This window comes from Tachysurus vachellii, chromosome 19 (genome assembly GCF_030014155.1).
Source record: "Tachysurus vachellii isolate PV-2020 chromosome 19, HZAU_Pvac_v1, whole genome shotgun sequence".
Lineage (NCBI taxonomy): Eukaryota > Metazoa > Chordata > Actinopteri > Siluriformes > Bagridae > Tachysurus > Tachysurus vachellii.
The window spans coordinates 14,235,149-14,489,553 of NC_083478.1; the positions used below are offsets into that span (position 1 = coordinate 14,235,149).

Consider the following 254,405-nt stretch of genomic DNA (forward strand, 5'->3'; position numbering starts at 1 on the left):
GGCGATTCGCTATTTGTTGATAGCTCTTGTTCAAAGCCATATGATGGTCACTTTCTGTGTGGGTATTCTGTGTGTGCTCTGCCTGATGTTGTTGTTGAAGCTTACTCTTTACCTTTTATGTCAGCTGAACTTTTTGCTCTAACTCGTGCGTGTATTCTTTCTGAGGGTAAGGATAATACAATTTACATTGTTTCACGTTATGCTTTCGGCGTCGCCCATGATTTCGGACGAATTTGGCAAACACGTGGCTTTTGCTCTGCAGAGGGGAAACTTATTTCCCACTCTTCACTGGTGCAGGTCGTGCGCGAGTTTCATGGTGTTACACATCACGCCTGAAGAGGGGTATAGGAAGATATGAGCAAACTCTTTTGTGTAGCTAATTTAAAAGGTACAGTAGACTCAATCTTATCTAGATGTCTGACCTGTGCTCAAAATAATCCCCTGTGGTGGCCTTTCAAATATCTCCTGGTGATGGTAGATAAGTTCTCAAGGTGGGTAGAGGCTTTCCCCTGTCAGCAAGAAAATTCTAAGGTTGTTACACGTATTTTGGCCAAAGAAATCTTGCCGAGGTATGGAGTCCCACACACTATTGACTCAGATAAAGGAACGCCATTTACTTCTAAAATAACACAAGATCTGTGTAGGTACCTGTCTCTGTCATAGCGCTTTCATATTCAGTATCATACCCAATCCTCAGGGATAGTGGAAAGAACTAATCGATCAATTAAGGATAAGTTGACTAAAGCTATGCAGGCGACGGGTAGCAAAAATTGGGTTGATTTTTTTACCCGCTGTTCTAGCAGAAATGAGAATGACACTGCGAAAAGACATCCATTTATCACCACACGAAATTATTTTTGGTTGTCCATTTCCCACACCCTGGAAGAAGGGTAAGCCAGCTATAGGTACAACTAATCTTGATGTGCATATCGCTGAATATTCCACTGCCCTGATTGACACTTTATCAAAACACTATGAACAAATTATAGCAACTATACCTGTCATTTCTAGGGCGCTGACACATCCCTTTCAAGTGGGAGACATGGTCCTAATTAAATCATTAAAACCTTAACCATTGGGCGAAAGTAAATATGATGGGCCAGCAGAAATAGTCGTGACCACGCGCACAGGTGTACTAACTGATCTTTTTCCACAGTGGATCCATGCTACCAGGGTGAAGAGATGTCCTCCAGCGGTCGACTCTGCTGTGAATGTATAAAAGTATTCTCTGTGTGACACCATTTTCTTTATGTTACAGAGATACAGCCTTTTAACCCTTCCATGAGTTTTCTAGAAGGTGCTTTCAATCTCTTGGCTTCTCCCACCATCTCTCCACGACGCTCAGCAGTGACCCCACGGACCCTTCTGTGCCGGCTCTTCAGACATCATTAAAACTGCAGGAGGTGACAGGAAAGGCTGCAGAGAAAACCGAACGACCACCTCTAGTTGAGTACAGGACACACAACAAGTGACCAGTATGGTTGTCATCCTCCTCATCTTGATCATCTCCCTGCTGAAAAATCCAGCATAAACCAGCATGAATTCCATGCTAGTCCAGGCTGGTTTTTACTGGTTCATGCTGGTATAGTGCTGGTATAATGCTGGTCAGTGCTGGTATAGCTGGGTGGCCAGCATAGTTATGGTGTTATCAAGGAAAACGGGGCTGGTGTAGCTGGTTAACAAGTATAATCTTTCTGGAATGAGCTTTATGGAACAACCTTCATTTTTGCTTGTGTATGTTTCTATGTAACACATTAATATAAGATTAAAACACAATATATTGGAATATATTTAATTATAAGTGTGTTATTTCTTTTGCTCCCTCTTTTGAATAAAGAACTGAAATAACAAAGCTCAAAAAGCTTTGAATAACAAAGAATAAAAACATTTAAAAATCGTTCGTTAGGGATTAAAGTGTCTCCACAAATTAGATATCATAATACCAACAAATGATGACTTCCCGGGCTCCATGAGGGAAGCAGCATATAAATCATACAGAATGATGGTTTTTGAAAGATATATATATAAGAGGCACTGGTATCAGTATCGGTACCGTTAAAAGTGTATAAACCGTATCTTTGCAAAAAAGTGGTATTGCTCATCCCTAATAGATCGATCTCCAATAAAATCCAACAGGAGTTTGGAGTCAAACAATGCTAAAATCCATTTGTCTCAATTAAGAAGTAGTTAAGTTATTTGTTTTTTTTAGTAAAGCGGTAATGTGAAGAGATATTACCCAGCATCAGTGTTGCTATGCAAACTTTAAAGCAACTATGTTCACGAAGGTAAATGTAAATAAAAAGCTACTCGACGAATCTGCTGATCACTGGGAATCAAAATGTTTGCATACGTGAGGTACCTGGATGACGGCTGCACGGCAGTTGTTTCAACTAGCGAAATTAAGGACTTTAACTATGACATATTTGACCAAACTCAGGCTTATTGGGTACGATGGAAGCAAGACTTCTTCAGGGCACAAATACTAATGCTTAAAGGTATGTAACTTAAGCAGTAGCTGTTTTATTGTAACTCGTTCACTGCACAATATAAACAAATGAGTGATATATAGTTTTGTTTCTTATTTTGTTTCTATAATTTTTCAGAGAATAAAGAAGACATAAAGCAGGAGTTGTCTAAAGGCAAACGACTCCGGGTAGCACCTCTTAAAAAAACATGGTCATCGCCCCCACATACTACTTGTTCCTCGCTAAAAGAGAGAGCAGAAACTAAGACCAAAAATGTGTGTTGTAAAGGTTATATTGTGTAACGTTATTTGTGCATGTGTGTATATTACAGTGTGATGGAAAATGTCCAATAAATATTTTAAACAAACTTTTACATATATATATCTAGAAAATTGTCTTGGTCTTTATTTAACTATGAATATGCACTAAGAAATGTGATATGTAACAAATGGGTTTTGTTGTGGTCTTGCTGGTATTATACTAGCATTCAAAAGACAACATATGTTGACCAGCACACCAGCATCCCAGGCTGGTCGGCCAGCACACCAGCTTCCCAGGCTGTTCGGCTCGCACACCAGCATCCCAGGCTGGTCGGCCCGCACACCAGCATCCCAGGCTGGTCGGCCCGCACACCAGCATCCCAGGCTGGTCGGCCAGCACACCAGCATCCAAGGCTGGTCGGCCAGCACACCAGCAACCAGCACCTAATGCTGGACCAGCATACCACAATCCCAAGCTGGTCCCAGCATGCAAAACATACCTTATGCTGGACCAGCAATGCTGTTTTTTTAGCAGGGCTGCCTTGGGACAGGGTTACCCGTCCAAGTGCATCCTTATGACAACAAATTCTGAGAAGTGACTGAGGGTCTGGCCCAGGCCAGGCAACATACTAATAGTGATTACTCGTTTCTCGCACATTGTTCTTTCTCTCTCACACACACACTCTCCCCCAAACCCACACATAAACATTCCTTCTCTATCTTACACATACATGCAGATGCCTTGACCTTAGTTTAACCCCCTCCCCACCATATTGGGACCCCCTGCTTTTCACGTATCGCACTTGCAACACCGAAAGCAGTTGTAAGAAACATGATACTTTGGCTGGGAGGTTCCTACATTGAGATAATGGCCAAGGCTGCACACACACATTACGCCATCCTTCTTCTTGTACGACTATATACTCCTGTTTTACTTAATAAACTTCGGAACTTCTCTTTGAAAGACTGACGCGTGTGTGTTTCATTGAGATTTCCCCAAGCGCTTGTGGAGAACGGAAATCGAGCAGAGGTCCGAGAGGCTGAATTTAAGGTTATCCTGCACCAAGAGCAGATGGAATGGTTACCCTGTCCAGGTGATAGATGAGAATTCCTTACAGTGTGTTTGTGGATTTTATCGCCTAAGTTCTCATGGATTATGTTCTTCACGTTTTCTCACTTTGACTCCGCTCAATAAGGTGAGCTTCTCTTTATTTATTTTTCTGATTCTACTCTGCCTTAATCTATGAATGCTTGCTATTGTTCAGTGCCTTAGATAAAATTTCACATGATTATACTCTTAGTGCCTGCAGTCATCTGTGTCACACATAATTTTTGTCACTGTCATGTCTTATTCATACATTAGACTGATCCAAGCCTTGCTCAATTTGATACTCTCTTATCTGCTCTCTTTGTCTGTGTTTACATCCCATGACTTCAAAACACACCAGGCCTTGCCCAGGTAGAATGGCATTGCCTTCCAGGCCTTGTCCTTGCCCAGGTAGAATGACGTATCCCGCCAGACCACATCCTGGCATTATATTGACTCAACCTGCTCACAATAGCCGTCTCCACCAATATAGGAGTTTTCAACTCTCTGCCATGGCTGTGGAACTATCTATTTACTTAGATCGCCTTTACATTATGAATTTTGTTATTATGAATAATGTACATTTTATAGTCATATACAGTCCAACAACTGTGTGTTGATTAGGAGGTTATTGTTCATAATATTAACTAGCACTATATAATACGGTGGTGGTGTTGATGAGGAATCCTCATGAAATGGAATCCAGCTGGAGCTGGATCTCTAGATGCCTCAGTATCCTCAAATGTTTGGCCTTTTCACACTTTCACACTTTTCACACTTCTGGATATTCCTATCATTTACATGGTTTTCTATATACTGTATATGGGCATTTCTTCAACTAGGGGCACTTTTAGCCTTGTGAAGTTGAACAAAAAACTTAATCAAAAAAAAAAAAAAAAACTTGATCAAAAGTTAGGTAACACATTCTCATACGTTGAAATAATTTCTCTAGTTTTAAGGTCTGTTAGAGGACAAACTTAGATTACAAGAGAAACTGTTAATATTTTAATTTTTTTGCAATGAACAAATGTCATTTCCACCACATCTCAATATACAGCTGTTATTAAAAAATAGAATAACTTATGCCACTCAAGAATTGTCTAAGATCATTTTTGTAACTAGTTTTACCAGTTTTTCCAAAATGTACATTAATTATATATTTGTTAATGAGATAAATTAACTGCCCTAAGGACCAAATGCTGAACTGTACCCCTGTCACACTCTGAAATTTAATATTAGTTTGGGTAAGAGTTTATTTGAAAATAAATAACTTGAATATTTATACTAAGTAGAGCACAATATCATAAATTGTGGATAAATATTTAATGTGTGATGAGAACTTTTTAAATATTTTTAAAAAATGTGTGTGGTGATGTAAATGACAGGGTGGTGGTGGAAATGACAGGGTGTGGTGGAAATGACAATGAATGTAACGTGAATGTAGAGAAACAGTAGATATTTTTATTAGAAAAATACTTAAACTCATAACACTCATTAAACTCAATTAACAGAGTCATTAAACAAACTCAGCACTACACTAAAACAGGTGTGGTTGATGTACTGTATAAAACTGATTTGTCTCACAGATGAACGGTTACAGTGCATACTGTAAAGAACTGACACAACTGATGGCCAGGGAAAATACAAGCAATAAAAGATGCATAGAAAAATTAAACAAAGTGAGATAATTATGAGGTTAATGTTCTGAAATGTTCTTATTGGTCTCTTAAATGAACACGCATCTTCTGTAAAGAGTAACTGTAAAGAACACCTGAAACTGTAACATTTAAACAGAGATGTGGAATCTGGAAAATTTTGAGCATCTTGAATGTGTGAATGTATGTATGTTTGCATGTGTGTGTGAGAGAGGGAGCGTTTGCTCATGTGCGCATGTGTGTGTATGTGTGCATATGTGTGTGATGTGATTCGAAGCCACATCTAATTAAGTGTTTCACATATTTCTTCCCAAACAGACACAACAATTTCCTTGTGACGTTTGGTCACTGGTACAGGCTCAGGGATTAGGCCTATGATATTCTTGGTTTGGTACCAGATTATGTCATCCCTTAGAGGCCAAAAAAAACGATTGAGACCAACACGGCTCATGGTTTTAACCAGAGCACCACTGTAGACATCAGTATCCTGTATGATGCCAGGATAAATATCTCCATCATACTTCACAGCACACCACTGACCAACGTGTCCCTCGTTCAAGTCCACAATGTGCCGCAGACCTATTTGAGGTGTGTCAGGATGCGATGTACTGGTTGAGGGAGAAGCTTCGTCCCAATGCTGGAACATGACTGTTTCTGGATTGAAACATTTGCAGTCATGAGGTGCAGAGCAAAAGCAACTGAGGATTCTCCATGACATTTGGCTTGGGCTAGCAGAGGTTATCTGAAAGGAGAGGAAAAACTGTTAAGGCATGAACTTAGCTCATGTAAAATTATTTGTTTGAGACGACTGTGGACTGTCAACCATTACCTGATGAATCTTCATTGTGCCACAGATTGTTTGTAGCTCGGATGGCACATGAATGTCCATACACTCAATTTCTTCTGGCTCAACATAGAAGAGCTCTGTGGCAGACTTTTGCTGTTGAAGCTCCTCAAAGAGCACCAGAGCATTTGGTATGTCCTTCCCTCTAGCTATGATGTCATCAGCTCTTCTTTTCACTGCTGCTCCTATCCCATCAGCAGGGCCTTTTCCATGGCCAGCCTCCAGAAAGTTCCAAGTGAGTTTCTTCCAGCCCATCTGATATGGAATGTTGGTGAAGAAGTAGAAATTCTTTTTGGAGCGGTATTGGGTGGTCGGCCCATCACTGACCACATGTAGCACTGAAGCAGTGGGGTATTGATCCTTCAGGAAAGTGAGGACCTTTGATAGAAGTGCCCAAATAGCACAGGGGTCATGACGAAAAGAGGAGCTGATTGAGCAGACTGAAATCACACTGTTTTTGGTGTAGGCCACACCAGTGTGAAGTGAGGGCTGTTTATGCGAATCACCAAAATGTACAGCTTGGATTTTGCTGCTGTACTTGCAGAGAAAATTCTCTGCAAAGTCAATATGGAGGACAACCTCATCTTCACTCAGATTCTCTTTTAAACCACGAAGAGCAGCATATTGGTGTCTGATGTTATAGACATGTGTTTCTTTTAGTCCTAAGCGAAAGTCCTCAAGCAAAGTATGCAGAGTACTTGTAACCTTCTCTTTAACTGTTAAATGGATTGTGATTTTTTTCTTCACTACCATCTTTCTTTTTCTTCAGTCTCTCCTCAGCTTTTCCCTTCCACTCATACCAAAATGTTTGGGTCCCACGGTCAAAGGATGAGATTTCCAATTCTTTGGCTTCACAAACGGTACATTTCCTGTTCATACATTGCTTGGTATAGTTTGGCGAACAGCACAGGGATACAATCAGATCTTCAATGTTGCTGCTTTTAATGACTTTATGATAAAGCAGCTTGTCTGCCGTACTCTGCAGATAGGCATGTCTTGCAGAGGCATGTGTCTCTATCCTTAACTGTGGGCTTTACAATCCAAAACAGATGTCTCTTACAGAACTCACTGTTAGAAATTCTGATGTCAGGATACTCAGAATCTACTCTCACAATCCATATCAATTGTACTTTTTAACCATAAATGTCATTTCCACCACATGCTGTCTTTTCCACCACAGAGGGCAGTGTGGTGGAAATGACTGTGGTGGAAATTACATTTCTGTAGTTTTTTGTGAAAAAATGGAAGATAGCTTCACTGATTAGCTTTGAATTAATACTTAGGATGTGATGTATGCAAAATACTCTTATTTAACTTAAAATTTTTAGCTTTTTAAAAACACCCTTGAAGTTACAGCATGTTTGGAAATGACATAGAATAAATATATTAACTGATCTAACTGCTCTGATGTCCCTGAACGATTCCATAGAAACCACCTAAACAATCTTTCACACAAACTTTTTAAAGGGACATTACAGCATTGTGGTGGAAATTACACCAATACTGTGTGACAGCTATATTTTGTATAAAAAGTAATATTGATAGTAGTCTCACATTAATTACTATAATGTATTTTAATTATTTTACTAGTATTTAATTCCGGTACATTAATAGTTACCAGATAAGTAATATTTTTAAACTGTATTTTCATTGTTGAAGTTTAAAAGTCTGGGTGTGCGACAAGGGGAAAACAGTGATTTTGGCACCTATAAGGAGGTTGGAAAGTATGAAAAAATCATAATAGAAAGGTAGTAAATTTTTTTAAAGGTGTTTTTATTGATAGTTTGACAAAGAAAAAAGAATTTGTCAAAAATGTATTTTTTAAAATATGATCAAAGAACATAAAAGTGCTCATAGACTAAGAATCACCCATACACACACACACACACACACTCACATTATATATATATATATATATATATATATATATATATATATATATATATATATATATATATATATATATATTGTAGGGCTCTTCGAGAGATGGGACACGGAAAAAGGGGCACAGAGACGGTGTGAGAGATAACAAAAGAGAGGTATTTATTTCCTCACTCACTTAAAGCAAAAACAGAAATTAAGAAGGCAGCAAAAGTGAGTTCTTCCTGTAGGGGCGGTTGGGCAGAGGACCAGGCTCCAAAACCTGGCAGCAAGAGGAGGACAGCAGGAGAATAATACAGCAGCCCTCCCCAGGAGATTAGCAAGGCTCAGCCAGCAATGTGGAGTCCCGGGTCAGCTGGATGTCTCTTAAAAACAAGAGGAGAAAATGAAGGCTCCCGGCTCTGTGTATGACCTGGAACGAGAAATCTTGTAAAGATAAGAACCACCTCGTTACCCTGGCCTTGGTGTCCTTCGCCTTGGCCATCCAGAGTAGAGGGGCATGGTCTGTCACCAGGGTGAAGTGTCGCCCTGCCAGGTAGTACCGGAGGTCCTCCACAGCCCACTTGATGGCCAGGGCTTCTCGTTCCACTGCGGCATAGTTTCTCTCAGCGGGGGTCAACTTCCGGGAGATAAAGAGGACCGGGTGTTCTTCTCCCTCGAACTATAATAGCCCGCTAATCCTAAAAAGGCCCGTACCTGTTTCTTTGACGTGGGTCGAGGGTACTCTCTCACGGCCTGGACCTTTTTCTCCTGGGGCTTTAGCAGTCCCCGGCCGATGCAGTATCCCAGGTACTGGGCCTCGGACAGGCCCAGGTGGCACTTGTGGGGGTTTGCCGTAAGACCAGCTGTTCAGAGGGCCCCCAGAACCTCCCCCAGGTGGAATAGGTGATCGGACCAGGTGGAGGAATGGATTACTACATCGTCCAGGTAGGCGGCAGCGAAGGCGCGGAGGGGTCGGAGGACGATGTCCATGAGGCGCTGGAAAGTGGCCGGGGCCCCATGTAGGCCGAACGGAAGGACCCGGTACTGCCAGTGGCCATGTGCGGTGCTGAAGGCGGTCTTTGGCTTCGCCTCTGGCGCCAGGGCGACTTGCCAATAGCCCTTTGTCAGGTCAAGGGTGGAAATAAGCCGCTCCACCAGATCATCAACTCGAGGGAGGGGATAGCTGTCGAAGTCTGAAATCTGGTTGAGCCTCCGGAAGTCGTTGCACAGGCGGATGGACCCATCTGGTTTAGGCACCAGCATGATGGGGCTGGACCAGGGGCTGGCAGATTCCTCGATAATCCCCTCTTTCAGCATGCGTTCTACTTCCTCTTCAATAGCCTGGTGTCGAGCTTCTGGGACCCTATATGGTCGTAGTCGAACCACCATCCCAGGAGGGGTCCTGATCTCGTGATGTACCAGTGCCGTGCATCCTGGCCGGGATGAGAAGACATCCGCAAACCGGTCCAGGAGCTCTGTGAGGTCGTGCTGCTGGGCTAGTGTGAGATCCTCTCCCCTCCGTATTAGGGCCCATTCTTGGGGACCTGTGTGAAGGGAGGCAAACACAGACACCACAGCCGGCGGGGGAATCCATTTTTTTAAAAGGTTGATGTGATATAGTTTGGTGTCTGCACGCTTACCTGGATGTTGCAGCCGATAGTTCACCGGTCCCACCTTTTCGAGGACAGTGTATGGGCCCTGCCACTTTGCCAGGAACTTACAGGCTGCACTGGGAATGAGGAGCATTACTTGGTCCCCAGGGCGAAGTTCCCTCGCCTGGGCGGGCCGATTGTACGTCCTCTGTTGTGCTCGCTGGGCCTCCTCAAGGTGCTCCTTCACGATGGGCCCAACACGCTCGATGCGGGTCTGCATGTCCTGGACGAATTCAATGACGGAGCGGAAAGGGGAGGGTTGCTCCTCCCAGGCCTCGTGGGCAACGTCCAGCATGCCCCGCGGCCGCCGCCCAAACAGGAGCTCGAAAGGGGTGAAGCCTGTGGACGCCTGGGGTGTTTCCCGGATTGCAAAGAGCATGTATGGAAGATGGAGGTCCCAATTCCATCCTTCCTGGTCTACCACCTTCCGTAGCATACGTTTCAGGGTCTGGTTAAAACGTTCCACCAAGCCATCTGTCTGGGGGTGGTAGACGGCAAAAGCCCAGGACCTCGGCGTTCATGCCCGGCCATGTGAATCGGTCCCGCAGTTTCTCTAGTGTGTTCTTGGGTCCCAGATGGCCCCCCAAGGGGTGAGTGTGGGCTAGGTGGAGCAGAGGCGGGGTACGTTGGCGTGGCACCACCAGTAGGTCGCAAGGTTCTCCTCTTGTTTTTCAGAGACATCCAGCTGACCCGGGACTCCACATTGCTGGCTGAGCCTTGCTAATCTCCTGGGGAGGGCTGCTGTATTATTCTCCTGCCGTCCTCCTCTTGCTGCCGGGTTTTGGAGCCTGGTCCTCTGCCCAACCACCCCCTACAGGAAGGACTCACTTTTGCTGCCTTCCTAATTTCTGTTTTTGCTTTAAGTGAGTGAGGAAATAAATACCTCCCTTTTGTTATCTCTCACACCGTCTCTGTGCCCCTTTTTCCAAAACCTCTCTCCTGGGTGGCCTGTTGAAAGAGTGAAGAAATAGGGTTAACCTGCGGCGGGGGTTCACCTGGAGAGGAGTCGCTGGCGTCTCTGTCCCCCCGAGCCATGCACGCCCAGCGGTCCCGGCCCTTCTGCTTCTGTTCCGGCCCACACTTGGTAGTGGCCTTCATGGCGGCAGCAAACCCCGGCCAGTCGTGTCCCAGTAGGAGGGGGACCGGGAGATCTGGGATAAATCCGATGAGGAGCGGCCACTCTCCTGCTTTGCTACGGATCTTGACCTGTGCGGTAGGGACCGAATGGGCATCGCCATGGACGCACGAGACCGCGAGAGTCCCCACCGACTTTATGGGGGCGGGGAGTATGGTGGGGCGGGCCAGCGTGACCGTACTCCCCGAATCCAGGAGCGCCGACACCGGGCGGCCATTTACCTCCACAGTAAGGCGGGCCCCCTTTGGAATGGTGGGGGTTTGTAGGCCACAACTCGCGAGCCATTGTTTGGGGGCCTGAGTTGGGGCTCTGAGGTCCGGTTCGGTGGGCATGGGCTCATCAACCGGTCCCAGGGTGGGGCGGCTATCCAGAGGTCTCCTCTCCCAGATCCGTTCGGACACTGGCTGTTGTCGGGGCTGGGGGTGGCGGGTGCTGGCCTGGAAGTCTCTTCGAGCATCCCGACCCATTTCTAGGGTGGCCTTGGCATGTTCCAGGGTGTTCAGAAGGTCCTTTGTGTCCTCTGGGCCCTTCAGCCCAACAGCCTTCCGTTCTTCGGCCGGCAGCGCTCGTAGGAACCGGTCCTTGGCCACTCTTTCTGTGACCTCTTTGGCCGTTAGTCGATCACTCTGCAACCAGCGCCGGGTGATACGCAGAAGTTCATCCATCTGGGGACGAGGATTGCTAGTTGGATCATACCGCCACCTATGGAAATCTCCGGCTGCCATGACATGGGATCGACCACAGCGGACGAGAATTTCCTCTTTCACCGTTTCATAGTCTCGAGCGTTTTCTGGATCCAACGCGTAATACGCCAATTGGGCATCTCCACTGAGCAACGGGGATAAGGCATCGGCCCAGTCCCGCTTAGGCCAACCCTCCCGGTCTGCGGTGCGCTCGAAGGTATCAGGCCGGGATCAGAAAGGGGAATTGATGCGGCGGGGGCCCCCCGCCGAAGTTCCAGTAGCTCCTCTGTGGCCTTCTTGACGCTCTTGGCCAGCTCCTGGGTGACTTCGTGCTGATGGAGACTGGCCTGCATGAGATGTTGCAGCACCCCACAGAGGGCTCCGGTGCTGCTTCCGTGTCCGCATTCTCCACCAGTGTAGGGCTCTTCGAGAGATGGGACACGGAAAAAGGGGCACAGAGACGGTGTGAGAGATAACAAAAGGGAGGTATTTATTTCCTCACTCACTTAAAGCAAAAACAGAAATTAGGAAGGCAGCAAAAGTGAGTCCTTCCTGTAGGGGGCGGTTGGGCAGAGGACCAGGCTCCAAAACCCGGCAGCAAGAGGAGGACGGCAGGAGAATAATACAGCAGCCCTCCCCAGGAGATTAGCAAGGCTCAGCCAGCAATGTGGAGTCCCGGGTCCGCTGGATGTCTCTGAAAAACAAGAGGAGAAAGATAACAAACATTAGTCCCGTTTCGCACGCCCCCCTTTCCTTTCTTCAGCCGCTGAGCCTTACTTCCTGCTGTGCTTTCCTCCTGGAGGGTGAATGCTCCAGCGGCGCTCCTGATTGGTCAGGGATTTTCGGTGGGAGTTTCGGCCACTCCGCCCCTCTCTCACTTGCCGCGGTGCTGACCATGGTGCTGGAGATTGGGGGCTCGCTGTTAGTGCCGCTGGCCAGGGTGCTGACCCACCGCCTGTTCCACTCTCCCGCTTCCGGGTTGCCGATGCCGTGGGCGAAGAGCGGTTTTTCCTCCGTGTGTTTGCGGTGGTGCACGTGCCGCCGTCACAATATATATATATATATATATATATATATATATATATATATATATATATATATATATATATATATATATATGTGTGTGTGTAAAAGTTTGTTTAAAATATTTATTGGACGATGACATTTGCCATCACTCTGTAATATACACACGTGCACAAATAACGTTACACAATATAACCTTTACAACACACATTTTCGGTCTTAGCTTCCGCTCTCTCTTTTAGGGAGTAACAAGTAGTATGTGGTAGCAATGACCATGTTTTTTTAAGAGGTGCTACCCGGAGTCGTTTGCCTTTAGACAACTCCGGCTTTATGTCTTCTTTATTCTCTGAAAAAATTATAGAAACAAAATAAGAAACAAAACTATATATCACTCGTTTGTTTATATTGTGCAGTGAACGAGTTACAATAAAACAGCTACTGCTTAAGTTACAAACCTTTAAGCATCAGTATTTGTGCCATGAAGAAGTCTTGCTTCCATCGTACTCAATAAACCTGAGTTTGGTCAAACATGTAGTTAAAGTCCTTAATTTCGCTAGTTGAAACAACTGCCGTGCAGCCGTCATCCAGGTACCTCACGTATGCCAACATTCTGAGTCCCAGTGATCAGCAGATTCGTCGTGGAGAACCGGAAGCTTTTTATTTACCCCAAAACAAAATCCTAATTACGGTGGCAAAAACATGGTGATCTGGAACACGTGCACTTCTTCTAATTTCGATAAACACTGTAAGTTATATAATGTATTCGAAAACATTGCGAGATTTATTTTTGGAAAGTGCAGGAACTACATTTACCTTCGTGAACACTCACTCTCATTTTCTCATTTTCTACCGCTTATCCGAACTACCTCGGGTCACGGGCCTCGGGTCATCTCAGGCGTCATCGGGCATCAAGGCGGGATACACCCTGGACGGAGTGCCAACCCATCGCAGGGCACACACACTCTCTCATTCACTCACACACTCACATACTATGGACAATTTTCCAGAGATGCCAATCAACCTACCATGCATGTCTTTGGACCGGGGGAGGAAACCGGAGTACCCGGAGGAAACCCCCGAGGCACGGGGAGAACATGCAAACTCCACACACACAAGGCAGAGGTTGGAATCGAACCCTCAACCCTGGAGGTGTGAGGCGAACGTGCTAACCACTACGCCACCGTGCCCCCCACCTTCGTGAACATAGTTGCTTTAAAGGTTGCATAGCAACGCTGATGCTGGGTAATATCTGATCACTGATTACCGCTTTACTAATAAAACAAACAAACAACTTCTTCTTCAACTTCAACTACTTCTTAATTGAGACAAATGGATTATATATCTTTCAAAAACCATCATTCTGTATGATTTATATGCTGTTTCCCTCATGGAGCCCGGGAAGTCGACATTTGTTGGTATTACTATATTTAATTTGTGGAGACACTTTAATCCCTAACGAACGATTTTTAAATGTTTTTATTCTTTGTTATTCAAAGCTTTTTGAACTTTGTTATTTCAGTTCTTTATTCAAAAGAGGGAGCAAAAGAAATAACACACTTATAATTAAATATATTCCAATATATTGTTTTAATCTTATATTAATGTGTTACATAGAAACATACACAAGCAAAAATAAAGGTTGTTCCCATAAAGCTCATTCCAGAAAGATCATACTTGTTAACCAGCTACACCAGCCCCGTTTTGCTTGATAACACCATGACTATTGCTGGCCACCCATCTAAACCAGCACTATACCAGCACTGACCAGCATTATACCAGCACTATACCAGCATGAACCAGTAAAAACCAGCCTGGACTAGCATAGAATTCATGCTGGTTTATGCTGGATTTTTCAGCAGGGAGTGGCTCTGTCATATCTAATGATGACCATCTTGTATAAATAGATCAGTATCTATGTAAATAACTAACTAACTAACTAACTAAAAAAAAAATATATATATATATATATATATATACATACACAGTGACAGAACACCTCGAGGGGGGTACTGTTATGCTTCAGCCCGGACTTTTGGCCATGTGCTTCTGTTTACGTTCCATGTCACGTGTCTGCCCCGCCCTTGTTTACTCCTCCCCGTCTCTGCACACCTGTTCCCTATTTGTTCATTGTCTTGTCTATTTAACTGTGACAAATCAATATCAGTGTACCCTCGTCCTTTGTCCTGTTTAGTTTTCGTCTTTGTTCCTGTTTTGTATTTATTATTTATTAAACCCTAAATAAACCCTAAAAAAAAAAAAAATTAAAAATCTGGGTCTGCCTTCCTCCTCCCAGTTGTGACAAAATGATTCCACCCAAACTCGGACCCAACAGGATAGCTTCCAGCCTGGACCGGCTTATCAGGAGCATATATTTTTTCCTCCTCTTGGACTGTTTTTCCAGTCTTCCTGGACTTTTTGGGGACAATGCGCCGCATTTTATACAATGAGGGACGCCACTCCACTTCCGGTTCTCTGAGGAGGACGTTGCCTCACTTCTGTTCCGCGGAGGTTGTCACCATCCTGGTTTTGCCCTTTTTTTTGGTGCCCTGTGGCATCGCCCCGCACCTATTCCAGTGGGGGACGTAGCTCCACTTCCGGTTCTCCAAGGAGGACGTCACCTCAATTCTGTTCCATGGGGAGTGTTGCAGGCCTGTGGCGAAGGATCTTTCCCGCCCTCCCTCCCGCCTATTCTGGTTTTCAAGACGTGGTCTGGCCGCGATGTGTCAGGGGTTGTGCTCGGCCCTTCAGCTCGGCTGTGGACGACGTCGCTTCGTCCTTCAGCTCAGCTTTGGACTTCTCTCGGCCCTTCAGTTAGGCTGTGGACATCGCTCGGCAATTCAGCTCGGCTGTGGACTCGCTCTGCCCTTCAGCTCAGCTGTGGATTTCGCTCGGCCCTTCAGCTCAGCTGTGGACGTCGCTCAGTTCTACAGCTTGGCTGTGGACGTGGCTTGGCCCTCTCTGGCTGCGCCGCCATGTGCCTTTCTCCCCCATCTGCCTCGGCGTGTGCCTTGCTCCCCCCATCTGCCTCGCCGTGTGCCTTGCTCCCCCATCTGCCTCACCGTGTGCCTTGCTCCCCCTATCTGCCTCACCGTGTGCTCTGCTCCCCCCATCTACCTCGCCATGTGCCTCGCTCCCACCTCCTGGGCCTCGTCGGGATTGTAATTAAGATGGGATTGGCACTTTGGGAGCCACGCCTCGAGGGGGGGTACTGTCAGAACTCAGCCCGGACTTTTGGCCATGTGCTTCTGTTTATGTTCTGTGTCACGTGTCTGCCCTGCCTTTGTTTACTCCTCCCCGTCTCTACACATCTGTTCCTCATGTGTTCATTGTCATATCTATTTAACTGTGCCGCATTGCCAATGGCAGTGCAGAATCACCGCCAGTGTAACGTCAGTGTATCGTCAGTGTACCCTCATCCTTTGTCCTGTTTAGTTTTCGTCTTTGTTACTGTTTTATGTATTTATGTTATTAAAACCGTTTATTTGAAGCTATCCTGTATCTGGGTCTGTCTTCCTACTCCTGGTGTGACAACAAGCTGTACACTCACTACTTTACATTGTAGCAAAGAGTCATTTTCTTTGAAAAACACAGAACAACACTGGAATACAGTAAATTTTATTCTCATACCTCGAAGGTATATCAGAACAGGGATTATTCTTCAAGAGAAATGACACAGAGAATCTAGGTCTAAAAGTGTATAGTGATGCTGACTGGGCATCAGATACAACAGACAAACATAGTACTTCAGGATACTGTGTCAGTTTATGCAAAGGTAGCTCTTTGATTTCATAAAAAAAACGAAAACAACCAGAAGCATCATCTACTTGTCAAGCAGTGTACATGATCTTGTGAGCATGAGCCATACAGGAATTTATCAACATAGAGTACATACACTCAAGGGTATGGATACATAGCAATATGCACAAATAAAAGTGTATGAAGGCAGCCAAGGTACCATAGGAATAGATAGAATCCCAGTTTATAGTCAAAGGTGCAAGCATATTGTTTTCTTTTGTAAGCAAGAAGACGACTATGCACTTGAAATTAACACACCTCTATTTATAAAGTCCTAATAGCTTGCCTTCAGTTTCCTGTAAAAAAGTGCCTGCAGATGGCCTTATTTTAACTATAATCAGAAATAAATCAAAACAGTTAATACAAGCATATGCTATAGAAAATTAAAAATTCTATTGCAGACTCTGTAGACCAATCTACAATGTACAGTAATGTTTCTCTTTCTATGATCATCTAGAATATCCTGAAAGAATTTTTAAAACATTGCCGTTTATTTGGAAAAGACTGATAATGAAAAATATTTTTTACCTATTTAAGGATTGTGGTGGGGGGCACGGTGGCTTAGTGGTTAGCACGTTTGCCTCACACCTCCAGGGTTGGGGGTTCGATTCCCGCCTCCGCCTTGTGTGTGTGGAGTTTGCATGTTCTCCCCGTGCCTCAGGGGTTTCCTCCGGGTACTCCGGTTTCCTCCCCGGTCCAAAGACATGCATGGTAGGTTGATTGGCATCTCTGGAAAATTGTCCGTAGTGTGTGATTGTGTGAGTGAATGAGAGTGTGTGTGCCCTGCGATGAGTTGGCACTCCGTCCAGGGTGATGCCCGATGATGCCTGAGCACAGGCTCCCCGTGACCCGAGGTAGTTCGGATAAGCAGTAGAAAATGAATGAATGAATGAATAAGGATTGTGGTCAAATGAAGTCATTAATTATTACATAGATGTTTGACTGAAATCACCTAAACATCCATGATCAAAAGTTTACATATCCTTGAACATTTGACCATATTATAAACACACAGGTCGACACAGAGCTTTAAATGACTATTAAAGGGACATTTCCACACCTGTGTCTCATGGTAATTGTAACTAGTGTATGTGCATAAATAGAGAGTTTCTCAGCTCGTGAGAAAGTTTTGGAGGAAAGTTGTTGAACTTTATTATGCAGGAAAAGAGTATAAAAAGATGTCACACTTGAAAATGGCAGCCAATACTGTTCAAACTTTGATACAGAAGTGGAAAATAAGAGGTTCTGTTGATACTAAGCCATGGTCAGGTAGACCAAGAAAGATTTCACCCACTACTGACTGAAGAATTGCTCGGGATGCAAAGAAAAACCCACAAACAACCAGAAAAAAGGGGTGTTGTTGTTTCAAGGAGCAGAAAAAGATGGTACTTGGACACAAATGACCTGCATGGTCGAGTTGCCATGGGAAATCTGTTACGGCACCCATGCCACAAAAAGAGGCCTGCCTTCAGGACCCCAGACAGCACCTAGACTGTCATTTGCAGTGATGAGACCAAAATTGAACTTTATATTCACAACCATAAACACTATGTTTGGAGAGGAGTCAACAAGGCCTATGGTGAAAAGTACAACATCCTCACTGTAAAGCATGGTGATGGATGTCTAATGATTTGGGGCTGTGTGAACTCCAGTGGCACAGGGAAGTTAGTAAAAATTGATGGCAAGATATGTTATCAGAGAATACTTGCAGATTTGCATTCTTTCAGCATGAAAGCATGGGACGCTCTTGACAACAATCCAAAGCACAAGGCAAGGTTGACCCTCCACTGGCTAAAGCAAAAAAATGAAGGTTCTGATGTGGCTAACACAGTCTCCTGACCTCAATACTATTGGGCCACTTTGGGGAGATAAACGTGCAGTTTATGCAAGACAACCAAAACATTTTCAGAAAGTGGAGGCATTTTGCCAAGAAGAATGGGCAGCTATACTACCTGAGAGAATTAAGGACCTCATGCACAATTATTACAAAAGTCTGCATGCCATCATTGATGCTAAAGGGGCAATACATGATATTAAGAACTAAAGTTATGCAACAGAACAGGAATTACTTCTTTATTTTCTTTTTTGCTTTGTTTTGTTTGATGATTGTGCCTTACATATTAACTTGAATCCTATAGGGGGAAAAATGTTTTTTGCCTTCTCACTCATGTTTTCTTTAAAAAAAGGTACACATCTTGCAAATTCTTGGTTAAATGAGTCTCTGAATGAACATGCTCCTGTATCCATTCGGGACATCATGAAGAGGGTGGAAAATTTTGTATAAGATGGCCAGTAGCTTAGACAACATCCTTCTTTTTGACACTGCAGTTAGAGAGTCCAGTTCCACCCCATAACATCACTAGCCTTATGGAGTGTTTTGTAACAATGAGCTGTAGATGATTCCGCTCACACTATATGACAAAGTTATCCACTGTAGTCCTGTAACTATTGCTGATTCATCAGATACAGAGTCCACCAGGACACGAGTAAAGCATCCACCTGCATCACTGTCTGTGTATCACCAAATATTGCTAAAGGCACTGGAGTAGTCAAAGTTCCTGACTCTTACAGTGCTTGCTGCCCTGTCCATTTGAGTGTAGGTTTAGGTTCAGCAGGTATATGATGGCATCATTAACTTCCATGTGGGGCTGGTAGGTGAACTGAAAAGGGACTGTGAATGGCCTAAACATGGGCCTGAGCTCCTCTAGCACTAGTCTCTCTAAGATCTTAATAACATAGAAAAGGTCATGCACATAAAACAAGACAATGAAACATAGAATAGCTTGGTATTCAGGTGAACTGATAATATTTTGCGAAGATGGAAGCTGACTTTTCACTTCTGGTGTTCCTGTGTTTGAAGTGTTTCCACATTACCAATGATTTTTGCCTGTGTTGGTGTTTAAATTATACCATTTAATTTTCTCTTTTTCCACAATATTTTGTGCTGTCACTTTCATTTGTTAATTTTTTTCATTCCCTACTGCAGTTTTCTTTCTGTTTTTAAACAAGAAGTGGTAGAAACCCACTTCGTATCATTGTAATATCCATCTCATATACAGTCAAAGATATTTAATCATTAATTATGGCAAACATTCAGCTAGAACAATGTGTGAGCTGAAGGATGTATAGTAATACTTCCTTAATTATTAGCGTAATTTTTTGCTACCTGAAAGAAAATATTTTTGCTTTAGAGCTGTGCATTCAGCTACTAGAGAGGATTGTCGATAGTGAGAGGATCCCTCTGATGGGGGGATGAATGATCCATAGAGAGCTGTTAAAGTTTTCCCCCTCTAGGAACACCTACTGGGGTTCTTTTTGGGTTATCCCCTGGGAAAGAGAACTGGTTGATCAGGATGATAACAGTGAAAGTCTCATTAGCAGGGGATCCATGATGTCTTTTTTTTAGCTAGCCATGATTTCTCATCTGGTCTGTATTCCTCCTAGTCCATTAGGAAATGCATCTGGTTATGCATCACCTCTCCTTACTGTGCTTAGGATCTCTTTCAATCCCATTTCAAGGGGTCCCATCAATTTCCAGCATTGGAGGAGGTAATGAGTGTGACTGTTAGTGCCAGATGCCATGTGGACTCTAATCAGTATGTGACAGGGTTTATTTGTTTACTGACTGAAGGGACTGAGCCATAAACTCAAATACCTTTTGAACAACCAGACCATATAAACAGACTGATTATTAGGGTGCCGATGTCTCCATCTGTCCACTTAAATCTGTTGTTGCCTAATAGACCTGTAGTTGGACATGCATGCTGTCCCACGACATTTTTACTTATCCTGATCCAGACATAGACTGCTAGAAGGTCAGATAGTTCTCCAGACAAGGGGAACAGTGGTAGTTTATATCCCAGGATCGGTGATGGTGTGAGTCAGGACGTTTTGGCCATATTCAGTCTATGGAAGATGTAAATCTCCACCTGTGTTGTTCTCAACTGCAGCATAAGTGAAGGTAGTGTCCAATATTTTGATTGAGTCTCTCAACCTGACCCTTAGTTTCATGATGGTATCCAGACAAAAAACTGATATTGAGTTGGCTACAGAACGTCTGCCACACTCTGAACATTAACTGGGTTCCTCTGACTTCTGAGAGACAGTGAAACTATGTTTCAACTGCTTCCATTGTTTTCCTTTTGGGGTATCAGTTGACATGACTTGGAAAAACGATTGATTATCAAAATGATGGTTCTGGAGCATTTAGAACTTAAGAAGGTCAGTGATCTATGGCCAGAAGAGACCATGGGATTGTGAGATTGGTAGAGGTTTTAGTAATCCATCAGGCAGCTGCATGGGGGTTTTAGACTAGATGCAGTTGTGGCATGATTGAACATATTCCATTACATCCGAATAAGTTTCACACCAGAGCAGTAGATATGTGAATGCTTGGGTCACTCTAATTCAGGGAGGTATTTAAGCACTATATTGTTCTTAGATCCTGTGTGTAACCCCCTTTAGGTGATTCAGACGGAATGTTTACCTTACAGATAAAATGATAACTCATTAGAATTCAATGATTATTACAGAACACTGTTAACCAAATTGAATCCAATCAGAAGACTCAAGGCACACACACAAATATGATTTAAATGCACTTGTTTATATGGAACAAGATTATTTTCAGTGCTCAAAAGTAAATAGTCAATATTTAAAACCTTCAATGATCCAATGAAATGTGTTGTTAGAGGCAATGTAATATGGGATACCCCCGAAGACAAAAAAAAGTGTCTCTCGTTGTTTTATGGTTGGCTCACCATCTTAGCATGGTGCACAATAGCAGTGTTCTTGTCAATGCAGTCCATGAATTTCTCTGAACGACGCAGAAACCGTTTGGAATTCAACGCAACGACGATCGACACCGATCACAGGATAAAGTTCAGTTTCCTCCAAAACTACTCAATTTTGCCTTTCAACAAAATCTCTGCAATATAACTTGCAGTTTATTCCTCACAAAGGTATTTCTAATTTAAATTTAGTAAATTGAGTTTTCACGCAGCTTCTAGCTCGTGCTTTTTCTAGCTCATGTGCAGCTCGTGCAAGTAGTACACCCAAGTTGATGCTCACTTGCGCAGCACAGAGCTTTAATGTAAGTTACTGTCTAGTGTTTTTAATTATTTACTGTCTATTAGTGTAAGTAACCCACATTTCATGTAAAATTATTTTACATTTCATTAATTACCTTATTACTCCCTTTAGTTATTCAACCTAACTGTGTTCCTAAACTGACTCAGACAAATGGTTTTGAGTCTGGGTTACATGTGGTCTCATATTCTGTGGGACATATTGTTTGTATGCTGGGCATTCAGGGTGTAAAGCATAATCCTGTTGAGCCTGTTGGATCTCTTCCATGAGAAGTTGATCACTGGAGTATTCAAAGTCAGTGTTCAAGCATAAATAAGAAAAAGAGAATTCAACTTTTGCTTTTTATTTTACCTTACGTATTGTTCTTATTTATATACATATTCATTTAGGTCACATCATCTGTTTAATCCAAATAAGGTATTTGTTCCAGTTACATCCCTAATGGCAATAATGCTACTAAAGCATCCATTTGATTATTCTTAGTTGTGACATATACAATTATGGAAAAAAGAATGTACCCTCTCCTTAAATTACATGTTTTTATCAGAGCCTAAACAACAATTGTATGGTCCTCTACCTCTTATACCAACTTGTATAAAAAAAGTGCCCTCTGCCCCAATAAATAAATATTCAGAAACTAGATGGTAAAAATACATATATTCTTCTTACGTCAACAACAATAATTAGCAGTCTGGTGTAGCTAAAAAAATGCACATGATTAATTAATCCAGAAAGAAAGAACATCAGCCAAGATCTCAGAGAAGCAAGTGTTGCTCTTTATTGATTTGGGAAGGGTTATAAGGCTATATCCAAACAAGATACTAGTCAACTATGCACATAAAGTATGTGGATGCAGATGCATTCCAGTGTATTTCAGCTGCTGTGTCAAAAGGATTTACATCATTGTTTTTCATAAAATGTCTAAACATCCATGGCTGTACAGAGGTATTAACCAGTATGAAATTTTTATTATTTTCAACTCCAGTCACATGCAAAAAATGCATCGTAATAGACATGTCCCCATCAGTAGTGTTTTAATGAAAACCTTCACATTCTCATGGACAATGGCCCCTCTTGTGGTGATCTGTAAAACTATTGTCCTAAATTGTTCACAGATACTGTACACAGTACATAAGACTTTACTGCAGTTTTATTAACTAATAACTTTAAATATATTAATTGTAATCTCCCTGCCCAGAAATAGTACAATCGTGTTACAATCGTGTAATAGTACAAACTGGGGAAGAGCAGATAGGTGCTTGAAACCTCTGAATTAGGACAAATAAACTGATAATTTCTTTTTCCATCAAGTCCTGAAATAAAATTTACCCTCATTTTGTCAACTTTTTTCACCACACAGAATCATGGTACTAGCAATTTAATATTACATTTTCTGTGCTCTGTGACAAAAAAAAACTAATTATGAGAACAGGAGTCAAGGATGCTGAGCTCTAGCACCTTTCACTTATGTCAGTAGCAGCGGAGCTGAAACCTTTCACTTTAATTTCATTGAAATGTAAATCTCAATCTCATTGCATTGCATAATGGTGATAAATAATGATAGTTATTTTCATATATATTTTATATTCATATATATTATAGTAAGTTATAGAGAACTTTTTTATTTAGAATGTAAAAAAGAAAAGCAACTGTTCAGAGTTACGGCTGTTATTTTTCTAAATGAGAATTCAAATAAACAACCTCCACACCCCAACAAACAGAAAAACATTAATAATATATACTGTATAATGATTTCATGGTGTAAATTGTTTCATACCTTTGCATTACATTAAGGAAACATACATTTTTGTATCGATAACTTCCAATATACATGGGCTACTCAAACCTAAAGACTTCTGACTATTAATGGGTTTACTATGCTGTTTTCTAAACCAAAATTTGAGAAAAATTTAAATATGGAAAGAATTACCAAGGATCCATTTTTTTTAAATACTTAATGTTAAGAAGATTTAAAATAGTTGTAAACTCCACAAACGCCAATTGATCTGTTCTATAAAATTAATTAAATAATTTAAAAAAACCATGAAAAATAATTATTTATTTTGGCAGTTTAAAACCTATCCCCAGATTATCATAACCATAATGGGCATGAGCATTTTAAACAACTTGGTAAACCAAATTTGTAATTTGCAGTGAGTCTTTAAACATTCACTGTTAGTAAATAGTGATTGTCACAAAAGAAACCATGCACATTAATCATAAAAAGCAGGATCTACATAAGCAAAAATAATAATATACAAATAACAGTAGCTTTAATTTTCATGAAATCTATATCAAAATGCAATGTATGTTAAAAAGTTTAAATAAACAGATGATGTTTATACGAAACATTACTGATCATACTAGGATTAGGCGAAGACAGCTTTTCATGGGCTGACGAACCTGAGATTGACCCAAAACCTCAACATTCTCAGGATTGACAGTCCTTGAAAGTGCTGCCCAGACACACTGAGGTACCGAAGCAACTCCCAATTTCCAAAGCAAACCCGTAAGCTTTGACACAACTGAGCAAAGAGATCCACACCCTTTCATCTGTGAGAAAACAGTAAAACAAATATGAAAACAAAGCTGCTATTCTTATATTTGCAACACTATATACAATGGAGGACAATTTTTTAACAATTTTTTTTTTAATTTTTGTTTTTGGCAGGAAAGGTGTAACAAATTATAAGATTATAAATTTCCTTACAAATACATTTGCATTTTTCTTTTCATTTCTTGAAATTAATGAAAAAATATATTATTTTGAATTATTTAAATTATGCTATTTTCTTGTCATTGTGTTTCCTATACATTTCATTCTTGAGGACAATACGCACAGTAATTGACACACTTGAGCACAGTAATTCTAAATTAATTATTGCTTTTTAACAATAACATACTCTACTCTTGTATAACCATCACTTAATCACTTACTGGCCTCTTGGTAACACTGAATGAAAAATTCAAAAAGCAGTGAAACTTATGTATGACTTGTTTCATTTACAAAAAAAAAATCTGGGTTGGCAGTAGACTATTCTTTAAATGTTTGACTTCCTCATGGGCTAACCGTATCTACTGTACCTTTTTATTTAGATAATGTTCATGAAATCCTCTACTTATGAATGAACACACCTCACAAGAATTATACGTAATGACTAAAATGATGTAAAATTCAGCTTAATTCAAGCATACTCAGTGTATATCTTGGTTGACAAAATCTGAACACATATTCAACCTGAACCTGAACATTCAAAGTATATAGGATAATAAATCTTCAGGAAAAAAAACAGCAAAATATATACAACTTCATTTTGTTTTATGGATGGTTATAAGACACTTACCTGTTGTTTATAGAGAACAATGAATCATGCAGGCCATGCAGAAAAATGACAGAATTAAGAACATACCTGTGGCCTGTTCGGCCTGAGACTGCTATTGGAGATGTGAGCACTGCCACATACAAACAGCCTCCTTCCTGTTTGTCACTATGAGCTAGCTTGTGGTAAAGTTTCCATGACATCTTAATATTGATGTCCTTGAGAAAAAATATATTCAGCAGTTTTTACAATTTAAAAGTGTGCTTTATAACACCAGTTTTTATTTTTATATACAAATTTTATCTGTAACCAAAAGAAAAGAACATCAAACCTTAAATCCAATATAAAACTTCATTGTTCTCCACTATGCAATGGACCATACATTACTAGATTTTTTTTCATGCACTGCTGAAAAGCTCTAATAGATACAGGTTTTCACACATTTTATCCAATATCTCCCCAAACAGCACTTTTCATTAAAGGTTCATTTCAATGACATAATCAGTTCTTCATTTATAGTTGTTTAGAAAGAGCTTAATTATGGAAACTGTTGAAAGATAGCTAGGTTAGTTTCCATTTACAGAGGACAACCACAGTATCCTTCCTGTGCCTTTGAAACATTAATGTCTTGTCTTACTATCCACTGCCTGTATGTTTAAAATAAAGATCTATGGTATAACTGTGTGTAAAAGGTCATATGCCATGACTAAAATAGATGTACATTTCAGCAACAACTTCAAAGCTGTTTGGTCATAATCATGCATGGAAAAAAAACAAATTACAAAATTCAAGATACAGTTTAAAATGTAAAGCTGTTTAATTTCCCATATATTAAAGACCAATTCATTATAAACCTGATAAAGAAAAAAATATACTTTTTTATTCACTTGGGGAAAAAACAAACAACATATCTTTTATATTCTGTAACATACTGTATTAAATCTAAATTTATTAAGCATTAAGAAGTCATTCATACATAACCATTTAACAGCTATGTTTTGATATTCTAGAGGAAAAAAGATCTAATACTTTTGATACAGTACAGTTTCTTCCTTCTGTATCTACAAAAAGTCAGGTAATTAAAATATTATTAATAGTTAATTATTATTAATTAATATTAATAGTTATTGCTTATATGAATAGAGAATTTAAAAATAAATAAAACAAAAAGGTGCATTTACATAAACATTTAGTTACTGTATATGACCATAGAGAAAAGCACTCAATTTATTTAAATAAAATAATTCTTTTTAATAATTAAAAGAAAAATTCGATCAAATGAAACAATATGTGCACTACAGTGGCATGTGAGTTGCATCTGAGTGGTTGATTCCAAGCTGCAAATGTAAAATATAAGCCTGTTGACATGCAAATGCTTTTGAAGAAAATTTGAATCACAATCATGAATATGTACACCATACAAGGGTTGTATAGTCATCACACATCATTATGTAAAACATACTGACAAGCAAATTTTGTCTCAATGATAATACACACACAATTTTACTTCTAGAGTTACGATACAATAACTTGACTTAATCAAGATTAATAATACAATATAATTCTCACCTCATGGTATTGAAAGTCCATGTATTCTCTGGCATGCGTGTCTGGTTTACCCATACCAATAAATAATTAGCAATGTAAGTCTGCAGAATTATAATCTAAGATATATTTTGACATATAAAACTCGCGACACATTTCATGTGACCTTATGAAAGTAAAAAAGCATCTTTGATACTTTGCTTTGATACAAGTGCCACATTCAATTCTTGAACTTGCATAAGAAAGTGTTTACAGAGATGTACCTGACTAATCGTGCTCAAGATAAATACAATCAGTTTATCCTTGTTTGGAAAAAAACAAAATATGTTTGTAGGCAACAAACTCAGTTCATTGTTCTAAAAAGATCAAGCCAAACATTGACAAACTTGCATGGTTTGGTCAGCAGGTTTTTTTTGCCGGTAGAGGGGAAACCAAGTTAAAGAAACAACTCCTACACACATTTTCCAATAGTGGTCTTAAAAAAACTCACTGGTGGCAAGGCAAGGCTGTAAAGTAATTCTGTTTTTCAACGTGTTTATAGAAAGCTGTAAATTTAAAAACTAAGTTCTTGACAATAAACAGTATTGTAAAATTGTCACAGAATACCAGTTATTTTTATATACATGTTAACAGTTCATTAAATAAATATGCTCGTTTCAAAAAAACAATATGCTATATTTTCAGACAAAAAAAAAAGAAGAGGAAAACTATATATACACGTATATATATAAATCTCTGCACGTACGTGTATATATAGTTTTCCTCTTCTTATTTTTTTTCTGAAAATATAGCATATTGTTTTTTTGAAACGAGCATATATACGTATATATATATATATATATTTAAGTCAGACCAAAGGGTCGCTAGTGCAAAGACTACAGGCCTGTCGACATGGCTCAGGCTCAGTTTAGCTAACAGCTGGGTTCATCCATGTCTTCATCACTCCAATCAGGTGGTGCATCAGTGCCAAAGTACCGATCCCCAAAGTTCCCTTCAGATAAATGACACAGACACAAATTCAGCGGCTTAATACAGCTTTGTATTTTTACTTTACTTTTCAATATTCAGGAAATGTTAGGCCTGCAGAATGTGTTAAATAAAGATTTCTGAAATACAAAAGTAACAGAAGTACCTTAGATGGAAAAAGTAAGTAAATGTTAAACTTCAATGGCACAGAAGCATTACAACAATGTATGACTACATACAGTAGATACTTTTTCTGAGCAGCTAACAAGATGTTTACAATATAGAATGCCCATTTGCAATATTCTGATTAATAAACTAGTGTTGAAATTAAGTTCATTAAGTTTAAATTAAGTTTTAAGAGCACTTTACACAGGTTAATAATAAAATGCGTACAAAATATGTACCACAATCTCTATTTCCAAAGATATTTTGACTATCGCTCCCATATGTCCTTTATATTCCCAGATCTGCTGTATCAATGTACCCACAGCTGCTTACCTATGCCAGGGATAATGTGGAAAAGGTCGTTGACTTTTTTGTCAACAGCAGTGGTAATAATTTTGACCTGAGGAAAGGCGTAGGCTACTGAGTGGACCCCCATCTCAGCCATCAGCAGAGAGACTAACAAAATTTTATCTTCCTGGACATCATGGTCCTATGCAAACAAACATACCTCAGACTGAATAGTGAGAAAGGAATTTTTTATTTTTTATCTATACAGAATCAAAATTCAATCTAAATTGGGATAAAAAAAATAAAATCTTTTTTATTTAATAAATTTATTTAACGAAAACCAAACAAACAAACAAAAAAACATAGCATCATAGTTTGATGTAAGGAGACATTTATTTAAAATGTATTAGGTATTAGTGTCTTCTGAGACTTAGGTTTTCCATCAGGTGACAGCCTTCAGGCTGGCTGTGATTTTATCTTATCACTAAAAAAAAAAAAAAAAAAAAAAATATCTGGAGAGGTACTGTTTTATTCATATGTAATAATAATTCCTAATATATTGGAGGATTTTTCATTGTATCAAGTAGGGACATATAGACAGGTAAATAAAACAATTAAAAATGCTACAGAATCAATGTTAAATTAAGAAATGTGTTTAGGTGTGTGTATGGCTACATGCTCGTCCTTACCAGTAGGACTCGTACTGCCATCATGGCCGCAGCACCAGTGGACACAGTACAGTCCATAAGGATCACATGGTCCTCACTTATATCTTTGGGTAGACGCAAGTAATGCAACTACAAACATATATTTTTGTAGTAGAAATGGCATTAGAAATAGCACTGTTCAGCTGCAGCTTAAAATATTATTCAAACAGTGATGGCATTTTGTTATACTTAAGCCTTAAATATCTGCTGATAAAGCATATTTATGGGACCAGATTCAAATTTAAATGCTACTTGTGCTATTTCCTAATATGGAATGGTACAGTAGTAATTGGAACAGTACCTCAGGTTCTCCTGTGTCCTGATTGGTCTGTATTAGAATCTTTCCAATACGGACATCTTTGCAGACAGCTCTGAGTGCAGGTTCCATGGTTTCTCCCGCTCTGAGGATGGATACCCCTGTGACCTGCTCAACCAGAAATACAAAAAATATTACCTACTGGAATGTGCTTAAGTCATTACTACAAACACACTATCTGGATTTTGACAATCTGACCCCAAACAAGGAAAATGTGACTCATCTTTGAGCTCTGACATATTTCCTACTAACCCTCTTCCCTTGAAAAGTCCTTCCTTCATAGTCCTGGCCTTGTGGAGTATGAACAAAACGAACCTGGTGACAAGATAACACCTACAATTTACCATACTGAATTTGAAAGTGTCAAATTGTATAAACACAATTTGTTTCAAGAAAATTATTTTTAAGTTCCTGTTGTATTGTAACAATGAATAACCAACATGAAAAAGAATAAACTGACTGTACAACAACAAAAAATCTGCTTTATATACAACACAGTGTTAAAGACTTTTGTAGAGATGCCTAACTGTAAAGGTTCTCTTGTGACACTGTGTGGTTGAGCGTTATGAAGGTATATGCTGCCACTGTGTGCCTTAGGCTACTTTTGTTTTTTCCACTGCGGTGGGCCTTAGTTTCCATACACAAGACACAACCTCAAAAACAAAAGCTCTCTATTACAGATTTTCTGACCTGAGACGGAAGAAAGGAGAGTGCTCTCTCAATGAGGAGTCTCATAAGCCTTTTAGAGTAGAAGATGAATTCATCTCTGCTTGTCTCTTTATTCCTAAAACACATTATAACCACAACATGTTTGCAAAAACCCAATCTTGTGAGGATGTTCTATGTGAATTTGGCAGGTAGTGCTTTTCTCCCACTGTATTCATCACCCTGTGATATACAGTAGCATAGCTTGGTGAAAGTGAAAGGGGAGAAATGACATGGAATTAATTGCTATACTGAGAGGAAAAGAAGCTTATTTATTTTTCAAAATCTTTTAAATATTTGATATGTATACAGATATTCATTACATTATCCATTCATTATTTTATACTGCGGCAAAGTATACATAGTGCTACATTAGAACAATTTTGAAAGTACAATTTTATCTACAGTATACCATATCTATACCACATTTTCCTCATACAATTGTTATAAAACTATAAAGTTATTGTATTTTTAGTTGCCTAACACAATATATTAGAATGAATATGGGCTCATTTTGCAGAATTTTAGCTTTAATTTAAGGATATCTACATCCAAAATCAGGTGAACAATCTACAAATGAGCCTTTTATGGGCCAAAATTGGAGAAACTATTTGTAGACTATATGAAGTCTGGAAACCACAGATACAGTACACTGGGATTTATCCCTAGTTATGCTTTGCCACTGTGGCTGTTTTCTGTTCCCATTTGATCACACTTTCATTGTTAAATGTGATCTATTAATTGCAAACAATCACAAATGTTATCTGAATTGTTTGGGATAATATTTACAGAAATGTAAAAATTCCAGATATAAAAGTTACACTTATCTTAATGTTATGTTAGTTATGTTTATCTAATTAGAAAGCTTTTGTTGACAGTGAGAAGGAAAACTTGTATTAAGGCCTACAATTTCTACTAATCATCTATTAAAACCCTCTGTATTTACCTTGGTGAAATCTTCTCTTCATTGTTAATTTTTACTTCAATGTTGGATTTAATATCCCTACTGACTAAAGGATGTTCTTTATCTAACCAACTTTTGTGAAGGGTTTGTTCAGCATAAGGGGAAAAAAAAAATCTGTCATTCACCACAGCTGATTTCTGTCATCTTCAGGGCCTTTTGTCATTCTTGATCTTGCCAGTGCATTTTTGCTTTTTGAGATTTTTAAGAATTTTTTGGATTTTTAAGAATGTAACCAAGTAGTTGATTTGGCCATGCCTAATGTTGTTATCTTTCTGATGAGTGTCTACTTGATATTTCAGTTCAATAACGGCATTCTTGCATTTCTGAGATTAAACACACTTGGCCATGGAACTGAGCAGCCAATTATCCAAATACTGTAAATTTGGTCCCTGCTATGATTCCTGAAATGTTCACCTGTTCAATGGATTTTGATGTAAATATCTACAAATGAAAACAATATCCGCACTTAATCATATTTTCTCAAATTGAAACATAATATCTAAGTGTGGGTCACAACTGCTATTAATAAGCCTGAAGGTTTGTTTGGCTGTGTCTTACCTGATTATAGTGTGCATACCGCGGACCTGCGGTGTGCTCTCTAAAACACAGAGTGTTTGAGGTAGGGGCTGAGCTTGATGGGCAGAAGCCAGTGCCGCCCTGTTACCATGGCCACCAAGAGAGACAGGAAGTGGTCAGTGGAACGTCACACTCAAAATGGGCCACCAAGACATGTATGTCTACACATCTCTCTCTCACCCACACACAAACACACACATCATGTTAAGAAAAATCATTTACATCATTACTGGGCACAGTTAGTTGCTTGTAGGGAAATGTAGGGAAAAGGTGCAAATGAAGCAGCAAATAAACTCAGTTAATAAAAGTCACTAACATTGGCACTCAGAATAAGGGCTCTTATAACAAAAGAACTGACTATTGAAATGTCCTGCCATCAGTTATTTATTATCAGTGTTTTTATATATATATATATATATATATATATATATATATATATATATATATATATATATATATATATATATATATATATATATATAAAAAGTGGTGCTCAAATGTTTGCATACCTGGGGAGAATAATGTACCATTTTTAAAAGAAACATGAGTGAGAAGGCACAACAAAGTTATTTTATTTCTTATGAGACTCAGGTTAATATGTAAGGCATAAATTAATGGCACAATCATCAAACAAAACATAACAAAAAAGAAAATCAGGTTCTTATTATTTCAGTTCTTAATATTGTGTATTGCCCCCTTTAGCATCAATGATGGCATGTACTATAGTCTTTTAATAACTGTAATAATTGTGCAAAAGGTCCTTAATTCTATCAGGTGTTATATCTGCCCATTCTTCTTGGCAAAATATTTCTGTAAATCTTTTGACTGTCTTGAAAAAACTGCATGTTTGAGATCTCCCCAAAGTGACTCAATAATCTTGAGGTCAGGAGACTGTGATGGTCACTCCAAAACCTTTACCTTTTTTCTGCTGTAGCCATTGGATGGTCAACCTTGCCTTGCACTTTGGATCATTATCATGTTGGAACATCCAAGAGTGTCCCATGCACAGCTTTCATGCTGCAGAATGCAAATTGTCTGCAAGTATTTTCTGATAACATGCATTTATCTTTCCAATAATCTTTCTGACTTCCCTGTGCCACTGGAGCTCACACAGCCCCAAAACATAAGAGATACACCACTATGCTTTACAGTGGGGATGGTGTACTTTTCACCATAGGCATTATTGTCTCCTCACCAAACATAGTGTTTATAGTTGTGACTATAAAGTTACATTTTGGTCTCATCACTTTAAATGACTCTTCTCCAGAAGCTGTGAGGCTTGTCTAGGTACTGTCTGGGGTACTAAAGGCGGGTCTTTTTGTGGCATGGGCACAGTAACGGCTTTCCCCTGGAAACTCCACCATGCAGGCAATTTGTGTTTAAGTATGTCCTTATTGTGCTCCATAAAACAACACTATTTTTCCAGAGCAACCAGTATTTATCTTGAAGTTGTTTGTGGGTTTTTCTTCATGTCCCAAACAATTCTTCTGGCAGTAACGGGTAAAATCTATCTTGGTCTACCTGACCGTGGCTTGGTATCAACAGAACCTCTTATTTTCCACTTCTTTATCAGAGTTTGTACAGTACTGACTGCCATTTTCAACTGATAAGATAGCTTTTTATATCATTTTCCTGCTTTTCAAAGTTTAACAACCTTATTAACTATGCAGGTCCATTGGTAGTTCTTTTGTCTTCCCCATGTTGCAGTATCCAGTATCTGCCAGGACTCTGCTTGGACATTCTCTGCCAGAACGTTCCGCCAGCGTGTTGTGCCACATATGTGTCTGGATTTAACTGTTCCCAATGGACTGTTAATCATGTCTATTTATTTCCTATGCATTCCATTTAGCTTCATCTTTTCTTTCTTGGTTTATGTTTGTTTAGCCATGTCTGCTTTTCTGATAGAAAAAGCAGCCCTTTTCTCTGGTTTTTGTTCTTCTGTCATTTGTTTTTTGTTTTAATTCAGTGCCTGTGACCACGCCTGGCTTCCATTTCCTGGTTTTTGTAGGGGGTGCTGACTTGCTTCTTGTCCATAGGGGAGGTCACAGATCGGATTGGTTTGTTTATCTCTTTTTCCTCCAGCTTGTTATGGTATTTTCTGTGGAGACGCAGCCTGGTGTGGGCATTTTCAAGAGATGCTATCAAGTCAGTGCATCACCTCATGAGCTGAGAAACTTACTGACTATTTATGCATGGAGACTAATTTCAATGAGTCACAGGAAACTTGTGGAAACTTCCCTTTAATAGCCATTTAAACCTCTGTGTTAGCCTGTGCGCAAACATTCAAGAATATGTAAATGTTTGATCAGGGTTGTTTAGGTGATTTCAGTGATCATTAAATTTTAAAAAGGAGTCAAACAACTATGTGATAATTAATGACTTCACATGACCACTGTAATTAAATAAGAAAAAAATATTTTGCATCAGTCATATTTTCCAAATGAATGGCAATGTTTAATAATTTCTTCTAGGGTATGCAAACTTTTGAGCACTAAGTGAAGTTAAGCAAAGTGAGAAAACAAAACATTAAAAAGCTTATAGAAATCACACATATTTTGGGTGACTTTTGGGTGAATTCAGGTACATTGGGACAGCAAGTAAATGAGAACAGTATTTATTTTCTAGCCTGATAAGTGAAGGTCAAAACCTACATTGTTTGTCCAAACGAATGTGAATTTATTACCATCAGAAAGTGTTTCCTGAATATCACATTCCAAAACCATGATAAGTCATATGGAGATAGCCCCCTCTTTGTTACTATAACAGCCTCCACTTTTCAGGGAAGGCTTTCTACTAGATTCTGTAATGCATCCGTTGGAATATAAACTGGACCCAATTTTAGCTCAGTACGACTTATGGATCCTGGCTTGAAATGGTTTCCTTAATATACCCACCAACGTTTAGGCAAATAGCTGCAACCAATCATGAGTTCAATCTTGCATAAATTAGGCCCCACCATAGAAGAATTGACGAGCATATGATGGACATACTGTTTAGAAATGTCAACTTTTAAATAATTATTAACTTCTATAATCTGAAGACAGGACAGGCAAAGTAAATTTTACATAATGTCATAAACTGCAAGGTCAAAAATTACTCCATAAGTTAATCTTTGAAGGCATTGGTGATAGACAGACAGACAGACACTTTATTGATCCTGGAGGAACTTCAAGCAGTTACTGAACAGGCTGCCACTTGCGTCAATGCCGAAAGTCTATATTGGCGAGAAATTTGAGTGCTTTTAGCAACATAATCAGCATAATTAAGAAGATTTATTGAACACCAAATTTTACAAGAGAGATAATTCTTTAAATGTGCAAACATTAAAAGAATTAAACATATTTCATGCAGAAAAAAAGGGATTTGTGATTTCATTTAAATTCTGGGAGGCTTCATACGAGATGGTGTATAAGTGTAAGTATATCAATATGATGGGTTGTAACTCTGTAGACCTAGGAATTGCAATCGCAGTTTGAATTTTTATTTGAAAATTGGCAAAAATTGTATGTTTGTGTAAACAAAAATAAAAATAGTAGTGTGTAATTTGCATTTTCTGAATTAATATTCAATATATTCAGTAATTGGTGATGCTGTTATTGAAACGATTGTAGCGATTGACTACAGATCACACATTATACAAACAATGCATTTGTTTATCCACAGACTGTTCATGACTCATGCTTAGTCAACTGTGATCACATACATTCATATCAATCAGCTGCTTGAAGATTGCAGAGAACTGCCGGACAAGACCAAGTTTGTGTTATCAACAATAAACAACATTACAGTTTATTGTACTGAGGAAAACATATACGTTTAGATTTAAAAAGTCAAAATTTTGCAATTATTTTATTTTAAAATGACTGCTCAACTGACAGAGAACTGATTGGTACACCTTGCAAAGGAATCACTGCGGGGCAAAAGGGCTCCCATCAGCACATGTGGAACATGGACATGGTGAAATGTTCGCCAACATAAACTTGCCAAAGAGAGTGCAGTGTCTTGGACTGTACACACAGATATAGCTGCACCTAACACCAGCTTGACTCTAAATGTTCTTTCTGGCCTGGGAGAAAGATGCAGCACTCAAAAGAAGGCTATAAGTTCAAAATATGTGGTCAGTCAAAGAACAAACTTACAGGCCATAGTCAGTGTAGGAAAATGGAACCGTCCAGCATCTGGGAACAGTTTTAAATTGAACAGTTTCTATGCTTCTGTAAAGCTGCTTTGAAATGTTACTAAACAGTTGAAAGACTCTCTGTAATTAAATCAGTGTTAAACATTTACATTTTTTTTCTAGCTTTTGTTGTAATTCTTTTAATTTTTATAAAAGTGTGTTTAGAGAAAAGTGCTAACTGACAGTAAATATAACAGTAATCATAATTTAAATAGTAATAAGAGTTATTTTTGTTGTTATTAATACTCAACTTGTTATTAAGTAAAAATGTATATTGTTTAAAGGGCATGATTGTTAAAAATGTATTAGGGCATAAAGTGTGTTTGAAGTAAGGCTGGGCGAAATGGCCAACAACTGTATCACGATATCGATAATTATTGAACTTTTTTATGGCCCATTTAAAATAAGGACCAGGAGAAAAATATATTACAATTAAACATTTTCATTTTAAACTTAACCTTCCTCTTATCGTAATCCCTTCAGTTATTAAGACAGAAATGTCAAAAACCAGGAAACCTCAAATAATTAAAATGTAAACATAAGTCTAAAGTCACAAGGAATACTTAATTATCTCTTAACATTTAAGGTGCAAAATGAAAGAAAATGTAAGAAATGCTTAATAAAGTGTAATAAAATAGTGCAAAGTGTTAAATATAAACATAGAGAAACCTGAGAATTTAGTGATAAAAACCTGAGAATTCACTGATAAAAAAGAACCTGAGAAACCTGAGAAGTTTAGTATTAGGAAGTTAAAGTGTTTTCTAAACATAAATAAAACTGAGGTAGACTGAGATACATCTGTAATATAAAAAACAAACCTGATACAGTACAGTAACATTGTTTGAAATATAAAACCTTTTTTAACTTGAAAAAGTAACAAGTTATTCTTACTGTAATCATACTTGAAGTTTAACTATTCAAGTATATTTTCGTAGACTTATAATTAGGGCTGTAGCTATTGAATATTTTAGTAATCGAGTATTCTACCAAAAATTTCATCGATTAATCGAGTAATCTGATAAAATGTATTTTTGTTTAATTAAAGAGCAATATTAAATATACAAGACAAAATAAGACGGGTCTCTTAAAATGAACAACTAATTGGTTTCCTTTTTTAGAAAAATGAACTTTTATTTTTTAAATGTATAGTATGCAATGCATACAACAATATTTTCTATCAAAAATAAACATTTAGTTAGATATTACCCATTGTTTCTCTGTCTGTACTTGTACTGTGAACAATGACAAAAAGTTGACTGCTTTAAGTTAAGTGCTATACATTCTGGGTTTTAAAACCTGAGATGCAAAAACAAAAAAATAAATTATTTTCAAATTACTTTTTTAAAGTATCAAAACTAAGGCATACATTAAAATAAATAGTAATAATAATAATAATACAAAAATACTGCCTTTAAGTCATGCAACTTAACTTTCAGAACTAAAAGATTCTAAATCTACAGTTCAGGCATAATATAAGACTTTACTGTCTAATTTGGAATGCTTTGTGGTATTTAAGAGGTTTTAAATACCTTGAATAATTTTTGTAATCGAGTTACTTGAGGAATCGTTTCAGCCCTAGTTATAATATCCAAAAAACTGCCGTCCTGGCAAGCTGACTTTTCCTCTTTTATTTACAATTTTCTCATTTTCTGCTTATCAGTTGCCGGTTACTGAAGGGGAATCCAGCACGAGACAACGATATGGCGCAACCAGACATGATACTGTTACATGATTGGCTGTTAGAGTGTCACTCCCCAAGTTGCTAGGTTACCAGAGAGTGGGTGTCTTTGTTAATGCAACCAAACTTGCTTCGCAACCTCTGTTTTCTTCCGATGAAGAATAAAAATATCGAACGTTTTATCGAGCACATTATGTATCGCTATCGAACATGTGTCTATCGCGATACATATCGTTATTGTTTTATCGCCCAGCCCTAGTTTGAAGTGAGAAGTAAGTATCATGTGTGTTAATCTTTCAGTGTAATGAAAGTGTACAAATAATTTAATATTAAGTGACAAGATATTCTTGTTGAAAAAAAACAGAATATTAGGATTTTGGAATATTATTGGTATGGTATTTAGAAAATAGGGTGAAATAGATCAGAGTGTTTTTGGTTAACTAATTGGTTTTAGTAAAAACAATTCGAAACTTGCAGAAACCATTCCCTTCGTCTTTCCCTTCCTGGTTTAGATTGGTTCTTCTGCACCAATCTAAGCATGCTATTTCTTAATTGACCTTGCATTGTGCACAAGGCCATGCTGAAACAGGTTTGGGCCAAGCCCCTTAGTTCCAGTGAAATACTAATGGGAAAGTCATTTTCGACAATTGTATGTTTCCAACATCCAGCAAGACCCATAAATTGATGTGATGTTCAGATATCCGCATACATCATGTAGTGTACATTACTTAGAACTTGCCGTGAAAGAACCTAATTGAAATAATATTAATTATATGATATCGTATAATCAGGTCTTGGTAAGCAAACAAAAGTTGATCCCAAAAAAAGGCCTTTTTTCCATTAGGTTTTTGTGATTAATAATTTACTTCAATATTCATGATACATATGTACTACAGTAATAACATAAGAATATTATTTATGTAAATAATGTGCTAAACCATTGACTGAAATTATATTTTAAATTAATGCTGTTTGATGATTTGCTATAGCATTATGATTATGATTCAATGACAGTCATTAAAATATGTATTTTATTTATTACTAGTATAAAATATACTAGTCATTCTTGAGAAAAGCATAAGCCAGGCTTCATCAGATCATGAGAAACATTTTATCTTCACATGTATATATTCATTAGATTGTTGATTTTAGAGATTCGTCATAATGTGTATTTCTCGATACTCTACACATTTTACATGAGTACATTTTTCATTACATCGTAGTCTAAGCTCTATTCAAGTGTCAATGCCTAGCAGACTTCTTGAGCTCTACCGAAGAGTTTGCATTGCAGCAACAGTAGCCAAACATTCCGTGGCCATTTCAAAGTAGCAGCAATCCGCTCAAACACAGTGAAATAAGTATCTACTTCACTTTAACGAAACAATGGTACCAGTGAAATTTGTCGGCTCACATCAAAATCAGACTGGCCTACCTGTAGATTCCGTCGAGATGCAGGAATAGGGCTCGGGGTGAAAGCATTTATGGGAGTTTAGTTGTAGAGTTTACTACACGATACTCATTAATAAAACAATGTGAAAACTCAATGTGTCCCAGTATATCTGAATTCATCCTACTTTTTGTCATATGAAACTGTTTAAGAAAGCAGACACCCAGTTATATACAACTTGCAGCATTTGACTTGACCATATCGAAATCACATTTCTGGCTGCAGATATGCTCTCACTATAGTAATTAAAAGCGATGATAAATAAAAATAACATGCAAATCTCACATATCCCAGCGGAGTTTCCTCTATTGATGGAGAACAAACAAACAAAACAAAAACAGAAATGACAACAAGTAGAGAGGAAAAAGAAAATATAAGCATCACACACACTTCAAAAGATGATAAAGGGATGAAAGAAATTTAGGAGAGGAGGAGTCAGAAGTGTGACTTGAAATTGATCAATATGCTCTGGCAGGCACTGATTAGGCATGATCAACACCGTTTGTATGTTTTTGTTATAAGCTCTGTGCTGGATGTGTCTGTGAAAAACTGTACAGTGTTTCTGGTACTGTCACTCTATAACTCTGAATGTCACTGGCAACAGAGTGCAGCAATTCAAATGTCTGATACATCCTGTGACATATAAAATACAAGCTGTACTTCCTCTCTAACTCTCTTTATGCTTGCCCAATGGAAAAACTCAAATCTTTGTAGTAGGTAATGAAAAAAAAATTGTGGGCAAGCTCTTCAATTATGTGTAAAGACAAACTAGATTAAAATAAAGCGAGAGACAGCGACAGTAGACAAAAAGGTTGGGAGGGGACAAGCGCAAGAAGACGAGTGCCTCTTTCAAAACAGTAATGCAGAAAGAGACTAATGTCTCCACTGAACTTGCTTCTGAATGCTGTACACATTGACCATAACAATGAAAATTCAGTTTGGGAGCGGTTATATTCTCGTGTATTTTGACTGATTGTATTTTGAGTGATTTATACTAGTAAAGTTGGCAGGGATGTATTAATCTACATGTTAAAATAATTTATATAAACAAACAGCACCCTCTCTTGGTTCAACGGTATGGGTGCAGCATACTCAGAAGTAAGTGAGCAGATACAAATTGCTAATAAATGTGAACAGAGGTTTTCCCCTTGCTGCTGGTCTGAAGCCAGTATTGTTAATGGTTAATTAAAATTTCATGATTAAACTTTATATTCATTCAACTTCTTTCAAAGAAATCTCATCTGTATATCTTATACATATGAAACTCTAACCAAATCTTAATTACACTGCTTGCAACCTAAAAATAGCAGATATAAACTAAACAGACAAAATAGACAGCCGCACAAGGCAATTACCTGCATTGAAATACCAATACATGATCCTTATTCTGACTAAGAATTACTGAAATCAGAACAATGGATCCGTTAAGACATACCCTCATGTTACAGTAAAAGGTTTTGCTTCAATTTTTTTTAGAATAATACTGAACATAAATGGCTTTTGTAAAGCATGCATAACAATTGCTTTTACTGCCGTTTTTGAATGGATGAGCTGATTTCAGAACAGCAATACTGGGGAACCTTAGGCTGCTAAGGCAATTGCTCTGAGAATGAAGTTTGGTGCTACTCTACCTGACACTGAGCTCACGCTGCATCCCCGATGAGGGGAAGAGGCATAGACAGAGGGATAGAGATATAAAGGAGGAGATCAGTGGGAGAGAGAGAAAGAAAACATGTCGGGTGCAGTGAACAGGCAAAGCCAACAAAGTGTCAAACAAAAACAAAAATCCCACCAAACATCCTAATAATCAGGCAGTGATACAACAACCAGAAATAAGTTCATCTACATTTATTTTAAAGGTAGATGAACTTATTTCTGGTTGTTGTATCACTGCCTGACAAAAGCTTTATCTGTATTGTCAGCTTCACCAACAATGTGTAAATTAAATGCAGTACAATGAGTATAACTGCTAACTGTACTTACATTCCCATGTGGTAGTATTAAAGTATTAGGAAAAGCAAGGCTAACCAGAATTTCTGCTTTGATTTACTGATATTTACTTCTCAATATGTTAAATAATTTACATCAAACCAGCTTTTGTTTGAAACCCCTTTAGCAGGACTACTGACAGGTGTTTCTTTTAGCCTGTGTAAGCAATTAATAGCTCAGAATACCTACTATTTTATAGAGGCCTGGGATTCTCCTGCAAAGACTGCATTTTTTGTTAAAAATGATAAGCCAACACCAGAGAACTGTCTATTGTGAAAATCAATAATGTAGCTAATGTAGTAGATATACAGTATAGAGGGCATATCACAAGATGCTAACCGCTAATAAGCATTAATAATCGGAAGACCTTAATTTAATTGAACATGCATTCCACCTCCTGAAGAGGAGACTAAATTGAGAAACCCTCCAGAAACTACAACTGAAAGGTAGATGTGGTATTAGCCTTTTAAAGTATCACAATAAAGAAATGCAACATAATTTATGTTAGACTTAATAGTTAATACTATCTATTCCAATACTATTTCCTTACATAAAAATGAGGTGATCTGCTACAAGAGACAACATAGTTATTTAAAATATCTAGATGTGAATATCTGAAAATGAAAGCTGCATATTCATCTTTTGATTCCAAACCCAAATGTCTTCAGAATACTGCAAAATATCAATCACTACTGACTATTGTGGGTTTTGGTGTCAGCAGATCTCAACCCAAATAAACACCAATGGAAAGATTCAAAAATGACAATTCAAATTTTAAAAATGATTCAAGAATGGTTTGAAGAGCACAACAATGAGTTTCAGGTGTTGACATCCTCCAAATTCCCCAAAACTCAATCCAATTAAGTATTTGTGGGATTTGCTGAACAAACAAGTACGATCCATGGTGGCCCCAAAGTGCACTTACAGGACTTAAAGGATCTGCTGCTAACATATGCTAACATAACATGTAGTTCCAGATACCAGAGCACACTGTCATGAGTCTAGTAAAGACCATGCCTCAACAGGTAATTTATTTATATTTATTGTGGGAAGACTGTTTGTGTGCCAAGCATACAAATAAAGCTATTCTCTCTGTCTAGATGCAAATATATGTTAATTTTAAATAAAATGAGACATTGTCTTTTAGAAACAAGGTGTTTTATTCCTACTGTACAAGGTGGCAGACACCTTACTGAGAAACATTCTTGTTTTCCAACAATAAAGGGCACAGAGTGAAAATTTAATTGAAAAATTAAAGATGTTAAAAACATCAGGAAAGGAGATTTTTTTTTATGTATATATTTTTTTATGTTTTTTTTACATAAACTTTTATACAAAACTATTATTTTATAAAAATGAATACCGTTAAACAAAATACAGTACTATTAGGCAGAAAAATACTGCAGTGGGCAGCATCACAGACCCAAGACTCCCAGTTCAATCATAAGTTTCAGTTACTCTCTGAGAAAGGGTTCCATTTTATAACCCTTACCAGTTTCTAAAGTGATTTTGGAAGATGAATTAAAAATACTGCACATGTAATACCATTTGGTGCAATTTTAATCCAGCCACAGAACTTTGTGTATTTTTAATTCTAGTGAACTTGTTGGGGGAAAAGGCTGTCTAGATTACTACAGTGGTTGACATGGTGGCATTTACAGTAATCTTACCTCTTCCAGCTGACTGTGGACATGCTGAACAATCAGATCAATAGCCACCATGTTCCCACCCCCTAAGAAGAGAAAATATACATAATCAGTGTGTATGTGATTTAGTGGTATGTTTACATTTTTTTGTTTAAAGGGATATATATATATATATATATATATATATATATATATATATATATATATATATATATATATATATATATATATACATACTGTATATCACTGATTCTTGAGATAAGGGACAAAACATGTCCCCCATCAAAATGTTACAATTTGCCTTAAAAAACAATAAATTGTTTCATTTAAAAAGGCTTTAAAAGTTGAATATGTAATACTTGTATTACTGTATGTTTAGACCCTTAGTTTTGTATATATTTATGCTATTTCATAGTAATTTTATAAAATACCGGCACTGTACTATGAAAGCCCATGCAAACGAACTCGTCCTCTGTAGAGGTCACAGTATCAAACTGCAAAAAAAAGTGTTTTAAATTGCCCAAAATGCACAAATATGAATATGAGGTTAATTGCATGGCTTAATAAAATATCACAAAATACTTAAAGTGAACATTACATTATTGTATACATTAACAACAGCCTTTCAAAATCTGTCATCAATTCATGTCAACTCCGTCAGATATTTTTCAAATTCGAAATAAATCAGGCATATTTTGGTCAGCTTTAACCCTGAGGACCCCCTTTGAATTTTGTCTGTTGATGGATGCAGCAGTTCAACACATGGCCTCGTAAGTTTTACATTTTTTTAAATATTCAGCAAACAAGTTGAAATCCCTGTGGTCAAAGCTTTTATGTGTCAACACTGTCTTCAAAGTAGGGATGATTTTAATCAAGAATTTTGTTAGAATTATTTAGTTTAGTGGCAGCTGACCACTGAGGAAAATCAAAATGGCTACCATTTATTAGACATGATTAAGTTGAAAAAACATGTTGTTTTGTCAACTCCGTTATAGATATTTTATAGACAGATATTTTGTCTGACGGTGTTGACATGTAAGCTGACGGAGTGGAAAAGTGCTCCCAAATACTTATTAAGGAAATGCTTGAAATTACTTTTGTAGACAAAAATATACCTGTGCCAAACAGATTAATTTCTGTTATTAGAAAACTAAGATTTTATTTTAAAATATTATTTTTGAAATAGATGACTTACACTTAATATTGAAGAAAAAACAGCCAATAAGAGCCCAGATTAAATATGAACTCCTTCTATACACTTTAAAATTCATCCTAAATTGAAAATTTAAGAAGCTTCTTGAAAAAATGACACACGCATGGTTTTGAAATTTCTAGGTAAAGGGTGACTGCACTTCAGATGATAAAATATAACAGAGTTTATTTTGGATGCTTTTAGTCACCAATATAATTCTCACAGTTACATTTGTTTTATGCCGTAGTTTGGACGAGTTTATTATTTATCTGTAATATGGAAAAAATATAAATAAAGAACAAGTGAGTGACCCTAAACTTTTGAATGGTAGTGTATAACAACTACATAACATGATATTATGATCTAAGTATACATGTTGATTGACTTAAAATATCTTAAAATATTTCAAATATCTTAATATATTTTATCTCTACTGTAGGCAGACATGGCTAGACCAAAACTGTCAGTGGAGGAGCAAAGAAAAAGAAACAGAGAGTACCAGACAAAAAGGAGAGAAAGAATTAACAGTGACCCAGAAAGCAGAAGAGACCAGTTAGAAAAGGAGAGACAAAGATGTAAGGACAGGGTCCAAAACAAAAAAGTAAAACAAGTGGGAGAATTAGGACCAAGAATCCCTGTGTTAAAGTATAGATGGAATTACAACAGACATTTCAACCAATTTAGATTTACAGAAACACTGACATTATGAGTCTGATTGTTCACTTTTCATTTTTTCAGTGAGTCTTTGGAAGTAGTCAGGAAATGCATGGGGAGAATTCTGGATCCTGTTACACTTCAACATTTGTAGACTATTAACACTATTACATTACTATTACTTTTCTTAGTTAGATCTCAGCTTATTGTGTCCTCTTTCAAATCAGTTGTTAGATTTACAGTTTAGTTTGAATATAGATGAGCAACAGAGGAGCTCCAGATACATTTGCTTTTTTCTTTTGATACCAGGAACATTTTGACATTTTCATGTGTGCCTTAAAGATCCTGTCACCAGGTACTCTTTGTTTGAAGTTTGATACCCTTTCCTTTGATACGCTCTCTCTTTTCTATGTTAAAACTAGGTAAATATCTTTAAACGGTTTAATTCTCGATTAGTTTGTCAACACCATCAATTGTGTGTCAACACCGTTAGTTGTGTGTCAACACCGTTAGTTGTGTGTCAACACCGTAAGATGAAGATTTTTTATTTTTATAAAAAAATATGTTTCTTTTGTTCAATTGAGTGTGTTCATACATTAAAACACCAACTTATCTACATACATCAGTGTCTTGTGTGCAGAAAACCATTGATTGTATATATTAAAAATGAAAAAAATCAGTAAACTAAATGAAGGTAATTTAAAATGGCTAATTCCAAAACAATGTAAAATAATATTAAAAGTGTATACAATACAATTTATCACTTAACCTTGCTAAGGCACACCATTTCTACACACTTAAAGACTTTACAGTGTTGTTGAATTGATCAAACACACAAAAAACATATTTTCATGTGTCAGACGGAGTTGACAAATGTCAACTTACTAAGCGAGTAAATGTACATTTTTATAAAAAGTGGTTGAATAAAAAACCTGTTCCTTTCCATGGTATGATAGATGAGACCCGTGTTTATGAAGATATCCAGTTCAAATTAATGTAGGATCGATTTTTTGTTTGTCACTTTTCAAAAGTACTTTTGTCCCTTATCTCAAGAATCAGTGATATATATGTGTGTGTGTGTGTGTGTGTGTGTGTGTGTGTGTGTGTGTGTGTATATATATATATATATATATATAAACACACATATATATGTATATATATATACGTATATATATATATATACGTATATATATATATATATATATATATATATATATATATATATATATATATATATATATATATATATATATATGTATGTATATATATATATATATGTATGTATATATATATATATATATATATATATATATATATGTATATATATATATATATATATATACATACATATATATATATATATATATATATATATACACACATATATATATATATATATACATATATATATATATATACATATATATATATATATATATATATACATATATATACATATATATACATATATATATATATACATACATATATATATATACATACATATATATATATATACACACACACACATACTGATACATACATACACACACATACACGTGTATATATGTGTGTGTATATATACGTATATATATATCAGTGATTCTTGAGATCAGGGACAAAACAGGTTTTGATTTTCAGAAAAAAAAAATTTCATTATTTTAAAAACCACTGTATACATATTTGTTAAATGAGGGTTTGGAACCATGTTTGGGACAACCTCCTATTTATATACATGTATAAAACAATATATATAAAAAAATTAGGAGGTTTGCGGGATCATTACTGGATTTTTGTCAACGCCATCAGACACATAGAAATGTCTATAAAATTATTTTTAATTAAATTATCACAAATATTTTGACTCTTAGCAGTTTTTAATTGTCTTAATCACTAAAAATGTTTTTAAAATAATCATATCACCTTTTAAAAGTTAGATTAGTCAATGTTTAATGATTGTGGTTTAGGCTGTATGGATTAATCAATTTACCATTTAATTTCCATAGTGAACAGTGATACTTAGAAGCATACAAATTACACAATAACTTTGAAAATGCAACCATTTTATTAACAAATATTCTTGAGGAAACAAAACAGCTCATCTTTATAAAAAAAACAACAATATATCATTCTGACGGAGTTGACAAGGCATCATCAGTGTTGACACAAAACTGAAGGTGGTGACAAACTTGTAAGAAACAGAAAAATATTTCATTCAATAGGAACATTGACCTCTCACAAATATCATAACATTGCAAGATATGAAGAAAACACATTATATAACCAATTTTTCATCTAATGGGAGTAGATGGACTTTACAGGCAATAGAAAAAGAAATAAACCCCCATTGTAAAGTCCACAACAGCTTCAAATATATGCTCCTTATAAAGTATATAAACTAATTCAAATCAACCATAGTCAAAATGACAACTAAACCTTTAAAATATTGCTAAACGGTTATAAAAACGTAACATTTGACTTCTCAAGGCAGTCGATGGAGTTTAAACACCAGGCAACAGACGATTCAAGTGTTGCTCTTCTATGAAATCCATGACCTCTGCTGATATGTTATATATGTCCCTGGTGCTGCTTGTACGGACGGGTGATGATGGCTCATTCAGCTTGACTAGAATATCTGTAAACGGCACAAAGCAGACATCCGCCGTCCTTGTTTTTTCCTGAAAACAAACATTTGGCCCATGAGGGTGAAAAAATTCAACTTGAACATCTTGATGCTCTGGGTCAATTGTTAAGGCTTTAGCCAGCCACCAATTCTGTTCATACAGTACATGACAACAAGCCAGTCTCCACTCTGAGTATCACCGGGGCCTATCCCAGTTGTTGTGCCCTCAGGTTCTCTGCTAGGCTCTTTCTCCATGGCCTCCATCAGCATTGCCAGAGGACTCTGTCTGGGTCCTTCATCTGGGTCTTGAGGGATGCCATCCAAAGTGTGAGTAACAGGACTGAAACACTGGCAAATCTGTGGCTCATTGCAAGAACACGAAATGTTTCTACAATGGATGATGTTCCCTTTAGCTACAACTTGATGAATCTTCCTTGTTCCAGGAATGGTTTTCAGGGGTGGCATGAGGAGTGTCATAGGACTGAAAATCATCACTGGTAACGTATTGTAGCTTGACACCACTTAGGCTGCTGGATACCATCTCATAAAATGCTCTGCCATCCACAATGTCCTGACCTCTCAGCACAATACTGTCTGCACACCTCTTAACTGTTGCCCCAATGCCATCTGGGGCACCCTTGCCATGTGAAGTAGGAATGAAATTCCACGTTGCATTCTTGAATCCCTTTTGGGGAGGGACAGCACAGAGGAGATGAAAGTTCTTTTTATTTTTATAATGTTTGCTTCGACCATCTGACCAAAAGTGAACAGTGTTAATCTTTGGAAATCTTGCATGAATGCCTGTCAGGATTTAATCCATATAGGTCCAGATGGCTGCAGCATCCTGGCGCTTGGACTCTGAGACCGTGCAGAATCCTACCTTTTCATGTTTGGTGTAGAACATGCCTGTATGAATTGTGAGCTGCGGAAGGTTTTGCCCATAGTGACAGGATTGTACTTCTGAACTGTATTTACATTTCCAGGCCTCAGAGAAGTCAACATGAACAATAACAGTGGTTTCATCACAATTTGTTATCATGTTCCTGTAATCCTTGGTTTGATTATGAACTGAGTGGACATGGGTGGTTGTCACATTTCTTAGTTTGTCTTGGTAGAGAATCATAAGCTCTGAAAGAGTGCCAGTGTGTTTCACAAGTTTGGTGTGAAAGTGCGCCCCATCTTCTGTTCCCTCCTCAATACGCTTCCACTGCTTCCACTCCACTTGTGTTTTCCCTTGCTCTGGAGAAAGAACTGAAAATTTGTTCAGACATCGGGTGCAGGTACGTAAAAGACAAGATTCGTTTGCTGGAGAACAACATACAGTACAAGTTGGAAACTCTCTTCAAGTTTGCTGGTTGTTAAAGCATGGAATGACTTCAGGACCTCAAGCATCAGTGTTGCATTCTCATGGTACAGACACTGACGTGTTTCGGTCTGAGGCTCTTGGAGGTGTAATGTGAAATGGACGCAATGCACAGAAGGACGAGTAACTAAGTCTAATGTTTGGGTTTTGCTGGACAAATGCAATGTGAAGGTTTTGCAATGTGTCGTTTAGAATAATCCTTTGACATTTTACTTTTTTCCTGGTAATGGTGTCTTGCTTGTCTGTTGTCATCCTTGCATTGTTTTCCAAAAAACTGTGAACACTTAGGGATATGGTCTGGAGGAACCTAGGCTTCCTTTGTTTTGGTATTTTTTCTGTCAGTGTTTTGTAAGTCAGGCCAAACTCATGAACCCTATGGATAAGGCGATACTTCTTGAGAATTTGGCCAGACAAAGACAGTTTTGGATGCTGGGATGCAAGTTTGCCTCTTCGGTGGGTGCGTGGAGCATTTCTTCTCAGCTCTGCAGTCATTGCACGGTGGAAGAGCAGTGATATTTTGATTAAAGGATTTCTGAGTTGGCTCCCTTGAACCATCATGTCTGTTTTGGTTCGAGGGGAGTACTGTGTCTTCTCATTTTGAATACGTTTTTCACGTTCAAGATGGTTTCTCAGCTTGTCCCTCTCTATTTTTAACTTGTCGAGTGTCTTTTTCTAGTTTTGCGTCTTTCCCTTTCACCAGCAACTAGCTGCCTACTACTCCTTGGATCCTCAAAACTGATGTCCAAAGGACTCTGTGGTGGGGTGTCTAGATGCTTGCCTTCCTGTGCTTTGTTCTTGCGTTCTCTTGACTCTTTCTGTGCTTATTTCCAAAACCTTCTCTTATACCTCTTGGCTCTTTCTTCCAAATCAATGATGTTTTTTATTTTGCCCTCCTTCACCCTATTTCTCCATCTTTCCCTCTCCTTTCTCAGAAACTCTTCTTTCAGCTCAGGATGGCTATAAATTTTTTCTCGCCTTCTTTTTTGATATTCCCTATTCCTTCTCTTTCGTTCCTCCACTGATAGCTTCTCCCTAGCCATTCTAGCCTGAAATGCATACCATTCCATCAGTATGCTGATGGAAAAGAATAAGCTTCAAATTATGTGTAATCATAAGCAACACCTTGAACATATCAAGTACTTGAGAGGCTATGAAAATGAGATTCAATTCAAAACAAAGCTATATAGCAATTGGTTGCAATTCAACATAAAACTGAGAAACAGTAATATAAAATGTTTTGTAAGTAATATAATTGTAAGTAAATTGAAAGTAAACTACACTAAAATGAGGAATAATGCACATACTGGCATTTGTCAACACTGTCTTAGAAAGAGTCAACACCATCAGACACAAATCCTGATGGTGTTGACATGTGACGGAGTTGACAAAATACCATGTTTCCTCTCATAACACATGTGCTTCTCACAAGAGCCATCTTGTTTATCATTCGTTTCTTGTTACCTTTATACTTGACTTAAATTAAGCATTTATAACAGAAAATATCATACAAATCTTATATTACATTGTTTATGGTGTTGACACACTATGGTTGTGACATGCAAAGTATTAACAAGTAGGTATAAATTTAAAAGAATATTAAAAACGTACCAGAGCTAAAGTGGTCTAATAGCATTTGAAAGAACAAAGTCGTCATAAAAAAGGTCCTCACGAGTTTTGGCGGCCCTCAATAATTCCTGATTTTTTTATTTAAAAAAAAAAAAGGTCTGACGGTGTTGACAAAAACCCAGGACACAAGTTAAATCGTCTTAAAACTACATTAAAATCAGTTTTCAGTTGTAACTTTTGATGCTCATTAAATTAATTACTGAACTACTTACACATAGTAAATATAACATTTAATTTAAAATTACTTTTAATTGTTTTTATGCTATTGTAATGTAATGACACCTGCTTCCGGACAAGGGTTTTTACAGACACTGGTCACATATCATATCATTTAGAATTAAAAACATTTATAAAACGACATGAAATAATATTTAGTTGTGCTTTCAATATCTTTTTTAGTCTTCTAGTTAAGTGTATGTGTAATATTAAGTAATTTTTTTACCCACAAACTGTTTTATCTGGTGGACATGTTTTGTCCCTTATCTCAAGAATCACTGATACATATATATACATACATATATATATATATATAAAATACAAGTTATATAGCAAGTTATAAATGTTATGAAAGTTTTGAAAATGTGCATAATGCCAGCTAGGTTTCCCTGATATAACTTCTTACAATTTCAATCAAATGAGATCCAAATTCACATTTTAACTTGAATTTTAATGTAATTTCTACAAATCTGAAAGGTGATAAACCTTGAGCACTCACCTCGAGGCACAACAATATCTGCTAGTCTCATGGTTGGTTCTATATATTGTTCAAAGGCAGGCTTTACAAATTTGTTGTACTGTTTTATAACTCCTTCAATTTCTCTGCCTCTCTCTGAGATGTCCCTCCTAAGCCTCCGTACTAGCCGTATGTCAGAATCGGTATCCACAAATATTTTCATGTCCAACAACTGGAACATAAAAATGCATAGTACAATAAGGCACTTACAAAAATATATATTTATTTGCTTTTGGTCAACGTATTAAGCAGACGATGCACTGGATTTACACTATATGGGCAAAAATATGTGACAACCCGACCAAACACAGCCATAAGTGCTGGTTGAAGCTTCCAAACATTTTGGTTATAATAATTTCCACACTTTTAGGATTCTACTAGATTTTCTAAACAAATTATGCCCATTCAGTTACAAAAGCTATAATTTAGGAAATGATGTTGGGCAAGGAGGTATGACCTATATTTATTTTATGCAGTCATACGAGAAAAAGAAAGTACAAATCTTTTTCTGATCATGCTCTCATTAACAAAAAGTTTATGTGCTAAGAGGCCTAAATGTCACATGGTATAACTCTTGGGGTTTTCTTTATATTGCTGAGCATTTAACAGATTGACCTTTGTGCAGACCCCCAATCCAGGGAAAATTGGCAACTATCCTGTTGGCTCTTCATTTATATTGAATACTTGTAGAATTTCTAATTGTTTGGAAACCTTTCTCAGATTGATAAAAAGCAACAATTGGTTCTCTGAGGCCTTTCTTCTTGTCATGATGTAGACACATGAAGACACTTCAAAACACCAAACTGCCAAAGGTTCTGCTTTGTTAAAGGTAGTCACACCACACTTCTGTATTGCACTGTACTGTATTCTTTGGTTGAATGTGCTGTTTTATTCTATGTGCAACATAGATCATTCACAAATAAAATCATTCTGTGACATACCTTCAACAACTCCTTATCTGCAAAGGACATGATCCCTTCAAATATAATAACACTGGCACCATACACAGTTTTCTAGAAGAAGACAAAAAATTACAGCACAGTGAATAGTGTCAGTGTGTTAGAAAATTCATTTTAGTTACATGAAATATTAATCAGATCAGAAAAAAATAAAAATACAGGTAAGCTCTGAGACATGGTTTAGGATAGCATGCTATTTACAGAAATAAACAGAAAAATCTCCAGAATATGCAGCATGTTTTGTGTTTGTGAAAGAGACGTGTTGACTTAGAAATGTGGGTATGATGTACTTACCCACTCTTTCTGACGGCCATGTGTGGTGAAGTCATACACTGGGATCTTCACACTCTTGCCCCGTTTAAGTTTCTGGAGTGTGTAGACAAGCAGGTCAAAGTCAAATGCATCTGGGTGGTCAAAGTTATAGTCATTGCTTGCAGCCAGCAACTGCTCTTCATCTGAAAGTACCTAATCAGATCACAAAACAATACGATCAGGACATAGAAGAAATTAATCAAATAACAATTGAATTCATGGTTAATGACAACTACAGTCAGTGTGTCAGTAATTATAAACTTTAAATAAGATTATATAAAGAAGAAACACATATAAGTGAGTTAACACATCTAACTGGTTAAGGCCTATATTTTCCTATACACACTCACTCATCACATTATTAGAACAACATAATAGTTACCCCTTAAAACAAAGGGCTCAAATTAAAAAGCATTCTAGAGACATGGTGCAGCTGCACTACTGTAGCCGATTGGCAAGCAAACTTCTGTTAGCTAAACGAAATTTGTAATCAAAACTTTACATTTTTCATCAGTCTAGAGCACATGCTGGCATTGTTTTCTATCTCAGTTTTTGTGCTGTCTTCCATGAAAACCCCTTCTCATAAGACATTGGATGTAGCAAGACCCCTGTATGTCAGGTCAGGCCACATCTGCTCAGCCACCATCACCCTTAACACAGGTGTATGCAAGGGCGTCGATTTGGGTAGGGACGGTAGGGACATGTCCCTACCAATATCCAGGGAACACACGCAATTGTCCCTAGCAATAATTCGACCAAGCCTATAATATATATATATATATATATATATATATATATATATATATATATATATACACATATACACACACACATATATATATATATATATACATATACATATATATACATATACATATATACATATACATATATATATATACATATACATATATATATATATATATATATATGTGTATATAATATATACATATATATATATATATATATATATATATATATATATATATATATATATATATACATATACATACATATACATATACATACACACACACACATATAACCACTGATGTCCGTCTGTGTCTTGTGCTTTTTTACTTATTTTCATTTATCCAGGAATCATTAAATAAGATGAAAAATATTTTACAACGGAGTTGTGTAAAAAAAAATGGCGCAACTTGTGGAACACAAATGGTTAACAGATCTACCCCCTGCAATGAATCCCGCCTCTTTAACTCACCTCTCTAAAAGGATTGGCCTTTGCCTTATTTGAATCCTGCCTCTCTAACCCACGTCGCTGTTTGATTGGCTTTGTCTTTCTCGCTAATGTGTTGAGGTAGGCTGCGGCTATATTCCGTTGTATGAAGCAATATGCAACGTGATTATGCAGGCTACCGGTATGTGAGTAAGAAAGTATTCTTATAACAACAGTTTTATGCACAAAATACGGGGACTGTTGTCCCCACCAATGTCAAATAAATTATGTCCCCACCAATGTCAAAATCAAACTTACGCCATTGGGTGTACCACAGGGCTGTGTACTGAGCCCATTCCTCGATTCCCTCTTCACTCACAACTGCAGGCCTATTCATGGATCTAATTCCATAATCAGCATCTGGCCACATCGTGTGCCGACAAAAACCTGCTCCTTAACACCAGCAAAACAAAGGAGCTCATCATGGACTTTAGGCGGAAGAGAAGAGGCACACATGCCCCTTCCACATCAACGAGCTGCCAGTTGAACATGTCTCCAGCTTTAAGTTCCCGGGTACCCACATATCAGGCCACAAACACATCCAGTCTGGTCAAGAAAGTTCACCAGCACCTTTTCTTACTTAGGACACTGAAGAAACCTCACCTGTATTCAGCTATCCTTTTATTGCTGTGTGACTGAGAGCCTCCTGACCAACTGTGACACAGTCTGGTACGGGAACTGCACAGCCACAGACTGCAAGGCACTGCAACACTTCGAGAAAACTGCCCAGCACATCACAGGAACTCTACCTCCAGCTATTGAAAACATCCAAAGAAAACGCTGTCTGCGTTGAACTCACAGCATTCTTTAAGACTCCTCTCCTCCTTCCCAAAGATTGATTGTCCCCCTTCTCTCCGGGAGGTGCTTAAGGAGCCTCCAGACAAAAACCAGTAGACGTTTTTTCCATAGAGCTGTCACTTTTCTGAACTCTGCCTCCCGGTGACCACCCACTCCTGTATATCATGTATCAAAGCACCCAACCTTTATATCTTGTATATCCATAGCTATATATCCATAGCATATTAATCTGTATATTATCCTGTTCATACTATAAATACTGTAATCATACTGTATATACTGCACATCCTGCACTTGCTGCTTATTGCACTTTTGGTTATATGCCAAACTGCATTTTGTTGCCTTGTACATGTACAAGTGTAATGATAAAGTATAATCTAATTTCCCAGGACTGTAGCTAGGTGTAACAGGGGCTCACAAGAGTCTGACAGGTCTGAGCTGATGGCAGCAAATGACACCTTTCATCTTCTCTTACAAGGGAATATTAGCGTGCTGCATCTTTCATCTGCTCCATTAGGTTTCCTTGGCCAAGCAGTGTGTGTATGGTCCTCAACACCTGTTTGTTTGTGACTCTGAAGAACAGCTTGGACAACATATCTGCAAACACATGGTTAACTTGAAATGTCTGCATTTGAGAGACCATGTTAATGCAGGAATTGAACCTTGTTGCTGTGCTCAGACTTGTTATTGTGTAAATTTATTTTTTTTTTTAAAGTAAACAGTCTTTGACAACCTCACCATGTTAGTAGACCATGGCTGTTCCTCACCCAGTTTTATTCTGCCTACACAGTTGTTTGTTTCCCAGCAGACTATTGTCCAAAGCATCAGAATACTTCTGTTAAAACACAGTACATCAGAGCGCCCATGTTGTCCATAGCCGAAAGCACCTAACTTAGGCATGTGAGCGTCATAAATGAACAATGGACCAGTTGAGGACGGTGTCTAGTCTGATGAATTGCATGTTCTTTTATATCATGTAGATGGCCTGGTGCATGCCTATTTCTTGCCAGGGGAAAAGATGGCAGCAAGATGCGTTATGGAAAGAAGACAAGCTGGCAGAGGCAGTCATGTGCATGTTCATGTGGATGTTATTTTGCCATGTACCACGCCTCCAGGCTCTAGCGATGTACATTTACCTACTTTTCTCAGTTTGTGATTGCTGTGCAGCAGCTACCGAATGCTCATAATCTGACACATTAATCTTTATTGTTAATTCGACTCTTGTTACAATTTGATGTGTTGTGTGATGTATTTTTTTAACCTTATAAAGCAATCCTAGAGCTGCCTGTTTCTCTGATGCTAGCACATCAGAGGCTATGGCTAATTCCAGTTTTCCCTCTACAAGCACTGCACCTCCCCAGTGCTCAACAAGTACCCCAAAGCAGACCCATCTATCAGTTGTTTCAGCCTTAAGTTCACATGTTTAATGATTTGAATAACAACCCATCCCAGCCAATATTAGCTAATTACCCAAAGCATGCTTTCCGTAATATATTGCGCTCATTTAATCCTTCCTGGTATCACACATGACCAAGGATGAATTACTTTGTTATGCGGGATGCATGCTTCTCTTTGCCTGGGACATACTGTATGACACTACAAATAAGAAGGATGTTGTCTTTTCCTCACATGGTTTTAACATGTAAGGTCTGGCATACATCATTCCAGAAGAATTTACTATGCATCTAGCTTTTAGCAATAGACTTTTGGACATATAGAGTAAACAGGTAGATAGACAGACAGACTAATTCTATAGATATATTAAAATGATCCCTGAGGCAAAATTTGGGTGCAAGAGCAGCAAAAAGACACTTAAAAATAATAAGTAGTGTTAGACATTTACTGTAACACATTATCAAAACACAGTGCAAAAGGTATTAAAAGGTGCAGAAAAAAAACATTCACATCTGTCAATTGGCCTGGTGAACATGGGATCATATGCATATGATGGTATGCATATTAATTTAATCTTGTCTCATTATTCTTTTATTATTGGAGTTTGGAGACCTGTTTTGTTCAGAAGAGGCACTTTGGAGTCTAATAGCAGTTGGAAGGAAAACATTTCTTGAAGCATACCCGCAGAATTAGCCAAGAACTAAAGGTGCTTCTGGAAAAGGACAAAATTGGACAGGGTAATGCTTCTGTACTCCTCTCTTTAACTGTTTCCAAAAAGTCAGTCCTGAAATGGAACTGGCTTTTGTGATTAGCTCTGCCACTAAGCATACGACAGCACAGAAAAGAACTCTGGCAACAAAAAAACTGATAGAATAAACCTGCTGCACACTTTTACAGACTCAAGAGTATAGAAGGAAAAGCCTGCTCTGCCCCGAAGTCATCCAGAGTTGGAGCAATTTCTATACTATTAGGAAAAGAGCTGTAGCATGCAATGCAACTGACTGGTACAGAGCTTCAGCAGACTGGGTCTGATTAAGTGGGTCAATTATTAATGGACCTCTGGATTGGCATCTTTGAGTCAAACAGAAAAAAACGGCTTGCTAGTACTCTACGAAATACTCTCCTCATTCCACCCCACACTTCCTTCACATTGTTATGCTGCAGCTTGTTTCTATAAACTTTCTTTTTAAGGATAATGAGCTTTAACTGAAGAAGACTGTTGGAGTTTGTATGCACCCAGATTCCACTTCTAAGTTACACATCAGAAAGAACTCATTCCTAAAAAGGCTTAAGAATCATAATACAGTACATTTAGAACTCTAAATGAATAAACTTGATTAAATTAAAAAGGGTATACGTGGCCGCGATTACCATTTAAATTGATAATTTGCGTGATAAGGAAGCGTGGGGAGAAGTCGTGGCCTAATGGTTAGAAAGTCTGACTCCTGACCCTAAGGTTGTGGGTTCGAGTCTCGGGCTGGCCATAACTGAGGTGCCCTTGAGCAAGGCATCGAACCTATCCCAACTGCTCCCCGGGCGCCGCAGCATTAATGGCTGCCCACTGCTCCGGGTGTGTGTTCACGGTGTGTGTGTTCACGGCTGTGTGTGTGCACTTTGGATGTGTTAACGGCAGAGAACAAATTATGAGTATGGGTCACCATACTTAGCCGTATGTCAGAAAAAAAAAAAATAACGTAAAAAAAGTAACGTAAAAAAATAAATAAAAAAAAAAGTAACAATATCAAGCCAAGGTGTACGTGACCATGACCATGACCCAGCCATTTGGGAGACACTCATTTTTACGCTCAATACACATTCAAAGAAAAACATCATTTAAACTACAAAGAGGAAAAACAGTATAAAATGCTTGAGCAGGATTTGTCCTGGATTCTTCTTGACTCCGATGAACCCAAAGTTCTTAATGTATTTTGTCACTGCTACGTTGGAATAAACAACTTCATTAAGATCTTCACCATCATCCTATTATTTTCTTACAAATCCCACTATTGTCAGCCAAGAACAGACATCTAAGGCTACAGTGAGTACAGGCTCACAGAATCTGGATAGATAAAGGCAGGAAAAATCTGCCTCTTCTTTTTCTAATATTCAAATTTTATATTTAGATGCATGTGTGTATAGTTATTGACATAAAAAGGGGTGCAAAATAAACAGAATTAAACTTTGTTGGTATCTTGATATAATAAGTCTTAATAAAATAAGCTTAAGACAGCAAATATTAGCAATTTCTTACTTGTGTTTCTGTTTTCAACCAATTCAAACATTAAACATTACACAAGTACCATAACGATAACCTAGATTATTAGAAAATGAAAAACAGCATTCTTAGAATATGCATGTTTTTAGAGGAGAGTGCACGCTTGATTAAATTTAAATGTGTATTTACATTTTATGATATATTTAAGCAGTACTTTATGATGAATTGCTTTAATATATCGTCCTTTGAACATATCGTATGATGTGCAGTCCTGATTCAAGAGCCTTTTCCTGGGTGTTACAAATCCCTGTCCTATTCCACATATACATCAAAGTATGTATTTACAGATATACACATGTATGTAGCTGCGGATGTTTATAGTTATAGGTGTATATTTCTAAACAATTGTAGTCAAGATTAACTATTAGCCAATAATACATGCTACAATATTTTTATATGAAACAATAGATTCTTATGGCAATAGAGAATTAACACCACAATATCTCACTTTGTAAAAGGAATCCATTGACAGGAGCACAACCCATGGAACATCCAAAGCTTCAATTATCTTCCGGGCTACTGTTGTTTTACCAGAAGCACTTCCTCCGCAAAGACCTGTGGGCAGATCCAGGTGAAAGTTCAACAAATTTTCAAACAACTCTGAGGAAAAAAATTCTGAATGAGTTAAATAAGTTTATTCTTAACATTCTTAATTTAAATCACAAGACAAGGATACTAAGAACTAAGATACTAAGATATTGGAATTTTAGAGTAACTGTACATGTTGAAGAGAGAGACTGATTGAGAATGTATTAGATCTTAAGCATATCTTATTTATTAATTTTACACTTTCATTTCTACATCTGATTCAGACAAATCTAGTACACAAACACAGTCTTAAAACTACTCACCAATAACAAATGCTTCTTTGGACTGTGTGCCATGTTCATTGTACCAGGGTGGACGACCAGCTGTGTAGATGGTTCGTTTGCTTGTGCGAAGCAGCGGGGGTTCTGATTTGCACTGACTGGTGGTACGTTTGCGTGGTGAAAGTGCTGTGTTGACAGATGGGAGAAGCCTGTCCAGAGAGCCTTCACCTCCCCCACTATGAAGCCAAAGATAAACAGACAAACTTGTTACAACCAGTTCCTATTTCTTTCTCTTAATAAACTTTTGTCAAACAGTTGTCATTCAAATTAAAGTAATTTAAGGGACGGTTGTGTGAGAGGTGCAGCAGGATTTTGAACAGCGTTCTGAATCATGACAGATGCCGAATGATGCCGCCAGTGTACATACACCCAATTTTAAAGATGTGGTGCTTTGCAACCCCCTTGTTACCGCCGCTAAAATGTACCCTACTGCATCACAGGGATGATTTTTGATGTGGCCTCCTGCCATGGCAAAATGAATGTAGTGGCAAAACTGTCCCTATGAGATTGCCCTACAGGCACGGCGGAGATACATTTTGGTAGACCGGAAGACACAATAGCTCCAGGAAGTTGGGTCATCGCTAGTATTTCATCCTTTTCAACAAGTGCCTGTAGGAGGGGTGACCATGAGAGCCAAGAAGTGACATATGTTTATACCACTCCTAAACTGTCTCTTATATACAGTACACTGGAAAAGGGCCTGACCAGGTGAGCTGGGGCTGGCTTTTGTTAATATTATGTGGATGGCCAGGTGTGTGTGAAGAGATGGCACCAGATTCCAATATGGAAAGGTGGCATGCCAGCAGATGCTGTGATGTTCTAGACAATGTTCTGCTCGAAACCATGTATCTTGGCATTCATATGGATATTACTTTGAAATGTAACACCTATATAAACATATATGGGCCACACTGCAGTACATGGTGTATACTGAAAATATTCCACACTTCCTCTTTGTGCAGGAAGATGACCAATGTATCACCGTGACCAGTAAATATGGAAAATCACTCATTATTTAGACACAATCACTAATCAGGAAAGAACAAAACACCATACAATCCCAATAGGGTGGTAACTGACTCACTTCACAAGACAGACATGTTTGCCACATGTCATACAGATAAGTGAACATGGATACCCCAAAATAACAACAAAATGTCACGTGGGCAATAAAGCCTCCCTAGTGCACTTTGGCATGCACAGAAAAATCTGAATAATGTGCATTGTTTATCATGTGGCCTTTTTGTCCATGAAGAGGGGTGCCAGTTTAATGGTTTTTACACTACACTGAACTTGCTTTGTAACAACACTGCTGGTTGAAAAAGCAAGTTAAATGTCCCTAAACATATTCTATGAAAAACAAAAAAGTTTACCCAGAAGCTGTCCAATCCGGACCCGGACCTACAGCCAAAACAAAAGGTTATGATATAAAACTTGACAGAGTGCTTCTATTTTAACCGGCGCAGCTTTTGCAGTCTTCACGGTAAAGGTAGTGGAAACGCACAGACCAATCATATCTGTGCATTCCTGAAGTAAACACTGCGACTCAACAGTGCAAGACAGATGAGAGAGAATTAGAGTAAAGTTACACATGAAAGAAATATAGCGATACATGTAGAAAACAAAGGGAGAGAAACAGACGAGTTCGACGGAGAAAAGGAGAGAAACAGACGAGTGAGACGGAGAAAGGGAGAGAAACAGATGAGTGAGACGGAGAAAGAGAGAAAAACAGACGAGTGAGACGGAGAAAGGGAGAGAAACAGACGAGTGAGACGGAGAAAGAGAGAAAAACAGACGAGTGAGACGGAGAAAGGGAGAGAAACAGACGAGTAAGACGGAGAAAGGGAGAAAAACAGACGAGTGAGACGGAGAAAGGGAGAAAAACAGACGAGTGAGACGGAGAAAGGGAGAAAAACAGACGAGTGAGACGGAGAAAGGGAGAAAAACAGACGAGTGAGATGGAGACTGATTTCTGTTCACACTTCACACTAAACCAGTGTGTCTCATATTAAAAGTGGCAATGTGAAATGCCATTATGAGACAAAACAAAGGTTTTGAACAAACATATCCACTCAAATCTGAAGACAACGTCCCTGAGGCAGGGAGAACTGCGAGGCAGCTTTCTCTACAATGAACATAATCAAAACTAAATATCGTTCCAGGGTCACTAATGAGCACCTCCACATGTGTATGAGAATGACCTTGACTCCATTCAAGCCCAGGTTTAACATCCTGCCAAGCCAAGCTAGAGCTCAGTTCTCTCACTGAGATATAAAAGGGAAAGTTAAGCACTTTATTTAAACATACACAATTTTCACATTTTATTTATTTTCTCTTATTTTGAAATTCTCTTTTCTCTAATTTTTGAAAAAAAATAATTCTCTTATTTTTATTTATTTAATGAGAGAATGTTATAGATATCTACAATCATACATATGTTCAGTTCTATGTTACGTGACAATAAATATTGTCAAAAAGTTTTTGACTTGTACTGAATTTATTTGATTTGACAGTCAGGTATTGATTGCTTGCTACTAGGCTACGTAAATATATACCACACTAACTAGTTAGACATTATGATCTTCCGGACCTTTGTTTCAAGAAATTTTCTCTTACTGGACCTCTTTAAATTTTAGTTGAATACCTCTGGCCTAGAGGATCAAAGGAAAAATACTAACTCTGTAGTCTTCTCACTCTGGGCAAGCAGACAGACAAAAGTTTCAAATCTCACACACCTGTTGCAATACCTCTCTGAAGACCCTGATAATAATTTTGTTTTCACTAATCTATCAGAACATAACACATCAGAACTATTAGAAAACTAAATATGAATGATTTTAGATTATGTGTTTTGTGACAGATTTATGTATGGCTTTTGTGTATGAGCAAGGCTACAAAAAATGCCTATTAACTAAGACAATGTTTCAGAGAGTGGTGGAAATAGCAGTCTCGATGGAGACAGCAGCTCATGAAGGACACCAACTCAACAGATAAATGATGGTAAAAGTGCTGACTGTAAAGTCCAAGGGTGTAAACAAAGGCAGATGATAAGGAAAGACAAAATCATAATGATAATTACTGTTGGTACAAAGACAACAATTGTAACATGTGGGATAAAAATCCAGAACAATTATGTTTGTAAAGAGCAGTTTGCCTTACCAAATTTCATTCATTCATTCATTAATTTTCTACTGCTTATACGAACTATCTCAGGCATCATCGGGCATCAAGGCAGGATACACTCTGGACGGAGTGCCAACCCATCACAGGGCACATACACATGCACACACACACACACACACTCATTCACTCACGCAATCACACACTACGGACAATTTTTCCAGAGATGCCAATCAACCTACCATGCATGTCTTTGGACCGGGGGAGGAAAAAGGAGTATGCGGAGGAAACCCCAGCGGCAAGGGGAGAACATGCAAACTCCACACACACAAGGCTGAGGTGGGAATCGAACCCCCAACCCTGGAGGTGTGAGGCGAACGTGCTAACCACTAAGCCACCGTGCTCCCCCTTACCAAATTTTTCAAGCAAAATTTTTACAAGCAATCGTCAACCCAATAACACCATCAAGTGTCACACTGCCAAGATTGTTTCTATGACAAACAATTATGGGAGATTTACACCCGATCATAGTGGATTCCCTGAACACCTTGCTTTATAAAACACTGGCATTGATCTTCTCAGTTTGACATGCCATTCAAAAAATGTGTCTGGCAAGTGACGCATCACCTTATGGTAATGGTGTGATCATTTACCATACCCAGGGGTGACAAGAAGGCATTAGCCATCGTGTTGCACATGCTTAGCAAGGCTGAACAGAATAATGGTTAGAGTGAGCATGAGGTTTTGACAACAATGTCGAAAGTCAGGAAAATAAATCAACATCTCTATGGGCAAAAATTTTACGTTTTATTATCTTTGGTGCCCAGAAAGGGATTCTATACATAGCAGCACTGTAAATGCAAAAGTGTAATAAAAATATTAAAACCAGAATGTGTCAGTGTTGTCAAAATATATAGAAAATGATATTCCAAGCACCCCTTCATCCATGGGAGTAACCAAAGTAAACTGTGGGAGCATACATGTTTGCTGGGACATGTGAGGGCCAAGTGTATCTCGCCATGGTTCTCAAATATTCAAAGTAGCCAGACAACAGCAGGAAAGTTCACTGAAATCCTGCAGAAACCCTTTAGTCATTACTGTATGGAGTGCCTGAAGTCCTTTTTAGTGATGAGGGACCACAGCAGGTGTAGTGATGGCTCAAAGTGGGAGAGTATCTTACACTCAGAACTTTGGAGCTTCTGAGGAATGGAGCTACCATGCCAACCAACTCTTAGGCGGTTGAGTTTCAGCTTATCTGGAATGGCTAACACCACCATTTTGCTTGCCACTGTACAGACCTCTGTGTCACTTCTCCCACACAATCACAAAAGTTACAACATAGTAGTGTTTATAGTGACACACCACTAGAGTTGCAGTCCACTCACTTTAGCTGCAGTCTACACTTGGAGAAAACTCAGCATTAAGCTAAAACAGAAAACAGACATTAAGCTATTAACTATTTAAACAATTAAATAAGGTGCACCTGGGTGCAAAGAAAAAGGTGTAATTTTCTAGGATATTTAACACATCTTCTACATCCACAGGGCAACCGTGAAAGTATCATAATCCACCCACTGAAGATGACTCAGTCAGGATAAATATAGAGGCCATACCATAAGAAGCACCACAATCAGTAAGAATCAGAGGGCCAGATTGGTATTGGCACAGAAATATTACGAATGAGATTAATCTTAGGTAATGGAAAAGTATAAATGAGGAGAAAGAAAATGAACTGCTCATAATGTTAAAACATATAAACTCCTCAGACAAGCATAGCTGAGTCATTGCTTGAACTTGCATAAATCTTTATTGATGACAATTATGATGTTAGCAGCAGAATCAATTCAGAAGTCTACCAAACCATTCAGCATGTCATTATGCATGAAATGATGACCTAAAACACACTTCCAATACAGAAAAGGAGTAAAGAAAAAAAAAATAAGATTATCTGAACAAATCAGGTAATTTATCAGAACAACTGAGCATGCATTCACCTTCTAAGGAGGTGAGAAACCCCTGAAAACCAAAAAACTGAAACAAGCTGCAGTACAAGCTAGGAAAAGACCACATAAAAAACTGCAACAATTGGGATTGTTAGGGAAACCCTAGATTACTGTAGTTTTTTGCAAGGCATCAAATAATATGTTATTATATGTATGAGGTTGATCTATTATTACATAGGTACTAATTTGTGGATCAGCATGGAAATGGCTTGCTTCCTACCTGGATGGTCGCTTATATTGGGTAACTTATATTGGGTCCTCTTTGTTTCACCTTATATATTCATATGGGTTCATTTACAACTGCTATACTGATGACACTCAGATTATTTTCTCCTTCCGACGTCAGATACCACAGCTTCTGCTCGGATGTCACCATGTCTGGCAGACAATTCGTGAATGAAGGCTCAACAATCACTTCAATCACACAATCACTCACTTAATACCAGCAAAACTGAGCTACTGGTCATCCCAGGTGAATCATCTCCAGGTCAGGATCTTGGAATATCACTACACAGCAATTTTATCTCCCCTTCGACCACAGCTCGCAACCTTGGGGTAACCATGGATAATCAACTGTCCTTTACCTTGCATGTAGATAATGTGACACACTCATGTTGGTTTCTTCTTTAAAACATCAGAAGATTCAACCTTTTCTATCCACACAGGATGATCAAGGGCCATTCAGTCTCTTGTCTTTTCTAGATTGGACTACTCCACCCCACTGCTGAACTCCCTCCATTAGCCTGTTAGCTGCACGCATCAGATTCAAAACACTGATGCTTGCCTACAAATCAAAAAAATGAACCAGCACCCTCTTAGATCAAAGCTCTCAACACTCCTTGCACTGCACCACGCTCACTCAGCTCTTCTAGTTCTGCTCAACTGGTCCCACCAGCTCTCAATGTAAATATTCATCAAGACTCTTCTCTGTTTTGGCATTCAAGTGGTGGAATGACCTTGATGTCTGAACAGATTTGAGTCACTAAAGCCCTATTCGGACGGGATTAGTTTTATGTGGGGACGTGGGGGTAAAGTAATTATTACCAGAGTAAAGATTACGGCGACTTTTACCTTCTGTAAAAAGGTCCGGAAAAATCACCTCAGGTAATACTAATCCCGTCCGAATAGACCCGCTGTAAATATGTACAGTAAAATTCTGTCATTTCCTGTTTAAAAGTAGTTTTTGGCACGTTTTGCAAGCATGGAGGCGCCATGTTTTCTGTTTCCGCACGTGATAACAGGCAGCAACGTCATACGCACATGACGACAAGGAGGTTACTGTGGTGCGTAAAGCTAGTTAACCCTCCCACTTCCTGCTAGTTTTACTGAGATGTCTTGTCCCGTGCGAATTGGCCAATTTATATTACAGACGTCCTGAGGTAAAATTGCATTACTCCACGTCCCCACGTAAAACTAATCCCGTCTGAATAGGGCTTAAATATCTTCAAACGACTTTTCTTCCTGTTTGTTTTTAATTAATGTTTTTAAATATTTTGTATGTGTACTATATTTCCTCCAAACAGAGGTTTAGACTCATGGTATCCATTGTCTATGATTTAGTGAACCAATATTGATATATTCATTGACAGACTTTAAAGCACATTTGTATGTTGCTCTGGATAAAAGCATCTGCCATGCTGTGAATGTAAATATGTAAATGGGCAACACATTTTTGGGAACTTATTATCTCCCAACAAAGTTTACTCATGGTATCATTAGTCATGGACCTAGCCAGCCAGTATTTATGGTTTGGAACAATTTTGTATATAAAATTACATCAAGTAATCTGCTAAATGACAAATATAAATGATAAATGTGTGTACGTATAGGGTTAGGGTTAGCCTATAATGAGGTAAAAGTTTGGCCAATTATTGTGGTAAGAAGACGAGGCAGATGCACCCAAAGTGAAAACCAAACGATCACAAATGTGAACCATAGTCAAGTGTGAGTCATTCATGAAACAGAGAGAAACAAAGAAACTAAATAACTCAGGCTTACCTGCTGTCTGCCCTTAAAGCCCAGCAACCTGAGATCCTGGCTCCAGAAAAGCCTGGCAGTGTGTTCATGGTTAGCAAGCAAGAGAAAAAAGCACCTGACTGAGGGCTGTGCTTATATATCAGCTTGCTGCCCTGAAGCCAGCATGTACACAAACACGGTAACATACAAACATATGTTTACAAAGATAAACACATTACATGCCCTCTGGCAAGCAAATGTGCGGGGCCAAGCGAGAGAGTGTGAAAAAGAAACTAAACAGAGAGAAGAAGAGAAAGAAGAGAGAAGAGAGCAAGTGAAAGTGAGAGAATGAAAAGGAGAGAAAGAAGCAAATATGATAGAAACAAAACATTGATTTAAACATTTGTTTTGCTCATTTTTGATAATGTAAAGGAGAATTCTTCAGAAATGAAAATGCGTCAGAGCTGCTGCTGTCTGTGTCTCACTGTCTCCATCTCTCCCCTCCGTCCTGGACTCGCCTGTCTACGTAAGAGGATACAAGTTCTCTTGATAGATTCTATTGGAAGCGGTATTAATAGCTCCAGGTTGGAGCCCTCCTACCGTCAGTAGCACACAGCACCTTACACAGGCCTCTAACACAAGGAATCCGGCAGTCGCACTTGGTATTGCAATGAAAAGACTCCTGTTACTGTCTGCTGCCTCTCACAAATTAAGGTTAGAGAAAATGTGAGAAAATTTTTTGCAACAGCTACAGAAATAAAATGAAAAAATCAAGTGGCTTCATAATGCAGACCAGAAATAATAAATACAAACATAAGTACAAAGGGAAAAAACAATAGATTGGCTGTCACATATCTATTGTGACAAACCTGTCCTAATCACACCCTCACCCCATCAACCAACTGATTTTTTTGGACAATGCCTGCAAAGCCACCCAGAAAATTAAAATCAGAAGCATCTTTCCAACCTAACCACAAACACCAAGAGGAAACTTCACTGGACAATCTGAATGCTTATAGATAAACAAAAATTGGTGGTATGTAAAAATGCTCATTTTATATTACATGGCTCTGTGATGTAAGAACTGTATAAAATGATACATTTGCTGATACATGTGTGATTTTCCACTAAATACATTTAAATATCATTTTAAATATTTGTTTGGTTTTAAATATTGTAACAATTTATAGACATACCAACTAGTTATAGTGTCTGCTAGTTGGGGTTAGCCAAATGTGTCATGAAATGACTAGTTGTTGTTTTTTTGTTTGTTTTGTTTTTAAACAGATTCAGATACTATGAAAGTTCGAAAAAAATGATGGCAAGATGAATGCAGGCTGTTATCAGAAAATACTGGCAGACAATTTGCATTCTACAGCACAAAGCTGCGCATGGGGTGCTCCAGGTAAAATTAAAAAAAATAATAATAATAATAAAAAGATAAGCCTGGTAGCTCCTTTTGCACAGAGGGAACAGATGCAGTTCCCAGTGTATTTCGTGGATTGTTTTGTCTGACACTGGGTTAGTCGGTCACTATTTTTGTGTGACTATGGCTTAGGACTGCACCATACTCTATTCTCTGAGTGCAAAGGGTTGAACCAAGATGCCGACTCTCTGTTGCATGTGAGTAATCTAATATTTTATTTTGCACAGTTGCGTGAAGGGGCTCCCTAGCTCTGCTCAATCCTGCAACAAGGGATTGTTTGTATATCTGCATTCACATAGGGCCTGTCGTAATATGTTTAAATTGTGTGAACTATCAGTTATCTTTCCTTTTTTCCTTATCTTTTCTATTCTTTTAATTTCATGAGCTTTCCTGAATAAGGGTTTAAGTAAACTCAGTTGGGAACTCAGGCTAGTGGTCATTTGTGCAACGTAATATTTACATTCAATTAATTTTTTCTTTCCTTTTGTTAGGGAATAATACACAGAAATTGTGAACTTTGTTTCCTGATAAACAAATTAGCACACAAATAGGGTGTGCATAGTTCAAGGTAGGGATTAAGTGGTTTAAAATGCCCTGGTAGTAGACATTTCATCATTACCCATCATGACTGGTTTCCCAACACACATCTAGGGAAATACTAAACAACCAAATTCAGGCATTATCCTAGGGTCACAGGGTAATGAGGTGCTACAGTGAGCACAAAAACAACAGTTTTAGTTAAATTATTCATTATGTGTTAAATTCCCACTAGATCAGAGGTTATGAAATACTCAAAAAGCCCTTCTGCAATCAACATCTATGCCACTATCAAAGTCACAAAGTTGACAGTTGACAAATATCATTCTGATATTTAAGGTGAATATTATCTGTAAGTTTTATACATTGTGCTTATGCAGCATAATTGCAACTGTGGGCCTCCCTGTCTGACATGGTGATCAGAAACAGAGGAGCACCTCGGGTAACTTTCCCATCTCCATTTTTGTTCACTCTGTTCATTCTTCAACTCTGAAGCATGCCACCTGCAATTTTCAGACAATTCTGCAGTGGTGAGGTGTATTATGGCTGGACAGGTGTCTACTGCGTAACTTCAGTGAGGAACAGGAGGTCAATGAACAAACTGCTCTCCATCATGGACAATCAATCTCAGCCACTACAGATTCGTTGTCACAGATACAAGGTCATTCTAATCATTAGCAATAACAATGTACAACAGTTAACCTTTGTGTGAGACAGGTGGCAACACTTTCATATTGCACTACTACAACTATTAACACTAGATTCTCAAGATTCATATTGTGCATTCATATTCATTATATATTGCCAGTTTACATGTGTACTGTGATATAATATTGATGCAACTATGGTTAATTCTTCAAGTGTTTTTCATATCTGCATTAGTAATTTTAATTTAACTTTTATTTATATAATTAATTTTATTCTATATTTAATGTTTCATCTTAGTTCTTAGTCTTATAGTGTGTGTGTATTTCACCAAAGTTACTGCGGACAACGTCATTCTTAATAAAAAAAGGTTTGTAGTTCAACTGCTAATTAAAATTAAAAGCATTAGCGGTTTCATGGAAAAATGAACGTGCTGCAACATAGAGGTTCATTTTCATATAGGTTCTATTGCTGAATGTTTGGGTATTTCAAATATATGTACTGACTAAACCTACAATAGAAATAAGAGGTAAAAACTTTATCCAAAAGTGATTTTAATGTACCTTGAAGAACGCACTGTTGATTTTTCACCGAACTCCATCGCTGACAACCTTCCTGGTCTGCGTACGGATAGGTCTTGTTGGCTTCAGTCGGCGTCACTTTGTCGCGGTGCTTCCTGAGATATGTAGTTCCAGCAGCCCTATTATGTGCGCTATATTATGTCATGCGCACTACAACTCCCAAGCGTCTTTTACTTAACTACGCCTTCTTTTACTTCGGCAAATGGCCATACTCATACATGGCGATGACAAAAGTTGTAAACAAATGTATAATCAAATGATTGTAGAACACAACTAGACCGACTTTAGTCAACAATGTTTTATTAAACATTTGCAGTTTACTAATGGTCACTCAATACAGTGTTACGAAAATAGTTAACAAAAGATGTCTGAACTGTTTTTTAGATTTAAAAAATTGTTAGCCCTATTATTATATACAGGGCTCTCAAGTTTTGAAGACAGGCAAGAGTGACATATTTTAAATACCCCCCCCCCCCCCCGCCCACGCCCCCGCCCCCGCCCCCAAAGGAAATTTATGACATTCCAAAACTTAATATTCGAATTAAACAAAACATATTAAATTATACAATGTAGTGCTGGTGGTTAGTAGCCTTTTTTCTGAGATTTAATTTATTTTTAATTTATTTTTATTTTATAAAACTGGTCATAAAACCAGGGCCCCCTTGGCACCATCTCAGGGCCTCCAGTTTGAGAACCACTCTCCTAGACTACTTGTTCTGAGCAGGTGTTGTCAGTGAACAAGCTGTAAAACTGTTGGCTAAGTTACAGAAACTTTCTCTAACAGCAGTCAAAATGTCATTGTTTGTGTCAAACAAGTTGTGAATTTGTTGTAACATTACAACAGGAGATGACTTACTCTGTGCTCAAAATGATGCTCGCAGCTCCAGTGGTTTTCTCTGTGGGTGAACGAGGACGATGGTGAACAATTCCAGGATATGCTTTTTTTCATTGGTTGTTGCATTAAATCCTACCCAGATACAATAGTGCTATTTTCTGATTGGCTATTGTGTAGCCTCTTTTTTTGATTGGCTGATAAGTGATAGGCTCGACTAAGAACTCCAGGAGAGATGCGCTTGATTCCTGCCCGGTTCCATAAAGAGAGCAATGCGGACAGATACATTTTGGGCACTGCGGCATATTAAATATGTTATAAATAGTACGTTTTTCTTTTTATTTATTCCTCAGTTCCATTTTTCTTGACATAGTTTTGTGTTGATTAAATATTTAGTTTAAAAGAATTTTTAATAAATTGATTAGATTCTTCATATTCATTATATATTGCCAGTTTACACGTGTACTTTGACATAATATTGATGTAAATATGGTTAATTCTTCAAGTGTTTTTCATATCTCCATTAGTAAGTTTAATTTAACTTATTCTAATTTAACTACAGTGGGGCAAAAAAGTATTTAGTCAGCCACAAATTGTGCAAGTTCTCTCACTAAAAAAGATAAGAGAGGCCTGTAATTTTCATCATAGGTAAACTTCAACTATGAGAGAGAGAATGGGGCAAAGAATCCAGGAAATCACATTGCATGATTTTTAATGAATTAATTGGTAAATTCCTCTGTAAAATAAGTATTTGGTCACCTACAAAAATGTAATATTTCTGGCTCTCTCAGACCTGTAACTTCTTTAAGAGTCTCCTTTGTCCTCCACTCATTACCTGTATTAATGGCACCTGTTTGAAGTTGTTATCAGTATAAAAGACACCTGTCCACAACCTCAAACAGTCAGACTCCAAACTCCACTATGGCCAAGACCAAAGAGCTGTCAAAGGACACCAGAAACAAAATTGTAGACCTTCACCAGGCTGGGAAGACTGAATCTGCAATAGGTAAGCAGCTTGGTGTGAAGAAATCAACTGTGGGAGCAATTATTAGAAAATGGAAGACATACAAGACCACTGATAATCTCACCTCGTGGGGTCAAAATGATCACAAAAATCCCAGAACCACACGGAGGTACCTAGTGAATGACCTGCAGAGAGCTGGGACCATAGTAACAAAGGCTACCATCAGTAACACACTACGCCATCAGGGACTCAAATCCTGCAGTGCCAGACATGTCCCCCTGCTTAAGCCAGTACATGTCCGGGCCCGTCTGAAGTTTGCTACAGAGCATTTAGATGATCCACAAGAGGATTGGGAAAATGTCATATGGTCTGATGAAAGCAAAATAGAACTTTTTGGTAAAAACTCAACTTGTTGTGTTTGGAGGAGAAAGAATGCTGAGTTGCATCCATAGAACACCATACCTACTGTGAAGCATGGGGGTGGAAACATCATGCTTTTGGGCTGTTTTTCTGGAAAGGGACCAGGACGACTGATCTGTGTAAAGGAAAGAATGAATGGGGCCGTATCGTGAGATTTTGAGTGAAAACCTCCTTCCATCAGGCACACCACCCAGGCAACAAAGGAGTGGCTTTGTAAGAAGCATTTCAAGGTCCTGGAGTGGCCTAGCCAGTCTCCAGATCTCAACCCCATAGAAAATCTTTGGAGGGAGTTGAAAATCCGTGTTGCCCAGCGACAGCCCCAAAACATAACTGCTCTAGAGGAGATCTGCATGGAGGAATGGGCCAAACTACCAGCAACAGTGTGTAAAAACCTTGTGGAAACTTACAGAAAACATTTGACCGCTGTCATTGCCAACAAAGGGTATATAACAAAGTATTGAGATGAGCTTTTGTTATTGACCAAACACTTATTTTCCACAACTTGCAAATAAATTCTTTAAAAATCAGACAATGTGATTTTTCTGGATGGATTTATTTATTTATTTATTTATTTATTTTTCCTCATTTTGTCTCTCAGTTGAAGTGTACCTATGATGAAAATTACAGGCCTCTCATCTTTTTAAGTCTGAGAACTTGCACAATTGATGGCTGACTAAATACTTTTTTGCCCACTGTATATTTAATTTATTTATTTATTTTTTTAAATAGTCATATGTTGAAAAATTCCTCAAATATGACATTAAGGCAGATCTAGCCTTGCTGTATTGAAATAACATTCTAAAGCTATCCACTATATTATTATAATGGAGTGAATATTTCAGGAGGAGGTTGCAAGTTAAGTAATTTTAACTTGAAAGAAGAATAAAGTTTTTTGTTTTTTTATCACATTAAATATGCTTTACATAAAATATTTGGAATATTTTGTGCAGGACTATCAAGCTACATCAACCAAGGAAGAAATAGACTTACAGTATAGCCTTGTAATATTTTTTTTTATTTAAAATTTTAGTTTCTAGGCCTCCTTTATGCATTCCCTCCTATTTAACCATCACCATTATATATGGTTACAATGAAACCACTGTATTGTTTTAATTTTTAAGGACTCGCCCATCAACTGACTTAAACTAAATCAAAAACCCTACACAAACCAACTCACAGTTATGAAGTTTATTGTATTCATTTCTGCATTTTAGACTTTTAAATATAATCGATTATTTATTTTTACAGTATAGTATACATGTTCCTTGGATACAGCTGCTGATTACAAGAACACATTAGATAAATAAATAGATAATCTGCGTCAGAGCTGGTTCCAGCCAATTATAATAGGGTGGGCTGTCTTTTCAAGCTGTGTTTTACAGTTTTCCCCTATTGCTGCTCTGCATTTGTGCTCAGTCCAGGTAGTTGCAGCCTGCACATGACTGTGGCCTCAATGACTATCGTCCCGTTGCATTCACACCCATAGTTATGAAGTGCTTTGGGAAGCTCATCATGAGGCACATCAAGACCCAGTTACCACCATCACTGGACCTCCTACAGTTCGTGTATCGTCCAAACCGCTCCACAGACGATGCCATTGCCACAGCCCTCCATTTAGCCTTCACCCACCTGGACAATAAAGACACTTATGTACAAATGCTGTTCATAGACTTTAGTTCAGCATTCAATACAATTATCCCTCAGCACCTGATTGGGAAGCTGAGCCTGCTGGTACTAAACACCTCCCTCTGCAACTGGATCCTGGACTTCCTGATTGGGAGACCTCAGTCAGTCCGGATTGGGAACAGCATCTCCAGCACCACCACACTGAACACTGGAGCCCCTCAGGGCTGCGTGCTCAGTCCACTGCTGTTCACCTTACTGACTCACGACTGTGCAGCATTGCACAGATCGATCATATTATCAAGTTCACCGATGACACGACTGTGGTGGGTCTCATCAACAAGAACGACAAGTCATGCATACAGGGAGGAGGTGCAACAGCTAACTACCTGGTGTAGAGCCAACAACCTTTCTCTGAATGTAGATAAAACTAAAGAGATGGTTGTTGACTTCAGAAGAGCACACAGCGACCACTCTCCGCTGAACATCGACGGATCATCCGTGGAAATCATCAAGTGCACCAAATTTCTTGGTGTTCATCTAGCGGAGAACCTCACCTGGTCACCCAACACCAGCTTCATTACCAAGAAAGCCCAGCAGCATCTCTACTTCCTATGAAGGCTGAGAAAGGCACATCTCCCTCCCCCCATCCTGACCATGTTCTACAGAGACAATTGAGAGCATTCTGAGCAGCTGCATCACTATCTGATTTGGGAACTGTACGATCTCGGATCGCAAAACCCTGCAGAGGATAGTGAGGACAGCTGAGAAGATCATTGGGGTCTCTCTTCCCTCAATCATGGACACTTACACCACACGCTGCATTCGCAAAGCCAACAACATTGTGGATGACCCCACACACCCCTCACACACACTCTTCACCCTCCTGCCATCTGGAAAAAGGTACCGAAGCATTCGGGCCCTCACGACCAGACTGTGTAACAGTTTCTTCCCACAAGCCATCAGACTTCTCAATAACTGAAGTAAACTGTACTGAGCACAATATACACACGCACATCATCTGTATGGACTGCACAGACCTACACCAAACACACACACTGACACATCAAACTTTTTACATGCTGCTTACACTCATCAAACTGTTTTTGCTCTTTTGCACAAACTGTCCAACATTTCAGTCATTTTGCACATAGTGTACAATATCTCAGTCATTTTGCAAATACTATACAATATTTCAGTCGTTTGCTGTTTTTGCACAATTCTATACATTATCTCAAGGAAATTATCTAAGAAACTGTCTTCATTCTAATATTACTGCACAAAATATTGTTTGAACATTCAGTATTCACATACAGTATTTACACTGGTCGGCACTGTCTGTTTACTGTTTATTGTCTTTTGTGTATTGTATTTTTTGTACTTTTTGTATTGTCTTGTAACTTTTTGTCTGCACTGTCTTCTGTCCTGCACTGTATTTTGTCCTGAACTGTCTTGTCTGTCTTGTGTGTCTTGTCCTGCACTGTTTGCACCAGGTTGCACAGTTGCACTTTATGTGGCTAGGACTACTTACAAATCCTTAGGCCTGTCTTTGTTTTATGTAGCACCACAATCCTGGAGTAACGCTGTCTCATTTCACTGTGTACTGCAACAGCTACAGTATATATGGTTGAAATGACAATAAAAAGCTTCTTGACTTTACTTGACTAGATGCATGCTTCCATAACCTTCCTATCACATGCTGTTTTCCAGTTGTTAAAAACCGGAGGTAAATACAACATCCTTCTTGTCACTTTTGGCATATGTCTAAGATGGGAAACAGAAGCATGCATCCTGCAGAACAAAGTACTGCAGCGTTGGTTGTGTGCGATTAAAGGAGTGGGTAGGTGCAGTGTTTGAGGAGGGTAAACTGGAATTAGACATACCCGCTAATGTGCTAGCAGCAGATACACAGGCAGCACTAGGCTTGATTTATTATCTTAAAAAAATTATACTGTACATCACACAACACAATTTGAAATGACCGTCGATGCCAGCACTTCCTGGTTTGCAATGCGTTTCTGTGACTTCAAATCTATTTTCATTCCCGGGGAGGCAGCCATTTTATGTGACCAGACACTCTATAAGCCATGCTGACTAAACATGGTTCTGGTCAAAATAGTGTAAAGGCAACAAGATCTAAGCCCAAGCATAATTACACCTTTTACAAAACTATTACAAATACCTTCAAATAATGTTTTCAATATAATTAGCAAATCATTAAATAATATTAAATATTAGTGTTGCAACATTGTTGATGTGTTATTGTGGTATGTCAGATGCTGATCACATAGCATACATCTCAAAAAATTGTTTTCCAAACTTTAAAAATGTTCCAATTGACCTTGGTCTTTTTACTGCACTCATTATACAAAATACTTCAAATGTCAAATTATTCACTTTTTCTGCCAACTCAATAACTGACAACATCTGGCCTCAGTTTATTTGTTTTATTGTAAAATCTGGCAGGATTTCATGTCAGGCAATTGTGACACATCCTGAAAAGAGCACTGATCATAGATCAGCACAAACAAAATTGACACATTCCATTTTCATTAACATTCATAATAAAACTGACCCGAAATCAGTGAAAACCGTAATAAACAGTGGTTCATGGGTTCACTTTGAGATCAAAACCCCCCTAGTGGCAGCCATAGAAATTTTCAAACATTTTGAATAAGTAATGACGTAATGAAGCCTTGTTTGCTGAAATCACGTGACTTGCCCAATCTGATACACGCTCCAAATCAATGCTTCAAAACAAAAGATTCGTAAAAGTTTCAAAGCTTCATGAAGCATTGTTTCAAAAGCGACTATCCAGGATCACTACCTGTTCCTGGACCCTGATTCTGCCTGCCCTGCATTGCCCTGTCTGCATCATTGTCCATTGGTTGTAGGCTGCCCACCCAAATTAGAAATCATGCTGTTGTTTTCTGTTATATTTCCCTTTAGCTAAAAAAAAAACAAAGTAAACTTTGATTGGGTGTACAATACACGGTCCACCTCTGCCGTTGGTTCAGATCTGGGTCTTGTAATCAGCAACTGAAATTATTTAGCTAACATCTAGAAACATTATTTAGAAACATCTCCTTGTTTGTTAGCATGAGCTCAGGCAGCACATAAGCTGCAAATGAACAGAAGTGAAGCACTAGCTTGATGAAATAGGAGTTTATTCTAACATTACTGATGAATTCGATTGTAGAGCATAATGACATTAAACCAAATGTTCTGATAGCATCCAGTCAGAAAAAAGAGAACAAGAGAGAACTCTGGTGTGTCTATTTAGTGCTGGAAGAGAGAGTAGAAGGGTTAGGGCTTGAAAACTGATGCAGGGCTTACTTTGATTGGTTCTGGTATGAATTTGGCATCCTTACAAAGAGCAATAGAATACCATGCTCAAAAAACAAAACAAAAAAGAAAACAAATTACAACGGTTCTGACTGAGATGCCAGTGCTATTTTTGTAGATGTAGCTTACAAAAAGCAGCAGACATTTGGGTGCAGACCTTTGATTCAATATAGCAGTTGCATTCCTTGCACACCTGTGTCCACACTGACACATTGGTAAACAATTTCATACAAATAACTGGACAAGCTTCAATGGTTCTTGTCTTATTTCATGATTTTGACTTACCTACTTGACGTATTCTTTATTTTTTAATCTAAATTATGCATTTGACCTATGTTATATGGTTATTGTTCTATAAAATAAAAAAATAAAAGCAAACATTATTATAATAACCACATTTTTACTAGCACCTGAGGGTTTTAACCTAAACCCAACTGTATAGCGGTGGCTACTAGAAATAGGAAGGCGGTCATACATGTGTACAAGCTTAGTCCTCCTAAGATTTGAAGTAAAATACCAAGCAGATTCCAAGAGACAGGATACAAACCACAAAACTAAAACTATTGCACAGAAGCAGACTCTTTATACTGTAGCTATCTAACCCAACACATATATATGACTTTAGCTTAACAAATTCCAATATATTATGAATACAAATCAGACATTGACCATGAAAAAAAAATTCTATTCACCAACCATATTTTGAATCAGTGGACAAAACCAAATTGGTCTGTATAATATTTATATATGAATATAGATATACACAATACAATACATATGTGATAAAATACTGTACCAGCTGTAAAGTAGCATTAAATTAGCACTAGAAGCTAAATGAATATTTTGAGATTTATTTGCAGAAATGTTAGGTAGATTATTTTGCCCTAATTTTGTTTTAGTGTACATGCACACACATAAATAAAGAAGCTATATAAGCTTTCATTACACATTTCTAGCTTAATCACAGAAATAATCTTTAAAAGGAAAAAAAGAGATTTTTTAATATCAGTATACCAGTAGTCAAAGTTTATGTATACAATATCTTATAAAAGTATTGTAAAGGCTATCACATCAATCATATCATATCAAATATCAATGCTTTTGTTTTTGCTATACAGGGAAAACTTTTGGGTTTGAGAACAAAGGATGACAATGAGATGATCAGTCAGAATTTCAAGTTTAGTTTCTTGTTATTTACATCTGGATGTCTTCAAGAAATTAAAACATGGTACATTTTGTTTTTAAAATTTTAATCAAAAAATGTCATTTGATTGACAGGTATTTCTTGTTGCCAGGTGTACCCTGTTAAATTGATTGAGTCTTGGATTTCAACTGTGCAACTGTTTTGAAAGGATAAACCAACCCGAAAACAAAAGAGATGTCTATGGAAAAAATGCAAGCAGAGAAGTGGAAAAACGTGGTAAAATCAATCAGTGGCATTCCAAAAGGATTGGGAACATACTGAAAAAAAAATAGTTAGGGAAAACATGTAGCAATTTATGCCGGAAAAATAACAGCTAGTAACATCATCAATATCCTCCATAGGAGAGGGGTTTAGGTAATACAAAACACTGTTTGAAGAAGAATTTGGAAACGCAAATATCTCAACATTAAAAATCAAAAGGCAAGTTTGGAATTTGCAAATAAATAAACAGCAAAGCCACAAATGTTCTGGAACCAACATTAACCTCTACAAAAGTGATGGAAACATGAAGGTTTGGAAGAAGAAAGTATTTGCTCATGATTCAAAACATAATCTAATTGGGTGTCATTGCTTGAGCTTGCATGGTGGCTTCTTCAACAGTCTAACTAATCTTGATTATGTAACTCATGATGGTAGCAGTAAAATAAATTCAGAAATCTCCAGAAATATCATATCTGCCAATTTACAGATAAATGCATTCTAATGCAGTCTAATTAGGATGAACCTCATGAGCAAGCATCAAATCAAACAGTTATCAAATTGACTGTGCATTTCACCTCCTGAGCAAAAGACTGAATGAAATAATTCCCCAAAACAACCAATAAATGATAGAAGCTGCAGTACAAACCACAATGAATGAGAGAGTGCAACAGTATGGTGACATCAATGGGTTGTTAGCTCGAAGCAGTTACAAGGGATATGCAATCAAATATTAAGTGTTATTTATATTAAAACAATCTGTTCCAATACCTTTGCACATCTAAAAATTGTTTGGTCTGACACAAAAGGTGACATCTTCTTTGAATTTCAGGAAATTAATAATAAAATGTATTATTTCATATATGTGTATATATATATATATATATATATATATATATATATATATATATATATATATATATATATATATATATATATATATGCTATTTCATTATATCATTGTAAGTTTAATATTTAACAACAGAAATGATTACTGATTATTTGTTATTATTATTATATTTATTATTATTTTGTTTGTTTACAGGCAATTGCTAACTGCATCCTGTCTAGAATTGAAGTGGTGAAAGCCATGCTATTCTGTGAGTGGTGCTTTCTTTGGCTTGGCTCTTTTCTTAACACGAGGCCACAAATCTCTGTTTTGGGTTACATTTTTACCATCTGTTGGTGTTAAGGTATTGTTGGGGGTGATGCAGGCTGAGTTCTGACTCTGTGTTTGGATGGGTGTTAGGCTTTTGTTTGGATTTAAAGTTTGGTGATTCATGGAAGGCCCAACACTACTTTTCAGAGTCTTTTCTCGGATGGAGGCTCTTTCAACAAGATCTTCTTTGGGTTTTCGACCCCTTTTCTTCCAGGGTACACCATTTTTCAGGTCTTTCTGTAGCTTCTTGCTCTGTGAATCTTTGGTCTTGCTGTTAGACACGTGGCCTGTTGCTCGAAACCAATTCTGAATTAAAATGAGGGGACAGCAGGGTGTGCAGAATAAATTATTTGTGTAGGAATGCGTATGACACTTTGTGGGTAAATATTGTGTGTGACAAAGTGAGTGCGTGTGTATGTGTGTGTGTGTGTGTGTGTGTGTGTGTGTGTGTGTGTGTGTGTGTGTGTGTAATGGTGGGTGTTTATGTGCATATTTTATGGCTCACCTGAGAATGTGTCTTACAAATGTGGTATTTTACCCCACTCTCAGAGCTGAATTCCTTCTGGCACAGTAAGCATGTATACTTCCCTACGATGAAACCTCCCTGTTTGGATAAGAAACAAGACAGTCAAACAGAACAGAAAATGTGCATAATATCAATATGGATATCTAGTTTCCCATTGTATCAGATTTATAATCTCTGAGAGGAAGAACAGCAATTTCTTTTTTTATTCTTACAAATGCAAAAACATATCTTAAATCATTGTTAATGAATAATGATTTTTTTTATTGATTAAATTGGTTTGTTTATTTTAACACTTCTTGTGTTTATTTTAAAACCACTTGTAACACAGGCCTCTGTCCCTGTGGTAGCTTGGGCATGTAGGGGGACCAGGAGATGTTAAGTGGTAAGAATTGCTCATCTGTGAGGAAATAAACTAACTAATGTTCTGTTGAGTGAGCTGTGGCAAACTAAAAAGGAAAGAGACAACCAGCTCAGAGCTGTGTTTAGGCATTTGTGTTTAAAATAAAATCACTGAAAAGTAAAAATAAATAAATAAATAAGCAAACACTTTTCAGTGTTCCACCTTCCTCAATTACTACCCAAACCTAGGATGTGTAAGTCCCTAACATGACTAACGGGAGTGTACTTGGTTTGATTACAATTAATTCAATAATGACAATTTAGACATTGTTTATAATGATGCGAATATATTAATCATTTGTGTAAAACTAATAAAAATATCACTGACCTATGTAGACGTATTTACACATATATTTACATTTATTCTGATTCAGATTTCCCAAACCTTTTGCATTTATCAGATTATTTGTACATGTAATTGCTCATAGACAAAATAAGACAGCTGCGTACCTTGATGCAGCTGGTAAGATGAGCTTTGAGTCCTGATACACTTGAATAAATGGCCTCACAGCTCTGTCAAGGGAAATAGGCATAGTATTACACCATGGACCACAAGCAAAAAACAAAAAACTCTTGTCGTTGTGATGACATTGTAAGTCAGGTATATATGGTCAGTGATCTTATTTTAATTTGTTATTTATTTAAAATAATGTATTGATTTGCTAGAAAGAGAATGCTACTTACACTATTGGGACAACATATGAACCCTTTTTCCTTCACTTCATTTTTCCAAGTATCCAATGTTTCAGGGTTATATTTGGGAATGCCAGGTCGTGTGTAATTTAACTAAAAGACAAAAAGAGAACATTGGCAAGATCCTGGAGAAGTAAGTAATTAGCAGCAAAGTCTTAATTGTGGTTTCCTCAGAAGTATTGGCACCTTTCATATAATAAGCTGTTCAAAGTGCTTTACAAAATAACAATTATATAAACTGTCAATGAATGTAGTAATTCAACATTAAAAGATATATAATTGATAAACTGTGATAGCAGGAGAATGGTTGTGTCAGGTCAACAGGTGAGTTGAACTAGCAAGTAATCATGTGGATTCTCACCTGTGTTTTGTTACCACCAGTAACAAAACCACTTATGTGTATTTATCTGTGCTTTCAGTGACTGCTGTGAGCCAGAGAGTCAGGGAGTGCACAAAAAAGCACAAGGGTCCTTCACTTCAAAAAAATCAATATGTTCTGGAAATGACAATAAAACTTTCCTCCTTGGAAATCTGCATCACACTCAAGAATGGTTGATTGTATGACAGGGGAAGTAAGCTATAATTTGCTCCAGGGTATAAAGGGCTTGAATTGCATCCAATGTCGAGCTCTAAATTACTCTCTATATTGCATAAGAGGTTGGAGCATATCTAACAATCCTTTCACAAATGTAGAGAGGAGCAAGAAATACACAGGTAACCAATGTATTACCAATTGGTGTACCAATTGGTGATCACTCCTTCTTGTGGGTCAGAACCCTATCAACTGCATGTATGTAATGGTGCTCCTAAAATAAAACAGCATTACTATACTCTACTCCTGATTATAACAATGGCATGCACAAGCGTCTCACTGTTTTCTTCACCTTTTTATCCCTGGAAAGACAAACAAAGCACACATAAATAAACTGGGGTGAGAATCATCATGTTAGCCTCAGCTAGGAAGTGGAACCATATAAAAGTTGTAAACAAAAGCCCAAGAATAAAAAATGTAAAACAATTTGATTTTTGTCCTGGCAAAGGAACATCATTTAGTTCTAGCAAAACCAGAACGAGTAAGTTTCCAATGACTCTGTTAACTTTCAGATCATTTAAAACCTATGGTGGCCGGGAAGTGCAAAACAAATTAACAAATCCGAAAACACATTAACAAATCCGAAAACAAATTAACAAATCCGAAAACACATTAACAAATCCGAAAACAAATGAACAAATCCGAAAACACATTAACAAATCCCAAAACAAATTAACAAATCCCAAAACAGATTAACAAATCCGAAAACAAATTAACAAATCCCAAAACACATTAACAAATCCGAAAACAAATTAACAAATCTGAAAACACATTAACAAATCCGAAAACACATTAACAAATCCCAAAACAAATTAACAAATCTGAAAACACATTAACAAATCCCAAAACAAATTAACAAATCCGAAAACACATTAACAAGTCAGACAACCCGGAAGCGGTTGGTATAGTTTGTGATTGGACAAGACACCAGTCACTCAAGGTATACATGAAGTTCAACAGTCTGCCGCAGGGAAAAGTTGGAATGGATGGATGGAATGGATTACTGTGGATTAATTCTGTTATTTTCTTATATTTAAACGGAGAACTTTACACATTACACATAAGATTCCATACCTGTATATCTTGAGTGACAGGTGTCTTGTCCAATGATCTGTAAGTTTCCATGCAAAAACGATACACTACCGTTTCTGGGTCGCCTGACTTGTGTTTTCGGATTTGTTAATGTGTATTCTGATTTGTTAATGTGTTTTCGGATTTGTTAATTTGTTTTGGGATTTGTTAATTTGTTTTGGGATTTGTTAATGTGTTCTGGGATTTGTTGATGTGTTTTGGGATTTGTTAATTTGTTTTTGGATTTGTTAATTTGTTTTCGTATTTGTTAATGTGTTTTGCACTTCTCGGCCACCGTAAAAACCTTCCATGCTATGACAGGACAGGAAGCCGCACCAAATGTTTCATTAAGATGGATTGCATTATGGTAATTATTTAACAAGCTGGACACTATATCTTCAGTAACTTTGCCAAAAAATAGAAGGTTAATTATTCTCTACAGAGGTATCAAGACAACAATTGCCTAATATCATGTTGCAGTAATTGATGATGCTGAAGACATCAGCATATAATGATCTTCTCAAGATCAAGGATCAGGAAACCAGGCTGAAAGATCTAGTACATTTCCAAACCAATCACTTTAAAAGAAGACAAAATGCTATTAGAATATGCTGACTAAGCTCTGTTCTCTGTTTGTCTGTGTTGTCCTTATGCCTTTTAACAATGGGTGGAAGTTGCCAATTGTAATAACTGCCCAGAGGTGGTAGGTCTTTGATCCATTGTGAGGAAAAAACACAATATTATAATAATTATACAAAGAGATATTATTATTATACCATAATATCCAAACGACAGATGATCAAGTCCAAAAAACCCACAGAGAGAAAGTCAGGAAAAACACAATAGAGATCATATACAATAAATTACAGCAGAGAAAACAAATGGCTTGGTATGTCACATGAAGAAAAAATACTCAGCACTTTTGCTGCTTAAATGTCCGAATAGACCTCAAGTGGTTTAATATTCTGGCGAGGGCTCCCGCTGGCAGTTGGAAGAGGAAGCAGATGTTACAGACCCCCCCTCTCTAGGAACACCTACGGGTGTTCTAAGTCACAGTCAAGGTGGAACTCAATAAGAGTGGGATCTAGAATGTTGGTCATATCCACCCATGATTGTTCCTCAGATCCGTACTTCTCCCAGTCAAAGAGGTATTAGAGCCTACCCGTCCACCGCCAGGACTCCAAAAGAGAGCGCACTACGTAATCCAGGGTACCTTCTATATCTAGAGGAGATGGCGTTTCTGGGTTGGAGTTTATGAAAGCATGAAAGGTGGGGAAATATAGTAGGAGGGTAGCTGAAGCTGATATGTGATCGGTGGTGGGCTCGGTGTACAACAGGGAAGCTTCAACTTTAGATTACGATTGGAAAGCCTGACACATTGCCCAACACGGTATTGGGGATGTGGCTGTCGTTGACGGTCAGTTTGGAGACATTGTATGTGCACACAGAAGGCATTTTGGATAAGTAATATGGTTCTCCGGTTCCCTGGGTGGCCTAATCCACTACTGTGAACCCAGCGAATAACATGGTGCCATAGGTGTGTGGGAAGATATAGCTTGGAGGTACCATACGTTGTGCCTGTTGGACTACTCTCATAATGTCCCATTGGACTGGGCCAGTAGAATGGAGGAAGGCAGTATGGACTCAGGGTTTCCAGGTTGATAAGTGATGACATGAAAGGAGGTCTGTGAGTGGGGAGGCCATAAAACTGTAGTTCCAGATGAACTGGTGGTAGAATTTGGCGAAACCCAGATATCGCTGCAACTCTTTGATTGTCGTGGGTAATGGCGTATGTAACCTGCTGCCAATGTGTCTTCAATGTATACCTCCATGGCTAATTTTTAATGGTTGGACTTTGGATATATTTGGCCCTTGCGGGGCATGGCATTGGAAAGTAAATCGATTGAGCAGTCCCATGGAAGTGCCCATTCTTTGCTAAATACCTTTAGAAAGTCACTGTAATCCTGAGGAGTGGGAGTAGGTTCATGAGACAAAGGGCTTTTCGCTAAAGTGGTTAAATAGGACTGGGTTTGGTGATTCATGAGTCATTGGTTATGATGGTGAGGGACCATTAAATCAGTTCCTTGTCTCGCCAAGAGAGCACAGGGTTTGAAGCCATGGAAAGCCCAAGATGATAGGGTTGACAGCTCACGATGTGAAATAAATAAGATTTAGTCCAGGAGCCCTATATGCAATGTGATATGTGATATATGACAGGTGATGTAGCCCCCCCAACCCAATGTGCATTTTGTGGACTGCAGTGATGCAAAGAGGAGTGGTGCAGGGTGATGTGGGTAGATGCAATAGTCCACTAAGTCAATGAATAGTATTATTAAAGTGAATCTTAACAGGAACAGTCAAGCTGTGAGTATTATTGAACCAGGGTATAGTACTTAACTGCATAGTCAGCAGCAGTATTGGGACCTTGGCGAATTTGTAACAATTTGGACTGAAATGTCCTTACCCTCTGCAGGGTATTCAAAAACTTCCTGCAATAAATCCAAAAAATAAATAGCAGGTGCTCACCTGAGGATTACTATTTCAGAAAGCAGAGGCCTAGTCCAGTGCTTTACCAGTTAATAGGGACATTATAAAGGCACATTTCGTGCTCTCCTCCCGATATGCGTTGGGTTGGTATGAAAAGAAATCAAATTGGTGCAGGGTCAAATCTTTCCAGCAGTGCCATCCGGATGGGTTCAATACGAGGTGGTGCAGGGGGAGGAATGGTTGTGGTTGTTGGTTTTGATGGAGCCACGTGTTGGGGGCCTGTAGCTCGGCGAATTTTCCCTGATAATCTAACAGCATTTCTCCTTGTTGGGTGATGAGATGCTGGAGCTAAGCGATGTCCACTGGCTCCATTGTAAGTATTCTGTAATTGCCAAGAAGCAGTAGGTCTCTGATCTATTTGCGGACTTTAATGAGGAAGAAACACAATCCAAAAACAGTAATACAAGAGACAGGCAAAAATGTCAAAACCGTAATATCCAAAAGACAGGCAAACAAGTCCATAAAGAGAGAAATCAGAGAGAAATCGGAGTCAGTAAAGACGCAATACACAATACACACATACACAATAAATCACAGCAGAGAAAACAAACTGCTTGGTATGTCACACAAAGAAAAAATACTTTGGGAAACAATATAGTGTGCATGCTGGTTAAATGTCTGAATAGACCAAATTTGGCTTAATATTAAAGGGTTCCCTCTGGAGGTTGGAAGAGGGCACAGATGTTATGCCAGTCTAAGCAAACTCTAACATCCTAAGCAAAAGGGATGTATAATCACAGTTTTAGCATTTTTGTCCAAACTTGCATTAATAATTTAGCAGGGACAACTGAGGGAGAGAAACAATGACATTTTGATGGCTCTTTTGATGATGATTTAAACTAATTTAACCTGTGGTAAATGAAGATGCTGTTTACCCTTTTATGTTGTAAAAAAAAAAGACCCAACACATAATCCTAAAGGCAAAATCGAAAAAAAAAAAAGGCACAATGGTCAAACTGGAAAGAAAAACACACAGTTGAACTAATCCAAAAACAGGCAAGTTTTGTAATTAAAGCAAACAGGCAACGGTCATATACAATAGACTAAACAATGGCAATCAACACGAAGGAATAGTACTTCGTGCCAGAGTTAGCGTGCATGCTGGTTACATGTCTGTGGAAGCCGGAAACAATCTTGGCCTGGAAGTGAGTCAAAACTCGGGTGAAGGTTTCTTCTGCCAGTTTAGAGTGGTTGTAGCAGGTTGTGATGAAGAGCCCCCTCCTCTATGAACAACTCAGGTCTGGGACAATTGAAAATAAATAGAAAGGCCGTACACTCAAAATACTTGGTGAAATAAGGCTTGGACAGTTTCCACGGCAGTGGGTAGGCCCTTTAGATGTATAAAATGGCATGACTTGGAGAATTCAGTGACTAAAGGAATTGTGGTGTTTGCATTTGATTTAGGAAGGCCAGTAATGAAATTCACAGAGAGATAGGACCAAGGTCATTGAGGTAAAGGCAGTGGTTCCAGGAGCCTTATGGGGAGCTGGTGGCTGGCTTTGGTTTGGGTGCACACTTGGCAGGCTTTAACCCAGGGGTGTCAAACTCAAATTCACACAGTGGGCCAAAATATAAAACTGAGATAAAGTCACGGGCCAAACTGAATATTTATTGAAAAATTAACTGCAACTGATATGTAATGTTCAACCTTTTTCATATGGAAACAAACTTTAGTTTAGCTTGAACACAGGATTTGGAACAACCAGAGCTTGATATTACAAACACATAAGAAATTAAACAGTTCATGCCTTGGAGTAGAAAAAGTGCATAAAGAAAGCATATACAGTGATACCTCGAGATACGAGTGCTTTGACATACGAATTTTTTTAGATACGAGCTGTGATTCGTCCATATTTTTGGCTTGAGAAACGAGCAAATTTTTGAGATACGAGCATCTGAGCCGCCGCCGCAGAAACAAAGATCCCCAACAACCACGTGTGCTCTGTTTCCCCAGCCTTGGCCATTTTTGTGGAGGGTGGAATTAACTTGCCCGATGTGACTGTAGCATGGTTGTCAACAGAGAATGAGGGGCGCTTGCTGTTCGTGACTACGCGTCAATACAGTGGCAAGTCATTCTGGGATTTGTAGTATTAGCGCAGCATCCGGCTAGCCAGCTGTAATGCACATTTGATATGATCTCGCGGGCCAAATATAATTACACCTGAGTTTGACACCCCTGCTTTAACCGATGTTTCCATGTTCTTTGCAGGCAAAGGCTACTAGAAAGTATTTTGGACAAGGGCTGTGGTTCGCTGAATACCAGGGTGACTTGAACTACTTGCAGTATGGACCCACTGGGTCACCTGCTGCTGTAAGTGGTTCGGGACGTACATTTTTAAGTACAGGCATTCTGGTGATGTGGATTCTAATGGTTAAGGCCTATGTAAGTCCTCCATCATGTGGATTGGAGCAGTGGGTTGTGGTGGTGTGAGCGGGTGTCTGCTTTACTATTCTTTGTACCTGGTCGATAGGTTACTGTAAAGTGAAAAGATGTAAAAAAATCATGTAGGTTGAGGTGCTTGGCATGTTTTATGTACTCAAGATTCTTATGATCAGTTAACACAATTAACACAAATGACCTAAAACTGGTGTTTTGCTCCCTATAGCCAATGTTGCCATTCTTCCAAAGCCTCCTTGATGGACAAGTGTTCCCTGTAGCCCACATCTTAATTAGTCTCTGTTGGGATTAATTTTCTGGATTAAAATGAACAGGGGTAGCATGGCATTGAGAAAGTACAATTCCAATCCCATTACTGGAAGCATCTACCTCCACAATGAAGGGTGCATCAGGATCTGAGCAGTGGTGAAGTACTTTTTCATTTTTTTAAAAGCCACTTTAGAGGCTTTGTCCCAGAGGATTTGTTTTGGATTGCCCCACAGTAGGGGAGAGAAATGGGAGAGGCAATGTAGCTATAGTTCCGGATGAAGAGGCGAAAGAAATGAACAAAACCAAGAAAGCATTGCAGTTCCTTCACTGTAAAGGGTAATGGCCATTCCACCACCTCCTTTACCTTGTTTTGATCCATCTGCACCCCATTTTGTGTGATCACATATCCCACGAATTAGATGGTGTTTTTCTTGAAGCTGTTTAATGGCTGAAGGGACCAGAGGAAGTAGAAATGTGTAGCGAACAGTGATAGAGTTCAGGACTCTGTAATCGATGCAGTGCTGGAGACCGGCATCTATTTTTAACATGAAGAAGAATCCTGCCGCTGCAGGGGCGGTAAATGGCCGAATGTACCCAGCCATTACTACTTTGTCTATGTAATCTTCCGCATCTTTACCTTCTACCATCTTTGCCCATAAAAAGGGACACGAGAAACATGCATTTAGTTTTCTCGTCCCGATACGTGTCCTGGTTATGGGGGAAAAAAAATGTTGAATTGGCACAGGAAACCTTGACATAGTTCTGTGGATCCTCTCAAGCATGGCCATATGAATCTGCGACAGGGAGGAATGTGTTGGCAGCGGAGTGACAGAAGCCTGTTGTTGCAGTGGGCTTTGATCTTGGAAGGCTTTGAGCTTGGGAGCTCTTGATGATCGAGGAGCATTTTTCCCTGCAGTGAGATAATGGCCTGGAGCTGGGTAACATCATAAGCAAAATATTATGTAATGAATGTAATCCAAAAGACAAAATTGAAAATACAGGCAAAACTGAAAAGAAAAAACCCACAGGTGAACTAATCCAAAAACAAGTGAGGCAAGAATTATAGTCGAGGCAATTATCATACACAATAGAACAGTGGCAATCAAAAAAGGCTTGGTATTAACACAAATGAATAATACTTCGCACTTCCTTTTTAAAACTTAATGATAACTGAAATCACCTAAACAACCTTGATCAAAAGTTTACATATACTTTTAAATGTTTAAATGGCTATTAAAGGGAATTTTCTACAACCGTGACTCATTGTAATTAGTATCTGTGCATAAACAGTCAGTGAGTTCCTAAGATTCGGGGGGTGATGCACTAACTTGGCTGGATACTGCACCATAGGGAAGACAAAAGATCTGCCAATGGACCTGCTTAATAAGGTAGTTGAACTTTATAAATCTTTATATAATACTGTTCAAACTCTGAAAAAAAGTGGTGGAAAATAAAAGGTTCTGTTGATACTAAACCACGGTCAGACCAAGAAAGATTTCTTTCAGGACACAAAGAAAAACCCACAAATAATTTTGCGCTGTCTTTGAGATGTTTACATTTACATTAAATTTATAACATTTGTAAAATACAGATGTCAGCGCATTACTAATATGATTGGTCATGAACGTAATCCCTACATGATATGGTCTCAAATATCTTAACAGTTTTTTAACTCAGCCCTTCCTCCTCTCGAAGATACATTTTTTCGTATTTTCCTTGCTCAAAAAGAGTTTGGTCGTGCCACATGATCATAACTATTTTATTACCAGTGATCTTTGTAGCGCATTTCAGTATCACTGTCGGTAAGCAGATGCAGCTGATCTATGCCTTTACATTCAAACAACATCAGTACACCTAGTCACAGCTATCTCAGGGGTTCACTGATTTACCAGTGTTCTTCTGTCTGGTGCATAACTCATTGTCATCACACATCCTCCCAGTTGACATGCAGACTGCTGTAGAACACACCTGGCCCATTGTAGTTTCAAAGCCTCACTACCTACACTCTAATTCTCTAAGCCTCTAGTACAACATCTGGGGTTTCTAGGACTGATTAATTATTGAGTATATACCTGACAACAAAGTGTTGAACCAGTGCTGGCTGTCTCAAAGACATGCCGGATACTGTGGAATGAACTAAGAAAATAATAAACTCTTTCCATTATTTCAAACAATACCCAATATTTTTGCTCTAGCTCTAGGTTTTCTTAACAACAATGTTCCATTTCATCTCTGTCACAGAGGACAGCTGATAGCAGTGAAATTGGATTTCTTTAAAGTCAATAATTGTGCAGACTGACAAATTGCTAATATAATATAATTACTAATATTGACCTGATTGCAAGGCAGAGGCCAATACAAATCAATTCATGTCAAGACACACACAAAATACCAAGTTGGTCAAAAACAAAACATCTAGCCATCACTTTACTCCTACAATGTAAAGTTTTAGAAACCACAAAAGCCAGTAAATATACAGTTAAGCAGCATACAAGCTACATGTGTTCTACTACACAAAATTTGATATGAACAGGCCTTATACCCACTATCAAATTCTGATGTATACAATGAATATACAGTAGTATAAAGTTTTACGCACTCGTGTTAAAATTTTGTTTGTTTGCAGAGTAAAATATAAATAACTTTAGATCATTTTCTTTTAATGTGATCTAGCAACTGAGAAGAATAATGTCTAAAACAAATAAAAACATTTTATAATGATTGTGCTCTGAGTTAACCAAATACGTTCAAACTCATATCCAATTTCATCAATAAAGAGATTTTAATTAGCCACCAAAAAGTAGGATTATAGGATTTTCCTCTGGGATTCAGCTGCTGAAGCTTTGTCAGAGTTTACAATGCATGTACAGGAAAACAGAACAGGATATCTCTTAAAAAGTGACAAATGGACCAGATAAAAACTTATCAAGGAGGCTACCAAGAGACCTAGAGCAACAGGTATAGGAAGTACAGTACAAGTAGAGTCTCTCATATTTGTCCCCTTTCTGGGCTAAGGGATGAAGCTAGATGAAGCCACTATCTAATTAAAATAAAAACTTTAAGCCAAATTTTTTTGAGTATAATATGTCAAATCTGGACAGCAAAATGGACAGCATTAGGAACAAGCACATCAGAGGGACAGCTTAGGTTGGCTGTTTTGGGGACAAGGTCTGAGATGCTAGATTGAGATGGTTTGAACATTTGCAGAATAGAAAGTGATTATATTGGTAGAAGGATGTTGGGGATGGAGCCAGGTAAGAGGTCAAGAGGAAGGCTGAAAAGGAGATATATGGATGTGTTAAGAGAGGACATGAAGGTAATTGGTGCGAGAGTAGAGGATGCTGAGGATAGAGTTAGTTGAAGAAGAAAAATGTAAAATGTTTTTAATATGTCCAAAAAGGACATGCCTTTTGCTGCAGTTTTTTTCTCAGAATACTTCTGTTTTCTGTCTAATGACAGAAAGCAAAAAAGAACTAGTATGTCTCCTGGGCTACAGCAGCTAATGTCATAACTAGAACCAATATCAACACATCACCCCATCTTATCTTTGAGTCCCAGTCCAAATTTCGTTAATATTATAAAATACAACTTCTTAGTGTAAAAACTTCACATTTGGCCATATTGTGTATGCAATCATCTGGGTTGCAGTGCTCAAATTAATATATTTACTAATATTCAAAAAGTGAGAAAAAGATAAATCTTTTATGACCTGACAATAACTTTAAAAAAATCTACTTTGCAAAAGCATAGAAATCCTATGACTATTATTACTTTGTCAATGATTTCCTCACCCTCTTAATATCCGGGACAAGGTCATCTTTGATGCGACGTTTTGCTCCCCAATCCTTAACCAGTTCGTCCTCTGCAATCTCCTGCAGGTGGAATACAGCTACCTGGGCAGATCGCCTCCTCACCCTGCCACTGGGAGTGCGCTCTAAGTCCAACAACTCCTCAGGCTCCATTGTGGCATTCTTTTTATTTTTACCCTTCTCCTCCAGTCTTTTCTTTATTTTCATAAAGGCTGGATCTGGTTTTGCCTTGTCAGTGGCAGGCTGCTCTTTCTCTTCCTCCCTTATACTATCCAACTCAGTTTCTTCATTGATGGGTGCCTGAAAAGAGGAATTAATGCTCAATTTAATGTGCTTAATTATCAATAATTTTGAACAGTTTGTCACATAGTCACATTTAGGGCCAAAGGTTATAGGATTTAGTTTGGGGAGTTTCACACACTCACACACACACACACATTCATCATCCACTTTAATCACTGAAATTAGACAGTGATTTTTCTCAACTGTCAAGTTTGTGTGAGCGCCTGTCCATTATATGTTTTGTGTCCTGCCCTCAAAACTATTCCAATTATCAATAAAGGCCACATGGATTTTAAACCACTATTTGGACATCCAGCAAACAAAACCTGTTGTAAGCTGCTGCTTGCCATGGTGAATTAGAATGCTGCCATGGTATATTGCTACATAATGAGACCACAGATGTCTTTAACTAACCATAATATGTTTGCTCTGTGAGTTAAAAATGTGGAAATTCTCATTTTAGGACTGATAAATATATTACAATATTATTATATTTAGTTTCAGGTCAGAGATTGATTTTATTTTGTTTAACAGATACTTTAATTGGACCAAAAGTGTATATAGCGTGTCCTCCCACCACACCACACTGAACTTCTACAGTGGTATGAAAAACGATTTGCCCCTTCCTGAATTTATTATTTTTTTTTTTTTGCATGTTTGTCACACTTTACTGTTTAACAAATTTAAATATGAGTATTTAATATTTAAATACAAAGATAACAAGTAAAGACAAGATACAGTTTTTAAATGAAGGTTTTTATTATTAAGGGAAAACAAAATCCAAACCCACATGGCCCTGTGTGAAAAAGTGTTTGCTGCTAGTCATGTTTTGCTAGTCATGTTTTTCTCATGGTATTGCCAGTTTACCAGTATGGTCTTTCACTTGAGTCTAATTGGTAGTGTTTCCAAGTTCCAAAATGTGACAGAATTATAAACCTTTTGCAGACCCAGAAGTATTACCCAGGTATTTTTTTTTTTATGTGTTCATGACATGTTTTGGACTCGCCATTGCTTTTTGTTTTGGATATGGTGAGGACATCCAGGCAGACCATCATTGTGGGGGTTTATCATTCAATGTGGACTTCCTAGCTCCAATCTCCCAGGGTCACATTTAACCCATTAAAGTTCAACTTTACTTTGTCCTTGGGCCTTGCCAACCCCAAATCTTTATTCCTTCATGCCTGGCAGGGACAGCAGTTTGGTTGAGATTTGGCGCATCAGGAGCCTTGCCAGAGCTTGACAGAGAAGACGGCAGTTGGCAAGATGGCGCCAGTGTGCATGGCTAGCCATCTTTCTCTGTTTTTGTTAAGCTATTTTTTCATTTCTGTACTCAAAAAATCAAGTCTCTTCTGGTTAATGATCGGCATGCCCTTGCTGTGCCCTTGGTGTGACTGCGCGGTTGTGGAAGACAGTACTCGAAACTTCCGGTTCTTTCAGGGGTTATGCTCTGTTTCCGCCTAGGTGGTGTTGGCGAAGGTGAAGGCGCGGCCATCGTGGAGGTCAGACGGTGTGTTCATTATCAAAGATTTACCTGATTTTCTGACACGGATAATGCCCAACAAGAATAAGTGTTCTTATTCTTGGGATTTTAATATCCATGTGTGTTGCCCTGACAAGCCTTTAGTGAAGGACTTTTTAAGTCTCATTGACTCTTTTAATCTGGTCTGTGGCTGGTCCCACACACAAACTTGGTCATACACTAGATCTTGTTCTTTCATATGGCATGTCTGTGCTTAACCTGGAGATTTGCGATATTGTGTTTTCTGACCATATGCCTGTTCTGTTTGAGGTGGACTTTTTCTGTCCTGCAGTTGATACTCCTGCCCCTGCGCAGTGCTGTCAGATTTTTTTATCCTTCCACTGCTGGTTAGTTCTCGATTGCTTTTGAGCACCATTGACACCATTAACTACTTGGATTCTCTCCTCTTGCCAGACCATCATTGACTGTGTGGCCCCACTAAAAACAAAGCAGCCAAAAGCTACAGCTGAGCCCTTGTTTAATAACAAATCTCGGGCACTCAGACGAGAGTGTTGAAGAGCTGAACATAAGTGGAAGAAGGACAACTGCAGGTGTCCCTTCAAATGCTGAAAGACTATTGGCATAATTAGTAGAACACTATTAAAGAGGCCAAAAGACAGCAATTTTCATCCACAATTTCCTCCAACTGTCATAACCATGTGTGCTCTGTAATACAATCGACATCGATACAATGTTCCTTAATGCCCCACAGTCTGCTTGCTTGGAAGCCTCTTCTACGTTGTGTAATAGCTTTCTTCAGTTTTTTGTGGATAAGGTGTCCACTATCAGGGGTCTTAGCCCTCCTACTGGTACTGACCCCTCTGTCTCTGTTCTGTGCTGTGTTGTTTTTGACTGCTTTTAACTGGTAACAATGTCAATATATAAATATTAACCCCTCAAGTTCCCACCGTGATGCTTTGAAACGGTAATCTATGCCTTTATTACATCTTGACTGGATTACTGTAATGCATCCTATATTGGTCTTAGCCAGTCTTTTCTGTCTCGCCTTTAATTAGTCAAAATACTGGTCTTTTGCCTGGTTCAAGGAAGTATAACCATATAACACAAATTTTGGCCTCACTTCACTGGCTGCCAGTATTATACGGTTCAGGTTAAAGTGCTTTTATTTGTTTTTAAATCTTTAAATGGTCAGACCCCAACAAACCTTATGGAACTGCTTTACCCCTACAGTCCTTTTATTCTAAATTATTGCCGTTATTATTTTATTTTGTTACTATTTAATTATTCTATTATCTGTATTTTATGATGTACAGCACTTTGTGTTCAGCTTTGGCTGTCTTAAAAGTGCTTTATAAATAAAGTATTATTATTATTATTATTATTATTATTATTATTATTATTATTATTACATGTAAATGGTATTCTAATCACATTTTTGGTAGATTCAGGAGCAGGGAGATCAGTAATTAAATCAGAACCAGGTTTATTGGCCAAGTGTGTTGACACACACAAGGAATTTGGTTCCAGCCGTTTGTGACTCTCAAAAGTACAGACATAAATAACACTATACTATACATTTAGCTTGGACTATACAAGACGAGACAAAACAAACTATACAAGACATTACAAACGATGAGAGACAATATAGACAGTACAATTATTAAATAGGAATACCGAATATATGACAGATCAGTAATGTAATTTACATAAAGTGTGAGAGCAGATGAGTTTCATGAAATGCCAAAAATAAGTGGAGGATTCCTCCATTCCAAAGAAATGTCTGGTGTCCAGGTTACAGAACAATTCTCTGTGCCATTAAAATGTGAAATTGAGGGATTTTACCATTTTAAATTCCCATTTGTGCTTTCTGAGTCTTCTCCCATAAATCTTATGGGGAGAGATTTGATGTGTAAATTGAGAATTCCATTAATGAGTGGGCATGAATGCCTGTCTCTGATAATTTCCATTTTCAATGTGTTAAATATGATCCCAGACCCTTGCAGCTCACCAATGAATGCAGTAAATCAGAGGCTCATTGAAAAAGCATGTCAACTCACTAACCCTGTGCAAACCAAATATATGCAACATGAGAATTTGCATTGCACCACACATGTACACAAAAGAGGATGCATGTGCCATACGAAGCAAAATTGTTCAGAAAGCTAGAGACACCAGAAATGCTGATATTGTAAAGATGCTTTTGGGATGAGCAGCACTGTGCTGTAGAGGTAGATTTATCTCAGATATGTAAAAGAATGGGCAACCCACACCCCTTCACCATTGAGGAATCAGTTCCATATATTTCTCTGTCCACATGCAAGGATAATGGGACATGGCTGTATAATGTTAGACAAGAAAATAGCTGTGGCAGACCCAATGGTCTCCGGCAATTTGAAAATGAATGTCTATAGTACACCCCTGAATCGCATTGCAAGAGCATTGCAGGAATAAAATGCAGGGAAAATCTACATATCAGTTTCCTAAACTCAAGCCTGAGGATGACAGGATAAAACATGTCCCATGTGAGCTGTGAGCTACAGGAAAACATAACGTTGGCCTCATAAAAAACTGTCCACCAGTCCAGATCCAATTGCAGGCATTGACTTCTCCCATTCCAGCCCATATTCCCAGTAAAGAAAATTAGAGCCCAAGGCTATCCTGAAGAGTGGAGAAGGAAAGAAGCTGGAAGCCAGTAAAGTTGAGGCGGACATTCCAAAACCACTCACAAGAAAGCAACTAATATCTTTCCCCAAGAATGTGCTCATATTGTAGTACGTTAATTCTAGATTATACCATCCTTGAGGCTCCTTTGAGTGCAATAACACAGTGCACTTAGTTGGACTCAGGAAGCAGAGTGAGCATTTGATAATCTACAAACTACTCCAACAATGTCCCTACAAACTACAGTACTCCAACATTAGGCATTCCAGATACTAATAGGCCTTTCACACAAACAGTAGATGAGAAACAAGGTTACATGACGTCTGTTCTGCTCCAAGATAATGGGGCTAACTTAGACCAGTGGCTTATTATTCAGCAAAACTCAATCCGGTGGCAGCAGGTCTGCCTTCTTGCAGATGCTGCTGCTGAGAAAGCTGTAAATGCCTCACATGACATTGTAGGATATGGTGAGCTAACCGTACTTGTTCCTCATGCAGTCGCTTGAGTATTGTTTGAACAAAAAACAGCGCACACGACTGAAGACAGGTGAGTGCGCTACAACACTGTATTACTGAAAATCACTGTACTGTAAAACATTGTACTGTCCTTAACCCCGCTTCTTTCTATAGAGGTTGATGGGGAACCAGACAATTTTGTTGATGTTGTTAATTAAATTATTCTCTTCTTAACCCAGATTTGAAACTGTTTATCAACGGATCAGCATCCAGAGATTTAGACACAGGCCAGAACCGCATGTGGTATGCAGTAGTCACTGAACATGACACGCTACTATTACAAGCATTCCCATCTAATGTATCTGCACAAGCAGCAGAGTTCATATCATAGCCTTAACTAAAGTGTGCAAAATAGCTCAAGGTAAAACAGTGAACATCTACAATGACAATAAGTAGATATACATTTGTAGTCATCCATGACTTTGGCACTCTGTGGATGATTAACCATGCTTACCCAGGAAACTTTTTACTTACTATGCTAGACCGTGTATCAAAAGAAGGGACGTAAAGCAGTATCTGGTTTACGAAAGATGCTGGTTTACGAAAGAGATGGCAAGCACCACAAACTCCACAAGACTCACCGCGTTGGAAGAGAAACGACTATCTCAGTGAGATTCTTAAACATTCCTTCAAGACCTAGAGGACACCACGGACATAGAAACAGGCTGTGGTGATGCAAATTACTGGTTAGACTGGGTGAGATACAGGGCTAAGACATTGAAGAAAGCAATGTTATGTTTGCAATGAAAGACTGTTATGCATGTTCTGAGAAAACCTGTACTGACAGTGACCCCTTTCCCACTGAACTACAGCAACAGTGCTAATGGAGTGAATTGTTTGATGACTTTGTTTATGAGGAAAGAAATCCCTGACAATGAGAATTGTACAGACTTGAATTGGCTGTTCCCATCATTGAAAAGAGCAATGAAAAATTAACCTTTTCAACCCGCCATCTGTGTGCGGAGGGGTGTTCCTAATGAGTTTAAAACAAGAAATCAAATTGCCACATGATTTGAGTCATCCATCTATTGGTGGGTCACCATAAATAAGAATGTGGACTGGATCAACTACATATACTAAAATCAGCAAAGATTTATATATTTCAACAGAGATGGTCTCAAAGGGATAGCCAAACAATGGATGCCAAAAGCCTCATGGCAAAATTGACTGGCTATAGACATGCTTCTGGCATAAAAAGGAAGTTTGTGCATGATGTTTAGCACTGTCTGCTATACCTTCAACCCAAATAACACTGCCCCTTCATGTACTTACAGCCTTAGCTAATGTATGCAGAAAATAATAACTTTCTGAAATCTTTCTGAAAACATGGTTCAGAAAGTGGAAAGGACTGATCCTTTCTGGAAATTGTAGTATTTGGTGTCCTGATTCTCTGTGGATTCTTTGTTATTCATTATTAAGTTGATTATTATTAAATATGATTATTATTGATTATATATGTTTATATATGATTATTATTATCCCCTGGGATTACGATTACTCCACCTAGGATTCTGTGGCCTGGATTTAATTCCTATGCAGGGAAAAACCCATCCACTGGCGGTTAACCCTCAGTGGTGGTTCAAAATACAGATAAAAAGGCAGGGTTGTGTCAAGGAGGTCATCTGACATAAAACCTGTTCCGGATCAAATGATCCACTGTGGCATCCTTTAACAGGAGTAGCTGATAGAAAACAACATCGCCATTAGAATTATCATCATTATCTCAACTAACATATGTACTTTGTGGGAATGTCAGCTGAACACTGAAAAAATACTTTTGCCATTTTTTGTAGGGTGAGCAAAACTTTTTTTTTTTAAAACTATTTTTTTTTTTAAAACTATTTACAGACATTCTTGGAGTATCCCTTACAAGTGTTTTACTATATGCCTCAAAACACTATGAAGCCATAAGATGCAAACAGGTTTGGTATGCAGTAGAACTGATGATACTTCCATGAAAATGTGAGCCACCAAACAGGAAGTTACAGATGGCACTGGTATTGGATCAATACTTGGGCATGGGTTTCTTGTGGTAGCAGGAAGGGTGATGTGCAGGATGCCCCCTCTCTATGAACACTTCTTGTTCTTCTCCTGGGTCCGAGGCCTGGATGGTCTGAGTGATCTTGATGGATGTCTGACATCAGCATGGGATCTGGGATCTCTGGTGGCTACCCATGATCTTTTCTTGGGGCTGTATCCTTCCCAGACAATGAGATACTGCAATTGGCCTCACCTCCTCGTTAATTCCAGAATTTCACTGACCATTTATGCAGGTAAATCTAGTGGTGGTGGTGTGGGTTCTCTGGTATTGACATTGGTACATGGAAAGAGGGGTATAGTATATAGAGTATATAGAGCCAGACCATATAGAGTATATAGAGCCAGACCGAGTATATATAGTATATAGAGCCAGACCATATAATAATTCCATCAATCCATCTGAATACACTGATGTCTGAAGGCCCTCTGGAGTCGCACATGAGCACTGTATTACACGCTTCTACTCCACCCGATCCAGTCATCCATCTTGGTCCTCTGGGAGGCCGTAGATTCTGAATACCTGATGGAAAATTGTTTCTGCTGTTTCCATCACTGTGGGTAGACCCTTGAGTGGAATCAATATGCAGGCTTTGGAGAAGCAGTCATGGATAACCATGATTGTCGTGTTGTCCTGGGAGTTGGACAGGTCAGTGAGAAAGTATATGGTCAGTTAAGACCATGGGTGTTGTGGTATAGAGAGTAGGTCACTAGAAAGCTTTCAGTACAAGGGTCATTGTTTGCTGTATACCCAGAAGTCTGAAACTCAAAGAGTTATGCACCACGTTCTCAGTTCTTTGTCTGAGGGTTTGTGGGAAATATTGCTTGCTGGGTGAGCATTCAGGTGGCGGTGGCTTGGTCTGCTGGGCCCATTGAATCTCCCTCATTAAATTACAATGAATGGGAGCAAAGACAATAGAGAGAGGGAGAATGGACTTAGGGTCTGGAGAGCTTGCTAGACTAAAAAACAAAAGTAGAGTTGGAACATGACGTTGAGACAAGACAACTTTGATACCGCATTTGGATATGTCCACCTTCAAGACAAATGTAGAGCTACGGTCAAAATTGAGGGCTGTGATGAAGCTCATTTTGAGTCTCTAAATCTTGTATCAGCTTAACCCCTATGTACTGTGGACATTTTTGTCTAACTGTTCCTGCAGGAGCCTTGCAAGAGCAACAACCAACTTGCACAATGACGTGCTGGAAAAGCAGACAAACATCCTTTATTATCGCCTGAGATTTAAATCCTGCAAATGTGGAATCTTGTTTATACAAACATCCCCAGCATGTATCATGCAGAGCCCTACTCCCACCTCTGCTACTCAGACCACATCCATGTTATGTTAATTCTATGATACAGACCACTCGTCAGATGCTCTTAACCGTTTCTGAAGCAGGCAAAATCCTTGCATTTTGGATATTACTCACTGCTGCATATTTGGATTACGTTTGCTCACAGACTGTTTCTACTGTGCTTTTTTTCTTTTTTCCTTTTTTCCTGTATTTTTACCTGTTTTTTACCTGTTTTCAGGTTTCTGTGCTGCTGGATTATGTTTTGGATTTATACACTGTGATACTAGTAACCTACACAAATGGTTCCTACACCTACCACCATCAACAATTCATTACAGAATACTTTGCCCAAGGGGGAATCCAGCAGATGTGCCTTAGCTTCAAGCTCACGCCATGCTTAAAAACTCCAATACCCATCTGCTCCTAGCCCTCCATGCCGGCCAGTTAGAACATCCAAAGTAATGCTACCAGAAAAGTTTGACACCTCACCGATCAGTGTCTGCAATTACAACCCTCAACCTATACCCATGCAACTGGGAAAGACCCGGGTTTCAGCAAATGAACACCAGCAATGATTGAAACTCCAACTATGTTTTATTATGGCCAGGCCAGTCATTGTTGTGCCATATGCCCAGAGAAAACAGGTACAGTTACACTATGCTATTTGAGTTCATACCCAATCATGTTCTCATAGACTCTGGATCTGCCTACATCTTGTTCCACCTCTAGTTAATAGATCTCACCACCATCCTATGTGCCTTTCCCCTCCGAATCATGGTGGTGGATGATTGACCCATTCTGGCGAACTTGTCCTATTTGTCATCTCCTCCCCATCCAACCCAATTATACAGGGCTTCAAGCTCATTACTCTCACATCTCTTGCCAGAGCAGAGAGTTAGTACACTGGTCAAAAAAGTGTCTGCAAAATTGCATGAGGACAAGGCCTAGCATTCCATGTTGCACTACTATGGGTCAGAGTCTGTAACCCGCCACTTGCTTATCCACAAGAAGTATAAGAAGTGCATACAACCTGATTCATAACAAGGAAGGAAGTGAATGGAAAAATTGGCGTCTATATCACCAGGTGGCACAACAAGTATCTCGAGATGACATATGGCCTGACAAATAGCATTCCAGGCATTCATAAGCAAAATTTTCCTGGATCTGCTAAATTCATGTGTCATTGTCTACAGAAGTGCAATTAAAGGGCTGGTCAGCTGCCAGAATCCTTGTATAAAAGAAAATCTTATTGGTGTGACTCGGCCCAGAAGGTTTTTAAAGAACTCATTCTTCATCGCCCCATCTTGCAACACAGAGGTCCCATTTGTCATGAAAGTTGATGCCTCCAGCTATGGCATCGGGGGAATTGCCTCTCGATGTCATGGTACACCAGGCAAGCTCCTCTCCTGTGTATTCTTCTCAAGAAAAAAAAAATGCTTTACAAGTATCACCTGCCCAAAATGCTACACAAATAATAAATAATTATTACACCATAAAATCATATATGGTTGCATATGAGGTAATATAGATGGCAAATACAAATATGTTCTGACGTACTGTAACCTGTTAAACTATATCACTGTTCCTTCTGTCTTTTGTTTCGTATTAATATTACAATATTATATATCTTGGATATTACCAAGAGAGCCCCAGCTTAGTAATTGTCACTTAGTAAATTGTCACTTAGCTGAACCCCTGACCTTTTGACAGATCTTCAAGTGTTTTTTGAAGCCAGGACAAGTCTTGTTGATGACAGCAGAGCAAGTGGAGCAGGACACCTCACTGTTCTCCAATATGGCATCCTGTGCCTCACAATCAATTGGTGGTGCTAAAGAGGGAAAAACTGTCTGAGAACTGAATCAGGACACATTGTGGGAGAGTGAGAGACAGAAAGACAAGAAGGAGAAATATGCTTACCCTGACGATAGCAGGGCCATTCCCTTTTGGCTGGAACTGGGGTCAGTTGCTTCTGGGACTCATTGAAATGTGCCCCCTCTGGTCGCTTTGTCCTGCATACTTTCAGCTTTTCATCCACCTTATTCATCCCTACACACAACAAATAATACACAGTAACACAAAAGAACACAGGAGCTGAAATGAAGTTGACAACTCAACATACTGACAGAGCAAGAGACACAACAAAAAGGTGAAGGAATTTCCTGAAAGTTTCCAGTTTACACTGCCACCTGGAGATGACCTTAATTCAATTCAAATCAATTTGTATAATACTTTTAACATGGTCACTGTTGCAAAGCAAATTTACAAGAATATATAAATTCAGGATATGATCAAGCCAGAAGTGATGTGACAAGTAAAATCTTGTGCCATGATTTTATCTTGTAGCACATTAAAAACTATTCCACTCTTTAATTTACCAGGAAACATTGTGCTTAGACTATTTACAATTTCATAATATAATGGACTTTTTGTTAACATTGTTTGTAATTCAGACATTCTTGAAGAATTTACAGGGCTGTTAATCATCATAAGGATATGAGGCGGCTGAACCATGGTAAATGAAGTGTTATTTGCACAACAAAACACAATCAAGATTTTTTTTCAGGAAAGAGGATAAAAATCAGCGAGAAAGAGAGGATGTCATGGAAAACTGGTCATTTTTGACAGAAATACAGATTAAAAAAGCTTACTTTGCCACTTATTTGAGGTTGTCAATACTGTGTATTTAAACTGTGTGCTTGAAGACATGAAGCATGGTTTTTTGCATGATATTTGGGCAGTTCAGGAATGCACAGACTGAGTTTGGAGAGGGTATAGAATATTTCTCTAATAGTGCTATGAGTTCAGTGAATATCAGTAACAAGGAACAGAGTAGGGAAAATGTATAACCAAATTTCAAGGATGCTAACTTGATAAACAAACACAATGAAAAACAGAGAGAGGGGTAGGGGATGATTGTATTTATGTTTATAACCTTTCAGGCCAAATGTTCCAGAGATGGAGGGCTGCTCCCCAGTGAACTTCTTTGGTGTTTTCTGTTTTCTCCCTAGCTCAGTGGTAAAAAAAAGAATAGCAACAGGTCAGATTAACAAACCTGGCTTTGTACATGGTAATAGTTAGCATTTAACCTTCAAATTGCACAAACAAGAAGCTGCATCATGGCTGATACTATGGGAACACTCCTCACGAAAGTGATGTCTGAAGCTCTTTGTGAAATCATGCCAATATATTGGCCGAAGAGGACTTGGGATAAAGCTAGTAAGACCAAAAAGGGCACCTACTGTATGTCACATTACTCCAGCTTCTACTTGTCTGAATGAAAGTGTGAGTGGACACCCTCATTCCGTTCTCAGGGAAATGGGTTAACCTAATGTCATTCCCTTTCAAGGGAACTCAATGCTGTCTCATGGCTGATGGTTTGGGAAGAGCACCCTCTCAGAGAGGCATTGGCCTAGCCAGATGTCCTTTATGACAGAAAGGATGGAATCCTTTTCATGGGGACTGATGTACCAGCATTATGGCTAAATCCCAAACTATTTCAAAGAAGGTGGTTCTCTGAGAAGGAGAAAGCACACACTTCCCTGGGTTGAACCTGAGATTTCAAAGCATAGCTTCCCTGTTGTGCATTGGTGCCAGAGCAGGCTCCATGCACATTGTGAGGGTACGTGATAACACGAGGCCAAAAGGGAGAACCCAGCATCGGTACTCTTCACCCCAAAAGCTATTTGCAGGCATAATAGCCTATGCTCTGGCAAGATCCTTATGTAATCCTTCAGGATTATCGTCGCAAACCAGCCCTCTGACCTGATCTGTGACACAATGACCTTGAGTGATAACATCTCAAACTTGTATGTTCCAGTGAACAGTTCAGAGCACACAGGCCCAAAATGGCCCAGCCCCTGTCATTCTTGAGAACCAAGAAATGCCGGGTGTAATGCCAGAGGCTCGACCTGGAAGGGGAATATGCCCTAAGGCCCCTTCCTCAGATGCAAAAGAAGTTCCTCCTAGAGGAATAAAGTTTGGTCTTTGGCAAAAACGGTGGGCAGCACACAGTGAAAGCTGCAAACTGGATTCTGTAGCCTTTTCCCACATTATCCAGAACCTATCCAGAAGCTTCCACACTGTCAGGTGGTTTAAGCCTCTCATTGTGTTCATCTTGACTAGTGCCCTGAACCAGCAAGCTGGCAGCGGTTAACGCAGGAGGCAGGGACACATTAGGATCAGGGGCATTGGGATTCCTTTCTGAGCTTGGTCTGCCTGCAAAGCTGCCATTGTGTGCAGCACAGAACCAGCTTAACCTGCAGGACTGTAGGCCTTCCCTATAAGGCCTTTATGTCTTAAAACTTGGGACCTATCGCTTCCCTTTATTGGCTGCGATAGGTCCCAAGCACCTCTTCAACTCTATGCATCACTGCATTCCCTTGTTCATCTAGGCCTACAATGACTGAATATTCAGCAATATCTGAGGAGAATAAACAGGCAGAATACGACTCATTCCACAAACTTGACACCTCAGAATAGACAATAACCTTTCATAAGTTAATTCCAATCTATGCTAAGGTTTGAAATAGCACATTTGGTCACCTCCTGGAGCTTTTAGAACACCAAAAATGTGGTGGAAATTTGACACTAATTAGAGTCACGTTTAGTTTAAATACAGCCAAACAAGCATGGATTGGACTTAGCAACAATGCACAATTTTTTTAAATAATTGCCTCCAACAGCATGAACCTCACTGGCTGTGTTCAGTAAGGATTTCAGTGGCACACCGCTCATCATCGAGCTCCTAATAATTTCTCATTTGGGTCGGGTCAACTCCTGGAGTTGAAGCGGAGATGATGAAAGAAGGGTCTCACTGTTTATAGTTTCATTTTTGCTAACTCAACCTGGAACCTCCATGTCCAAAGCCAACATCCTATCTCGAAAGACTCGGGACTCCAGCCTGGAATGCAGCCAAGTGGGAGCAGAGAATGTGAAGTGCAACTGCTTGCAATGCACAAACTCGGCTGCCTCAAGAGCCCACCGATCGCCATGATAAAGAAGAAAATAACCTAGTTTTTTTTATACCTTCTTTTGCCCTAGTCTTAGAAAATTGTCCAGTAAAACAGACAATAGACACCAACATACACAGAAGACAACGAAGCTGGAGTAATGTGATTTAGATGACCTTTTATGGTCTTACTGTAGGATGTGTTCTGTGCTACTGATCAGCTACAAAAGCTACAGCTACAAACCACTTTTTCCACTATGTGAGCTCCAAGCTAAAACGTGTGTGTGTGTGTGTGTGTGCATGTGCGTGTGTGTGTGTTTGTGTGTGTGTACATAAAACTTAGAATAACTAGTATTAACACATAACACTTTTAAAGACTGTATGTCATAGCTTAAGGAAAGGAGTGAGTTAACCTTACTATGCTTCATTCTTTCTGGGTCTTCTTCAGGGAAAGTGCTTTCCCTGCTCTCACTGCCCCCGGCATCTGATAGAGATTCCTTTTGTTGCTGTTGCTGGGAGCTGGACTCTTGGGTTTTCTCTGTCCTCTGGTCAGTGCGCTCACCATACTGTGAGGGCTGGGACATTTCCTGGGTCTTTTTTATCTTTAAAAAGACTGGTGAGGATGAGCTGTTCTTCATAGGCCTGCGACAAGGCCCACACACACTTAATGAAGTCATATCAACAGAGAGAAACAAATGTGCATTTTTATTAGTTGTCAAATGTTTTATTAGTTTTGACAGGTCATGGCTCATAATTACCATTATTGACAGGTCAGAGGTTTTTTAAGTAATTATTTATTTTGTATTAATTTGTCTATGTTTATAGCTGAATTATCCTAAATAGTCAGTAAATATTGATGAAAGCAGGAATAGGATGTGGAAACATTTAGTATAGATATAGAACAATGGAAGTACAAGTTGTTTCTTATCTGTTTTTGTCTGAATAATGAAGAGTCAGTCATCCAGTTAAAGATTGATAAATAATGAATACCCCACCACACATACACACAAATACGTGCACAAGCCTACAAAAAAGACAAGAGTCTTCAGTAATAACTCAACTCAAGCCAACTACAAGATCCACAACTGACATTTAAAAACTTAATTTCATGGACTCCTCTTTAAGTAAGAAATATTTGCTGTTATTTAATAAGAATAAAAATGGCAAGAACTTAAATGATTGTTATGCTTTGCTCCATCCACTGTAAATTCATTTAACATGAAACATGAACATTCACATGACTAAGAGAACTAAGAGAATTGCATACCAATGAAATTATCTGCAAAATATTAAATTACATGCACTCCGTCCAGGGTGTATCCTGCCTTGATGCCCAATGACGCCTGAGATAGGCACAGGCTCCCCGTGACCCGAGGTAGTTCGGATAAGCGGTAGAAAATGAATGAATGAATGAATGAATATTAAATGACATCAATAACAGAACAAATCTTACCAAATGTAGTTACACTCATGCACACATGCAGATTGAGATGCCTGCAAATAACCAGTTAATGCACCGTTTTTGAAGTGTCAGTTTTTGGCTCTCACCAAAAATATGGTTTCAGTTAATTTTCAAGTGCCAATTTATGACACTTACTTGATTGCAACTAAATTAACATGAAATTGGTGTTTAGTGTTAATTTGTATTCAGTAGTGGGTTATATTAACCCATTCTATGTAAACAGACTTTTCTGTGTGAAGATCAGGACTTTTTGAAATACTCAGTCTAGCCAACATCAAAGTTATGGAGAGCTGACTTTTTAATTCATTCTTATGTTTGACATTTCCTGAACATGTTTATTTGTATATGATAAATATGATTTTTTTGCATGTCACTGCTGCCACATGTCTCGCAGATTTGATAGCTGCATGACTATAAAGACGCTAAGTGTATCAAAACTGATGTAATTCTGTATAACAGTGACAAATTATAGCTACTTGTCTAGGCTCTCAAAACTGGACTACTACAACACACTATTCTTGGGACTCATAGCCCACTCCATCAATCCCCTTCAGATGATTCAGGATGCACTCATCAGGGCATGAGCTTCATCTCCAGAATTTATTGGTGAAATAAGAATCAAACCTCAATCAGGAGAGTATGAACAATTAACTAAACTCTAACTTGTCATCACAAAAAAATGCACTTACACTAGACCTAACAACTTTCATTTGTAAGTTGCTTTGGATAAAATCTAATAAATGAATAAATGTAAATGCATTTTAATGCATGAAAAAGTATAACAAGACATGTTATAATATTATTAAACAATGCAACCAATTCAAAAACAAACTTTATAAAAAAAATTTTCAAACAAATTTAATAAATTTCCTGCAATAGAACACAATTATTTGACTCAATAGTAGAGCTGAATTAGGGTTTTGATTTTTACTATAATTTACAGTTTATATTAAGGAATACTGTACAGGAATATAAACATGTCTCCTGCTGTCAAAAGTGTTGGAACCAGGAATATTGATACCACTATGGTAAACAACAGCTTTACTATTTTAGGACCCAAAGTTGGCCATCACTTCCTCCAATCACTCAATAAAATGGTGTGTAATAGTGATACACGGATCGTGGTTATATCCGCGGGTGCTGCGGTTAATAAAAAATTACATTTTAATTAATTTCAGGTGGGTAGCAGGTGGATGAGGTAGGCACAAGTCATTAATGATGCAAATATTAACTACATACTCTAAATACTCTTTTGTTCTGCAAGAAACCAGATTGATTCCCAGGGCTGCAGCGGCTTTCTAGGAGAATCTTGTGCATTCCTGCAACAAGCGCAGAAAAAAACATTCTTAAATGTTTCTTTATGTATTTTTTTAATTTACAGTATAATATTACAAATTTTATTTAGAAAATATGGGCCTAATAGCCAATATCCAGTCATTGCTCAGGAATGACTTTGCCTGTTCAGGAAGTGACTGCACAGAAACAGTGACTTTCTAGCTAAAGTCTGAGAGGGTGTAAAGCCTGTTTTTATGTGATTAATAAAATGTAGCTTAACCTGGCCAAAGAAGAACCTTTTAAATAAATAAACAAATAAACAAACAAACAAAAACAAACAAACAAACAAATAAATACATAAATAAATAAATGTTTATTTAAAAGGAGCCTGTCTTTCTAGCATATTATGTTCACTCTAACTGCATTGAATGTGCTGTTAAAAAAGGAACCATCAATTGACCATATCATCATGATGAAAACTAAGAATTAAGAATTAAGAACTAAGAATTACTAAGTATAATTGTAATGTGACTATTGGGTGTGGATCGGCTGCAAATAGGGTGCAGATATTTTAATCAGAGAAAATTATGGTGCAAGTGGGTGGCGTGCGGATGATTTATTTCAACGGATGAAGCAGTGGATTCGGGTGTTTGAGCTAATCCATGCATCTCTTGTGTGTAAAAAATGTAAACATCACATGTACAATGTTCAGACCCTTGAAAGTTAGCTCAGGTGCCATATCATTGCTGAGATGTTTCTTGCACCTTTATTCTGTGTCCAAAATTGATTGGACATGTATTGGAAAGGCACACACCTCTTTATAGAAGGCCTCACAGCTGACATTGCATATCAGAGCAAACAGATCTCAGAAACAGGAGTGTTGCAAAATAAATAAATAAATAAATAAAAATCTGTTGCACTGAAGATTACCAATAGCACAGTGGCCACCATTATTCTCAAATGGAAGCGGTTTGACACCACCAGGACATTTCAAAGAGCTGGTTATTTGGCCAAACTGAGCAATCAGAGTAGAAAGGCCTTAGTAAGAGAGGTTACCAAGAACTTGATGGTGACTCTGTCTAAGCTCCACGGATCCTGTGTGGAGATGGGACAAAGTTCCAGAAGGACAACCACCACTGCCGCCCTTTGATATTTCACTTTTTTCTTTTTAATAAATTTGCAGACATTTCTAGAATTCTGTTCTCATTTTGTCATTATGTGGTATTGAGTGTAGATTAATGAGAAACAATATTATATATATATATATATATATACGTATATATATATATATATATATATATATATATATATATATATATATATATATATATACGTATATATATATATATATATATATATATATATATATATATATATATATATATATATATATATATATATATACGTATATATATATATATATATATATATATATATATATATATATATATACGTATGTATATATATATATATATACATACGTATATATATATATATATAAACCTCGTATGTCCAAATTTGGTCAATTTCATATTTTTTCACATATCGATGCTATTGGACAGTCCCCACGTGGGTCTTTCATTTTTACAAGTTATTAACCAATCTAAAGTCTTTGAAAATAGCTTGAGCGCAAATCTCTTAACTCCATTGGACACTTCAACTGTACACCTCTTCTTCACTCCACGGGAGAGCTTCACGGCATATTTCTCCTCAAGAAGAGTCGCAACAAATCAACACGTCTTCTGAGGTAAATGTCTACAAAACACTGGGCTCAAAGAAAAAAAAATCTTGACCCCCGCTAGTTCTGGTGCTCATCTGAGGACAGGAATTTAGCGCAAGACAATCCACTGCAATGCGGACTAAACCCTGTGCACTGCAGATAAGGTAAGGCGTTTTTTTAATTTCCTGAAAAATAACGGTTTTGGAGATATGAGGATTCATATACAGCGACGATATATATATGTATATATATACATATATATATATATATACATATATAGATATATATATATATATATATATATATATATATGTATATATATACATATATAGATAGATAGATAGATAGATAGATAGATAGATAGATAGATAGATAGATAGATAGATAGATAGATAGATCCAAAATACTGTAATAAGCTGATAACAACAGAGATGGTTACAAAACATTTGAGATGTTTTCTGAGGGACACTTATGAAAACAATTGGCAGACTGTTCAAAAAAGAAGCAAGAACAACCCACTGATCCATCTGTACATAACCCTTTTATCGCAGCAGTGACCTGTAGGCTAATTAAAATATGTGAATTTGCTTTATATGTGCTCAGATACTACAGTCTACTGATAACAAATTACAGTGTTCTAAAAAAACAGGCAAAAGCTATTTTGCAGAAGAAAAACCACCAGTAGAAACAAAAAGAAAAATATTAACCAATAGAGATTCTTTCTCCTGCTCTTGCTTATCTTAGCAATTTCTTGAAAGATTTCAAGCAAATTTCTTTTGTGTTGTCATTATAGTGTATTGTTTGTAGAATTTTAAGGAAAATAATGAATTTAATCCATTTTGGAATAAGGCTGTAACAACCAAATGTAAAAAAAAAGTGAAGCGCTGTGAATACTTTGCAGATGCACTTTATCCTTCTTACTGAAGTACTATTATAGTGGAGACATACATGAGAAAATTTTGTAGGTCAGGTCTGTGATGGTGCATCTGTTATGCGTGGTGAGCATTCAGGTGTACAGAAACAAAATTAAAATGTGGCAAACATGCCTCAAATTTGATACTAATCGACACAGTAAGCAAAGCAATCCCTGAGTCTGACAGATTTTTCTCTCTGCAAAAAGGCCAGCTGAAAACATAGACACAGCCAAGTTCACAATATTGTGGACATTGTATTCTCTTTACAACTTCTGAAAGTAGAGCAAATATAAGTAAGGGTAAAGAAAATTCTTCCTTCTTTTTCCCAATGACTGACCAAATACTAAAACACTTTATGTCCCAGGATACCAAACAATGCAAACAATGTACATTGTCCTTAGCTATTATGTGATCAAGCATTCCTAATTTTCTCTCCAGTGTTTCTAGTCGCTGTTGTTTACAGACCTCAAAACTCTCTGCTTCTCAAATTCTATTATATATGTATTCTTATATAGTATCTCACAGAAGTGAGTACACCCCTCACATTTAAATATTTTATTATATCTTTTCATGTGACAACACTGAAGAAATTACATTTTACTACAATGTAAAATAGTGAGTTTACAGTTTGTATAACAGTGTAAATTTGTTGTCCAACACACATCCATTAATGTCTAAACCGCTGGCCACAGTAATGTACCAGGAGAGTAGGTATCGACAGTAGGTATCTGTGGGGCATCCTCAAACAGAAGGTGGAGGAACGCAAGGTCTCTAACATCCACCAGGTCAGTGATGTCATCATGGAGGAGTGGAAGAGGACTCCAGTGGCAACCTGTGACACTGGTGAACTCCATGCTCCAAGAGGGTTAAGGCAGTGCTGGAAAATAATGGTGGCCACACACAATATTGACACTTTGGGCGCAATTTGGACAGTTTCACATAGGGGTGTACTCACTTTTGTTGCTAACGGTTTAGACATTAATGGCTTTGTGTTGAGTTATTTTGAGGGGACAGCAAATTTACACTGTTATACAAGCTGTACACTCACTACTTTACATTGTAGCACAGTGTCATTTCTTCAGTGTTGCCACATTCATTCATTCATTCATTCATTCATTTTCTACCGCTTATCCGAACTATTCTCTGGTCACGGGAAGCCTGTGCTTAGGTGTCATTCACTCACACACTACGGACAATTTTCCAGAGATGCCAATCAACCTACCATGCATGTCTTTGGACTGGAGGAGGTAACCGGAGTACCCGGAGGAAACCCCCGAGGCACGGGGAGAACATGCAAACTTCACACACACAAGGCGGAGGCGGGAATCGAACCCCGAACCCTGGAGGTGTGAGGCAAATGTGCTAACCACTAAGCCACCGTGCCCCCCTGTGTTGTCACATAAAAAGATAAAAAAAATTTTTACAAAAATGTGAGGGGTGTACTCAATTCTGTGAAATACTGTATGTATACTAATGCTCCTGCATTAGAAGTGTGGTCTTGGGTAAATAAAGTTTGCATGTGTAGAAACTGTTTTTCACGCATGCATTCAATGCTGTGCAATGCTATGTCCTGTACAGGTCAAACAACAAAGCTGCTGGGGTGCCAAAACAAGCAGAAGGCAATCTAATATCTGATGTGCTTTTGAACTACTGTGGACTACTGTGATGCTGCTAGCCCTGCACAACTGTTAGGACTCAGCCCGGACTTTGGCCACGTGCATCTGTTTACGTTTCTCGTCACGTGTCTGCCCCGCCTTTGTCTGCTCCTCCCTGTCGTCACACCTGATCCTTATTGTGTCATTGTCTTTTTGTATTTAACTGTGCCGCGTTGCCTCGTGCAGCGCGGCATCTACTGTGGTTATGTCCTGTTTCTAGTCTGCATCCTGTTTCCTGTTATTAAACCCTGTTTATTTATGCTATCCTGCGTTTGGGTCCGCTTCTGTTCCGTCATTACAGAAGATGCCGCCACATTAGGACCCAGCGGGATAGCAGCAACCTGGACCGGCCGATTGGGAGTATTTTTTTTTTCTTGTTAGATCCCCCCCCCCCCCTGGACTTGGCGCGTTTGGTGACATTGGTCCGCATTTTTTCGGTGAGGGACGCCGCCCTGCTTCCGGTTTCTCCGCGGGGGGCGCCGCCTCACTTCCTGGTTGCGGGCCATGTCGCCAGCCCGAGGTTTGTTTTGTTCTTCGGTGTCCTGTGACATCGCCCCGCACCTTCCGGTGGGGGGCGTCGCTTCACATTTGGTTTCCGTGGAGGACGCCCCACCACTTCCTGTCCGCGGGGGGTGTTGCAGGCCCGCGTTTTGCCCTGTTTTTTGGATTTTTTTTCTGTGGACTTCCCTCTCCTGTGGAGGATCCCCCCCCCCCCCCCCGCCCAGCCTCCCTCCCTCCCTCCCTCCCTTTGCTGGTTTCTGGGGGTGGGTCTGGCCACGGTGCGTCGGGGGTTATGCACGGCCCTTCAGCTCGGCTGTGGACGTCGCTCGGCCCTTCAGCTCGGCTGTGGACGTCGCTCGGCCCTTCAGCTCGGCTGTGGACGTCGCTCGGCCCTTCAGCTCGGCTGTGGACATCGCTCGGCCCTCTCTGGCTGCGCCGCCGTGTGCCTTGCTCCCCCCACCTGCCTCGCCGTGTGCCTTGCTCCCCCCACCTGCCTCGCCGTGTGCCTTGCTCCCCCCACCTGCCTCGCCATGTGCCTTGCTCCCCCCACCTGCCTTGCCGTGTGCCTTGCTCCCCCCACCTGCCTCGCCGTGTGCCTTGCTCCTCCCTCCCGGACCCGTCGAGACTGCCTGGACGGATTGGCGCGTCGGGAGCCGTGCCTTGGGGGGGCTCTGTTAGGACTCAGCCCGGACTTTGGCCACGTGCATCTGTTTACGATTCTCGTCACGTGTCTGCCCCGCCTTCGTCTGCTCCTCCCTGTCGACACACCTGATCCTTATTGTGTCATTGTCTTTTTGTATTGAACTGTGCCGCGTTGCCTCGTGCAGCGCGGCATCTACTGTGGTTATGTCCTGTTTCTAGTCTGCGTCCTGTTTCCTGTTATTAAACCCTGTTTATTTATGCTATCCTGCATTTGGGTCCGCTTCTGTTCCGTGTCATTACAACAACAGAATATCCAAGAAGTGAGGCCTTTACTTTAAAAGTAATGTACCAGGACAGTAGGTATGGCTCAAGAATCACACCACTTTTCCCTTAGTACCAAATGGTAATACCCTTATAAGTTATCTTTATTGATTTGGGAATGTTTTTTCCAGTCATGTAAGACATGGATACATGCTTTACACTATAAAGTGAAGTTATTGTCTAAATACGGACAGGGTGGCTCTCTTTTTAAGAGTAGAGTTTACAGGGTTATATAGAGAATAATAAATTAATAATACTGAAAAAACCTTAAGAGAAATGTAAAAGCATGCCCCCTATATCCACATCATTCATTCATGGACATTTATAGACCATAAACATTTTCTCTATCAAAAGAAATGCAGTAAAAACCTTTTTGTCATTAACTCTCAGTTCAATGCACAATATACACGTGGACAAAATTGTTGGTACCCTTCGGTCAATGAAAGAAAAACTCACAATGGTCACAGAAAAAACTTTAATCTGACAACAGTAATAATAAATAAAAATTCTATGAATGTTAACCAATGAAAGTCAGACATTGCTTTTCATCCATGCTTCAACGGAATTATTTAAAAAAATAAACTCATGGAACAGGCCTAGACAAAAATGATGGTACCCCTAGAAAAGACTGAAAATAATGGGATAAGACGGAAAATAATGACCAAGGGACATGTTAATTCAAGGTGTGTCCACTAATTAGCATCACAGGTGTCTACAATCTTGTAATCAGTCAGCGGGCCTATATATAGGGCTCCAGGTAGTCACGGTGTTGTCTGGTGACATGGTGTGTACCACACTCAACATAGACCAGAGGAAGCGAAGGAAAGAGTTGTTTCAGGAGGTTAGAAAGAAAATTATAGACAAGCATGATAAAGGTAAAGGCTATAAGACCATCTTCAAGCAGTAGATGTTCCTGTGACTACAGTTGCACATATTATTCAGAAATTTAAGATCCATGGGACTGTAGCCAACCTCCCTGGATGTGGCCGCAGGAGGAAAATTGATGACAAATCAAAGAGATGGATAATCCGAATGGTAAAAAAAGAGCACAGAAAGACTTCTAAAGAGATCCAAAAGAACACTGTCCCTACTGTGAAACATGGAGGAGGCTCTGTTATGTTCTGGGGCTGCTTTGCTGCATCTGGCACAGGGTGTCTTGAATCTGTGCAGGGTACAATGAAATCTGAAGACTATCAAGGGATTCTAGAGAGAAATGTGCTGGCCAGTGTCAGAAAGCTTGGTCTCAATCGCAGGTCATGGGTCTTGCAACAGGACAATGACCCAACACACACAGCTAAAAACACCCAAGAATGGCTAAGAGGAAAACAATGGACTATTCTAAAGTGGCCTTCTATGAGCCCTGACCTCAATCCTATTGAGCATCTTTGGAAGGAGCTGAAACATGCCGTCTGGAAAAGACACCCTTCAAACCGGAAACAACTGGAGCAGTTTGCTCATGAGGAGTAGGCCAAAATACCTGCTGAGAGGTGCAGAAGTCTCATTGACAGTTACAGGAATTGTCTGATTGCAGTAATTGCCTCAAAAGGTTGTGCAGAGTTTATTTTTTTAAATAATTCCGTTGAAGCATGGTTGAAAAGCAATGTCTGAATTTCATTGGTTAAAATTCATAGAATTTTTATTTATTATTACTTTTGTCAGATTAAAGTTTTTTCTGTGACCATTGTGAGTTTTTCTTTCATTGACCGAAGGGTACCAACAATTTTGTCCACATGTGTACATTACAATACCTCATGTAACTGCTACTATAATACTAATGTGTTCATTCCAGTATTTCTGCACACACAGTATTGAACATACAGTATTTACACTTGTCAGTGCTGCTTTTGTGTATTGTTTTTTGAGTAATGCCTTGTATTTTTTGTTTGCACTGTATTTTGTCCTGCACTGTCTTTTTGTCTTTTATCTTTCACTGTTTGCACCAGGCTGAACAGATGCACTTTATGTGGCTATGACTACTTACTTAAGTCCTTAGCCCTGTCTTTGTTTTATGTAGCACCATGGTCCTGGAGAAACCTTCCTCATTTCACTGTGTACTGCAACAGCTATACAGTATATGGTTGAAATGACAATAAAAGCTTCTTGACTTGACTTGACTCATGGTCGCAGGTTAGCTAAAAAAAATTGCAATATTGCGATGTAAATCAATATTTATCAATTCAAATCAATATATATATATATATCAAATCAATAATTTTATAAATTGTCTACAAGGCCAACATTCTTTTTTCCTATTTCAGCTTAGTCAAAAATTTATAAAATTTAATGCGGCCTAGGGCTTTCGAGCCACATGCACCAAATTCGGATATGTTGTAGAGCCTGGTCTGAAGTTTGTTTGAAGTTTGAAGTACTTCTGGTACCGGATCTCAAAGTGGCCTTTTTTCCCATAGACTCCCATTATAAATTTGGAGGTTTATAACTCGGCAAGCTTTCAAACTATCTACACCAAACCCGGCCAGCTCCTTTAGGGTGATACTCTGAACAAACTTTTAAATTGGTGTACCGACTGGCCTTTCGGTTGTGCCACAGCCCCGCCCCCAAAATATGCAAAATCAAAAAACTTTTTACAACATGGACATGTGACATATCAAAACACTCAGAACAATGAGGGGAACTTCCTCACATGTGTTCTGATGACGTCACATGCTCGTCTCCACTTGCCTCTAAATGTTTTGGCACCCTATCTTTCTGTCCACTTGCCTCCAAAAGTAACACTGTCCCTTATGTCCACTCGCCTCCAAAAAGCACTGGCCTTTGCGAATACTTGCCTCGTCAAAGCCAACATCAAAGTTTGTCACGACGAACTTTACAAATCCAGTATTATGTTGGCTTTGTAGAAGCCAACATTCTGTTTTCCTATTTAAGCTTAGACAAAAATTTATCAAGAGTAACTCCTCCTAGGGCTTTCGAGCCACATGAACCAAATTCGGATATGTTGTAGACCCTGGACTGAAGTTTGTTGCTATTACTTTGCTAAGCGATCAGAGTTCCGGTACTTCCGGTACCGGGTTTCAAAGTGGCCTTTTTCCCATAGACTCCCATCATAAACTTTGGAGGTTTATAACTCGGCAAGCTTTCGAACGATCTACACCAAAGTCGGCCAGCTCCTTTAGGGTGATACTCTGAACAAAGTTTTAAATTGGTGTACCGACTGGCCTTTCGGTTGTGCCGCAGCCCCGCCCCCAAAATATGCAAAATCAAAAAACTTTTTACAATATGGACATGTGACATATCAAAACACTCAGAACAATGAGGGGAACTAATTCACGGGTATTCTGATGATGTCACATGCTCGCCTCTACTTACCTCCAAATGTTTTGGCACCCTACCTTTCTGTCTACTTCCAAAAGTAACACTGACCCTTATATCCACTCGCCTCCAAAAAGCACCGGCCTTTGCGAATACTTGCATCGTCAAAGCCAACATCAAAGTTTGTCGCAACAAACTTTACAAATCTAGTTATTATTATTCTTCTTAGCCAAAAATTTATCAAGAGTAACTCCTCCTAGGGCTTTCGAGCCACATGCACCAAATTCGGATATGTCGTAGACCCTGGTCTGAAGTTTGTTGCTATTACTTTTCTAAGCGATCGGAATTCCGGCATTCCCAGTATGGAAGCTCAAAGTGGCCTTTTTTCGTATCCACTTCCATTATAAACTTTGGAGGTTTATAACTCGGCAAGTTTTCAAGCGATTTACACCAAACTCGGACAGGTTCTTTAGGACGTTACTCCGGACGAAATTTTTGTTTTCGGCGTTCCGACGGAACTTTCGGTTTTCCCGTAGTCGACGATGGAACGTCCCATAGACTTGAATGGGGAATTCCTAAAATTCCTCTAAGCTCTCACACACGCAGCGTGCGCAGAGCTCAGGCACGGCTTCTCTCCTGTGTTCTATGCAGTATAATAATAAGTAGAATCCCATAATGACTGCAGTATTGACATGAAACGTCCAAACCCTCAGTAGCCACTTTTTGCCAAAAGTATTGGCACCCCACCGGGTACACGTGACGTCACGCCCCCAAAATAAGCGAAATCAAAAATTAGCACAATATGGACATGTCATATATCAAAACACTCAGCCCAATGAGAGGAAGTGCCTCACGTGTGTTATGGTCACGTCACGTCACGTGTCGTCACGTGTCGTCACGTGAAAATAAAAAATTAGCACAACATGGACATGTGACATATCAAAACACTCAGCACACTCAGCAACTCAGCACACGTGACGTCACATGACGTGACCAAAATACACGTGAGACAGTTCCCCTCATTGTGCCGAGTGTTTTGATATGTCACAAAACACTCGGCACAATGAGGGGAACTGTCTCACGTGTATTTTGGTCACGTCATGTGACGTCACGTGTAGCCCCGCCCCCAAAATAAGCAAAATAAAAAATTTGCACAACATGGACATGTGACATATCAAAACACTCAGCACAATAAGGGGAACTGCCTCACATGTATTCTGGCCACTTCACGTGATGTCACGTGACGTCACGTGAAAATCAAAAATTTGCACAACATGGACATGTGACATATCAAAACACTCAGCACAATGAGGGGAACTGCCTCACGGGTATTCGGATTACGTCACATGCTCATGTCCCCTCCAAAAGTATTGGCACCCTAGCGGTCTAGTAGCTTTCACAATCTTTCTGTCCACTTGCCTCCAAAAGTAACACTAACCCTTATGTCCACTCGCCTCCAAAAAGCACCGGCCTTTGCGAATACTTGCACCGTCAAAGCCAACATCAAAGTTTGTCTCGACGAACTTTACAAATCTAGTTACACCTACATTCTAACAGAAAAACCTGTGTAGTGTGTTATAGCTAACTATTGCTGATTAATTATGTTGGCTTTGTAGAAGAAAAGTAATAGCAACAAACTTCAGACCAGGGTCTACAACATACCCGAATTTCATGCATGTGGCTCGAAAGCCCTAGGCCGCATTAAATTTTATAAATTGTCTACAAGGCCAACGTTCTGTTTTCCTATTTAAGCTTAGACAAAAATTTTTAAAATTTAATGCGGCCTAGGGCTTTCGAGCCACATGCACGAAATTCAGATATGTTGTAGACCCTGGTCTGAAGTTTGTTGATATTACTTTTCTAAGCGATCTGAGTAACGGTACTTCCGGTACTGGGTCTCAAAATGGCCTTTTTTCCCATAGACTCCCATTATAAACTTTGGAGGTTTATAACTCGGCAAGCTTTCGAACTATCTACACCAAACTCGGCCAGCTCCTTTAGGGTGATACTCTGAACAAACTTTTAAATTGGTGTACTGACTGGCCTTTCGGTTGTGCCGCAGCCCCGCCCCCAATATATGCAAAATCAAAAAACTTTTTACAACATGGACATGTGACATATCAAAACACTCAGAACAATGTGGGGAACTTCCTCAGGAGTATTCGGATGACGTCACATGCATATCTCCGCTTGCCTCCAAATCTTTTGTCACCCTATCTTTCTGTCCACTTGCCTCCAAAAGTAACACTGACCCTTATGTCCACTCGCCTCCAAAAAGCACCGGCCTTTGCAAATACTTGCCTCGTCAAAGCCAACATCAAAGTTTGTCGCAACAAACTTTACAAATCTAGTTTAAGTGTGTGTATACCTATAAATAGACAAATGTTTATGCACACAAGTAGTGAAATGATCTCATGCGGCTCTGCTGAATCATCTAAAATCTGCCAATGTGTTATCCAGACTTGATTTACATCAAGTCAAACTAAATATCTAAATAAGTAGCCATTTGTATCAATAAAATTTTGTCCAAAAATTTTACTTAAATAATTGGTTTAAAACAACCTTCATCAACAGTAAAATGTAAGGCTTTTATAGTGCTTCTCTCACCTCTTTTTAGAATTTACAGGGTTTGATAGCAGTTTGGGCTTAGCTGTCAGCTCAGCCATTGGCTCCACGGTGACTGCTATCTTGCTCTCCTTGTTGACCCGCTCTGAATGATTCCAAAGCTTGTGTTTCTGCAGGTGGACCTTTGTGGTGAACGCAGCCTCACAGTATGGACAGCTATAACTGAACTTCTCCACCAATGTAACCTGAGAACACACGGACAGAGATTGACCTGAGAATACACTGAAAATAGCCACTGAATTTTCAACTGTACATTTAAAACAAATATGTATTTATGTTGTATAAAATATATGTTTTTTGATCACTAGTAATGGGGGACAACCTGAATAGGTAGCAGTTCATCTATCCCAGGATCACTAGGAATGGGGCACAACCTGAATAGGTAGCAGTTCATCATGCACACACAATAAAACACTCATTTACACTTAGGGACTACAAAGACTCAGGAATGAAAACTTTGGATATAGTAAAACTGTGGAAGTTTTTTTAGAAAACCTTATTTAATCAAACTAAAAACAAACAATAACATTAACAAAGGACTAGTGATTATAACTCATCAACGGCAAAAATGAATAAATAAATTATTAAAGCAAACCCTAGCTACAAGAACATTAACTATTATTCCAAACTTAATCCACCCAATCAAACAGGCAAACTACCATCATGCAGACTACTCTGCCCGATACCTTTTTCCTCAAAGAGAAAATTAAGAATCAGCACTAGTAACATGACACAATCAAGCTCTTCAGCAAAGTGAACTGTGAATTATAATTTGCAACATTAAATAAATAAATTAAATAATGTATTCAGTTGATTAAGATTCTCCACTTAACATAAAAGCCACAATTATCACTAATGGACTAATCACAGTTTCACATTGCACAGACGTCCCAGGCAAGGGTGCCCATAACACATAAAATATGTCTATATGTTTATAAATTGAGTTTTAAAATAACTGATATCAAGAATTCAGTATTCGATACTTAAAATGTAAATATTAAGAGTGTGATTTCTAGTAGTAACCATATTTTTTATATCAGGAATTACATTTTACACTAGAAAAAACGTAATTTCTGATATGTGCTATTGCATATTCACTAGTTGAATATTGCAAGAGCCAAGTCATATTATAAATAGTATTTTTTATTTGAAAATGGATAAAAGAGGAATCTGAGGGAGGCAGTTTAAGTGGGGCCATTGCTAACTCAACTCAAAATTCATTCAACTCAAAATTCTATTTAAAATATTCCATTCAATAAAGATTTGTTTATACCTCATTCAATTCTGTATTGTTTTACTCTTTGACCGAGAGATGGAGCAAACTTTTTTTTTTAAAATGAGGGAGGTAGGAGGGCCCCTTAGCAGAATTTTGCTTAGGGCCCAAGGGAGGTCAGGATCGGCTCTGGTTATATTGCCAATTTGTCAAAGAAAGCCTCACAAACTAACCTCTTCCATTAATACCTTGTTAACAAAAAAAATACCTTGTTATGCAAAAAAACAGGTGCTGTGACAAGTAATTACATGTGTCCAAAGCATACTGGCAATGAGATAGACGCTACAGTATTCCATCAGATACAATGTAAAAAAAACTATTCTAAAAGGTATTGCAACACATCTGAAAGTATTGTAACTCTGATTATTTAGTTTTCCTATACACTGAAGACATCTGAATTTCAGATCAAAAGATTAATGTGATGATAGATTAGAAGTATAGCCAATATTTAATTTCCTGATACTTACATCTAGATGTGTTAAACAACTTAAAGCATGGGACCTTTGATGTCAGATCAAACATTTTAGGTGATTAGACATATTATAACTAACCCTAACCCTAAGTCTTAAAAAAGATAAAACTTGATATTCGGTTGCACCACCTCGGTTGCACCAGCGCTAGAATTTCTTTATACTCGCCTCTCAGTAGGGTTAGCCCCCACAAAGAGCACAGGGCAGCTATTTCCATTGCTACACACCCATACTTGGAGTCTCCATGGGGAGTCACCCTCTGGTCTCCCAGTTCTGGCATGGTAATAACATCTGAGGCCTTCCTGTAGACTGCAAATTCCCTCCTGGAACCCCTCTGTGGTCCTTTCAGAGTTATCACAACTTTGTCTGCTTTGGCAACTGTTACAGGGTTAATCAGGTCTCAAAGTAATGAATCACTTATTGGGTTATAGATGATATCATCTGGCCCTATGAGACAGGTGGGATGGCCACATTTTTAGGTATCAGGGCCCACTCCATCAGGAGTATAACCTCATCTATTGCTCTGGACAGTGGCATCCCCTTGCATGCTGTTTGTGCTACAGAAGGCTTGTCCTCTCTGCACACATTCTTTAAGTTTTACAGTTTAGACCTGAATGTCAATTCACACGGCCCTGCAGCACAGGCATTTCCCCTTGAGTGGCAGTGATGGTCTTGACATTCCCATAGCGTCAATCCATGATGCAGTTTTAAAAAAGATTCCTTAGTGTGCTTAATAGCCCCATAACCCAAGCTAGCATCCAAAACACTGAAGTTGGGAGCTCCTTGCTTCTCCATGCTGAAGCTTCTTTTGAGAAAAGTGCACCATTGTGGGTGGACTACTGGGAATGCAAATAGGACTAAGTGTATGGTACACTCACCATTTAACAGCTCAGTCCCTTTGAAGATATTTGCAAACTCCTTTATGACTCATACCATGTCCTGTGACTCATCCATTTGGTCATGTGTCTAGAACAAGCTTGAAAAGGCCAAAATCTATGTAGCTTCTTCGAACTAAACCTGGAGATGCTATTGTATTGACTGTCAGGTCATGACCATCAGACTATATTTGCAATTACATTGCAGGCCACATTTTTCACAGGCAAGGCATTAACCACCATAGCCAAATGGGGCAAGATGTCAGCTGCAGAGCCTTTTCTGTCAGACACCACTATCACACTTATAAGACTGGGCTCTAATTTTTTGTGCACCCTTTTTTAACATATAGAATGACACCCTTTGTCAAAATAGTTTAATTTAGAAAATAATTTGCAAACCTCACTTCATGGAGGCTACACAAAAACAATCATGAGACTTGGGTAGAGAGAAAAGTCTCTAGGGTGAGTTGAGATGCAAAAAGGTGAGATGGAGGTGAGGAGTGCTGTCTTCAGTGGTGTGCTCTGTGGTAATTGCTTCCACACAGGGCTAAGCAGCAATGAGGCAGAGCTCAGAAACTTCATGTAAAGAAAAGCATCTGTCAAAGCAACTGCCTCACCTTGATGTGTGAACTGTGCCTCTTCCTTCTCTCTCTGCTTCTGCTGGAGGGTGAGTGATTGCCTTCACTTTGATTGGCCACCCTCCATGTGTGCTTCTGTTGCCCCATCCTTTAGCCATATGCCTTCTTGCTTTATACAACATTAGGGTGTAGAAGTGGTGCTGTCCTTTCAGCACCCGGGCGGCAGTCATGTGAGGAGCATGTGTTAGCTATTTGGTCACATTATGCCCCCTGTCACTGGACTTTGGGGCCACAATGCATACCATCAAGACAGGCCATCTGTGTTGCCATGGTGTTCCCCTGCTCTGAAGAAGTCCTTCAAAGAAGGGAACAACTGAGCTATCAGGGCATAGATTGCACATCAGCCTGGCCTTCCAGTGTTCTTTAAGCATTGCCCAAGATGGTATAGGTTGTCCGACCTGGTAATGGAGTGGATCATGACCTCATCAATATAGGTGGCAAAGTGGTAAGCTGAAGGGTAGAAGCCAGTACCGTCATTGGGCTTTGGTTCTGCAAACTCTCCATGCTTGGCCAAAGAAATCGGTTATGCAACTTCTCCAATGTATTGTGAGCTACATGGTGGCCTCTCTGTTTTTTGAGCATTGGCATTAGTAATTGGTAATTAGAGCAGGGGACCACTAGCAGGTTGCAAAGTTGGCCCCAAGGCTCCTTATGGTGGTACAGCAGCCCCAATTGGATGAGAAAATAGTAGGTTAGGAGTCTCTGATCTGTACTCTGACCCATTTCGCCTGGCACACATGGTTCCAGCAGTGCCTCTGCCGGTCTTTGTCCCTTTGCCCACACCCAAAGCTCCCATCCCAGAAGACATGGTAAGGACCTAGGGTTAAAGCCTGGCCAGTCTCATACCAGTCTCATATCAGACCTGAATGAGCCATTCCACTGTCCAATTTCAAATCCTGACCTGTACAATAGTGACTTTATGGACATCACCACATACACACAAGACCAACTTCATCCCCATTAGCTTAAATGTTTGGGTTAGTCTCAGAGTCAAAGAGAGCTAAGGCTAGTCTGCCGTTGTGGGTCTGGCTGGTTCCTTTTGCTGCTTTTCCCTACTGATTTCCAAGGTGACCAGTATGCATTCCTTTTGATTCATTTATGGGATACTGGTCATAGCATTCCAGGATCTTCCCCTAGAGCATCTCATAGTCGGTGGCCTCCACTGGTATGAGCAAATAGTAAGCGAATTGGACCTCCCCAGAAAGTCATTGCAGCTGTTCTTCGCCCATTAATCAAGGAGGAAATGACCAATGAGTGCAAACATACACTATGCTATGTGACTATGCTTTTTATGTTCTTCTGCCCTAAGAACCATTTCAGAGAGGTTATTTGTTCTCATAGAAAATCATGCTATGAATGTTTAATGTTTTGATTATACATTTAGACTAATGTAACAGCTTTTGTATAGTTTTTAGTGAATGAAAATGCAGTTAGGTTAATGTAGCTAAAATTGTTACAGTTGTTAAGTATTGAATATACATTTTGGCTAATACAGGTAGAGCTCCCCTTTTTAGTTGTTAATGTACTATAATACATTTAGTCTAAAAAAGTTAGACTTGATTTGAGTAAAACGCTACTATTTTGGCATAATAAAGCTGTAAATGTTAACCACAGGCAGCAAGATTACATTTAAACAATCTGATCTTGACAGCCATTAGACCCACAGAAGTAAATACTTTTAATTTTTGTGGCAAGCACTCCTAATTGCATAGTGTGTGTTATTACTACCATGAATAATAACAAAGCCTTACTAAGGAGTAGAGATGACTGTTGAATTTTAACTTGTAATGCTCCTTCCTCACAACATTTGGAGGTGATTAGCAGCAAAAATTTCCAAATTGTGTAATATTAATTGATAAAAATCAAATGTGATATTGCCAAATGTGATATTGTGAGAGTTTGGGTATGTAACCATGTTTTGGAACAACCTCCCATTTTTTATATATTTATAATTTATATTTATATATATATAAATTAGAGGTTTGCAGGATCAGGACTGGATTTAAATTATCACAAATATTTTGACTCTTAGCAGTTATTAATTGGCTTAATCACTTAAAAAATGTTTTTTAAAATAATCATATCATCAAGTTTGATTAGTCAATGTTTAATGATTGCGGTTTAGGCTGTATGGAATAATCAATTTATCATTTAATTTCCATAATGAACAGTGATACTTAAAAGCATACAAATTACACAATAACTGAAAATGCAACCATTTTATTAACAAATATTCTTGAGGAAACAAAACAGCTCATCTTTATAAAAAACAACAATATACTGTATCATTCTGACGGAGTTGACAATGCATCAACAGTGTTGACACAAAACACAAACTTGTAAGAAACAGAAAAATATTTCATTCAAAAGGAACATTAACTGCTCACAAATATCATAACATTGCAAGATATGAAGACAACACATTATAAAACCAAGTTTTCATCTCATGGGAGTAGAGGAACTTTACAGGCAATAGAAAAAGAAATGAACCCCCTTTGTAAAGTCCACAACAGCTTCAAATATACGCTGCTTATAAAGTATATAAACTAATTCAAATCATCCATAGTCAAAATGACAGCTAAACCTTTAAAATATTGCTAAATGGTCATAAAAAAATGTAATATTTGACTTCTCAAGGCAGTCAATGGAGTTTAAACACCAGGCAACAGACAATTCAAGTGTTCCTCTTTCAAGTTTGTCTTTCAGTGATTTAATCTCTCTGGAGTGTCTTTTTTCTAGTTTTGAATCTTTCCCTTTCACCAGCAATTAGCTGTCTACTACTCCTTGGCTCCTCAAAACTGATGTCCAAATTACTCTGTGGTGGGGTGTCTAGATGCTTGCCTTCCTGTGCTTTGTTCTTGTGTTCTCTTGACTCTTTCTGTGCTTGTTTCCAAAACTTTCTCTTATACTCTTGTCTCTTTGTTCCAAATCAGTGATGTTTTTTATTTTGCCCTCCTTCACCCTATTTCCCCATCTTTCCCTCTCATTTCTCAGCAACTCTTCTTTCAGCTCAGGCTGGCTATAATTTTTTTCTCGCCTTCTTTTTTGATACTCCCTATTCCTTCTCTTTCGTTCCTCTACTGATAGCTTCTCCCTAGCCATTCTAGCCTGAAATGCATACCATTATGTGGTCAGTATACTTTTCTGATGGAAAAGCATAAGCTTCAAATTATGGGTAATCATAAGCAACACCTTGAACATATCAAGTACTCGAGAGGCTATGAAAATGAGATTCAATTCAAAACATAAGGCATTATGGCAATTGGTTGCAATGCAACATAAAACTGAGCAACAGTAATATCAAATGTTTGGTAAGTAATATAATTGAAGTAACCTACAATAAAATGAGGAATAATGCACATAATGGCATTTATCAACACCGTCTTAGAAAGAGTCAACACCGTCAGACACAAATCCTGATGGTGTTGACATGTGACCATGGAGTTGACAAAATAACAGGTTTCCACTCATAATAGATGTGGTTCTCACAAGAGCTATCTTGTTTATCATTCGATTCTTGTTACCTTTATACTTTACTTAAATTAAGCATTTATAACAGAAAATATCATACAAATCTTATATTACATTGTTTATGGTGTTGACACACTATGGTTGTGACATGCAAAGTATTAACAAGTAGGTATAAATTTAAAAGAATTTAAAAGAATAAGAATAAGAGCTAGAGTGGTCTCATGGCATTTGAAAGAACAAGGAGGTGATAAAGGAGTCCTCAGAGTTTTGGCTGCCCTCAATAATTCCTGATTTTTTTATTAAAAAAAAAAGGTCTGACGGTGTTGACAAAAACCCAGGACACAGGTTAAATTGTCACATTAAATCGTTACATTAAAATGAACTACCTATTTACCGTTACATGAAATGAACAACCTGGTAACTGTGCTATGTGTATGTTGTCAGTCAGTGTTAGACACATTTTGCAACTGTAAAATGTGTCTAAGATCAATGTATCAAAGTATATTACATAGAGACATATCTGAAGACATGGAGACCTTTTTGAACAAAGGGGCCCCTTGCATCCCTCAAAGGAAATTAGGAATAACTCCAAAATGGGACATTCATGAATCTTGGACAAGAGTATTACTGGACACTGATACCAACATCAGGCAAAACGTTTTAACAGAGTAATGACAGCAGGTGGTAGACAAGGGGATCTTGAAACAATTCAAAAGGAATCAAAAATCCTTTGTAGTAAACAGATTTGTAGTAAATGTATAAATAGTGGGATAATTTAATTAAGATTATGGTGATAATGATTAATGATCGGAGAAACCATGTAAACCTTTATAAATACAGGGCTCTCAAGTGTGACGCATTGAGTGTGACAGTCACTCATTTAGGTCTTTTGTCACGCACTCCCACCCCACATTGTATTTCTCATGCAGAAAAATCATTTATCATATATTTAATATGCTGTAGCGCCCAAAATGTATCTGTCCGCACCACCCTCTCTATGGAACCGGGCAGGAATCAAGTGCGTCTCCCCTGGAGTTCTTAGTTGAGCCTGACACTTAGCCAATCAAAAAAGAGGCTACACAATAGCCACTCAGAAAATAGCACTATTGTATCTATGTAAGATTTAACGCAACAACCAATAAAAAGAAAGCATATCATGGAATTGTTCACCATCATCCTCATTCACCCACAGAGAAAACTACTGGAGCTGCGAGCATCACTTTGAGCACAGAGTTTGTCATTTAAAATATGTCACTCTTGCCTGTCTTCAAAACTTGAGAGCCCTGTATCTATGCTTAAATGAAATATGTTAGGGCAGGTTTTTGTCAATCCACATACTTTTCAGAAACTTAATAAACCTACAGGAAATTAATTAACACACAGGATACATTATATTTCTCCCACTTGGTACTCCCGTCATGCTAGACTTCAAGCTTTTCTGGCCATATCTTTCTCTGTGTTTCAGCTAGAGGAATGATTTTTGGGACAAACCTTTATATAACATGTACTTTGGAAAGAGTATTTTGAATTTTTGACCAGGTCTATAATTTTCTGTATTCAAATTTTACACCTGTACATGTGCTTGAGACCAAAAATGTCCTTTAAGTAAATTAATTTATCTAAAAATATATCAGATTTATATATATATATATATATATATATATATATATATATATATATATATATATATATATATATATATATATTTAGTTTGTTGAATAAATCTGTTAATCAACCTCAGTTCTAATCAAAACTACTAAATAAATTTTTTTTGTTTTTTAATTATCAATTAAATTAATGACAAGTCTTGGATAGATCAAAGATTCCTAACAACATTGGCTTTTATGCATTGTTAGTTTTTTTTTCCCCATTTACATATTGTGGCCCCATTGGCCTCCATTATAAACACATTTTTTCACTGCATGGCCATGACACGAAAAAAACATGCATTCTTGCTTGTTTATAGTTCCCTCTGCTGGGAAGAGGTAAAATTTGTCATTTTACTCCATTACACAGGCCTGTAAAATAAAAGCCTTCTATGCGTTAATCAGCACAGAACAGTGTATTTCTGTGTGTGTGTGTGTGTGTGTGTGTGTGTGTGTGTGTGTGTGTTTGTCTGTATAAAATGCTTGTCTTCTCTATATGGTAAAGCAAGTTTAAAACTACCTTAAAATCTTTCAGTGATCCCTTTTTTCATGTTTTTCTATAAAAAAAATCTACTCCACATCAGATTCATGAACATAATTTATTATGAACCAAAATGAACTGAACAATTGTGCAAAAGAATGGAGGAATAACTAAAAACAAACTATTTAGTTTGTGTGCATGTGTGTGCCTGTGTGTGCTTGGGTTCAGTCTTTCCAGCAGGACTGGCAGTATGTAACCTGGTGCACTTTGCATACAGGAGTTCCACACCGGATGCAGGTGCCTACGGTCCTTTTTTTAACTTTTGGGCAAAACATGCACCTTCCTTTCTTCGTTCCTGCACTGCTGGTGCATGCTGGTGACTGCTGGTGGTTGTGGCTTAGAAAGGACTGCTGCAGACTGGATTTCTCTCGTTCAGTGCAACAAGAACTGGTGCACGAAGGAGGTGCTCTCTCCTCAGTACTGCGGCAAAGATGAGAGCATTTCGTAGCTTCTCTAGAAATAGCCTCCTTTTGTAGATATTATTCTGGTTATGTCCAACATGTTAAAAAGAAAGCACCTGTGGCCACCGATTGGTGCTCTGCTTGTAGCTGGAAGTGCCGACAAGCTACGAAGATAGAACTAGAAAACAATAAGTACAAATTTCAGATTTTAAAGCTGCACATCCCTTGCAGCGGTTGTAATCAGTGACAATCACTGGCTTTTTTCTTCAGCCCATCCGTCACTTCTGCCTGGCGGCGCTTCATACTGATAAGAGTTAGATTTCTACCCCGTTTACGAGCGTAACTCACAGACGTCCTTGTTTTTGTAAATGCAGAAAAAGAAGAGACTACCGGCTGACCTTTAATTTGTACCAGGCTGGGTGGCAGCTCTGGTTTGTTCCTCCTCACAGTCCCAACTAAGGCAATTTTTTTCTTGAGCAGCTCCTGAGCAAGTGAAAAAGATGTAAAAGAAATTGTCACTTCACAGTGTCGCCCTGGAGCCCTTCCACATTTCCAGGTCAAAGTACTTGCCCTAGCCCACCTCTGCTACATCACCTGCCTTTTCTATGTAAATGTTACATCTCCAGGCATATGATGTTGTGGCATCAGCAGTAACCCAGATTTTTAGTCCATATCTGTGTGGCTTTTTAGGCATGTGCTGGCAAAATCAGCATCTTCTGAAAGTTGCTCATCCACAGTGACCTCTCACCTGGGGTTGAATAACAGTGGAAGGTGATCAGTCCACTTCTCCCACAGTGATGTAATGGGGCAAGCTTGTCCTCCCTCTGATGAGCTGGTCTCCGCAGCATGTTATGAAAGTGCAGGGATCTGTTTATAAGATAGAACATTGTTATTGACATTGTGGTGCTGAAAATTGCATGCCCACAGTGATCATCCTACAGTGAGCATGTGGATTCCCCTCTTGACCTGTAAATGCCACCAAATATCAAGAAGCCCATGTATGCCCGGAGATCAGTGGTGTCCACCTCGGTCCAATTTTTTATGGTGCGATGCCCATGGAGGTTGGTATCCATCTCCTCTGTAAAAAATAAATTAGATGTGGACTCCACATCCACATCCTTGCAATAGCATACCAGTTTGGCCCTGGATTCACACCTCTTGCAGCCGGGGTAAAAAAGTTGTCAGAAACATTGTCAGAAACCATACTACTCCATTTCTGCTGATCCACCCTGATTCAGAATCCTCTGTATCTGTATGATGAAGCTGCCACAACAAACTCAGCATCTGACTCTCCTGAGTCAGTGGTGTCAGAAGTAGCTGTATCCTGCAGATCACTGGATGGGTCAGACTGCATTTCTGCCACTTCAGCTGTTTTAATTCTTCTCTTTTACCTCTCTGCATGGTGCTTGCTGCACTTCTCACCATCAAATAACAAATGATTAGCAGCAGAGCTTGCAAGTGTTTAAATAAACTTACCTTGTTTTTGTTTAGTCTGTACTTCTCACCATCAAAAGGCAGCAGGCACTCACTCTCTCTCTCTCTCTCTCTCTCTCTCTCTCTCTCTCTCTCACACACACACACACACCTCTGATTACTTCATATAACTCCATGTAAAAAAGCCTGAAATAAGCATTTTTGCACAGGTCTGTGAAATGGGTCAATGGCCCAATTTTTTGGTCAACAGTAAAAATTGTAGATTTTACCTCTTCCAAGCAGAAAGAACCATAAACAAACAGAAATGCATGTTTTTTCATGTCATGACTATGCAATCAAAAAACTTTTGTCAATGGAAAAACAGCCCTGATATGTAAATGATAATGTATATGAAATACATTATGAGGTACATTAAAATGTACAATTAAAATCTAATAAAAATTTTTATATTAAAAATGTGTGTATTTTTATGCAAATTTGTGACATCACTAATTAATTACTAAATAATAAAAAACATTTAAAAACAAATTGTAGTTTTGATTGGAACTGAGGTTGAATAACAGACTTATGCAAAAAAAATATATAAAAATATATCATATTAATATAAGTTTAAATTAGTGGACGTTTTTGGCCACGAACATCACAAAAGGGTAGTAAAGTGTCTAAAGTGTCCACAAGGGTTAATAAATCGTGTTTTTTAGCTATCTGTAAAGACACCCGTTTTCTGACATAAGAAACAGTTTCCTCACTGAGGTTTTATATTGTTCCCACTATTAAAGTGACCTCTTACAAGGTAAAATAACAGTCTAATACTTGAAATCTGTGACAAGTCTATAGAGCCTGTCAGGACCAAGTTCATGCTCTGCAACATGTATATGTATAAGTGCTTGTGTGCATATGACATGCTCTTTATGTCTGTCTGTCTGTGTCTGTCGGTTTGTTTGTCTGTCTGTCTGTGTCTGTCTCTCTCTCTCTCTCGCTCACACTAGTCACAGGTGTCAGTGAAAGCACAAAATTTAGTCATATTTGTGCCATCCACCTCCAGGGTTTGGGGTTCGATTCCCGCCTCCGCCTTGTGTGTGTGGAGTTTGCATGTTCTCCCCGTGCCTCGGGGGTTTCCTCTGGGTACTCAGGTTTCCTCCCCCGGGCCAAAGACATGCATGGTAGGTTGATTGGCATCTCTGGAAAAATTGTCCGTAGTGTGTGAGTGCATGAGTGAATGAGTGTGTGTGTGCCCTGCGATGGTTTGGCACTCCGTCCAGGGTGTATCCTGCCTTGATGCCCAATGACGCCTGAGATAGGCACTAGCTCCACGTGACCCGAGAATAGTTCGGATAAGCGGTAGAAAATGACTGACTGACTGACTGATTTGTGCCATCCAAGACACAATAGTCTACCACAATTGCTGAGAATATTTCTTAATTTAATTTAGTTTTAATATTCTGGTTTTTTTTTACTTTTTGATTAATTATATAGTGTGTCTATATATTTAATGTTCTCTTTCAGACTGAGACTACTGAGAGTTCTGTATGTAACTTAATGTATCACAAATTGAAAATGGAACTTAAGATAAAGCAGGCACCACAATCTTTCTATTAAACACACTTGTCAAAGACTGATTTATAAGAAGAGCTAAAAGGAAAGGACAATGATTTATCTGTGTAATGATCAAATCTTATCAATTTAGTTTTAATGAAATAATACCCTGGTAGTGTCAAAATGAAAAATAACTAGAATTTATGATTTGGACTCACAGGGATTGCGCAACACTCTGGTAACTCCTCACAGTGGTGCCTTTTCTTCTTGTTGCCTGTTCTCTCATTGGGGGAGGGACCTGAGGAAGAGTGCACATTGGAATAGTTAGTTCCTCTTTAAGGAACAAGTATAGCACAGGCTATTCCAGTCGACTGGAAAAAACACTAATAACTTTTCACCTCTCCTCACCTTTCACCCTTGAAAGTAACAGTAGCTTGATGATTTTTCAGGGGGTGATTGAGGTAAGGGAGGGCATTTTCTTCTAAATTGAAATGATACCCTGAATAACCTTAAAACTGCTCATAGGTTAGAAGCTGCCCATGGTACATGATAGACCACTGGTTGGCCAAACCAATAACACAACTCTCCACATACCAAGCACTGTTTAAATATAATTATTTATTCACTTATTTATGTGACTAGGAATTACTAGTCAGCAATGTCTAAGAATTAATTCCATGCAAAATTTAAAATATCAGATACAAAACTATTAAATTAAAACCATACAGTCCTATGCAAAAGTTTGGGAACCCCTGACAATTTCCATGATTTTCATTTATAAATATTTGGGTGTTTTGATCAGCAATTTCATTTTGATCTATCAAATAACTAATATTTCAGTAGTGAAATGAGGTTTATTGGATTAACAGAAAATGCGCAATATGCATCAAAACGAAATTAGACAGGTGCATAAATTTGGGCACCCCAACAGAAAAATCACATCAATATTTAGTAGAGCCTCCTTTAGCAAAATAACAGCCTCTAGTCGCTTGTAATAAGTGTCTGGATTCTGGATGAATGTATTTTGGACCATTCCTCCTTACAAAACATCTCCAGTTAGGTTTGATGGTTGCCGAGCATGGACAGACCGCTTCAAATCACCCCACAGATGTTCAATGATATTCATGTCTGGGGACTGGGATGGCCATTCCAGAACATTGTACTTGTTCCTCTGCATAAATGCCCGAGTAGATTTTGAGCAGTGTTTTGGGTTGTTGTCTTGTTGAAATATCCAGCCCGGCATAACATCAAACTTGTGACTGATTCCTCAACATTATTCTCAAGAATCTGCTGATATTGAGTGGAATCCATGCGACCCTCAACTTTAACCAGATTCCCAGTACCAGCACTGGCCACACAGGCCCACAGCATGATGGAACCTCCACCAAATTTTACTGTGGGTAGCAAGTGTTTTTCTTGGAATGCTGTGTTCTTTTGCCACCATGCATAACGTCTCTTGTTATGACCAAATAACTCAATCCTTGTTTCATCACTCCACAACTGTGTCTGTGGTCTTCCATTTCCTCACTATGTTCCTCACAGTGGACACTGACAGCTTATATCTCTGCAATAACTTTTTGTAGCCTTCCCCTAAACCCTAATGTTGAACAATCTTTGTTTTCAGGTCATTTGAGAGTTGTTTGGAGGCCTCCATGTTGCCACTTTTCAGAGGAGAGTCAAAGAGAACAACAACTTGCAATTGGCCACCTTAAATACCTTTTCACATGATTGGATGCACCTGTCTGTGAATTTCAAAGCTTAATGAGCTCACCAAACCAATTGTGTGTTCCAATTAATCAGTGCTAAGTAGTTACAGGTATTCAAATACCTGTAAAAAATGGCAAGGGTGCCCAAATTTACAGTATGCACCTGTCTAATTTCGTTTTGATGCATATTGCACATTTTCTGTTAATCCAATAAACCTCATTTCACTACTGAAATATTACTGTGTCCTTCAGTTATTTGATAGATCAAAATGAAATTGCTGATCCAAACACCCAAATATTTATAAATGAAAATCATGGAAATTCAGGAACAAATAAGAAGGAAAGTAATTGAGATCTATCAGCCTGGACAAGTTTATAAAGCCATTTCTAAAGCTTTGGGACTTCAGCAAACCATGGTGAGAGCCACTGTCCACAAATGGCGAAAACATGGAATGGCCCAACCAAAGTTACCCCAAGAGTGCAGCGATGACTCATCCAAAATGTGACAAAAGACCCCATAACAACATCAAAAGTACTGCAGGCCTCACTTGCCTAAGTTAAGATCAGTTTTAATGACTGCACCATAAGAAGGGCAGAGTTCCAAGACGAAAACCACTGCTGACCAAAAAGAACATAAAGGCTTGTCTCAGATTTGCCAGAAAACATCTTGATGATCCCCAAGAATTTTGGGAAAATACTCTGTGGACTGACAAGACAAAAGTTTAACTTTTTAGAAGGTGTGTATCCCATAAAATCTGGTGTAAAAGTAACACTGCATTTCAGAAAAAGAACTTCATACCAACAGTAAAATATGGTGGCGGTCGTGTGATGGACTGGGGCTGTTTTGTGCTTCAGGACCTGGAAGACTTGCTGTGATAAATGAAACCATGGATTCTGCTGTCTACCAAAAAATCCTGAAGGACAATGTGCGGCCATCTGTTCAAGACCTCAAGTTGAAGTGAAATTGGGTTCTGAAGCTGGACATTGATCCAAAACACACAAGCAAGTCCACCTCTGAATTGCTGAAGAAAAACAAAATGAAGACCTAGTGGCCTAGTCAAAGTCCTGACCTGAGTCCTTTTGAGATGATGTGCCATGACCTTTAAAAGGCAGTTCATGCTTGAAAAACCCAACAATGTGGCTGAATTACAACAATTCTGCAAAGATTCCTCCACGGCGCTGTAACAGATTCACTGCAAGTTATCGCAAACGCTTGATTGCAGTTCTTGCTGCTAAGGGTGTGGGCCACCCTTAGCTGCTTACATGCAGCCACACCCACAAGTTACACCCACAAGTTATTAGGTTTAGGGGCAAGCTCTTTTTCACACAGAGCCATGTAGGTTTGGATTTTGTTTTCCCTTGATAAAAACCTTCAATTATCTTGGATCGCAAGACCCTATTGGATCGCAAGACCCTACAGAGGATAGTGAGGACAGCTGAGAAGATCATCGTAGTCTCTCTTCCCTCTATCATGGATATTTACACCACACACTGCATCCACAAAGCCAACAGCCCACTCACCCCCCACACATACACCTCACCCTCCTGTCATCTGGAAAAAGGTACCAAAGCATTCAGGCCCTTGCAAACAGACTGTGCAACAGTATCTTTCCACAAGCCATCACACACACACACACACACACACACACACACACAAACACACACACAACTGTGTGAACTGCACAGAATTGTACGAAATCAAATCGCTCAATTAACTGCTTCGAACACTACATTTCACTACATAGGGATGTAAGAGGAAGTGTAAACAATAATGTTCTAATGTTTGTCTCTCAGAGGCTGGTCCTGACAGTAAAGCTCCCCAAAGCTGCACCCCTCAAAGCACCCTGGATGCTGCCTCACATCTACCCCGTGCTGCCTGGGAGCTTCAAAGCCCCAAGCACCCTGCAGACCACACAATTATCACTCTACTTTCACCCTAACCTTGGCCACTGTAAATAAAAGAGCACTTTTCACCAATTTTTGGTCTGTCTTTGTTCTGCCCGCCACAGCTGTGAGTCGCTAAAATATGTAAGCAACATCTTTTTTGCATTATTGCCATGAAGGAACACTATGTATTGATTATTTATGCATCAATAAGACTGCAGTAAACTGCAGTTAAAAATATACAGTACTATGCAAAAGTTTTAGCCATCCTTTTTTTGTTTTACTAATTTAATATTAATACTAAGTTCATTTTATATATTTATTTGATGGGTTCTGCATTACTGTGTCAGTAGAAAAACATTTTAGAATTTCATTTGTTCAGCCTGGTCAGTGGTTTTACTGTCGCTGTTACTTATCTAAGCAATGGGAAGCTAAAAGTGTCCTATTTTTCCCATAGAATTCCATTCAACATTTGGAGGTTTATAACTTTATAAAAGCTTTTAAGCTACTTCAAATCAAGGTTTAAATTTTCAAACCTAACAGACTTGAATTTTCCCACAGTGGTTGTTCGAATATCCCAAAAAATCATAGAATCAGCTCTCACACACTCATCTAGCCACAATCATTACCTACCATTACTCCACCATATCTATCTATCTACGGTATCTATCTATATACAAACACTCTCTATCCACACATTTCTAGTATTGCCAATATTGGGCTGAATCCAAAAATTACTGTAATATATATATGTAACATATCAAAGCACCAGCCACCAAAAATAGGTGGAATTAAAATATGACCACAACATGGACATTTCAAAACACTCTACACAATCAGCAGAACTGTGATGTCTATTCTGGTGACATGATGGAAAAAACATGGCCACAACATACACATGACATATCTAAACTTTGTTGCGAAACTTTGTTTGCGAGTGTTCTGCTTATGTCACATGATATCACATGAACCCCAAACCTAAAAAAAATTGAAGCGCAAAAATTCCCTAACATACACATGTGGTATCAAAACTCTCAACACAATAAGGAGAACTGAACTGTGTATATTCTGGCAATGTCATAAGCTTGTATCCACTCACATCCAAAAGTATTGGCACCCGACTATCTACATGCACGAAAACCCCCCAATATAAGTGTAAGCAAAGCTTGCTTAAATACACATCAATTAAAGCTAAGGGCAACATTCTTGGCAGTAGAAATGGCTGAACTCATTCAAAATTTGTTGTATATAACTCTAAATGTTGTAGAATACTATATTGACAGTAAAGTAGTATTGGGTATATTCCTAACCAAACCAAATGGTATATTCCTAACCAAACCAAATGTATATTTGAGTATATTAGGAGATCAACAAGGCAAGAAGAGTACCATCATGTTTCCACAGATCAAAAACCTGCAACACATAAAACCTGAAACATATTCCACATGGCTTTCTGGGCTTTTCTTCCTCATCCTGATTCAAAACATCTTGAAGACAACCTGTCAGATGTTTAGTCAAGTCAAGTCAAGAAGTCAAGAAGCTTTTATTGTCATTTCAACCATATATAGCTGTTGCAGTACATAGTGAAATGAGACAACGTTTCTCCAGGATCAAGGTGCTACATAGAAACAAAGACAGGGCTAAAGACTTGTAAGTAGTCTTAGCCACATAAAGTGTAACTGTGCAACCTGGTGCAAACAGTGCAGGACAAGACAAACAAGACAGACAAGACAGTGCAGGACAAAAGACAGTGCAGGACAAGAGACAGTGCAGGACCAGACAGTGCAGGACCAGACAGTGCAGGACAAGACAGTGCAGGACAAAGACAGTGCAGACACAAGTTACAAGACAATACAAAAAGTACAAAAAATGCAGTACACAAAAGACAATAAATAGTAAACAGTCACAGAAACAGCGCCGACCGACCAGTGTTAATACTGTATGTGTTAATATAGTATGTGCGAAATGGCTGAGATATTGTACAGTATGTGCAAAAACGGCTGAAAAAAAAAACGGCTGAGAAAACTAAAATGGCCACCATGACCTCTAACCTAAGGCACATGATGCATCTCTCTCACTCACTCATCTTCTACCGCTTATCCGAACTACCTCGGGTCACGGGGAGCCTGTGCCTATCTCAGGCGTCATCGGGCATCAAGGCAGGATACACACTGGACGGAGTGCCAACCCATCACAGGGCACACACACACACTCACACACACACACACACACTCATTCACTCACTCACTCAGGGGTTAAGACAACCTGTCAGATGTTCTATAACCATACAGATCAGACACCTCATTACTTTCCTGTTAAACCCGGTTTACATCGCTTTGAGTTCTTCTCAGCTATAACCAATTTAATACACATCATACCTTAATTCAGACTCAAAAATGAGTAAGCAAGTACCTAAAAAAGGTTTCACAAGCCAAACCTCCGAGAGGTTTTACAAGCCAAAATTTTGATAGCACAACATATCTACTAGTGTTAAGTTTGCTCGCCTTTATGAAGGGAAGGAAATAAAAAGAAGAACAAAAAAACTAATATTCTAAAGAACTGTTGTATTCCTGATAGTGGTATTTTATTTTGATTTAATTTATTAAGATGCACCATGTGGGGGGGCACGGTGGCTTAGTGGTTAGTACGTTCACCTCACACCTCCAGGGTCGGGGTTCGATTCCCGCCTCCACCTTGTGTGTGTGGAGTTTGCATGTTCTCCCTGTGCCTCGGGGGTTTCCTCCGGGTACTCCGGTTTCCTCCCCCCGGTCCAAAGACATGCATGGTAGGTTGATTGGCAGCTCTGGAAAATTGTCCGTAGTGTGTGATTGTGTGAGTGAATGAGTGTGTGTGTGTGCCCTGTGATGGGTTGGCACTCCGTCCAGTGTGTATCCTGCCTTGATGCCCGATGACGCCTGAGATAGGCACAGGCTCCCCGTGACCCGAGGTAGTTCGGATAAGCGGTAGAAGATGAGTGAGTGAGAGAGATGCATCATGTGCCTTAGGTTAGAGGTCATGGTGGCCATTTTAGTTTTCTCATTTAATTTAATTTAATTTAATTTAATTTCATAAACACAATCACACAGCAGCAGATTTGTTTATTTCAGAAAAACTGTGTTCTTCTGTTTTTTTAGGCCAAAGAGGCACTCATCTGAAAATATATTTGTTTATTAATTATCCTGTATGTTAAATAAGGATTATTTCATGGTTTTTAAAACCTTATGATGTCCTTTTTTTCGTAGATGGTATCTTTCTTTTATATAAACACTGAATACTGTATGACGTATGTCATAGTAGTTCAAGATATGCATGAAAGGAGTATGACAGCAGTAAGATGTGTCATAGGTCAGACAGAGGAGTTCAAGGTGGAGGTGGGGCTACATCAAGGATCTGTTTAGAGTCCCTTCTTGTTTGCTATGGTGATGGACAGGTTGACAGATGAGGTCAGATAGGAATGGTCGTGGACAATGATGTTTGCGGATGACATTGATCTGTAGTGAGAGTAGGGAGCAGATTGAGGAAAACCTAGAAAGGTAGAGCTTTGCTCTGGAAAGAAGAGGAATGAAAGTCAGTCGCAGTAAGACAGAATGCATGTGTATGAATGAGAGGGAGGGAAGTAGAACAGTGAGGTTACAGGGGGCAGTATTTAAGTATTTGGGGTCAACCGTACTGTGTGACAGGGAGTATGGAAAAGAGGTGAAGAGGCACATACAGGTGGGTTGGAGTGGGAGGAGAAAAGTGTCAGGAGTGTCAGCAAGAATCATAGAAAAGTTGTCAAAGAGGAGATATATTGATGTGTTGAAAGAGGGTATGAACATAATTGGTACGAGAGTAGAGGATGCCGAGGATAGAGTTAGGTGGAAACAGAAGATTCGATGTGGCGACCCCTAACAGGAAAAGCCGAAAGAAGAAGATATAAACACTGAATTGTTTCTTTCTTTAAAATTCCCTTATTATTACGTATGTACTTTTTGTGTTTTCTTTTTAAATGTGACTTCAAAATAAAAGAGCAAAAAAGAATTCTTTTAGTTTTTTCCTTTTTCCTTTAACCCTCATCCTGTTTGAGTAGCTGTCGAGGTGAAACCTACCTGCATCAGGCACAGAATAGCACTTTAACACTTTTAAACGAGGCAGAAGTGTCTGAAGATGAACCACAGCAAGATTTTAGCATAAATTTTACTAACAATTTACTTAGATAAAACTGTAATGTGTTATGTGTAATGTTCATTTCTTAAGACAAAGTGTTATACTAGATATAACACACCCATGTGCTTGGCAAGCCGCTTTTACAATAATCTAACTATTCTTTATTAACAATGCAACTCAGCATTGTTGGTAGCAACATTGTCTTTTTGGTAGCGGCATAATGAATTCAGAAGTCTACACAAACATTCTATCTGTCAATTTGCAAAGAAATGTTTCTCAATTGGAGGAACATAATCATGCAACAAGACAATGAACCATACTACAGTGATACCTCAAGATACAAGTGCTTTGACATACAAATTTTTGATTCGACCAAATTTTTTCCTTAAGATACGAACAAATTTTTGAGATACGAGCATCCGAGCCGCCGCCACCGAAACAAGGATCCCCAACAACCATGTGTGCTCTGTTTCCCCCGCCTCAGCTTCCCGCGTCTCACTAGGTTAAAGCCGCCTTTCCACTGTACACGACAAACAACGGCCTATAAACCGGAAGTCATTCATTTCCTATGGAGACTCGCAAAGGGGCTACGTGAGGCGCCGACCATCTGCGGATCCGTAATTTTCTGATCCGTTTTAAGCGTCGGATCCGTTAAAAAATTTTAACTAGACCGCATCTGATATGCTGACCAGACAGGTTTTTATTAAAACTACCGGCAGATGTTAGTGAGGAAAGAGTGACAAAAAAGGCAAAAACAAGTGAAGAGAAAAGCGATGAAGAAAATTAAGCAAAATTAATGTAAAGAAAACAGAAATTGTAGCAATTAAGTTCAGTTAAGTTCGTTAATTTTAGTGAAGTTTAGTTAAGTTCCATTTAAGTGTAAAGTAGCATTAAGAGTGTACAGTAGCGAGTAAGTGAACGAAAGTGAAAGTATAATTCCTCCTAACTCCTCCGCCTGTTTACTCCTCCCTCAACCTCTGTGCGCATCTTCCGTAAAGTAAAACCAGTTTATTTTTTTAACATTCTCTTTTATTACTGTTTGTTTTTATACAATATTTGTCATTTATAAATACAGGTACTGTACATTTTTCACATTCAAAACACATAAACAAAACAACTGGAGTGGAATTTTCAATTAATTTAAATGGGGAAAATTGCTTTGAGATACAAGCAATTTGAGATACGAGCAAGGTCACGGAACAAATTAAACTCGTATCTCGAGGTATTACTGTATATTGATATTGATATGTATTGATATATAAATTAAAGACAAAATTTCTCCATTTATTACTTGTATATATTATGCAATTTTATTCTTTAATTTATATATCAATACATATCAATACATATCAATATCAATATACAGTAATACCTCGAGATACGAGCAAGGTCACGGAACAAATTAAACTCGTATCTCAAGGTATTACTGTATATTGATATTGATATGTATTGATATGTATTGATATATAAATTAAAGAAAAAATTGCATAATATATACAAGTAATAAATGGAGAAATATTACATCCACATCCATTATATTTTCTTTTTGTGTTTGTTCAGGTCTCTATTATCCTAAATATATGAGTTAAGATGTATGAAGTGTGTGTGCTAACTCTGTAAACTTGTGTGAATTAACTACATGACTAAGCGTAATGGCAGTAGAATACTCTAACACATTGTCAGTGAGGCCAGTGTAGTGAGTGAATTATTGAAATTATTGAAAATGCAACTGAGTTGTGGGTTAAAGAGGAGTTATCATAGCTGGAAAACAATTATGGTGCATGGATGAAATCAAGCATGCAGTGTCACTTGAAAGTTTGTAAACCCCTTAGAAATTCCTATATTTCTGCATAAATATGACCCAAAACATCATCAGTTTTTCAAACAAGTCCTAAAAGAAGAGATTTAAGCACTTATGTTAGAGATTTAAGCACTTATGTTAGAGATTTAAGCACTTATGTACGTCGCTCTGGATAAGGGCGTCTGCCAAATGCTGTAAATGTAAATGTAAATGTAAGAAAACAAAGTGGACAGAATCAAATAAATGAGCCAACAATATTATACTTCATTTAATTATTGAGAAAAAATATCCAGCATAACATATCTGTGAATTGCAAAAGTATGTGAACCTTTGCTTTCAGTAGCTGTTGTAAGCCCTTGTGGAGCAGTTGTCCTAACCTAAACTGCTTGCTTCAGGTTCTTCCACATTTTTTCTTTTAGATTAAAGTCAGGACATTGGCTTGGCCATTCTAAAACTTGGTCTTGGTGTATGATCTATTTTTTCCTGAGATTCAGTTCATGGACATATGCCTTAACATTTTGAGTTCACTTAATTCATTCTGAATTAATTATTATGTGGTCAACATCATTGATGGAATCCACCACCATGTTTCACAGAGGGTATAAGGGTCTTATGTTGAAATACAGTATTTTTCTTTCTCTAAAAACAATGCTTCTCATTTTAAAACAAAAAGATTTATTTTGGCCTCATTCCTCCACAAATTATTTTTCCAATATTCCTCTGGCTTGTCCATGTGATCTTTAGCAAACTTCATGAGCAACAATGTTCTTTTTGGAGAGTTGTGGCTTTCTCGTTGCAAGGTTGTCCAGTGTTCACCTGATGGAAGACGCATGAACATTAACATTAGCCAAAGTGAAAGAGGCCTTTAGTTGCTTAGAAGTGACCCTGTATTCCTTTATGACCCAACAGACTATTACATGTCTTGCTTTTGGAGAGATCTTTGTTGTTTTAAAACTTCTGGGAATGTACCAATGGTCTTAAATTTCCTCCATTTGTGTCTATATATACAGAATCTATATGACTGAGTCAAAACTCTTAAGAGAGGATTTAGTAACCTTTTTGTGATAATAATTGTATAAAACAATCTTTTCATGTTGCAGACTTTCTGTATAGAGCACATTGTTCTTTCGCTCTCACACACACATACCAACACACACACCCACTACACCCTAACTCTTCTTGTACGACTTTCCTGCTTTTCCTAATAAACTTTGGAACTTCTCTTTGAAAGACTGACGCGTGTGTGTTTCATTGAGATTTCTCCAGGCTCTTGTGGAGAACGGAAATCGAGCAGAGGTTTGAGATGCTGAATTTTAGGTTATCCTGCCCAGGCGGCAGATGAAAAGAGGGTTACCCTGTCCAGGCGACAGATGAGAATTCCTTACACTTTTCTAGCCTGATTTTATTCTAGCAACGATAACTCTTTTTCTGAAGTCCTCAGAAATCTCCAATGTTTTTGCAACGATCCTCTACCACAAACACACGTCATGAATATCAGACTTTGATATGTCTCTGTTTTTTAAATAAAATAGGACACTCATGGGGACCTGATTGTCACCTCATGAAAACAGATAGACTCTGATTTGACCTTGAAATTAAGTACTTAATTTTCACATGCCTTTGCCTCTCACAGATATATAATATTATATTTTCCTGAATAAAAAAATTACCAAGTATCTTGTTTGATGATTTTTTTTGGTCATATTTATGCAGAAATACAGACATTTCTATAGGGTTCGCAAACTTTCAAGTGACACTGTAAAAGAAAAAATCCACCATCAGTAAGCAGAATAAAGACAAAAACAATGATTGTTCCATCACATATACGCCAAAACAAAGAGATACAGACAGAAAGTTCAAAGAAAGCATAATTCACCTCTCAAATGCTTATAAGATCGCAAGTCCTAAATGAGAAACAGTAGGAATCCATGGTGTCACTGGCCTGATGCACCTCTAGCACATGAGACATACAAGCAAAAAGATTGTGTAATATTGATTGCTCTAGAAAACCCTAAGAAGAAGAAAGACTTTATTGTAGAAAACCTTGTCACATTATAAACAATTCAGATATAAAAATAAAGATTTTGAAAAAACAGAGAATTACAGAGAATCTTTAGAGACCTCTTCCCTCAGGTATTTACCGCAAGTTTTATGTCTGTGTTTAAATTAAACTGTTTAAATTTCTCTTTTTCCTAATTATTTTGCGCTGATGCTTCAGTTTGTTAAATTTTATATTTTACTATCACAGTTAATTTTCTTTTATTTTTAAGGAGATGCTCTTTTTCTGTCTTCAAACAGCAAGCAGATTAATATACAGCTCACATTCAATCAAAGAAGGTACATAATCATTAAATATGGCAAACATTCAGCTTGTACTGTGTGTGAGCTGCAGAATGTTCAGTAATTCTTCCTCCATCATTAGCTCTTATTTTACTTGTTAAGAGTATGTTAGTTAGCGCTCTGATGGAATAGAGGTATGCATCCAGATGCTAGAGAGGGTTAGCGACAGCAAGAGTAGTTTAGTGACTGTAGGGGAAATTCTGCATGCCTTAGGTGGAGTTAGTAACCCAGTCATCACCCAGTTCACAATAGACAATAGTGTTTCCCAAGCTAAATAAAAATGCAGAACTGGCAACTGGGGATGCAACCACCTTGATCTGAGAGTCATTATTCCGGTGAGGAGGGGGTGCTGCTGTGGGTGTTCTTACAGAATCCCCAACCCCCAAGAACACCTGGTGTTTTTCTCCTGGGGCAGCCCCGAGGTCTTGGTATTGGTTGATCTGGATGATCAGTGAAGGGTCCAGTATATCAAACACATTGACCCAAAACCGTTCCTCTGGTCTGTACCCCTCTCAGTCCACCACTCATCAACTTCCTGAGGTCAAGCTTTATAAAAAGCACTGGCCCCCTGAAATAGTTCAAAGGCAGAAGTCATGAGGGGAAATGGATAGCAATTCTTTATAATAATGTCACTCAGCCCATGGTAATTATCACAGGGCCACAGAGACTCGTGCTTCTTTTCAACAAAGAAGAACCCTGATCCTGCCAGGGATGAGGAGGGTCGAATTATGCCAGCAGTGAGCAATTCTGAGATTTACTTTCTCATAGCCGCAGAGTGGAGACAGGAAGAATTAAAGGATGGGCAAAGAAGTTATTCTTGATCCAGTCAATATGGGGGTTGTGTTGATTGAGCCATGGGCATCCTAAAACAATGGTTGCATGCAACCTTTCTATTACAAGGAACGAAAGCGTCTTTGCCGGAAACCTTTAACTTAACAGGGACAGAATGGTGGGGATGGGTTCCAGGTTGAGTCCGTTAAGAGCTCGAACAGAGAGAGGAAGTTGTAGGGGAACAGAAGGTATCTTGAGGTCAGCCATCGTTTAGGCACAGATAAGGTTTTTGTCAGCCCCAGAGTCAATGAGAGTGGAAGATGAAAACGTTAAGGCAGGAAGGGGTTGTTGAGGTGCAGTCTGAATCTGGGCCCCCTAGTGCCCTCAACCACACTAGGGTTTATTTTCTTAAGGACAGTTCTTCAGAAAGTGGCCACTTTACCACAATAGAAACATGCCCTTCCCTGAGCTCACTAGGGGGTATGTAAGGCATTGCTGAATGTTCGATGAAAGTGTATCTAAAGTTGTAGAGGTCTTGCTGGTGGGAGTAGAGGAGAACCTCTTGATTCTCAACTGCAGTGTGGAGACAAAGCAGCTGTGATGGTTCCAAAATCTGGTTGGATTATTTTGTCAGGCTGGACACCAGATTGGGAGTGGAAACAAAAGCAGAAAGAGGGAGCCAGTGGAGGTTACCAATTTTTTAATGAACACACATACAAGGCTTTAAATAGGGGAAGTAATGAGCAGAGAAAATAGGGAGCAGGTAAATCGCACAGCTGCTGAGGAGGGAGAGGCGGAATCAAATCGCAGACGGTGCGATTTTGGCATGGGAGGTGATAAAAACAGACCTCAACCCCTGCATGCTGTCCAACTTTAGGCCAATATCAAACAATCAGTCAAGATTTATGCCTAACAGCACTGGTTAAAGTGGTAAATGACCTGTTACCTGCCTCAGATCTGGGCTGTGTCTCCTTGATGGTGTTACTTGATCTTAGTGCAGTGTTTGACATTATTAGCCATGCTATTCTACTTGATAGGCTAGAAAATGTTGTTGGTGTTAAGGGGAAAGCCCTCTCCTGGCTCAGGTTTCATTTGACTGTTATATGTCTCTAAACATACTAAGGTTACCTTTGGTGTTCCACAAGGTTCTGTTTTAGGCCCACTGCTTTTCTCCTTATATATGCTACCCCTTGATGCAATTATTCATAACCATGGTATTAACTTGTACTGTTACTTTCAGCTATGTAGTTTCAGCTTATTAAGTGTGTGAATGTGTAAAGAACATTATACAATTCAATTAAATTTATTTGTATAGTGCTTATAACAATTTACACTGTCTCAAAGCATCTTTACAGAAGTAACAAAAAATGAAAATTTATTAAAAGTTTCAAAATTAATTTACTATATATCTCTAACATCTATCTCTATCCCTTATGAGCAAGCTGGAGGTGACAGAGGCAAGGAAAAACTCCCTGAGAAGGTTTCTTTCTAATATCATCTCAGGACGTTTTTTTTGCCACTGTTGCCTCAGGCTTGCTCATTAGGGATAAATGTTACAGATAAATAGAAACTTAATTTTAAACTTTAAAATTTTGATTCTGTTTCTATGCTTCTGTAAAGCTGATTTGAGACAATGTCAATACAAAAAAATTTATTGAAAAAGAACAGTTCATGAGTTAATATAATTTCTCGGATTGTACCAATAGAGCAATAGGTTGAGTCATATACTCTTATGTATGGCCCAAATATTAAATGACATCCTGAAGGTAAGAAAAAACTTATGTAAGCTTTGTGCCAAGTACCAGTCCTTCGAATTCCAGACATTAACCAATCCTTATTTCTATATGTTCATGAGCTCTATGTGTACATGACAGCAATCTTGGCCCAAGCCAATGAAGAGATTAACAAAACAATCTTGTATAATTTAGGAAAGCTGGATGAAGTGCCACAAGTATAGTATCATAGAGGGGGCTATCCTAACTGTGTCGAAATTGTTCAGATGCTTAAAGACCAAGACAGCTCAAGGGAGAACCACTGTGTAGTGGTTTCCTATGCTCCAACATGTGGTCATATTAATGCTTCAATAAATAAGTTTACATGAACATGCTTGGAAGGCAGAAATGTTGCTGTGGTTACAATAATGCATTGATAATGAAAAATCAGCATAAGCTGCTCACCAAAAAAAGGTGGCATCATACTTAGACATTTTTCGAATAACGAAACGTGTGGGTCATGCTTAGTGAGAGTGAGAAGAGAGGTGTGTATGCAAAAGGACACTATTGCCTAAGCACATAACAAATTATATTCAATTTTAGTTGGTCTGAGAGGATGTGAGAGAGACAGCTGTTGCAGTTTAGACTTATAGCAAACATATATAGGTTAGCTCAGAAGAACTTGGCTTATCTTGACTCTTCTGAATTTAATTGTATGTGGAGCCTGTTAGCCTTCTTTATTTAAATAGTGACTTCTTTCCTTTCCATTTCCACCACACAATGCACAATTCAATATTGGATTTTTGCACAGAACCTCTCAAGTTGTGAATAATCAGAGGCTGGTATGCTAGGCAGTAATGTCAGTATATGAATTGCTTGCCTCAAGATCTTTGTCTGTGAATACGGCACAAGGCACTCATTGAAGCATGTAATCTAGCCAACAGACAGTTTTTCCAAGAATTATTGGCACTGCAACTAATAAAAAATTGTATGTCATTAAAATCAAAGCACACATGAAACACAAACACAAAAGAAAGGCAAAATGGAAGATAGTAGCATCAGCAGATGATCAGTAGATTGATACTGTATAAGACAACACTCTACAAGAATGGACTTTGATAACAAAGAACTTCAAGAAGAATATAGTCAAGAAGAGCAATGGTCCTGGATGAAAAATGGAGCAAAAATGCATGAAAATTAATTGTCACTCTTCCAAAGTTATTACCATATCTGTTTACAAATATGCATTTTCTGTTTTCATGTTCTACATAGTTCAAGAAAGAAACTTAATGAATGAAAATAAAATCCAATCCAGTGGGGAGATCTAAAACTCCTGGGATGAAAATTCCAGCACCTTCCGGCCTGTTCCAAAAGTAGACTATGTAACCATGCCAAAAATACATGGCTATCCTGAAGTCTTAGTCATGTTTGACATATTCTCAAGTTAGGACAAGAATTTTCAACAAGAAGAGGCACAGATAATCGTACTGAAATAGTACTAGTAATTATTCCTCATTGGGGCATTGCAGAGGTCATAAGACCACAGGACACACTTTAAAGCAGCAGTCTGCAAGGACATGTGTCAAATGATGGGTGTGGAATGGAAATTCCACTGCCCACATTATAATCAGTAAGTGGGAATGGCGAAGCAAATGAACTGAACCGTCAAAGAGAAACTCTCTCAAACAGAAGACCGAAATGTATCAGGAAGGACTATCACAGAAGCTCTTCCCATTGTGTTATGCAGTATGAGTGCTACCTACAAAGACACTGCCCAACCAATATCGTTGCCCGGAACGCCAGACTTGTCTACTGCTGATGTCAGCTTGACTAGTGAAGCATTGGTAAAGTTATAGACAGGCATTGCTAAATAAACTTAAAAGACTCAGTTCAAACAGGGAGAAAGCAAGTGATTGATGATTTGAATTCACCTGGACCTGGTGGTCACAACGTGGCTCCAGGACAGTGGGTTCTTGTCACCAAGCCACAGCACTTGCAAACACCATTACAGCCAAAGTTTGAGGGACTGTATCATATTATCCTTGTCACTGACAGGAAGCCAAGGTGGATTCATCCCACACATGTGAAGTTGGTTGAACCAGCTGAAAAGAAGGAGCAACAATACAACAAGTCAATAGGCTGAAGTACTGGTGACCACTCCCTGATTGGTCTATGCATACTTGTTCTACATGCTGCAAAGTCATAAGCAGAGCAGAAGAAAGAGGATTTAAAGACTTTTTAGAATCTGAGTAGTGCTATCACATTTAATCCATTTCCAGTAAGTTGTAGAATTATATAATGTGGAGTAAATTTATACTATTTATACATTTATACTGTATATTGAAGTTGTATTGAAGTTGTATATTGAAATTATAAATCACGTGAGTGTTTTTAAATGTTTATAATAGAGGAATATCCAATATTATGTGTTAGTATTTATGTATTTTTAGAGAGTCAACATATTTACAATTATATGCAGAAAATGAAAGTCTACACTGACATTGCTGAGTGTGGTGAGTGGTAAAATAATAGTGAAGTAATAACGGTAAGATAAATCACACAGTTATTCAGGGTTTAACATACACACATTTTGAGACAATGACATCCCTAATATTCTTATTCCTCATAGTATGTATAAACCAAGGTCATTCTTATGTGTAACAATAGCTGTTGATCAGATTTAACAAAGTGGTTCATACTTTCTGACACTTATAAGGCCCTTATGGAAATTATCTTGAAAACTAGATGGACTCTGATATATTACTAGCATAAAAGCAATTATTGGTAAGGAGTATTACACATTCATCCTCGACAAATCTAAATCTAGCCACAGTACATTTTTTGAGTATGACTGTAAGCAATTCAGCCACACAAGCATTAGGTCAGGTACTGATACATGTGAGATGGCCTGATGCCGTCAGCATTTTAGTTCATCCCAAGGTCAGGGCTCTGCTCGAGCCCCTACGTTCTTGTACAACAACCTTGGAAAATTATGTCTTCATAGACCTTGCTTTGTTCACAGAGCATTTTTTATGGTGGAACAGGTTAGGGCTAGGCCAAACCAAATTCTAGTGAAGGAATTTAAACCACTCTTTCTCAGGCCATTTTCTCCACAGTGAGTCAGGCAACCACTGCCTCAATATGTAATAGCTTTCATATTACAGAGCTACTCTTCATGTATTTTTAACTTAAACTGACCAAGCAGCAGGCAAACTAGGGCCCAAAAAAGCCATATTGTTTGACTTAAAAATGAAACAAATTTTCTTGGATTGCATTAGTTTCTCTACTAATGGCAATGGGTCTTGCGTTATTTTGATAAAATGTAACTAAATAAATATAATTAATTTCATGGCTCAACTATGCTACCATACATCATAGCCTCAGCATTATGAAGTCTTTGTTTTGCATGACTCTCCTGACAACAAAGTTCCACCTCCAGCCATTTCTGTCTTCTGCCTGTATAGTGCATACAGAAACATTTACTCACCACAGCAGGGTTGTCGCTAATTTCATTATGCTATTCATTTCAGCACTATAAACTCTGTTTCATCCCAGCAGCACACTCTTGCATTATTTATTTTTCCATGATCCCAACTTGTTTTTTTACTCACAATCTCAATGAATTTCTTCCTCTCACTGACTTAAACCTTCCTCCCTCTCACTGATCACAGTACTTCTTTTATTCCCTCTCCCAATGACATTTCCACAGAGGTGGGTAGTAACGAGTTACATTTACTCCGTTACATTTACTTGAGTAAGTTTTTGAAAAAATTATACTTCTAGGAGTAGTTCTAAATCACTATACTTTTTACTTTTACTTGAGTAGATTTGTGAAGAAGAAACTGTACTCTTACTCCGCTACATTAGGCTACAATGATCTCGTTACTTTTCTTTTTACCTCTTTGGTATTCTACGCATTAATTTTAATGTTTTATTTTGACAGATAGAGAAACTTCCGCTAAGGCTCTACCACGTGACTGTTTCACCAATCACACCAATGTAGTTGTGCAGTCTCGTCACGTTACCATACTCAATCTCAGCGGCGGGACGGGTTAGTTAGCAACACAAACATGTCAGAATCAACCGTCGGCAATGCAGACACAAACGAAGAGAAAAACCCGCACCCCTGGCCTCATATTGAAAGCATGTTTACCTTAGTAAAAGTGCGAGAGAGCAGCTACATTATGAGGCGTCTTCTGTGTCTGGCAAAGCAAACGGACATTTCAGCATTCAAAAACTCATCAACTAACTTGAGGAAACATGTCCTAAATTTTTTTTTGCTATAGATAGGCGCATGTTTGTCTTTTAGGTTACATATGACAGAGCTCTCAAGTCTTCACCGTGAGACACGCATTTCAGTCAGTTCACACCTTGTATTTCTTACGCTGAGAAGTAAGGGAGAACTTTTCCTGCTATATACAATTGAATTAATGGACGAGGTGCAGGCATACAGTACACAGAGCAGTTTTGTCGAGTTCAGCTGTTTCGAGTTTTTTTATGTGCTCAACTTTACTCAGCGCCGCAAGAGCCGACAAACAGATGACATCAGACGTGTCGTTTCTTGCAGCGCCGAACACACATATTTAAAGGGATAGTTCACTCAAAATGAAAATTCTGTCATCATTTACTCACTCTCATGTTGTTACAAACCTGTATAAATTTCTTTGTTCTGATGAACATGAAGGAAGATAATTTGAGAAACAAAAACAGCTTTGCAACCACCTGAAACTAAGGAAAGTACTAGAGGCTTCCTGAAATTAATTAAAGGAGTAGAGATGTATTTCATTATTATTGCCCTTTCATCAAGGCATCAAATGTGCAACAATCACAACACAAAAGAAATGAAATGTGTGTGTGTTTCCTTCTGTTGTTCTGTCACTGGAGACACACACACAGTTTATGAGAATTTATGGGCTGCCTCGTTCTAGTTCTGCCTGGTAAAAAAGTATAAAGTTATGGAAATTTGTGTTACTTGTGCATATTTTTTTTTATTTATTATAATTTTATTTATTAAGTACTTGAATATACCGGAATTATTTTAATTTAAACTATTTTGTAATTAATTAATTAATTTTAATTTATTTATTTATTGGATGATCCATAATTTGCCTAAAGATTATTTTGTATTTTTGTCTGTCTGATTGTTGTCTTGTGTTAAAAAATAAATCAGACGTTACTCAACAGTTACTCAGTACTTGAGTAGTTTTTTCACCAAGTACTTTTTTACTCTTATTCAAGTAATTATTTGGATGTCTACTTTTTACTTTTACTTGAGTCATATTATTCTGAAGTAACAGTACTTTTACTTGAGTACAATTTTTGGCTACTCTACCCACCTCTGCATTTCCATTCTCATTTTTATGCAATAAAATGTAAAAATGTATTGAAAATAATTAAGTAGCCTATTTTCTAAATCTAAAATGCTATACATTATGATGTCACTTGCTGTGGCAGCCTTCATCACAAAAATCTTGCATTCTGTGTAAAATCTTTCCATACATTTCCATCAAAACTGTCACACATACTACCTGTGCCTTTTCCTTTACATATATAAAACCAAAAGAAACTATATATTTTTACCATATTTTATTGGTCTGGTGACTCCATATAGAACAAAGATGTGTACAGGGCTGCATATCTCAATCAGTTCTCTGAAATATTATTAATATATAGGAGCTCAATTTTGACTCACAGCAGCACTGTTAGTGATTCCCAGCTTTATATAGTGGATTCTGTTAGCATGTCCAGCAAACATTTTTCATCTTTCTGGAATGTAACATATCCAAAAACTAAAGTCATATATTATATGATATTATATATATTATATTACAAGCATTTGCTGTAAAGTTATTGTATGTTTATACAGTAACTGTAGTAACACAGCTACTGTATAAGCAATACAGAACATTACATACAGTCATTAATTAAAGCAGTGTAATTGGATTGTAAGGGTCTTCATCCTTGTCATCTTCTATGTGTTCTGTATGTGGAGAAAGAAAAAAGAAGACATGCCACAAGGATATCAGAGGTGGAAGCGGTGAAAGATGATGCAGTGATACTTTGTGCTATCTTCGTGAAATATATTATTAACTGCTCGTTTCTTCACTAAATGTTAGTGACCATAGCCAATGCCTCTTCTACAAATTCCTTCATAAAAACAGTCCATCACAGCCCTGAATTTATGCAGGCCCTCTGCAATTTTATTTCTGCAATATTGGATTTTTTTTTCTTCAGCTGCTCCCTGTTCAGTGTTGCCACAGCAGATCATGTGGTCCACATATTAGATTTGGCACAAGATTTATGCCGGATGACACAACCCTCCCATTTTTATCCGGGCTTGGGACCAGTAGTGAGATTTAACTCTTCAGTGGCTGATTTAGCGCCCTGCCCAGGAATCGAACACGGCCCGCGGCAATGAAAGCACAGAATCCTGCAGCTGGACTACCTGTTGACTACCTGGCCTTTATTTTCTGTCTACATACATTCATATTATTGCCCTCTGCAATATTCAAGAAATTAAAGCTGTCTTCTTGCACTTAATATTCATCCTTGCTCTGTATTGCCTCTGCGTCGAGAGCAGTCAGCCCTATTAGAATATCCTCTGTTAACTCAATTGGGCTAGTCTTGATTAACCTTCTTTACTTGTATGTATTTCAGAATTTCTTTGATTAGCTCTGTAGTTAAGCCAAAGAACTTGTTTACATATTCTAGCCAAAGATTCCTCTAGCATGAGTTTAATGTCTTTCAAGACATTTATTGCAGCAGCAAAAATATACTCCTTCCATGTTTTCATAATGTTTTCCCTTTTACTCTTATTCAAAGGACTGCACAATCCTACCTTTTAAGTAACACCTTTATTTTGCCATAAACCTTATTGCCCCATTTGAGAGGATTGATGAGAGGAGCTGTGTTTAAGGGGCTGTGTTGAATTTAACAACATTACTTTTGAACTCATGAGGCTGTGGGTGTCCAGGGGCATTGTTGAATACTAATATGACCTTAAAAGGCTTTTACTCCCTGGCAAGGTATTATTTGATCTTCAGCACAAAACACAGCTGAAATCAATCAAGAAAGCATTCTCGTTTTCCAAGCCTGCATATTATGAATCCAGATATGTGGCAGCTAGAACTTATCCTTTCCCTTTAAGACCCAGGGTTTGGCAGCTTTATAAATTAGGGCAGGCCTTATCCCTTGTCTGGCTGCATTTAATTCTGGTGCTCTCTCATTCTGAATTGAATGAATATCCTCTGTTATGTAGCTGTAAATCTAGACCCTTTACCTTCGCTTTCATTTATAAAAACCTTGGTCAAAGGACTTGGTCTTTCTTCTTATCATGAATCGATAAGTATCCCCCATTTTTACTTTTACTTTTTACTTTATTTGAATTAAGATTTTAATTAAATCATTCATTATTCAGTTATAAATTAAATGATTATTAGGAATTTAATTTAGATCATTATATAACATACTTTATATAACTAGTGTAAACCTTGACTGATTGGTCAAATTAATTTGTGATGAGTTTCTGCAATTTTCTATATGGATTAGGTGTTCAAATAGATTTTGTGCTTTTGTGGATTTTAAGAAATCAGTCATTTTATATGGACTGCATAAAATATAAATATGAAAAAGACAAGCTAAACAAATCTATTAATTAAGACAAATAAGACCCGTCATTTATCCACCCATCCATCTATCCATCCATTATCAAAACTGTTTATCCTACTGGGTACACCCTGGACAGGAAGTCAGTCTATCGCAGGGCGCACACACACACTTACATACCCAGTTACACACTACGGACAGTTTAAAGATCAGCTCCAATCAGCCTCCAACGCATTTCTTTGGACTGAGGGACAAAACCCCAGAGGAGCGCAGAGGAAACCCCAAAGCACTGGGGGAATAAACTCCACACACACACACATAACAGAGGCAAAATCAAATCCCCAACTTTGGAAGTTTGAGGAAAATATCTTAACCAACAAGCAACCATCCACCCCAAAGAACTTTCATTCAATAAGAAAAAAAAATCTTAGGCTTAGAGACCAGAGAAAATCTGACAACATTTGGAATGACATGACACCAAAAAATGTACTAAATTTAAACAGTGTTATGGAGACTGTTACACTCATTTAATTTAATTTAATCTGATTAAAAATAATTACAGAGAGCCCTTATAGCGTGCAGTTTTGAAGGGGCTGTAAGGGTAACTTTAGCTAGCACGCTAATATTTTCCTTTTTGGGTTTTTTGTTTTTTTACAGATGTGTCAAGTTACATCAAGAATACAGTGAAGAAAATGCTAAAAATACTTATTTATTAAAAAAACAAACCCCCGAACACATCAGCTGAAAAGTAGAAAAACATAGTATTCATATATGCTATGGCTAAAGATGTTGGCAACTCTAAATTTCTTTTCAGTTAATGGGTGTGACATCTGGTAACTTAAAGCTTTAGCATTAGCACGTGCACAAAACACATGGCGTACTGGAATATATTATTATAGACCATAGGATAAACCACTTTATCCTGCTCAGCCTATTATTGGATTATTAAAAAATTATTACTAACAAATTATTACATTTAATGCAATGTGATTGTAAACATTTAATTCAAACACTGGTATACATGAATTTAAAAAAATAATTTTTTTTTTCTTTTTGCGAGAACTGCTCAAATTTTGCTCAGTAGTTTCTTATATTTAAACGACAAACCTACAATATAGGGTGAACTAGATAATTCAAGTATTTACATTAAAATATTTTTTTAAATAAATAACAATATACTGAGCTGAAAATGTAGTTTGGGTAAGAAAGTAAAGGCATTGTTAAAGTGGATATCAATTACAAAGCGAGATTTGTAACCTATAAGTAGTTGTCTGTGGCTATGAATCAGGTTTTAATAGCCATGCAGTACACTTCATATTCACCATGATTGTCATTTTCAGTGCTGTCCAACTGTACTGTCTCCGGGGGTTGAGAATGTTTGGGTGGGCGTCCTGTGAAAGTGCCTGAGAATGGCTTAACCAAACGGGAAACACTGGAGGGATCCATGCCTGTAAAGGTACACCCCACACATTCACATTTCAGTAAACAGTATGTTATGCTACATAATTAGATACAGTGGATATTAAAGGGCTCCACACCTGGTAAAAAAATTAGGACTTATGTGATTAAAAAAAATTATACAGATGAGATAATTTTCTACGTTTGATATATTATGTATAGTAACAACACAATTTGTTATTTGTTACACAAATGTTTTAGAGCGGAAAAGCAAAACTTATAATAACTTGGTTCCATAAGTATGCAAACTATTTAGTAATAGATCATGTTATTGTACTCAGAATTAACCACATTCATCCAAGAGAAGACTACAAATGAACATCCAAAACATTATTTATATATAATCCACACCATGCAGTGGAAGAGGGGGAGTAGTCACAAAGCACTAGTTTGTAAATTTATGGCAGAGCTGAGGGAAGTGAGTGGTAAGGATCATGTACCTGTGTCGCATCTACAAAAGTGGGAGAGACAAGGGAGAGATGTGTATTTGTGTGAAAATATGTGTTTATAATATTCATTCATTCATTCATTTTCTACCGATTATCCGAACTACCTCGGGTCACGGGGGGCCTGTGCCTATCTCAGGCATCATCGGGCATCAAGGCAGGATACACCCTGGATGGAGTGCCAACCCATCACAGGGCACACACACACTCTCATTCACTCACGCAATCACGCACTACGGACAATTTTCCAGAGATGCCAATCAACCTACAATGCATATCTTTGGACCGGAGGAGGAAACCCGGAGTACCCGGAGGAAACCCCCGAGGCACGAGGAGAACATGCAAACCCCACACACACAAGGCGGAGGCGGGAATCGAACCCCCAACCCTGGAGGTGTGAGGCAAACGTGCTAACCACTAAGCCACCGTGCCCCCCTGTTTATAATATGTGCATATAAAATATACACATGCACATTTTATACACACATATTATTATTTATTTAAAAATAAAAAATAGAAATATAATTATGGTTGCATAAGAGTGCACACCCTCTTATAACTGGGGATGTGGCTGTGTTCAGCATTAAGCAATCACATTAAAACTCATGTTAAATAGGAGTCAGTACACACCTTCCATCATTTAAAATGGCTCTGATTAACCCCACATAAAGTTTCAGCTGTTCTAGTAAGTTTTTCATGACATTTTCTTAGTTGCATCCAAAGCACCAGAGAAATCTCACTGTTAAAAGGTATCATTTAGGAGAAGGGTAGAAAAGAATTTCCAAAGCATTAGACATACCATGGAACAGTGAAGACAGTCATCATCAAGTGAAGAAAATATGGTGGAGGCAGCATCATGTTTTCGATTTTCTTCAGCTGGAACTGGGGCCTTAGTCAAGGTGGAAGGAATTATGAACAGTTCAAAATGTTTTTAAAAAATTTGAAAAACCAACAGAACAAGCCACAGATTCTCGACTGGTTTCTCGACCTCAAACTGGTTATTGTGCTCCTCAAACTATTTCTGAACCATTTTTGCTTTGTGGCAGGGCGCAATATCCTGCTGAAAGAGGCCACAGTTATCAGAAAATACTGTTTCCATTAAAGAGTATACATGGTCTGCAACAATTCTAAGGTACGTGGTAGGTGTCAAAGTAACTTCCACATGGATAGCAGGACCCAAAGTTTCCAGCAGAACATTACCCAAAGCATTACACTGCCTCCAGAGGCTTGCCTGCTTCCCACAGTGCATCCTTGAGCCATGTGTTCCCCAGGTGAGCGACGCACACACACTCGGCCATCCAAGTGATTCTTCAGACCAGACCACCTTCTTCCATTGGTCTGTGGTCCAGTTCTGATGCTCATGTGCCCATTGTTGCCATTTTTGGATGTTGACAGAGGTCGGCATGGGCACCCTGACTGGTCTACGGCTATGCAGCCCATATTCAACACTATGCACTTTGTATTTTGACATCTTTCCATCAGACTCTGCATTGACTTCTATAGCAATTTGAGCTACAGTAGCTTCTCTGTTGGATCGAACCACTCAGGCCAGCATTCGCTCCTCGTGTGCATCAAAGTGCCTTGGTCACCCATGAACCTGTCACCAGTTCACCACTGTTCCTTCCTTTTGACCACTTTTGATAGATACTGACCACTTCAGACCGGGAACACCCCATAAGAGTCAAGCTTGGAACTGGAATCAGATGAGCCCTTGAAACTGGGGGCAGACGAGCCCTGGGTTGGTTTACTAGCACTGAACAGAAACTGATTCTTACAGCACCAGTGCTACTTGATATAGGTAGGGGCCGTGGTCTGGATGTCACAGGCCAGACTGATCAAGCTAGGACATACCCTAGTATATGGTATGTCCTAGCTTGATCAGTCTGGCCTGTGACATCCAGACCATGGCCATGTGGTCTGGTCATGAGAAAAGATTGCAGGGTCTGGGATGTGAGCTGGTTTGTTTGTAGAGGGTTTTCCAGGTCAATTAACCTCCTTCACATCAGGAAAACATGGAGAGGGTTAGAGCCTTTACACAATATCTCAGAGCATAGTGTGGTGGAGGCACTCTTCTGTATTATTGCCTGAGTCAGGACCCTGAGAGAGATCCTGACTGTCTAAGACATGGTGTTTGTCACAAACACTGTGCAAGCTATACAAATTAGTGGGGTTTAAATCAATATACGCAAACGTCTAATCAGTCACAAACATTTACATTTACATTTTTCAGCATTTGGCAGACGCCCTTATCCAGAGCGACATACATAAGTGCTTAAATCTCTAACATTGAATACATTAATGCTGGCTCACTAAGTTACATACTTAAGATATCATGAGTTTAAAACATTTGTTCAAAGTTGCAATGAAAAAGTGTCAAAGGGTTTTTTTTTTTTGTTTGTTTGTTTTTTTTTTAAATGCGAAAGATAAGGAAAGAAGTGCTAGTTGAAGTGTTTCCTGAATAAGTAGGTCTTCAACCGCCGCATGAAAATATCCAGTGACTCAGCTGTCCGGACCTCTAGGGGAAGTTCATTCCACCACCTTGGTGCCAGTACAGAGAAGAGTCTTGTAGTATACTTGCCTCTTACCCTGAGAGATGGTGGAACCAGTCGAGCAGTGCTGGTAGATCGGAGGGTGCGGGGTGCAGTGCGAGGAGTGATGAGGGCTTTGAGGTAAGAGGGAGCTGGTCCATTTTTGGCTTTGTAGGCAAAGTGGTTTATCCAAATGGCCTTGTGAAGTGGTTTATCCAAATGTTTAAAAACATGATTGTAAGATACTATCTGTTGGGACAAGAACGTTAATCTCTGAAAAAAATGCCAATGCATAGATCACCCATTGGTATCTGGCACTTCAACTGTATAAGTTTGAGATTGTCCACAGGCTGGGGTTCAATTGGCTGTGACAGATTGCCTCTGCCAGCAGGTGGGGGGAGGTAGGAGTCAGCTGCAGGCTGTATGGCTCCCCAGCCTTAGTCAGTGGTTGTGATTGGGAATGGGGTCATGTTCAAGCACTAATTTATGAATAAAGGACAGAGGTGATGGAAATAAGTGGAATTAGTGGTAAGGATAAGGCCTGTGCTGAATGCCACTAATGACTGATATCTGTTGCAGTGAGGAGAAGAGAACAAAGCCATGTGAGAAAGTGATGAACATGTAGCAAAATAGTGTTATGGACAATGAAACAGAGAAGGAACATTTTGGGCATATATAGTCCAGGGTAATACTGCATTAACTGTATCCGTTCTCTTTTTTCTCCATACTCTGGCCTTTCCATCACTTGGTAGGGGTGAATTACAATCTGGCCTTTCATTTCTCAATGTTGATAAGTGGTTTTGTATTGTGTGGTATGGCTTGTATATTTAAAGTGAATTGTGATATAACCACCACTGCCCAACAAATGTTGTTGGTGGTCACTGAAATGTTTTGGAGTTTTTCCTTCACACCTCTCACAATATTTCTGTTATAAACTGTTTTCCTTGACTGACCTGTTCATTATCTTTTGCTTGGTATACCAGTGGTTTTCTTATTTTTTCAAATTGTTGCATTGGCTATGCCCAATATTTCAGTGCAGTGCCTCTGAATGAGTTCCTCTTTTCTCAGCTTAAAATTTGTTTTCTTCCAGGGCTGTTTTACTTCAGCCTAGTCAGAATTTCAACTAAGTGCTGTTCAAATGTCAGCAATCCATCAAAATCTCAGCTAGGCATGTAGTACATCACTTATATCAGTGTTAATGAGTTTTTTAAATGCTGCAGTCAAATTACAGAGGGCAAATGGGAGTACAATGAACTGGAAAAGACCTTGACTGAAGATAAAACCCTGTCTTGTAAAAGAAACCCACCAGTAGCCATTAGCTTGGTTCAAACTGTGATAACACCTGACTGAGAAATCCTGCAATTCACATGAGTTGTTAACAATAATTTGGTTAAGACCACAAAAGTGCATACAAATTCTAGGCTCAATATAAGGCATTTTCACTATTTCCAGAGGAGCATGTCTTAGTCCTGTTACTGGCTCAATACCTTTCAGTAACTTTTTTTTGCAAAATCTGGTCATCAAGGAGCTGTTTCTTTGCAAGTGTCAATTTGAAAGGTTTAGTATCATTCAAAGACATGGTCACTAAGGGAACTACAGTTGTGCTCTAAAGTTTGCATACTATGAGATAAATTGTTAAACATAATACAAATATATGACTGATAATGCAATTTCTTATTTAAGGATAAATGTGGATAAATTTCACGTGAAGTCAGTAATTATCACATACCGTAATTTCCAGACTATTGAGCGCACCTGAATATAAGCCTCACCCACTGAATTTTTAAAAAAAAAATTTCCGCACGTCTATAAGCCGCAGATGCCTACAGGTACATTGAAACAAATTAAAGGTAGGGTCTCCAATTTTTGAGAAATGCTACAGAAATCTGAGTCGGAACGACAAACTAAAAATCAAAACAAAATTCAAAACAAACGTGTAGCCAATGAGCAGAAAGGGGCAGGTCTTGTCAATATGCGGCGGAGAGAGTGTTCAGTGAGCATGTGTGACATTAGCAGAAAGCGGTTTTAACATTGACATGGTGGATAAAAGCAAAGAAAGAAAGCGAAGATAATGTAGAAGAGATGATTACATCTCACTGATGTAAGATGGTGGCGCACACACAGTGGCTTCTCACGCTCCTGAAAAAAACGGTGTTTTCGTGTTTTTCACCTCGTGAGTCGCAGTGTTTTTGGACGTCTACATCGCGTCCACCTGTCCTTAAGCGCGCATACAGCCGTGAGTTTCTGCTGGATGTCGGCAGAACCACATATTTGGAGTTACTCCATGCACGCAGAAGAGCTGCGGGACCTCAGCCTGCTCCGGAGGCCTACATCATCACCGACCCCCACTACTGCATCTCGCCCGCAGCGGAAGCGCCACAAGTGCTCACCCCTGGTGGAGTTTATGAGTATCAAGTTCCGGCCATTCTATCTGCCGAGGGAATATACAGCCATTCTGCTTGTTGCTGTATACATTCCCCCCAAACTCCAACAACAGCAACAGGAACGATGCACTACATGAATTGTACCAGCACATCAGTGAGCAGCAGACAGCACATCCTGATGCTTTTCTCATCATAGCTGGGGATTTCAATCATGCAGACTTAAAGAGTGTGTTTCCAAAAATACACCAACACATTAACTTTCCAACACGAGGTAATAATATTTTGGACTTTGTTTACACCACACACAGAGGAGCCTACAAAGCCCTCCCGCTCCCCCACCTTGGTGCATCAGACCACATCACTGTCATGCTAATGCCTGCATACAGACCAGTGGTGTAGTCAGGGCCATACGCACATATACGGAGTATGCTTTCTTTTTCCCCAGGGCTGTTTGCGTATAACGACTGCTATGGCTTAATATTAGTGTATACCCTCGGTATACCCACTTATTTTGCTGCTTAAAACGTCCAGAATTTACCCTCGTCTTTTCTTCCCCTTTAACTGCATCGCATTTTTTAACTCGCAAAACTTCGTTGTAACTGGTTCATTTTTATTTGAATTTCGCCCCTTTTCCCTGCCCCCGACAGCTGTCATGTACCAACTTCACAGGGAGTTTACAGGGAGGAGAGTGTACTTCATCATCAAGGGCCAGTTGTTCAAAGGTAAGCTGATCGGATTTGGTTATCGGATTGGATCAAATCTTGAAAATGGGTTGTTCAGAAGGGAAAGAAGGAATCTGAAATCCGATTAGATTACAGAATCCAATCCTAGTTTTCAGTTTGTGTTGTTCAAAACTTGTCAGTGGGATTTGGATAACTTTGATCCAAAAAACAGGATTACCCTGATCCCAACAGGGGGAAGGATTTCAAGGTGTATTCCAGGAGGAAAATGTAGTAAAACTTTAAAATTGGTCAAATAATACATTTGTATCATTTAGTGTATATACTTTTATTTATATTTTGCACTTGGCTTGTGTAACTGTTGTAACAGTGATAAAGTAGCTATATTAGACATAGGCTACCAATTAAGCTATTCAGTATAGTAAAGTAAAAATAATGAAATATGAAATAATCTCCCAAACAGATTTCAATAACTAACAAAAATAATATATTCCATTTTTCTGTCATTCATCACCGTATATTAATTTCAAAGAAACAATCATCAGAGATGAGCCTGTCAAAAATAATAACGTCTAACAATTGCATCCCTTACTATACGTCCAGTCAGTCCCTCATTCAGACAGAATGCCAGAGGTTGGTCTGGTTCTTCAACAAGCTCAGGTGCATCATAAACATCATCACAGAGAGGGACATTGTGCCTGGTAGCGATGTTGTGCAGGACGATACATGCTAGTATTATGTTGCATGCTCCCTGTGGTTCCACTCTCAAGTAGTTAAGGCATGCAAAGCGTCTCTTCAGAACTCCATTTAAATGTACAATTGCACATCTTGTTTTGCAATGAGCAGTGTTGAAGCATGCCTGCGCAGGTGTGGTTGCTGCAAGAAAAGGAGTCATCAGCCATGGAAGGAGTGGATAGGCACTGTCTCCTAATATTATGCCATCCGGTCGGTTGGTTTGGAGCTCTCTGTATAAAGCACTCTCTCTCGTGATACATGCATCATGAACAGACCCAGGCCACTTCACGACACAGTTTGTGATGATGAGGTCAGCATTGCCCACAAGTTGGATGTTGATGCTGCGCCTCCCCTTTCGGTTGATGTACTCCCAATCCCTCTCATGAGGTGCTTGGACATGCACATGAGTGCAATCAATAACCCCAATAGTATTGGGCATGTTCCCCAAAAGAAAAAACTTGTGCTTGGTCTGGGCAATCTGGACATCCTTTGGAAGTGAAACAAACTGATTGACCAGGCTGGCCAATGCAATTGACACAGCTTTCACTACATCACTCACAGTTGATTTGTCCACTCCTATATTGTCACCAACTACTTGGTAGAAAGAGGCCCCAGATGCATAGAAGTTCATTTAATGCATTGTGTTCAATTAAATCAATCATGCCCAAGGCCTATAAATACTATGTTCACTGCAACAGATGAGGTGGAACCATGGACTCAAAAGGACCTAATTTCACTTTTGCAGAAACCCATGCACTGCTGAAGGGTGTTAAGTGCCATTATGCCTCAATAGTAGGAAGCTCTGTTGCAGGTGGAATGGTGACTAACAAAAGGAAGAAAGACATTTGGGTTGAAATCACCCAGCATGTAAATGCAATGGGGTCTGGCCAGAAGGGGACCTTGGAGCAAGTGAAATTTAGATGGAAGAATCTGTGGGCCAGAACAACAAAGGACCTTGCTGAAACAAAAAACACCCAAACAGGCAACAAACCTTTTAAGAACGGTGAATACACAGATGTGGTTCTGGACATTATTGGAGGTGAGAACTCTAAAGCTCTTCACGGGATTCAAAGTGTTGTAGGGAATGGTGAACCTGCAATTGTAGTGGAAAGTGAGCCAGTTCCTCCTAATGCAGAGGAAACATTCATTCTGGATCTCAGCCCTATTATTGAAATACAACCTGGATCCTCACTGGTAGAGCCAGCAGTCACAGGAGCACAGAAAAGAGGCTTGAAGTGTCCTTTGCCGAATAATAATGATGATGCCTATGAATTACTTCTAAAACGAGAGACTGAAAGAGCAGAAGCACAGATACTCCTGGCAGAGGAACAAATCTAGCTGTCCAAACTGCAGCAAACCAAAGCAAAACTTCAGATCCGCCACCTAAAAGCAGAGCTTGGAAATGCTGGTCTCTCCTCCTCAGATGAAAAAGAACTCTGAACATTCTTTATTTTGTTAACTATTGGACATTTTGCCATTTTATTTTTTAATTAGTTTTCAAAATATCCACAATGTATTTGTTAATGTATATTTATTATTTGTGACTCAGATGAGGGGTCATAAAAGAAATTATGAATGGAAGTGGATGTTTATGTTATTTTTGTGTTTTGTCTCAAAATAAAAAACTCTTACAGTGACCCCATGTTGGCTCTTCTACCTGTTCTTTACATAGCTGGTAGCCCACGTTGTGATATGTTGTCCCATTTAGAGCACAGGTAATCCGGATTTTATAATCTTGAAAACTGTATCTGGATCAGGGTGATCCAATCCAATGTTGCTTTGAAAAAACGGCATAAAAGTAAGATTACCTGATCCTGAATAGGAAAAAATGGGATTTCCAAATCCGGATCATTTTGATCCAGATTAAACCTTTTGAACAACTGGCCCCAAAAGCTGGTGTCATGCTGAAGCAGACTTAAGTAAAGTTGGCCGCATATTCACAGATTGGAGTTTCCCGAGTCAATAACTCCTGAGCTAAACGCTCTTATTACACAAATAACACCTCTTTTCTATCATAGTAATGTATGTCTAAAGTAAAGAGGCAGCTACAACCCAATTTTCCTCAATATCAGCTTTCCTCCGCGGTGGACAAAATACACAAGTCTCTATGTGCGGACAACTGAGAGACAGATTCCAAGGGACCGTCTGCAAAGTGCAAAACCCGAAAAGCGAATACTACAAAAACAGTCAATAACTTCACTGTAATACACTGCACTGTCACCAAATTCAGCTCACACATCACTGATAGTTATACTACAACACTTACTTGGGGGAAATGTCTTTTTGTATAATTTTTATGATTTTTTTAATATAAAAATAATTCCATAACTTCACTATTATGGAAATTATACTCAATAACTTCACTGTAATACACTGTACTGTCACCAAATTCAGCTCACACATCACTGATGTCCTGACAGTTATACTACAAACTTATCTTGAGAAACCTTGCTTTTTGATTATTTTTATTGTTTGCATTATAAACAATATACAACAATATACATTTCACTGTGATGTAAACTTCAATGTGTAAATCAGCTTTTGTCAAACATATGTAATCCTGCTGCTTATATAAGAGCTATTACAGATATTACAGATATTGTTAAACTCTATGGTCTCTGTACTTGCTTTAGCTCAATGCACAATACCAAGGGATATATCCGCTCGTTATTTGTGCTTCTGTCATCCCAAGGCATTTTATTTGGAACCATTTTGTGCAGGTTCCACAATGAATCTATAATGGGGGAAATATGTAAATTATATCTATTAAATATTTGCTTTAGGAATCCTGTAATGCATAAACATATTGAAATATTTAATTACACTTCCTGACAAAATTCTTGTCACCTATCCAAGTTGTAGGAACAACAGATAATAACTTGACTTCTAGATGATCATTTGGAATCAGAAGTGGCATATATGAAAGGCAAAGGCCTCTAGATTAAAACGCCTTTTGCTTATTTTAACAAAATAAAATCTTAACATGCCTTGATTTTTAATTATTTAATTAGGACAGAAAGGTGGACGCTGAAGTATGAGAAGGAGCACCATCCTGCTGAAAAATCTGCCCTCTCCTGTGGTATGTAATGGGCAGCAAGAATGTCTTGATACCTCAGGCTGTTGATGTTGCCATCCACTCTGCAGATCTCTCGCACGCCCCCATACTGAATGTAACCCCAAACCATGATTTTTCCTCCACCGAACTTGACTGTTTTCTGTGTGAATCTTGAGTCCATGCGGGTTCCAATAGGTCTTCTGCAGTATTTGCGATGATTGGGATGCAGTTCAATAGATGATTCATCAAAAAATTAACCTTATGCCACTTTTCCACAGTCCATGGTACAATAGATAGAAAAAATGTTTGGAACATACTGTAACTGAACAAACAGTGTATAATTGATTGACAAAATAATTTTTATATAAGTGTATGAGTGCATTATGGTAGGGGCATTACGTTAGCATCGTAAAGGTTGTGCGTTCGATTCCCACAGATACTGATAAAACACAGATACTGATAAAATGTAAATAACTCAAATGCACTGTGAGTTTCTTTGGATAAAAGTGTCTGCTAAAGGCATTAATGTTAATGTCATGTAAATGCATTTTCTTGCTTTGGCAGCGTGGCAGGGAACAGGGGGTTTAAGAGGTGGGTGGGGGTAGTAGTATACCACTTTTTTGAGGACTACACCACTGATACAGACCACTCATTAAAGTCACCAAACCAGTTCAGAAACAAATTCAAGTGTGGCCTGAGGGGTCGTCGGAGGATCTTCAAGACTGTTTTGACACCACCGACTGGAATATGTTTAAGCAGGCTGCCACATACAATAACACCACAGACCTCCAAGAGTACTCAGAAACTGTCACTGCCTACAGCACCAAGTGCATTGATGATGTAACAGTCACAAAGACCATCACTGTCCGGGCCAACCAGAAGCCGTGGATGACAGGGGAGGTCTACAGACTCCTGAAGACGTGGAACGCCGCCTTCAGAGCTGGAGACGAGGTGGGCCTGAGGACAGCCAGGGCCAACCTATCCTGTGGCATCAGAGCGGCTATATAGATATAGACCATTACGGACTACAAGCCCCCACCACGGACCTGTGACAACAACATCTCTCTGCTGAACGAGCTGAACGCCTTCTTTGCTCGCTTTGAGAAGCAAAACAGCACCACTGCTCAGAAAACTCCACCTCCTCCCGGTGACCAGGTGATGATGCTGATAGCGTGAGAAGATCCTTCAGCAGGATCAATGTATGCAAAGCTCCAGGTCCTGACAACATTCCTGGGCATGTACTGAGAGACTGTGCAGTGGAACTCACTGATGTCTTCACAGACATTTTTAACATCTCACTCAGTCAAGCTGTTGTCCCCACATGCTTCAAGGCTACCACCATCATTCCAGTCCCGAAAAAGCCATCTCCATCATGCTTCAATGACTACCATCCTGTTGCACTTACTCCTATCATCATGAAGTGCTTTGAACGGCTAGTCATGCACCATATCAAGTCTGCCCTACCCCCCTCTCTGGACCCCTTCCAGTTTGCATATCGGCCCAACCACTCGACTGATGATGCCATCTCAACTGCCCTCCATTCAGCACTCACTCATGTGGACAAAAAGGACTCATAAGTTAGAATGCTGTTCATAGACTTTAGTTCAGCATTCAACACTATCATCCCTCAACAGCTCAGTAACAAACTGCTTCAGCTAGGGCTCAGAACTTCACTGTGCAACTGGCTATTGGACTTTCTGACTGGAAGACCTCAGGCAGTACGGGTCGGCAGCAACACATCCAGCACCATCACACTGAACACTGGGGCCCCCCAAGGATGTGTGCTGAGCCCCCTTCTCTTCACCCTGCTGACCCATGACTGCACACCATCACATAACTCCAACCTCTTTATCAAGTTTGCGGATGACACGACTGTAGTGGGTCTCATTGGCAACAAAGATGAGACAAACTACAGGAACGAGGTGAGACGCCTGGCCAGGTGGTGCAGTGACAACAATCTCTCTCTGAACGTGAAGAAGACGAAGGAGATAGTTGTCGACTTCAGGAGAGTGCACACTCAGCATGCTCCTCTAACCATCAACGGTGCCACGGTTGAGAGAGTGAGTAGCACCAAGTTCTTGGGTGTGCACATCACAGAGGACCTCTCCTGGACTGAAAACGCAGCAGCACTGGCCAAGAAATCACAGCAGCGTCTCTACTTCCTCCGTAAACTGAGAAGAGCCAGAGCCACACCACCCATCATGCACACCTTCTACAGAGGCACCATCGAGAGCATACTATCGAGCTGCATCACTGTGTGGTACGGTGCTTGCAACGCATCCTGCTGAAAGACGCTACAGCGCATAGAGAGAGCAGCTGAGAAGATTATTGGTGTCTCGCTCCCCTCCCTCCAGGACATTTACGAGACCCGCCTCACCCGCAAAGCCCTCTGCATTGCGGGTGATCGCACCCACCCATTACACAGCTTCTTCAGTCTGCTGCCATCAAGGAGGAGACTGCGGAGTCTCCAGGCCAGGAGCAACAGATTGAAGGACAGCTTCATTCATCAGGCTGTCAGGAAGCTGAACTCGCTCTCGAACTTGCCTCCACTTCCCTTTTCTGCCCCAGGCACCACAGATCTATGAACCCGACACACCCCTCCAGATCCCACATCCCCAGGTCCTTCCACTCCCCCCTCCCACTAACATACGACAACATGCACCAGTCACTTTGTGCAGCATTGGTCTGCTCATGTTTCACTTTATCTGCATATGCCTTGCACTGCTTTATTTAAATTCCATTGTTAATATTATGCACCTTGGGACTAAGAGAAATACAATTTCAATTCTCTCTGTATGTACTGTACATGTGGAAGAGTTGACAATAAAGAAAACTTGAACTTGAACTTGAAACTCTAAACGCTGTTAATAGCAAAACGCGGTTGTAGCTGCCTCTCTACATTACTACAATAGAAAAGAGGTGTTATTTGTGTAGTAACAGCGTTTAGCTCAGGGGTTATTGACTCGGTAAACTCCAATTTGTGAATATGCGGCCAACTTCCTGCTCCTTCAGTTCTCTCCAGAACTGATCCTATATTTACACGGGTCCTACTTCTTGCCTTATCGTAAGTCTTTCTCCGCTTTCTTTCTTTGTTTTTATCCTCCATGTCAATGTTAAAACTGCTTTCTGCTAATGTCACACATGCACACTGAACACTCTCTCCGCCGCATATTGACAAGACCCGGCCCTTTCTGGTCATTGGCCTACCTTTAACTTTACACAGGCTTTAACGAAACACGGCTTGTCACAAAAATAAATAGGCTTTAACGAAACATGGCTTGTAACAAAAAATAAAAAATTAGCAGTAAACAGTAGCCTACCAAGAAAGTCATTGGTCACTATCTTCCTCCTCCTGTGCACTGAAACCACTGAAGTCATCTCCGGTGTCAGAGTTAACCTGTTCGGCAATTTCATTGGTCTAATGAAAGCTTCAGACGCCAAAAAACTGAGCACGTCACAGAATGTGTTTTTTGGAAAAAAAAAAATTTGAAAGCGGGAAAAATCCATATATTAGCCGCATCATTGTTTAAGCCGCAAGGTTCAAAGCGTGGGAAAAAAGTTGCGGCTTATAGTCCGGAAAATACGGTAGTTGTTTGACCTTTTTTTAAAAAACTGAAAACTGAAAAATGATAACTGAAATCACCTAAACAACCCTGATCCATGAATTTCTGGCCATATTATAAACACACAGGTTGACACACAGAGGTTTAAATGGCTAATAAAGGGTAGTTTCCACACCTATGGCTCATTGTAATTGTAATTAGTGTCTGTGCATAAATAGTAAAATAGATTTTAGGCAATGACTTAGCTGGATACTGCACCATGGGGAAGACTAAATAACTGCCAATGGATAATAAGGTAGTTGAACTTCATAATGCAGGAAAATTATATTAAAATATATGTCAACAATTGAAAATGCCAGTCAGTACTCTTCAAACTCTGATACAAAGGTGTCAAATAAGAGTTTCTGATGATACTAAGCCACGGTCAGGTAGACGAAGAAAGATTTCACCAAGTACTGCCAGAAGAATTTTAAGGGATGCAAAGAAAAACCCACAAACAACTTCGAGTCACTTGAACACAAATGACCTGCATGGTCAAGTTGCCTGGAGAAAGCCATTATTGCACCCATGCCACAAAAAGGCCCACCTTCAGTATGTTAGACAGCACCTAGACAAGACTCATTGGGGTCTATTTTAAGGAAGTATGACATTTCATTTCAGTGTTATGCAGATGACAAGCAACTTTATCTGCCAATGAAGCGAAATGATACCAGCTCTCCCAATGTATTGCCTAAAAGTTATCAACACATGGATGGCCTTGATTTTTTTACATTTTAATGAGAGTAAAACTGAAATTGTGATTATATAGTTCCAAATAGTTCATAACTGCCTCTTAAAACAGAATTAGGTTCATTACTTCCCTATATCAAATCCTCTGTTAAAGTTCTGTGTGTAATCATGGACAGCGAATTTTTAATTTGACAAACTTAATGTACTTTATGTAGTTAAGGCCAGTTTTTATTAGTTAAGGCTTTTATCTATGGTTAAAACTTTCTTATCATTCAAAGACTTGAAAAGTGTTATACATGTTTAAAATTCTTCTTGGTTAAACTATTGTAATGCCCTTTATACTGGTGTCATTCAGGCATTTCTCTCACACCTGCAGTCAGTGCAGAATTCCACAGCAAGGATATTGAAATTAATGTGTAATCTTGATCATATTTCTCCTATACTAGCCTCTCTTCATTGGCTTTCAGTGCGTTTTAGGGTTGATTTTAAGGTTTTTGTGTATTTAAGGTTTTAGTGTTTGTTTATAAATCCTTGAATGGTCAGGCCCCCAACATACTTTTCTGACCGTTCCATCAAGGTTCCTTAGATCTGAAAATAACATTTAGAATATTAACATTTGGTTATCCCTAGAGCAAGGATGAAGCATAGGGGTGATCAAGCATTTGCAGTTGCTGCTTCTTTAACACAGTTTAGTTGTGTGTGTGTACTGTATGTGTGTGTGTGTGTGTGTGTGTGTGTGATGTCTTTTTCTTTGTGGTGATTTACTTTTTTATGTCTGGAAGTACAGCACGGTTGGAGAGAAGTATCTTATGTCTTGGGGTCTCCAAGTTAGTAAAAATTGATGGGAAGATGAATGCAGCATGTTATCAGAAACTACTAGCAGACAATTTGCATTCTACAAAAGATGCGCATGGGATGCTCTTGGATGTTCCAACATGACAGTGATCCAAAGCACAAAGCAAGGTTGACCACCAATGGCTACAGCAGAAAAAGCTGAAGGTTCTGGAGTGGCCATCACAATCTCCTGACCTCCATATCATTCAGCCACTTTGGGGAGATACAAAATGTGCAGTTTGTGCAAGACAACCAAAATATTTACCGAAACTGGAGGCATTTTGCCTAAAAGAATAGGCAGCTATACCAAGTGAAAGAATTAGGGACCTCATGCACAATTATTACAAAAAACTGCATGCCATCATTGATACTAAAGAGGGCAATTCATGATATTAAGAACTAAAGGTCTGCAAACCTTTAAACAGGGATTGTTTCCTTATTTTCTTTTTTTGTTATGTTTTGTTTGAGGATTAATATTAAGTTGAATCCTATAACGAATAAAATAAATTTGTTTTGCCTTCTCACTCATGTTTTCTTTAACAAAAAGGTACACCTTGCAAATTCTTCCAAAGTATGTATAATTTTGAGCACAACTGTCTGTCCTCTAGGTGACCATTAAACAGATGTCCAAATTTTTCCCAGAGATTCAACATATATATATATATATTGTAGCAATGAGATGTAAATGTAGCACTTGGTGGATGACAAAAAGCTGGGCACTTTTAAATTGCAGTATTTCAAATGCTTAATTTTATTTGGGTGAATAGATTCCAGTGTTTTTATTACCACCATATTAGCGTGTACAGACATCATATGAAATACATTACGAATGACATGAGCACTTCTAAAGTTACACAGACGTCATTTTGGCTGTTTACATGTTGTGTACACTTATGCAACCAGATTATCGTCATTATAATGTTTTTATCTTTTTGCCCTTTTCTGGTCACACTAGGTGGAACAAGATTTTTTTTAAAAATCCGCTTTAAACTACAATTTTAGCAGTAGTATGTCTTTATGTTTTTTTACCCACTGTAAATGCTAAATTTAACCTAAGCGTGTTACGAAATCTAGTGATCCCATGATCCATGTTTGCGTGTGTGTGCGTGCGCGTGTGAGATGAAGGGGGTCACGCGTTTCCCCTGGTCCAGTAACGCGGGATGAAAGAATGAGGAGCAGGGATGACGAATAAGGAAAGAAAAAAGAGCGAGCGAGCGAGAGAGAGAGAGAGAGAGAGAGAGAGAGAGAGAGAGAGAGAGATGGAAAAGGAAACGCAAGTTAACCAACAGAACGCATAATGGCCCACGCTACGTTTCTCTTAACATATAAAATGAGAGGTCCCTCTCTGCACAACTCCCTCTTAAAAACGAATTTAACATGTGCGACAAACGACAAGCCGATTATCAGATGTAGTTAAAGTGAAATATTACACTACAAGAACCTTTTATAGACAGTGAAGCAAAATGGCGAATACGATAGATGTGTAAAGAAAAGAATGCACGCGCTATAACGAAAGCCAAACACGAAAAGAGGTTTTATTGCGGTAATCTGCGGCATCTGCGAGACTTCTGGCGATGGAATAAAATATGTTTAAGCAATGACACACGAAGGCAAAGGCGCCTTGTGCGCTGTCTTACCTCTGGATTGTCCCTGAATATCTACGGGTATTTTCTTGGCTTACTGTACGAGCCTACTGTACAGCTGCTGACTCATGCGCCCGTCCCTTCCACCTTTCGGCAGTTGAAGTTGCAAAACTGGAGGTAACTTACAAACTCGCGCGGTGTTATTATTCGGTCGTACTGTATGGTACAAAAAAAAAAAAAAAAAACGTTTCTGCATAATAAAAGCCAACTCGGAGGCGTTTGATGCGACTCGACGTAATGCCGTCTGCTCATGACGAAAAGGGCTAGGCTAATGTGTGAACCGCTAGCTGGCTACACAAAAAGATAATCAGCTTTTATTGGTGGACAGCGTAAATGCTGTGTACTTTAAAAACATACATACCGATAACATTATTAGGAACACCTGTACGTTCATGCAGTGATCAAATAAAAGCCAATTGTATGGTGGCAGTAGCAGATACAGGTCAAGAGTTTAAGGTGCTGTTCGCATCAAACATAAGAATGAAAAAATCGTGTGAACTCTGAGCCCAAAAGGACTGGTTCCAGTACTTCAGATATTGCTGATATCCTGGAATTTTCACAAGCAACAGTCTCTAGAGTTTAGACAAAATTGTTCCCCATCTTTCAGTGGGTGCCTTATAACGTGAAGAAAGTCTAATTTGGTTCTAGCTGCCAGTAAGTATATAAAAACCCGTATAATTACCGTCTACCACCATGGTGTCAAGAAAAGCATCTTAACATGCACAAAACATCAACCTTGAGCTATCCACAACAGGAGACCACATCAGGTTCCAGTCTTATCTTCCAAGAGCAACAATTTGGGCTATAATGGGTCAATAATTGTGTTGTCTGTAAAAATCCCAGGAGATACTCAAACCAGCCCATCTGGTACTAATATACATGCCACCGGGCAGAGAGATCATACGTATTCCTCATTTTGATGGTTGAAATAAATGTTACCTAAAGCTTTTGACCTGTATCTGCATGATTTTTTGCAGTGGGATTCTAACACAAAATTGGCTCATTTGATGATTAGACTGCATGAATATCCTGGCAGTCCAAGTAAAGTGGATAGTGAGTTCAGTGCAATAGCACTATTACTTGTGATATTACTAAAACATGCATTCATAAACCTGATTGGTCCATTAGTTTTGAATAACAACATGGTTTTGGCAGTATTTATATATGCACCATCCATAGGCACAATCTGGGTGTTGTATGAGTTGCATTAAATACTTTTTATATTTTTTTCAAGAATCAAACTAACAGGGCACACCTGACAATGACATGTTCCAGTATGTTTGGTCACTTGCAATATTGCTATAGAAATATCAGGAAATTAAAGCATTTTTTAATTTTTATCTCAAACCTAATTATTTTTAGTGTATAACAAACTCTTTTGGAGATCCTGCTCTTGGAGGTAAGTATAAATAGCTAGAAAACAAAAAAAAAATGTATTAACTACATTCTGAAATTCCAGAAAGAATGAATCATGCATATTATTTATATGATTACTTCTTGTTCAGATAACGGATACATTGGTTGTCAAATAGATTTACATTTAGTTTACATTTTTTAGAATGAATTTATGACATAAAAGTATGTATTATATACTGCCACACCAATTTTATGTAAAACTGGAACTGTTTTCAACCAACTTTCATTATTTAAGAGAAAAATAATGCTGCTAGAGATAGTAGCAAATTCAAGATACAAACATACTTCAAGCCAGTTTGGGGTTATATGATCATATTTTCTTGTCCTAGTTAGAATTCTGGCAGCTGCAGTTTGGATTACTGTAGCCTATTTATTAAAGATGCGGGACAACCACCTAGTAATGCATCACAATAGTCCAGTCTAGAGGTCAGGAATGCATGATCTAGCTTCTCAGCATCAGATAAAGATAGGATGTTTCTTAGCTTGGAAATATTTGGAAAAGGAGGAAGGAGCAAGAAGGCTGTTTTTGTAATATGGGCGATATGATTTTCAAAATACAATTTGCTGTTCTAATATAACATCCTCTCCTAATATTTCACTGTTGAACTAGTAGTTACAGTATATCCCTGTAAATGGAAGTTGAAGTGTGAGAGCTTCTGTGTACTGGTTTTTGGACTGATAAGTAGCATTTCTATCTTATCAGAGTTTAACAACAGAAAATTACAGGCCATCCAATCATTTATCTCTTTAACGCACTCAGTTAATTTAGACAATTTCGATATTTCATCTGGTTTTGACGATGTTTATATCTGGGGATCGCCAGCATAACAATGGAAACTAATCCCATGCCTTCTAATGATGTTCCCTAAGGGAAGCATGTATACTGAGAAAAGCAGAGGTTCTAGATCCTTGAGGGACCCCATGGATAACTGGCAATAAACTGGAGGATTCACCATTTAAATCTACAAAATGGTATCGATCAGACAGGTAGGATCTAAACCAACTTAAAGCCTGTCCCTGAATATCTGTGTAATTTTGTAAGCGATCTAGGAGAATGTTGTGATATATAGTATCAAATGCAGCACTAAGATCAAGTATAACTAATAGTACATGCAGTCTTGGTCCGAAGCTATGAACAAGTCATTTGTAACTTTAACAAGTGCAGTTTTTGTGATATGATTGGGTCTGAAACCTGACTGAAACTTTTCAAAGATATTCTTCTTCTGTAAGAAGGAGCACAATTGAGCAAACACAACCTTTTCTAGTATTTTAGAAATAAACGAAAGGTTTGAAATAGGTTTGTAATTTGATAGTTCATTAGGATCTAAATTAGATTTCTTAATGAGGGGCCTACTGTAATTGTGGCCAACTTCAAGGATTTAGGGATGTGGCCTAAAGATAACGAAGAGTTCATAATAATAAGAAGAGGCTCACCAGCTGTATGTAATACTTCTTTCTGTAATTTAGTTTAAATGGGAACTAGCAGACAAGTTGTTGATTAAGCTGTAGTAATAAGTTTATCTGTCCTATATTTGTAAAGCACTGTAATTGTGAGTGTAGAGCTTTAGGTGAGACTAGGTCACGAGATGCTGTCATGGGTTGAACATTAACTAATTTGCTCCTGATTCTTTCAATTTTTTCAAGTCCTCACTACTAAACTGTGATGGAATAGTGTTTTTAGATATCAAAACCATCCTTTTAACACCCATCTGCTAGCTATTCTGCACATTCCATGTGCACTCTGCCAGGAAAGTTGTCAGGTCCAGCAGACTTCCATGGGTTAACTCTGTGTAGAGTTCTCACATCATCTGTGGTTAGACAGAGCAATTGGTCATTGGGAGAATGGATGATCTTCCCCACTGCCACATTTGTCTGCACTTCAAACTTCAGCATAGTAGTCAGGCATGACTATCAGTGTCAGGTGAAGTAGTCCTGTAGTTAGCGATTGCATTAATGCTCTGACACATGTGCCGGCTGTTATGCAGCCTCCCTGAACATGTGCCTGTCAGTGAACTAAAAACTTGAGGGGTTCCTGCTGGCCAGGTTTTCACCTGCTTCAGAACCGGTTTAAGGAGTGGTCTGAGTGGTCTGAGGAGTGGTCTACATGCTAGAATAGCATAACAAAGATGTGTGGCCGAGCTGGTGTGGGGCTCTGTGTGGTATGTGCCAGGGATGTTTGTGTAAACAAGGTCCAGTGTGTTTGCCCCACTCATTGCAAATTTCACTTGCTGATGAAGGGAACACCAATTTGAGATTTGCATGGTTCAAATCTCAGGTGATAATAAACAGTCCACTGGGGTGAGCATTTTGCTGGTCACTAATAGCCTCAAAGAGTTCACATAGTGCCTTCTTAGCATTTGGGGGAAAGCACACTAAAAAAGAAAAGAGTAGCAAATTCCTGTGGTAAATTCTAGCAATGAGTAGTAACTATCTATAAGCAGAGTTCATGCACTATTTTGTGTTTATGAAAAGAAGCCACCACTACAAGAATTACCGCACAGAGCTGCACTGAACTGTCTACAATCAACTGTCACTCTATCTCTCACAGAACAATATTCAAGATCCTAACCAGTCTGACTTCAAAGCAGAACAGTCCACAGCCAAATTTTCCATCAATCCTCATCCTCCTTGACCTTTCAGCAGTGTCTAAAGCAGTTAACCACAAGACTCTATTGTCCGTCTTCAGAAGTCATGGATTTGGCAATGGCAGCATGGCAATGGTGCTCCCTTCTATGAAGGGCTGGTCATACCAGGTGATATAAATGGGATCCACATCTCAGTTCTTGGTCCTCTCGTGTTCTCCCTCTATGCTCAATCTCTTGGTGAAGTCATATTCTAACATGGGTTTTCATATCACTGCTTTGCTAACCCTAACCCTCTCCTTCTTTCCTTCATCCAGGCATCTGGCAGACAAGTGAAGTCAAGTCAAGAAGCACTTATTGTAATTTCAACCATATATCCTGTAGATGTTGCAGTACACAGTGAAATGAGACAAAGTTTCTCCAGGACCATGGTGCTACATAAAACAAAGACAGAGCTAGGATTTAGTAAGTTAGTCCTAGCCACATAAAGTGCATCTGTGCAAACTGGTGCAATTGTCATGCAACAGTGCAAGACAAAAGACAAAAAGACAGTGCAAACAAACAATACAAAGCATTAGACAAAAGACAATACACAAAAGCAGCACTGACCAGTATACATACTGTATGTTCTATATTGCATGTGCAGAAATACTGGAATGAACACTTAATATAATGTGGAATGAACTTCCCCTAGAGGTCCGGACAGCTGAGTCACTGGCTATTTTCAAGCGGTGGTTGAAGACCTACTTATTCAGGAAACACTTCAACTAGCACTTCTTTCCCTATCTTTTGCATTAAAAAAAAAAAAAAACCCTGACACTTTTCCATTGTAACTTTGAACAAATGTTTTAAACTAATGGTATCTTAAGTATGTAACCTAGTGAGCCAGCATTAATGTATTCAATGCTAGAGATTTAAGCACTTACGTACGTTGCTCTGGATAAGGGTGTCTGCCAAATGCTGTAAATGTAAATGTATAATATCAGCAGTTATGCTGGTCACGTCCTTAATGCACTTGCCGATGTAGCGGGACACTTGATGCTATGTACTCCTCCAAGTTGATGGAATTGCCAAACAGTCCTGAAGAGCAGAGGTGGCTCTTGGCCAGGTTTTCACCTGCTTCAGAACCGGTATAGAGCATCTGATGAGTGGTCTGTATGCTGGTCTTAGCATAACAGAGTGAATAGCCGAGGTGGAGCAGGGCTCTGCACGGTATGCGCCAGGGATGTTTGTGTAAACAAGATCCTGCATGTTTGCCGCTCTCGCTGCAATGTCCCACATACTGGTGGAATTTAGGGAGCACTATTTGAGATTTGCATGATTGAAATCTCTGGTGATAATAAACAGTCCGTATGGTGAACATTCTGCAAATTCAAATTTATTTGTATAGCGTTATTTGTATTTGACAATTCCCATTGTCTCAAAGCAGCTTTACAGAAGTATGGAAACAGAAGTGAGAGAGAGAAAAAAGAAATAAATATATAATAATAATAAGAAAAATAAATAAATGAATATATGCAAATAAAGTTTAAGGTTCATTTAAAATTATTCATTTAAAATTTAAAATACTATACTAGTATCACATACTATCATCTCAGGGAGTTTTTCCTTGCCCTCGTTGCCTCCGGCTTGCTCGTTAGGGATTGGGACAGATATGTCCCAATCCCTAACGAGCAAGCCGGAGGCAACGAGGGCAAGGAAAAACTCCCTGAGATGATATGAGGAAGAAACGTTGAGAATAACCAGGCTCAGAATGGAACCCAATTGTGCTCTTCCTTTTCATTGCATACACCAGAGACATGATAATGTTTGGCCTTTTATTTGGCCCAGCAGAGTGATATCAGGCTTCACCTGCAGTTTATACAGTATCTGTGTCTAAAGAAACATACTCCAGGTGTTGATTATATTAAGTAAAATATATTTCTTTCAGGGAGGGGGCAACACTTGAAAAATCACACATTACAGTATTATTGAACATGATAAAGAATGTCGAAAATGAATACAATGAGAAACATATGTGGGGGGGGCACACCTCCAGGGTCGGGGTTCGATTCCCGCCTCCGCCTTGTGTGTGTGGAGTTTGCATGTTCTCCCCGTGCCTCGGGGGTTTCCTCCGGGTACTCCGGTTTCCTCACCCGGTCCAAAGACATGCATGGTAGGTTGATTGGCATCTCTGGAAAATTGTCCGTAGTGTGTGAGTGTGTGAGTGAATGAGAGTGTGTGTGTGTGTGTGTGTGTGTGTGCCCTGCGATGGGTTGGCACTCCATCCAGGGTGTATCCTGCCTTGATGCCCGATGACGCCTGAGGTAGTTCAGATAAGCGGTAGAAGATGAATGAATGAATGAAGGATGAGAAACAAATGTACTAGTGTAGTAGTACTAGCTAAATACAAAATGGAACAAGATAAGTCCAATTGTTCAGCAGAATACTGGTCAATTTATTTCTTCACTTAACCGTAATAAACACAATACACTAACTGGGGAAACCAGGTACACACCAAATAAAAAAGCATTTAAAAACATTACAGTTTATACGGCCCTTCAGCTTTCAGCTGGTCGACAACAGAGATAAAGTTGTTGGCCACAAAGTGTGAAAACTGGAGGTTTTGTTCCTAATTTGGATGGGTGTTTCCTCTTATGCTTGTATTGCGTAGATCTTACCCAGCTCACAAATATGTCAGTGCTGGGTAATGTGCAAGTCTGACTGGCAGGCAATGTAGGCAATCCCGAAGAGAGCGATGAGGCTGGCCCAGTAGTGTGAGGCTGTACCTGACTGGAGGGCATTTTTTTGTTGGTCCTCTCCTTCAACAGCTACGTCCCTGCCGTGCCTCGCAGGGCTGCACAGTGGGAGCCAAGCTGCACAGTGGGGACCTGAACGTTACGATAAAGTTTATTAAAATGTCCTGTATTTCCTTTGTTAAAAGTATACAGACTACATTTGTGTACCTGGAATCATTAGGAAGAGCTTTGTGGAATCCCTCCAGACTGTTGCTTCCACGCAGACATTTGTAGTAGGGTACGTCCACGGCTTTGATGGTCATGCTATGTGCCACTCTGTACATGCTATCTTTTGGATCCTGGATGCACTCCAGGTGTCGCTGCTGACTTGCCCACACCTTATCATTGGCCTCTGTAAATACACACAGTCCATACATTCATACAGTATATGTTCACTTAGTATACCATGCTGTCAATACTGAGCTTTTTTTTCTTTTACTCAAAAGTGTTTTGAAGAGGCTCACTCCACTCTTTTCCAGCCCAGTGGGACCTTTTGATAAGTTTCCTGGGCCCCAAGGGTGACCCTCTGCATATGGTGTTTGAGCTGCTCCCTGGAAACCTAGTGCTGGACAACATTCTGGTCCGACTCAGATTTCAGGGCTGCCGGATCTTTATCTCTCAGGGCCTTGACAAGCAGCTCCAGGTGAGAGCAGCTCTCTTGTAGGCAGTGGAGCCTGGAATGTGTGCCCCCAAACAAAAGTCACACTACGATCTTGTCCACACCATGTCTGTAAATAGAGTCACAGTCAATATATGGATTTATCAATCATTTCAATGGTTTGATTTGTGTACTGCTGCTACTTCAAATGTTATTAAATGCACACATTTTATTCAGCCTACACACTTGCTAGGCTCGATGAGCCTCACTCAGCTGTGATAGAATAGCATAATAGAAGAAATATATGATGAATATATATATATATATATATATATGGTATCCTAGTGGTTAAGGCATTGGACTACTGACCGGAAGGTCACGAGTTCGAATCCCAGGTCCACCAAGCTGCCACTACTGGGCCCCTGAGCAAGACCTGTAACCCTCAATTGCTCAGTTGTATAAATTTAAATAAATTGTAAGTCACTCTGGGTAAGGGTGTCTGCTAAATGCCGTATATTCATTAGATACTATTTCATTGGATACTATCTCGGTAACTGCTGCTATAACACTGTGTTCATTTCAGTATTTCTGCACGTCTAACTTTCTCTTTTGTCTTTTGTGTATTGTCTTGTAATTTTTTATTTGCACTGTCTTTTGTACTGCACTGTCATTTCTGTCCTGTTTGTCTTGCACTGTTTGCACTAGGTTGCACAGTTGCACTTTAGGGGGCTAGGACTACTTACTAAGTCCTTAGCTCTGTCTTTGTTTTGTGTGGCAACATGGTCCTGGAGAAACGTTGTCTCATTTCACTGTGTACTGCAACAGCTATATATGGTTGAAACGGAGCCAGGCCAGCCACGGATGCCCGAGGCCCCTACGGTACCTCGGCCCGACCCAGGCCTGTGTACGCCGGTGACCGAACCCGTCCACATGGGTGCCAGACCGGAGAGCTCGGGCGAGGCCCGGGGGAACCGGCTGATCGCCAAGCTGGCGGACACCCCGATGGTGCCGGTTCAGGTGGCCGGCATCCCTACGGCCCTGGCTGGAGCACCTAAGGCACCTGAAGCACCCGAACCCGCCGACGCACCCGAACCCGCCGACGCGCCCAAACCTGCCGAAGCGCCCGAACCTGCCGAAGCGCCCGAACCCGCTGAGACACCGGATCCGACCGGGCCGACCGGGTCGACGGAACCGACCGGGTCGACAGAACCAGCCGGACCGACCGGATCGACAGAACCAGCCGGACCAATCGGGTCGACGGAACGGACCGGGTCAACCGAGCCAGCCGGACCGACCAGGTCAACAGAACCAGCCGGGCCAACCAGGTCGACAGAACCAGCCGAACCGACCGGGTCAATGGGTCCGACCGGGTCAACCGAGCCAGCCGGACCGACCGGGTCAACGGAACCGACCGGGTCAACAGAACCAGCCGGGCCTACCAGGTCGACAGAACCAGCCGAACCGACCGGGTCGACGGAACCAGCGAGTATGGTTGCGCCCAAGCCCCGTAGACTCTCTGTCCTGCCTGAAGCGCTTGATACCGAATGGCTCTTCCTATCTGCTCTATCAATCCCCAGTTTTGTCTCCCTGTCTCTGTCAGTCTCTCTGGTCACCCTGGCCTCCGGTCCTGCTCTGGTCGCTGGCTCTGCCTGCGGCACCACCCTGGTCTCCAGTCCTGCTCTGGTCGCTGGCTCTGCCTGCGGCGCCACCCTGGCCTCCGGTCCTGCTCTGGTCGCTGGCTCTGCCTGCGGCGCCACCCTGGTCTCCAGTCCCGCTCTGGTCGCTGGCTCTGCCGGCTCCGCCCTGGCCTCCTGCTCTGCCAGCTCCGCCCTGGCCTCCAGCTTCGCCGGCTCTGCCCTGCCCTCTGCCGCCACATGGACCTGGCCCGCCTTCCCGCCCCCTGTTCCGCCTCCGCTCCACCACCCTCCGGTTCTGCGTTGGAGTGTCTGGAATCCACTCCTGGGGGGGGCTCTGTAATGAGTCTGTCTGTGTTTCTGTCCTGTTTCTGTCTGCTGTCTTTCCCGGTTGTTAATTGTTTGCTCCGCCCACTCTTTGGTTTCCATGGACATTAATTGTACTCCTTCTCTCCTTCAGGTGTGTTGTCTTTGTCTCTGATTGTTTCTGCGCTGTGATTGGTTCCTGTCTGTTATTTATACTCTGTTTGTTCACTTCCCTGGTGTTGGTCGTTATTGCATGTTGGATGTTGGTGTGCCTGTTCCCGTTTCCTGTTAGCCCTGTTTGTTGCCTTGTTCTGTCTGCCTGTCTGTTCAGCTGCATTTGTGTTTTGAATGATTAAAACTCAAAAATCTGCATTTGGATCCTAACTCGCCTTTGTCCTGCAACGTAACATCAGCTCTGCGCTTGTCATGTATTCTGCAATTAAAACAAACAGTATTTTGCAAATATTTACACTGGTAATAGCTGTAATTATGCAAAAACCTACACATGTATGTAAAAAAAAAATTTAAGCATGCCATAAAAATGCATAGACTATAAATGTTTTAAATGTAATATACTTACATGTAACATGTTAATTTTCATGATGCATCGGTGCGGGGATCCCCTCTTCCACAAGGAGCTTCTCTCCATGGGCCAGGGTGGTCTAGAGGTTCAGCAACACCAGTGGAGGTTTGCTCCCCTTCCACCTATTTTCCTGCACACACAGTTTATCTACCTTTCTTCTCTCCATCATGTCTGCCAGCTGTCTACCTTTCCCTGTCAACATTAAGAGTCCCTATTCTCAGACCTATACTCCTGCCTTTCCTCTTCTCTCTCTGCCTACGAACCCTTCTCCCCCTTTTCCTTCCTTGAGCAACTGTAGCCTAATTTCAGCCAGCACCCTATAGGTCGATACTGCCAGTGGCGGTCTTTGTTATCCCGGGTATGGCATTCATACTGTCAACTCGCATGTTTAAATTTGGGTTGCTTTCATTACTACCTCAATTTGGCGTGGCATGGTGGTGATCAGTCTGTGGCACTGCTGAGGTGGTATGGAAGTATGGTGGTATGGCCGATGATTCTTTGACAGTGGCCTTCAGCTCATCTCCATTTTTTGATCTCTTGTTTCTCATTTTCCTCTTGTTCAGGTCTGGTGACTTTGCTGGCCAGTCAAGAACACCAACACCATGGTCATTTAACCAACTTTTGGTGCTTTTGCAGTGTGGGCGCATGCCAAATCCTGAGGAAGATGAAATCAGCATCTTTAAACAGCTGGTCAGCAGAAGGAAGCATTAAGTGCTCTAAAATTTCTTGGTAAATGGGTGCAGTGACTATGGTTTTCAAAAAACACAGTGGACCAAAACCAGCAGATGGCATTGCACCCCAAATCATCAGAGACTGTGGAAACTTAACACTGGACTAAAAGCAACTTGAGCTATGAGCTTCTCTTCTTGGGTTTTTGTGAAATGTGAGCCAAAATCATCACAATTAAAAGTACCAAAGACTTAAACTACTTCAGTCTTTGTGTACTGAATTTATATAAACATAAGTTTCACTATTTGAGTTGAATTACTGAAACAAATGAACTTTTCCACAACATACTAATTTATTGAGATGCACCTGTATGTACATGCAATTATTAGGCAAATTATAGGTATGCTTTATTGATCAATAAAGCATTTATAATGACATTTATAAACTGGTTGCTAATGCCTAGTAATATAAAAACAATACTTTGTAAATAATTAATTAAGTATTTACTCATGCTTAACTAATGCCTAATAGTGTGCTGTTATTATAAAGCGTTACCTGAGAATTTACAAAAGAAAAGTATTTTTTAAAAATATTTTTAAAAATGTTCTAATGCAGGTCCTTACATGAGAAAGAAAATGAATGCAATGATGAGACTGATTAGGACCCGTGGATTAAAATATTGGATATAGGGACTACGTGAGAAATATAGAATCAATTCTCTGTACACTCCCTCACAGTAGGGGGCGATATCTACCCATGAAGTTGGTTCGCAACCCACTGTAAATCCAAAAGAAGAAGAAGAAGACGAAGAAGAAAACGAATACGAAGTAGTTGCGGTTGAAACGACAAAGTGATGATGTCGAGTCCTGCAGTGAAACAGCCTTCTAAAAATCCCACCACCAAAAGCTCCACTGGTCCCAGCGGGGGAAATGTTTCGAGTGGTCCCGCTCTTCCTTTGGCATCCCCACTCATGGGCAAAAAGAAGAAACCGTTTCTCGGAATGCCAGCGCCTCTCGGCTATGTTCCCGGTCTAGGCAGGGGGTAAGGATATTAAACACTAGTTTTACGCTGAGTTCGTGGCAAATTTGCAACTAGTAATTTCCTGCCTCCAACCAATAAACGAAACCAAACTTAAAAAATATTTTGTTTTAATTTGTTTTTCAATTTCACGTTCTCTAACATAGTGAACAAAAGACACGCTTTAATGGAGGCTTCCATGGTTTTTTTTTTTTTTCATTTCCACTTTGCATGCCGAAATGACCTCATTATATATTTTTATTACCACTTACAAGCCACCGTGATTGTATTAATTTAGGCTTAATTGACCCTAATCTAAATTAATTTATGTGGTAGCCTAGTGGTTAAGGTGTTGGGCTACCAATCGGAAGGTTGTGAATTCGATTCCTATGTCCACAAAGCTGCCACTGCTGGGCCCCTGAGCAAGGCCCTTAACCCTCAATTGCTCAGCTGTATAAAAATATACGTCGCTCTGGATAAGGGCGTCTGCTAAATGCTGTAAATGTAAATATAACTGATGTAAAGGGATGCAGTAGAACCGATGTATAATGTGGTTTGTGTATAACACTCAACACTATAAATTCAGTTCATTTTTTATTATAAAATATATAGCTGCATTTCTACTGTAAGACGTTCAGGTAATATTGCTCTTCGGCCAAGTACTACTAGATATGTACCAGAGGCGTCATTCCCATTCAAATTGAAGGTGCACCTGCCCTTTTAGATGGTTGAGCAATATAGATATTAGTAGAGTCACATGTTCCTTTATTTTTGAGCACTTTAAAATGGGTTGAAAACGTAGAATTGCCTTCTCATGATGTAATTAATTATTGCCTTAAAATTATAATCACTGTATGTTTTCATGAATATAAATGACTATTATAGTCATTCTGGATCTCTCTCTCACTCATATGTAGTATTGCACTTGTAAGTCATACATCCCAGAAGGTAGCTAATCTTATAATGTCCATTTATGAATTAAAATATACATTTATTTATTTTTGGTTATGCATTCCAGACTTTTTGTGTGTGTGAATAATAGGTTTCTTTTTTTTTTTTGAAGAAAATGTTAGTGGTGCTTCTGGGTTGCTAAACTTGTCCCCAAGTGGACAGAGGGTGCCAATACTTTTGCGGGTGAGCGGATACATGCATGTGGCCTTACCAGAATACACAACAGTTTTTCTCATTTTGCTGAAAGTTTTGATATATCATGTCCATGGTGTGTTAATTTTGAGATAACACTTATTTTGGAGGTTGCTGTGACGCCAGGTGATATCATCCGAATACATGTCACGCAGTTTTCCACTCTGCTATGAGTTTTGATGTATCACTTATCCATGATTTGGTAATTGAGATTTCACTGATTTTGAAGGCTTCCATGCATGTGACGTCAATGCAGTTCTCATTCTCCTAAGCATTTTATTTCACATGGGTATGTTAGATAGATAGATAGATAGATAGATAGATAGATAGATAGATAGATGTAGTGCTGGTAGCCTAGGAACATTATATCAATTTAAGTGAATGTAAATGTTTGAGAAATTTGATCATCTGGTATTGGGAAAATCACAAATCTATTTTATTTTTTGAATCTGCACAACTTTTTGGTGTAATTTGGGTTAATCATTATGTAATTATGCTGTTTTTAATTAATTGATGTTATGTGAATTATTTTAGAGCTCAGACTTATTAGTTCTACTCGTTTTTTTTTTTTTGCTTTAGAGTCCTGGTTCATGTTGATTAAAAATGTAAAATGATCACAGCATATTTAGAGCTATTAGTTCATACAATCAGTCTTATAGAGAATATCTTGGTAGCAACAAATTACCTTTGAGTCACATGTTCCTTTATTTTTGAGCACTTTAAAATGGGTTGGGTCCAAACACTTTTTTTTCTGATTGTGTGTTGTTTTTAGTATGTTTATCATCTTACCATTTTACCCATTCTTTTAGTAGGTGTTCAGCTTTAAAGTAGCATTATCTTCATTTACATTTACAGCATTTTGCAGACACCCTTGTCCAGAGCGATGTACAAAAGTACTTTGGAGTCTCTATCAATGAATAAATAAGTACCGTGTATGTATGTATGTATGTATGTATGTATGTATGTAATTGATTTTTTTTTTTTAATTGGGGCAGTGTCTTTTTGTGCATGCCCAACTTTTTTTTTATGGAAAGATTGGAAGATCTGCATGGAATTGCCCTGAGATTTTTGGATAATTTGGGGTGATTTCAAATGATTAAAATGGCCTTTCTATATCATTGGGGTGTTAACATTTTTCACTTGTACTCTGAATCCTTTGTTCGCTTGCTATGTTCCAGTGGCATTATACCATAGTTGTTTATACATGTTCTTTCCAAGTGCATATGTGAGTTGTGCACCCTGAATGATTGTTTTTTGGTGGCTGTACATCAATTTTACATGCTCCCATAATCAGGCGTCTCCCACTGACTATTACAGTCAATAAAAAAAAAAAAGTTAAACAAATGTTCAGTGAATTTGAATACCCTAAAAACTTTTTATGAGCTTTTTATTGTGGAAAGCTTTATAACCCAGCACTCACTTACTACTGTTAAATGTTTGGTATATTACTGTAGTAATACTTATTACTTATTTGATTTCTTCTCTAGGGCTACAGGCTTCACCACAAGATCTGATATTGGTCCTGCTCGAGATGCGAATGATCCGGTGGATGACCGGCATGCACCTCCTGGGAAGAGGACAGTGGGTGATCAAATGAAGAAGACCAGCCAGGATGACGATGATGAGGACCTGAACGACACCAACTATGATGAGGTAGCTATGTGCTTTTGCCTATTTTTGCAAATAAATGCTGCTAGATAAGCCTAGCCTTAAGTTAATTAGATGTCATAATTTTAAAATAATTTAAACTGTAATATCATGGTTCTTGTTACTGCATAGGACCACCATTTGATTTCAAACCAACCTCATAAATAGTGATTCTAGAGATTGTGTGCAGAAATGCACCAATCAGCCAACTATAAAATAATGATAGCTAATGTTTTGGAAACAAGAAAATGGACATGCATAAGAATCTGAGCTAGACATCTGGGTCAGCACATATCCAAAACCACAGTTCTTGTGGGGGTGTTTCTACAAAAAAGTAGCTTAACTTGTGAGTGGGTAATTGGCACCCAATGGTCACTGATACCTGTAGTGAAGGCTATCCTGTCTTGTCTGATCATTTATTTATTTTTTTTATATATATTTATTGTAATATGTAATATAGCTTCTGCAGATCATTAAATTGCAATATGGGGGTTGAGGTTTGAGCACAGTATATTAATTAAGTACAAAGATAATGCAAAGATATTGAAAACCTCAGTGGTATTGTGGTGCTATCTGACCATTTAAAAATATAAGCCTTTGGTGAAAGTTAAACTAATTCTAAAGAATTTATACAATAATATAATGACATTTAACTATAAATGATTCTTATGAGACTTGTGGCTATGACATTTTATAATCCTTAGTAATTCAATAAATAATCTCTAGGTTATACATGTGTTTGGAACTCAGTAAGTTACCTAAGTCCTGAAAAGTGTTGACTTTGTGTTTAGCTGTCTGTACTGAAGGAATAGTTCCAAAACTCTGTTCTACCTTGATGTGACAATTATTTACCAACATATAAATTCTATATGTTGGTAAATGTAAATTCTATATGTTGATAAATTCTGAACTAAAATGTTTTGATGTTGAACATTTTAGTTCAGTTATTGCCTGATGGATAGGTACAATTTGTGTTCTTGTATATATCCAGGATAAAAACCTTTTTTTAATGTGCTGTAGTTTAATGGGTATGCTGGAAGCCTGTTCTCAAGTGGGCCTTATGAGAAGGATGACGAAGAAGCAGATGCCATTTATGCAGCACTGGACAAGCGGATGGATGAGAGACGGAAGGAAAGAAGGTCAGAGCTTCTTTTATTTAAAGGCAGTAGACTAGAGTTAGTTAGACTTGTAAAAATTTATATTTTTTAAACATTGATTTTGTGCTTGTTATTGTGTAGGGAGTTGAGAGAAAAAGAGGAGATAGAGAAGTATCGTATGGAGAGGCCCAAGATCCAACAACAGTTCTCAGATCTGAAAGTAAATTTTGTTCTTGGTGCTTAATTTTGGACAGTTATTAAATGTATCATTCATATACTGTACATTGTGTTTTAGAAACTATCCTTTCATGAAGACAGTTATAATGTATAGATTTCTTATTCTTTGTGTGTGTAGAGGAAATTAGCTGAGGTGACAGAAGAAGAGTGGTTGAGTATTCCAGATGTGGGTGATGCCAGAAACAAGAGACAAAGAAACCCACGTTATGAGAAACTTACACCAGTGCCCGACAGCTTCTTTGCTAAACATCTACAGACAGGAGATAACCACACCACTGTTGACCCTCGGCAAGGGGTAACGTGCTTATTCTTTATTTGTTCTTTTGATACACAAAGATATTTTATTTGAATTTTTTATTCATTTATCATTTATTCAAGTAATATATATAAAAAAAAATTTGGGGGGGTTTAATCATTGGATGCATTAACTCTGGTTCACTAGGTTACATACTTAAAATGCCATGAGCCTAAAACATTGTTCAAAGTTGTTGTTTTTTTATTTTATTTATTTATTTTTTTTATAAATAATATGCACATACAGCAAACGGGTAAGTAATTGCTAGTTGTAGTGTTCCATGAATAAGTAGGTCTTCAACTGTTGTTTGTAAATAGCCATTGACTCAGCTGTTTCTGGCCTTATTGCCAGAACAGAAAATAATCTTGTATACTTCATACCTCTTACCCTGAGAGATGGTGGGACCAGTCGAGCAGTGCTGGTAGCTCGGAGGGTGCGAGATGCAGTGCGAAGAGCGATTAGGGCTTTGATGTAAGAGGGAGCTGCTTCATTTTTGGCTTTGGAGGCAAGTATCAGTGTTTCAAATCTGATGCGTGCAGCTACCGGAAGCCAGTGGAGGAATCACGGCAGTGGGGTGGTATGTGAGAATTTAGGCAGGTTGAAAAGAAGTTGTGCAACTTCAGTTTGGATCATTTGCAGAGGATGAATTGCATTCATAGGTAGTCCTGCTAGCAGTGAGTTGCAGACTTGATAAACCATATCTAGCTAAAAATATAACTGCACAAATCAAATTGAGCATACCCAAATGAGTGTCATCCATGAGGCAGTCACAATATTTATTTAGAAACAAAATGGCACATGGCCCTCGGAATTCTTCTCAAAATCTAGTTTATCTGACCAGAACCTAACCAACGTTGGATCCATATGACAAAATTCGAAACATTTCTCCCATTCTACAACATTCTAAAATTTTTCATTGGATTCATTGGTTGGGTCCATAAATTCCAACTGGTTGTGCCCAAGTCTGTGTAAGAGGCTACAAATGGGGTGATTAATTTGCTCTTAGTTGCAACCTGTGACTGTGAAGGAAGAGAAGTAATTTTTGAGAAGTGTGGGTGGCAACAGCTACCACAGGTCCAAAACAGTGCTTTGACTTCACATAAACTGGGTGTCGGAAGGACTTGGTTCAAACAAACATCATGTCAAGATGGCGTCGCAGATGGCAGCCTCGGCATGACTCTCTCTAGTACTTTCTTTCTTTTTGTTTACTTTCTGTGTGTTTGGTTACCCTACCGTGATAGCTTACACTAGAGAAGAACTGCTTAACATCGGGCAGTTCACTCCAGACAACTTTTCACCAGTTTTCACAAAGCCGGATAGTTTTTTGGAAATCTTAGTTGGAGGAGCAGCTGCGCTATATGGTACATGGAGGAGATGCCGGCGAGGGAAGCGCGCCGGTGCGCTAGTGAAGCTGCGACAGAGGGGATTTAGAACTGCGCTCCCATCGATTCACCTGGTGAACCTCCGCTTACTGCCGAACAAAATGGATGAACTGTTTCTTCTCAACTGAACAAACAAGGACTTTTCATGCTCCGCTGCTCTCTATTTTACTGAAACTTGGCTCAGTCACTCAATCCCGGACAGTGGATTACTTCTCTCGGGCTTCCACTTGCACCGCGCGGATCGCGTAACGGAGCTATCGGGAAAAATGAAAGGCAGCGGAATCTGATTCTACATTAACGAACGTTGGTGTACAGATGTCACAGTGCTGAATAAATACTGCAGCCCAAACCTGGAATCAATGTTCATTAACTGTAAAACCTTTTATTTGAGGGAGTTTACATCCCACCGCAGGCCAACGTGAGTGATGCACTGCAAAACCTGGCAAACCAAATATCTGGCTTGGAGCAAAATAATCCGGATTCTCTTTTTATTATTCTTGGACACTTTAACAGGGCAATAAATTGTCCCACAAGGGAGAAAAATACACTGTACTCATAGGACGCATATTGCTCTGTATCCAGGGCAGCCTTGGGGAACTCTGATCACTGTTTGGTCTATCATATTCCAACATACAGGCAGAAACTAAAATCTACTAAGCCTGTAGTAAAAACTGTGAAGAGATGGACCAGTGAGGCAAAGCAGGAACTACAAGACTATTTTGCCTGCACTGATTGGAATATCTTTGAGGCTGGAACTAACAGGATGAACTGACTGACACTGTGACATCGTACATCAGTTTTTGTGAAGACGTGTGTGCCAACCAAAACCTGCAAATACAGCAACAACAATCCATGGTTCACAGTCAAACTGAAAAAACTTTGACAAGCCAAGGAAGATGCCTACAGAGGGGGAGACAAAACTCTGTATAAGCAGGCCAGGAACCTACTGACAAAGGAGATCAGAATAGCCAAAAGAAGCTAAGCTGAAAAGCAGGTTTTCAGATAACAACCCTGCATCAGTGTGGAAAGGCCTGCGAGACACAAACTACAAGAGTCGGGCCCCCCCCACCTCCCACTGAAGCAAACAAAGACCTGGCTGACGACCTTAACACCTTCTACTGCAGGTTTGAGAACAACATCTTCACACCTCCCATCCAACCCAGCCCACTGACTGACATCACACCTCTGGGAACCCCATTAACAACTCCTCCCAGCACTCACGATTTGTGAAGAGGATGTGAATCGGCTCTTTCAGAGACAGAATACAAGGAAAGCATCCGGCCCAGATGGGGTCTCCCCCTCCTGTCTCAAAGCATGTGCTGATCAACTGGCTTCTATTTTCACCCATATCTTCAACAGATCTCTGGAGCTGTGTGAAGTCCCCTCCTGCTTTAAACTCTCCACAATCGTCCCGGTCCCCAAGAAACCGTCCATCACTGGACTGAATGACTACAGGCCTATCGCTCTGACATCTGTTGTCATGAAGACCTTTGAACAGCTGGTATTCCCCCATCGAAAAGACTGTCAAAAAACAGATGCTGGATCCCCTCTACAGTTTGCCTACTGTGCAAACAGGTCAGTGGACGACGCAGTCAACATTGGACTGCACTACATTCTGCAACGCCTGGACTGCCCAGGGACATACGCCCGGATTCTGTTTGTTGACTTTAGTTCGGCTTTTAATACTATAATTCCGGAAATTCTCCACTGCAAACTCCTAAGGCTCACTATACCCCCTTCCATCTGTCAGTGGATCACCAGCTTCCTGACAGACAGGAAACAACAGGTGAGACTGGGAGGTGTCACCTCTAGCATTCGGACAATCAGCACTGGCGCTCAACAGGGATGTGTCCTCTCCCTACTGCTATTCTTCCTCTACACCAGCGGTCTCCAATCTTATCCACAAAGGGCCGGTGTGGGTGCAGGTTTTCATTCCAACCAAGCAGAAACCACACCCGATTCCACCTGTTTAATCAGTTGTTCTTGGCTTTTAGTAGACTCTGGTGTGGCTTCTGCTTGGTTGGAATGAAAACCTGCACCCACACCGGTACTTTGTGGACAAGATTGGAGACCGCTGCTCTACACTAATGACTGCACTTCAAGTGATCAAACTGTTAAACTCCTGAAATTTGCAGATGATACTACGCTCATTGGTCTCATCCAAGATGGCGATGAGTCTGCATACTGACAGATGTTGATGCTGTTCTACACTGCAGTCATTGAATCTGTCCTGTGCACATCCATCACCATCTGGTTTGGTGCAGCAACAAAACAGGACAGAAACAGACTGCAACGCATGTTTAGAGAACAGCAGAAAAAAAAATTGCCGCCCCCCCCGCCTACTCTCCAGGACTTGTACGACACAAGAACCAGAAACTGGGCAGGGAAAATCACTACTGACCCTTCGCACCCTGGAAACAACCTCTTTCAGCTCCTCCCTTCTGGCAGGCGCTACAGAACGTTGCTTACTAAAACTGCCAGACACAGGAACAGTTTCTTTCCCCAGTCAATCACCCTGATCAACAACTCACCATAATTATATTCACTGCTTCTTATCATAAGTACTGCATTATCAGGACTGTCAGTCATCACATCATCTGTATGTTACACACTACTGCTGCTGTATATTGCACAATATTGTTATTTGCACTCCCACACTTTATGTACATAACTGATCGTTCATATTCTATATTCATAGTTTATATATTTTATTCGTTCTATATTCATATTTAATACTCATTCTGTCTATATTGTATCTCATCATCTGCATTGTTTTCTTGTATAGTATAGTGTTATTTATGTCTGTACCTTTGAGATTCACAAACTGCTGGAACCAAATTCCTTGTGTGTGTCAAAACACTTGGCCAATAAATCTGATTCTGATCTAGTCAAATCTTGCCCTGAAAGTTCATATTATCAAATTCTAGGTCTCTATGCTTGAGTATATCAGCCCTGTATTGTTGGTGTATAACCAAAGGATTTCTGTGGCACTGTGCGTCCTCTTGTTGGATTCGAGGCTGGGTTGGAAGCAGGAGTGATGAAATTAATGAACATAAAATAACACTGGACTGTGTCAAATAACGCAAACTGGCAGAGATTTACACACACAAAATCCCTACTGCCTGACATGCCCCTTATAAAGCTTTTCCTTTTTGTCCAAAAATTTGGACGTGTCTGTACTGTAAAATTAAGCCCATCTGTTACAAATGTGGAGAAGCAAAACAGAGCCTGTACGGACAGCCCAGTCTGGCTCAAAGAAAGAATGTGTCAAAGAGTAAAATATGCTAAAAGAGTAAGCTAGACAGAGTGTGTAAAATAGATAAATTTTTTTAAAAGATAAATCACTATAGTTTATTCAAGGAAACCATATGCACCTCTGTCAGTTGTTACACCACAATACATCAACAAATGATCTACCCTACTTAAAAAGAAAGCACGAGTCAAGAAGACAACAGAACATAACTACCAAAAATAAATAAAGAAGAGGAACCTCACAAGACAGAAAAACCAATGGACATTGAAATGGCAGAAAATACAGCTTCTTGTAGTCATATCCTAAATGCAGAAGCAAAGGGCACACATTTGTTTTACCTACCTGATAATGAGCTATATCATCCAGTGGTACTGTTGAAGAATAAATGTTATTTTTCTAGAACTATATCACTTAAAAGCTGTCTTTAATCCTACTGCCTTTTGCTTTCAGGGGACCCATCTAGTTTCAAATTTGTTAAATCCATTGCTCAACATTTAAACCTCAGATGTCTACCCTCAGATACTTCTGTAGCACAAGATGACCTGAAAAAACTGGTTGACCAGCTGCCATCCCCATAACCGCTCATAAATTTAATATTCATAGTCCTTTATGAGAAGGCAACTACACAAATTTAAGGGGGAACATTTGAAGAGTTTGGAATTTTTCCTCACATTAAATTTTTTTTTAAATTACGTTTTACAGATCGTTTTAAAATGATCTTTGGTTTTATTTGTTTAGTTATATTGGTTGAATCTTCCAATATTGTTAAAATGAGGATAAAATGCTCATATGTTTATCCGTCTAAAAAAACAAACAAAAAAAGACTTTCATGAGGTGTCCTAATTTTTTCACATGACTGTATGTAGCATGTCTTGCATTTCTAATTTATATTATGTCTTGTTTTACCCAGCAATTTGGTGGTTTGAACACACCTTTTCCTGGGGGATTAAATACACCATATCCAGGGAGCATGACCCCAGGGGCTGGAGAGCTGGACATGAGAAAGATCGGCCAGGCCAGAAACACACTTATGGACATGAGGCTCAGTCAGGTACACTGGGAGCTAGTCACGAGTTATCAATGATTTGTTAAAAATATGTCTCTCCTTTGGCTTTCTAGAAGCACAAGAAAGTGTGGTGAGGTGAGTTTTGCTAACATTAACTGTCATTGATTGTGGTGCAAATAGTGTTGATTTCAGTTCTTAAGCCTTGTTGGCTTAAGAACTGAAATCAATATCAAATATTTTTTCAGGCTATTGTATAATTTGTTCTAAATATGAGTTGCAATTAAATTAGTCAAATCCTAACCTATTTACACAATGACCCATTATTACTAGATGTTGGCTATTTGCATGATATTGTACTGTTTAAATATAAACCGAATTTATATTTACTATGTACTCAGAATTTGTAGTGTTAGTGTTGTAGTACCTATGGTCAGCACACTTGGAGAATTAATGATATTTTCAGCAAAAATGATATTGTTCCTTTAATAAGGAATAAGAAGCAATAGTTCTAGAGTCACAAAAAAACATTACCTGAAACATTTAATAGGTTTTACTTTTTAAAGGTTTATGTAGTATTAGTAGTGTCATTGAAGGAGCTCTACTAGTATTTTAATTTAGGGAGTTAAATTAATAAAGTGTAAGGATTAACTGTGGATTGTTCTTCGGTTTTGCTTAGTTTCAACTTCTTTTGCAAGGTGATTGAAAATTGAATAATCACTCACAGGATCAGTCTGCATTAATTTTAGGCAAGTGTGTAAAACGAATTAAATTGAAGTCACATATTATATGTCTCATAATAGTAATTGCAGCCAATAATAGGACAGCAAACCATATTTTAAAACATGCGAATCACAAAATAATTGTTTACATTGAAAAAGATACTGTAATTTTAGCTATCCTCATCAATATAGTTAAGTTTTCTCTGTTTGATATATTCTTCAAAAGAAAAGCAAAAAAGCCATAACTAGAGCTTCAGCTAACAATTATTCTGATGGTTGATAAATCAGTTATTTTTCAATTTAGTGGATTATTTTTAAATATTTTCCCTGTATTCTAAAAATATTTTCCAGGATTTCAATTAATACTACTAAACAGCTCTTAAATAGGCATAAGTAAATAATGGTCACTAACTGAAATACTACTGAACCAGGGTGATATGATGAACCAGGTAAACTATTGCAGCATGATACCTTTATCAAGTGTCAATATATAACAAATGAAACACCAAAGCTAAAGAATGGTGACCTGTTCTGAGCACTTTTTGCAACAATATAAATTCACTCTGACTAGCCAAGAGCATCACTGAGGTCAGCCACTGGTGATGAGGTTGGAACTCAGTGGTACAGTTGGTATTTTATTTCATACCATTGCTGTTCATTGAGATTAGCTCTGTTGTCCCCACTCTAACCAAAGCAGACCATGTTTTCATGTACTACTTCAGGTATGTGCATATGAACTGTGTCATGTCTAGCGAAGTCAAGAATCTTTTGTCATTATAACCATATATAGCTGAAACAGTACATAGTACAAAATGTTTTTTTAGGACCATGGTGATACATAGAACAACACAGAGCTAAGGAATTAAGTAAGTTAGGCCTAGCCACATAAAGTGCATCTGTGCAACCTGGTGCAGACAGTGCAAACAATACAAGACATTACACAAAAGCAGTGCAGACCAGTGTACATACTGTATATTCTATAGTACATGTTCATAAATACTGGAATGAGCACTTAATATAATAGCAGCAGTTATGAGGTTTTGTAATGAAAAACATAATTGACTAAAAAAGTGAAAAAGATAGCAAAAACAGTGTGCAAATACAGCATTTAAACAGTTTTATGAGTGGTGCTGTAGAGATGGATGTATATTGGAAGAGTGTGTATTTAGTGCAGATCAGTGCAGTCCATTCAGTTGGGGTGTGGGGGGTCATCCAGAATGCTGTTGGCTTTGCGGATGCAGCATGTGGTGTAAATGTCCATGATAAGAGAGGGAAGAGAGACCCCAATGATCTTTGACCCCAATGTTTGTTTAACTCTGGCTTGTCTGGCAGCTTAAAATAAGTTTTAATTACTTGTATCAAAGACCATTTCTTTTTACTTACTTAAGTAGATTACCTAGTATGCTTTCATTATGCACTGATTAAGCAAATAAACTTTGTTAATTCATACTAGGTATTCTACTTAAGTAAGTAGAATACCTAGTATGCTTTCATTATGCACTGATTAAGCAAATAAATTATATTTTAAGGAATTAACAAAATCTTTCATTGTACAGGTTTCTGACTCTGTGAGTGGGCAGACCGTTGTGGACCCTAAAGGCTATCTGACGGACCTCAACTCCATGATCCCAACACATGGAGGTGACATCAGGTAATTTACTTGCACTTTTTTATACAGATTATCCTTCCAATAACACATTATAAACTGTGTTTTTTAATTTCACATGAAATACATCTGGTCTAGTTAGTACATGCTTTTTTTTTTTGAAAGATATGTTCAAGTATTATTTTTGGTTGTGTAAATTAGATTTGACAGTGCTACCTTATTAATGTGTATGTGTTAAAGTGAGAAGGGGCGAGGTTCCCAAATAGCTGCTTGAATGCTGATGTCCTCTTTACTTTGAAAAGCCATGTTTTGTTGGCCACCTCTTTATCCTATTGACTTGACTCCACTGGGGCTGAGCGTCTGTGAGCACCCCTTTGCAAGTTACTGCCACCTTCTTTGTGGATGGTCTACAAGCTGCCTCACCGGGTGCGTTGTCATCTTGAGTTCACAGAGAACATCTTGGGAGCAGGTGGACAGTCAAGTAATAAAGCTGCACTGCTATTCTAATTATGGGTTTAATTAAATATTTTGAGTTGCATATAAGATGTTGCCACATCTACAGTGTTTTGTCATGTGTCGAGTTTGACTGTGTGCCTAAATTTAAATGCGAAGATAGGCAGCATTTGGTGTTTCACTGGGAGACTAAAAAAGGCACTACAAAGATCAACAGTAGTAAATTGCGTACAGTCATTTGGAATAGAGGATAAGATTGAACTGGTTTCACATACCAGTGGCCTGATTGAGCTAACTAATTCAATACCATTTCAACCGAGATCTTGGGTGAAGCACCAACCCTGTCTATTAGGTTTCCACACAGGGTTGACAGGTGTTGTAAGGAGATGAACATGGTATGAGAACGCCCTCTTAAAATAGAGATTGGATGAAATGGATTGTGATGACCTGATGAGGTGTGAAAACAAGTGTGTGTGTAATACCTTAAGCATGAGGGCATACTTTGTACCACAGGGTCAAGAGTTTTTCGACAAAACTGCATACAGATGAAAATGGCAGCTCTAATCTGTAAGACCAAGTGCTGGTGCAGAATTCAGGACTGTTTTAGGAAGCAAAATGAGTGCATCGTTTCATTTGTCATGTCAGTATCAGTACTTTTGTCATGTTACGAGCAGTCTGGTATGTATTGATGACAGTAAATGATTAGAAAGCTAAGCATACCTCGTTGTGTTGTTGGTGGTAAGACATAAACAATTGCTCTGACATGATCAGAGGAGAGGCAGCATTTGCATTGGTTTATTGCAAACAAGGACGCCTCTGCAAATTTGTTCATCTTTTTCTGACAGTTGAATTTTGTCTGCATAATTGTTAAGGATACATGTGTCTTGTAGTTGGATAGAAGACAGAGCACTATGCACTTTTATGAACACAATTTGGGAATCAAAGTTCTTGAGGGATGCACGTGCAAATGTGCCTAAATTTAAATGCGAAGACAGGCAGCATTTGGTGTTTCACTGGGACACTACTGTTGTTGACCTTTGTAGTGCCCTTTTTAAAGTGAGTGCAGTCATTTGGAATAGAGGATAAGATTGGACTGGTTTCACGTACCAGTGGCCTGATTGAACTAATTTTATGAGTTTATTCTCATTCTGAGCTGTGCCGAGTAAACATGCCTCTGTGTAAGCCTTGACGGGTTTAACATTAGAACCGTGATTAGGTGAGAGGTGTGATAGTGGACAAGCTGCTGATGAAGAGCGTTGGAGTGGCTATAATGAATTTTTGATGCATTCTGACTTTTGGCCTTTTTATTTTGCTTTGTTACTTTTAGGTTTATGTTCTTTGTCCCTCTTTTTAAACAAACCTCTTTTTTTGTCATAGTCAGTATGTGAAGGGTTCTGATTGGACAGGAATGCTTTTGTATAATCTAATGGTCAGCACAAATGAGAACTTCCAATCAGAAGAGGAAAGGGAAGAACTGAATGTATTTTCCTGGGTGCAGTTGATCAAAAACTGTGACTAATATTTGGTTCTAACTGGTTTTGAATAATAAAGACGGTGACCTAAAATAACCATTCACACATATTCTGATTTTCTGATATGCAAGTATGTGGTTTTTTCTGTGCAGTGACATTAAAAAGGCACGTCTGTTGTTGAAGTCAGTGCGGGAGACAAACCCTCATCACCCCCCTGCCTGGATTGCCTCGGCACGTTTGGAGGAGGTTACTGGTAAATTGCAGGTGGCGAGAAACCTCATCATGAAAGGAGCAGAGATGTGTCCTAAGGTCAGCTGTCAGAGCAGTTACTGTTACTCACTTGCAGTAGCCCCTCCATCCAGTAAATTAACTTGAATTTTCTGTATTTAAGAATATAAAAATGCAAACCCCATTCAGATCCATTCACCTATATTTAATGTTTTCTACTTGTGATCTGATTCCCAAAAACAGATAAAAATTATGATTGGTGCCACTGTTTATACATGGGCTGCCCAACTGTGGTAGCTGCATCAGTCAAAAAAGTATACATTTCATTGGGCAGTATTTAAAAATATAAAATAAAATAACTGTGTATTAGTTATTATAAAGGCTGTTTACAGGAATCTTGAGCTACATCTAAACATAGCCTGGTTAAAAACCTATAAGCATTGTATTTACAAATGTTTTTTTTTTGATGTGCAGAGTGAAGATGTATGGCTAGAGGCTGCACGCCTGCAGCCGGGAGACACTGCAAAGGCAGTAGTTGCCCAGGCTGTACGTCACCTCCCTCAATCTGTGCGCATCTACATTCGAGCTGCTGAGCTTGAGACAGACATCAGAGCCAAAAAACGAGTTTTGCGCAAAGGTCAGTGATTAAGTGCTTCTCGTTTAAGGAAAATTCTAGCTTTTTCTAGAATTTTGAAATATTGCATTTTTTTGTCAAATACCCACATTTTTCTGTTAAACACCTACCAAAACACTTTATTTTATCTTGCTTATTCATTTGTGAGACACCAATCAGCAATGTAACAGTTGTTTTGTGTCTCACTAAAGTTTCTTTCTATTGATTTGTTTTTTATTCACTCTCAATCTGTTGTTCCTAGTATTGTTTTAGAGCAGAACTACAAAGTTATACACTGGATATAAAATGTCTACTCAACCCTGTTAAAATAGCATGTTTTAGTAAAGTAAAATAATTAAACCAAGATAAATCCTGCCAGAGGCTTTTCCCATTTTTATGTGAAATTGCAACCTATATATTAAAGTGGAAAGCAGTAAGAATCATTTTTGGGAAAGAAATATGAAAGCTTTTTCTAACCAAAAAAACTACCCAAATCTGTCTACGGTTTGCAATAAATTCCCCACAATAAATTCCCCAATCAAATCCACAGCGAAGCAATGGCTTCACCAAAACAAGGTCAAGGGTTTGAAATGGTCCAGCCAGAGACGAGATCTAAATTCAATTGAAAATCTGAAAGGTGACCTAGGTGAGATGCCAAACCAATTTGACCGAGCTAACATGCATTTGAAGTCAAGATGTGCCAAACTGATTGAATTTAAACCCAAAAAGATGCTGTGATAAAATCTAAAGGTTTTTCCTTTTATCTTTTTTGTTTTCATTTTGTATTTTTATTGTTTTTCACTTTTTAATTATAGCTTTGTTTTGCAGTAAAGGAGGAAAAGCTATTTAATATTACTATTACACTATATAAAAACACTGCATCTTTTGGAATACATGTTTTTTAGCAAATGCTATTAGAGCAGTATGCATAAATTAATAAGTATTTAATTGCTATGGAGAAAAACACATTTTGGACTGGAGCCTGACGGGACTGTTTGAAAAATGCAGGTACACAAAGGTTCACAAATTTGCAGCAACTTGCAAATGCGGTTTCACCAATCTGAAAATTAATTTAACTATATTTACAAATGCTTAACTTAAAATGTTCGCTTTTCTTTTTAATTATTTAAATGCATAACTTTTGTTTATGCTTTGGAAATACGTTTTTGCACATTTATTTATCACACAGAATGAATTGTGCAATTGAATTCTCCTGAATCTCATTGTTCAAATCTTTTTATGTAATTTGTTTAACAGTCTTTGACAGTATTGTCAACAAGTTAATATGCTTGTTTTATAAATTTTTACTAATAGGGTGGCAGATTATACACAAACTGATGTTGATTTTATTTGTTTTTTATGAGCATTTAGCAGTCAAGTGTTGACACTATTAAAAAGTATTTTTTTTTGACAACTTATATCTTAACAGGCTCCCCGTGACCCGAGGTAGTTCGGATAAGCGGTAGAAGATGAATGAATGAATGAACTTATATCTTAAGAACTGTTTCTCAGTAACATCAAGTGCATTTTTTTCATTAGCTTCAAGAGGAAAAAAATAGAGGGGAGAAGAGGGGATAATTTTTTAAAGGATATTTTTTATGTTTTTGTGTGTACTGAGTTTATTGGAATATGTAAATCTACACTTACAGCTCTAGAGAATGTATCCAAATCTGTGCGTCTGTGGAAGACCGCTGTTGAACTGGAGGAGCCAGAGGATGCCAGAATTATGCTGAGTCGTGCTGTGGAGTGCTGTCCAACCAGTGTAGAGGTGCACTCATATCCTTATACTGCTATTAAACCAGCAATGTGTGCTGTATTCCTCTAACATGTCACTTTTCTGTGCTATTAGCTCTGGCTTGCCTTGGCACGTTTAGAGACGTATGAAAATGCAAGGCGCGTTCTGAACAAGGCTCGGGAGAATATTCCAACTGATCGTCATATCTGGATCACAGCTGCCAAGTTGGAGGAGGCCAATGGCAACACACAGATGGTGGAGAAGATCATTGACCGAGCAATCACCTCACTGCGGTCCAATGGGGTGGAAATCAACCGTGAACAGTGGATTCAGGTCAGCCACAAATGTTATGAAGTGATTTCTAAGCTAAAGTAATTGATAATAATTGTTTTACATAAATCAAACACCAACTTTTGTGATGAGGTTGCAGTTAATGTTTCCTTTTGATGACTTTTTCAAGCAGATTATGTTTTTGCAAGTAACATTCCACACAGAGCTGTCTACCACCACTGCTGTGTCAGCTAAATGGTTCTGCAGCTTCTTGCCTTCATTTGGGTGGTTTGCCTTTCTGGCACTGCCTTTGTTGCTTTGGAGTCCGTTACATTTGTTTTCAGATCCCAATTCAGTTGCTTAGAAATAAATCCATAGTTGTTGAGTGTCGGCACACAGTTTGAAGAGTCAGAGAATGTATTATGCTCCGGAATTGTTACTCCTAATACCAGCTCTTGACCCTGCCTAAAAAGTCAAGCCCAATAAGTCAGTTTCCATTTTTTTTCTTTTTACAAGTTATATTAAATAAATGTGCATATAAATAACATATGAAGTAAACTGTCAACTTTTTTTAGTTTTGTTTGCTATGACAGTTGTTTTCACTTCAAAAATTAATTGAATATGGTTTCATTTCAAAAATCAATTGTTCATTGTCATAGGGTGCCAAAACCTTTGCATAAAACTGTGTCTACCACTGATTATATGCTCTACTGTTCTAAAATAAATGTACTGCTCTGATGACTAGTTCAAGTCAGTTGTGTTATCTCCCCTTTAATTTCCTTACAGGATGCTGAAGAATGTGATAAAGCTGGTAGTGTTGCCACCTGTCAGGCTGTGATCAGAGCAGTCATTGGCATTGGCATAGAGGAAGAAGACTGTAAACATACATGGATGGAAGATGCTGAGAGTGTAAGCAACTTCCTTATTCAAAGATTATTCTCTAGATTATTCATTCATCGTTCATCAACCAGAGATCCCCAGATGAAAAATAATTCGATAATTTATGTTCATCAGTATTGTATTTTTACACAGTGATGGGTAGGTCTGTTGTTAAAATCTGAAAATTGTACAAAGCCCCCAACACACCTTAGACACATTTCTACACAGTGAATAGGCAAAGTTTAGTGATTCAGCTCTCCCTTTTGTACCCTAGGTGTGTTCTTGTGTGGCCTGGTATGTGTGTGTGTTGGTATGTGTGTGTGTGCATATATGTTTAGGTGACCTCTCAGTCACCTCAGCAAGGTCAGATCTTATCAAGCACATGCATCCACACTCTCCTAAAGTTCCCATCCTTTTAGCACATGGAATGTTTATGGCAGGAACGTTTATGTCAGGAGCATGGGCCTCCTGTCCTCTCTACCTAGTCTAACACAGAGAATTTACTGTGAAAGCATATATAAAGACTCATGATATTTAAAATTTCCACTACAGGAGACAGTCATGTTGGGATACCTGTAACTCTGTATACCTGTAACTGTAAAAAAAAAAAGTTTTAGAATCAAAATGTAAAAGAATATAATATATGTAATAGCTTCTGAGTTTCAGACATGGCAACTATGATAAAAGAACCTCAAAAGTGCCTTTTCCCAGTTTTGAATTGTCACCACTGGTATATAATGCAGCAAGGATTGCTAAAGTCAACAGATTTTACTAATAGACCTACCTGTTTCTGTGTTATAATGAGGTATTGATGCTGCCATCTTACACAAGATAATTTCACCTGTAAATTAGTAGCTCATGAACCATGGACACGAAGGAGCAGAGCAGCATGAGATTTTTGGGATTGGCTGTCTTGTTTGTAGGTTTTACAAAGCTTTAAGAAACAGTTTGACAATCCCAGGCAGGCATGCAGAAAGTTAAATTAACGTAACGCACATTTTCATTCTCAACGATGTTTTGATTTCTTGGTATGGCTTAATGGTTGAACAGTAAAGGTCATACTTCAGGGCTCTTATAGATGCCACAACTACGCTTAATTTGACGTATATAACGTTACTGGTTTGAATTTTTTCTGTGTAGGCTTTATTTATAACTAAATCTAATGTGTTTGTGCATGTGTGTCTGTCTGTCTCTTTATGTGTGTGCGCACATGTACATTCAAGTGTGTGGCTCATGGTGCATTGGAATGTGCTCGTGCCATCTATGCCCACGCACTGCAGGTTTTTCCCAGCAAAAAGAGTGTGTGGCTGCGAGCAGCTTACTTTGAGAAGAGTCACGGCACACGGTAAGAGAGCAGCCCTAATGTAAATGAATTGTTAGTAACTATTTTTGCTACAGTAACAGCAATGCCACGCTGGTGGACCATAATAATAAAAATGTCTAAAAATGTTCATTTTAGCCCAAATGATCCAACCTTTAATTTTTGTCCTCAATGACTACAGCTATAACAATTGTATTTGGCGTGTCATATCTAAATGGCTATAAAGAGCAAAAAAAAAAAAAAATGAACAAATAAAAAACACTTTCTCAAAAGACTGGAACACACTGAGAAACAGAGCAAATCTCAGTTGGTAGAAAACAGCTACATTTATTCAGCTACCTTGTTAAAACAAGTTTTTTTCCCCTAAATTATCAAACTGTTATTTAATCTACAGTTGGCAATATACATTAATAATATTTGATCAAATTTAGTTTAGTTGTTTTTTTACAGTACTGTAAAAAGTGTTATATGTGTAGAATGATTTTTTCAGGTATAGCCCAACAGAGATGTTATAAAACTTGTAGGATAAAATGGACATAATTCCTATCAAATAATGTTTACCTCATAATGAGATATAATGATCAGATACAGCCATAAATCTGATACTTTGGATTTGCAGATGAAGAATGTGACAAAATATGCCAGACAACAATAAAGATCAATAAAACAGAAGTAGCAATGTTTATGCCAACCACTCTATGGCACTTGAATTATTATAACATTAGTGCTTAGGATTTGAAAGGTTGGTTTTCTGATGGAGCACTGCTACAGTAGGTCTACAAGCTGAATATTGAGCTTGTATCCAGTAAAACTGTCTAAATGAGTTATTTTTTTTCTTATTCTTCTCAATTCTTTTGTAATTATTTATTTGCTTTCTTTGTCTTATTGTTGCCACCAGTTTTAATTTTGGGTTGCACCTTTTTTGTGCCTTATATATTGTATATTTGTACGTTATATTTGTAGACTTCGCAAAAAAAAAATTTATGCCCAATACTAATACTTATGTATGTATACTTTTGCTTTCTGAGAAGTGCTTCAATTGTCAAAAGGACTGTCTTGAACTGTTCCCAGGGCTTCTATTTCCAATATGCCTATAATAAACATCCATCCAATATTTCAGTTCTGTTTTATGAATAATGGTGTTAATGCTACTGCATTAACACCACTGGCATGTGACGTGAATGAATACCATTTGATTATCTTCACACAATGGCACCGGTCAAGGGTTTGGGATATATTAGGTAACAAGTTGAAGTGTTGGAAGCAGGAAAAAGTATAGATCTAAGCAAGTGTCAGATCGTGAGGTCTCGATGACTGGCTCAGTGCATCTATTAAACAGCAGGGCATGTATTCATAAATATTAAGATTCATATATATGTATATATCATATAATGTGTGTGTGTGTGTGTGTAAAATATATATATATATATATATATATAGATATATATATATATATATAGAGACATATAGAGATATATATGAATAGAGAAATATATAGATATAGATATATACATATATATATTATTATTATTATATTATATATATATATTATTATATTATATATATATATTTATATATTAAGCCATTTAAAATACAAAAACATATCTTAGAGAAGAGGCGGGGTGGATCTTGTTGCTAGGTATGACATTCTTTTGAACAGTGTGATTGGTTGTCCAATAAAAATGAAAAAATGAGACAAAGTGAAGGCTTCTATAAACCGTTGTCCTATGTTCTGATATTTGAGGCTATATCATATAGGGATTATGTTTGTGACTGATTGCGAAATGCAATGTAAATGTCAACATCAACACCTCTCCTCAGAAATGTCATAGCACTGAATATGTAATTTCTTCCACTAAGCCATTTCGGGTCTAGACACAGTAGTCGACAATTTGAAGTGGATCAAAATAACCCTATCATCCCTAGACAAAAACATGTAAGTCTGATATTAATCAATGGCATCAATGGAATGTTATGCCTCATCAACTTTTATTGGTTCTCAAAAATGTTTGTTTGTCACAATGTTATAAAGTGACTTGTCACATATTTGTGAAAACAAGAGTGCACCAAAAACTGTTTGGTTGTACAGTACTTCTGTGATTCACCTGAAGTCACAATGAATTGGAAATGCCTCTAAAACATTATTGCCGGCTGTGCAACACTGTACTGTACTGTAATGTCCTCGTGGAGCATCAGAGCTTGAAGAAGGACCCAAAAAATGAAAGAGAGCTTTTTTTCAGTTCAACAAAACAAGATCTTATTGCACATGTCACAGCAGACATAAGAAATCTGAGTTTCTACAATAAACAAAGCTGAATTACATGGTTTAACAAATGCGACAAACAAGTCATAAACTTGCTTGACGTGGGCGGGCATGGTCAGCCATAAGTAAGAATTCTGCCCGCATTGCACCAGCATACAGTCTCACAACTGGTCTCAGGATTTCATCACTATACCATTGGCCTGTCAGGCTGCCATTTTCAATGATGATGTGCTTGGTCCTCCCACCAATGGAGATGCCTCTCCAAACCATGGATGATGATCTGCTAAAACTGTCATATAGTACGACATTTTGTGCCAAATTTCTCTCCCCAGGGCGACACCAGACCCTATTACGCCTGTCTATAAAGTTAGCACAGAACTGGGACTTATCTGAGAAGAGCAGTGCACCCCACTCATTCAGTGTCAACCTGTGGTGTTCTGGGGCCCGTTGCAGATGTGCCAGTTTGTGTGCTCTGGGAAGAGGCACCCTCACAGCTGGCCCTCTGGGTCTCAAACAAACTTCATGAAGTCTTATCTTCACAGTCTGCTAGACACTCGCACCCCTGTTGCCTCCTGAAGGTCATTTTGAAGGCTGAATGCAGGCATAAATCAATTTCTGCGGGCATGCTTGGTCAAGTGTCTCTCTTGATTTGGTGTTGTGTCTGCCTCCACCATGCCTTCTACTCACACAACCAGACCGTCTGAAACTTTTCCAGGCTCTGGAAATGACACTCTGAGACCTTCCCACTGAGTCATGCCTACTTGCAGCATCCCAAGGGTCAGAATCAGAATCCTGGTCAGAATCCTGCAATCTCACCAAATGTGCCATTTTCAATGCTTTCTGACCTCAAATGAAGTTTTCAGAGCCTTAAATGATGACCAATTCCCAATTATGGACACCTGTGGCAGGTCAATTGGTACCTAATGATCATGTCATGAAGACCTTCAAAAGCCATGAAAGATGACATTTTGTTAATGACAACATTGACTATTAACAGACTTTCATGTTATGCATTAATTGTGAAAGAAACACCTTTTGGACATTTTCTCTTCTGCTAAATAAACTCTAAAGCCTCTAAAATGTCCTCTAAAAGCCTCTAAAACGCTTAAGCCTCTAAAATGTCCTCCTTCCTACTCATGGGAATTCAAGATTTTAAGAATTCAACAAGTCATTACTCTTTTAAGGATTAAGATGCTTTGTGAATACCTTTAATCTTTACTATAATCTTCTCTGTAATTTTAAGGGGTAACGCCCTTATTTCTAATAATTTCCTAAAATTTCATCACTAGGAGCAACTAAGAATTTTCATGAATATTGTTTCCCGTCCAGCTGTGATAGCTGTAAAGCTGCTTTGTGATTTGTCTATGGTTAAAAGTGCTGTTTGTTTAAAATTTTTAAATAATTGAATTCCAAAATTGAAAGTATGAATACTTTTTGCCAACCTTGAAAGATATTTGCTGCTGCTTGGAGTGACTAATTTATTTATTTTTGTCTCTGTTGCTCTTTTAGAGAGTCTCTGGAGGCTCTTCTGCAGAGGGCAGTTGCTCACTGTCCCAAAGCAGAAGTATTGTGGCTGATGGGGGCCAAGTCCAAGTGGCTAGCTGGAGACGTCCCTGCTGCCAGAAGCATTCTTGCATTGGCCTTCCAGGTGAAATCAGACCCACCGTATTTTTCATTCTTACATTATTAACTATGCATCAGTCTATTTCTAAATAAAACTAGAAAACATTATAACTTATTAAGGAATAATGACCATATTGTGACACCACATCACAATATTAAAAAGGAAAAAAATATTTATTCTGCACAACCCCTTAAAATGGCAAGTACTTACATTGTAAACAATTAAACCAAGATAAATCATGCCAGAACCTTATTTTTTATCTAACATTTATTGTGAAATTACAACCTGTAAATTCAAGTAGAAATCAATTACATTAATTTTTTGGAAGAAATATTTTTTGAAGTGCAAACTAAATTATTTAAAGTACATTTAAATTTTATCAATGCATTCAGTCTTTTTGATCAAGTTTCATTCAGTTTGGCATATCTTGACTATTTTGCCCTTCTTCCTTGCAATAACTATGCATCCGTGTGTGTCTGTGTTTGTGTTTACATTTAGTCCAAAAGATCACAGTTATTTCACTGGTACAAGTCGGGGCAACGATACATCTTAGAGAATTGAAACAAAGGTCATACAATCTCGGTAGAAATGATGCCAATCTGGGCTGGAGCGATTAGCTGACATCATTTATAATGCTGATTTGGGTAAATGATCAACATGAATTATTTACAGAAATGTCTATAGGCATCTGTTTCTGGATAGAATGTTATACAGTAATGAAGCTGTTGAGGGCAGCAGCATCACTCCTACTGTTGCAGCACACAGCGTGCAAAACTGTTTCAAGGCCAGACTTTGTACTTCTTTTAAAGAAGACGTAAACAGAACGACCGATTTCACTTGCAACTTATAGGCTTCTTGCTGTCAGACTGAATTTTTTTTTTTTTTTTTTGGTGGGTGAAAAGAAAAAGGTTTAATGCCATTTCACACTGAGTTCTTGTGAACTAAGTGATTTTGTAACCCTTGAAACATGACTGATTGAAAACTCAAAAGTGTGTCATGCTGGTTTTTCCTTGCACATCTGAAACATTAGGAAGGAAATCCTATATCCTAGACAGAATTTTCAATGATTATGGCAAGAAAAATAAAGTAAATCACCTCAGAAACTTCTGCTTGGTCAGGAATTTACTACACGTCTGGCATTAAATCCTCATATTATCACAAAAAACTTGTTGAACTGACTCAGATCTGATGTGCCCATTGGGTTCATGTGATTGAACTGCGTACCATTAACTCGATTAGTTTTTGTAGATCCTACATGATTTGAGTTGCCTTGAATAAAATCAAACAGAGCTCGCACCTAAGCTGAGAATCAAACCTACGATTGTAATGTTTTATAACAAACTCATTACCACAGCACTATTCTATGACGATTTTGGCTTTCGTTAAATTAAAGCCAACCCTGTGAGGATCCTATGGCATCTAGAGATGTACCAGTTCCGGTTGGATTCCTCTTCATGAGGATTTCAGACATTCTAAGAGGAGATGCCAACCACATGTGGCCTTAGAGGACAACAACCTCCTCATCAATAACCTCTGACAATTGTCAGACTGTATATTTATAATCAGACCCTTCAGTGTAGCCCAAATGAGGATGAGGTTCACTTTTGAGTCTGGTTCCTCTCAAGGTTTCTTCCTCTTCCATCTAAGGAAGTTTTTCCTTGGTCAGTCACCTCAGGCTTGTTCATTGGTGATAAATACAAACACATTTAAATATATCTAATATTAATCTTGATTAAACTTTTTGTATTATGTTTATGTTCTGTAAAGCTGCTTTGAGACAATGTCCATTGCTAAAAGCGCTATACAAATAAACTTGAATTGAATTGAATAACTATCATATTGGCTTTTCACTTCCTGTGCACAGTCCTCTTCAGCTCATCCCACATATTTTTGATTGGATTGAGCTCTGGAACCTGGATGATGTAACCTCATGTAAGATAGTCTGTGCAATAGTTCAGTATGGTAAACTGTATCAGAGTGGTAATTGCTCTGATAATTCTAAATCAGTGCCAATTTAGCGAGCGTTTTTTAGAGCAATAGACGTTCACCATTGTCACCGTCATAATTTACAATCATCATTATCTTTCTTGTCATTATTATAATAATAATAATAATAATAATTTTATTATTATTATTATTATTAATATTCATTCATTCATTCATTTTCTACCGCTTATCCGAACTACCTCGGGTCACGGGGAGCCTGTGCCTATCTCAGGCATCATCGGGCATCAAGGCAGGATCAACCTACCATGCATGTCTTTGGACCGGGGGAGGAAACCGGAGTACCCGGAGGAAACCCCCGAGGCACGGGGAGAACATGCAAACTCCACACACACAAGGCGGAGGCGGGAATCGAACCCCCAACCCTGGAGGTGTGAGGCGAACGTGCTAACCACTAAGCCACCGTGCCCCCATTATTATTATTATTATTATTATTTTAGAGTTTATTGCTTGGTTAGTGGCATTCGCCCTTGTTTGTTCTGGACTTGTGATCAGGCTTCCTTTCCACCGTTTCCCACCTCTTTATCCAATCGGATAACTTCCACTTCAACTGCCACTTCCACTTTGTACCAAGCTCTCCCATAACAGCTGATCCATTTTTTTGTTGATTTGAAGGTGTGCATCGGGCCATTGTAATGCTGGATTGTGAAATTCCTCTTCAAGTGTTTTAGCAGAAATCAATTTATATTTTGAGCTGTTCATTATTCCTCCACTCAGTAAAGCCCCAGTTTCAGCTGAAAGAAATGTGCTCCAAAGCATGATGCTGCTTTCATGCATCATCATATGGGTGGTGTTTTGGTGAGGGGGTTTCATTTCTTTTGGCATTATGGCACATTAACTTGTGGTTTGGGTTTTATTTATTCATTTATTATCTTTGGTTTTCAGTGTGATTTTGAATCCAGTGGGTTATTGATTTGGTTTCCATTCACTGTTGTCACATAGTTGTGTTTTAAACAAATTATAATATGTATGTAAGTAAAGATTTTCAATTTGAATTATTTATTCATTGAGATCCAGTGTGTAATTTTTGTGTTCCCTTCATTTTTTGAGCCGTTTATATTCTTAATTCAAATTGTTTGTTTATTTATTTTTATATACATAGCTTTCAGGTAGAAATTTGTTATTTGGAATATGCATGTATGCTGAAATGCATGTATTATTATCCTATCCAGTTTTTTCACCTTTTTATAAATAACAGCAGGAACGTACCACAGAAAGATTTGTGTTTCAATGTAGCAATAGTGGAGACTATTTCAGACTTTGAGAAATTGTTTTGTGATGGGTTTCTCTCTTTTTATTTTCTTGGATGAGTTCTTTATTTCCTTATGTCTACATTTTACTAGCTATGGGCATAATCCCATGTCTCTTTCCAGGCCAACCCCAACAGTGAAGAGATTTGGCTGGCTGCTGTGAAGCTGGAGTCAGAGAATAATGAATATGAGAGAGCCCGAAGGCTCCTTGCAAAAGCACGTAGCAGTGCTCCCACTGCCAGGGTGAGTGACCAAGAACAAACTTCAATTTTATGTCCAGCGAATTTGTGTTGAAGGCCTCCTCTTCATAATGTTTGGCCATACTTTTCCGCCTCACTCTTCGAAAACGTGTGTGTGCACGCGCATTGTTCCCTGCTGGTGTTTCTGGATCAGGCTAAATGGTTACTGTAAGGCAAAATATCAGACAAGATAAAGTGTCTACTGATAGTGTGTAAGAATATATGTATCCATTGTGTCTATGCATACTATCTAAATACGAGACCTGCTAAGAATCCTTATATGCATATTTAGGCACAAAAGGTATGTGCAGATTTGTGTGTATGTGCCATAACTATATGAGGGTGTGTTATAATGGTCTGCTCCATCTCTTTGTGCAGGTCTTTATGAAGTCTGTGAAGTTGGAGTGGGTACTGGGGAATATTGTCGTAGCCCAAGAATTGTGCTCTGAGGCATTGAAGCACTATGAGGATTTCCCCAAACTCTGGATGATGAAAGGCCAGATTGAGGAGCAGTCTGAAAACATGGACAAAGCCAGAGATGCCTACAACCAGGGGGTAAATATTGGAATCAGGGTAAATGGACATTGGCAATTTTAGCAATAATATTGCCAATGTCTATTTTTTATAATAGTCATTATAATAAAATTGTCATTTTATATAGTGTTTCTAGTTGTGATCTATCAACATGGTATGATCACTACCATTCAGGAATAAGGGCTAGCAGGTTCTTTGTCTGAGACATCACATGTTTTGGAACCACTGCTCATGCAGGGCAGAGCAAAGTCAAACACAAGATGGCTGCAGTGTGTCCCCTATGATACTTTTGTGCCTCGGATCTACACAGAAATTGATGTAATATGTGTGAAGTAGTATCAACTGTGACCGCAAATGAATAAATAAACATATCGTCATATCGCACACTTGTGTTCTAGGCTAAGACTGAGCAAAAGGAAAAAAAATAACTTTTTTCTCTATTACAACTAGTGTTTGAAATATAAGAACCTCTCATAAAGGTCTATCTCATAAATCTACCAAAAGGTCTGTTTTGATATCAGACTTCTAGTTAATGTTACACTTCTCAGGAAATCTATTCCTTTTTCTGAACTATATTTATCCATGTATGTCCAGGGACAGATTATACATCAGGGTAATGTAATCAATAACTGATTTCAATCTTTAATGGTTTAGTGTTTTTTGGCAGATATGTTCATATTTCAGGACAAGAAGAAGAGGTTTAATATAAGACAAGGTAGGGCAATAAAAATATACTAAAACAGGTACCTTTTCCTGTGTATTTGTTGGTCAGCTAAAGAAGTGTCCCCACTCTATGCCCCTGTGGTTACTGCTGTCACGGCTGGAGGAGGGAGTGGGCCAGCTCACTCGTGCTCGTGCTATCTTGGAGAAATCACGGCTCAAGAATCCACAGACCCCAGAGCTATGGTAAGAATTTTTTTTCTTAGATCTACACTAATCTTTGCTTAAAATGTAAGTAAAATTGATTGTAAGTACTGTATAACCTTTAATCTCCTTTTCCATGTCCTAGGTTAGAATCAGTTCGGCTGGAGTACAGAGCAGGCCTAAAAAACATTGCCAATACACTCATGGCTAAAGCTTTACAGGAGTGTCCCAACTCAGGTTGGCAGTGACAATTCATCTATTGCTGAAATCTCTTTTCACATTCCATGGCTGATATATTTACTAATGATGCATTTGCGCCTCCTGAGAACAAAATTTATAGTTCTTGATTATCTGCTGTTTGTTTTTAAAATTTTAAACTGTATATTGTAGAGTATGGGTGCAGTACAGTTGGCTGCTTTACTGATTCAAGTGATTGGACATGGTTTAGAACAGCATGGACTGTTAGAATAGTTTATGTATTTTAAATATGGTCTACATTTAAAAAAAAATCTTTAATATTTTTTCCATTAATCCCCTAAGGACATACATAAGAGCTCTTTTACAGAGAAATAACAAAAATCAGCTGTGCAAAGAGAGCATGATAAAAACAAAAATCACTAATTTTATAAGTAGCTAGTTACATTTCATATATGCATCAACAATTTCTTTTTATTGTTCCAAATATCAGTAAAACTCCAAAAGACACTACAGCTCAGTTTAACAGTTTACATTTTTAGAAAAATGCTTCCTGCCACACAAAATACACAGCATGTCTGGTTGACTTTTCTCGTTTTAATTAGATTGTACTAGAGGTTGATTGGTATCAGGTTGGGTGAACCTTGCATAGATAGTCTCAGGCTTTTTGTTTTGGTTTATACCCAGTCCTGTGTTCTCTCAATGTAATCAGTCAAAGGGGAAAATTCACCAGGGTTTGATTCAAACTGTCTAAATGCTGCATAGATGAAAGCACTCAAAAATGATTTTTGCCTACACTAACAGGAATCCTTTGGGCAGAGGCTGTGTTCTTAGAGGCTAGACCACAGAGAAAGACCAAGAGTGTTGATGCCCTGAAGAAATGCGAGCATGACCCCCATGTTTTACTGGCTGTTGCAAAGTAAGTCTCTATATCATGACTGCCTAACTATCAAAAATCCTAACACTGCATTGTAATGATTGCACCGAAAAGAGACACTTGCCTGATGAATTTGCAGGTGCAAATGGTGCTTCTAATTTTCCAGATAATAACACATTTTGGTTATGCTTCATTTTATGGTTGATTTTATAGAGGTTTACATGGCTTGTGATCCATAGGTTATTCTGGAGTGAGAGAAAGATAACCAAAGCCAGAGAATGGTTCCTGCGAACAGTTAAGATTGAGCCAGACCTTGGAGATGCCTGGGCATTTTTCTACAAATTTGAGCTACAACATGGTACAGAGGTAAGTCTACTGTAGACCTCAGTCCATGTCTGTAATCTTACTGAAACCCCTCATTATTTTGCATTTCTAGCATATATTTATTGTGTGCTCAGATTTGTACACTTCAGTGTATGTTTGAGTTGTATGTATGAAATATCTAGGGTAACACAGTATTTATATTGTCGCTAGGATGCAGCTAGTAGATCAAAGCTTCATTCAGATTTCCTAAAGCATCTTTGCTGTTTTGCCACCTCCTAACAGGAGCAGCAGGAAGAGGTCAAGAAACGCTGTGAGAATGCTGAGCCCCGGCATGGAGAGTTGTGGTGTACTGAATCCAAACACATTCTCAACTGGCAGAAAAAGATTGGAGAGATCATGTGTCTTGTGGCTGCCAAGATAAAGAACACCTTTTAAAGTTTATTAACTTGTACTTGTGTCTCTTGCTATTAGTATTTTAATAATACTTTTGAATGTTTTTGTTTTCTGTGCTAGGCTGATCCAGGTTTAGTGATTCTATGTAAATGCAGACACTTAAGCAACAGTGGAAATAAGCATTAGCAGTAACTGGAAAATAAGATTTTGGTATTTAGATATGCAAGTATCCACTCCATCTATTTTAGGGTTGTGGGTTGTTTTTTTTTGTGAATTCAGTAAATTTACTTTTTGTCATCTTTGCATTTCCAGCAAGTCTATATTTGTCAGGGTACAATATTTTACAGTATATTTGCAATGTGCAACTTGTCCATTAAATTGCTTATGTTCACTATAATAAATAAAAATAAAGTAAATGACGATGTACATGTTTTCTTTCCCCAACCATGGCTATTGTCTAGTCAGCGAATAGTCCTTAAATTTCAATATTTAATCTTAAATATGTAAGACAGCATGTGCAAAGATAGCAAAATCTGTGCAAAACAGCATGTTTGATATGTATGGTGCTGTAGACATGGATGTATAATGGTAGTGTGTGTATTTGGTGCAGATCAGTGGAGTCTACACAGATGAATGTGTGTGTTGTGCTCAGTACAGTTCTGTTCAATTGTTGAGTCTGATGGCTTTTGGAAAGAAACTGTTACACAGTCTGGTCGTGAGGGCCTGAATGCTTCGGTGCCTGGTGTAGAGCCACTGAACATTGACTAATCCTGCTCTTCTGAGGGAACATTGAGAGGATCCTGAGCAGCACCAATGGGTTGTCATTGTCTTGTTTGGGAATTGCACCCTCTCTGTCTCAAGACCATGTAGCTCATAGTGAGGACAGCTGAAAAGATCACTGGAGTCTCTTTCTCCTCTATCACAGACTTTTACACCATGCTGCATCCACAAAGCCAACAGCACTGTGGATGGCCACACACACCCCTTCACCCTCCTGACATCGGGAAAAAGGTACCAAAGCATTTGGGCCCTTACAACCAGACTGTGAAACTGGTGTCAGCCATCAGACTTCCCAACACCCCAGAACTGAACTGCACCAAACTGGCAGGCACACAGTAAACACACTCCTTCAATAAAAAATGTTTACACCACCACCATTACAAACACTGATATGCTGTTCATTCACAGACACTTTAGTGAAACATTTTGCAAAACATCATTATGTACAGCATCAGCTATATACAGTATGATTGAAATGACAATTAAAGCTTCTTGACTTGACTCTGGCCAGTATGGATGATGTGAATTTAGATGGGGAATAGAAGGATATGCAGTTTTATAAGTCTTGATCAGGAGAATTGTACTGCTGAAATGTCACATGAAATTGAAAATGCAATTTTTCAATTTGCTGAAATTGCACAAGCCTCAATATCATCAATATTTTTTAATAGAGAAGTAATAGATATTGAATAAGCAGTGTGTATTAATCTGGATAAACTCAAAAAGTTGCACTCCTCCAAAATAATGTTTATCTATTATTTGAATATATAGTTTTCAGTTACACACACACACACTTTGGATATTGCTGCAGTCTTTTAATAGCATTTTTTTCCTAAATAAAATATATATATTTACATACACAAAAAATTTTATTACAGGGACAATGCATTTTAATAAACATTTCTGTCAATATGCCAGAGTTAGCCAGATGGCTATTTTTCACCTGTAGTCCCTAGCCAGATGGTAGTCACCCTAAAAAAGATAAAAGTAAATATTGAAATAACAATAAAGCTACAATACATTTAGTAAAAAGTACTAAGTATTAAGCTATGATGTACATTAGAAACACAAGACACCAGCAATCAAACAAACATCAGACAAATACATGAACACACAATTATACACTGCTCAAAAAAAAATAAATAAATAAATAAAAAAAAAAAAAAAGGGAACACTTAAGCAACACATCCCAGACCTGAATGAATGAAATAGCCTGATTAAATACTTTGTTCTTTGCATAGTTGAATGTGCTGACAACAAAAGTCACACAAAAATTATCAATGTAAATCAAATTTATTAACCCATGGAGGTTTGGATTTGGAGTCACACTCAAAATTGAAGTGGAGAAACACACTACAGGCTGATCCAACTTTGATGTAATGTCCTTAAAACAAGTCAAAATGAGGCTCAGTAGTGTGTGTGGCCTCCACGTGCCTGTATGACCTCCCTACAATGCCTGGGCATGCTCCTGATGAGGTTGTGGTCTGTGGCGCAATGTGGCATTGGTGGATGGAGCGAGACATGATATCCCAGATGTGCTCAATTGGATTCAGGTCTGGGGAACGGGCGGGCCAGTCCATAGCATCAATGCCTTCGTCTTGCAGGAACTGCTGACACACTCCAGCCACATGAGGTCTAGCATTGTCTTGCATTACGAGGAACCCAGGGCCAACTGCACCGGCATATGGTCTCACAAGGGGTCTGAGGATCTCATTAGTCAGGCTACCTCTGGCGAGCACATGGAGGGCTGTGCAGCCCTCCAAAGATATGCCACCCCACACCATTATGGACCCATTGCCAAACCGGTCTTGCTGGAGGATGTTGCAGACAGCAGAATGTTCTCCATGGCATCTCCAGACTCAGTCACGTCTGTCACATGTGCTCAGTGTGGACCTGCTTTCATCTGTGAAGAGCACAGGGTGCCAGTGGCGAATTTGACAATCTTGGTGTTCTCTGGCAAATGCCAAATGTCCTTCCCGGTGTTGGGCTGTAAGCACAACCCCCACCTGTGGACGTCAGGCCCTCATACCACCCTCATGGAGTCGGTTTCTGACCGTTTGAGCAGACACATGCACATTTGTGGCTTGCTGGAGGTAATTTTGCAGAGCTCTGGCAGTGCTCCTCCTGTTCCTCCTTGCACAAAGGCTGAGGTAGCGGTCCTGCTGCTAGGTTGTTGCTCTCCTACCCCCTCCTCCACATCTCCTGATGTACTGGCCTGTCTCCTGGTAGCGCCTCCATGCTCTGGACACTATGCTGACAGACACAGCAAACCTTCTTGCCACAGCTCGCATTGATGTGCCATCCTGGATGAGCTACACTACCTGAGCCACTTGTGTGGGCTGTAGACTCCGTCTCATGATACCACTAGAGTGAAAGCACTGCCAGCATTCAAAAGTGACCAAAACTTCAGCCTGTGGTCTGTGGTCACCACATGCAGAACCACTGCTTTATTGGGGGTGTCTTGCTAATTGCCTATAATTTCCACCTGTTGTCTATTCCATTTGCACAACAGCATGTGAAATTGATTGTCAATCAGTGTTGCTTCCTAAGTGGGCAGTTTGATTTCACAGAAGTGTGATTGACTTGGAGTTACATTGTGTTGTTTAAGTGTTCCCTTTATTTTTTTTATCAGTGTGTGTATATATATATATATATATATATATATATATATATATATATATATATACATATATATAATCATCTCATCTCATTTATATGTTGTTAACACAATTCTATTTCATTTGTCTTATGTGTTCATTTTTTCTAGAGTCTGGTGATGTGCAGTTTGGGTTATAAAAATGAACAGTCTTATTAATAGCAGATTGGTAGCTGGTGTATTTTTGGTAGCTGCTTATATATATATATATATATATATATATATATATATATATATATATATATATATATATATACTTTTTTTTTGTCTTGTCAGTTGCACTTTATGTGGCTAGGACTAACTTACTAAGTCCTTAGCCCTGTCTTTGTTTTGTGTGGCAACATGGTCCTGGAGAAACGTTGTCTCATTTCACTGTGTACTGCAACATCTATATATGGTTGAAATGACAATAAAAGCTTCTTGACTTGACTTGGTGACTTAAATAATAGGCTAAATCATTTTCATAGTTCACCCACCGCAGAAGTCCCCAAAACCACACTATGCCACTTTTATTAACCTCCAAGTGAAAACACTCATCTCACTCACTCATCTTCTACCACGGGTCACGGGGAGCCTGTGCCTATCTCAGGCTACATCGGGCATCAAGGCAGGATACACCCTGGACGGAATGCCAACCCATCACAGGGCACACACACACACACACACTCATTCACACACTACGGACAATTCCAGAGATGCCAATCAACCTACCATGCATGTCTTTGGACCGGGAGAGGAAACTGGAGTACCCGGAGGAAACCCCCGAGGCACGGGGAGAACATGCAAACTCCACACACACACACGGCGGAGGCGGGAATCGAACCCCCAACCCTGGAGGTGTGAGGCGAACGTGCTAACCACTAAGCCACCGTGTCCCCAAGTGAAAACAGAATAAGCCTATTCTCAGTTTGCATAATACGGGTACAACTTTTAATATAAAATATAAGAAGCCTTGAATGCAATCTAAAGAGGTGTGTCTTATTTATGAGTTCACATTTTTTAGTATTCTAATGTACCGCTCGAATTTCTCTTTCATTTTTCTAAAAACATGTTTCCCCATCATGTTTATAAGCACTTAAGATTTGTCTTATTTTTATAAGAGTGGAAAGCATTTCAGCCTAAGAGACAAGATCTTGGTCATCCTTGTTTTATTGCACATTTAATTTCAAATCACAAGCATATATGATTAGATAATTCAACTATTATATACACATACGTACGCGGCATAACTCCGGCAAAAGACGCGGATATAGCAACCGTAATTACCACTTCCGAAATAAATCAAATGCGTCATTGGACTGCAACCACTTGCCGGCGTTTGTGAGCATGCGCAGCATGTATATTTCCGGTCTCAACTGAGCCTTTAAGATATCTAAAGTGTCTTATAATAAGTATATCTTGGAATATTTATATTGCTTACGTTTTCTAACACATCACAGATTCATGCTTACTTTATTGCTTAACGCCTTTTTCTGCGCAGCATACTTGTTTCCGATCAACAGCCATGACTTCACTATGCAGGAAATGTCTCATTACAGGTACGACCAAACGCTATCTAATGAATCATAATACACTAGCTTATGTTCGTTAACTTGGAATTATTATAACAAAGTATCAAATAAATAATGTCATTTATTCACAACGAAGTAAATTACTACGACGTTTGTTTACATGCTTAGAAAATCGCTTGAAGAACCATAAAGACGAATTTTTCATATTGAGCTTCCATATTTGATTTTATTTAAAAATGGTTGTTAGTTCATGTTTTGCAATACATTCATGTAGTCATATATTTTATAAAAGTTTGCTTGTCCAGGGGTCAAATTCTTTGAGGAATGCTGCAATTCAAAAACAATAATCTTCTACAAGCACACTAGTAATGAGGCACGTTAGATTTATTTGTTGTATGCACAATATGGAAAATAATATCTGCATTACTTTGCAACTGCATTGCTTGTGGCATAGCTCAAGTAAAATGCTGATTTGAAGAGAATAAATGCCAAATATTATGTATTAATCACTGACTGTTAATCATTATACTACAGACTTTTACTTTCTCTCAAAATTGGCATCGGACAATCAAAAAATGTAAAAAGAGAGACGCTCACTCGTTAGCTGCATCAGCCAATTATATTACAGATTTTCACAATGTCTTACAATGACTTTTGTGTAAACCATTAGTAAAAATAGTTCTATTCATTTCTGCATTCAATACTTGCTATTGAAACTCACATTTGAGTTTATTAAGAGCACCTGCACATTCATTAAATTGTATAATTTGTCTCATTTGCTTGTAAAGTACATGTTTAATACCCAGAACTTTACTAGTCAAGTATGCTTTCATTTTATGGTTTGGTGAAGTTGTTAGTCAGCTATAGAGAGACATAAGCCTAACAATTCAGTTTAAATTTTAAACCACATACCTTTCTTTTCTGAACATTATACCATCAATTACTGTAAATGAAATTACTTATTGATATGGCACAAATTCTATTGTGCATGAATTGGATCTCACAGAAAAAACGTCTAAAAAGATACAAAGTTTTATTATTATTATTATTATTATTATTATTATTATTATTATTATTATTTTAGATTTATGGCCTGCTGACTATTGTTTTTAAAAAATCAGGCTTTGAAGCAACTTTGGCCCTTTATGTATGTACACTAAAGCACAAAATAATAAAATTGTGGACCTATTACTTGTTATTTCATTTTCTTAGCATCTACTTAAGAATGAATTTATGGGCATTTACTATTGCTTACATTCTTTTCTGCAGTTACACATAGTTTTTCTATCTGCAATAACTTCTCAGACTTGCAAGTGATTTTTTTCTGATTGTTTCCCTCATAAGAGACAGAATAAAGTCTATGTTTTACCATGCCTACAACAACTACTTGGAGAATGCATATCCATATGATGAGCTCCGGCCATTGACATGTGATGGACAGGATACATGGGGCAGGTATAAAAAACAATCATTGTGTTTTCACAGGTTTACACATTAAAGATGCCTTGGTCAAAATTACATGTCAACATGCACTTTCATAATTATGACATAAATCTAATATATTTTCTCTTTTAATACCACAGTTTTTCACTTACTCTTATTGATGCCCTGGATACCTTGCTGGTATGCATTTGTTTACAGATTTGTTCATATATGTATGGATTTATTTTGTTTTTAAAGATTTTGAATTCTATTTTATCCTAATTTTCTCTCAGATACTAGGGAACCACACAGAGTTTCAACGGGTGGCTGCCCTTTTACAGGACAGTGTGAATTTTGACATTGATGTAAATGCTTCAGTGTTTGAAACAAACATACGAGGTGAGAATCCAATATCTAGGTTGATTTAGCTATAAGAAGAACAACAAAACTGAACCAAAATGCTATGCAAAAACCAAATGCTTAAGTTATATTGCCAAACGTATGTCCTATATAGCCACCTATGTTATATAGCCAAACATAGGTGGACACCTTACTATCACACTCATATGAGGGCCCTTTTTTTAAGCTTTTGTTTAACTGGTATTAGAGGGCCTAGCCCAAACTTCTTTAACTTTATCTGCACACAAATAAAAAAGGAATGGTTTGCAAAGGTTGGTATGGAATAACATGAATGAGCTGCACAGATCCTTAACCTTTTCTGTCAACACATTTGGGATGAATTAGAATGGAAACTGTATCCCATGCGTTCTTGTGCAATGCTAAGCATCAGCTTCACTGATGCTCTTGTGGCTGAATCAGCAGAAAATCCCACACCTATGTTCCAAAAGCTTGTGACCTTCTCCAAGATGTGAAATTGCTTGTGTTAACTGTTTTGCATTTGTTTAACATTTGTTAGCATTCATTTTCTGTAATTACTGTGTAAAATACACAGTCATAAATTTAAATGTTACAAACATTTAAACTAAATGGTCAAATGCAATGTCCTTCATGCAGCAACAACACTAATATCCATGAGATTCTAAATCTTGTGGACAGACTTTTTGAAATTTCTTAAATTGTCAACAATGTGCTTTAATTGCTCATGTTAGTTCATCTGTGTATGGACTTCTGCAGTGGTTGGTGGTCTCCTCTCAGCTCACTTGTTGTCCAAGCAGGCTGGGATAGCTGTAGAAGAGGGATGGCCTTGCTCTGGTCCTCTTCTCCGCTTAGCTGAGGATGCAGCACGCAAACTTCTCCCAGGTGAGGAAACAACTTAGAATACAAACTTACATAACATGATATAACTTTTGCTTGATTTGCTTTCTAATTATGAAAGAATAAAACACTACTTTTTGCTTTTGTACAGTATACATTTAAAGTCTTATGCAAAGTTGTGGCCATCCCTGGACAAATTGCATATGTTTATTTTATAAATCAAAAAGGTCATACATTCTCCACAGGAAGCTCAAATTAACATATTACTGCTCATTTTAATTAACATTTGTTGAATTTAACACATTTCTGTTTCTAGTACTGCCCCATACAAATTAATCCACTAGAAATTCTACTAAGATATTCCTTTGGGTCCCGATTGGAAACATCTCATTGAAAATTTTTATAAATTAGAGATGCATCATGTTGAATATTAAAAACCTGAGAAATGGATAAATATGCAGCATAGTCTTTAAATGCACTCATTCAGATAAAGAGTAAAACAAATATTTCTACATCAAAATTGTAAGACTTTCTGTTTTGCAAATCCCATAGTGAATATAAAATTCTACACACCTCTGTTAAAGTGGTATGTTTTTGTGATGTAAAAAACAAACAAAACCAAGATATGTATAGGCATAGGGAAAGAATGGGCATCTCCTGTGCATAGCCCCATTCAGGTCACTCCACAGATTTCTGATTGGATTTAGATCTGGACTCTGGCTGGGCCATTCCAAAACCTTAATCTTTTTTTGTTGAAACCATTCCTTATTTATGGGTGTGCTTCTGGTCATATCTCTATAACTTAAGTGTTATAGCAGAAGCCTTAATTTTTTGGTACCAAAATTTACTGGTATTTAAAGCTATTCATTATCCCCTCCACTGTGGTTAAAGGTAGGTAAAAGCCACCTTAAACCATGATGCTGCCACCTTCATGCTTCACTGTGAAGATGTTTTTTTTCATCAGACCATAACATTATTCCACATGGTTTTAGGAAATTAGATGTATTTTTTGCAAACTAAAGGGCAACCAGCACTTGCTACAATTCTTTTAATGTTGCTGTAGGCCTCTTGGAAGCTTCCCTGAACAGATTATTATAGAGAAATATGTCAAAGTAGTTCGGGATATGTATGAGAGGAGTATGACAGCAGTGAGATGTGCTGTGGGTCAGATAGAGGACTTAAGGTGGGGCTACATCAAGAAGACGTGTATGAACTAGAGGGAGGGAAATGGAACAGTGAGGTTACGTGGGGCTGAGGTGCGTAAGAAGGTGCAGGAGTTTATGTATTTGGGGTCAACCGTCCAGTGCAGCGGGGAGTGTGGGAAAGAGGTGAAGAGGTAAGTGCAGGTGTTTGGGTAGAGCACCTCACTTTGTTTTCTCTGAATTAAAGTGCCCTTTTTACTCAATACATTTTACTCAATCATTTTAAACAGTTACATTTTTGTCCTCCAAGTGTTTATATCATTGTCCTGTTGATCACCTGCACCTGTAAGATGGAATTATATGTGTATAACTGTATTTCTGTGAACCTCCACAGTTCCTTGTCATTTGGAGCCTTTAGGAAGGCTTGCTGATATTTACGGTGAATACTGTTTCAAATACTGTTTCATACATTAATACATGATCTTGCTGGTTTGTTTGTATGCAAACAAGGGCTTTTCAGGTAACATCTCTGGTTACATGGCACTTAAACAACAGCAGTTACATGACTAACTTGGCTTTATCCTATTTCTAAGCTCATGGTGAAATTGTCCTCTCTAGCATTCCACACACCCACTGGTATGCCATATGGAACAGTGAACCTGCTGAGGGGTGTCAACCCCACTGAAACTCCCATAACCTGCACAGCTGGTGTTGGCACTTTTATCCTGGAGTTTTCCACCCTTAGCCATCTCACTGGTGATCCTGTGTTTGAAAATGTGGCTCGAAAGGCTCTCAGTGCCCTCTGGAAAACCCGCTCAGACATTGGCCTGGTAAGAATCACTCCCTTAGATTAATTTTATCAGTATTTGGGTGCCATGTACTGATCTAATTATCCTCTTATTTCATATATTTCATGTGTTTCTAGTTGTTACACTTCAATATCTGAATACTCCTTATGCTTGCCTGGATTAGGTTATCCACCAACACAACAAAAACTTGTGCATAAGTATTTAATTAGTTGTAAAGGAGCCATTTAATTGTTTTGTTTAATGTTGCTACTAATAAATAGTTTTATGTGCTGTCAGTTGATAACACCTCATGCTCTATGTAAATAAATAATAAATCAATACCATTTATAAGAGACAAGTTTCAGAATGATATGTTTGTTCTAAATGTTGGCCACCCTAGCACTCTGTAGTAAAGATACTGTTTCAATGCCATAATTATTTCTTGTCTAGCTTTGTGTATTTGAGATGAAATTACAATTTTTGTTCTTCAATTAGTTGTCTTTCCACTAGCAACTGCACTGCAGTCTCAGGAAACTGGTGACTGCTTAAAGCCTTGATGGCTTGCTTTAAAGGCTTTATCATGCCCTGTATCTGATCGCATTAGGTTCTTTTAAACAGCTGGTGTATACGTCGAAGTCCATGAGTGCAGACACAACTTTGCCAGAGACTGCAACAGACTTTGCCAGAGGGGCTTTTTACACCTGGTCACTATGCGTTTTATGTGATCGGATAGCTATCCAATTGTAAAAAGACCAGGGGTCTCATTTATAAAGCGTGCATACGCACAAAACGGGGCTGGAAACGTGCGTATGCCAGTTTTCGCGCAAAGGTTGTGATCTATAAAAATCAAACTTGTGCGCACCTTTAAGCAAACTTTGAGACGTGCGTACGCACATTCTGGAGACAAAGGGAATTGGCGACATAGATGGTGAGGTAGTGAACTGAAGTTAGATTGTAGAAAATACATGTGAGAAGAACGATAATAAGAATTAATGACATTTAATTTTCACCCCAGGGGGCACGGTGGCTTAGTGGTTAGCACGTTTGCCTCACACCTCCAGGGTCGGGGTTCGATTCCCGCCTCCACCTTGTGTGTGTGTGGAGTTTGCATGTTCTCCCCGTGTCTCGGGGGTTTCCTCCGGGTACTCCGGTTTCCTCCCCCGGTCCAAAGACATGCATGGTAGGTTGATTGGCATCTCTGGAAAATTGTCCCTAGTGTGTGATTGCATGAGTGAATGAGAGTGTGTGTGTGCCCTGCGATGGGTTGGCACTCCGTCCAGGGTGTATCCTGCCTTGATGCCCAATGACGCCTGAGATAGGCACAGGCTCCTCGTGACCCGAGGTAGTTCGGATAAGCGGTAGAAGCTGAATGAAAGAATTTTCACCCCATTTCATACGTTATATCCACATTATCATGAGGATTAAATCCAACAGTGTTATTTGTGCCGATTGTTTTAGGCTATATACATCTAGTAAAATCCAAACGTAATTCAAATTGTATTAAAAATAAAATAATAATAATAATAATCAGCGCTACTCCGTCCAGGGTGTATCCTGCCTTGATGCCCAATGACTCCTGAGGATAGGCACAGGCAGGGCCGGCCCTGGCCAATTTGCTGCCCTAGGCAAGATTTCACCTGGTGCCCCTTGAATCACAGACAATTGTGTTCCGATCATTTTGTTCATAAACTTACACAGAAACAAACTGCACAGCTTTGTCCTGTTTTTCTTTATTTTGAAAATATTTTGGAAACAAACTATATTAAAAAAACTATATTACGGAGACCTTGCTTTCCTTGCCTTTCTTACAGCAATAAAATATATATAATAAAATACTTCTCAGGTAATAAAATATATATACATATATATTAATAAAGATAATAATTTGGGTGCATGGGCGCCCCTAGTGGTGGGCGGCGCCCTTAGCATTTGCCTATTCTGCCTATGCGCAGGGCCGGCCCTGGGCACAGGCTCCCCGTGACCCGAGTAGTTCGGATAAGAATGAATGAATGAATAATCAGCGCTGCCTTACAGTCACATTGTCCACAACGGGAGCCAGGAGGAGATGGCGCGACTACATGTGATACAAAATAGCATGAAATACCCTTTTATTAGAGAACTGCAGAACACAGTGTAAAAACGAAATATTTTCATTAATGTACATATATCATAAAATGTCAAAGTCTGCAAATACAGTCATGAAGCACAATCGCTACTCATCATCGGTCCTAACTATTATGGTGTTCATTACAAAACCGTCATGAAGAAGCATGTGTTCACTATAACATTTTCATCTTAAATTTTCGCCCACAAATTAATGCTGTGATTTTGTCAAGGTGTTAACGATCAGTCTAATTGCTAGAAACATATAAATCCTCCGGTGACCCGGGTATGTAATGCTTCATGATGGCACTGCTGGCACTGTTGGAGGATTACGCCAATGGCAGAATAAGGAGAGAACGAGTTTTCAGGGACCATGATGATTTCCTTGCTAATAAGCCGATTTAGATTCCCTAGAGCTGTGCTCTTAGATCTATGTGTTGAATTGGGTCCAGTATTAGAGAGGGCAACACGCCGGAACCATGCCATCCCAGGTAAATTATTTACCAAAACAGGTAAATTATTTATATATAAAAAAACTATAAGTAATCCTCAACTTTGTCTCTAAGACCTTTTTGTATATGAAATAATTCTATTGGAATCTATCATCTCACCCTATAGGTCTGGTATATCACAGCCGTCCCTGAGTGCCATAATATCTGTCGTTTTGAATGGTATACTTAATATGGGTAGTCGATACATCAGGTTCCCCTACACTGTGCGAGAACAGGCCGAAATTAAAATGCAATTTGCAGCAATGTCTGGTTTCCCAAATGTAATCGGCGCAATTGACTGCGCTCATGTTGCTATAAGTTCACATCTGAAAATGAATTTGCTTATGTTAATAGAAAGCATGTGCATTCTATTAATGTGCAAATCATATGTGACTCCAACATGACCCTCACAAACATTGTGGCACGCTGGCCTGGTTCAACACATGATTCCTTTATCTTGACACATAGCAGTGTAGGGAACAGACTAAATGCAGGCGCAGTACGTGATGGCTGGCTTCTTGGTGAGTTTAACAATATTAAAAAGTAGAAACTGTAACAATTTTGTTTTTAATATAATTATAACAATGTTGCTTTTAATATAATTATAACCTGCAGGTGACAGTGGTTACCCCCTGAGACGCTGACTCCTCAACCTATTTTTAAACCTGCAGAGCGCAGAGAAAACTCATTATAACGAGGTCCACTCTCGTGCCCGCGCAGTGATTTGCATTGACTATTTATGGTTAAAAATGGGCGTGTACAGGGTGGGATTTCACGTATGCACATCTGTGGGTGATCTGTGATTTATAAAGGGAACATTGCTTAGAAGAGTGCGTACGCACAGTTTTATAAATTGGAATTTTTTTTGGCGTACGCCATTTTTGGCTTTTGGGCATACGTAAACTTTTAGTAGGGATCCTACGCACAGTTTTATAAATGAGACCCCAGGTCTAAATGCCCTCTAAAACGTCTAAACCAGGTCTAAATGTTTTAGAGACGGATATAATCCGATCGTTCAAACCACTGCAGGAGGTGGTGTGGGACGCATTTCAGATGAAACTGGACAGGTGTAAATGAATGTGGTTGTTCAAGCCACATACGTCAGCGCTGTACTCCTCCCAAACGGAAGTACATCACTCGCAAGTGATCTTTCACCCAGGTGTCTCTGGGTCTTAAAATGCACTGCAGCATTTTAAGCATTTTTTGCAGCGAAAATGCAGCAAACAGTAAATGCTGTTTTTTTTGTAGCACAACCGTCGTAACAAGTTTTTTCGTCTCCTTTTTGATTGCATTCTGAAATCCGCATACACCAAAACGTGTTCCATTTCAATTACCCACGAAATGAGGTAAAATATATTTGCATTTTGGGTGGGAGTAGAAATATCGGATTAATATCCGATTCGCCAAGACACATTTATGTGGCCTAATGTAAATAACAGTTTTAACAAATCAGATAGCTATCGGATCAGAGAAAACACATGAAGTGACCAGGTGTAAAAAGGCCCTTAGACCGAAGGAGGCCCTGTGTATCAAATACATTTCCAGGTAGCAAGACAGCAGCATATATGTCTGCTCTTTTATCAAGCTGCATGACTTATGCTGCATGATTCAGTTGCAGGATTTTCAGTGAAGTTGGTACAATGTTGTGAATGCCACTTATCAGGCCATTTTAGATGGGGTATTTTAAGATAAGATAAGATATACCTTTATTCGTCCCACAATGGGGAAATTTCTCTATAAGAGTATCAAAGAAATGCAAATATGTAAAAAAAATAAATAAATAAAGACATAATATAGTATACAGTATATACACAACACAATTTATAAATACGAAGAAGAAAAAAAGAGCCCACGAGTAAGTAGTTTCGCTAACAGACATATTGCACACAGGTAATATTGCACATTTTTAAAATTTGTTATTGCACTTGTGTTGTTAAAAAATACTTTGTTATTGTTATTATTGCAGTTAAACAGTAATACAGTGTGTGTTATGATGACTGGTTCACTGGGAGCAGCTTTGATTGTAAAGCCTCCCTTCTCAGGGAGAAAAGACCGTCTGTATCGCTGAGATACAGAGATGAAACCGTTTCATACAGGGGGTGAGAGTCGTTCTCCAGCAACGATGATAGTTTTGCTACCATCCTCCTTTCTCCCACCTCCTGTACAGTGTCCAGAGGAATCCCCAGGACTGAGCTGGCCTTCCTGATCAGCTTGTGCAGTAGAGATGCTGCTGCACAAGCATACCACACAATAGAATATTGCTGAGGCCACCACAGAGTCAAAAAAGGTCTTCAGTAGCTCTCCCTGCACTCCAAAGACCTTTGTCTTCTCAGCAGAAAGAGTCTGCTCTGTCCTTTCTTATAGATTGCCTCAGTATTGTCTGTCTAGTCCAGTTTGCTGTTCAGATGAACATCCAGGTATTTGTAAGAGTCCACTCTCACAGTGTCCTTTCCCTGAATGTTTACTGATGGTAATGCAGATTATTGTACATTAATACATTTAATTTTTGCCAAGGGGACTAACAGCTGTGGAATATGCATTCTATTTCTGAACACTAGCTGCACAAAGTGGATGGGATGACACTGCGCTGTGAGCAGTTTTCAGAGACAGACCTAAGTCACTGTGATGAGTCAATGTGATGAGTCATTACATTATCACAGTTTGTAAATCTGGCTATTCATTTGGACAATCTAATAAGCAACCAGCCATCAATGGTAAACATTGATCCACGCCCTAAGAATGTCAGCAACGGCTGTCCCTGCAACTTTGCTTTTATTGCTACCTGCCCTGTTAAGGCCACCCAGGTTAAACTCTCCCACAGTCATCACAGTCTCTCACTACAAGCAATTATGATCAATGCCGGTCAGAGCTGCTATGTCTCGGCCCTTAACTAGCCATAACCCTGATTCACTGGACCAAGAACTCAACATCCATACTGTGCCAAGTGCCGGTGCCGTAAAAATCACTGGCATAGACAATCAGCCCATTAGAGATGATTGTCAAACAGCAGATAGTTCCTCTAGAACTTCAGTGGGGACTATTTTATACACTGACCATCACCCTGTTTGTCGTTTCCTCTCCACTGACCCCAGTGCCCTGACTTCATCTCCCTCGCATCTCCTGTTTGCATGATCCTCACATCTCCTGTTTGAAGGAAACTTGTACACTAGTCCCCCAATGTCAAGAACATTTAAGGAGAAACTTACCATTACCGTGAAAAAACGCATGAAGTGACCAGGTGTAAAAAGCCCCCTAGAGAATACATTGAAAAAGCCTTGACAAATGGTTTTATATATTCTTCAACTTTCCCCACTGCTGCTGGTTTCTTCTTTGTAGAAAAGAACTGCCAGTTCCCCAACATCCATGGTCTCACCTGGCAGCAGATTTCATCACAGGTCTGCTGATGTGGTTTTACTACGATCCTTTCTGTCATAGACTGTTTATCTGTGGGCAGACTAATTCCCCTGAAAGGACTAAATACGGCTTTAAAATATCTTATGGCTGAAAATGACATTGGTTGAGCGAGTTCCTCCCATGGGCCAAACCATTGATTTACTCCTCCACAGGATCAAATCTGTTTAAGTGTGTGCTTGCATCCCAGCTTACCTTGTTCCAATGGTCTGGGGAACTGTCTAATGCCCTGCAGTGGATGAGTGGCTCTGGCAGAGCAGGTTCATATGGGAAAGGTGCCCACATACAGCTACAGTGTGCTTTAACTCTTTTTTTTCATCAAAACCAAGGCTACTGAACTTTAACTTTATTTGAATATATTGTCTTCTGGTAAGGTAGGTTTCTGATTTTGGGTACTATCTATTTAACTCACTTTGTACCAGAGTAGTGTAGTGTGATTTGAATTTTGTTACATTCTATAGCATTGTTGATCTTATAGTGTTGGTATTTGCTTAGTAGTTCTCTCAGCTGATTAATCAGGAGTAGTTTTAGTCTCACTTAAGGTGTGAATTGTGGGCAGGGCTTACTTTTTTAAATTGAAGGTTTGTAAGTATTCCACCCTCACACAAGAAACTCTTGGTTGACTGCAGTTATGTGTCTCAAACCCATCTCTGTAGTCACCTCTTACCATCGCAGGCGCTCCCGTCTACAGTGCAGAGGTCACATTTCCAGTAACCTCATCTACCCTCCTCTGGAATTGCCAGTCTACTGTAAGGAAAGCTGATTTTATCTCTGCTTTGGATTCCTACCACTCCTTTGATTTTCTTGTGCTAACAGATATCTGGATATCCCCACAGAACACAGCTACACCAGCTGCTCTATCCTCTGCCTATGCTTTCTCTCACTCACCATGAGAAATGGGCAGGGGTGGTGGTGCAGGTATACTGGTGTCAGAGATGGTGTTTCACACTTCTCCTTTTGTCTCATTTAACCATCTCCTCCTTTGAAGTCCATGCCATTTCAGTTACCTCTCCAAGCAACCATGTCATCCGTTGTCTACTGCCCTCCTGGTCCACTAGGAGACATCCCGGAAGAAATGGACACATTGCTTAGTGCTTTCCCTTCCAACAGCACTCCCCCGACAGTGTTTGTCGATTTCAACCTCCCCTTTGTCAAGCTTCAATCTTCTTTCTTCCTGACTCTTCTGGACTCGTTTGCCCTGACACTCAACAGCTACGTCTCCACTCACAAAGGAGGCAATGTCCTAGACCTGATTAGCAATGTCCTAGACCTGATAGTCCTTACTTCTACCCCACTACACATCTTGTTCTGGTATCCCTTCACTTTCTATATCCTACCTAAATGTATCCTACCCTCTCTCTTGCCTGCTGCAACCTCCACTATGTCTCCCCTTCTTATGTAAGTTCTCCCTGACTGCACCGACATTTCACAGTCTGGTTTCTCTTTGTTGTTGCATTTCTCAATGGTCGCAGCAGAAGAGATTTTACATCTCATCCAGTCTTGCAATCCTACCACCTGCCTGTTGGATAGACTCCCTTACACTATGCTCCAGACCATCTCGCAAGACCTTCTGCCCTTCATTACTACTATCATCAATGGATCTATAGCATCTGGTCATGTACCACCTATCTTCAAGAAAGCAAGGGTTATTCCTATCTTAAAGAAACCTTCTCTGGATCCATCAGACATCAGTAACTACAGACAGGTATCACTTCTCTCATTTCTTTCAAAAATTCTTCAACGCATAACCACCTCTTCTCCAGCCTCCACCCAGCCACCATTCCCCCCAGCTCTAACAGTGTGATGATTATGTAAGGTTACTGTTCAACAGTCAAAAAGTTAAGGTTCCTGGCCCTGACCAGGGGTCTCATTTATAAAACTATGCGTAGGATCCCTACTAAAAGTTTACGTATGCCCAAAAGCCAAAAATGGCGTACGCCAAAAAATATTCCGATTTTATAAAACCGTGCAGTTACCGTTACCTGTAAGCAATGTTCCCTTTATAAATCACAGATCACCCGCAGATGTGCGTACGTGAACCAGCCTCAAATCCCGCCCTGTACACGCCCATTTGTAACCATAAATAGTCAATGCAAATCACTGCGCGGGCACGAGAGTGGACCTCGTTATAGAGAGTTTCCTCTGCGCTCTGCAGGTTTAAAAATGGGGTGAGGAGCCAGCGTCTCAGGGGTAGCCACTGTCGCCTTGCAGGTTATAATTATATTAAAAGCAACATTGTTATAATTATATTAAAAACAAAATTGTTACAGTTTCTACTTTTTAATATTGTTAAACTCACCAAGAAGCCAGCCATCACATACTGCGCCTCCATTTAGTCTGTTCCCTACACTGTTATGTGTCAAGATAAAGGAATCATGTGTTGAACCAGGCCAGCGTGCCACAATATTTGTGAGGGTCATGTTGGAGTCACATATGATTTGCACATTAATAGAATGCACATGCTTTCTATTAACATAAGCAAATTCATTTTCAGATGGTGCACTTATAGCAACATGAGCTCAGTCAATTGCGCCGATTACATTTGGGAAACCAGACACTGCTGCAAATTGCATTTTAATTTCGGCCTGTTCTCGCACAGTGTAGGGGAACCTGATGTATCGACTACCCATATTAAGTATACCATTCAAAACGACAGATATTATGGCAATCAGGGACGGCTGTGTATACCAGACCTATAGGGTGAGATGATAGATTCCAATAGAATTATTTCATATACAAAAAGGTCTTAGAGACAAAGTTGAGGATTACTTATAGTTTTTTTTATATAAATAATTTACTTGTCTGCCAAATCCCGCTTGAAACAGCCGGTTGCCAAGAACCCCAGAGTGGTGAGGACTTGTATTTGGACTGGGATGGCATGGTTCCGGCATGTTGCCCTCTCTAATACTGGACCCAATTCAGCACATAGATCTAAGAGCACAGCTCTAGGGAATCTAAATCGGCTTATTAGCCAGTCATCAACATGGGCCAAGAAATTATCATGGTCCCTGGAAACTCGTTCTCTCCTTATTCTGCCATTGGCGTAATCCTCCAACAGTGCCATCATGAAGCATTACATACCCGGGTCACCGGAGGATTTATATGTTTCTAGCAATTAGACTGATCTTTAACACCTTGACAAAATCACAGAATTAATTTGTGGGCGAAAATTTAAGACGAAAATGTTATAGTGAACACATGCTTCTTCATGACGGTTTTGTAATGAACACCATAATAGTTAGGACCGATGATGAGTAACGATTGTGCTTCATGACTGTATTTGCAGATTTTGACATTTTATGATATATGTACATTAAGGAAAATATTTCGTTTTTACACTGTGCTCTGCAGTTCTCTAATAAAAGGGTATTTCATGCTATTCTGTATCACATGTAGTCGCGCCATCTCCTCCTGTGCTCCCGTTGTGGACAATGTGACTGTAAGGCAGTGCTGATTATTCATTCATTCACTCATTTTCTACCGCTTATCCGAACTACTCGGGTCATGTGGAACCTGTGCCTATCCTCAGGCGTCATTGGGCATCAAGGCAGGATACACCCTGGACGGAGTAGCGCAGATTATTATTATTATTATTTTATTTTTAATACATTTTGAATTCCGTTTGGATTTTACTAGATGTATATAGCCTAAAACAATCAGCACAAATAACACTGTTGGATTTAATCTTCATGATAATGTGGATATAACGTATGAAATGGAGTAAAAATTAAATGTCATTAATTCTTATAATCGTTCTTTTCACATGTATTTTCTACAATCTAACTTCCTCACGACCTCACCATCTGTGTCGCCAATTCCCTTTGTCTCCAGAATGTGCGTACGCACGTCTCAAAGTTTGCTTAAAGGTACGCACATTCTCCCATCAAGTTTGTTTTTTATAGATCATAACCTTTGCGCGAAAACTGGCGTACGCACGTTTCCAGCCCCGTTTTGTGCGTACGCACGCTTTATAAATGAGACCCCAGGTGACTCCATCCTGCCTGAAAACCAGTGTGAGCTAGCTAGCACCTTTACATTGATCTTCATAGGTAACTGGAACTGAGCATGGTTTAATCATGTTTCAAGTGTTAAACCATAATACCAGTTCCCAAAAAACCTGCATCTCAGGACTAAACAACTTGGCCAATACCTGATCAATAAAGCTGATTCTGATTATTCTTAGAAGGGTTTCAGTAGCTTCTCGTATTATGTTTAAATAAAAATATATGTATGGGCCACAGGTTGATGATTTCGAAGAAGATATTTGTGAAATTAAATCGGTTAGTCAATGGGGAGTGAAACATTCTAAGCCCTTGTTACATGCTGATCAGAAATGTTAATTATCCAGCTGTCAAATTGTTTGGTATCAAATTAAATGGTCTGAATTTTCTGCCTATTCTCAGTATTTCTATTGAAATAGTTCATGAAGTCTTTTCTGCAGCATACTGATATGCGCTTTCTATAGCGGTTGATTTTGCTACAGTATCAAATAATGTAGGATTTTTTTTTTTAAATCTTCAATTAGGGTGTAGACACTGATCTAGCAGCTGTTTTTTTAATAGCTCTTTTTTATAGCTTTTTTAAACAGAATTCAATGCTAATTGATTACTACCAATTTAGTTTGATGCCTTTTACATTCTAATTTCCTAGTGGATTGTTTTAAGTTGCATATTGTAACGAGGAGTCATAAGGCTGAAGGATCCATTTGCAGCTGTTTTAATGAACACACTCAAAATCAGACAGGCAGGGTTAGGGCAGGCAAACACAATATCAGAGAGCACACAGAAATCGGTAACGGCGAAACAGGCAGAAGGTCGGGGCAGGCAGCAAACGATCAGAAAAACCAATACACAGAAACAGAATCGAAACCAGACTAGGAATCACACAGAAACGCTCAGAACGATTGCCAAAGCAAATCGAGACTTCGCACCGGCGTGGAGTTCAAGTTCAGCTTATGTAGGAAGTGGTTGATGAGGAACAGGTGGCGATGTAATCAGTGTCGGCGATGGATTCTGGGGAGTGTAGTCCGGAAGAGCTTTAATATTCTAGAGACGCTTCTCTGTGCTGGTGTTCAGGAGGTGCGTGCAGTGCGCTGACCATGACACATATGATTATCATTTTATTAGGGAGCTAGTATTTTTTCCAGCTGTTAGTGACTCTCAAAATTACAAGCATAAATAGAACTTTACTATACATTTAATTTGGACTATACAAGACAATACAGACGATGTGAGACAATATAGACAGTACAAGTATTAAATAGAAATACAGAATATGACAGATCAGTTATGTACATAAAGTGTGAGAGTGCATGGTAGTGCAAATAACACTATTGTGCAGTATTATGCTTTTGTACAATATACAGCAGCAGAAGTGTGTAACATATACTGATGTGATGTCTGACAGTTCTGATAATGTGGTACTTATAGATATGAAACATGGAATATAATTATGGTTGCCTGGAGAAAGAAACTGTCCCAAACCAGATGGTGATTGATGTGCACAGGACAGATTCAATGACTGCAGTTTAGAACTGCATAAACAACAACTGTGGCAGACCATACTTCCTTAATTGAAGAAGAGAGTACATCTGCTGGGCCTTTTTGATAATGGAGTTCATGTTGCACTCCCATTTCATTTCTTGGGAAATGGAAGTGCCCAGAAACTTGAAGGACTCCATGATGACACAGGGCTATTGGATATTGAGTAAGGTCCACCATCATCTCCACAGTTTTGAGTGTTTAGCTCTAGGCTAAACTACACCATATCACCAGCCGCTTCACCTTCTGCTGGTATGCAGACCTATCGCCATCTTGGATGAGTCCGATGAGCATAGTATCAACTGCAAATTTCAGGAGTTTAACAGTTGGGTCACTTGCAGTCATTAGTATAGAGGGAGAATAGCAGTTGAGAGAAGACAAATCCCTGAGGAGGGCCAGTGCTGACTGTCTGAATATTGGAGGTAAAACCTCCCAGGCTCACCTGTTGTTTCCTGCCTGTCGTGAAGCTGGTCAACAGACAGAATCCGGGCATATGTCCCTGGGCAGTGAAGGTGTTGCAGACTGTAGTGCAGCCTAATGTTGACTGTGTCATCCACTGATCTGTTTGCTGGGTAGGCAAATGTAGGGGATCCAACAGCTGTTCTGTTACAGTCTTTAGGTGCGCCAATACCAGCTGCTCAATTGCCTGGAGTTGTTGGCAGCAATGGCCAAGGTCCTGCACCATTAATTATTATTATTACCAAATATTAGTGTATTTCAATATGTTAAAAATGCTAAGAATTCAGACATACTAATCCATTTGATTACTGCTTTTTGCCAACTTTATAATGGGGGTAAGTAATATTTATATGCAGCTCTAGAATTTGGATAAAGATTCAGAACTTACTGAATGAAAGTTTCAGGTCAATTGGACTTATGGTTCATAAGAAGGTTTTCTGAACAATGTCCCATCCCCTATTAATAAGGGATAGTTGAGGCAGAAACTTAATTCTAGGATTCTAGAAAATTATATAGTAGGTTTTGCAAACTATGCAAATTAGCAAAAAATCTGCTTGAGATTTATCCAAGGAATCAGGAGAGACAAAAATAATTTGTTTCCAAGCCTCACAATTCTTGAGGTATGGTCTTACAAAAAAAAAAAGTTTGTGCTATGCTGCTCTATTGCTCCATTAGCCCAGAGTAAAACAATTTGGTGTTTCTTCCATTTAGATATCTCTAAATGTGGGACCGGATTGCAAAGAATTTTTTGGCAGAAAAATATCAATAAGTAAATAGGTAATAACGGCAATAATTTGGTAGATAGATACCAAAAACTTTGGTGTTGGTTTTGACAAAGCCAGTCTGAAAATTTGGAACCATTTCATAAGGTTGAAAACAGAAAGATTGGGTGACTGACAGACAGAAAACTGTTATTGGAAGAAAGCTAAAAAAAAAAAAAAAAAAAAAAAGATACAAGTAGAAAGAGCAATGGAGTGGGAGAGTGACACACAGATATATTAACTGCAACAAAGATCTAGGTTTTAAAACTTAGTGTCAACAAACATGACATGACAAATGACAAACTGAAATGACAAACTTTCATCATGCAATTAGCAATATTGTGGGGCCGTTTATTGCTGTTTGTTTACTTATGGCAACATAAGATATACATAATCCTAAATTGAATTGAGGGTTAATTATTTTAAAAATTAATCACTGTATCTCTTCTCAGGTTGGGAACCACATTGATGTCATTACATCAAAATGGGTTGCTCAAGATGCAGGAATTGGGGCAGGAATTGATTCATACTTTGAGTACTTGTTAAAGGGTGCAATCATGCTGCAAGATGAAGAACTTCTGAACATGTTTTATGGTATGCAGACATGATATTCTATATTAAAATTACTGCCACTATTGTCTTGTACCACATTTCCTTAATACACCTTGAAAATTTCTCAGAATGTCATGGCATAATGAGTACTCATTGTTATTTGACTTGAACTGTTTTTGTATTGCAGAGTTTGATAAGTCCATAAAGAACTACACAAAATTTGATGACTGGTACTTATGGGTGCAAATGCATAAGGGTACAGTTTCCATGCCTATATTTCAATCTCTGGAGGCATTCTGGCCTGGTCTGCAGGTGAGAGCAAAGATAGTGTCTTCTATATTAGGACAACTAGATCTTTCTGCCTCACATATGAATCATTCAGCAATCCCTTGGTGTACTTGTTAACCCAATGTGCATATTTGGTTTGTATAAAACAATATTAGAGTCTTGTGGGGGATGTAGAGAGTGCGACAAGGACGTTTCATAACTACTGTACAGTGTGGCGTCAGTTTGGTGGCCTTCCAGAGTTTTACAGCATTCCACAGGGATATACTGTAGACAAGCGAGAAGGATATCCTCTACGACCAGGTATGTGCATACAGAAAATGGCAACAAAATAGGGTAAAATAGTGAACAAAATAGCGTTTTGTATGTTATGATGTTTGATTAAGTTATAAAGCGCACACTGCATTAATTCGATTTTAGATGGTTTTAGAAGTGTAATTTTGGGTACTAATTTGCCACCTGTGGCTAGCAGTTGAAGGATTACTGCACTCTCCAGACAGGGCCTTTCTTCATACCTGTACTTACCATTGTTTATGTTTTGCTACTGTTTTATGTAACTGGGAGACTGCAAACAAGTTTGAGTTGCTAAGTGCTGTTACACTGTCGGTTCTGAAAGACACTGACAAAAAGAACGGCAACTACCAAGCTGTCATTGGAAACTTACATTTTTTTTTTAAATTTCACATGCAAACATGACACAGCATGACACATTTTTCAAATTGTTAAAACTTGCTACGACTGTGCAAAAAACTAACATCAGTAACAAAAAAAATAATTGCTTTACTTTTTTTTCCCCCAGAGTTGATAGAGAGTGCAATGTACTTGTATAAGGCCACAGGTAACCCAACATTTCTCCAGATAGGACGGGATGCAATAGAGTCCATAGAGAAGATAAGCCATGTTAAATGCGGATTTGCAAGTGTAAGTACTTCAAGTTAATTCAAGAATCTTTTATTGTCATTTTATCCAAATATAGCTAATGCAATACATCGTGAAATGAGACTGCGTTTGGCAGGAGGGTGACGAATGAGTGCGATGGGTGTGTGGGGTCATCCACAATGCTGTTGGATTTGCGGATACAGTGTGTAAATGTCTGTGATAGAGTGAAGAGTGACTCCAATGATATTCTCAGCTGTCCTCACTATATGCTGCAGGGTCTTATGATCCGAGACATTGCAATTCCCAAACCAGGATGCTCTCACCACTTGAGTGCTTACCCAGTTTTCTCCCCACAGTTACTCCACACTGACGAAAACATTTAGAATTAAGACATTCACACACAAAAAATGTATGTACAGTCATGAAAAAATTAGGAAACCCCATGAAAACCTGTTTTTTCTTTTATTTATTTAAATAATTATATGGGCATTTTATTTTCATTTTAACAATATTGGAAGATTTAAGTAATATAACCAGGTCATTTTTAAATGATCCATAAAATGTCAATTAAAAAAAAATCTTGTAAAATGTAAGCACACCCCCACATTTATTTGTAGTTAAAATGGATAAAATTACTTATAGGTGTATCACATCAGGTGCAAATTGTTGTATTTATACCTCATAGATATTTAGTTTATTTTGTTCTTAATTGTTGAAGTGATAGGTGAATCTCCATTGTGAGATCCAAATAGCTCGCCAAGGACTTCAGAAAGTAGATTGTTGATGCTTGTGACTCTGGTAAGGGATATAAAAAGATTTCAAAAGAATTTGTAATCAGTCATACCACTGTATGAAAATCATTTGCAAGTGGGGAACATTTAAAACAACTGCGAAAATGGCTAGGTCAGGCCATCCAAACAAATTCACCCAGAGATGTTTAAAAAAAACCCTAAAATATCATCACAGAACCTACAGCAAGCTTTTGCTACAGTTGATGTCAAAGTGCATCAGAAAGAGACTGCACAACATTAATTTTCATTGGAGATGTGCAAGGAGGAATAATTTGCTTACATGAAAAACACAAGGGCAAAGACGTCTGGAATAATTTGCTTTGAACAGATGAGTCTACAATTTAATTATTTGGAGAATATAATAGAGGGCATGTTTTGCGTAAACCAAATGCAGCATTTCAGAACCTCATACCAACTGTGAAACATGGAGGTGGAAGTGTTATGGTTTGAGGATGCTTTGCTTCAGCAGGACCTGGCCAGCTTATCATCATAGAATCCACTATAAAATTGTATCAGAAGGGGCTTGAGGAACATGTGACATCTGTGAAAAAATTGTAGCTGCAGTGGAACTAGACCTTGCAATGTGATAAAAAAAATTACCAGTAAATCCACCAAGGACTCCCTGAAAAGTAAAAAACTGAGAGTTCAGGAATGCCAAGTCAAAGCCCAGATTTAAATCCTATTGAGATCTTGTAGGGTGATTTGAAATGGACTGCATGCAAAAACCCCACAAACAGCACACAGCTGAAAGAATTCTGCACTGAAGAGTGGCTGAAACATTCTTCCAGTTGTAAGAAATTGCTACAAGAAACGTCACATTGAGGTTAATTCACCTAATGGGGGAAATACTAGCTACTAGAGCATAAGATGTCCTAGCTTTTTTTCCAGATGAAATATCCATTTTGTTGATTTTTTTTTTTTGTTGTTGTTGTTGTTTGCAGCAATTACATCACTTTCATCTACAGGTACAAATGAAAACAATATCAGAAATTGAACATTTTGTCATTTCTTAATAAAGAACTTTTAATAGGGTCTCCTAATTTTTTCACATGACTGTATGTATGTATATATAGTAGCAGTTTCCATAGGTTTTGGGAGTTGCTAGGTGGAGTCTCCATGATCCATGATGTGAAAAAAAAGTTGGGTGCATCAGACGAAGCACAGAATACAGTAGAAAATATCAGGGTGAATAATCAGTTTTTTTATATATATAAATATATATATATATATATATATATATATATATATATATATATATATATATATATATATATATATATATATATATCATTATTCAACAATCCATGGACATTACATGTCAGTCATTCTATGTTTTAATTTTTTGTATCTTCATAAAAAAAGTTAACTGTATTAACCCTTTCCTCAGGTTTGCTACCTTTATACCTTCTTGTTCATTTTTATTTTTTGTTTGTTTGTTTCCAAAGGTGAAAGATGTTAGAGACCACAAGCTGGACAACCGCATGGAGTCATTCTTCTTGGCTGAAACTATTAAGTATCTTTACTTGCTGTTTGATCCTGACAATTTTATTCACAACACAGGCACAACATATGTGCTCGGCGGGGCACATGGCGACTGCATTCTGGGGGCCGGGGGTTACATATTTAATACAGAAGCACATCCAATTGATCCGGCTGCTCTGCATTGTTGTAGTAAGGACCAAGATGAGCACTTGGAGCTGCAGGACATCCTCCTGAGATTAACAGAGCATGATAACCCTTCTGAGGATCAATCAGTGGAGTCTTTGGAAGACAGAAATTCAGAAGGAATAATATTAAGCCCTGAAGAGAGAAGAAATGCATTTCAGTTCTCCTGCCCAACGCAAAATTTTAGTGCTCGTTTTGCAGTCATGGGTCAAGTCTTTTCTGACAACCCATGAGCAGAAATTGTTCTAAGATTAAGATGCAAACAATAAATTTTTTTTTATATATATATACACTGAAAATATGTAAAACTGTGTGTGGCACACAAACAAATGTGTGTGGCAAATGTGTGTAAAAACCTGTCTGATGTCACCAGGTCTGAATAAAAATTCTAAAATAAGAATTAAAATGTAAATGTATGATTAAAGAAATTAAATAATTGTTTTATGCAGTTTTATATAAAAAATATTAAACACTACCAGCAAGGGATGACATGCATAAATCAGATAATGGTAAAGAACTGTTTGATGTTCACAATGGGACAATTGCCAGATAGGACTATATCTAGAGAGTTCAGAGGATAATGACCAAAACTCTAATAAGCGCACAACCTACTATGGTGAAAAGAAAAAGCATCTAAGGGTGTGCAACATGCAAAACCTCTGGTGGATATGCTTGTAATGATGGTTCCATTTTTTTTATTTGTTTGTTTTAAGTTCGGGTGCCAGACAGGGTTAGACACCTGTCAATTTTAATAAATTCAGGATAGTTCAATAAAAAAACACCAGTTACAAATTTTGAAAAACAGACATTTTTCGAACATCAAAATAGACCCAACATAATGTTTTCACCAAACATCTAAAAATGGAAAGAAAATAGATAAAATAAAAGGAACAAAAAGAAACATTCACAGTTAAACTAAAGAAGTGTCTAATGGATTGAATAGTCCCTGTGTTCACGCTTGCTTACCTTCACAACCAGACACTGGCAATTTGAGCACATCTCTTTAAAAATACCATATCAGATACTTATGAAATGATGAGTTGAATTGAGACAATTAAACAAAACAAAACTAACAAAAGCAATGAAAGAAAATGCTTAGGTGTGAGTGAGTGAATATATGTGTGTTATGGTACAGCCAGCCTTATGTAGGCATATTGTTTGGAGTATCTTGGGGTTCAGGAAAATACTGGGAGTATTTTTTGCTGTATTGACCTGGACAATCACTATGGTACACCCATGCCAGCAGCCAAACCAGAAAAATAACGTTTTACCACGGCTTCCGTACCTACATTTGCATGCCGTCAGTGCCAGGTAATTATAATCCACTCTTCCAGGTCACTATTCAATGACTTCACTTTCAATCTTCCATACAAAACTGTCTTACTCAGGCAAAGTAGCTCAATAAGCTCCCTTGTAACACGTAGGTTCACTGGTTGCAGAGTAGCTTGCTGTTTTTCAGTGAAATGGTTTTTCACACCATTCTTTAGATTTCACCAAAGATTGTGCAACTTCCGTCTTGAACATGCCTCTTTTTATACTCTAATTTATTTATACTATAATTTAGTAATTATTTTCCTTAATTGGTCGACAGCCTAAAGCATAAACAGTGGTGCCGGATACATTCTGCCGCATGCTGTAGCAGCGGAAGACCACATCAGGTTCTACACCTGTAAGCCAAGAACTGATTTCTACTACTGACCTATAAAGCAGTGAATGGTCGTCTTTGGCAAGTGGTGGAGGATATTTATTGGTACCTTGAATAGTGAAGGCAGCCACTTTCTCAAGCAAGTCCGAGTCATTTTTTGTGAGAGTCAAGTCAAGTCAATGCTTTATGTCATGCAAGTCAAGTCAAGTCATAGCTTGAGTCAAGCAAGTCACTGGCAAGTCATACAGATGTTTGATGATTTAACTAAATGTATATATTAAACAAAGTTAAATCTACCGTATTTATGGACTATGAGAGTTTTATTTGCAACAAAAATGATTATATGCATTTATTTTTAAAAGGTGTCCACATACAGGTGAGTTGTAAATACAATAAAAATCTAAAAATGAATAAAAATCAAAACTACAAAGAATAAGATATAAATGTAACTGAAATAAGGCCAACATAAAAGCATGAAAAGTTTCAATATGCCTTTTATATAGTAAAAACTTTTACTATATAAAACTATATATAAAAAAGTACAATGGTTACTTTGCAACCAAATGGCATTTTTTTGAACAGGCATTCCCTTTTAATGGGACATGAACACATCCTTAAATTAGATCCTTCCTTTTTAACAACAGAATAACAATTTAAATTATTGAATAATTTAAATTATAGAATAACGTAAATTATTGAATCCCACAAACCTTGAAAGTGAATTAACTATTAGTGGGAGAGAGAGATAGAGAGAGAGAGAGAGAGAGAGAGAGAGAGAGAGAGAGAGAGAGAGAGAGATATGATTGTAGTGAGTGTAATTTATTAATTAAAGGGATAGTTCACATAAAAATGAAAATTCTGTTATCTTTTTCTCACCCTCACGATGTTACAAACCTGTATAATTTCTTTGTTTTGATGAACACACATGTAGATATTTTCAGGACTGTTTGTAACCAAACCATTCATGAGCTCCATTCACTTCCATAGTGGGGAAAAAAGAGTACTATGGAAGTGAATGGGGCTCATGAATGGTTTGGTTACAAACATTCCTTAAAATATCTTCCTCCGTGTTCATCTAAACAAAGAAATTTATACAGGTTTGTAACATCATGAGGGTGAGAAAATTATACAAGATTTTTTTTATTTTTGGGTGAACTATCCCTTTAAATAGAATGTGTGTGCGTGTGCTTGCGAGACAAGATTATGGCTGTACTTTCAACTCTGAAGTTTTTTATTTTTATATTTATATTTATGTTTTTTATATATATGTGCATCCCCATAAACGGTCCATATGCTTTTCACTCAAAGCCTAACACTGAAGACCAATTACAAGTGCTATTGCAAAAAAAGCTGACATTTCCACATAAACTGACCAAACATTTACACTACATTGCGCTTGCAAAAAATTTATTTGATAGAACTTTGTCATTCAATTGTGAGCGATGTGGTCGCATACTGCTGTTCTTCTCTTCTCATCTTGCACAAAATCCCGGTACCCGAACTTAATTATTTTTGGTGTGGCGCCTTCCATGTTTCGTCACGGACTGTTAAGGTTTATTAGTACGGTGGCGCATTGCTGCCACCTACAATTATTTTTTTCCACTCAATTATGTCATAATAACGAGAAAATATGTCGTTAAAACGAGTGCGCGCTCTCCCTCTGCTTGCCTGCTGCGTCACGTGGTTAGATTACGCTCTTGTGTGCGTTTAAAAACAGATTTAAAAACAAAATAGACAAAAAAGATAAAAAAAAAAAAAAAAAAGAAGAAGTTATTTCGAGTCTTTTAACTCAAGTCATGAATGTCAAGTCGAGTCTTTTTTTAATATTTGTCAAGCAAGTCTCAAGTCTCAAATTTGCGACATAAGTCAGACTCGAGTCAAGTCATATGACTTGATTCCCCCATCTCTGGAAAATACAATTTAATATAAACTCACACTTTTGTGCCATGTGCAAGAGAACCCAAATAAATTGTGTTAGCTTTTATTTTAACTCGTATTCATTTATTAATAAGCTCATAATATCAAAAGAAAATTAAAAAGGGAAAGACATCAATATCTATTACATACAATTCAAACTTTATTATAAATTTATTATTTGACAAATATAAAGTGCAAGGTCAATAAAATAGCATGCGCAATAATGCTAGACTGGTTAGTGGAAATTCCATATACTAATGGCCTGCAGGTAATTCACCTCCTAATTATATGTTCTGTGTTGTTCTGGGCATAGGTGCTGTACACAAACACACAGATGTTGTTTCCAATCCAGAATCACTGAGGTCTCCCAGTCAGGAACTCCAAGATCCAGTTGAACCTGAGGGATCTTAAGGTGATGAGAAAGCAGCAAGTGATTTTCCTAGAGTATTGGCTGAGATAATTATGGAGGGGGGGAATGTCGGAACTCAGAGCAGCCCTCTGAGGCGACACTTCTACCGGGTGGATCTGGAGGTCGACCGATTACCACTAAGTTTCAGCCGTTGTCCGAGTCAAAATTGAAGTAAAGAAAATAGGCATCACAAGCTTGAGTAAGATCAATGAAGTCCCGATTTTATTGCAACAGGAAAACAGCAGGTTGTCAATGTCTCCTTCTCAGCATCACAATCAGCAAAATAATCCAACATCCAAGCGTGGTTCAATCGAGTGCGCTGTCTCGGTCAGGCTTCCTCTATTTATGCTTGGGCGCTATCAAGCGCCTCCTTTTTCTTAATTTACATAGCTCAGCCAATTTCCCATTATTTCTAATTTTCACCTTTTCGCTCCTCCTACCTATTTTACATGACTCCTCCCAACAGCTAATGCTGTTGGTGACTTCACGCTGAAGCCCTTGTTGGTGTATCTGGCCGAGCATCCAAGGGCACTCAAGGGCATTTAGAAGAAACAATTACCTGTCATCTGGAAATCTAACAGGGGGCACGGTGGCTTAGTGGTTAGCACTTTCGCCTCACACCTCCAGGGTTGGGGGTTTGATTCCCGCCTCCGCCTTGTGTGTGTGGAGTTTGCATGTTCTCCCCGTGCCTCGGGGGTTTCCTCCGGGTACTCCGGTTTCCTCCCTCAGTCCAAAGACATGCATGGTAGGTTGATTGGCATCTCTGGAAAATTGTCCGTAGTGTGTGATTGCGTGAGTGAATGAGAGTGTGTTTGTGTGCACTGCGATGGGTTGGCACTCCGTCGAGGGTGTATCCTGCCTTGATGCCCGATGACGCTCCCTGTGACCCGAGGTAGTTCGGATAAGCGGTAGAAAATGAGTGAGTGAGAGAGAGTGAGAGTGGAAATCTAACAAAAAGGCATGGGTGACACTTCAGATATTTGAGGATCTACTGTACTTTAAGTAGTTTGGAAGGAAAGCTACAGAAGCTACAGAAAAGCTCTTAGTGTTGATAGACACCCTAATTGAAGATCTACATTTTTATTTAATACTGTAGCAAACTTAACTAGGAATAAAACCACTGTAGGAAAGCACATGCCATCAATATGCAGCAAAAATAACTTCATGGATTTTTTCACTCGCAAAATTGAGAATATAAGACAAAAAATCCAGATCATTTATTTAAAGGCAGATAATTTGGTATCTAATGCTGTAGTTAATTATAGTACTTGACTGTACCTAATTTATTTAAAGGTGTTCATCTTTTAGCTGCTCCCTGGTCTGCATATTAGATTTGGTACAGGTTTTACACCAGATGCCCTTCCCGATGCAATCCTCTTGTATTATCCGGGCTTGAGACCAGCACTTAGATTTAACTCTTCAGTGGCTGGCTTAGCTTCCTGGCCAGGAATCAAACCCAGGCCATGGCAATGAAAACACAGGAGCCTGCTGCTTAACCACTAGGATGCTGTACCTAAAGCATTTAAAGTAGCATTTGTAAAAAAAAAAAAAAAAAAAAAATGAAATAATTTATATACAAGATCATAGAAAAGGTTGTAGCACAGCTGAGGGAACATCACTCTCCTGGCACAGGTCTTATTTGACTGATTTTTTTAGATGTAAATGGTGACTTCTAAGTGCCTAATAAGGTTATGGGTGGTGTTCCACAAGGTTCTGTTTTAGGCCCATTGCTTTTCTCCTTATTTATGCTACTCTTGGTAAAATTATTTGTAAACATGGTATTAGCTTCCACTCTTATGACCCACAGATGAGGGTTTCAGCAAAGACAGATGAGGCCCCTGCATAAAAAGACTGAAGAATGTGAAAAGAAGATTGGATAGTGTATGCTTACTAATTTCCTCTTGCTTATTCTAACAAGACAGCCAACAGGAACATTTCTTAATACAGAGTAATTTGCTGTAACGCTGTAACTTGCTGTGATTTTTGACTTCTTTCATTTGAAGGTCATGTAAATAATAATCACTTAAGTAGCCTTATTTCTGTAATGAGTCTGTCTGTGTTTCTGTCCTGTTTCTGTCTGCTGTCTTTCCCGGTTATTAATTGTTTGCTCCGCCCACTCTTTGGTTTCCATGGACATTAATTGTACTCCTTCTCTCCTTCAGGTGTGTTGTCTTTGTCTCTAATTAGTTCTGCTCTGTGATTGGTTCTTATCGGTTATTTATACCCTGTTTGTTCACTTCCCTGTTGTTGGTCGTTGTTGTAAGTTGGTGTTAATGTTCCCGTCTCCTGTGTGCTCTGTATTCTGCTCTGTTTGTTTGCCTGTTTCTTGTCTTGGTTCAGTAAAGTCTAAAACTGCATTTGGATCCTCATTCGCCTTTGTCCTGCATCGTGACAGAACGACCAACCACATGGATCCAGCAGAGATTTTGTTCCGTTTATGTCAGGGGGATTCCCCACTGGAGGAATATGTAGAGGTGTTCCTGGACTTGTCCAATCAGGTGGATTTTGGGGAGAGGGCCCTCAAGGACCTGTTCCAGCATGGTTTGGAGGACGGGCTGCGCTACCTAGTGCCATTGGGCCGAGAGGTGGGGCCTTTCACGGACCTGGCCACCGTAGCGTTGCTCCTGCATCGTGACAATTTCGTTTTAAAAATATTGCTAAGATAAGAAATATAATGTTATTCTATGATGCAAAAATATTAGTTCATGTTGTTGATACCTCTAGGTTGGATACCTCTAGGTTGTCTCGATGTTCCAGTAGGTGCATAAACAAGCTCCAGTTAGTCCAGAATGCTGAAGCGTTCTAACTAGGACCAGAAAATATTAACATATCACTCCTATTTTATCTGCACTGCTTTGGTGTCCAGTAAGATTTTGTATGGATTATAAAATATTACTACTTACCTATAAAGCACTGAATGACACAGTACCAAGCAATCTTTTTTTTGATCACCTACTTTGATCAAAAGATGGTTTTGGTACTACCTCAAGTATTAAAGTCTTCAGCAGGGGACAGGGCTTTGTCTCACAAAGCCCCACATTTATGGAACACCCTCAAATTAGTGTTTGGGACTCTGACACAGCCTCAGTGCTCAAGTCTAGATTGACAAGTTTGTCAGAGGTTTGTTCGATCAATTTTTTTTAAAAATCTTTTTAGGCAAAGGATCAGATCCGGAGTGTTTTCATACACTGGGACATTCAGATGCTGCCACCAACTTTCACAGGTTCACACTCAGGTTTAGTGACAGTGGAGTGGCTTGATGCTTTATGTTCCAGGAAGCCCTCATGTCTGTGTCACCTTCTGGCTCTTCCTGTTAATTAAGCTGTTATAGCTAGTCTTGCTGGAATCCCTGCCTGCAGCCTGCACACAATGTACATTGTCAAACATTTAACCATTATGAACACAAGCTTACCTAATTCTCTCTCTCTCTCTGTCTGTTGAGATACACATGCTTCTACTACACACACACACACACACACACATATATATATATATATATATATATATATATATATATATATATATATATATATATATATATATATATATGTGTGTGTGTGTGTAGTAGAAGCATGTGCATCTCAATAGACACAGAGAGAGAGAGAATTAGGTAAGCTTGTGTTCATAATTGTGTTCATATATATATATATATATATATATATATATATATATATATATATATATATATATATATATATATATATATATATATATATATATATATAATTAGTCCAGTCTTGAAATGACAAGTACCTTGATGTTGTAGAGTTCCAACACTTCTGTTTATTTTGTCACAGAGAAATGCTTCCTTGTTGATATGTGAATTTATTGCCTGAATATGGAGTGGCATTTACAAATTGTATATTTGTAAAATGGTCATATGTATCAGACTATTATCTTAGCCAATGTACAGTGTGTTTGGCCTTCTATCTTTGCCAGCAGATAGAAGGCAGATGTTTTGTGTCCTTGTTGATTAGATGAATGTTTAGGCCAACCCAATGACGTCAGTGTCTCATAATTGCTGAAAGGATAGTCAAGCAATTTCCAAAGTCCTTTGCTGATATGATGGGAAATGGTTGAATTATCTGTAGAGGATATTCCTCACTTTTTACCCAATTCAAAGTTTGTGTAGAACATCTAAACAGAACCAACATGCTAGCAGGAATGAGTTCTATTAAATATAGTACAGGGACAAAGCAAAAGACAGGTCCTGCAGACAGCTATGTCTGTACATGGTGGCAGCCAGACATTCCAACTAAGACAGAAGCTATGTTGGAAGAGAAAGCAGAGAGTCGTAGAGTTCAACTCACGTGAAGGTCTGTCTGGGATCGAAAGGGCAGAAGTACAATGTCTCATGGCAGAAACATACTACCAACAGTGCAAGATGGTAAATGCAACACCAGCACACTCCCTTGAGTGTATATAAAGCCTCATTGGCCTTAATTGTACCAAGGAGTATATGCATCCACCTTAAAACTTTAACAGACATTAATATTCTCAAGCAACTAGAAGCATCTTTTGAGGAATATAGTAGATTTATCATGCAATTCTTTAAACAAGAACCTGACAATTAAACAGCCAAATCTGTTCTGATCAGAAGCAAAACCTGTATGGCAGCTCCCTATGTTTGCAAAAACTGATCGCTCACTGCAAAGAGCAGCGTGAAGCTCTTCTGCTCCGAGCCGAAGTGTACATCATGTAAATAACTTAATCTATCTTTGTAATAGATTGGCTAGTATTGTAGCACTAATAAAATTCATGTGTTGAGATGCATGTATTTACATTTTAAGTGTGTGTGTAGGTAGCCACCTCTGCAGCTGATGTTTAAAGGCTAAATAGTCTTAGGTATGCATGGATATTTTCTGTATATACACTGGTCAGCCATAACATTATGACCACTTTCGTAATATCGGGTAGGTACCCCTTTTGACAGCTCTGATCCATGAAGGCTGCTGCTGTAAGACGCAAACATGGGACACAAGCATAGCACAAGCATGGGACCTCCATGGGTCAGACTTGTTTGTTTAGCAGAGATATGGGGAATTTGAAGCTAAGTCAAAACTTTAAACTTGTATTTTTCAAACCATTGCCCTCAACAACTTCTACTGCAGGTTTGAGAACAACATCTTCACACCTCCCATCCAACCCAGCTCACCGACTGACATCACACCTCTGGGAACCCCATTAACAACTCCTCCCAGCAATCAAGTTGCACTCACGATTTGTGAAGAGGATGTGAATCGGCTTCTTTCAGAGACAGAAAACAAAGAAAGTCCCCGGCCCAGACGGGGTCTCCCCCTCCTGTCTCAAAGAATGTGCTGATCAACTGGCTCCTATCTTCACCTACTGTATATCTTCAACAGATCTCTGGAGCTGTGTGAAGTCCCCTCCTGCTTTAAACTCTTCACAATCATCCCGGTCCCCAAGAAACCCTCCATCACTGTCATGAAGACCTTTGAACAGCTGGTATTGGCCCACCTAAAGACTGTAACAGAACAGATGCTGGATCCCCTGCAGTTTGCCTACCGTGCAAATAGATCAGTGGACGACGCAGTCAACATTGGACTGCACTACATTCTGCAACACCTGGACTGCCCAGGGACATTTTGTCCAGATTCTGTTTGTTGACTTCAGTTCTGCTTTTAATGCTATAATTCCGGAAATTCTCCACTCCAAACTCCTAAGGCTCACTGTACCCCCTTCTATCTGTCAGTGGATCACCAGCTTCCTGACAGATAGGAAACAACAGGTGAGACTGGGAGGTGCCACCTCTAGCATTCGGACAATCAGCACTGGCGCTCCACAGGGATGCGTCCTCTCCCCACTGTTATTCTCCCTATACACTAATGACTGCACTTCAAGTGACCAAACTGTTAAACTCCTGAAATTTGCAGATGATACTACACATATCGGTCTCATCCAAGATGGCGATGAGTCTGCATACCGGCAGGAGGCTGCATACAGGCGGCTGGTGCTATGGTGCATTCAGAACAGTCTGGAGCTAAACACCCCCAAAACTGTGGAGATGATAGTGGACTTTAGGAAAGACCCCTCAACACTACTCCCTCTCACAATTTCCAACAGCCCGGTGTCATCTGTGGAGGCCTTCAAGTTTTTGGGCACTACCATTTCCCAAGACCTGAAAAGGGAGTGCAACATAAACGCCATCATCAAAAAGGCCCACCAGAGGATGTACTTTCTACGGAAATATATACATTGCGGGTCTCGGCGGAGTTATAACATCGATGGCTCGGGTCAAATATGGTCCTTTTGGTCATCTAAACCACGCCCGCCTAGGAGGCTTACACGGACTGTCGATCGCAGGGTATTAATCAACCCGGCCAGATTGGTTGGTAACGATTCTGGTAAAAAACATTTTTCTTTTGGATTACTTAATATACAATCGCTTTCCACTAAAGGACCCCTGGTGTATGATCTATTGTCTGACCGTGAGACATGGCAGAAACCAGATGACTTTTTCCATCTAAACCAGTCTGTTCCCCCAGGATATAGCTATGTTTGTAAATCTCGTGAAATGGGAAGGGGAGGTGGGCTAGCAATATTTTATAAAAAGAAATTGAAAGTATCCCATTTACTTAAGTCTACATATTCTTCTTTTGAGTCAATTGCCATAAAAATCAATGGTGCGATTCCTACCATCCTCATAACTATTTACCGCCCTCCCAAGAACAATAATGCCTTTTTAACTGAACTATCTGAACTCCTGACTTATCTATGTTCCATATCCTCAAATGTCATCCTTCTGGGTGATTTTAACATTCATGTAGATAATGCCAGTAATGCATCTACAAGCGAATTTTTATCGTGTTTGGATAGCTTTGGTATACAACAATTTAACACACTGCCCACTCATACTAAGGGGCATTCTCTTGATCTCGTTTGCTGCTCTGGTATAACACCTTTTAATGCAATGTTTCTGATCTATCCATGTCAGATTACTTTCTTGTGTCATTCTGTGCCAAACTGGCTATTTTTAAGGTAAACCTGTGTCGCCCGATTACATTTCGGAATATTAAGAACATTGATTTGCCTACTTTTGCTGACGAACTTGCCATCTTCTCCAGTAAATCTGATTTCTCTACTGTTGATGAACTGGTAAAATATTACGATGATGGACTGAGCATGACTTTAGATGAATTCGCACCTGTGAAAACTCGAACTGTTTCATTTGTACATTTAGCTCCTTGGTTTACACCTGAACTGCGTGAACTTAAAACTAAAGGCCGTAGGTTAGAGCGGCTATACGTCAGGTCTGGCCTTACTGTTCATAAAGAAATGTATACTGAACATATTCAAAATTATAAAAATGCACTGATAAAGCTAAATCTGCTACTACTCCAACATAATTGGAGTTAGCAATGAGAACTCTAGGTCTCTTTTCTTGGTGGTAAACAATATTCTGAAACCACCTGATTCTTTGCCATCTGATATGTATTCTACTGACCTATGTGATCGCTTCTTGACTTTTTTTTATATCTAAGGTTGAGAATGTACATCGGCAATTACCTACTGGTACCCTTCACAATGATTCTTGTCAGTCTATCACTCACACAGCTCCTCACTCTGTTTTCTCTAATTTTACACTACCAACTATCTCAGAGATAGTAGGTCTGATAGGTAAATCTAAATCTTCGACTTGTCAGTTAGACCCTCTGCCAACTCCTTTAGTAAAAGCTTGTTTACCAGCCCTTTTGCCGTTGATTATCAAAATTGTTCATGCTTCACTTGGTTCTGGTTTTGTACCTCCATCTCTTAAATCTGCTATTATCACACCCATACTTAAGAAACCAAGGGGTGATCCATTCAATTTGAAAATTTTCGTCCTATTTCAAACTTACCATTTATCTCTAAGGTAGTTGAAGTGTATTGCAACTCAAATTCATGAACATCTGTCCAACAATAACTTGTATGAAACATTTCAATCTGGTTTTCGTCCCCACCACAGCACTGAGACTGCTCTTGTCAGAATAACTAATGATCTACTGTTGGCAGCTGACTCTGGGCTTTTAACTATACTTGTCCTTCTAGACTTGAGCGCTGCCTTTGATACTATCTCACATAACATACTTATTGACAGATTAGTTTCCATTGGTATTACTGGCACTGTTCTGTCTTGGTTTAGGTCATATCTATCTGGGCGCAGTCAGCGTATTCAATTAAAAGGTTTTAGTTCAAGAACATCTACAGTCATCACTGGTGTTCCACAGGGATCTGTTTTGGGCCCACTTCTTTTCATTATATATATGCTTCCTCTTGGTGATATCTTAAGGAAATATGGTACTAATTTTCACTGCTATGCGGATGACACCCAACTCTACCTGTCTGCCAAACCCACTGGTTCTTTCCCTCCGCCGTCTTTGTCAAGCTGTTCAGCTGAAATTAAAGACTGGCTCTCAGCGAACTTTCTGAAAGTAAATGGCAATAAAACTGAGGCTCTGCTTGTTGGCACTAGATCAGTTGTGTCTAAATCTAACTGTTTCTCTTTACATATTGACAATACTGCAATCTGTCCTTCCTCTCAGGTTAAAAGTTTGGGTGTCATCTTGGATAGCACACTATCTTTTAAAGCTCAAATTAATAATATAACACGGATTGCATACTTCCATTTGCGCAACATAAAAACAAATAATAATACTGCAATTCTCATTCACGCACTAGTTACTTCACGTATAGACTACTGCAATGCTCTTCTTACAGGCATTCCTTCCAAATTGCTGCATAAGCTTCAACTAGTTCAGAATTCTGCAGCTCGTGTTCTCTCTAGAACACCTTACATTAGAATAACATGTTTTATTGAGACTTAAACAAACAGCATATATATATATATATATATATATATATATATATATATATATATATATATAAAGTGCATTTAAGTGTTTTGTCTTATGTAATGACCTGTATATTGCTTGTAAGGTGACCTTGGGTGTTCTGAAATGCGCCATGAAATAAAATGCATTATTATTATTACGACAATTAAGGAAGTATGGTCTTCCACAGGAGCTGTTGATGTTGTTCTAAACTGCAGTCATTGAATCTGTACTGTGCACATCCATCACCATCTGGTTTGGTGCAGCAACAAAACAGGACAGAAACAGACTGCAACGCACGGTTAGAACAGCAGAAAAAATAATTGCCACCCCCCTGCCCACTCTCCAGGACTTGTACGACACAAGAACCAGAAACCGGGCAAGAAAAATCATTACTGACCCTTCGCACCCTGGACACAACCTCTTTCAGCTCCTCCCTTCTGGCAGGCGCTGCAGAACTTTGCTTACTAAAACTGCCACACAGGAACAGTTTCTTTCCCCAAGCAATCACCCTGATCAACAACTCACCATAATTATATTCACTGCTTCTTATCATAAGTACTGCATTATAAGAACTGTCAGTCATCACATCATCTCTATATTACACACTTCTGCTGCTGTATTCTACAAAAAGCATATTACACAATATTTGCACTCCCACACTTTATGTACATAACTCATATTCATAGTTCATATTCTATATTCATATTTTATATATTTTATTCATTCTATATTCATATTTTGTACTCATTCTGTCTATATTGTATCTCATCGTCTGCATTGTTTTCTTGTATAGTTTGTATAGTATAGTGTTATTTATGTCTGTACTTTTGAGAGTCACAAACTGCTGGAACCAAATTCCTTGTATGTGTCAACACACTTGGCCAATAAATCTGATTCTGATTCTGATTGTGACAGAGAGCCTACTGAAAGAGGCCACTGCCATAAGGGAATAAAATGAAGTGGTTTACTTGGTCTGCACCGATGTCAGGTAGATGGTACAGGTCACAGCAAAATCCACACAAATGGCACAACCCAAGGATTCACTTGATGTCTAATATATTCTCAATGATAGGTGGCACTGAATGAGAGACAACCAATGCTATTCACTTCACCTGTTAGTGGTCATAAAGTTATTGCTGATCATGGGTGTGTGTGTATGTGTGTGTGTGTATTATAGTCACAATTTCAGTGAGCAGTGTGGGGGTGCTAGGGAGAAACCCAAATGCAGGACGAAATCCAATAAAGAGAGTTTAATAATAATAATAATCCAACCTAGGACACAGTTCAGGCACAAATCCACACAAGAGAAACAAAAAAGACAGAGGCAAAGGTACAGCACAAAAACCATAAAGTAAGCATGGTAGCAACAAGTAGCCAAAGTACGATAATAGTCCACCGGCGCAGGTCTTTAATCCATAATGACCACAATTCCACACACTGGAAATAATCCACAGAAAGCGTTTTCACAAACAGGAAATAATCCACACGGCCAAAAAGCGCCGGTGCACGAAAACCAAAGATAGCGTAGGCTAGCAAAAAAGAACACAAGAAAACAAAAAGGAAACAATTAAATCCAACGTTCCAACAGCAGCGAGTCCACGAGAAAAAACTTTAACAGGAAGTCAACGGGATGACTCGCAGATTGCGATAAAACTGGAGAGAGAACCATGCACGAAAGACATGCTTAAATAGCACTGCAGGGATGAAGCCCCAACGAGCGCCGCAAACTGGAAATCCGGAGGAATGCTCTGACACACAAGCTTATTCAAGGTATTAGATATTATTTGAATTTAAAATGTATTACTGCAGGCCCAGTGGAAGAGACAAATCACTGTATGCTGTCTATAGAGGGCCATGTAGTAACTGAGGGACTCATATTCAGAGTCATATAACAGAGTCATTCATATTGGGTCTTGCCACAAGCTTTTATAACTTCAACCTGCAGTATCAGTATGAGGCATGCTGCATACTGGAGTTTATTCAGCTGTATAATCATATCTCTTCCCAGTTAAAGAGCTACACATTTAGTGTATTCTAATTAGGAACAGTGATTTCTGTGCCAGTCCCAAGCCTGGATAAACAGAGAGAGCTGCGTCAGGAAGGGCATCCGGTGTAAAACTCGCCCAACTTAAACATGCGAATACAGCTACTGGCACTGTTGACCTACAGGGTGCCGGTGGAAATTGGGCTACTGTTGGTCAAGGAAGGAAAGAAAGGAGAAGGAATTGTAGGCAGAGAGAGAAGAGGAAAGACAGGAGTATAGGTCTGAGAATAGGGACTCTTTATGTTATTACAATGACAGGAAAGGTAGAGAGCTGGCGGACGTGATGGATAGAAGGAAAGTAGAGATAATGTATGTGCAGGAGAACAGGTGGAAGGGGAGCAAAGCGCGTAGTATTGGACGGCGATACAAACTGTTTTATTATGGTGTGGATAGGAAGAGACATGGGGTAGGAGTGATCCTGAAAGATGAGTTTGTAAGGAATGTTTTAAAAGTGAAAAGAATATTAGAATCGGTAATCAGTTTGAAGTTAAAAATTGAAGGGGTGATGTTGAATGTCGTCAGTGGTTATGCTCCAAAAGTAGGCTGTGAGTTAGAAGAGAAGGAGAGATTCTGGACTGAGTTAGATGAGGTGATGAAGAGTATTCCCAGATGGGAGAGAGTTAATCAGGACTTAATCAGAGACTTAATCAGGCCTGTTGATGAGGGAAACAGGTGATGTGTAAGTAATGGGCAGGTTTGGTGTTAAGAAAAGGAAACTGGGACTTCCGGTTAGACGAGTTATGGAGTAGCACATATTTACATGGGGTTCCACCATATTTTGATATTTTTGCACATTGTCTATTACCTAGTGTCAGCTTTAAAACTTTTTGGTGAGGTCGATTTGTCCTTTGTCTGGACCAGTAAAATGAAACCTAGAGCTAATAAAGTTGGTAACGAACAGACAATGCAACAGAGGCCTGCTACGAGAAGACCGCACTTGCACTGACTTCCAATAATGCTCAGGGTCTTAAAGCCGAAGTACTGTCATTGTTACATAACGAACTAGCAGAAATATTTTGCTCAGAGTTACTTTCAGTTTTTGCAGTTGGCAATATGAAAATAACAATTTTTCCCGATTTTACTACAAAAACCGAGCTCGATCTGCCTTCAACGATGTTCGTCAGCAATTGCGAAAAATTCCAGGGTTGAAATTTGGATTTCTTCATCCAGCCAAGTTGCGTATCACTTATAATACTGTAGAGAAACAGTTAAACTCGCCAGACCTGGCTAGAGAACGTCAATTACTTACTATCTCATCAGTCAGACTCTTGAAGTTTCTTGAATATCTGATAATGGTAAATGTAATGTAAATAGGGTGAAATAAT

At 38.7% G+C, this 254,405-nt stretch overlaps 6 protein-coding genes and 2 long non-coding RNA genes across 20 annotated transcripts; 4 read left to right on the forward strand and 4 right to left on the reverse strand.

The window, feature by feature from the left end:
• Positions 1 to 5,190: 5,190 nt before the first annotated feature.
• LOC132861944 (uncharacterized) lies at positions 5,191 to 7,309 on the reverse strand. 2 transcript variants are annotated; one of them, XM_060893677.1, is made up of 3 exons: positions 6,297 to 7,309; positions 6,181 to 6,209; positions 5,191 to 5,864 (listed from the first exon to the last, which is right to left on the reverse strand). In XM_060893677.1, the coding sequence occupies exons 1-3, from the start codon at positions 7,062 to 7,064 to the stop codon at positions 5,840 to 5,842; spliced, it is 822 nt and encodes a 273-aa protein (XP_060749660.1). In that variant the 5' UTR covers positions 7,065 to 7,309; the 3' UTR covers positions 5,191 to 5,839. The 2 variants fall into 2 exon arrangements, with proteins under 2 accessions (XP_060749660.1, XP_060749659.1); XM_060893676.1 differs by having other exon boundaries at positions 5,191 to 6,209.
• Positions 7,310 to 22,305: 14,996 nt separating this feature from the next.
• Positions 22,306 to 24,986, reverse strand: LOC132861949 (uncharacterized). The gene is made up of 2 exons (XR_009649988.1): positions 24,895 to 24,986; positions 22,306 to 24,103 (listed from the first exon to the last, which is right to left on the reverse strand). It is a non-coding gene; the product is annotated as an uncharacterized LOC132861949 (long non-coding RNA).
• Positions 24,987 to 25,728: 742 nt separating this feature from the next.
• uckl1b (uridine-cytidine kinase 1-like 1b) lies at positions 25,729 to 68,453 on the reverse strand. Of its 5 annotated transcripts, none has more exons than XM_060893671.1 (15): positions 68,326 to 68,453; positions 58,058 to 58,251; positions 57,655 to 57,761; positions 51,484 to 51,654; positions 51,172 to 51,243; positions 50,213 to 50,402; positions 42,064 to 42,125; positions 38,690 to 38,709; positions 31,085 to 31,183; positions 29,548 to 29,641; positions 29,110 to 29,172; positions 28,843 to 28,965; positions 28,524 to 28,631; positions 27,880 to 28,036; positions 25,729 to 27,406 (listed from the first exon to the last, which is right to left on the reverse strand). In XM_060893671.1, the coding sequence occupies exons 1-15, from the start codon at positions 68,361 to 68,363 to the stop codon at positions 27,327 to 27,329; spliced, it is 1,578 nt and encodes a 525-aa protein (XP_060749654.1). In that variant the 5' UTR covers positions 68,364 to 68,453; the 3' UTR covers positions 25,729 to 27,326. The 5 variants fall into 5 exon arrangements, with proteins under 5 accessions (XP_060749654.1, XP_060749651.1, XP_060749652.1 ...); XM_060893668.1 differs by lacking the exon at positions 68,326 to 68,453 and adding an exon at positions 65,197 to 65,354; XM_060893669.1 differs by lacking the exons at positions 38,690 to 38,709; positions 68,326 to 68,453 and adding exons at positions 40,036 to 40,052; positions 65,197 to 65,354.
• A 9,418-nt stretch (positions 68,454 to 77,871) lies between these two features.
• On the reverse strand, positions 77,872 to 170,409 carry znf512b (zinc finger protein 512B). Of its 8 annotated transcripts, XM_060893656.1 has the most exons (14): positions 170,270 to 170,403; positions 154,924 to 155,013; positions 153,543 to 153,668; positions 130,474 to 130,553; positions 117,953 to 118,155; positions 104,007 to 104,251; positions 101,573 to 101,650; positions 100,558 to 100,686; positions 100,341 to 100,468; positions 90,355 to 90,672; positions 79,698 to 79,799; positions 79,464 to 79,526; positions 78,594 to 78,692; positions 77,872 to 78,394 (listed from the first exon to the last, which is right to left on the reverse strand). In XM_060893656.1, exons 3-14 carry the CDS (start codon positions 153,664 to 153,666, stop codon positions 78,023 to 78,025), a joined length of 1,941 nt encoding a protein of 646 aa, XP_060749639.1. In that variant the 5' UTR covers positions 153,667 to 153,668; positions 154,924 to 155,013; positions 170,270 to 170,403; the 3' UTR covers positions 77,872 to 78,022. The 8 variants fall into 8 exon arrangements, with proteins under 8 accessions (XP_060749639.1, XP_060749641.1, XP_060749640.1 ...); XM_060893658.1 differs by lacking the exon at positions 154,924 to 155,013 and having other exon boundaries at positions 104,007 to 104,230; positions 170,270 to 170,409; XM_060893657.1 differs by lacking the exon at positions 154,924 to 155,013 and having other exon boundaries at positions 101,573 to 101,644; positions 170,270 to 170,409.
• Positions 170,313 to 174,722, forward strand: LOC132861947 (uncharacterized). Its single transcript, XR_009649987.1, has 4 exons — positions 170,313 to 170,392; positions 172,562 to 172,678; positions 174,240 to 174,444; positions 174,591 to 174,722. It is a non-coding gene; the product is annotated as an uncharacterized LOC132861947 (long non-coding RNA).
• A 1,269-nt stretch (positions 174,723 to 175,991) lies between these two features.
• On the forward strand, positions 175,992 to 181,395 carry LOC132861945 (myosin light chain kinase, smooth muscle-like). The gene is made up of 2 exons (XM_060893678.1): positions 175,992 to 180,276; positions 180,735 to 181,395. Exon 1 carries the CDS (start codon positions 178,480 to 178,482, stop codon positions 179,623 to 179,625), a length of 1,146 nt encoding a protein of 381 aa, XP_060749661.1. The 5' UTR covers positions 175,992 to 178,479; the 3' UTR covers positions 179,626 to 180,276; positions 180,735 to 181,395.
• Positions 181,396 to 181,635: 240 nt separating this feature from the next.
• Positions 181,636 to 212,196, forward strand: prpf6 (PRP6 pre-mRNA processing factor 6 homolog (S. cerevisiae)). Its single transcript, XM_060893654.1, has 21 exons — positions 181,636 to 181,881; positions 184,488 to 184,653; positions 185,668 to 185,786; positions 185,886 to 185,964; positions 186,100 to 186,276; positions 191,822 to 191,962; positions 194,193 to 194,287; positions 196,320 to 196,476; positions 196,870 to 197,032; positions 198,658 to 198,776; positions 198,858 to 199,076; positions 199,800 to 199,922; positions 201,116 to 201,237; positions 204,986 to 205,124; positions 208,478 to 208,597; positions 208,972 to 209,148; positions 209,900 to 210,033; positions 210,137 to 210,228; positions 210,991 to 211,105; positions 211,303 to 211,429; positions 211,670 to 212,196. Exons 1-21 carry the CDS (start codon positions 181,694 to 181,696, stop codon positions 211,820 to 211,822), a joined length of 2,925 nt encoding a protein of 974 aa, XP_060749637.1. The 5' UTR covers positions 181,636 to 181,693; the 3' UTR covers positions 211,823 to 212,196.
• Positions 212,197 to 216,526: 4,330 nt separating this feature from the next.
• On the forward strand, positions 216,527 to 238,668 carry edem2 (ER degradation enhancer, mannosidase alpha-like 2). The gene is made up of 11 exons (XM_060893674.1): positions 216,527 to 216,754; positions 218,072 to 218,182; positions 218,311 to 218,350; positions 218,443 to 218,548; positions 219,284 to 219,409; positions 221,125 to 221,336; positions 234,512 to 234,653; positions 234,799 to 234,923; positions 235,055 to 235,199; positions 235,696 to 235,817; positions 238,012 to 238,668. The coding sequence occupies exons 1-11, from the start codon at positions 216,660 to 216,662 to the stop codon at positions 238,462 to 238,464; spliced, it is 1,677 nt and encodes a 558-aa protein (XP_060749657.1). The 5' UTR covers positions 216,527 to 216,659; the 3' UTR covers positions 238,465 to 238,668.
• Positions 238,669 to 254,405: the final 15,737 nt, after the last annotated feature.

Coding starts and splice junctions, on each gene's coding strand:
- prpf6 (XM_060893654.1), top strand. CDS start 181,694: ATGATGTCGAGTCCTGCAGTGAAACAGCCTTCTAAAAATCCCACCACC. Junction 185,965..186,099: donor AACAGTTCTCAGATCTGAAA/GTAAATTTTGTT, acceptor TTGTGTGTGTAG/AGGAAATTAGCTGAGGTGAC. Junction 196,477..196,869: donor GAGCAGAGATGTGTCCTAAG/GTCAGCTGTCAG, acceptor TTTGATGTGCAG/AGTGAAGATGTATGGCTAGA.
- LOC132861945 (XM_060893678.1), top strand. CDS start 178,480: ATGGTTGAAACGGAGCCAGGCCAGCCACGGATGCCCGAGGCCCCTACG.
- edem2 (XM_060893674.1), top strand. CDS start 216,660: ATGCTTACTTTATTGCTTAACGCCTTTTTCTGCGCAGCATACTTGTTT. Junction 218,549..219,283: donor GTTTGAAACAAACATACGAG/GTGAGAATCCAA, acceptor GGACTTCTGCAG/TGGTTGGTGGTCTCCTCTCA. Junction 234,924..235,054: donor CATTCTGGCCTGGTCTGCAG/GTGAGAGCAAAG, acceptor AAACAATATTAG/AGTCTTGTGGGGGATGTAGA.
- znf512b (XM_060893655.1), bottom strand. CDS start 153,666: ATGGATCCCTCCAGTGTTTCCCGTTTGGTTAAGCCATTCTCAGGCACT. Junction 90,673..100,340: donor ACTTGAAGATCTGTCAAAAG/GTCAGGGGTTCA, acceptor TCCTCTTTTCAG/GCACCCATCAATGAAGAAAC. Junction 78,395..78,593: donor TTTGTAAGACACATTCTCAG/GTGAGCCATAAA, acceptor ATTTTAATTCAG/AATTGGTTTCGAGCAACAGG.
- LOC132861944 (XM_060893676.1), bottom strand. CDS start 7,064: ATGGTAGTGAAGAAAAAAATCACAATCCATTTAACAGTTAAAGAGAAG. Junction 6,210..6,296: donor GCACAATGAAGATTCATCAG/GTAATGGTTGAC, acceptor CTCTCCTTTCAG/ATAACCTCTGCTAGCCCAAG.
- uckl1b (XM_060893668.1), bottom strand. CDS start 65,264: ATGAACACACTGCCAGGCTTTTCTGGAGCCAGGATCTCAGGTTGCTGG. Junction 29,173..29,547: donor TCTCCTTTCTTCCGTCTCAG/GTCAGAAAATCT, acceptor TCTTGTCACCAG/GTTCGTTTTGTTCATACTCC. Junction 28,037..28,523: donor TGGCAGTACGAGTCCTACTG/GTAAGGACGAGC, acceptor TTGTTTGCATAG/GACCATGATGTCCAGGAAGA.